This window comes from Aethalodelphis obliquidens, unplaced genomic scaffold (genome assembly GCF_003676395.1).
Source record: "Aethalodelphis obliquidens isolate GAN/ISIS:26980383/991018 unplaced genomic scaffold, ASM367639v1 scaffold49, whole genome shotgun sequence".
Taxonomy (NCBI): Eukaryota; Metazoa; Chordata; class Mammalia; order Artiodactyla; family Delphinidae; genus Aethalodelphis; species Aethalodelphis obliquidens.
Window position 1 is genome coordinate 11,385,239 of NW_020837993.1, and position 288,358 is coordinate 11,673,596.

The window sequence follows — 288,358 nt, forward strand, 5'->3', positions numbered from 1 at the left end:
CCTATCTGCATTGATGCCTGGAAATTCACTTCTGGAAGTATGCTGGGGGATTGTAGGTTTCATCTCATTCATTTCCTATCTCTCAAGGATCACTATCCTTTGTTGCCTATGTCCAATGTCTTGAATTGACATTCATATTGAATGTGGGTGTAAAAGAAAGTTCATATTGTTTATTGGAGGAATACTGAACTGTTTTTACACCATGGACCCTCTGGCCATCTTGCAAAACCTATGGCAGCTTCTCAGAATGTTTCCAAATACACAAAGTAAAACACAGGGCTACAAAGAAAATAGTTATAGTGTTTATAGTGATTAACATATTTTTCTAACTGATTTTGTTCTATAGTAATAGATGTACTTCTTTTTTTTTTTTTTTTTTTTGCGGTACACAGGCCTCTCCCTGCCGTGGCCTCTCCCGTCGTGGAGTACAAGCTCTGGACGCACAGGCCCAGCGGCCATGGCACGCAGGCCCAGCCGCTCCACGGCATGTGGGATCCCCCCGGACCGGGACACGAACCTGTGTCCCCTGCACCGGCAGGCAGACCCTCAACCACTGCACCACCAGGGAAGCCCATACTTCTTAATTAATGCATTAAATAACAAGATCTAGAGGCGGGTCTGATAAGTTCTGCAATTTTCAAGCAGTAACGAGCATAAAAAATATTCTGAGACATGTGCAACAGTTGTAATGTGATTTGAATATTTCCATACTTTCTCCTAGGGACCACGTCAAGGCATTGTTTATAAGCTGTGGTTTGTTGCCAACATGCATTTGGAAGGAAATACTAAATTTCAGTCTGAGGCTAGTGAAAATGAACATTGTTCTCTCGTCTAAGTTGAAGGACCCCTGAATTCTATCCATAGACCCCTTAGGGTCTACAGTTCCAGAGTAAGAACCTTGTTTTAATAAATGGAAACCAGAGGGCCTGGAAGTTGTGGATTATACACAATGGGCTGACCTTATGAAATGGCAATGATTTTATTTGAATCTACCGTGATGATGGTGAGATGCCATGGGGATAGTTTTGGGGCAGAGCAGGGGAATATGTTGCTCACAAGACAACTGAGAGTGTCCTTCATGCCAAAATGAGTCTTCTCTCAATGGTTCCCAGACCAGGGAATTTTGCCCCGAATGCTGAGGAGCCCACCTGTCAAATGACTTCTTGCCAACTCCCATCCTCAGTCTCAAGTCTTCATCCCTCATAACTGACAAATTGGGCAGGTCTGCTGTTTATTTTTGCTTCTGGTCCTTTGGGCAGGCCACAAACTCCCGGATTTGTGAATACACAGTTCTGTTCCTATCCAGTGTGTCCCAACCAGAGAGTCACTGTAATTTTTGGTTTTGTTCCCATACTGCCTCCAAACATCATTAGTCATATCCTCCTTCCCATTTCTGCCTTGAATAGGCAGTCATTATGATGAAGCCAGGCTTGTTTCAGAATTCCATGAGAACCACAGTGTCAGGCCGTCACAACTCTGGAGCTGGAAATGGAAAAGGCCGTGATCTGGGGCTGGCTGGCACAGTCCTTGTGAGTCATTATGGAAACACTGTCCCCGGATGCTGCTGAGAGGGACTGAGTTACTGGTGAGTCCATCTGTCAGATGAGTTCCTGACCCCCTGACACCTTAAAAAGTTTCATAATATGTGGGATGTTCGGCCTTCTGTCTGGTATCCCGGTTACATTAAAATTGGGGTTGTTTTATTCTATTTTTGGTTCTCTTGCAGTTTTCAATGTGCCAAAAACCAAAATATATTTATTTCAGATTACAAAAATAATTCATATTCATTGTACAGAAGTTGCAAAAGGCAGAAAAACATTCAGAAGAAAATTCTACCACCCAGATCTATAGATGTGATTTTTTTTAATGTGTTACGTTTCCTTTAGATAGCTAGTGTATATAGTATTTTTGTAAGCTGTGGGTTTTTTTTTAACTATAACAGTATAACTCACACAGTCCCCATTTTTTAAAGTATAAAATTAAATTATTTTTGCCCTAAAGGAGACCTTATATAAGATATCTAGTCCAACACACTCTTTTTAAAAATGAGAAAACTGAAATCCCAAGAGCATAAGTGATTTATTTGCCCAAGTCTCCCCAGCTCATGAGCCACAGACTCGAGAATGGAGCCCTGTATTTTTGTCTTGGTATCCTACTGCCTCATGACCTCCCCATGTCCATACTCATCTGTGTGTGCTCATCTTCAGACAAGAGCTGAAAGGGCTTTGGCCTCTCTGTCCCTTGAACGGGAGGAAATGTATATGAGTTCCTGAATTACTAAATAGGAAATTTGTCCCTGCCTTAGATCTTGAGTTAGGGAACTACCTACCTCTTTCAATCTATTCCCTGTAGGAAAGTTTAAAATCTGAGGGGCAAAAAAGCTCTTTCCCATGCAAAATTATTTTGGGTTATCATTTGGAAATTAAAAATAAGAATAGTCATTACCAGCAACTTAACAAATATACCTGTCTTTAAACTCAATAATAGTTATTTAATAACACTTATGAAACTTTATAGTATGTATATTTTCCAGAATTGCAAATTCACCCCCTAGAAAGTAAGGAGGCTGCATAGTATAGTATGCTATAGTATAGTGTGATGTGGGGTATAATATAGTTAGTATTGTGCAGAGTAGAATAAAATGAGTGTGGACTTCAGAGTGAGTTGATCTTGGATTCAAATTCTGTTTCTGCACCTTCCTGGTTTGCAATCCTGGGCACTGAAACTCTTTGAGTTTTATTTCATCATCTGTAAAATAAATATAATAATAGCAGTTATCCTAAGATCTATATCTATATGCAATAAACAAAATAATGCATTACCATTTTCTTTATAGTAGAAAATGGAAAAAAAGAGGTGAGAGATGAATTTCAGAATTGGTGAAGATAATAACAAAAAGTGTAAGCCTGCCTAAATTGAAGAAAAGCCCTACCTAAAAATAAAGAAAACAAAAGATGAATAGGAATGACTTGAATATAAAAAGTAAGCATAACATAAAATAGTGACAGAACTGAGATCAAACATGTTTGGCATGTCAATCAATGTAGAGTAGCTTAGGTTGCCCATATAAGAGATTTTCAGATTGAATTACAAAACCAAACCCAACTCTATGCTATACACAGAAAGGTTGAAAAGTAAAAGTAAAAGCAGGACTTTTGCTTCTGGTCCATGATGGAGTAGCAAGAACAGATTTAATCTCCCACCACAAACAGCTAGAAAACAACAAAATATTTTAAACAACTGCTTTCAGACATTGGACAACAGGCAGCATGGGAGGACTGTGATCCCTCAGAGAAGGGAAATAAATGAGGTGAGCCATACAATTGCCCCATTCTCTGCCTGGAGACAATTTCTGGACCACTGGTGCAGTGGAAAGACACAGGCAGAGGCAGGCAACCTTGCTGAGTGGAGGAGATGGAGTTTACAGTTCAAGGACACTGTTGGGAAAACAGCCACTCATACATTTCCAGTCGGGGTGTAAATTGGTAAAAATCTTTAGTGAGGCCAATTTGGCAATATCTAACAAACCTACTTTTTGAGCTGACAATCTCATGTTTGGGAATTTATCTTATAGATATAGTTGCCCAGGTGCAAAATGACATAGGTACAGGGTTGCAGCAGCATCGTAGCATTGCTGGTAATTAGAACAATATTGGAAAATACAAATATCCATTAATAGGAAGCTGGCTAAACAAAGTATAATACATCCATACAATGGAATACTATGTATCAACAAGAAAAACACCAAACCTGTTTCTGAATACATACAAAAATTCTAAATAAAATATTAGCACATCAAATCCATTAATGAATTAATAATGATACATTACCCCCAACTAAGGGTAGGATTTGTCCTAATTAGGGAGTAAAAAAAGATCCTCTTGAGAAGCACAGAGAAAGCAGTTGACAAAATTTAATGTTTATTTCTGCCAAAACTGCTTAGCAAACTAAAACAGAAGGAAATTTTCATTCCTCGATTAAAGGTATGTGGTAGTTATTAGTACTGTTCACCAATATTTCTGGATTTCCTCCTTTCAAGCACAACACATGGTACGAGAAAGATTGGCAATCTATTGTGAAAAATTGAATTGAGCTCCTATTTTGCACTATAAAATTAATTTTAGATAAATTAAAGAACAACACAAATAAATAATTAGAAGAAAATATGTAGAAAATGTTTATAACTTCCGAAGGTTTTCTTAAACAAGATCCATATAAAAATTATAAATAATTTGGCCACATAAAAATGTATTATTTCTCTACCACAAAAGAAAGTGTTCAAAAATAAAAAATATAAGGGTGACCTGAGGGAAAATATTTCAACACAAATACAGAGAAAGGATTACTATCTAAACTAACACTGTCCAATAGAACTTTCTGCAATGAGGGAACTGTTCATGCTCTGTGTTACCCAAAAGGACAGCCACTGGCCACAGGTAGCTGTTGCACACTTGAGATGTGACCAGTTTGAGGAACTGAAGCCTTAGTTTTACTTAATTAAATTACTTTCAGTTTAAATAGACAAATATGGCCAGTGGTGACTCATATTGGACAATGCAGATTTAAAAAATAGAAAAAACTCTTACAGAGAGAAATAAAAAAAGATAATAGACATATTATCTAGTAGCTAGTAGACATACTAGCTTAGAATATGAACACACAATGCATAGAAGAAGAAATACAAATGGCCAATAAACAGGTAAAAAGTACTCAATCTGTCTCAAAAATACACAAATTTAAATGCAATAAGATACGCTTTGGGGGTAAAATTTTAGAATTTGTTAATATCCAGGGTTGGTGAAGGTGAGGGGAAATGGTTACTCTTTTCCACTGTTGGTAGGACTATATACTGACCCAGACTTTTTGTGAGCAATTTAGCAGTATCTATCAAAATTTTACAATGTGCATAACCTTAATCTAGCAATTACTAACATTTTTACAGAACTCAATAAAATAGTTCTAAAATTCACCTAGAATAGAAAGTCCATGTGAATAAACAAGAAACTTCTTGAAACGGGAAAAGCAATGTAGGAGGAAGCCCTTGCCCCACCAGATAGCTCTTTCTTAGAAAAATGCTAAGTATGAACACTTAGATTAGGTATTCATTTTTAAAAAACAGACGAATTTTAGCTTTGATGATATTATAGTGCAACTTGAACTCTCACACACTGCTGGAGAGAGTACAAATTGGTACAACCACTTTGGAAAACCATTTGAAGTGTCTTCAAAAGCTGAACATTTAGGTGTCTACTCAACAGAAATGCATATATATCTACACCAAAAGACATACACAAGAGTGTTCAGCACAGCAAGTCATAGAGCCTCAAATGGAAACTCCACACAGGTCCATCAGTAGTATCACGAGTTGATAAATTACAGCATATTCATACAATGAAAAATTCTGCAGCAATGAAAATGAATGAACTACTGGTACAGGCAATTGTAGAATAAATCTCACTAAATAAATGTTCAGTAAAACAAATGACATAAGAATGCACTCCAAGTGATTCCGTTTACTTAAGTGTCACAAACAAGCAAAATAATCAATGGGTATATACATATGTGTATATATATATATATATATATATATATACACACACACACACACACATACACACACTGGAATATTACTCAGCCATAAAAAGAATGAAATATTGCCATTTGCAGCAACATGGATAGACCTAGACAATATCGTATTAAGTGAGGTCAGTCAACAGAGAAAGACAAATATATGATATCGCTTATATGTGGAATCTAAAAAATAATACAAATGAACCTATTTGCAAAACAGAAATAGACTTACAGGTATAGAAAACAAACTTATGGTTACCAAAGGAGGAAGGTGGGGTAGCGATTAATTAGGAGTTTGGGAAGATTATGGGATTAACAGATACACACTACTATATATAAAATAGTTAAGCAAGAAGGATTTACTGTGTAACACAGGGAACAATACCTTGTAATAACCTATAATGCAAAATACTCTGAAATATATATATATATATATATATATATATATATATAAAAGAATCCCTTTGCTGTATACCTGAAGTAACACAATATTGTAAATCAACTATACTTCAATTTAAAAAAAAGATATTGTTTACCTTTAAGGGAATGGAGCATGATTAGGAGGCAGCCATCCCAACAGGTCTGTTCCTTTACAGTGTCTGGTCCCTTGTCTCTTCCAGTAGTGGGGCCAGTTTTCCACAGGTCCGTCTCCCACCAGGATGCTACATCAGAGGTAGAAGTTTATTTCTCCCTGGCTAACTTACTCCTGAGACCCATGCACTGAGAAACAGAAGTCTGATATTTTCTGGCTTGATGCTTCCCTGCTTAATTTCACTTAGTGAGTCCAAGTTGGAAACCCCAGCAATAAAACCATTATTTCGTCAAGTGATCACAACCCCGGATGGAGGTTTGTGCTGGTGTCTGACTAAATGAGTCAATGAGTAACGTGTTTAGAACTGTGCCTGGCACATACTAAGCCCATATGTAGGTTTTGCTCTAATTATTATTATGCCTTCCATATCCAAACGTGACATTTATCTCCCTTTTCTCATCTGTAAGCAAAATAATCATATGCAGAACTTTAAGAAATCCCAATACACACCTAAGTTTTATAAAGTTTATTTCCTTTCTACATCCCATCTTTAAAAAATGTTCATTCTGATTATAAACATTTCAAAGGTACAAAAATGTACAGAAAATAATATTACATACGTCCACGGAGCCTCCACCACCTAGGTTTAACAGATGTTGGTATTTGGCTATATTTGCTTCAGATCTTTGTGGGTGTTTCTTTTAAAAATAAACAGAAAGAGCTAAGAGTCCCTCCCCTCAATTATTCTTTCCTTCCCTTTTCCTTCAAACCTCAGAGGGTTTTACTCTCCTGAAGTTAGCAGATGCCATCCCCACTTTGACTATAAATGCATTTATTAAAATATATAGAGTCCCAATTTAATATTTAAACTATTCATTGAAAGTTGAAATAATACACAGTCCTGATGATGAGCTTTCTCCAAATGTCTTTAATGAGCAAAGAAAAGGAACTCTTGAAACAAGAAAATGTCCATTGGTAGGAGATTTGGTGAGATCAAGGGGCACTGTTTACATTCAGGATAGTTTCTGCCTTGCACAGAAACTGCCTTCTGTATAAATAATTACTGGGACCACAGCCCATCTACGCTGGTCTCAGAATTTTAAGTACTAGCATCATCGACCACAGTGGCCCACAACACATGCTTCACAGAATGTCCAGCAGCTGAATCAAGGTATCAGCTTCTGGGTTATAGCAGTTATGGAGGCACCTGCTAGTGGCTACTGGCCTGCCTGCCTGAGGCCAGGGACAGCTGTGACCTGCAGGTGAGGCCCCTCTGGTTACCCAAACCCCTTCATACCCTTCAGATAGCTGACCCTGGGCTCTTTTTGTGACCTACCGAGGAATTTGTAGCAGCTATGCTGACAGGTGTCCCAGCACCTGTTGGGCTGAGGACTTGGCTGTCACACGTCACCTGACATCAGACATCATGGGCTGTCCTGGTCCTAAAGTTTCCGCTATAATGTGGATTCCCACCTCCCTGGAGGGGCTTCTTGCATGCCAGCCCTACCCCCAACCCCTCTAGAGGCTCCCCTGGGGTTTGTGAATGCCCTGGCAGCAGCACAGCATCCATTCATTATGGAATTATATTATCCATTATATTATCATTATATTATATAAAGATTTTATTATCTATCCCTAGACAAGCATTTCTAGGGAGCTCTGTGTGCAAACCCTGCAGTAGTTGCTGTGGGGATGACATGGACCCTGCTGTCCAGGAGACAGGCAAAAACGCGAACAGGAACTTCGAGCACACAGGAATGCGGACATGCTGAAGGAATTCAGACAAGGGAAGACATACCATCAGAGCTCTCACAACTCCACTTTGGAGGAGTCCCTTGATGAACTTGTTCTACTATCCACCACCCCCTGTCAGTCACAGCTACCAAGAAGATGAAATATGGGTGCCCCAACATCTCTGGAGGGCCTTGCAGAACACTCACATTCATGACTTGGCAGGTGGGCTCTCTCTCCCTCCCTGCACCTTCTCAACTGTGCCATCTATCAGGCTGCCCGGGGCAGGGGCGTGGTCTTGGTTCTTAGCTACCCTAGGATTCTAGGCTTTTCCTGCTGCTTCTCACTATCCCATAAAAACTTACCTTTCCTGGATGTCTTCGTATTAAGGCTTTACTGTTTCCTTTGTTGGTAGTTTTATTGGTAACAGAATAGTTGATATAATAAATGTGCTACTATAAGAATTTTAGAGCTAAAAGTGCCATTTAGTTCTAGAATTATTAATCAAATTTCTGAGTGGGTAGGCTTCTGAAGGCCCAGGAATTAACCGAAACTTAACACAATGCTATGTGTGCATTTCTTCAGGGGGAAAGGCCCAAAGCTTTCATCAGGTTCTTAAAGTTTCCTTGACCTAAAATAATAGTAATAATAAATCAATTATAAATCAATAAATGTTGAGAAGCATTGATCTATTGCATTGCATTCATTGATCTATATTGCATTCAACCAGTGTAGACAGAATGCATCAGGCATCTGCAATAGCCAGTAACAAAGCAGACATAGCCCTACCCTCATGTAGCTAAGAATCTTATAGGTTGGAACAATAAACAAGTAAACACACACAATTAATTATAAATAGTAATGAGCGCTGTGAGGGAAACAGAGTGAAATGATAGAGGATAATGGGGACCTGCTTAGAAGTGTAGTGAGGTTAGTCCTGTCCACTGGGGTTTAAACTGAGACCTAAAGGGTGTTTAGGAGTCAGCCCTAAACAGATAGGAGAAAAGCATTCTAGTCAAAGAGAACAGCAAGTGTGAAGATTTTGCAGAAGGAAAGAGACTTGAGGGCTGGAGAACAGGGGTAATAGTGATGTTGGATGGGGTTGGAGAAAGAGGAGATATGCAGTGGGTACCATGTAAGCAACGGTAACCAGGCTGAGTTTTTACAAGGTGCAATGAAAGCCACATCAGGGGATTAGGCAGGGGAGTGACACGATAGCGCTCAGGTTTGAGGAATGTCCCATTCCTGCCTAGGAAGAATAGGCTGTAAGAGAGGCAAGAGCTGGTAGACAACTTTCCAGATGCCTGGAGAGATGGAAGAGTGTAGAATTAGGATATGTTTTAGAGGCAAAGCTGATGAGATTTGATGATGGGTTGGAGGAGGGGGAGAAAAAGGGAGGAGTCAGAATGATGGTCACTTGTTTGGGTTGAGTCACTTGCTGGATGGTGATGTTTCCCAAGATGGGGAAGCCTGGGTCAGCTTGTGTTGAGGGGTTAATCAAGTCCAGTTTTCAACATATTAAGACTGAGATGAGGTTGAGGTATAAAGCAGTCACCTGGGCAGTAGGAGAGCAAGCTTACCAAGGAAATGTAGTCCGATTGCCACAAGTGTTGGGTGCCCATTTGAGGTTTAAAAATCATGAACTAAATATCAAGTTGTGTCTAGCCATATTCAACTGCTTAGGTGCAGTGAGCAAAAAGTCAGGTGATGGGAATTCCCTGGCAGTCCAGTAGTTAGGGCTCCACGCTTTCACTGTTGAGGGCACAGGTTCAACCCCTGGTCAGGAAACTAGGATCCTGCAAGCCATGTGGTGCGGCCAAAAAGATAAATAAATAAATAAAGCTGTTATAAACATTCATGTACAGGTTGTGTGAACATAAGTGTAAAAACAAAAAGGCAGGTGATGACTTAATCATAAGTTAGGGTGTTGTCAGCTACTTGTAAAGAATGCAGAGAAGGGCTGGAGAATTGAAGCTATTTGTTTGCAGGAAGCAGCTATAGTGATGCAGTAGAGACTACAGTGGTTCATCAAAATCCATTTTCCTCTTCTTCTTGGGAACATAGTCAGACTACATTTCCCAGATTCCTCTGCAGTTATATGTTACCATATGACTAATTCCTGCCAATGGAATGAGAAGAGAAGATCTGAGGGCCATTTCTTAGCCTACCCATTAAAACTTTCCTCCTGTGCGTTTCCATGTTCTTGTCCCCATTCAGCTGACTGTTTTGGTGACCCCTAGGCGAACCTTAGCTATTGTTGCAGATGGCAGAATCATAGTCAGCTCATGTGTCTGAGACCTGTAGAAAGCAGGACATCCCCCAGCCACACACATAGACACCTTACCCTGCTACCTGGATTGTTACCTGAGCAAGAAAATTTCTCTTATGTTGAGCCAGCACACATTTGGGTATATTTGTTACTAAAACTGTGCCTGCTCTAACGAGTACAATAGCAGGTCATATTAGAGCAAGAAGAAAGGGTGGGGACTAATGGATCAGAGGACCACATGGGGGCCCATTTCCAACTGAAACCTCAATGACCTGAGTGGATTGCCTGGAAGAGCTAGGGCAGTGGTTCTCAACCAGGGCTGCACATTCAAATCACCTAAAGACTTCTAAAATCTTCAATATCCAGGCTGCACCCCAGGCCAATTAAGTCAGAAGATCTGTGAGGAAAAGTGGGGCCCAGACATTTTTTAAAGCTTCCCAGTTGATTCCATTGTGCAGCCAGAATTGAGAACCACAAAACAAGGATGAAAATCTAGATAATCTGATTCATAGATCTCTGTCCTATAAGGTTTTACATGCATTTTATGACCAATAGGTCACCTGGAGGAGCCTCACAGCTGGGAGAGGGTCACTGCATCCCCACCTCAGAAAACACCAACCAGAGTGTAATGCGAATCTTTGGGGGATGCCAACTGGTTACAGAGAATGGCCATGAACCAGTGCCCCCCTTCCCCACCCCAATATAGGTGAATCTCAGGGAGAAGGAGAGGGATTCCTGAACTGGATGCAATTCAAAATGAGAAATAACTCATTTTGCTGCCAGTTGGCTAAGATTTACATTATCTGCTATCAGAAGGAATTAAACAAATGATATATTTAGACACTGGATTACATAGCTTGGGAAATGTGGGCCTGCTTGAATGCATTTTAATCATGAGCATTTTATTTTAAATCAGCCTCTGTTGTCAACTCTAGGACTCAGGGTAATGGTGGCGATTTCAGGTCCTGGTCTATCTGAGGGAGATGTGGCAACTGGTCCTCAAACCAGACTGGCCTAGTTCATGGGCCTGATCCTTACTAGGGAGCTGCCTGAGTCCCTAACCCTGGTTAGCTAGCTTGCAGACATAATGTAGTGTAAATTGGTCACTTTAGATGGCAGGTGACTCAAGGGGTCTGTGTTCACATCTGACCCATCTTTATCTCTTTTGTAGACTTAACCACAGTGCTTTTTGCTTAGAGTAGGCACTCAAAAATACTAATAGATCAAGGGATAATAGTAAACATAACAGCAACAACAACAACAAGATGTTGTATTCAAATTTGTTCAATGGCATCACTCATATCTGAAGGCTCATATATATGCCCTTTTACTGTACATTGATTTGGCTCTATGTAATTTTAAAGAACAGTTTTAAATTGTCTATTTAATTTGACCATCCCTGGCCTCTTTTACATTCTGATTTTTCTAAAATTTTCTTTCATAATATATGTCATGTGCATTTTTATAAACAAAAAGGAATACTGAAAAAAATTTTAAAAGGTCCATGCTTTTGCCATCCTGATAACCTCTGTTGAAAAAAATTTTTAAATAATGCATGCACATGTACATGGTTAGAACATTTAGAAAGCATGTGAGGGTATGAAATACCAAGAGAACTGCCTGTAACTCTCCCTACCCCCCTGCCCTCAGTCCCTTTCACCAAAGAAGCTACTGTTAAGAGTTTCATATTATTCTTTCCAGAAAGCAAAACATGCATATGCCAAGATGGAATTTTAAGTATATTCTTTTTTTGTAATTTATGCAGAAAGAAGCCTATCGTATACATTGTTCTATAACTTGCTTTTTTCAAGTGATGTATCTTAGAGATCATACCATATCAACATGTGTGGCTCTATCTCATTTTTTTAACAGTAGCAGAATATTCTGTAGAATGACTTAAATATAGTTTATATAATATCTTTCTCCTGGATACTTTTCTTATTTTCAGATTCAGATTTATAAACAATGCTTCAATGAACATCCTACTTTGGCAAACTTTTGTGGGTAAATTTTTATTTGCTAAACTCAAAACTGTGTTTAAAATATTTTAAGGGGTAATTTATTATTTGAAATATAAAAACTGCACATTCAGGCTATTAGAGAGGTATATCCCTGAGTTTACTTATTTTATTGATACATATGGGGAAGGAAAAGAGCCTTTGCCTTTCTACACCAAGTTCTAGAATCAACATGAGCAGAGACAAGCAAAAAGAAAGTTACACTTTACTTTTAGAGTCAACACTTCAGTGATATTTCTATCCCTGGGTGAACAGAAATGGCCCAGGAACTTGTGAATACAAAGTGCTTTTTCTCATCTTCAAGCTCACTCATGGTGTTTGTCATTTGCTCAGAGCAAAGACGAGATCTGAGGCAAGAGAAGGCAGAGAAATGGTTCCCACAGAGCCTGTTACTTTCTGATACCCTGCCTGAGAGAGCCTGGGAATGAACATTTTCAAACTGCTTCATATGGAGTACATTAAGTGTAGAATATACACATCTATACAATTTCCTTCAGGACAAAGTGTTACATTCAGTCTTCCAGTTTCCCTTCTCAGAGACAGCTACTATTGTTACTTATGGAAACTTCCAGATTGTCTAGGAGAAGGGTTTCTCATCTTCAGCACTATTGAGGTTTTATATGTTATATGTTTATATTTCTAGATAGTTATATGTTGTTGGCGAGGAGGAGCTGTTCTGTGTACTGTAGGATGTTTAGCAGCATCCCTGGCCTCTACCCACTAGATGCCCTGTCCAGTTGTCTCCAGATATTATCAGTTGTTCTTCCTATTGAAAACCACTGGTTTTGGGACACACACACACACACACACACACACACACACACACACACACTGCATGTACGTGTGTGTGTAGATATATATATCTACACATATATATATGTACATATATATCTACATATATATATATATTCAGCTATGTATATATATGTATATATATGGTAGCAGAATAGTATTTGCTTGTATGACTGTACCATAAATTATTTACCCAATCTCACTTTGATAAATATTTATTCCTTTTTAAAATTATTTTGCTGCTCTAAACAATTCTGCCATGAATATATGTAAGCATCTCTATGGGGGTAAATTCTTAGATATGGAATTGCTGAGCCAAATGTACGTGTATTTAAAATTGTGATAGATATTAACTAAATGGCCTTCCAAAGAGATTGTACCAATCCCAGTAACATGGTACAAGATTGTACCAATCCCAGTAACATGGTACAAGAGGGCCTGTTTCTATATACCCTTGCCAACTCAATGTGTTAACAAACCTTTTCATCTTTTTTAATCCAAAAGGTGAAAAAAAGGAGTCTTTCTCTAACCTCAGCTCTGCCACTGTGTTCAGTTCTAGAAGAGGTATTCTGAAGAGAAGTTGCTCAAAAATGCAACTTTTATAGATCCAAAGACCAGGAAAGAGAATTCTGGTGAAGAATTTTGATAAAGCTCTTCAGTTTTGTTTTGTTTTGTTTTGGCATGCTGAATCTAATTTATCTAAACTCTTGGAAATTGCAAGTGATTCTCAAGGAGAGAACCCAGCCCCTTGAAACTGTGTGCTTAAATCACACAACGTGTTGAAGCATGATTTCTGGAAAGACTTTTTGCATTCCTGTAGATATATATATATATATATATGATAAATATTTTGTTATCATTCTTCTGTGGTGCTAAGAGGTGCTGTCTGCTTTAATGTATGTGTAGAATTACAGATATACCTGATCAAATAAAGTCAAGACAAGAATCAAGCCTCATAAAAATCTTGCCTACAGCATGTACCAAAAAATGTCAGTCGTGCCAAGACTATGCAGGCCAAGCAAACCCAGGGGTTGTGCAATTACCCGGCAAAGGTTGAAATTTCTGACAAAAACAGGGACCTCACTGAAAACATTAGCATAAAAATGAAACCTCATTTCAAAAAACAAAGGTCATTTCGATACTTCGCTAATGTGAACATTGAAAACCATGGCTTCTGACCTCCAGTATTTCCTTTCTCTGTAAAGCCCAGGATAAAATAGATTTTCCATTCTCAGATTTTCTGGGTTGGTCACTTTGACTCTAACTTAAACCAAGTTTTCAAGGGGTTGCGTCAGATCAGAATGTTCCACACTTTGCCATTGCCTGATTGAAGACAAAGATCCATTCTTTCACTCAGGGACCAGTTATTGGAAGCCTACTATGTATCAGGTCCTCAGCTAGACTCTGGAAAAGGCACTAATGAGCAAGATGCCATGCCTGATGGCCAGATCTCATATTAAAGAAGATCATCTGGGAAGAGAGGCTGGGAACCAGGGGTGTGGAGAAGTCTCCCTGTATATGCAGAGGCCCCCAGGACCCACCAGCAGGAGCTCTCAGGGTTTATCAGAGTCCAGAGGGCCAAAATTTACTGACCAGTGCAAATGGCTCAGGCTACTCTTAGAAAAGCTATTGAGGTCTGTGATCTGATCACCCCCTATTCATCCCATTGGAGCAGGAGGGATTTCCTGCCCTAAAAAATACGAGATGGCCAAACTCATGACATCCAGCAGTGGACAGATGAGACTGGCAGCAGATTATGAGTCACATGTGCTCAGAGCCTGAGGGAGGAGGAGACTGAATGCTGTGCAGGGCCACACTGGGCTTGCACTCAGGAGCTGGGTGAGAAATGCTCTCTAGTAACAGGAGGGTGAGATACCTACTAGTTCCTGCAGGAGAATGTAATTTGCTTGTTTGAATAATTGTGTGGGCTGGCAGGGACATGAAACCTATGAGGTTTAGAACTGGGTGGGGTCTGGCTGGCCTGGCTGGTCTGGTTGATAGGGTCACCAGCTGGTTAGGGGCCATGCATGTCTGGTGAGAACAGGGAACTCATGGTTAGGACTCTGCAGCCCTGTGAGGCTCAAAATGTCAAGGCAGAACATGGAATTTCAGGTTTTACAATATAGTCTGTTAGGTTTCTTACTGATAATTTTCCTTCTGTGTCTCTTTTCCATTAGGAGTCCAGGGTTAGCCTTGAGGGTAGGAACAAAATTTCTCCACTCACTGTCTAAATACAAACATACAATCAACTCTTGCCACTCAATTGTTGTGATGTCTGTAACTGAGCAGGACCCTATGGGGCCTTTCCAGAACAGACCCCCTCCCAAGTCCTCTGCCTGCCTTTTGTCTGTAGAAAAACTTTATAATCAAAGAATAAATTTAATCAGAGAAGTGAGAAAATGCAGAAAGAAAGGAAAACAGTCAAGCAAAACAAAATAATGATCGTTTAGCCATTAAACAAAGTCAAGGAACTTTAGTTCATCTTCAAGGGCTATAGAGAATATTCTGAGTCATGTCCTTTGAGCTGTTTTGCAGATACTGAAACGCCCACCAGGTAGAAGAAGTTAACTGTATGCTGCCCACAAGCACGCAGACCCCAGACTGGTTGAAACCAGAAGGTTGATGATGTTGACTCCTGATTACCTCACTACCAACCAATCAGAAAAATGTCCACAAGCTGATCACACACCCCACAATGCCCCTCCCTTACCCTGTCTTTAGAAACTATTCCCTGAAAGCCTCAGGGAGTTTGGGCCTTTCGAGCACTAGCTGCCTGGACTCCTTGCTTGGCACCTGCAATAAACGCTGCACTTTCCTTCACCACAACCTGGGGGCAGTAGGTTATCTTTACTGTGTCCAGGCAAGTGGACCCAAGTTTGGTTTGGTAACAATGTCTATTTTTTTTTTTCTCTCTGGCACACGGGTCCCCTTCGGATAATAGCTCAATTTGTGGGGAACTACTCCACCCACTCTCAGCCCATGTGTTCCTGGGTTTTTGGTGAATTTGATTCCCCGTCCAGGATTCTAGTGGTGGGTAATGACCCAGATGTGACCCATCAGAGCATTCTATCACCCTGGCCACAGTGATTGGTTCAGAGAGAGATGTGTTAGCCAGGCCAGGCTTAAATCTGGGACTTTGATTAATAGAAATTTAAAGAAAGCTCTTTCTCAGTGGAAACTGTCTTAATCTGTTTGGCCTGCTATAACAGAATGCCATAGACTGGGTGGTGTATAAATAACAGAAATTTATTTCTCATAGTTCTGGAGGCTGGAAAGTCCAGGGTCGAGGTGCTGGCAGATTAGGTGTCTGGTGAGAGCCTGCTTCCTGGTTCATAGATGGCCTTCTTGCTTTGTTCTCACATGGCAGAAGGGGAAAGGGAGCTCTCTGGGTCTATTTTATAAGGGCACTAATCCCATCCTGAGGCCTCCACTCTCATGACCTAATCACTTCCCAAAGGCCCCACCTCCTAATACCATCACATTGGGGATTAGGTTTCAACATATGAATTTGGGGCACAGAACAGGGTAAATGAGAGAGAGGGAGACAGGGAGGGAAAGAGAGGGAGAGAGAGAGAATTTTAGTTTCCAGTCCAGCAATGCAGGAATTAGAAATGGCAGTGAATTTTCAGTCAAACGAGCCAGTAAATTCTCCCTATTTTTGGTTTAAGCTGGTTTGACTTGGGTTCCTGTTACTTACAGCTAAAAAACTGCTGACTAATAGACTGACAGACAGTTGCCTCACTTGTCCCTTTTGAATGTGATGGGAGCAATGTACTAACATGCTGGTGATTTACTCTGTTGTTTTTTCATTGTATTTCCACTTAGATAACAATGCCACAGCAACAGCCCTCCAATGGCTTAAAAACCATCCCAGGCCCCCCAGCCTTGCTTCAGCCATACTTGCCTTCTTTCTATTCTTTGAAGAAAATAAGCTCAGTTGCACCTTGGGGACATTGTCCTTCCCTCTGCCTGAGATACTCTTCCCCAGGTCTTCACCTGTCCAGCTCCTTTGTCACCCAGTTTAAATGTCACTGCCGCAGAGAAGCCTTACCTGAACCCCTAGCTAAGATCTCCTCTCAATGGCTCTCTCATGATCTTGTGTTATTTCATTATAGCCCTTATTGCCATCTGACATCTTCTTGTTTACATATATTTTTTATTGTCTGTGTACCTGCATGACTACAAACTTCCTAAGAACATTGATCTTCTCTGTATTCCCCATGCTTAGGACAGTGCATGGTACACAGTAAGGGCTCAGTAGAAGTTTGTGAAATCAATCAGTGAACGGCCAAACATGTAGCTACTATTTATGCATGCAGATTATGTAAGCACTTTATGTGGGTTACTCAGTCCTCAAAACAACCTTGAGGAAGGATTCCTATCATTTTATAGGTAGGAAGATAGAGGTTTGGAGAAGTTGAGCACCTTGCCCAAATTTACACACCTGGGAAATGGTAGAGGTGTGATTTAAACAAAAGACCACTGGACTCCAAAATTTGCAGTCTTATTTTTTTCAGTGACTCCCAGATTTATTTCAAATTTCAACATTCTAAAATCCTAACAGATAAAAACAGATCTTTGCTAGATCATAAGTAGCAATTTGGGAATGATGTGTATAATGTGGCCATCACCAAGAGAACTGACCCTTCTCTCTCTATGAGATCTTAGGGACACATAGGCCCAAAATAGGTCTAAATGGAGATCCTAATAGACAGGTAGAGCTTGGTAATGCCTGGGATGCATCTGGAAATAAATTATTGAGGGGAAACTAGAGCAATTCCAGGATTTAGAAGAAATACCTGTGACAACAATATATAGGCAAAGAGGACAGGGGAGAGATCATGATCTCATATACAAGGGGTAGATGTGGGTGGGATATTGGGAGGCATATTGCTGTGAAATGCAGTCTCTCTTTGGATGGAATACAAAAAGTGAAAAGAAAATAAACTGAAGGTTGGGACTTACTATAATTGACATGCGAATGTATTGTTGGTTGTGGAGAGGATCACAAAGTCAGAATAAACTCTGTGCAGAGGAAAAATATATATAACAAAATGATAACATATCATAGAAATTGAAAGACTTATTTGAAGTTCGATTGTAAAAAACATCCAGCTGTCAAAGATTCGATTTCTTATATTTTTGAAGTTTGTTTAATCTTCATGTAGACTTTGACATGTAAGATTATAAATTGAGCAAAGGAAACGTCTTTTATCCTCTTCTTCGAGAACCTGAATTCATCCTTTTCATCATAAGACATTCAAGAATAAAAGCCCATGACATAAGAGAAGTGAAAACAACATTTTTATTGCTTGAAAAAGATGTAATAGGCAATGTTAGAATTTATATGTGTGTTTCACTTTCTGGTGTTTAGGAATAGCCATAGACATGGCAGTCATGGATCCTATTGCTGTAATAAATGGAAACATTGCTATATTCTGTGGGGTTTTTTCTCAATTCAGAACATTGGCCACCTCAAAACATTCATACTTATAAATATTTTCCCAATAGTTTTAATATTGCCTAATTTGAAGTTGAACTTACCATTGTAAAAATGCTTTATATGAGTTATTTAAACTCCACATGATGGTTGTTACTGGGGAGTTGAGTAAATTATAGAATACTAAAATATTTTGTCACTTAGAAGTTTTTTTTATCTTGAAATACTTTCAGACTTACCAAAAGTGAAGAACATAGTGCAGAGAATTCACCCAGCTTCCTTGAATGTTATCTTACATAAGGATATTACAATTATCAAAACCAGGAAATTAACAGTGACATAACACTATTAACTAAACTACAGACCTTATTCTAATTTCACCAGTTTTCTCACTAACGTCTCTTTTCTGTACCAGGATCCAATCCAGGGTCCCATCTTGCATTTAGTTGTCATGTTTCCTTGGTCTCCTCCAATCTGTGACAGTTCCTCTGTCTTTCCTTGTCTTTCATGATCTGGACACTTTCAATGAATACTTGTCAGTTATTTTGTAGAATGAACCTCGATTTGTGTTTGTCTGAGGTTCTCTCATAATTAGTTTCAGGTCATACATTTTGGGCAGGAATACCAGAGAAGGGACGTGGCTTTCTCATTGCATCATACACATAGGGTGCATAATGTCGATAAACATTGTTGCTGGTGATACTAGCCTTGTTCACTTGGCTCAGGTGGTGTCTTCTGGGTTTCTCTATCATAAAGTTACTATTTTTCTCTTTGTAATTAATAAACATCTTGCAGGTAGCTACTTTGAGACTATGTAAATGTCCTGTTCTCATAATTTTTTTCCCACCAATTTTTGCATCCACTGAACCTCCTCGCCAGCAAGAAGTTATTAACTGTGGTGTTTGCCTAATGGTGGTTTTTATGTTGTTCTCATTCCTTCTACATTTTTTTAAATGGGAATTCTCCTGTAAGTAAAATCTGTACTTTCTCTCCTGTTAATTTATTCAGCCAATTATTTATTTGTATCAGTATGGGCTCATTTTATTCTATAGGTTATAATCCAACGCTAGCATTATTTACTTTGTTGCTTCAATTGTTCCAGCTTTGGCCATTGGCAGCTCTTTCAGATTGGCTCCAATGTCCCTTTGACCTGCCCATCATTTTTTTGAGAACTTCCTTGCTTTCTGGCACCATAGGTTTATCTAGGTTTTTTCGTTTTGTTTTATTTTTTGTTTGTTTGTTTTTCCTTCTCCAATCCTGAAATCAGCCATTTCTCCAAGGAGCCCTGGTTTCTTTTATTGGAAAATGCCATTTAGATCTGGGTGTTTGTCATGGAACTTGCAATAGAAAAGGAATGCACAAAAGGTCTCTTTCTTTCACATATATGTTCGTGATTTTAACTCTAAAGCACTTATTGTGTACAGTACAAAGTAGATTATGCCTTTAGCTTTAATTTAAAATGTGGAATTTTGATTTTCTGAAATATTTACAAGTCATTAGATCCTATGTCAGATTTACAAGTAAAATTTACAATCAGGTAACTTTACGAGCAAGATATTTCTCTTAAATATGGTATTTCTCAACAAGACACAAATCCTTACACAAAGTTAAATTTGGAGAATTTGCTAATTTGAAACACATTTAAAACCTTCAATTTTTAATTATTTATAGTTGTACAAGATTGAGACATCATAAAAAATATTACTTTGCCTGGTTCACACCATATTTAATAAATATCAATTCTGTGTAAGTGTGGGGACACAAGACTGAACATGGCATGACACCTATCTTCAAGCAGCTCACAAACTGAAACCCCTATGAGGCTCTTTTTAGTTTCCCTCGTTCAAATAAACTTGCTTCCCCCCCGCCCCCCATATGAATCCTTTTTTCTTTCTTTCTTTCTTTTTTTTGTTTTTTACTGTCCATCCATCTCATTGTCATTCTGATACATAGTTATTTTTTTTCTCCACCCCATATACCACAGCTTCAAAATTCTGCTTAAAATTCTCTTCCCCCAGGAAGCCTTCCCTATATTGTCCAGTCTCAACTAGTTGTTTCTTTTTCCAACCCCACGAGGCTAAGGATACTTTGTCCCACAGGCATGTCAAATTCAACATGAGCAGAATGGAATTCATCGTGCTCCCCTCATCCAGCTTCCTCAACCTCACATTCCTCCAATGTTCCCCACTTAAATGATGCTGCTATTATCTACTCAGGAGCCTAAGCCAGAAACCTGGAGGCAGCTGAGACTCCTCTACCTTCCCTGACCCCATATTCAATGGTCAGCAAGCAGGTCAGTTCTCCTTCTAGCTCCATGTTTTGCTTCTGCCCTCTCTTTACCATCAGGCAACTGTCTTCATTCAGGTCCTCCTTCTTTCTTATCTCAGTTGCAATTTGTCTTAAATGGGTCATCTGAAAAGCAGACCCCAAAACAAGGATTTTGGTGCAGGTGGTTTCTTTGGGAGGTGATTCTGGGAAGCACTCTGGGGGAGTGGGGAAGACTTGGGAAGTGAGGACAGACATCAAAACTGTGCTAATGAGTGGATCACCACTGAGGACAACTGGGGCCCAATCCACTGGGGCCCCTGAGAGACTTTGGGGTACATGCCTTAGAATTGTCTTCCTAAGGTGTGACGAAGCTGGAGTCTTTATCTCCTGACCCAAGGGAGCCCTCTCTTGGGGCCAGAGCCTCAACAGAGACACAGGAAGCCATCAGCATGTGTGGGGAAAGTCTGCGGAGATGTCCAGGGATGGGAAGGGTGGGGGCTCTGCCAGCAGCGGCTATACCATCAGTGCATTCTAACTGGTTGTCCTGCCTCCAGTCTTGCTCCCTCCCACCCACCTCCAACTACTGCCCTCAGTGATCCTTCTAAAATGCCAAATAGATCTTGCTATTCACCTGCTTGAAATCTGTCAGTGCTTCCCTTTGCTTTCAGAAAGAGATCCAAATGGCCTGGCTTGATGGGCTAAGGCTCTGCACCCTTTCACACCTGACCACTCCCCAGCGCTTGATCAGACTCCAGGCTCCAGGCACACTACTCTAGCTGTGGTTTTTATCTTGAGCCACACTCATGGGGTCCTTGCACACAGCAGTCCCTCTGCCTAAAGGCTGCTCAGAAATATTTAACAAACATTTTATTGTCTACCACACGCTAGGCACTGTGCTAGATATAGCAAATCAAGTAAGGAATATATCACATTTCTTGTCTGCAAGGGGCTCATTCACCAGAAGGAAGGAGACAGACATATATATAGAAATACACTTCAACTAAGCACTGTATTAGAGAAGGGTTCTTAGAGAAGATGCCTAGTGGAGACTTGCTGGATAGAAAGGGGTTTACCCTGCAGACATAGGAAGTAGCCTGGTGTGTGATTAAGATTCCTGAATGCGGACAGTGAGGTATCTGGCAGGAAGGGGTGAGAGTAAGGCTGGCCAGTGGTCAGGGATCTCTGCCTCCCAGGGAGCTTGGGCTTTATTCTTCAGATCAAGACATAATGAGAGGACCCCTTTTCATCCTTCTTTGGAGGTTTTTTAGATTCACTGTGGGGTTGCCTCATCTAAGAAGCCTACCCTAATTCTCTTCCCTTCTTAGATATTCATCTTCTGTGCTCTTCTAGTACCCTTGGAAACCCATCTCTTGGTGCTTACCAGGCTGGCTTGTGTTTTAAGGTGTATGTCCCCCACCATGGCCTGCCAGCCCCTTTGAAGGAAGGGCTGCTCTTCCTTACCTCTATATCACAGTGCCTAGTACAATACGGAGCCCCTTCAGTTGAGACACACTTGGACACCTAAGTGCTTTAAGGAGGACAGAAAGAGTTGGAAGACTAACAGATGCTGCCCTTCAGAAGTTCCTTCCAAGCCAGTGGCGCATGGTCTAGACCCAGCTGAGTGCAGCAAGTTGCTGGACTTCAGGTACATGTTTTTGAGACCATAGGGGCTATGATGATTTCCTAAAATTGGTTACTTTAATTACAAACAACAGTGATTATACCTTGCTAATGGATTTTACAATAGCTGTGCTCTAAAATTCTTAAACTTACTTTTTTCCCCTCTCTTCTTTCCTCCCTTCCTCCCTCCCTTCCTTCCCTCCCTCCTTCCTTCCTTCTTTCCTTCCTTCCTTCCTTCCTTCCTTCCAACTCCCTGTAATTCTTAGACAAGGGCTTTGACTTGCAGGGGGTAGTGGGGAAAGAGGTGCTCTCTTAGGTGATGCAAACACTCTTCATTTCTGCTTTGGCTGGACTCAGAGCCAAGTTCTCTGCCTGGCTTTCTGGAGTGACCAACAGCATTTGAATGGGTAGGGGATGGGTAGTCTGAGCTGAGTCTTCTCTGCCCCAAGAGGGTCAGCTTCTGCCAAGGAAGGGAGATGGGGTGAAGCAATGAGCGTATGAAAACCTCTTTCAGAAAAGTCTATTCTCATTGTTCCTCTTCTCCTTCCAGGGCAGGTGGGAATAAGGGAGCCATTGCTCATGGTCCTCCCACCTCACCTTTTCCTTTCTGAAGGAAAACTGTTCAACTCTTCTATTTTCTTGGAGCAGAGAAGCCAAATCCAGCTGGCTTTGCAGCTTCTGGCAGATTAAAAAGTGTGCATTTCCACATGACTTGCTGAGTTACACCAAATTCTAACGTGTTTTTAAAAAAACCTCCCTGCTGCAGGCTCCTCTGAACGCTGACATTGTGGGGCTCTGAGCACAACTCCAGGTTAATTTTCCAGTGTCTGGTGTTTATGTGTCACTTTCGTGTTGGGTTCTCCCCAGTACATTGCCTTGTCCTTGAGGGAGGAAGCCTGTTAGTCTCCAGCTTCCTTTGTAACTTCCCAGTTCCTCTGCCCACAGCCTCTGCGCATCTGCTCACCCACCCCAATCACTTTGTTTCAAAGTGCTGTGCGACTGAATTTCTCATCTTCAAATGAAAATAGTTATTTGGCTTTGTATCCACTGCATAGGGACCTCTGGGTGCATAGATAGGCAGCGTGGCCGTAGAAACTCCAGAGGCAAGCAGCCTTCATGATGCAAAGACTACAACTGTCTCACCTCCTAACGACCTCCCTCGGCAAAAACCAATAGCCCCCAAAAACATTTCCTTTGAACCGCTCTCAGAAAAGGCAGTATGCAGAGTGGTCAGGAGTTCAAGTGCTCAGTGCCCTCCTCTTAAGCTGTAACCTCAAAAGGTCACTTTAGCGCTCAAGCTTCCCTTTCCTCCTATGTAAAATGGGAATAGAAACTGAAGCTACTTTATGGGGATGTTGTAAGGATGATGAGCTATCATATTGCAAACTATTCAGCACACAGTTTAGGGCTCAGAGCATACTAGCTGTGCCTATCAGTAACTAGCTATTACTAGTAGTTAAGATTAGTAGTTTGAGTCTCTCCCCGGACGTGGCGAGCTTGGCTTGGGTCGAAAGCCAGAAAGGGATCGCCCGCCTTCCAGCCTTCCAGGCCCCTTTAAGTCCTACTGTCTGAGGGCCGGGGTCCGAGCCGCCTCGGCGCGCCAGGGGCCTGAGTCCCAATTGTGCTTGCTCAGTGAGGGTGACCTGGTGGCCGCGCAGGCGAGGGCACTGGTGCGGTCCCAACCGCAATGTGGGTGTGGGCGCGGGCGTGGCGAGCGGAGATCTGGGGCGCCAAGCTTGCCCCGAGGGCGGGGGTCTGGCAGCGGCTCCAGGAGCCCGGCAGGGGGTGTCTGGGCCCTTCCGAAGGACGCCGCCTGGCACCGAACTCCGGACGACTGACGGACTCGCGCCCCGAGCCCCGGCCCCGCCCCTGGGACCCCGCCCCCCGGCGCCCCGGGTTGGCTGGAGCCGGCGGCCAAGCGAGGCGATTTGCCACGCGCCGCGTCTCTGGAGCCGCTCTGAGCCCGGCCCCCGCGGCTGGTCAGGGAGGCAGCAGTGGGGGAGGCAGGGCTACAGGGCGCGACGCCGCCGGGCTGCCCCGCCCTAGGAGGCGCCCGGGTTCTCATCAAGTGACCAGTATCCCTTCCAGGAGAACACGGTCCTTCAGAGGGAAGCGAGCTCCAGCCTGTAGCCCCGGCGCCAAACCGCCGTCATCTCCTTCCTGTGCCGGGTGATCCGTCTCCTCATCCACAAGAAAACATAGTCCGCCCCTCACGTCCTTGTGGGGTAGTGCTCGCTTCCAAACAGTGTGACTCTCTTTGCCCGCACCCTTGTCTTTCCCACTCCAAGTGCTCTAGGACCCACCAAGAAGATAAATCAGCTCTATGAAGAAACCTTAAGGGAGAAGCCAGAGAGGGTGCGAAGGGAGGTGAAGGAAAAGGCGAGCTTGGCGGAGGGACACAGAGTACCGTCGAAATAGTGCGCACGCGCGCCGACAGGAACGAGTTCCGGTCTGGCCCGGGCCTGTCTCCTAAAAATAGCCCCGGTGTGGGGATCCGTGCGCTGATGTCCCGACGAGTCCCGGGCTGAAGGAGGCGGCTCCGGGCGGCGCGGAGCGCTGGTGGCGGGCCCCCGTTGCGGCTTGTGTGCGCCCGCCAGCTGCGCCGGAGAGACGGTGAGGGCCGCGGGCGGCAGAGCTCAGTCCGCGGGGCCTGAGGGGCGGCGTCTCGGCGAGGGGGCTGGGGGCGCCGGGGAGGGGGGCGACGCGGCCCAGGAGGGGCGCCTGCGGGGCTCCGGGGACAGCGGGACGGTGTGGTGTCCGGCTGGCTGAGAGCAGGGGTCGAGGCGCGCGGCGGCGGGGCGGGTGGGGTGAGGGGAGGCGGCGAGCGGTGGTCGCGTCGGGGTCGGAGGCGAGGGGCAAGGCGCCTGCGGAGGGGGGGGCGGGGTGCCCTGAGGGCGGGCCCGAGGTCTGAAGGGGTGTCGCGGGCCGGTGGAGGGAGGCTCGGCCGCGCAGGCTCGGCGCGAGGAGCCTCCCAGGGCGCGCGCCGTGTTTGGGGCTGGGGGGCGGTGGTGGACGTCGTCTCCTTGAAAGTTGAAGGAGTTCCCTGGGGGCCCGGAGCCTCTCTGTAGGGGAACGCCCGAGGGCCGTTTTCCTAATCTTTCAGTGTGAGGCCGGGGTCTCCCCGAAGCGGTTTACCGGGGGGTGCGGGGGGCGTTTTGCGCTGTTGTTGGACTCGAAGAAGTTCCCCCACTTCTGTTTGGGAGAAGGTTGGTCTAACGGAGTGGAACTCTGTGTGTGCATGTGTCTGTGTATGTCAGTGGCCGTGTGTGTGTGGATGTGGATGTGTGTGTGGATGTCAGTGGCCGGGTCGGTACTTGGGGCCAGGAGGTGGCCCGGGCTGGGGGCACCTGCGGGTGCGGACGCCCGACAGTGCGGGGAGACGTCGCGGGGAGGGAAGGGGCTACAGAGGGAACCGCTCACTGCCCTCACCCAGGACGTCCATCTAAGTAGATCCCGGCTCGCAGGGAAGGTTTTGTGTGACAAGAAACTTTGCCTTTTAGTTCGATTCCATCTGTCTTTGATCAGTGAGGATTTATTAGTAGGTGAGATAGTGCAAACAAGTTTGGAAAAGGTGAGCATTTCTGAATTAGAAAAGCAAGGGATTTTTTTGTTTGTATTTTGTTTTTTTTCCCATTTAAAGTGTAACTATAAAAATGTTCTCAGACCTGATGATTGATTACTGAGATAAGAAGCGAGCCTTCTGTCATGATCCAGTAGGGAACCATGTGTAGATTGAAGACTAGCAGCACCGTGTTAACCTGCATTTTATTTTACAATGAGATTGTGATTCCAGTAAGTGTGCTTTTAGAAAGGCCTGCTGTGGTGTGTTGACAGTGTGTGTATTTTAAAACAAATACTGTCTGAAAATTTTCAAGTTTTAGCACAGTATGTTTTCATTGTGTCTTGTATCTATTACTGTATGGAGAGAAGGTTCTCTAAAGCTGTAATTAGGTGTACATTACAGAAGAGCACTTTTCCTTTAAGAATCCAGCTGTGTTGTTTTGGCATCTGCCAAGTACTCCAGTTGTCAGTTTTAAAATCTGTTACCTTGGCAGTCCTTGTACAGTCTGTGGAAAAGTTAAACAAAATAGCTTAAAGATTTTTTCTGCAAACACAAAAACGGCATTTATTTTAATAGTGTGAATTTAGGAAACGAGGATAAAATAACTATATTGTGTTATTATGGCTTTTGTATATGTCTCTTGGTTTGGGGTGTTTTTTGTTTTTTTGGTTTAGTTTTGGAAGGCTCAGTCTTTACTCATTTCTTTTCCTGTGAATGGCAACTTTTAAGAAAAAAGTCAGAAGTGTTTTCACTAAAGTGGAAGACAATTTTAGTTAGACTTTATATAACATGTGTTCACTATGTTTGATATAAAACATTAAGATTAGTTCTATATGATGATGCACTAACTGATTGTGGAATCACTTCTAATTCTCAGTGAGCATCGTAGTAAAAAGTTGTGATAATGGTGTTAAAATGAAAATACTCTGAAGAACTAAAACTAGTGATTTAAATACTTTGCAGACACGGGCTTTAATAATTCTGTTGGAAGAGTGCTTCCAGTTGAAACTTATTTACTAAAGCCGTCAACAATTGTGAGATGGTAGTGACCTCTCTAAACACAGGTTTTTCATTTAATTCACACTGTTGTTATATATGAAACTGGTTTTATTCACACTGGAGCAAAGGTGATAAAATCATGTTAACTCCTTAAATTGCTTCCTAGCAAAAGTCCAATAAAATTGTTTAGGGCAATGAGTGAATGAGTGGTGGGGAGTGCTCAGTAGAAGGAAAATAGCTCTTTGGGGCTCAGAAATAATAATTGTAAAGTCACCATATTGAATTAGGGATTGAGAATAATCTTCTTTATTATTAGAGTTTTTATGTTTCCTTAATGGGTATGTTTGACAAAGGTTATTTTGTAAATGCAACTGGAAATAATCTTTTAAAGATGAGTTGTTTTGAATGGTGATGTTTTATTTTTCAAGGCAGTTGCATTATTGCTTTGTATTTTACATTAAGAAAGCAGTGCAGGTTAATATTAATTTTATTAATATTCAAGCAGTAGCAGTGTCGTCACTCATTAATTTTTTGGTTACCAAGAGAAATATTTAAGTATATTCTGAGAGTGGTTAAGTAATTGTGGAAATGTTTATTAGAACGTGATTTTGAAGTTTGAAATATTTTAATAAAATCTTTTTAGTAGATTTGTTTTCCGATTTAGGAGGGGGAAGCCATAAGTAAATTTGTTACTGGGAAGTAGCATGCTTATCAGTGTGGTTTTGGGAAGCCACTTTTTTTCCCTCCCTTTGCTGCTTTTATAAAGTCTGGCAGGAGGAATTTAGAGTAACACACAATGATGATGGTCCTAGATTTTCTTTGGGCATTTCTAATTTTATATATTCTGTCTTGTAATCAGACTATGCACCTATTTTTTTGTTTGTTTTGGAAGATATACTCTTGGTACATATGAATGTTACAAAGTCTAGCTGAAGTTTTCTTTTATCAGCGATGGGGCAATGAAAATACTGCTTTGTGGACTGAAAACGATCAGCATTGCCTTTTTTTAGATTAGAAAGAAAATTTCTGAATGTTCTTAGTAAATTGAGAAGCGAGTGCCCTCTCAATGTTTGAAGTAATAAGGGAAGTGTAAATATGGAAAATCAAATCTGTCTTCTAGTTAACTTCCTGCATAGAATACTCTAATACATTGTGCTGACTTGCAAGTCCTCATAAAGGAAGGCTGCTTGACTTTGTCATCAGATCTTGGTTCTGATCCCAGCTCTACCATTGACAAAGTTATGAGACGTCTTCTGTGAAATGGGAAGGAATTACACCACCTGCCCCATAGAATTGTTAGAATTAAATGAAATAATGGTGTGAGTTCCTAGGACGTTCCCTGAGACCTGATGTACAAAAATGCATATTGCCTCGTCTCCTTTCATCTCTTCCTGCATACATCCCTTCCTTCCTATGTAGATTGTATAGGTACTCTGCCCAATACCTGTACCTTTAGTGTTTGTTACCAAAAGGATTTCATGTAATGTATAAATACAGGAGAATGCTCATATATTTGTTTGGGATAAAATATCCCAGCATCTTAAATTCATTGTCAGATTAAACATAAAATGTTTAGTTGACTGATCTGCAATCATTGTTGGATTCTAACTTCCATGATCTCTCTACATAAAAAAAAAAAAAAGTGAAATATAAGTATTTTTCCTACTTTTCACTGAAACATGTCGTTAAGAAATTATCTGTGGGAGTTATCTTTAAGATATGATATTTAAAATTTGAAATTACAAAAATATTTTTATAACATACCTGGAATAAGTATATCTAAAAAATAGGTTTTCTTTAGTTGGTAATTTTAATTTTTTATTCTTCATTTTACTTGCTTGGTGGAACTAAATTATTTTATTTAGGTGTGCTTTATCTGTGTATGGTTTATCTGTGTATACTATGTTAAATGGATCCTGTGTCCAGTCTATTATAATTGAAAGTATAAGCTCATTTGTTAATAAGTCTCATGCATGGCACGGGATATGTGTTGGCACATATTTAATAAGTACTATATTATTTATATAGATATATGTTATTTACTGATTTTAATAGTTTTGTATTTACTAAATTGATATTTACTGAACTTAGTATTTTATTTAATATTGAATCATCTTAGTAATCACTGAAGATGAAATCATAAGCATATGAGTTAAGAAAATTAGCTGGTTTATGAAGTGGAATACCAGATTTTTGAATATTGGTGTATGACAGCAGATAATTTACTTCTTCATCAGTTTAATACCTGTTGATGCTGAAAGCCAGAGGAATTGTTAACATGGGTGAAAAACAGACACTAGCTGATCAGACTTCTAATAACTATCAGCCAAGTCACATCTTTTTATGGTTGTCTTGAATCAATACTAATTTTATTTTCTTCCTTATACAAAAATGTAAACTTTAATTTATGGACTTAAATTCAGCCATCAATAAAGTTACATTGTTATATGTTTTGAGAAACGTTTTGGTAGTGGGTGGTAAATTTATATTGCATGAGCTGGACCTTTTCACCAGGTTATTTTTGTTGCCAGCAGCATGCATGTGGAGCTTGACTTGGATTAGTTTGAGGTATGATTTGTGACCCTTGGAACAAAAGGATACTCTCCATTTAACCTGGTAAGATAACTTGTAGCTGTTGGCTTATTAAAACAAGGTGCTCTTGCATTGACTAATATTGTATTTGCTTGTCTCACTTTTTATCCCCAGCCCTAGCAATCCATCTTTTACATAGAGATTAGGATTACATTTCTAAAATTCAGATCTAAATTCAGATCTGAATTTTAGAAATTCAGAAACTTTGAAGGCATGTAAAATCAGTAAAGAGGCAGTAATTTAAAAGATAAGAGGTTGACCTCTAAAATCTGACTGCCCAAGTTTTAGAATACCCACTCTAGCACTTTTTCTTTGGCAAGTTCTCAGTCTTCTTGAGGCTCAGTGTATAAAACAGTGATTATAATGTTATTTACTTTGTAGAGTTGTTGAGAGGATTGAATGAGACATGTATTGTCAAGCTTTTAGCACAGTCCTTGGTACCTAAAATGCAGTAATTTTTTCTCCTGCTGTTACTATCATTACCACTACTGCTGTTGCCATTATTAGTCACGGTTCACTTCATAGTATGATTCTATCCTATCTTTCTAGGCTCATTGTCAGCCACAACTCTTCAGTTTCTATGACCCAGTTAAGGCCAGCTATTTGCTCCTCTCTGAAAAGGCTATTATTTTCATGCTGATGTCTCCCACTTTTATTTTTCTAGCCCAGAATTTTCCTGAGCTTGATATTCACTTGGAAATCTAGTTGGGATTTCAAACATAATGTTAGCCACGTGACTAAGATATAGCTATTTATTCCTCTCCCCCAACCTTCTTCCTCTCTCCTACCCTCAAACCCTGGTGTCTCTACTGGCCCTCCCCATCTCAGTAAATGGCAGGACTCAAGCCAGAAACCTAAGATATCATTTTGGATTCTTTTCTTTAATCTCAGATCCAACCCATCCACACGTTATATTGTACCTTCAAAATCTGTCTTGAGCCAATCCACTGCTCTTAGCCTTCACTGCCTTCACCTCTTTATTTCAAGGCATCATTATCTCTTGCATGAATTACTGCAGTAGCCTCCTGACTGGGCTTCTTGTTTCTTTTCCTGTTCCTCACAAGTTCTTTATTCACACAGCAGCCCTAGGAACCATTTTAAGAGCCTCAGTCATGTCATTTTTCCTTAAAATCTTCCAGTGACTTCCCATTCCTCTCGAATGGCCTGTATTCTTTTCTGCGACCTGAATGGCCCTGAATGATCTTTCTCCTTCTCATTGTTCTTCCCTTCATTCACTGGATGCCAGCCACTTGTGCCTCTCAGTGTTCTTTAAACGTTTTACTTCCTTTTTAGGGTTTTTTGCACTTTTTGTACTACCTGCTTGAGATGCTTTTCATAAGGCTGGCCTGGCCAAACTCTTTGGAACTTGGCCCAGATCTCACTTTCTCACTCAGACCATCCTGTTTAATGTTGCAGTCCGTTAGTTACTCTGTCACACATCTTGTTTATTTTATTTAAGACACTTAGTATAATTTGTACATATCTTGTTTAGTTATTGCTTAATTATGGTTTTTCTCCATTATCTGAATGTAATATATCTATATCTTCCTTCATGTTTTTGCCAGGGATTGGAATGCTCACTTGCTCATATTTATCCTTTAAGTTGTAGCTCAGATGTTATCTTGATAACCGATTTTAATGTTTTTAGACAAAGTTTTCCTCCCTTGCTCTTGATGCACACACTATTTGTAAAATCCATTATAGCCTATTTAAAGTATTATAATTGATGTCATTCTCTTCTGCTAGGCGGAATTCCTGTGTCAAAGACTGTGTTGCTCTTTCTGTATGCTCAGTACCAACCAGTCTGTCATGCCACATATTAAATCTCCGTAAATGTTGAATTGAGTGGAAGTTGTCCTAATCAACTGAAATGACCAACACAAACCAGTTTTCCCAAATGAGACTTTAAAAATTATAAAAGTACTTTCCAGATTATAAAATACTAGTTTGTGCATTTCCTGTACATATTAATATATGTATTCTGGGTCAAGGCAGGAATCCCAGAGTTATCGAGCCTAAGTATAATAGCATTTCCTGAGATTCCATTTTGTGAGAGCTTTCGTGGCCAGCATTAGGAACCTAACAGCTATTTGTAATGGTGAAGAGCATTCCACATTCTAAATACCTAAATTACAGATGAGCTTTTGGAACATAACCTGTTTGTAAGTTGGGGACTATTTTAGCAAAATGTTTATTTTGATGCTGAAAACCTTTTTCTTAATGGTGTTAAGCTTATTTTCACATGAATTATGAAGGGAAAGGGAGAAAAGAATCTGCGAGTTGAGATTTTGTTTTTCAGAAATGGCTCGGTTTTCCCAAAGTAAAGTTTTGGTATTGGCAGAAGGTTGTTGTTGTTTTAATGTTTTGCTTTGGGAAAACCTTAGAGAGAAGTTACAAGACTAGTACAGTGAACTCATATACCTGTCACCTAGATTCACCGATTGTTAATATATTTAGCATGTTTGCCTTATGATTCTCTGTATTTGCAGAGTGGCCCCAAACTCTGGAAACAGATATTATTATTTTATTTTATCTATAATTTGAAGCTCCTTGATTACATTTTCTGGAGTATGCCAAAGATTCAAGTTTATTCAGTTAAAGTCAGAAGCATATCATCTGAGGCAGAACATCACAGATGCATACAAGGGATAGATTGGAAATGCTGCATTAATGTACTTTGCTAACAAGGAAACCACATATTAAACATATTAATGTCATTCAGCATATCATGTGTTGTGCTGTAATAGCAGGAGTCCACTCTGTAGATCTTTTTCCTCTTCTTTTTTTTCTTTTCTCCTTTTTTTTCCTTTTCCTATTATAATTATTTTTATTGTTAACCATTTGAGAGTAGGTCTCACACATCATGATCCTTTACCCCAGGTGCTTCAGCAATATTGTCTAAGAACAAGAGATATTCTTACATAACCACAGTATGATGGATTCAAGAAATTTAATATTGATACAATAATTTACTATACAGTTCATGTTGAAATCTCTTCAGTTGTGCCAATAATATCCTTTAATAGTGTTTTTTTCTAATTCAGTGTTATTTATTGTATTTTAGTTGTCTTCTCTCCTTTAATCTGAGACAATCCTTCAACATTTTTTTTCCTCTGGCATGAATAGTTTTGAAGAGTACAGGTCCTTTGTTTTGTAAGATGCAGGAATACCACGTAAGTGGTGATATATCCTTCATAGAAAAAGGCAATATAATATAATGGTTGACCCATAGTATTGTTGTTTACTTGGATCACTTAGTTAAGGTTTGAAAACTCCATGTAAAAGTTTTCATTGTCCCCTTTGTTATTGTTGAATAATCTTTGGGGAGACCCTTTGAGACTGTGTAAATACTCTGTCTTCCCCCAGAATGTTCACATAATGGTTTTAGCATTTGTTGATGATTCTTGCCTGAATCAGTTATTACACAGCAGTTTCAAAGTGGTGTTTTTATATTATTCCTTCTATATTTGTTAGTCGGCCTTCTATTCAATTGTAAATTAGAGCTTTTCCTTTTCATTGCTTATTTAATATCAATATAAGTTTATAGATTCTTTTTTTATGAAGTAGGTTATACTCTATCACCTGTAAGTATTCATTTTTTAAAAATATGTATTTATTTTTGGCTGTGTTGGGTCTTCGTTGCTGCACACGGGCTTCCTGTAGTTGCGGCAGAACAGGGGCTGCTCTTCATTGTGGTGCACGTGCTTCTCATTGCAGTGTTCTCTTGTTGCGGAGCACGGGCTCTAGGCGCACAGGCTTCCGTAGTTGTGGCTCGCGGGCTCTAGAGCGCAGGCTCAGTAGTTGTGGTGCATGGGCTTAGTTGCTCCGTGGCATATGGGATCTTCCCAGACCAGGGGTCGAACCTGTGTTCCCTGCATTGGCAGGCAGATTCTTAACCACTGTGCCACCAGGGAAGTCCCCTGTCAGTATTCATTTTGATGTTCCAAATTAACTCAGGTTTGGTCAGTGGGAGCTCCTTCAACTTAACTCATTGATTGTTTTGACATGTTTCTATCATTTTTGGAGCACTTCCTTACTTTGGGGACAGAAGATATTCCAGACTCATCTTCTTTTCCTGCAGCTGTCCTAGGATCAGCCATTTCTTCAGGGGGGTCCTGGTTTCTTTCATTGGGTTAAGAGTATTTAGAAGTCAAGAACTGGGCAGTAGGTATGCTCGTTGATACTGGAATATCATTGTTTTTAGAGCCTTAGCTGACCAAGCTGAGAAATTTTGAGTTTATGCTGATTGCTCAAGCAGTAGATTGTAATTTTTCTTTGCGTTCCTGGAACTCCTTAGCACAGAATCTTTTCTTTTGAAACTGTTAACAGTTTAAGTGACTAATTTGTCATGGAATTTTTCTGTTTAATTCTGTAATGGTTGGGTCTTGATTTCCAAAACTTATTTTAAGGTTCTTGGGAATAGGAGTCTTGTTTTATATCTCTTTGTATGTTCAGTGAATATGTTTCATAGTGCCTTGAGCATGATTGGTACCCACAGGTGGTTTATAATGTATAAATATAATAATGACTCAATATTATGTTTATTACTTTTACACCATAGTTAACTATTCTTGTGTTTTGTTGTAGCGTTTCAGGTAATTTTGTGGAAGCTTTTAAGTGAATTGGTGATTCATTTGTTCTGTTTTTACTAACTTTGTTAACCTTGAAGTAATGAAACATCTAAAAGTTTTTCAACTTAAAAATTTTAAAAACCTAATTCTTGAGATTAAAGTATGTAATTAAAGAACATCAAAACGACTAATTTTGACATTGCTGTTTTATAGTGTTTTGTTCTTTAGCCCTTTCTGGGATTCACTTTAATTATAGTGAGATGATATCTAGATCCTTTTTAAGTCTAGGTTACATGCTTTATATATAATTAACGTTGACTTGTTTATGAAAGTGAAATTAAGTGCTACAAAGTGTAGTGGAAAGAATATTGTGCTACTGAGCCAGGAGTCATTGGGTTCTAACTCTTTGTAAACATTGTGTTACTTTGGCAATTTCACAGTTGGATTTTCATTATCTTATTCAGTCTATGGGGCTAGGTGATGAGGAATAAGAGTGAAAAGGCATGGCTTTCACAGTCATGTGGGAGTATGGATACATATAGGTTTATAATTCACTTTGCTATGTGCTTGATGTGTATAGTGCAGAGTGCTACAGGAGCACATAGAAGGGGCAATTAACCCAGTTTCAGGGAAGCCAGGAAAATTTATTCCACTGGAAGTGACATTTTCAACTTAGAATGAAGTCTAAAGAGTGAATAGGACTTAGCCTTGTGAAGAGAGTAGGTAGAGTTTACTAGACCTGTTAAGGGCAAGAGATACACTTAAGAACCTTGGGTTGCTTGGAGAAACTCAAAGAGTACACTATGGATGGATCAGGCAGTGCCAGAGAGATTAGACTGGAGAGGTAAATAGGGACCAGATTATGAGAGCCCTTAAGCTGTGTTAAGGAGTTTGTACTTTATTTTAGGGAAAATCTAAGCATCTTAAGCCTGGGAGGAAATTAATTTAAAAGGTGATACTGATTGCACTGTGTAGACTTCTTCAGAGAGAGTTAACAACTGGTAGGCAGGGCTTCCCTGGTGGCACAGTGGTTAAGAATCCGCCTGCCAATGCAGGGGACATGGGTTCAAGCCCTGGTCTGGGAAGATGCCATACGCTGCGGAGCAACTAAGCCCATGCGCCACCACTACTGAACCTGCTCTCTAGAGCCCATGAGCCACAACTACTGAAGCCCGTACGCCTAGAGCCCATGCTCCGCAGCAAGGGGAGCCACCGCAATGAGAAGCTAGCGCACCACAACGAAGAGTAGCCCCCACTCACTGCAACTAGAGAAAGCCTGCGTGCAGCATCAGAGACCCAACTCAGCCATAACTAACTAACTAACTAACTAAATAAATTAAAAAAAACCCAAAAAACTGGTAGGCAGGGAGAATAATTAGGAGGATGTTACAACAAATTAGTTAAAAGGGGTTAAGGTGGCCTGGACTGTGATAGTGGGATGAGGATTGAAGAAATAGTTGGATTTGAGGAGATATATAGGAGGTAGAATGAAAGGACTCAGTGATGGAGGGCTTGTGGAAGATGAAAGAGAAAGAGTTAAGGGTAATGATTAGGTTTATGGCTTGGGCAACTGAGGGAATGAATGGGTGGTTTACTGAAATAGGAAGCACAAGTGGAGATTTAGGCTTTGGAGAAAGATGATGAATTTACTTGTGATAGAGTGCCTAGATGGATAAAGAGGGTATAGTCAGAGAGTGGGATGTATAACTTACTCTCAGAAGTGAAACAGTTCCTGTTAATGACAAGGCCTAAGGAGTTGCCCATGGAATGGGTGTTTGAAGAGGACTGGAAGTGAAGGTATGTAGTGGTCCGGGAACAGAGAGGATTTATCTATTAAAAAAAGCCTAAGGGTATGCCTGCCCTAAGGCAGAGCACCCTGTTTTAGATTATCTCAAGGTTTTCAGCATTTTATCTTGGAAACTAGAAGTGAGAAATTTCAGATACTGTGGTCTCAATAAGATTGTCTTAAGTTAAACAAAAAAGCAAACAAAAAAGCAAAAAAAAAAAAAAAAAGAAAACCCCGCAACAATAAACATTTTTTTCTAAACAAAGCAGGAGACTGTTTAATTGCTCCAGACTCATCTTGTATTTTACCTTTCCCAGTCCTGGAATCATCCTCTTTTCTGAAGAGCCCTGGCTCCTTTCGTTGGAGGATGGCATTTAGAAACCAAGATCTGGGTGCTAGGTGTGCTCATTGCTCCTGGGGTGTCATTGTTTCTAGGCCTTTTCAGCAGAGATAAGAAATATGTGTGTATATGATTATACATATACAGTCACTTCTACTATAACGTGGCATGTGTGTTCCTGAAAATCACTGTGTGATGCAAAGTTGTATAATAAAGACCACGGGGTTCGTGGCATCAATGGAACTAGGAAAACAATACTCAGAAACTTTGTCAGTGACACATTAAAGAGAAAAGATAGGAACCTAATAAACCTATTTAAAACAGCAGTCATGCTGTTAAACATGTTAAATGGTTAAGTATTACATAAAGAGTAAATATGGCTCTTTGCTATGAAAAAGACATGAAGTTTGCTTATGTAGGTGAGTTTTGGAAAGGTTGTGGCTTGTGAGTTATTTTGAAGTGGTGGATTGAGAGTTATCTGAAATCAAATGAAACACCACCAGATGTGGATGGATGTGGCTCATAACACATGCTGTTATGTTATGGACTGTGGTAGATCATTTTCATTTGAGTCAGTTCTCCCTTGGGTGCCTTGCAATTTATTCTTCATTTCTGGAATAATTTTTTTTTCTATTTCTTTTTTGAATTCAGTCAGCTTTTTAAGTTTCTCATTTTTGTTTTTAGTTTTTCAGTTTCTGTCTGATTCAAAGTGGTTTTCATATCCTCAAATGCTTGTTTGAATATGTTTAATCCAATTATTAATATATTAGGAATAATATATTAAACAGAATATATTTAATTCTATTTGGAATACTGACTGACAGTTTTTGCTGCTTTGAGGTTGTTTTTGGTAGGAGGTTTTCCTCACATGATATGTCAAAATCTGTTCCCTGATTTTCTGGATTTCACTTTTCTTTTGTTCATTTTTGTGATATTGGGGGGTTTTAGAGTATTCCTAGTTTAATGGTGCCCTTTTCTGTCAGTATAAAATAGTCCTGTTACTTCAGTAGTTCTTATTTGTTTGTTTTAATGGTTGGAGAGAAGGGTTGTGAGACTTCCAATTTTATGATTCTTTTTGGTCTTGCAGGACCTTAAATTTTCCCTTTTCTTTTTCCCTTTACCATCCAATTGCCAAAGGACACTCTTTCCTTCCTTTTGCCTGTCTTCTCCCAGAGGCCATGTGTTTCAAGGTTGTGCCCCCTTACATGGCGGCTAGCGCTTTAAATGGCACCTGTTCTTTAAATCACCAGAAGTTTGAACTTCCTTCCCTATACTCTGTATTCTGATCTGCCCATTTTCCCAGTATTTTCCCAGATTTAGGGTGGGTTTAATATTTTTGGTGGTCCTTGCAAATGACCCTTAGGCCTGTTTGCTGGCACCAAGTCTTGTGGTGAGTGGGGGTGGAGTGACAGCTTGGGAGATCAATCAAGTACTGGGATTTGGTGAGTTTTCTGTTTCCATTCATAGAGAGCATTTTTTTTTTTTTGTCTTTAGGCTATGCTGAAAGCTTGGTTTTGTGTAGGATTTCCTTTTCCACCTTGTTTTTTCATATGGTTTAGGGGAATATTTTTAGTTAGTTAGATAATGCTACCACCATTGTCCTCACTGAAGTGTCTACTTTTGGGGGAGGGGGAGCAGGAATCTATTGACTTATGCTATCAGTGCTACAAAGGTTTTAGTAAGAAAAGACATAGGTAGTCAACTTACACTGGTGAGCTAGAGATGTTAGAAAGTACCCTGTAGGAGATATAAACCAATTTAAATACTCTTGCTTCATTCTGCTCGCATGTAAATGCAGGTTCTAGGTTATTGCAAGAGGCTTAAGTGATTTTTTCTGTAAAGTAAGGTTATTAATTCAAATATTTATTTCTGTAATGTATATTGGAAATGCTTTGGTTTTATTTATAACATGAATGAGTTACAGGTCTATATTCAACCTAGCACTTCTTTGGTACTTCTTTATTCTAATGACAATCTAATATGTATAGTTTTCAGAAAAGGTAACTTCTTTTTTGGAATTTAAATCATTTTTAATAAAATTTTTTATACTTAGAGGTGGAGATGTAAATAATATATAAGAAATCTAATGGTATATAAGGAATAATAAAACATTCACTTGTGGATCTACTGCCTCACTGAAAAAGTAAAACTACCAGTATTCTTGAAGTCCCCTGTGTGAACATTCACAGTCTTATTTCTATCTCTAACCCCAGGATTAAGAGTTGTTAAGAATTTGTGGTTATTATTCTCTTGGCCTATATTCTTAAGCAGGATACTATTAGTACATGTAGCTAAAGTCCATTTATTTTCCATGCCCTCACATGCCATTGTATGACTACTTCACAGTTTATTTATCCATTCTATTTGTTTCCTTGCTGGTTCTGTTAGTAGGATAGTAGATTTTTTTCTTTTTTTTTTTAGAAAGGTAACTTCTAAACTTGGAAATTGATCTGATAGATGTGAACTTCTTTGAAAGTTAAACTACTTGTATCTCTTCTCTTTCTTTTTCTACTCTTTCGGCTTTCTCAGTTTTATTTTATGATTGAACTGTTGTCCTTTGATTACAATAAATTGTAGGTGTCGTGTTATTTCTTGGCTGTACACTTTTATTGTGTTTAATAAGATGGCACTGTATCTGTTGATTGTAGTTGAAGCTAACTGGTTCTCTGTCTTATATGCTTTATATCTATGTCTTTTTAACATGAGAAATTTAACAAAGTTGGAGTTATGTGTGGAAGTTCTTTATGCTTGGTTTCTAGAATTTAGTTGCTTAAAATATTTATTACCTTTAAGCATTTCTTTCCCTAGAATTAACAAGTTTTTTTGTCAGTGTTTTACGTTGTTGGGGTAGAAATTGACTTGTTCCATTAGTCATACATTTCTTTTTAAAAATATAAACCGAAATTAAAAGGCCTATTGACTTTAAACATCAGAAATCTTTCATAATATAAATTAAAATCTTTGCTATTAATGATGTGTTTTTGGAATTCTCCACGTGGCTTTTTAATGGTGTTTAAAGGCAGTCAGTACCTATGCCCAGCTGTCTGTCTTTGGAACCTCATATATGAGCTTTCATTTCTTTTTTCATAGCTTCCCCAAGTCTTAAGTAATGACTTGACAGGCTCTCTATACAATTTCTTTTTACTGCCCTACCCCTTTTCTTTCAGCTGGCAAATATGGTAGCCCCAAAGCAATGTCCATTGCTCTGCTCCCTTACTCCTTCCTTTAGACTCTATTCCTTTTCTATTTTCACTACTTTAACTATTGTTTCTGTATTGTTGTTGCAGAAATATAAACACATTTAAGATATAGCTGTTTGCTTCTAGTAGATAATGGTGTAGAAAGGGTAAAACCCCATTAATTACTATACTACATTAATTACCAAGTGATGTGTAAATCTTAGACACAAGGCATGGATTAGGGAGTTCAGGGAAGGTAGAGTTCAGAAGTGACCAGGGAATGCTTCATGGAAGAATTGATATTTGAGCTGGATGTCAGGTTTTATTGTCAGAGGTATAGAAAAGATATTTCACATAGAGAAATCATTTTGAGCAAAAGAACTAAAACAGAAAAGTGAGAGGTATGTATTGGACACAGTTTGGCTAGATTGGAGGGTGTTTCAGAAGTAGAAGATGGTAAAGTGGGAAAGAGAGCTTGAGACCAGATTGTAGAGCACGTTGGATGTTGAGCAGTTTGGACTTTGTTCTTCAGCTAAGGAAGAGCTGTTGAAAAGTCTTTTAAGCTTGGAAGTGACCAGGGCTGTCTTTAATATGCCCATATAACAAGATAACAAAGATGACATTATGTCCTTCCTTATTAATAAAGCTTGGTTCTGTAAAGAATAATGCTCAACAACACTTGTTTAAAAGGACAGTGCTAGCCTCATTCTTAATTTGATTGTTTGAAGGAAATTGGTGGGAATATATGCCTTTCAAGTAGAAGACATGAATAAAGATAGATGATTCTCTTCTCATTCTCCTCTGTATCTCACTTCTTGATCTCCTTTCCCAGGTCAGGCCAAATGCTGTGCTTTCCATAAAGAACTGATTCCTTCCATTTAGAAGCGTTTTCTTTTGAAATCCTCATAGTACTTCTTATCTGTCTTACTGTACTTACCATGTTTGACCTTATAATAAAGGGAGTAGGTGTATACATAGTGCATTGAAGGTTTTTATGCTTGTGTCTTAGTTGTTCTTGCATTCTTTTCATGTAGATTCTCAGTAAACATATAGTAATCTATTAAGTTTCTGTCTTTCACGTGACCCTAGATTTTACATGAGGATTTGTGCTGAACTAAGGTTTTGGACTGAATTTAAAGTCTTTAACACTGCTGGTCTAGATCAGTAGTTCTCAACATGTTTTCTGCTGTGAGATACAGTAGATGAAATTTTGACACATGGACTCCCATGCATCTACTTAGCAGGGAAGTAAAATGTTACAGTGATTTATAATTGCCACAACTATCCTAGGATTTGTTGTCAGTGTAACAAGTAGTAGATGATGTATATAGTTCTTAGGGCAGTAGCTTTAACTCTTCCCAATTCTCTTCCACTTAAGAAGGCATACCAGAATGCAAGGAAAGGTAGTACTATGAGGATAATCTGAAGCCCCCTCTCTCTATTTTATGGTTCAAAGCAGCACTTTAGAAGTATCAAATTATTTGCAATAAAAATCCCAAGTTATAGTATCCATCTTTCAGTATAACTTTAGGGTTTGGATTTCTTCTTTTCCATTAGTGCAGATATTTTTGTTGTTAGTATTTGTTTGTTTGAAATGGGTAGAATCCTATTTTGATGCGGATTAGACTGGTAGTCTGGGTATTACTCCTGGATTCCATTTCATTTCTGTTAAGTTTTAGAGTTTGTGTTTCTAAAAAGACCTCTGAGGCCTCTTCCAGTTCAAGACTTTAGGAAGTTGCAGAATATCGCAAATATGGTGTTCAAACTTTTTCTAGAATCTGGCCAACATCCTTATTAATACGAACATCTGTTTGACACACTTTGCCAGCTTACCAGACTTTAACCAAAGTGATGTATATTTGGCCATTTTTTATGTTAAGTGCCTAGTGTCACATTTTAAAGTGTGCTCGTTTTTGAACTTTGTTTTTTTGTGGACAAAATATACTTTTTGTTATTGGGGTGTAGGTGGTTGAGGACTGTAAAAATGATAGATTCCAGTAACTATATGCCTGACAAGGAATACTAGGAGTGTTAGCCCTTAGTTTGGGTTGAGGCGCGTAGAACAAATGGAACTTCAGCATTTAAGAAGTTACATCCTCTACTTGATGAATGATAGCATTATCAGAACATGTAATAAATATTAAATATCAATGTGTATGCTTCCAGTATGGTTGCTGATTATAGATTGGGGGGGTGATAAATTATTTGGGAAAATAAAATAGGAACTAGTAATTTACCTAAAATGCCTTATTATTTGTGGCATAACCACCGGTATACGTATCGTTATGGGGAAGATGTTAGATACCATAATGAAGTAGGATGATAGAAAAGAAAATGTGAAGGCACTCTAAGTTATTTTATTATAAGAGTAGAAGCTAAAAATAAACACATATACCCACATAGAAGCTTGTATACCAGTGCTTAGAGCACCATTACTAATAATAGGCAAAAAGTGGAAAGAAATGTCCATCAGCTGATGGATGAATGAATAAATAAAATGTGGGGGCTTCCCTGGTGGTGCAGTGGTTGGGAGTCCGCCTGCCGATGCAGGGGACATGGGTTCGTGACCCGGTCCGGGAAGATCCCACATGCCGCAGAGCGGCTGGGCCCGTGAGCCATGGCCGCTGAGCCTGCGCGTCCGGAGCCTGTGCTCCGCAACGGGAGAGGCCACAACAGTGAGAGGCCTGCGTACCGCAAAAATAAATAAGTAAATAAAATGTGGTATTTCCATAGAGTAGAATATTATTTGGCAATAAAAAGGGATGAAGTATGAATGCATGCTACAACATGGATGGGTCTTGAAAACACTGTTAAGTGAAATAAGGTAGTCATGGAAGATTATATGGTTCAATTTATATGAAATGTCCAGAATAGGCAATTCTATAGAGACAAAAAGATGCCTCACTGCTTAGGGCTGGGGTGTGGGGTGGGAATAGGGAATGGGGAGTGACTGCTAATGGGCACAGGTTTCTTTTAAGGGTGATGAAAATGTTCTGGGATTAGTGGTGATGGTTGCACATTCCTGTGAATATAAAAAAATTCAGGTGTATACTTTAAATGGGTGAATTGTATGGCATGTGAATTATATCTCAGTAAAGCTGTTTGCTTTTTTATTTTTTAAAAAAGAACTGAGGCTGTGTGAGGAGATGTTTTGGACCTAATGGGTACTTTGGGAGATATAGATGGAGGTGGAAGGGCATGGGGGAAAATAGGCATTTCTGGCATTAGTATACCATCACATTGTAACACCAATGCTACCCTCTCTGTTTGCTGGCTAAGAATGTAATAGGTTGTGTTTTAGTGGGCATTGTAAAAGAACGCAGCTTTTTAACCTTACCTAACGCTGAGACTGGAATTGTGCATTATTCCACTTGACAGGATTAGTCTTGCCTTTCTCTTATTTGTGTATTTTTTGTCATATTAAATTCAAATGTTTTCCTGTTTTCAAGGTAGTGCATAATTATGTTCTGCCCATCTATCCATACTACACCCTGCTTTGCTCTTTTTGTTCACACCTACTCACATTTGTGTCATCTTTTTACCTCCTGTAATTGGAACAGTCCCTAGTTTCATGTGTGCTTGAAATCACTTTCTTTCTTAAATGCTTGCTTCTGTGAAATTAACTGACTTGAAGATACTGTTTCTTGTGGCTTAGTCTTTTTATATGTTTATAAATCTATTCTTTTAAGGCCTTATTAGTATCGTTTTTAATTCTAGAGTCATATTAAATGATTCCAAATATATTCCCAAACTTCTCATTTGGCTTTTGCTGTATGTAGTATTTGCCTTTCTGATTTCTTCAACAATGATGACTCTTTAATAGGAACGTTGCTAACCAATTGACTTCCAGTGGCAGTCTCCATTTGTTCCATTTGCCCCCTTTTCTGGGTTATTTCTTTATGAAGCTAGCACTTATTGAGCTCATACTGGCACTATGCGAAGTAATAGCGTAGCATATATGCTTATTTAATAACAACTACTTAATTAATTTAACAACTAAATTTATGAAGTATACAAACTATTACTACACTGTTTTACAGATGAGGAAACTAAAACTCAGAAGATAATGATTGTTCTTGATCTTAACTGTGTAAAGTCAGAAAAATCTTTTAACTACGTATGTATAGCTTCTCTGTGTTGAGTATCTGCTTTCGTAATGTGTATGTATTTGTACGTATTTGGTGGTTGCTCAAAGTTTTGCAAATTTATTCCTAAATGGAATCATACAGTATGTGTGGCTCTTTAATGTCTGGATTTTTTCCCTCACCAAAATGTTTTTGCAGTTCATCCATGTTTGTGTCTATCAGTATTTTGATCCAGTTTACTGTTGCCTAGTGTTCCTTTATATGTTTATACCACAGTTTCTCCATTCCCCTTTCATGGACATTTTGGTTGCTTCCAATTTGGAAATAAAATTTTCTCCCCCTCATTCTTTGTGCTATTTTTGTCATCCATTTTATGCTGCATGTTTTTACTTCTATACATTATTACTACGTTTGCTTTAAAAACCATTATCTCTTTAAAAAGTAAAAGTAAGAAAATAAAAGGTAAACTCTCATACTTACCATTTCTATTGGTCTTCCTTTGTGTAGAAATAGGTTTCTATCTTTTGTTTCTCAGAGCAGTTTTAGGTTTACAGAAAAACTGAACAGGAAGTACAGAGTTCCTATATACTCTCTCTCGCTCTCTCGCTCTCTCGCTCTCTCGCTCTCTCGCTCTTGTCTCTCCCCCTTCCCTATTATTAACATGTTGCATTGGTGTGGTACATTTGTTAGAGTTGATATTGATGCATTATTATTAACTAAGTCCATGGTTTACATTAGGGTTCATTCTGTTGACAGATTCTCAGCTTTTGTTTGTCTGAAAATGTTTTTATTTCTCCATCTATGGAGGATATTTTTGCTTTATGTAGATTTCAGTTTACAGGTTTTTTTTTTTCTTCTTAGCACTTTAAAGGCGTTATTCCTTTGCTTAAACTTGTTCACATTACTTTCTGCAAGGAGTCTGTGGTAATTCTTTGTTCCTCTATATGTAATGTGTCTTCCCCTCATTTTGGTTGCTTTTAAGATTTTCTTTATATTACTGGATTTCAGCAGTTTGATTGTTAATTATGTGCCTTGGTACAGTTTTTGTGTGCTTAACCTGTTTTTTGTTCATTGAGTTTCTTGAATATATGGGTTCAGTTTTCCTCAGATTTGGAAATTCTTTGGCCTTTGTTTCTTCAGATATTTTTTCTATCTCTCCTTCTGGGATTACAATTACACCATTTTTAGACTGCCCTTGATATTCTCACAGGTCCTTGATGCTCTGTTCTTTGTTTCTTTTTTTGCTTTCTATTTTCACATTTTCAATTTAGGGATCTTTTTTTCCTACACTGTAGAATCTGTTGCCAAGTCTATCTAGTTGTTTTTTATTTGAGATACTATATTTTTCATCTTTAGAAATTCGTTTGATTCTTCTCAAAATAATTGTCTTTTTTTCTGTTTTTCATTAAATCCTTTAATATATTTATAAAATTTTAAAGCTTATGTCTTTAAAGATATCATCATCTTGTTTCTGGATCTGTTTCTTTTGTCAAATTTTTTTCCCCTGGTATAGGTTACACATTTTTCCAGTTTCTTATGTTGAGTAAGTTTTGATTGACTCTTGGATATTCATCATGCTGTTGTCTGGATTTTGTTGGTTTCTTCTCAACAGGCTTAAATTTTGTTTTGGCAGTGTATTCCATTTCTTATGAAAAAGTAGTAGTAGTTTAGCACTACTACTAAGGAGGTGATTCTGCATCAGCGTCTACTCGTTGCGCCAGGTTTCAATGAGATTTTTCTTTCCTCTAGTTGGAATTTGAACATCTCCAAATCTTATGTAACCTCTGGTAACTTTTGAGCCTACTGCTTCCTAGTCATTATTCTTTGCCTGGCCTTGTAGAGTTTCACTTTACTAATGCTGCAGCTTTATTTTCAGCAAAAAACTGTGTTGTCAAGTATGATAGCAATTAGCTATATGTGGCTTTTGAGAGCTTGAATTGTGGCTAGTTCAAATTTAAATATTCTCTAAGTATAAAACATACTGAATTTCAGGAACTTATGGAAAAACGATGTAAAATATCTGTTTTTTAAATCAATTGTATTCTGAAATGATAACATTTTGAGCATTCTAGTTAAAGGAATTATGTTAAAATTAGTTTCACCTGCTTCATTTTACTTTTTTTTAAAATTTACTTATTTTTTATTTTTGGCTGTGTTGGGTCTTCATTGCTGTGCATGGGCTTTCTCTCGTTGAGGCAGGTGGGGTCTACTCTTTGTTACAGTGCACGGGCTTCTCATTGTCGTGGCTTCTCTTGTTGCAGAGCGCGGGCTCTAGAGCGCAGGCTCAGTAGTTGTGGCGCACGAGCTTAGTTGCTCCGAGGCATGTGGGATTTTCCTGGACCAGGGATCGAACCCGTGTCCCCTGCATTGGCAGGTGGATTCTTAACCACTATGCCACCAAGGAAAACCCATTTTACTTTTAAAATGTGATTATTAGAAAATTTTAAATTACATTTTGGGCTCACGTTATGTATGTTTTGGACAGAGCTGCTGTAGAATCCTCTGTGCAGATTTCAGGTGCAGTTTGTCTTCTTGAACTGTATTCTATTACTTTCCCACACAGTTTCCGGCTTCCTTAGCCTCCCTAAATTTCAGTTTCTGCCTCTTTTACTCGCTTAGTCCACTATATTCTGCTTGGCTTCTCATTTCTGCACTGCTCTCCTGACTCTTCATTGTAGGGTTGCGGTCCCCAACCTTTCTGGCACCAGAGACCGGTTTTGTGGAAGACAATTTTTTGATGGGATGGGGGGGATAGTTCAGGTGGTAATGCAAGCGATGGGGAGTGGCAGATGAAGCTTTGCTCACTCCCTCGCCCGCCACTCACCTGCTGTGCGGCCTGGTTCCTAACAGGCTGCAGGCCAGTTGGGGTCCGTGGCCCCCGGGGTTGGGGACCCCTGTTGTAGGGGACACTTTCCGTTTTCTCAGGTGTTGCAGTGCTGAGCTCCTTGTTGTCCAGTGTTTTAAAATTATAGTTTTATATATATATATGATCAGTTTTCTTGTTGAGTTCACTGGGAGAGCATGACTGGTACTAGTTACCACATCATGGGTAGTAGCAAAAATCTTTTTAAGGCACGAGTAAGTTGATGACCACATATGAGAACATGAATTAAAAACACCATTTTTAAACCTCAGTTTTGATTACAAAATGAAATTCATCTTTGAGCAAATAAATACTTTGTATTGTGTTTATAGACTGTACTTTATGTTTTTGGGGTTTTTTTTGCCTGCTTCATTTTTATCTTAATCTGGATTGATTTTTAAAGCTGTTTGTTTTCATATAGAAACCTATTTTCTTTGACATTACGTTATACTCAAGGCAGAAACTTTGATACTTTCCAAACATAAAGCAGTAATTTTCTTCATAATTGTGATCAAGATTTGAGGAGACACTTTTTAGGCCCTCAAGGTTTGAAACTAGGAATGTCAGTATCATGTCAGCAGCACTTTGGTTTCACTTTGCTTTCTAGTTTATTGGCATTCACTGATTAGGCACTTAAATAACCAGCAAATATGGCAAGAGATAGGAGTTAGGGAGCAAATTACTTATTTTAGGCCATTCAGGTCTTCATTTTTCAGCAGTTGTGCTGGGTTTCATCTGTTTGCTTTGTAAAGCGTATTTGGGACATTTGAAGAAAGGAGTTTTGAACCTTGGTCATTTCATTTAACCCTTTTTTGTTAATATGGAAAACTGAAAGATGACAGTAACTTGTGCCACAGTATAAAATATGATATTCAACATTTGTCACTGAAATGGTAATGCCTTCAAAGGTCTCATTTGTTTCAGAGGACCTTTTTTAAAAGTTTTCTTTTCTTTTTTTTTAAATGACCTCTCCATGTGCTTTTTGTGATAGTGTTTGTGTACTTTTTCTGGTAGTTGTCATATAGGAGCTTAAAATGTATTTTTAAAGTTATAGAGAATTATCACTGTTTATAATTTTTGTTCACAGCAGGCACCAACTTGTTATTCGTCAGGATGTCTTCATATATAGATATTGATGTGCATTGTATATCTGAAGCCGCTCAAGTGTATCAGTCCTCTGAGACTGATATGCTTTGCTCTCTTTTGAGTCTGTTGCTATAGTATGCATTCGTTTATTTCACTTATTAAATTTATTCAACAAAAGCATTAACTGAACTGTGGTTAAAAGCATGCCTGGGTTCTAATCCTGGCTTTACCACTTTACTGGTTTAGCTGTGTGACCTTGGCTAGCTGCTTCTTAGTCTTTCAGTTTCCTCTTGAGGATAATAGTGAGGTTATTGTTGGCTTTACATCACTTAATATGTGTAAAGCAATTAGGCTACTGATTAGCATATGATAAATACTTAAATGTTATTGCTCCTGTTGCAGTTATTATTACTATTATTGTTATGTTAGGCCTTTCTTGGACACCTTTTCTCAAATTTTAATCCCCTCCCTATGACAGTACTTCCTTCTCTGCTTTATTTTTTTTTCATTGAGGACTTTCCACTAGCCTGCTGTATACACTATATATCCCTTATTCACTGTGTGCTGTAGGTCTCCCCCACTAGAATGTAAACTCCATAAAGTCAGGAATAGATATAGGGATTTATTCCTAGCACCTAGAGAAGTGTCGGGAGTATATTGGATGCCCAGTAAATGTTGTCTGAATGGATAATGTTGAATTGTGTGCCAGGTATTGACTAGATATTGGGGATATAGAAATGAAAAAAGTGCAAAAAGGTTTCTTCTCTTAAAAAGCATGTAGTATAATAGAAGAGACTCATACCTACAAAACTAACTATAGTTATTTTGCCCCATGTAAGTGATGGTGATGGTGGTGGTAAAGGATATCTGAGGATGGCCTCATAGAAGGTGTCAGTTGAACTGGACATTTGATCCAGATAAGGAAGATTGTTTCCAGGCAGAGGTAAAATCTTGAACAAAATTACAGAGTTTGACAGTTTGGGCAATGGCTTGAAACTAGGAATGTCAGTATCATGTCAGGTTAACAACAGTTAGGTTAACAACAGTGTAGGTTAATTAGAAGTAGAGGGAGCTAGGAAATTGGTTGGGACCAGGTTTGGGAAAGATAGCTGTTAGAGGTACAGGTTGTCTAGCTCTTACCTGGACAGAGTAATGGGATTTTTGATGTTCAATATGTGAAATTTAATGATAACTGGCTGTAGCACTAACATTTTAGTTTTGGTTTTATTTTTTGAAGGTGAGAGTGTATTTCTTTATAGATTGTTATAAATGAACTATAAAAACTTGGTTTTTAGAATATTGCTTTTTAGAAACTATTTGAGAGCTGTGTACAAAACAAATTTGTCAATAACGGTTAATTTATAGAATTGAGGAATTAATATTTTTTGAATTAAGAATGTGTACCACGTGTGTAATTATCAAATTTTTATTTAATTTGTTATTTCCCATGGGTCAAATTGCCAAACTTTAATTCCTACTGTGGCACTGACACAAAACTGGTGTCAAAATATATTTAAAAGTAATTAGTTTTGTTTAGAATGAGAACACATGAAAAATAGGTTCATTTTGAATTATTGGATTTTAGAAATTGGTAATGTATTGGTATTTGAGGAGATTGTTCTGTATTTCGGTACAATTAGACTAAAAGCTGAAATTGGCTTTTTAAAGCAAGCTCCTTTTAACCTTGGCAAAAAAAAAAAGGCTTATTTATGTGTGTGTGTGTATGTGTTTTAAAGTTCAACTTTGAATGCTTAATTTGTTAATATAAAAAGAATATTTGGCAGACTATGGCTCCCCCCCTCCTGCTTCTAGAGGGGTTGTACATTTCAAATAGAAACAAAATTGTAGTATCACAATAATTAGTATTGCTGAACAAGATTCAAAAGACTGGTGTTTGTGTGGAGAAATTACCGTTTTCATTTGATGAAGCAGATTTACTTGGGGATTGTCATAATTACCCAATCATGCAATTCTAAATTATTAGATTAGCATCATAAATTGATCCTGGCCAGTCAGGGTGAGGAGAGGCTTTTACCATCTTTCTCTTTCTACCTAAGTGTCTTGCTACTATTTCCAAGCAAAAGTGTAGCAGGACTGGATTATTCTTTATGCACTACTGCATTGGTTAGCATTTATTAGTGTTCCTTTATTAATGTGAATTATTGACATTAATCTGTTTTATATTTGTTTTTGGCATTTTTATGTTGATTTTCATTTCATTGTTCCCTTTAAAAGAGTGGAAGCTATAAGTATACACATAGCATTTGAATATATACACATTTCATGGCAACGCAAGTCACTGACCCATTGACAGTTTTTTTTTCTAAATGAGAACGTAATACAATGAACATTTTCAGAATGTAACTATTTTATCAAAACGTAAATTCAGTAGGCTGTGTATACCAGTTAAATATAAAGTATATCATGTGATATAGAGGATAGGAAAGTGGGACCTAGGACACCAATCTTGGCGTGAATCTTGGCGTGGATAGAATATTGGCGTGAATCTTGGCGTGGATAGAATATTACTGAACATTTAAGTAATACTTCCTGAAAAAAATGGATTAGTGACATTAGCAATGCCCAATTGGCTAACATTGTGTTTTTATTATACAAATTTTAAAAAATTTATTTTTCTATTATTCAGTAAGTATTAGTGGAACTATCTGTGGATTGTTGAAATTTGTAGTAATGAAATTATATTTAATTTTGTTTTAGAGTTAAGAATAATTACTAACCCATCTAATATTTTTTTCTTAAGGAATTGGATTTTGTGAAAAAGTAACAAAGAAGAATTCTCTGCAAGGATCACATCTAAGTGCACTTTCTGCTGATACATCATTTCTAGTAAGACATCCTTTTTTCTATGTTATGAAGTAAATAAAATGGGAATTTTTTTTTTAATAAGACTGTCTTGTGACCTTGAATAGCAGTCACTTTGGAGTTTATTTTGGGGATTAAGGTAGATTAATTAAGGAAATTCATAAAATCCTGTTGAATATACATATATATGTATGTGTATATACACACACACACACAAAATATACATAATGTGGTATAGTGACAGTTTCTCATATAGTGGCACCGCTGAGATAATCCCATACTTTTACATCTTTTCCACTTCCATTTTCCATGTCCATTACATGTATTTGAAAATAAGGAAAAAATATCTAAAGTCCATATTTACTGTGACAGTAAGTTGGAGGAAGAGAGGGTTTGAGGACATGAGTTACGTATTATGAGGAGAGATTTTCAAATGAAAGACAAAGTGGACAAATCTAGCGATATTTCTTGAAAGGTGGAAGGGTTGAAGAAAAAAATTAAGCAAATTTAAGAAATGTTTTTAAAATGTAGACTTTTTTTGTGACTTTGAATTTTTTGCCTTAAGTCGTAGGTCCACATTTGCAAAGCTCTGGAGTAGGCAGTTTTGATTTAAAAACTTACATTGGCCTAGGTTAATGGTTCCAGTATGCTAGTAAGATGTGTAGTTCTCCTCAAAAAGCTTTCATAAGTGAAACTTCACTTGAATTCTACCTTCTATTCAAAATGGAAAAGAATTAATACTACGATATTTTAAAATGTAATTTCAGAAAATGTTAGGGGATAGTTTTTGGTGTGTTATATATAATATGTGAACATTCTGAATGTTAGATACAGTTGATCAAGCCTGATGGTTATGTCAGTAAAAACCTGGGAAAGCTACTTGCAATATTTGCTCTTGTTATTCTTGTTTTAAGAGTACTTTGCTGTTTAATGTTTAAATTTTTTCTTGAATAGTTAAACAGTAGAAAGAATTTTTATGAGCTTACAAAATGAGTTTTTGTTAAAATACTTTATTCCAATGTCAGTTTCTTATGCCCATATATTTTTCTTCTTAAACCTTGACTGCAGAACAGCCCATTTTATGATATCCTTCAGTTTGGGGAACTAGGGGAAAAGGTATTGTTTTTCCAATTGAAAAGTATCCTTCAGTCGAAAAATTGTATATGTACAGGAAGGATGGGAATAATGAAGTTTAGTTCACATTTTAAAATATAAACCTTGGTTAGTCTTCTGTATATCTTTTAATGTTTTTTTTTCTTTTCTTATCTTTTTTACATTTCATATATATATATATATATATATATATATATATATATATATATAGTTCAGTAACTGCTCAACACTGAGTGATTTGAATTAAAGCACTATAGGAATTTAGACATTCTCATTCCAGAGAATTTCACCTATAATTTCCCTATAATTCTGTACCTTCTCTGAACCTCCGTGATGGCTCTGAGCATAACTTCAGTTGTTATATTTGGGTTATGTTTAAGCTTTAGGGTATCCTCTATGATACTTTTTTCACTAAGTTCTGAAGATATAAACAGTGTCTTATTCTTTATGGCAGGTTTTGCATGGTTCTGAGGGCTGTGATTGAGTTAAGAGCTACTTGTTTTGGAGTTACTCTGAGTTCTTAGATGGGAAACACTCTTTCCTTTTGAGTAGTTTCAAATACTGACTGAAGAACTTCACATTTGTTTCCCTATAATTCTGCCCTAATTCTGAGTAGAAATTGGAGGAGTTGGCACAGACATTGGGCAAAATTTTTTCTGCCTTTTTTCTTTTCCTTCATGTCTTAGAACTGCTTTGGGCTCTTATATTTCAAGCGTTTGGTCCCCTTTGAGTTAATTTTTATATATGGTATTAGGTAAGGGATGAGATTTATTTCTTTGCATATGAAAATCAAATTGTTCAAGAAGCATTTTTGAAAAGGTTATATTTTCCCTTACTGAATTACTACCTTGGCACCTTTGCTGCAGATCAGTTTACATTATATGGGGGTCTATTTCAGGATTCTGTTATGTTCTATTGATTTATGTATCTATCCTTATGACAATACTGTACTGTCTTGATTACCATAGCTTTATATTAAAATCAGGTAGTGGGGCTTCCCTGGTGGCGCAGTGGTTGAGAGTCCAACTGCCGATGCAGGGGACATGGGTTCGTGCCCCGGTCCAGGAAGATCCCACATGCCACAGAGCGACTGGGCCCGTGAGCCATGGCTGCTGAGCCTGTGCGTCCGGAGCCTGTGCTCCGCAACAGGAGAGGCCACAACAGTGAGAGGCCCGAGTACCGCAAAAAAAAAAAAAAAAAAAAATCAGGTGGTGTAAATCCTCCAAGTTTGCTCTTCTGTTTCAAAGCTGTTTTTCTATTCTAAGTCCTTTCTATTTCTGTGTATTTTAGAATTAGCTTGTCATTTTCTACAGAAAAGCCTTAGTGGGATTTTGATTATGAATGCTTTTATCATAGAGGCTAATAAGGAGGTAGTTAATCTCTTAAGGAAGTTGAGTCTTCTGTTGTGTGAATTTGGTATATTTCTCCATTTAAGCTGTCTTTAGTTTCTCGGCAGTATTTTATAGTTTTCAGTGTAAAGGTATTACACGTATTTTGTTGAATTGATCTCTGTTTTCTATTTTTATGTTGTTGTAAATGGCGTCTTAAAATCAGTTCCCGATTGTTTGTTGTTAGTGTATAGAAATATAGATTTTTACATAAACCTTTGTAATTTATGATTCTGCTAAACTCACTCGTTCTGGTGGCAGTTTTGTGTATTCCTTCAAATGTTCTGCGTAGACCATCATCTTGTCTGTGAGTAAAGACTATTTTACCTCTACCTTTTCAATTTTTGTACCTTTTATTTCTTTTGTTTGCTTTATTGCACTGCCTAGTAGTCCCGGTGCAATGTTGAATAGAAGTGGTGGGCTCACATTGTTGCCTTACTCTTATTTATTTATTTATCTATTTATTTATGGCTGTGTTGGGTCTTCGTTGCTGTGTTGGGTCTTCGTTGCTGCACATGGGCTTTGTTGTGGTGCACAGGCTTCTCATTGCGGTGGCTTCTCTTTGTTGCAGAGCATGGGCTCTAGGCATGCGGGCTTCAGTAGTTGTGGCTCATGGGCTGTAGAGTGCAGGCTCAGTAGTTGTGGTGCACAGGCTTAGTTGCTCCGTGGCATGTGGGATCTTCCCAGAGCAGGGCTTGAACCCGTGTCCCCTGCATTGGCAGGTGGATTCTTAACCACTGCGCCACCAGGGAAATCTCTGTTGCCTTACTGTTGATCTTAGGTCAAAACCATCCAGGCTTTTACCATTAAGTATGATTACCATCATACTTAATGTAGGCTGTAGGTTTTTTATAGATGTCCTTTATCAGATTGAAGAAATTCCCTTATATTCGTCGTTAGCTGAGAGTATTTTTTTTCTTATTATCAGTGAGTATTTTTATCAAATGAATTTTTATCAGATGCTTTTTCTGCATCTTGAGATGATCACATGGTTTTTTTCCTTTTGTCTGTTAATGTAGTTGATTGATTTTTGAATATTGAATGAATAAATCATACATTTCTGAGATAATCCCCACTTGGTCATGATGTGTTAATACTTTTTATATATTGCTGGGTTAAATTTTTTATATTAAGAAGCCATTTATTTTGGTGAGCTATCCCAAGAATTATCTCACTTTCAATCTTTTTAGGTCAATGATACAAAAGCATAAAATTCCGATGTTGAAGCCTTGAAGAAAGTTGTTACAGATACAGATAATAGACAAAAATTGCAAATATGTAAATGTTTTCTGATATCTTGAAATAAAGGTAATTTTGAGTTAAATTGTTGTGTAAGTTCAGATTTGTGTTAATGAGAGATTTTTTTCATCTGTGTTCATAGTAGACATTGGTATGTAGTTTTTTAATAATGTCTGTGGTTTTTATATCAGGATAACAGGGTGAGTTGGAGAAATTTCCTCTTCTGGAAAAGTTTTCATACAGTTGGTGTTATTCTTCTTTAAGTGTTTGGTAGAATTCACCAATGAAGACCACTGGCCTTGGAGTTTCTTTGTGGGAAGGTTTTAAACTATGAACTCAATTTATTGGATTGATATTGGGCTATTCAGATCTGTAATAATTCTTTTTGAATAAGCTTTAGTTTTTTGTGTCTTCTAAGGAATTTGTCTATTTCATGTAAGTTGTCTAATGTATTGGCATGAAGTTTTATGTTATATTTCTTTATTGTTTTAATGTTTGAAGGATCTGTAGTGATACCTTCTCTTTCATTCTAGTATTTGAGACCTTCCTACTTTTTCTAAAGGAGCATTTAATATCTAAAACGTTTCTCTGCATTCTGCAAAGTTTCTTTACGTGTGTTTGTTTACATGGAGTTAATTTTTAAGCTCCTTTGTGATTTTTTTTGGACCTATATAATTTCCAAATATTTCCTAAACTTTCCAGATATTTTTCTCTAATAGGTTTTTAATTTAATTCTTTTGTGGTCCACAAACATATTTTGCTTTGTGGGTTTATTATAGAGTGCAGAATGTTGTCTGTATAAATGAATGCTTTGTGTGCACTTAAGAAGAATTGTATGCTGTTGAGTGGAGCTTTCTAAAAATATTAGGTCAAATTGATTGATAGTGTTCGTCAAGATTTATCCCTTCTGATTTTCTATTTGTTTACAGTAATTGCTGAGAGAAAAGTCAACTTTAATTGTGGATTTGTCTGTTTCTCCTTTCACTTACTGGTTCATGTATTTTGAAGCTCTTTTAATAGGTGCATACATATCTTTTTTTAAAAATGTATTCTTGATGAATTGGGTCTTCTATCTTGTCCCTCTCTATCTCTGGTAATATGTTGTGAAGTCATTTCTGAAATAGCTTGTATAGTTTCTGACAGAAAGTCTGCTGTTATTTTTACTTTGTTGCCTCATATGTAAATTTTCTATTTTGTTTGACTGCTCTTCAGTCTTACAACTTTTTTAGTGACTATGATGTCACTTGATTATAAATGTGCCTTCATATGGTTTTCTCTGTGAAAATCCTGTTTAGTTTTTTTGAGTTTTTTTTTTTTAAACCAAATTTAGAAACATATTGACCACTATTTTTTCAGATATCCCACTTATCCCAGGTGATATTTTGGAGGGGAGGGAATTTCAGTTATACTTTTGAGATTGTCTGTCTCAGCACTTAACTCCTCCTTTTTTTTCATTCTTTTTTTCCTCTGTTTTATTTGGATGGTTAATGTCATGTCTCAAGGTTCACTGATTGTTTTTTCAATATATAATCTGTTCTTAATATCATCCAGTATGTTTTTTGTTTCTAATAATTATTTTTTATCTCTGGAAGTTTTATTTTTCATTTTTCTCCTCATCATATTCTTATTTTTCTTTACCTTTTCTAACATATAAAACTTATAATCATTGTTTTAATGTCTTCATCTGTTAATTCCATTAACTTTATCATTCCTGGTTCTCTATATTGATTGCCTATTATTATTATGGGCCACATTTCCTGCTTTTCATTGTTTGAATGCTGGACATTGTTGGGTATAGCGATTTTTTTGCACTTTTTATACAGTGTTGAACTTTGTTTTTGTACACGTTTAAGTTACTTGGTATCAGCTGAATCCTTTTGAGGCTTTTTTTTTTTTAAAAGCTTTGTCAGCATTGGTCCAGAGTAGCTTTTATTGTGGGGTTAATTTGGTCATCCATTAAGGTTATGTTTTTCTGAGGGTTATAATCCATTTTGAGCATTATTCTCAATTCATTGTAATCCCAATGGCTATTATAAAAAAATTTTATTAGTTTGTTTCTGTTTTGTGTTCTAAAGGAAATTTTATGGTCTTCCCAAGAATAGCTTAGTCACGAAAAAGAAGATCAAATCAGAAGACTTTCTCTACTCAAAGCCTATAAATCTACAATAATTACTTTCATGAAGTAATGTCACAAGGATAAACAAAAGAAATAAAGAGTCTGAAAGAGGGTCAGTTTTTACATGTGCACTTACTTTATGACAAAACTGGCACTTCAGAGTGGTAGGAAAAGAATTATTCAATAAATGATATTGGAACAATTGGTGATAAAGCAAAAATATGACTCATACTCTATACCATATGCAAAAACCAATTAAAGATTGATTTGTACATCTCAGCGTGAAAGGCAGAACTATAAAACTTTAGAAGCTAAATGTAAGGAGAACATGTTCATGATCTCTGGACAGGAAAATATTCTTAAAAAGAAATAAAATGTGCTGATATAAATAACACAGTTTATAAGTTTGATTACCTTAAAATTAAGAAACTTTGTCCTTGCAAAGTCACCATTAGAATAGAGAGGGAAAGCAGGGTGGAAGATGATATTTGCAACACATGTAACAGACAAAATGTAAATATCAGAATATTCAAAGCACTTCTGCACATCAGTGTGACAAAGACAAAAAATCCAATAGAAAAAGGGGTAAGAGACATAAAAAGGCACCTTCTGGTTTTTTTTGGCTGCATGACACAGCATGTGAAACTTCCCCGATGAGGGATTGAACTCACATCCGCTGCAGTGGAAATGCGGAGTCTTAACCAGTGGACCACCAGGGAAGTCCCTTAAAGGCACTTTCTAAAAGAAATACAAGTATTCAAGAAATATGTGAAAAAGGTGCTTAACTTCATTAGTAATCTGGGAAATACAAATTAAAACTGCAAAGAGGCTCCATAAAACACTAGAGTGTCTGAATTTAAAAAGTAGATTGACAGTACAAGTTTTGGAGAGGATGTTAAGTTATAGCAACTCAGTAAACACTGCTGGTAGGAATATATGTTACTACAACCGCTTTAGGAAACAGTTTGTTACTTGCTTACCCTGTGACCCAATAATTTCCTTCCATGAGTATACCCCTGAGAGTAGTGAATGAACATGTGTACCAAGAGATATGTTGATAATATTGGTGGCAGCAGTGTTTTAGTAGCTTCAGACTCAATTCAATATTCATCAACAGTTGATTGAATAAAATTGTGATATGTTTATATATATATATAACATATATATGTTTATATATATATTTATATCTGTTTATTTTATAGCAATAAAAATGGATGAACTATAGCTACATACTACACAGGTAACACAAATATGTTTCTCAATAGAAGCTAGAAACAAAAAAATTCATTATTTGTGATTCCACTTATGCAGAGTAAAATCAAAGCACATAAAAACACGTAAAATGTATACATTTCATGCTTGTGTATATTTTATGTTAACACCAAATATGCCAGTTCCTAATTGTATTGCATGCCTACCCATATTGCTATACTTCTTTTCACATTCATTTAGAAATCTTCTGATTCTGAATATAATGGTATATGCCAAATCATGTTTATCTTTATAAATAAAGATAAAGTTAGACCTAGAACAGCATTTATATACAGGTTTGATTCAGGTGATACAAGGTTAAAAGATTTAAATGCATTTAGTATTCGTAATAATATAGAGAATGGAGATGGTTTCTAGTACGAATAATTTATCTTTTTACAGGATGCAATTATTGGCAAAGGTTTTTTTCCAGAAATCATTATGATCTGGGATAGGTATAAGAATCTACATTTTAAAAATGACAGAGTGCTAATATTGAAAGTGAGTTGGTGGTGGAGGACTAGAATCTCATTCTCATTTTCACACCTTGCCTTGATGTGTCCTTTATTTTTTCTGTGTGTCCCATGTGAAGACGACATTGCTCTTATGTATGTGTAATTAATCTGGGAATGAAAGGTCATGAATGGATGGGATTTAGTCTTAATAAGGGCAGTTTACAAAATATCCTTTTTAATAATAATTTTAATAATATGGTGCTTATCTCTAAGGAGCCCAAGGTGCCCTGTGGTTATATCCTCATAATTTCCTGCAAGAGTTTCAGCTATATTCTTGCTCCACTTTGTACAACTGATTTGAGGTAGTGAAGTTGTGAGTCACTAAAAGTCACATGGCAATTCATTGGTATATCTAGAAATAAAATACACATTTTATAGGCTGGTCATTCTAATAAAAATTTCAGTTATAATGTCTTTTTAGTCAGTAGTTTGGATTATTTATCATGATTAATAATTTGTATCATTTAAAAATGTGTGTCTTTAAGGAAACACAATTAAAAAAAAATCTTCAGGACTTCCCTGGTGGCGCAGTGGTTGAGAGTCCGCCTGCCGATGCGGGGGACACGGGTTCGTGCCCCGGTCCGGGAGGATCCCACATGCCGCCGAGCGGCTGGGCCCGTGAGCCATGGCCGCTGAGCCTGCGCATCCGGAGCCTGTGCTCCGCAACGGGAGAGGCCACAACAGTGAGAGGCCCGCGTACCGCCAAAAAAAAAAAAAAAAAAAAAAAAAAAAAATCTTCAAACTCCCTGTACAATTAAATGAAAGGAGCGATAGTGACCTTAAAAAAATTACTTCTAGTTTCCGTCAAATTTAGTTAATACATAATTTTTCACACTATATATGTTGTGTAAAATAAGTTGTATATTTCTATATTAGGAATAGGTTCTTAACAATATACCCCTAAGCTCTCCTCTAATTTTTTAGCATTCAGCTTTAAAATGTCTCTAATCTGAATATATAACCAGTTATTAATCAGAGAAATCCAAATGAACTAGAAGGATACTATTTTAGAAGTTTAGATGATTTCTCCCCTCCCCTGAACCTATTTATGTTTTGCTATATTAACGATTTTACCTAAAACATTCAAAATAAACTCACAGTGAGAAGTGATATTTTGGAGTTAATGATTTTAGGAAGGGTACCAATATTTAGTATTTCAGTTGTCCTAATTTTTCTAAGAACTAGTTGTTTGGATGTGTTACAGCCAAGTCACAGCTAGCCCTTGCAAACTTAGAAAAAGGCTCTTCTCCCAATTTTAGGTGGATGCTGCCCTTTGTTAGGGTTCAGGGTTTAGAGAGTGGAGAACAAACTGGATTCAGTCCCCACTTGCCTTCTCTTGGCCCTATGCCCATGTGCAGGTGCAACCTCCACCATTGTTCAAAGTGCCTTGAGTCATAATGATTTCTTGCCTTTCTTTTGATAGACTTATATCATTTAAATTGTTTTTCAGGCCAGAATATCTATCATGATACCCATGAATTTGTTAGGCAGTCCCTTTTGTAGTTAGTATGGGATTATTTTCTCAGTGATATCTATGTTTCATACTTTTATTGATCATATGTTAATGTTTTTGAATTTTACCTAAAATTTATAACCAAATATAAGTCAGAGCTTTATAAAATTAAGTGTAATTGTTTGTAGGGTATGTTCTGCCTTTATGAAAGTTATATAATACAGAAAAACTGTTTTCAAGTAATAGCTATAAGTTCAAAGTAAAGTTTGTTTTCCTTATTGAATCATATCTTTAAATACTGAGTAGTAGCCATCATTAAGTTCATACAACATATTGTATTTTAAAAATGTGTAATTAGATATAGCATGTGTAATTCTGGCTGAAATGGAATGCTTTGGTCATTTTCCATAAAACAATAGTTAAATGATAGTCTTAAATTAATTTAGAATTTGAATTTCTGCCTGGATTTAATTGTTTGTAAACAGTAATAAAAATATCCTATTTTACAGTGAAGAAAAATGTTCTTGTATTAAAAGTAACTGAAAGATAAATCTGTAAGAGCAAAGAATCTCTAATCACATTGAAAATTACAGTAAGATAGTCTCCCTCAAGTTCATGCGACTAAGAGAATAGCGGTTATTTTGTTTATATAGTTAATAAGGGAATGCAAGACATCATTTGTGACTGTGTGTATGTGTGTGCACACATGTGTGTGCATAAGGTAGTTGCATTGCCCAGTACTGAAATTGGGATTAAAATTATTTGGCATTGCTTGATTCTGATTTTTTAAGATCTTTTAGCAAAGTGGATGGCTATTAGGGTTTCTTGCTTATTTAGATCAATTTTTTTCCCCTTGTAGTAGATAAAAATTAGAGGACCCAAGGCAATTCGTGTTTAACTGCAATTAAAAAAAATTAACAACATGCTACTAAAAAACCAATGGGTCAACAGTGAAATCAAAGAGGAAATCAGAAAATACCTTGAGACAAATGACAATGAAAACAGAACATTACAAAATCCATGGGATGCAGCAAAAGTAGTTCAAGGAGGGAAGTTCATAGTAATATAGACCTTCCCCAAGAAACAAGAAAAATCTCAAACAACCCAACCTACCACATAAAAGAATTAGAAAAAGAAGAAACAAAACCCAGAATCAGTAGAAGGAAGGAAATATGAGAGAGGAAATAAATAAAATAGAGATCAAAAAGCAGTAGAAAAGATCAATAAAACCACGAGCTGGTGTTTTGAAAGGGTAAACAAAATTGACAAGCATCTAGCTAGGGTCACCAAGAAAAGAGAGAGAACCCAAAGAAACAAAATAAGAAATGAAAGAAGAGAGATAACAACCAATACTGCAGAAATACAAAAAACCGTAAGAGAATACTGTGAACAATTATATGCCAACAAATTGGACAACCTGGAAGAAATGAACAATTTTCTAGAAACATACAACCTACCAAAACTGAATCAAGAAGAAATAGATCATTTGAATGGACTGAATACTGGAAGTGAAATATAATATGTAATTTAAAAAAACTCCCTGCAAGCAGAAGTCCAGGACCAGATGGCTTCATTGGGAAATTCTACCAAACATACAAAGAAGGACTTATACCAATCTTTCTTCCAAAAGATTGAATATGAGGGAACACTCCCAGAGTCATCCTATGAAGCCACCATCACCCTGATATCAAAACCAAAGAAACTACCAAAAAAGAAAATTACAGGCTAGTGTCTTTGGTGAATGTAGATGCAAAAATTCTCAACAAGATATTAGCAACTTGAATCCAACAATACATAAAAAAGATCATATACCACAATGAAGTTGGATTTGTCCCAGGGTCACAAGGATGGTTCAGCATACACAAATCAATCAATGTGATACACCACATTAACAAAAGACAAAAACCACATGATTATCTCAATAGATGCAGAAAAATTATTTGATAAAACTCAACATCCATTCACGATAAAAACTCCCATCAAAGTGAGTATAGAGGGAACATATCTCAACATAATAAAAGCCGTTTATGACAAACCCACAGCCAACATAATACTCAATGGTGAAAAGCTGAAAGCCTTCTTCCTAAATTCTGGAGCAAGACAAGGATGCCCACCCTCACCACTTCTTTTCAGCGTAGTATGGGAAGTCCTAGCCACAGCAATCAGACAAGAAAAGGCAATAAAAGGTATGCAAATTGGAAGGGAAGAGGTAAAATTGTCATTATATGCAGATAACATGATACTCTACATAGCAAACCCTAAAGACTCCACATAAAAACTAATATATGAAATCAGCAAGGTAACAGGATACAAGATTAATATACAGAAATCTGTTGCATTTCTTTACACTAACAATGCAATATCAGAAAGAAAGTTAAAAAAAAATCCTATTTAAAATCACGTCAAAAATACCTAGGCACATATCTAACCAAGGAGGTGAAAGACCTATGTGCTAAAAACTATAAAACATTGATAAAGAAAATTGAAGACAATTCACAGAGATGGAAAGATATCCCATGTTCTTGGATTAGAAGAATGAATATTATTAAAATGGCCATACTACCCAAAGTAATCTACAGATTTAATACAATCCCCATCAAAAATACCCATGACATTTTTTCACAGAACTAGAACAAATAATCCCCAAATTTGTATGGAACTATAAAAGACAAAGAATTGCCAAAGCAATCCTGAGGCAAAAGAACAAAGCTGGAGACATAACCCTCACAGACTTCAGAAAGTACTACGTAGCTATGGTAATCAAAATAGCATGGTATTGGCACAAAAATAGACATATAGATCAATGGAACAGAATAGAGAGCCTAGAAATAAACCCACACACCTATAGTCAATCTTTGACAGAGAAGGCAAGAATATACAATGGAGAAAAAACAGTCTCTTCAATCAGTGGTTTTGGGAAAGCTGGACAGCCGCATGTAAGTCAATGAAGTTAGAACACACCCTTACACCATGCACAAAAATAAACTCAAAATGGGTTAGAGACGTAAATATAAGACATGTCACCATAAGACTCCTAGAAGAGAACATAGGCAAAACATTCTCTGACATAAATCGTAGCAATATTTTCTTAGATCAGTCTCCCAAAGTAAAAGAAATAATAACAGAAATAAACAAATGAGACCTAATCAAACTTAAAAGCTTTTGTGCAGCAAAGGAAATCATCATCAAAACAAAAAAACAACCTACAGAAGGGGAGAAAATATTTTTAAGTGATGTGACCGACGGGCTTAATTTCCAAAATATGCAAACAGCTTATAAAATACAGTATCCAAAAAGAAAACCAACTCAAATCAAAAATAGGCAGAAGACCTAAGTAGACATTTCACCAAAGGAGATATACAGATGTCCAACAGGCACATGAAAAGATGCTCAACTTTGCTAATTATTAGAGAAATGCAAATCAAAACCACAGTAAGGTATCACCTCACACTGGTTATAATGGCTATCATCAAAAAGTCTACAAATAATAAATGCTGGAGAGGGTATAGAGAAAAGGGAACCTTGCTACACTGTTGATGGGAATGTAAATTGGTACAGCCACTATGGAGAACAGTATGGGTGTTCCTTAAAAAACCAAAAATAGAGCTACCATAGGATCTAGCAATCCCATTCCTGGGTGTATATCTGGAAAAGATAAAAACTCGTAATTCGAAAAGATACATGCACCCCAGTGTTCATAGTAGCACTATTCACAATAGCCAAGACATGGAAGCAACCTAAGTGTCGAATGGATAAAGAAGATGGGTGTGTGTGTCTGTGTGTGTGTGTATACACACACACACACACAAAATGGAATATTTCTCACCCATAAAAAAGAATGAAGTATTGCCATTTGCAGCAACATGGATGGACCTAGAGAATATCATACTAAGTGAGGTATGTCAGACAGAGAAAGACAAATATTTATATATGGAATCTAAAAAATAGTACAAATGAATTTATTTACAAAACAGAAACAGACTCACAGACATAGAAAACAAACTTATGGTTACCAAAGGGGAAAGGGGTGGGGAGGGATAAATTAGGAGTCTGGGATTAACAGATGCACGCTACTGTATATAAAATAGGTAAACAGTAAGGATTTACTTTATAGTACAGGGAACGATATTCAGTGTCTTAAAATAACCTATAATGGAAAATAATATGAAAATCATGTGTGTGTATATATATATATGTATGTGTAGATATATAACTGAACCACTTTTCTGTACACCTGAAACTAATACAATATTGTAAATCAACTATACTTCGATAAAAAAACTTAAAAAATAAATATAATAAACTTCTGATTACTCTTTTTAAAATGTCATTCTACATTTTTGAAGTCAAGAATCATAGAGTGAAAGCAGTGATATCCATAAGTGAAATTAAGAAAGCAGTTCTATTTATAATAGCATCAAAAGAATAAAGTACTTAGGAATAAATTTAACAAAAGAAGTGCAATACCTGTACTCTGAAAACTAGAAAACATTGTTGAAAGAATCTAAAGGCAACCTAAGTAAATGGAAGACATACAGTGTTTATGAATTAGAAGACTTACTACTATTAAGATTTCAGTACTCCCCAAACAAATTCAGGGCAATCCATATCAAAATGTTAGCTGGATGTTTTTGCAGAAATTGACAAGCTGATCTTAAAGTTCACGTGAAAATTCAAGATACCTTGAATAGCCAAAAACCAGTCTTTAAAAATAATAAAGTTGGAGGATTCCCATTTCCTGATCTCAGAACTTAACTACAAAGCTATGGTAATCAAGACATTTTGCTACTAGTGTAGGGATATACATACAGATTAATGGAGTAGAATTGAGAGTCTAGAAATAACCCATACAATTTATGGTGAATTGGTTTTTTTGGAGGGGGGTCTGGAGATTTTTATTTCATAAGTTTTTTTAGTTACAAAATCAATTTCTTTAATAGATACAGAGTTACTCAAATAATCTCTTTGATCTGTTTTGAGTTTTTGTTTTTGAAGAATGAATCAATTTGCTCCAAAGGTGTAGAATTTATGTGTGAAGCATTGTTTCTAGTAGTCCCTTATTTTCCCTTTAATGTCTTAGGGGTCTGTAGTGATATTTTCTCCTTCATTTCTGATATTGTATCTTCTCCCTTAGTTTGTCAGTCTTATAAGAGATTTATCAATTTATTGGTCTTTTCAGAGAAACCGTTTTTCATTTCATTGATTTTCTCTATTTTTTTCCCTTTTCAATTTCATTTACTTCTACTCTTATATCTTCTTTCTTTCTTTGCTTTGGGTTTATTTTGCTCTTATTTTTCTAGTTTCTTAGATTGGCAGCTATGATTGTTAATTTGAGACATTTTTACTTTCTAATGTAAGCCTGTGAAGTTGTACATTTCCTTCTAAGCACTGCTTTAGCTGCATCCCACATATTTTGCTATGTTCTACTTCATTTTTGACCAGTTAAAAACGTTTTCTAATTTCCCTTCATTCATGAATTATTCTGACTTGTATGGTTTATTTCCCAAGTATTTGGAGATTTTTTTGTTACAGATTTTAGTTTTAGTGGGACACCTAGATATACACATGTAAATGAACAAAGTTGTTTCCTAGCTTTACACCATATACAAAAATTGGCTCAAGGTGGATCAAAGACTTAAATGTAAGAGCTAAAACCATGTAAACTTAAGTTTTCAAGACCTTGAATGAGGCAGTGGTTTCTTAGATATGACACCAAAAACGCAAGCAACCAAAGAAGAAATAAGACATACTGAACTTCGTCAAAATTAAAAACTTTATCCTTCTGGGGACACTGTCAAGATAGTGAAAAAACAGCCTGCTGAATGGGAGAATATATTTGCAAATCATATTTCTGATAAGGGTCTAGTATCCAGAGTATATAAAGAACTCTTACAAGGTAACAATGACAAGCCAAATAACCCAATTTACGAAAGGATTTGAAATATACGTTTCTCCAAAGAAGATATACAAATGGCCAATAGGCTCATGAAAAGATGCTTTATATCATTAGTCATTAGAGAAATGCAAATGAAAACTACATTGAGATACCACTTCACATCTACTAGGGTAGTTGTAATAAAAAAGACAATAACAAGTGTTGATGAGGGTGTCTGAAATTGGAACCGTTGTACATTACTGGTAGGATGGCAAAATGGTTCAGACCCCTTGGAGCACAGCCTGGTGGTTCCTCAAAAAGTTAAACATAAAGTTACCACGTGACCCAGCAATTCTCCTCGTAGGCATATACCCAAGAGAATTGAAAACATATCCACACAAAAATTTGCATACCACTGTTCATAGCAGTTAATAGTTAACTAATGGAAGCAACCAAATATCCATCAACTATTGAATGAATAAATAAAATGTGGTATATCCATAAAATACAACATTATTCAGCCAAAAAAAGAATGAGGTACTGATAATACTTAACATAGATGAGCCTTGAAAACATTATGCTAAGTGAAAGAAGCCAGACACAAAGGGCTGCATATGTCTGATTTCATTTTATGAGATGCCTCAAATAGGCAAATCTGTAGAGTCAGAAAGTAGATAAGTAATTTTCAGGAGTTGGGGAGAGGAAGGAATGGGGATTGATAGCTAATGGGCATTGGGCTTCTTTTTAGGATGATAAAAATGTTCTGGAATTATATTAGGGATGGTTGCAAAAAAAAACCCAACAATGAACTCTGAATTGTACACTTCTAAAAAGGTGATCTTAATGGCACACATCAATTATAACAATTAAAAATCACCTAGAAATGAAAACAGTGGCCTACTTCTGATATAAGTTATCATCAAACCAGGATATCCTTGAGAGTGAGGAGTCTCGCTTAATAATTATACCCATACAATAAACATAAAGCTGGCTGTCCCAGGTACACCAGAGTGTATGTTCTCCCTGCTTCTTGGTGTGTTTAAGCTATTTTCTTTCTCACATAGAAGACAGAGATATAAAATTTTTCTTGTCCTTCATTATCGAATGTGGAAAAAGAAAAAGACTAAGACAGCCATGTTATTCAAGGAAATAGAGAAGGTATTTCTCTATGGAAATGAATGTAAATGTGTGTATGAAGTGCAATGTGTAGCTATAATACAATTAGATCTTTATTCATTTATATGATTTTGTCACTTAACTGTCACACATAACCAACCAGTGTTTGAATGAATAAGAAGTTTAGTGCTGTAACATAATAAAACAGTTGCTCTGAGCTAGGGATGTGCATCATAATAATATGTGGAGCTTTTAAAAATTACTCTTGCTTGGACATCAGTCTCAATTATGATTTGATAGTTTTATTGTGGGGCCAGGGTAAGTTCATGCATGCAAAATATATGTTATAGCTGCTCAGCTGAATTTAGTATCCATTTAATTTGAGAGCCACTGCATTAAATCAGAGTTTTATTGATTCATTTATTGAAATACATAGTTATTACTGTTTGGTGGATAAATAGTAAACAGCTGTAGGACCTGAGAGAACCTTAGTCTAAACAATACCCACCTACCTTTTTCCCACCCAGGGCTAGCCCTGTTGGTAATCCAGAAATTGTGATTCCTCTACTCCTCCAAGAACAGAGATTGGGAGGAATCTTATTTATTTATTTATTTAGGTTACATTGAAGCAGGAGCAGTAGTGGGAAGTAGGTAGAGGCTCAAGTTCCTTTGCAAATGCTTGAAACTTATATCCTTGGCAGACAGGGAAGGGTATTTTCATCACTGTGTGGAATAGGAGGGATTGGAAGATGGAGACCTTGTAGGAGGTCAGAACTCTTTCATTTAGCTGATAACTGCCCACAGCCTTTGTTTTTTGACAGCCCATTTTAGCACCAGATAAATTGCCCTCTGATGGTGGAATTGGGGGAGGACATAGTGTAATGTTGTGGTTTCTCTTGTATAGCCACACATAGTTTAGAAGACATTATCTTAATGCTAGACTCATGAAATTGGAGTTGCGTTGCTCCTTGAAGATTTTGCAGTTTAGCTTATTTAGTGATGGATCATATATGTACAAAAATGTCCCCATGACATTTTTAATTGATAGCCTTTCTTCAGCCACTGCTTAAATTGTCCTACTGGTGATGCTATACTGTTATACTACACATGGCATTAGAGCCAAAATTTTAACTCTGCCTCCTTGTGCTGACTTTGGATGAGAGCTAACCATTTTGGCCTCAGTTGCTTCACCCTAGAAATGGAGCAAATGCTAACTACCTCACAGGATGATTGTGACTACTAAATGAGGTACTGTACATTAATTTCTGACACAGCTGTTGGTACATGTAGACATTGGATAAATGTTAGTGACCTGTAAGTAGTTCAGTGAAGAACAGCTGACTGCCTTCAAAAGGTTGGCTTTTAGAGAGTTTTCACAGCCTGGGGCCTGAAATCTTTCTTACACTTTGATTTATTGCTTCCATTTGTTAACTTAGCAATTGTTTGTTAACCATCTGTTTTTGGGCTAGGCACTTCGGTAGCTTCCGAGGTTTTAAGGGCAAATGCAGCAGACTTAATCCTCTCCCTGCCTGAGCTTACAGTCTGGCAGGGGGAAAAAGAAATTAAACATTCATTTGTACAACTAATTTATTTGTGGTAAATGCCATAAAACAGAAGTACAGAGAGCCACAGAGGAGAGCGCAGCAACAGGGATGCAGAGGGAAAAGCAGAGAGATTCCCGCACAGAGGATCGGTGCCGACCGGCACTCACCAGCCCAAGAGGCTTGTCTGCTCGCCCGCCGGGACAGGCGGGGGCTGGGAGCTGAGGCTCAGGCTTCGGTAGATGCAGGGAGAGGACTGGGGTTGGCAGTGTGAAAACAGCGTGAAGTGCACCATGGCTAGCCAGGAGGGAGTCCGGGAAAAAGTATGGACCTGCCGAAGAGATAAGAGACTTTTCCTTGCCTCTTTGTTTCCTGGTGCTCGAAGAGCACTGCTTAAAGCAGCTCCAGAGACAGGCGGAAGCCGCAGCTATCATGGCGGACCCCAGAGAGGGGCACGAGTTTCTAAGGCTGCTGCTGCCGCCACCAACAAGACTGTGTACGAGCACAGGTCACTATCCACACTTCCCTTCCCTATCCACACCTCCCCTCCCAGGAGCCTGTGCAGCCCACCACTGCCAGGGTCCCGTGATCCAGGGACAACTTCCCCAGGAGAACGCATGGCGCGCCTCAGGCTGGTGCAATGTCCTGCTGGCCTCAGCCGCCGCTGGCTCGCCCTGCATCCATAACCCTCCCTCCAGCCGGGCTGAGTGAGCCAGAGCCCCAGAATCAGCTGCTTCTTTAACCCTGTTCTGTCTGAGTGAAGAACAGACGCCCTCAGATGACCTACACGCAGAGGCGGGTCCACATCCAAAGCTGAGCCACAGGAGCTGTGGGAACAAAGAAGACAAAGGGAAATTTCTCCCAGCAGCCTCAGAGCAGTGGATTAAAGCTCCACAATCAACTTGAGGTACCCTGCATCTGTGGAATACCTGAATAGACAACGAATCATCCCAAATTGAGGAGGTGGATTTTGGGAGCAAGATATATTATTTCTTCCCCTTTTTCCTCTTTTTGTGAGTGTGTATGTGTATGCTTCTGTGTGAGATTTTGTCTGTATAGCTTTGCTTTCACCATTTGTCCTAGGGTTCAGTCCGTCTGTTTTTTTTTTTACCTTTAAAAATTCTTTTCTTAATAATTATTTTTTATTTTCATAACTTATTTTATCATACTTTATTTTAGTTGATCCTCTTTCTTTCTTTCTTTTCTTTCTTTCTTTCTTCTTCCTTCCTTTCTTTTCTCTCCCTTTTATTCTGAGCCGTGTGGAGGACAGGCTCTTGGTGCTCCAGCCAGGCATCATGGGTGTGCCACTGAGGTGGGAGAGCCAACTTCAGGACATTGGTCCACAAGAGACCTCCCAGCTCCACGTAATATCAAACGGCAAAAATCTCCCAGAGATCTCCATCTCAATGCCAAGACCCAGCTTCACTCAACGTCCAGCAAGATACAGGGCTGGACACCCTGTGCCACGCAACTAGCAAGACAGGAACACAGCCCCATCCATTACCAGAGAGGCTGCCTAAAATCATAAGGCCACAGACACCCCAAAACACACCACCAGACGTAGACCGGCCCACCAGAAAGACAAGATCAGCCTCATCCACCAGAACACAGGCACTAGTCCCATCCACCAGGAAGCCTACACAACCCACTGAAACAACCTTAGCCACTGGGGATAGACACCAAAAACAATTGGAACTATGAACATGCAGCCTGCAAAACGGAGACACCAAACACAGTAAGATACACAAAATGAGAAGACAGAAAAACACACAGCAGATGAAGGAGCAAGGTAAAAACCCACCAGACCTAACAAATGAAGAGGAAATAGGCAGTCTACCTGAAAAAGAATTCAGAATAATGATAGTAAAGATGATCCAAAATCTTGGAAATAGAATTCAGAAAATGCAAGAAACATTTAACAAGGACCTAGAAGAACTAAATATGAAACAAGCAACGATGAACAACACAATAAATAATATTAAAAATACTCTAGAAGGGATAAGTAGAATAACTGAGGCAGAAGAACAGGTAAGTGACGTGGAAGATAAAATAGTGGAAATAACTACTGCAGAGCAGAATAAAGAAAAAAGAGTGAAAAGAACTGAGGACAATCTCAGAGACCTCTGGGACAACATTAAATGCACCAAGATTCGAATTATAGGGGTCCCAGAAGAAGAAGAGAAAAAGAAAGGGACTGAGAAAATATTTGAAGAGATTATAGTTGAAAACTTCCCTTATATGGGAAAGGAAATAGTTAATCAAGTCCAGGAAGCACAGAGAGTCCCATACAGGATAAATCCAAGGAAAAACACGCCTAGACACATATTAATCAAACTATCAAAAATTAAATACAAAGCAAACATACTAAAAGCAGCAAGGGAGGGCTTCCCTGGTGGCGCAGTGGTTGAGAGTCCGCCTGCCGATGCAGGGGATACGGGTTTGTGCCCCGGTCCGGGAAGATCCCACATGCCGCGGAGTGGCTGGGCCCGTGAGCCATGGCTGCTGAGCCTGCGCATCTGGAGCCTGTGCTCCGCGACAGGAGAGGCCACAACAGTGAGAAGCCCGCGTACCGCAAAAAAAAAGAAAAAAAGCAGCAAGGGATTTACAACAAAAAACACACAAGGGAATCCCCATAAGGTTAACAGCTGATCTTTCAGCAGAAACTCTGCAAGCCAGAAGGGAGTGGCAGGACATACTTAAAGTGATGAAGGAGAAAAACCTGCAACCAAGATTACCCTACCCAGCAAGGATCTCATTCAGATTTGATGGAGAAATTAAAACCTTTACAAACAAAAGCTGAGAGAGTTCAGCACAACCAAGCCTGCTTTACAAGAAATGCTAAAGGAACTTCTCTAGGCAAGAAATACAAGAGAAGGAAAAGACCTACAATAACAAACCCAAAACAATTAAGAAAATGGTAATAGGAACATACATATCGATAATTACCTTAAATGTAAATGGATTAAATGTTCCCACCAAAAGACACAGACTGGCTGAATGGATACAAAAACAAGACCCATATATATGCTGTCCACAAGAGACCCACTTCAGACCTAGGGACACATACAGACTGAAAGTGAGGGGATGGGAAAAGATAATCCATGCAAATGGAAACCAAACGAAAGCTAGAGTAGCAATTCTCATATCAGACATAATAGACTTAAAATAAAGTCTGTTACAAGAGACAAAGAAAGACACTACATGATGATCAAGGGATTGATCCAAGAAGAAGATATAACAGTTTTAAATATTTATGCACCCAACATAGGAGCACCTCAATGCATAAGGCAAATACTAACAGCCATAAAAGGGGAAATCAACAGTAACACAATCATAGTAGGGTACTTTAACACCCCACTTTCACCAATGGACAGATCATCCAAAATGAAAATAAATAAGGAAACACAAGCTTTAAATGATACATTAAACAAGATGGACTTAATTGATATTTATAGGACATTCTATCCAAAAACAGAATACACATTTTTCTCAAGTGCTCATAGAACGTTCTGCAGGAGAGATCATATCTTGGGTCACAAATCTAGCCTTGGTAAATTTAAGAAAATTGAAATCGTATCAAGTATCTTTTCCGACCACAACACTATGAGAGTAGATATCAATTACAGGAAAAGATCTGTAAAAAATACAAACACATGGAGGCTAAACAATACACTACTTAATAACGAAGTGATCACTGAAGAAATCAAAGAGGAAATAAAAAAATACCTAGAAACAAATGACAATGGAGACACGACGTCCCACAACCCATGGGATGCAGCAAGGGCAGTTCTAAGAGGGAAGTTTATAGCAATACAATCCTACCTTAAGAAACAGGAAATATCTCAAATAAACCACCAAACCTTACACCTAAAGCAATTAGAGAAAAGGGAGCAAAAAAACCCCAAAGTTAGCAGAAGGAAAGAAATCATAAAGATCATATCAGAAATAAATGAAAAAGAAATGAAGGAAACGTTAGCAAAGATCAGTAAAACTAAAAGCTGGTTCTTTGAAAAGATAAACAAAATTGATAAGCCATTAGGCAGACTCATCAAGAAAAAAAGGGAGAAGACTGAAATCAATAGAATTAGAAATGGAAAAGTCGAAGTAACAACTGACACTGCAGAAATAAAAGGATCATGAGAGAATACTACAAGCAACTACATGCCAGTAAAATAGACAACCTGGAAGAAATGGACAAATTCTTAGAAACGCACAACGTGCCGAGACTGAACCAGGAAGAAATAGAAAATATGAACAGACCAATCACAAGCACTGAAATTGAAACTGTGATTAAAAGTCTTCCAACAGGGGCTTCCCTGGTGGCGCAGTGGTTGAGAGTCCGCCTGTCGATGCAGGGGACACGGGTTCGTGCCCCGGTCTGGGAAGATCCCACATGCCGCGGAGCGGCTGGGCCCATGAGCCATGGCCCCTGAGCCTGCGTGTCTAGAGTCTGTGCTCTGCAACGGGTGAGGCCACAACAGTGAGAGGACTGGGTACCGCAAAAAAAAAAAAAAAAACAACTTCCCAACACACAAAAGCCCAGGACCAGATGGCTTCACAGACGAATTCTATCAAACATTTAGAGAAGAGCTAACACCTATCTTTCTCAAACTCTTCAAAAATATAGCAGAGGGAGGAACACTCCCAAACTTATTCTACGAGGCCACCATCACTCTGATACCAAAACCAGACAAAGATGTCAAAAAGAAAGAAAACCCCAGGCCAGTATCACTGATGAACATAGGTGCAAAAATCCTCAACAAAATACTAGCAAACAGAATCCAATGGCACATTAAAAGAATCATACAGTATGATCAAGTGGGGTTTATTCCAGGAATGCAAGGATTCTTCAATATACGCAAATCAATCAACGTGATACACCATATTAACAAACTGAAGGAGAAAAACCATATGATCATCTCAGTAGATGCAGAGAAAGCTTTCGACAAATTCAACATGCATTTATGATAAAAACCCTGCAGAAAGTAGGCATAGAGGGAACTTTCCTCAACGTAATAAAGGCCATATATGACAAACCCACAGCCAATATCGTCCTCAATGGTGAAAAACTGAAAGCATTTCCACTAAGATCAGGAACAAGACAAGGTTGCCCACTCTCACTACTGTTATTCAACATAGTTTTGGAAGTTTTAGCCACAGCAGTCAGAGAAGAAAAAGAAATAAAAGGAATCCAAATCGGAAAGAAGTAAAGCTGTCACTGTCTGCAGATGCCATGGTACTATACATAGAGAATCCTAAAGATACTACCAGAAAACTACTAGAGCTAATCAATGAATTTGATAAAGTAGCAGGATACAAAATTAATGCATAGAAATCTCTGCCATTCTTATATACTAATGTTGAAAAAGCTGAAAGTGAAACTAAGAAAACACTCCCATTTACCATTTCAATAAAAAGAATAAAATATCTAGGAATAAACCGACCTAAGGAGACAAAAGACCTGTATACAGAAAATTATAAGACACTGATGAAAGAAATTAAAGATGATACAAATAGACGGAGAGATATACCATGTTCTTGGATTGGAAGAATCAACATTGTGAAAATTACTACCCAAAGTAATTTACAGATTCAGTCCAATCCTATCAAACTACCACTGGCATTTTTCACAGAAGTAGACCAGAAAGTTTCACAATTTGTATGGAAACACAAAAGACCCCAAATAGCCAAAGCAGTCTTGAGAACGAAAAACGGAGCTGGAGGAATCAGGTTCCCTGACTTCAGACTATACTACAAAGCTACAGTAATCAAGACAGTATGGTACTGGTACAAAAGCAGAAATATAGATCAGTGGAACAGGATAGAAAGCCCAGAGTTAAACCCACGCACATATGGTCACTTTAGCTTTGATAAAGGAGGCAAGAGTATACAGTGGAGAAAAGACAGCCTCTTCAATAAGTGGTGCTGGGAAAACTGGACAGGTACATGTAAAAGTATGAGATTAGAACACTCCCTAACAGCATACACAAAAGTAAGCTCAAAATGGATTAAAGATTAAATGTAAGGCCAGACACTATCAAACTCTTAGAGGAAAGCATAGGCAGAACACTCTATGACATAAATCACAGCAAGATCCTTTTTGACCCACCTCCTAGAGAAATGGAAATAAAAACAAAAATAAACAAATGGGACCTAGTGAAACTACAAAGCTTTTGCATAGCAAAGGAAACCATAAACAAGACCAAAAGACAACCCTCAGAATGGGAGAAAATATTTGCAAATGAAGCAACTGACAAAGGATTAATCTCCAGAATTTACAAGCATCTCATGCAGCTCAATAACAAAAAAAAAACCCAATCCAAAAATGGGCAGAAGAGCTAAATAGACATTTCTCCGAAGAACATATACAGATTGCCAACAAGCACATGAAGGAATGCTCAACAATCATTAGAGAAATGCAAATCAAAACTACAATGAGATATCATCTCACACCAGTCAGAATGGCCATCATCAAAAAATCTAGAAACAATAAATGCTGGAGAGGGTGTGGAGAAAAGGGAACACTCTTGCACTGTTGGTGGGAATGTAAATTGATACAGCCAGTATAGAGAACAGTATGGAGGTTCCTTAAAAATCTACAAATACAAGTGCCATGCAACCCAGCAGTCCCACTACTGGGCATATACCTTGAGAAACCCGTAATTCAAAAAGAGTCATGTACCAAAATGTTCATTGCAGCTGTATTTACAACAGCCGGGACATGGAAGCAACCTAAGTGTCCATCAACAGATGAATAGATAAAGAAGATGTGTCACATATATACAATGGAATATTACTCAGCCATAAAAAGAAACGAAATTGCGTTATTTGTAGTGAGGTGGATGGACCTAGAGTCTGTCATACAGAGTGAAGTAAGTCAGAAAGAGAAAAACAAATACCATATGCTAACACATATATATGGAATCTAAGACAAAAAAAAAAGTCATGAAGAACCTAGGTGTAAGACGGCAATAAAGACACAGACCTACTAGAGAATGGGCTTGAGGATATGGGGAGTGGGAAGGGTAAGCTGTGACAAAGTGAGAGAGTGGCATGGACATATATACACTACCAAGTGTAAAATAGATAGCTAGTGGGAAGTAGCTGCATAGCACAGGGAGATCAGCTAGGTGGTTTGTGACCACCTAGAGGGGTGGGATGGGGAGGGTGGGAGGGAAGGAGACGCAAGAGGGAAGAGATATGGGATCATATGTATATGTATAAGTGATTGACTTTGTTATAAAGCAGAAAGTAACACACCATTGTAAAGCAATTATACTCCAATAAAGATGTTAAAAAAATTTTGTTTTTAAAACCAAAAATACAAGTGAATTTTGTTTAAATAAATGATTCAAGCTCTATGTTCCCAGAATTCTGTGGGAATGGGACTTTGAATAGGATAACTGAGCAGTCCCTGTTACTATTTAATTTTCAAAAATTCCTTAGCGTTGGAAGTCATTTACATGTTCGTTTCATCTTTTTGCGCTTAGTAAAGAGCTGTTTCGTTTTCATGTTGTACTTTTAGAACTAATAAAAAAAAAAAAAGAAGTACAGTGTGCTTTGAAAGTGTGTTCCAACATCGTTTGGAACATTTCTTGGAGGAAATAATGGTAATACTGAGACATAAAGGATGTGTAGGACTCTTAGTAAGAGGAGTTGTTTGGGATGAGACCTAGCAAGAGATAGCAAGCTGGTAGTATGTATAAAGGCCCTGTAGCGGAAAGGAGTTAGCTTTCTAAGCATGGAAAGGCCTGTGCTCAGAAGTTTACTGGGCAAGAGAAAGAGTGGGAGGGGAAGAGGGTGGTGGGTAGAGACAGGGCGAAGATTAGGTAGGGCTTTCTAGGCCATGTTACAGGCTTAGACTTTAAGAACAGTGGCAAGTGACATTATTGCATTTTAAAATCGATCTAATGAAAATGGGGAAGTTGGATTGGAGAGAAATAAGAATGCCTGCTGAGACCAGGGAGTGGGCTATTGCACGGTCTAGGCTAGAGTGGTTAGTCACTGTTCCTGGAAATGGAGTACTGTGCTGTGACTGGAGACATGAGTTGGAACCAGATGGCTTTAATCTTGTAGGCAGTGTGGAGTCAGTGGAGATTTTATAAATGGGAATGATTTGGCTAGATAAGATGTTTAAAAAACATAACAGGTAGCAGTGTAACCATTGGATTGGAGCACAGCAGGAATGATGTGTATACAGAAAAGAAATAGACTTGATGTGTTTGGTTTTAAAAAACGTTGGATTTCAAGATACCTGTAGGACATCCAGGTTGAGTAGTTGAGAATGTGGTTGGGAATAGAGGGCCCTTAGGACAGCCATGTGGTTCTGGTGTTCAGGTGGTGGCTGAGGCCTTTGTAGTAGGTTGATAACCTTAGTTCCTGGTATTTGTCTTTTATGCATATTTCACAACAGTTTGAATGCATTTGTTATGATTTTCTTAACATTTGTAAACTTGTTTGTGCTGCATACTAAGGTAGGTACTTTATATATGTTATCTCTTAATTCTTACATGTGTATGAGCATTATTATTATTATAATATTTTAAAGATGTGGCTGTTGAAGCTTAGAGAAGTTGAATAACTTCCTCGAGGTTACACATGTAGTAAGTGGTGGAGCTGAGGTTTGAATCCAGGCGGGCTCACTGCAGAACCTGTCCTCTTAACCACTACCATAAGCTACTCTGTGATTTTTGAACCAAACGAATAAACAAAACTGAGAATGACTGAATAAGAAAGCATTTATTGAACTTTTATGGAAGACCTGTGTATACTATACATTGATTGTGCTATAGATGCTTTAATATACTTCCTCATTTACGTTAACATTCACATGCTCTGTGAAGTATTTGGTATCTGTTCCATTTTAAAAATGAACAAACTGTGGCCCAGAGAGATTAAGTGACTTGCTCAAGATCATTAGTTAATGGCAGGGCCAGGGTTTAAAATTGGCTCTTTTGACTCCAAGGCTAGTATATTTGCTATTTTACTATTTAAAAATAAGGACTGTGTTGACTTAAAAATGAGAATTTTTCCCTTGGGGAACATGATTGAATTTAATGGTTATGTATCAAACTACAGTCTTGTTCTTACAAATAAATTATAGATCTTCAATGTTTAAAATTATGTGTTGAACTTAGAGGATAAACAGCTGAGAAAATTAAAATACTTAAAAATAATAACTTTTACTTGAAAGTGAAGTAAAGCCTTTTACTTCATTAAAATTATTTTAGAAGAGATAGAATGGGAAAATACTATCTAGCAAATTCATGTCCATTTTATAATATCTCTGAAGAAATCAGACAAAATTACAATACTGATATCTTGACTAGCTTTTCATTGTCAGTAGATAATTGTTAGCACTTGTAAAGGCCTACATCTTGATCTTAATTCAGTCATTTAATTTCATTCTTTTTGTTTTTCCCTTAGTTTTGAGAGGACAAATGAACATTGAGGTAATGAGGTGACACAGTATAAATGCATCTTAAATAGTGGCTTCTCTTAACACCAGAGTTCAAGACTTTTATTTTACCAGTACTGTTACTGCCTACTAAAAATCAGTGAAAGGCAATTAAAATAAGTATTAACTGTTTCACTGCTTCTTCAGGATCTCGGTTTGGAATAAATATTCTTTTTCAGTAAGCTCTTTTCAGAAAAGCTTAGTCTGAGGCACATTCTAAAAAAAAAAAAAAAAAAAAATCACCTGTCAGCTGCCTCCCTTTTATGCTGTCAGTTGATGATGTAGAATATCTTTTGGGTACTGAATGCCAGTAAAATAATGCTATATTCATGTTTCTTTTGGTTCATGGATACTCTAATGAGAGCTGTAGCCATGGGGTTTCTTATTACAGTGAAGAACAAACCTATCTCACTATGCTGGCAGAACCGTTCTGAAACAGATACTGGATTTTGATTGGTTGGCTGGATGTGAGAGAATTTTGAAGCAGTCTTTTAAGGTACTTTGGAATTTTAGAAAGCAATGAGTAGCTAAATCAACAAGCTTACTGTTCCACTATCTCTATCTTTGTTACAGTCATTTATTAATCTGCCTTTAAATTTGCATATGATTATGATCTATGTATATTATAAGAGTTGGTTGCTCAGCTTGTTTTTTAATAAATTTATTTTTTAAATTTATTTTTGGTTGCATTGGGTCTTCATTGCTGCACACAGGCTTTCTCTAGTTGCGGCCAGTGGAAGCTACTCTTCCTTGCAGTGTGCGGCCTTCTCATTGTGGTGGCTTCTCTTGTTGCAGAGCACGGCTCTAGGTGCCTGGACCTCAGTAGTTGTGGCTCGTGGGCTCTAGAGCGCAGGCTCAGTAGTTGTGGTGCACGGGCTTAGTTGCTCCGTGGCATGTGGGATCCTCCCGGACCAGGGCTCGAACCTGTGTCCCCTGCATTGTCAGGCGGATTCTTAACCACTGCGCCACCAGGGAAGTCCCTGATTGCTCATCTTTGAATGCTGCCTTCTGTCACCCAATACTGTTGTTGTTTAGCAGTCTTTAATTGTGTGCTCAACTCACATCATTTCTTGTAAAGACTGCTATACTGGGTGCTTGTAGATACTAGAAACAGTGAGCTTTCTTTAGACTGCATAGGAAAATCTTTCATTTTTTTAAGCTATATATGTGTTTTATTGTATGGTCTATATTTACTTACAAGGTATTTTTGTTTTCTATTTTTAGCTTTCTGTATTATCTGGTATTTTGACTTAGAAGGTTTTGGCCTTATGAGCATTTGCACATCTTTTTTATGTCTAGAATAAAAATTACAAAATGAAGCGATGGATCGAAAGAATATTTATGATTTGATGTGAAAATAACCTAACTGAAATATTTTTAAGTGATCTATAATTTACTTGTCTTTTTGGGAGAGATTATAATCAGCTCTTAAACTGTCAGCATTTATGCATCAGGTAGGATGCTTTCTGTTCCAAGTAACAGAGAGGCTAATCAAAACAGTAAGGATTTTATCATCTCATATAACAAGAAGTTCAGAGTTAGGGTGGTTCCAGGATTGGTTAACCTAGATCCCTCTTCTGTCTTTTCTGTGCAGTTTTCATGTTCTACTGTTTCGTTCTGAATTTCTTGATTTAGTTGTCCTTCCCTACTAGTATAGTCCCTAGGCAGTGTGTGGTTGACCTAGACTGTGTTTATGCCCATGAGGAGAAAAAAATGCTCTGGATTGCTTCTAAATATCCTAGTTTATTTTTGCTTTCATCTTTTATTTTCATCATTGAAACTAAAAGAATATGAATTTTCTTCTAAATACCTAATGATGTTTATTTTTCAATTACATATATAATTAAGGAAAATGAACATTAAAAAAAACATAGAGAATAACAAGTGTTTCTCTGTAGTCAGAAGCCCCTCAGACAATAAAGAAATCTGTCAGTAAATCCAGTTCACTCATTGTGATGTCTGTGGTATAAAATTAAAATGTGTTAAAGAGAGTAAATGCTCATGATGAAAATACAGTGTATGTAAATCATGAACTTTCAATCCAGGTAAATTAAAAGATAATTCTTCCTTTCATGAAAGAGAATCACCATTTTCTTCCAGATAACTACCTTTTCCTCTCATTGTAAGTTTTTTATAGGTTTACAATATCTGACGTATTTCTCTAAATAGTAAGTTAGCAGAATTTAAAATTGATCTTTTGTTTGTTTATGTACTTCTGTTTTGGGGCTTCGCTGTTTAGATGTTCCCTAGGTGGCAGCCAAGCCTAAGCTGCCCTCATTAATTTTATGATCAACAAATGGGTACTTGGAGTTGGAATATTGAATAATGACTATAAATTTTTAAGCACCTGATATTTGCCAAGTGCTAAACAGGTACTTTATCTCGATGAATCCTCACAAAACCCTATGTGAAATATATTATTCCCATTTTACAAATTTGAAAACGAAGGGTAAGAGAAATTTACTTGACTTTAGTCCAGAGTCATGTATCTAGTAGACAACTATGATATCTGGTAAGTAGACAGGAATTTGTATTTGGGTGTCACCAGGGGGGCCTCTCTCACATGTTTTGTACTGTCCCCCAATCTTTCTTGTGGGCACATAGAAAAGAATACTAACACCCCTTTGTTTGGGGTTTCCAGAGATTTTAAACTGTCATACTAGCCCACTTAGCCTTTAAGGAAACATTAAAATGTCAGCTGAATTCTTTTTTATTGGCATATAGTTGCTTGTAGTAATCTCTCATGATCCTTTGTATTTCTGCAGTGTCAGCTGATTTCTTCTTTTTTTGTTTTTCAGCTCAACACCTGATTCATCAAGTAGTTTATTTAATTAATATTTAATAAATAGGTGCCAGGTCCCTAGGGTGTGTCAGACTCTGTTCTGGGAATACAGTGATGACTAAAATCAGACATGGCCTCTGCCCTCCTGAAGATCACATTATAGTGGGTCAGGCGGGGGTAGGGGGGAGAGGGGATCTATATATATATATATATATATATTTTTTTTGATCATTTAAAAAAATTTTATTGGCATATATTTGATATATAATATTGTGTTAGTTTCAGATGTACAGCAAAGTGAATCAGTTACACATATACACACATCCACTCCGTTTTTTTTTTTTAGATTCTTTTCTCATATAGGTCATCACAGAGTATTGGGTAGTGTTCCCTGTGCTATACAACAGGTTCTTATTAATTATTTATTTTATATATAAAGTAGATATATATTTTATATATGTAATGGCCTATATGGGAGAAGAATATACAAAAAGAGTGGATGTATGTGTATGCACAACCGACCCATGAACCCCTATAGCTCTTTTTTGTTTTTTTTTAACATCTTTATTGGAGTATAATTGCTTTACAATGGTGTGTTACTTTCTGCTTTATAACAAAGTGAATCAGTTATACATATGTTCCCATATCTCTTCCCTCTTGCGTCTCCCTCCCTGCCACCCTCTCTATCCCACCCCTATAGGTTGTCACACAGCACCGAGCTGAGTGCTCTGTGGCTGCTTCCCACTAGCTCTCTACTTTATGTTTGGTAGTGTATGCCACTACCAAAGAGAGTCCATGCCACTCTCTCACTTTGTCACAGCTTACCCTTCCCACTCCCCATATCCTCAAGTCCGTTCTCTAGTAGGTCTGTGTCTTTATTTCCATCTTACCCCTAGGTTCTTCATGACATTTTTTTTTCTTAGATTCCATATATATGTGTTAGCATACGGTATTTGTTTTCTCTTTCTGCCTTACTTCACTCTGTATGACAGACTCTGGGTCCATCTACCTCACTACAAATAACGCAATTTCGTTTCTTTTTATGGCTGGGTAATATTCCATTGTATATATGTGTCACATCTTTATCCATTCATTCGATGATCGACACTTAGGTTGCTTCCATGTCCTGGCTATTGTAAATAGAGCTGCAATGAACATTTTGGTACATGACTCTTTTTGAATTATGGTTTTCTCAGGGTATATGCCCAGTAGTGGGATTGCTGGGTCATATGGTAGTTCTATTTTTAGTTTTTTAAGGAATCTCCATACTGTTCTCCATAGTGGCTAAACCAATTCACATTTCCACCAGCAGTGCAAGAGTGTTCCCTTTTCTCCACACCCTCTCCAGCATTTATTGTTTCTAGATTTTTTGATGATGGCCATTCTGACTGGTGTGAGATGATATCTCATTGTAGTTTTGATTTGCATTTCTCTAATGATAAATGATGTTGAGCATTCTTTCATGTGTTTGTTGGCAGTCTGTGTATCTTCTTTGGAGAAATGTCTATTTAGCTCTTCTGCCCATTTTTGGATTGGGTTGTTTGTTGTTTTGTTATTGAGCTGCATGAGCTGCTTGTAAATTTTGGAGATTAATCCTTTGTCAGTTGCTTCATTTGCAAATATTTTCTCCCATTCTGAGGGTTGTCTTTTGGTCTTGTTTATGGTTTCTTTGGCTGTTTGTTTGAAGTTTCATTAGGTCCCATTTGTTAATTTTTGTTTTATTTGCATTTCTCTGGGAGGTGGGTCAAAAAGGATCTTGCTGTGATTTATGTCATAGAGTGTTCTGCCTATGTTTTCCTCTAAGAGTATGATAGTTTCTGGCCTTACGTTTAGGTCTTTAATCCATTTTGAGTTTATTGTTCTGTATGGCATTAGGGAGTGATCTAATCTCATACTTTTACATGTAGCTGTACAGTTTTCTCAGCACCACTTATTGAAGAGGCTGTCCTGTCTCCACTGTATATTCCTGCCTCTTTTATCAAAGATAAGGTGACAATATGTGCGTGGGTTTATCTCTGGGCCTTCTATCCTGTTCCATTGATCTATCTTTCTGTTTTTGTGCCAGTACCATACTGTCTTGATACTGTAGCTTTGTAGTATAGTCTCTGAAGTCAGGGAACCTGATTCCTCCAGCTCCGTTTTTCGTTTTCAAGATTACTTTGGCTATTTGGGGTCTTTTGTGTTTCCATACAAATTGTGAAATTTTTTGTTTTAGTTCTGTGAAAAATGCCAGTGGTAGTTTCATACGGATTGCATTGAATCTGTAGATTGCTTTGGGTAGTAGAGTCATTTTCATGTTGATTCTTCCAATGCAAGAACATGGTATATCTCTCCACCTATTTGTATCATCTTTAATTTCTTTCATCAGTGTCTTATAATTTTCTGCATACAGGTCTTTTGTCTCCTTAGGTAGGTTTATTCCTAATTATTTTATTCTCTTTGTTGCAGTGGTAAATGGGAGTGTTTTCTTAATTTCACTTAAGATTTTTCATCATTAGTGTATAGGAATGCCAGAGATTTCTGTGCATTAATTTTGTATCCTGCTACTTTACCAAATTCATTGATTAGCTCTAGTAGTTTTCTGGTAGTATCTTTGGAATTCTCTGTGTATAGTATCATGTCATCTGCAAACAGTGACAGCTTTACTTCTTTTCCAATATGGATTCCTTTAATTTCTTTTTCTTCTCTGATTGCTGTGGCTAAAAATTCCAAAACTATGTTGAATAATAGTGGTGAGCGTGGGCAACCTTGTATTGTTCCTGATTGTAGTGGAAATGCTTCCAGTTTTTCACCATTGAGGACGATGTTAGCTGTGGGTTTGTTACATATATGGCCTTTATTATGTTGAGGAAAGTTCCCTCTGTGCCTACTTTCTGCATGGTTTTTTTTTTTATCATAAATGGGTGTTGAATTTTGTCGAAAGCTTTCCCTGCATCTATTGAGATGATCATATGGTTTTTCTTCTTCATTTGTTAATATGGTGTATCACGTTGATTGATTTGCGTATATTGAAGAATCCTTGCATTCCTGGAATAAACCCCACTTGATCATGGTGTATGATCCTTTTAATGTGCTGTTGGATTCTGTTTGCTAGTATTTTGTTGAGGATTTTTGCATCCATGTTCATCAGTGATACTGGCCTGGGGTTTTCTTTCTTTGTGACATCCTTGTCTGGTTTTGGTATCAAGGTGATGGTGGCCTTGTAGAATGAGTTTGGGAGTGTTCCTCCCTCTGCTATATTTTGGAAGAGTTTGAGAAGGACAGGTGTTAGCTCTTCTCTAAATGTTTGATAGAATTCGCCTGTGAAGCCATCTGGTTCTGGGCTTTTGTGTGTTGCAAGATTTTTAATCACAGTTTCAATTTCAGTGCTTGTGATGTGTCTGTTCATATTTTCTATTTCTTCCTGATTCAGTCTTGGCAGGTTGTGCTTTTGTAAGAATTTGTCCATTTCTTCCAGGTTGTCCATTTTATTGGCATGTAGTTGCTTGTAGTAATCTCTCATGATCTTTTGTATTTCTGCAGTGTCAGTTGTTACTTCTCCTTTTTCATTTGTAATACTATTGAGTCTTCTCCCTTATTTTTCTTGATGAGTCTGGCTAATGGTTTATCAATTTTGTTTATCTTTTCAAAGAACCAGCTTTTAGTTTTATTGATCTTTGCTATTGTTTCCTTCATTTCTTTATTTCTGTTTTGATTTTTATGATTTCTTTCCTTCTGCTAACTTTGGGGTTCTTTTGTTCTTTCTCTAATTGCTTAAGGTGCAAGGTTAGGTTGTTTATTCAAGATGTTTCCTGTTTCTTAAGGTAGGATTGTATTGCTATAAACTTCCCTCTTAGAACTGCTTTTGCTGCATCCCATAGATTTTGGGTCGTTGTGTCTCCATTGTCATTTGTTTCTAGGTATTTTTTTATTTCCTCTTTGATTTCTTCAGTGATCACTTCGTTATTAAGTAGTGTATTGTTTAGCCTCCATGTGTTTGTATTTTTTTACAGATCTTTTCCTGTAATTGATATCTAGTCTCATAGTGTTGTGGTCCAAAAAGGTACTTGATACAATTTCAGTTTTCTTAAATTTATGGAGGCTTCGTTTGTGACCCAAGATATGATCTATCCTGGAGAATGTTCCATGAGCACTTGAGAAAAATGTGTATTCTGTTGTTTTTGGATGGAATATCCTATAGATATCAATTAAGTCCATGTTGTTTAATGTATCATTTAAAGCTTGTGTTTCCTTATTTATTTTCATTTTGGATGATCTGTCCATTGGTGAAAGTGGGGTGTTAAAGTACCCTACTATGAATGTGTTACTGTCAATTTCCCCATTTATGGCTGTTAGTATTTGCCTTATGCATTGAGGTGCTCCTATGTTGGGTGCATAAGTATTTGCAATTGCTATATCTTCTTCTTGGATTGATCCCTTGATCATTATGTAGTGTCCTTCCTTGTCTCTTCTAATAGTCTTTATTTTAAAGTCTGTTTTGTCTGATATGAGAATTGCTACTCCAGCTTTCGTTTGGTTTCCATTTGCATGTAATATCTTTTTCCATCCCCTTACTTTCAGTCTGTATGTGTCTCTAGGTCTGAAGTGGGTCTCTTGTAGACAGCATATATATGGGTCTTGTTTTTGTATCCATTCAGCCAATCTGTGTCTTTTGGTGGGAGCATTTAATCCATTTACATTTAAGGTAATTTAAGGTAATTATCGATATGTGTGTTCCTATTCCCATTTTCTTAATTGTTTTGGGTTTGTTAGTGTAGGTCTTTTCCTTCTCTTGTGTTTCTTGCCTAGAGAAGTTCCTTTAGCATTTCTTGTAAAGCTGGTTTGATGGTGCTGAACTCTCTCAGCCTTTTCTTGTCTGTAAACGTTTTAATTTCTCCATCAAATCTGAATGAGATCCTTGCTGGGTAGAGTAATCTTGGTTGCAGGTTTTTCTCCTTCATCACTTTAAATATGTCCTGCCACTCCCTTCTGGCTTGCAGAGTTTCTGCTGAAAGATCAGCTGTTAACCTATGGGGATTCCCTTGTTTGTTATTTGTTGTTTTTTCCCTTGCTGCTTTCAATATGTTTTCCGTGTATTTAATTTTTGATAGTTTGATTAGTATGTGTCTTGGCGTGTTTCTCCTTGGATTTATCCTGTATGGGACTCTCTGTGCTTCCTGGACTTAAATCTTATTTCCTTTCCCATATTAGGGAAGTTTTCAACTATAATCTCTTCAAATATTTTCTCAGTCCCTTTCTTTTTCTCTTTTTCTTCTGGAACCCCTATAATTCAAATGTTGGTGCATTTATTGTTGTCCTAGAGGTCTCTGAGACTGTTCTCAGTTCTTTTCGTTCTTTTTTCTTTATTCTGCTCTGCAGTAGTTATTTCCATTATTTTATCTTCCATGTCACCTACCCGTTCGTCTGCCTCAGTTATTCTGCTATTGATCCCATCTAGAGTATTTTTAATTTTATTTATTGTGTTGTTCATCGTTGCTTGTTTCATATTTAGTTCTTCTAGGTCCTTGTTAAATGTTTCTTGCATTTTCTGAATTCTATTTCCAAGATTTTGGATCATCTTTCCTATCATTATTCTGAATTCTTTTTCAGGTAGACTGCCTATTTCCTCTTCATTTGTTAGGTCCTGTGGGTTTTTACCTTGCTCCTTCATCTGCTGTGTGTTTTTCTGTCTTCTCATTTTGTGTATCTTACTGTGTTTGGAGTCTCCTTTTTCATGCTGCAGGTTCGTAGTTCCCCTTGTTTCTGGTGTCTGTCCCCAGTTGCTAAGGTTGTTTCAGTGGGTTGTGTAGGCTTCCTGGTGGAGGGGACTAGTGCCTGTGTTCTGGTGGATGAGGCTATATCTTGTCTTTCTGGTGGGCAGGTTCACATCTGGTGGTGTGTTTTGGGGTGTCTGTGGCCTTATTATGATTATAGGCAGCCTCTCTGCTAACGGATGGGGATGTGTACCTGTTTTGCTAGTCATTTGGCACAGGGTGTCCAGCACTGTATCTTGGTGGTCATTGAGTGAAGCTGGGTCTTGGCGTTGAGATGGAGATCCCTGGTAGATTTTCACCGTTTGATATTACGTGGAGCTGGGAGGTCTCTTGTGGACTAGTGTCCTGAATTTGGCTCTCTCACCTCAGAGGCACAGTACTGACTACTGGCTGGAGCACCAAGAGCCTTTCATCCACATGGCTGAGAACAAAAGGGAGAAAAAGTAGAAAGAAAAAAAGGAAGGAAGGAAGGGAATAAAATAATGTAAAAAATATAGTTATTAAAATGAAAAATAATTAATAAGAAAAAAAATTAAAATAAAAAAGGATGGACAGGGCTCCCTGATGGCGCAGTGGTTGAGAGTCTGCCTACCGATGCAGGGGACACGGGTTCGTGCCCCGGTCTGGGAGGATCCCACGTGCCGCGGAGCGGCTGGGCCCGTGAGCCATTGCCGTTGAGCCTGCGTGTCCGGAGCCTGTGCTCCGCAACGGGAGATGCCATAACAGTGAGAGGCCCGCATACCGCAAAAAAAAAAAAAAAAAAATTAAAAAAGGATGGACAGAACCCTAGGACAAATGGTGAAAGCAAAGCTATGCAGACAAAACCTCACACAGAAGCATACACATACACACTCACAAAAAGAGGAAAAGGGGAAAAAATCATAGATCTTGCTCTTGAAGTCCACCTCCTCAATTTGGGATGATTTGTTGTCTATTCAGGTATTACGCAGATGCAGGGTCCATCGAGTTGATTGTGGAGATTTAATCCGCTGCCTCTGAGGCTGCTGGGAGAAATTTCCCTTTCTCTTCTTTGTTCCCACAGCTCCCTGGGTTCAGCTTTGGATTTGGCCCCGCCCCTCCATGTAGGTCGCCTTTGGGCGTCTGTTCTTTGCTCAGACAGGACGGGGTTAAATGAGCAGCTGCTTCTGGGACTCTGGGTCACTCAGGCCGGGGTGAGGGAGGGGTGCGGAAGCGGGGCGAGCCTGCGGCGTCAGAGGCCGGCGTGACGCTTCACCAGCCTGAGGCGCACTGTGCGTTCTGCTGGGGAAGTTGTCCATGGGTCACGGGACTCTGGCAGCGGCGGGCTGCACAGGCTCTTGGGAGGGGAGGTGTGGATAGTGACCTGTGCTCGCACACAGGCTTGTTGTTGGCGGCAGCTGCTGCCTTAGCGTCTTATGCCCGTCTCTGGGGTCCGCGCTGTTAGCCATGGCTCGTGCTCGTCTCTGGACGCGCCAGTCACTGGAGCTCCTTTAAGCATTGCTTTTAATCCCCTCTCCTTACGCACCAGGAAACAGAGAAGAAAAAGTCTCTTGCCTCTTCGGCAGGTCCATACTTTTTCCCGGACTACCTCCTGGCTAGCCGTGGTGCACTAACCACTTCAGGCTGTGTGTTCACGCTGCCAGTCCTCTCCCTGCGCTCCGACTGAAGCCTGAGCCTCAGCCCTCAGCCCTCACCCACCCCGGCGGGTGAGCAGACAAGCCTCTTGGTCTGGTGAGTGCCCGTCGGCACCGATCCTCCGTGTTGCTGCGCTCTCCTCCGTGGCTCTGAAGCTTCCCCCGCTCTGCCACCTGCAGTCTCTGCCTGCCAAAGGGCTTCCTATTGTGTGGAAATCTTTCCTCCTTCTCAGCTCCCTCCCATAGGTGCAGGTCCCATCCCTATATTTTCGTCTCAGTTTTTTCTTTTGCCCTACCCGGGTACGTGGGGAGTTTTTTGCCTTTTGGGAGGTCTGAGGTCTTCTGCCAGCGTTCCCACATCTTCTTTATCCATTCGTGTGTCGATGGGCATTTAGGTTGCTTCCATGACCTAGCTATTGTAAATAGTGCTGCAATGAACATTGGGGTGCATGTGTCTTTTTTTTTTTTAACATCTTTATTGGAGTATATTTGCTTTGCAATGGTTTGTTAGTTTCTGCTTTATAACAAAATGAATCAGTCATACATATACATATATCCCCATATCTCTTCCCTCTTGCATCTCCCTCCCTCCAACTGTCCCTATCCCACCCCTCTAGGTGGTCACAAAGCACTGAGCTGATGCATGTGTCCTTTTGAATTATCATTTTCTCTGGGTATATGCCCAGTAGTGGGATTGCTGGGTCATATCGTAATTCTATTTTTAGTTCTTTAAGTAACCTCCATACTGTTCTCCATAGTGGCTGCATCAATTTACATTCCCACCAGCAGTGCAAGAGGGTTCCCTTTTCTCCACACCCTCTCCAGCATTTGTTGTTTGTAGATTTTCTGATGATGCCCATTCTAACCGGTGTGAGGTGATACCTCATTGTAGTTTTGATTTGGCATTTCTCTAATAGTTAGTGATGCTGTGCAGCTTTTCATGTGCCTCTTGGCCATCTGTATGTCTTCTTTGGAGAAATATCTATTTAGGTCTTTCCCCCATTTTTGGATTGGGTTGTTTGTTTTTTTAATATTGAGCTGCATGAGCTGTTTATATATTTTGGAGATTAATCCTTTGTCCGATGATTCATCTGCAAATATTTTCTCCCATTCTGATGGTTGTCTTTTCGTCTTGTTTATGGTTTCCTTTGCTGTGCAAAAGCTTTGAAGTTTCATTAGGTCCCATTTGTTTATTTTTATTACCATTACTCTAGGAGGTGGATCAAAAAAGATCATGCTGTGATTTATGTCCTCTAAGAGTTTTATAGTGTCTGGTTTTACATAGGTCTCTAATCCATTTTTAGTTTATTTTAGTGTATGGTGTTAGGGAGTGTTCTAATTTCATTTTTACATGTAGCTGTCCAGTTTTCCCTTATTGAAGAGACTGTCATTTCTTCATTGTATATCCTTGCCTCGTTTGTCATAGATCAGTTGACCATACGTGCATGGGTTTATTTCTGGGCTTTCTGTTCCATAGATCTGTATTTCTGTTTTTGTGCCAGTACCATATTTTCTTGATTACTGTAGCTTTTTTGTATAGTCTGAAGTCAGGGAGTCTGATTCCTCCAGCTCCATTTTTTTCCATCAAGACTGCTTCGGCTATTTGGGATCTTTTGTGTCTCCATACAAATTTTAAGAGGTTTTCTTCTAGTTCTGTAAACAATGCTATTGGTAATTTGATAGGGGTTACATTGAATCTATAGATTGCTTTGGGTAGTATAGTCATTTTCACAATACTGATTGTTCCAGTCTAAGAACATTGTATATCTCTCCATCTGTTAGTATCATCTTTAATTTCTTTCATCAATGTCTTATAGTTTTCTGCATACAGGTCTTTTGTCTCCCTAGGTAGGTTAATTCCTAGGTATTTTATTCTTTTTGTTGCAGTGGTAAGTGGGAGTTTTTCCTTAATTTCTCTTTCAGGTTTTCATCATTAGTGTATAGGAATGCCAGAGATTTCTGTGCATTAATTTGGTATCTTGCAACTTTACCAAATTCATTGATTAGCTCTAGTAGCTTTTTGGTGACATCTTTAGGATTCTCTCTGTATAGTATCAGGTTATCTGGAAACAGTGACAGTTTTACTTCTTCTTTTACAATTTGTATTCCTTTTATTTCTTTTTCTTCTCTGTTTGCCATGCCTAGGACTTCCAAAAGTATGTTGAATAAAAGTGGTGAGAGTGGACATCCTTGTCTTGTTCCTGATCTTAGAGGAAATGCTTTCAGTTTTTCACCATTTAGAATGATGTTTGCTGTGGGTTTGTCATATATGGCCTTTATTATGTTGAAGTAGGTTCCCTCTATGCCCATTTCTGGAGAGTTTTTATCATAAATGGGTGTTGAATTTTGTCCGTAGCTTGTTTTGCATCTATTGAGATGATCATATGGTTTTTATTGTTCAATTTGTTCATATTGTGTATCACATTGATTCATTTGCGTATATTGAAGAATCTTTGCATCCCTGGGATAAATCCCACTTGATCAGGGTGTATGATCCTTTTAATATGTTGTTGGATTCTGTTTGCTAGTATTTTGTTGAGGATTTTTGCATCTATGTTCATCAGTGATATTGGTTTGTAATTTTCCTTTTTTGTAGTATCTTTGTCTGGTTTTGGTATCAGGGTGATGGTGACCTCATAGAATGAGTTTGGGAGTGTTCCTTCCTCTGCAATTTTTGGAATACTGAGAAGGATGGGTTTCAGCTTTTCTCTAAATGTTTGATAGAATTCACCTGTGAAGCCATCTGGTCCTGGACTTTTGTTTGTTGGAAGATTTTAAATCACAGGTTCAATTTCATTACTTGTGATTGGTGTGTTCATATTTTCTGTTGCTTCCTGGTTCAGTCTTGGAAGGTTATACATACCTTTCTAAGAATTTGTCCATTTCTTCCAGGTTTTCCATTGTATTGGCGTAGAGTTGCTTGTCGTAGTGTCTTAGGATGCTTTGTATTTCTGCAGTGTGTGTTGTAACTTCTTCTTTTTCATTTCTAATGTTATTGATTTGGGTCCTCTCCCTCTTTTTCTTGATGAGTCTGGCTAATGTTTATCAGTTTTGTTTATCTTCTCAAAGAACCAGCTTTTAGTTTTATTCATCTTTGCTGTTGCTTTCTTTGTTTCTATTTCATTTGTTTGTGCTCTGATCTTTATGATTTCTTTCCTTCTCCTAACTTTGGGTTTTATTGGTTCTTCTTTCTCTAGTCCCTTTAGGTGTAAGGTTAGATTGTTTATTTGAGATTTTTCTTATTTTTTGAGATACGCTTCTATTGCTATAAACTTCCCTCTTAGAACTGCTTTTGCTGCATCCCATACGTTTTGGATCATCATATTTTCATTGTCATTTGTCTCTGTGTATTTTTTTATTTCCTCTTTGATTTCTTCAGTGATCTCTTGGTTATTTAGTAACGTATTGTTTAGCCTCCATGTGTTTGTGCTTTTTATGTTTTTTTTTCCTGTAATTGATTTCTAATCTCATAGCATTGTGGTGAGAAAAGATGCTTGATATGATTTTAGTTACCTTAAGTTTACAGAGGCTTCATTTGTGACCCAAGATGTGATCTATCCTGGAGAATGTTCCGTGTGCATTTGCGAGGAAAGTTTAATCTGCTGTTTTTGGATGGAATGTCCTATAAATATCAATTAAATTTGTCTGGTCTATTTTGTCATTTAAAGCTTCTTTTTCCTTATTTATTTTTATTTTTGATGATCTGTTCATTTGTGTAAGTGAGGTGTTAAAGTCCCACACTATTATTGTGTTACTGTCGATTGCCTCTTTTATAGCTGTTAGCAGTTGTCCTATGTATTGAGGTGCTCTTGTGTTGGGTGCATATATGTTTACAATTGTTGTATCTTATTCTTGGATTGATCCCTTGATCATTATGTAGTGTTCTTCCTCGTCTCTTGTAATTTTCTTTATTTTAAAGTCTATTTTATCTGATATTAGTATTGCTACTCCAGCTTTCTTTTGATTTCCATTTGCATAGAATATCTTTTTCCATCTCCTTGCTTTCAGTCTGTATGTGTCCCTAGGTCTGAAGTGGGTCTGTTGTAGACAGCATATATATGGGTCTTGTTTTTGTATCCATTCAGCAAGCCTGTGTCTTTTGGTTGGAGCATTTAATCCATTCACGTTTAAGGTAATTATTGATATGTATGTTCTATGACCTTTTTCTTAATTGTTTTGGGTTTGTTTTTGTAGGTGCCTTTCTTCTTTTGTGTTTCCCACTTAGAGAAGTTCCTAATTTAGCATGTGTTGTAGAGGTGGTTTGGTGGTGCTGAATTCTCTTAGCTTTTGCTTGTCTGTAAAGCTTTGATTTCTCCATCGAATGTAAATGAGATCCTTGCTGGGTAATCTTGGTTGTAGTTTCTTCCCTTTCATCACTTTAAATATGTCATGCCACTCCCTTCTGGCTTGTAGAGTTTCTGCTGAGAAATCAGCTGTTAACCTTGTGGGAGTTCCCTTGTATGTTATTTGTCTTTTTTCTCTTGCTGCTTTCAGTAAGTTTTCTTTGTACTTAATATCTGCCAATTTGATTACTGTGTGTCTCAGCTTGTTTCTTCTTTGGTTTATCCTGTATGGGATTCTCTGCGCTTCCTGGACTTGGGTGGCTATTTCCTTTCCCATTTTAGGGAAGTTTTCCACTATTATCTCTTCAAATATTATCTCTGGTCCTTTCTCTCTCTCTTGTCCTTCTGGGACTCCTATAATGAGAATGTTGTTGTATTTAATGTTGTCCCAGAGTTCTCTTAGGCTGTCTTCATTTCTTTTCATTCGTTTTTCTTTATTCTGTTCCACAGCAGTGAACTCCACCATTGTGTCTTCCAGGTCACTTATCCATTCTTTTGCCTCAGTTATTCAGCTGTTGAGTCCTTCTAGTATAGTTTTCATTTCTGTTACTGTATTGTTCATCTCTGTTTGTTCTTTAATTCTTCTACATCTTTGTTAAACATTTCTTGCGTTGTTTCGATCTTTGCCTCCCTTCTTTTTCCGAGGCCCTGGATCATCTTCACTGTCATTATTCTACATTCTTTTTCTGGAAGGTTGCCAGTCTCCACTTAATTTAGTTGTTTTTCTGTGGGTTTTTCTTGTTCCTTCATCTGGTACCTAGCTCTCTGCCTTTTCATCTTGTCTATCTTTCTGTGAATGTGGTTTTTGTTCCACAGGCTGCAGGATTGTAGTTCTTCTTGTTTTTGCTGTCTGCCCTCTCTGGTGGATGAGGCTGAGAGGCTTGTGCAAGTTTCCTGATGGACTTGTGGTGGGTAGAGCTGGCTGTTGTTCTTGTGGGCAGAGCTCAGTAAAACTTTAATCCACTTGTCTGCTGATGGGTGTGGCTGGGTTCCCTTCCTGTTGGTTGTTTGGCCTGAGGCGACCCAACACTGGAGCCTACCTGGGCTCTTTGGTGGGGCTAATGGCGGACTCTGGGAGGGCTCACGCCAAGGAGTATTTCCCAGAACTTCTGCTGCCAGTGCCCTTGTCCTCACGGTGAGAAACAGCCACACCCTGCCTCTGCAGGAGACCCTCCAACACTAGCAGGTAGGTCTGGTTCCGTCTCCTGTGGGGTCACTGCTTCTTTCTCTGGGTCCCAGTGCACACGCTACTTTGTGTGTGCCCTCTGATAGTGGAGTCTCTGTTTCCCCCAGTCCTTTCGAAGTCCTGCAATCAAATCCTGCTAGCCTTCAAAGTCTGATTCTCTAGGAATTCCTCCTCCTATTGCCAGGCCCCCAGATTGGGAAGCCTGACGTGGGGCTTAGAACCCTCACTCCAGTGGGTGGACTCCTGTGGTATAAGTGTTCTCCAGTTTGTGAGTCACCCACCCAGCAGTTACGGGATTTGATTGTATTGTGATTGCTCCCCTCCTACCGTCTCACTATGGCTTCTCCTTTGTCTTTGAATGCGGGGTCTTTTTTGGTGAGTTCCAGTGTCTTCCTGTTGATGATTGTTCAGCAGTTAGTTGTGATTCCGGTGCTCTTGCAAGAGGGAGTGAAAGTACGTCCTTCTACTCCGCCATCTTGAACCAATCTCGGGAGCACAGAGTGTTAATCTGGTTAATCTGGTCCAGCAGAGCACCAGAGAAGTCCCTTAATTTGCTTTTTTATAAGGTATAATCTTAGATACCAATTTGATATTCAGTTATTGAAAATTAGCTACAAGATAATGTTTTTCATTTAATTTTCTTCTCTTGATTTCTATTGTATATGCAAAAAAGGTATAAATACATTTTAAGGGAATAAATATGTGAAATAGTGGACACAGTAAATAAAGTACTCATTTTCTAATCATAAATATTAATGTAATACATTATATCATGCTTAAAAATACATTTGTTAGTAGTAATAATCACTTTTCCTCAAATATTTGTATATATACAGTATTTTATTCTAGCCTTGTGTAGTACTTACAGCATGTATAATTTCAATTTTCCTGTTATAAAAAGTCACTTTTCCTTAGAAACTGTCGTGTACCAAAGGTTGTGCCGCTACTTTAGTGACATTGTCTGGAGCTAGGACCCATATTTTCTCACTTCACTTGTTATAGACCTTCTCAGTCACATAGTGCTTTGAAATTAGAAGCAAGTTATGAAGAAAAAGTAATTGGAAATTGCACAAAATGCTAAAGTAGAAGGAACGTTTCAGTAAGGTTTAAAGTTCATGCTTTCTATCTTTCAGGATTTTAATTTTCTGACTAATTTTAAAAGTGGCCATTAGTTTTTTGTTGTGTGTAATAACTTTTTTCCTTATCACAATGATGTTTATTTTGGAAAAAATAAACTAATTTTTAAAAACTGGCCACAGTTTATTAATTTCAGTAACGTGAATATACAGTGCCATCTTGTATCTGTGCACACCATACCTACAAAATTTTAAAAATAATACTAGAATTATATATTTTCTGCCCACAACATTATATTGTGAACATTGTTATAAAATGTTCAATTTAATGGCTATGGTATTTCATTATATAGACAGGTCATGCCTATATGCTTATAGTCTTTTCCCTGTTCGTTTTCACTGTTTTGGGTGCATTGGGATGAACATCCATAAATGTATATATATCTTTGTCATTGTCTTATTACTTCCTTAGAATAAATTCTTGAAAGTAGAATGGTTTTTTCAAGGGAGGCTGAAAGATTTCTGTTTGAAAAAATTTTTTAATGTTGGCCAAGTTGTTTAAAGCCTTATGTCTTAAGGATAATTTGGGGCTATTCATTTGCAACAATAATAATAAATGTTCCTTGGGGCTTTGACTCTGCCTCTTCATTTTACATTTTATCCATAGGTGAGCACATTGTTTTTCACAAGATTCCCCAAAGTGTATTTTTTTGCTCTAAGGTCTGAGTGTTATATCTAGCTTCCTTTTTGACATTTCCAGCATATGATCCCTGACTATCTCAAGTTTATTATATCCAAAATTGAATTCTTAAGTTCTCCTCTTTTATTTATTTATTTTTAAGTATTTTATTATTTACTTATTTATTTAATTTTTGGCCGTGTTGGGTCTTAGTTGCGGCACGTGGGATCTTTGTTGTGGCACGTGGGCCTCTCTCTAGTTGTGGTACATGGACTTCTCTTTACTTGTGGTGTCCGGGTTTTCTCTGTCTAGTTGTGGTACGCGGGTTTTCTCTCTCTAGTTGTGGCATGTGGGCTCCAGAGCATATGGGCTCTGTAGTTGCGGCACACGGGCTCAGTAGTTGTGGTGTGTGGGCTCAGTAGTTGTGGTGCGTGGGCTTAGTTGCCCTGTGGTGTGTGGGATCTTAGTTCCCCAACCGGGGATTGAACCTGAGTCCCCTGCAATGGAAGGTGGATTCTTTACCACTGGACCACCGGGGAAGTCGTGTCCCCCCCCCCCCGCCCCCGTCTTTTAAAGAGGTAATGAATCATTAAAGATTTTCTCTTGATAGAAACCTGTTTATCTATTAAAAAGGTTCAGTTGTTGATTATACATAGTTACTTTTATTACAAAGTTTATTTTAGTAACTTTTGAAAAAAATTAATAAATAATTGATTTACCAGCATCACCAAAATGGGGTGTTCTGATAAACTCAAAGATTGGTGTTAGTAAAGGCCAAGTTTAAAAAGTAAAGATTCACCTTCTGTTTGAAGTCCATGCTCTTAAAATATTTATTTACTTAAGCAACAGTGTTCTTTAAAACAGTAAATATAATTGATTTTAAAAGACTGAACATCTGCAATCAGTGTTAGTGTGGTCTGAGTCTGAGTGCCAGATTCTGTGATATCTTTTAAATTAAGACAGTAGATCCCAAACTGGGAATTTTTCAGAATTTCTTTAAAAAATTTGTTATTGAGGTATAGTTGTTTTACAATATTATATAATTTTTAGGTGTGCAACATAGTGATTCACAGTTTTTAAAGGTTATATTCCATTTATAGTTATTATAGGAAATCTTTTTGAAAATCTAGTTCCTGCTTTTAATAAAATGACATACTAAAAATTTTTTTTCAGTTAACTGAAAGTTCAGTTTAAATTAATTTTTTTTACTGTAATAACATTACTTGAATACATTTAATTAGAGATTCCTTTTTCCCCCTCTAGGATATATATTACTTTCTCTGTGGAAAAAATACCCATCTGTGTTTGCTAAAGATAGGTTTTAGTTCTAAAGGTAGGTTTTAAATGTTGCCATTTCTGGCAAAACTCACTGTACAGAAAAATCAGTACTCATTTGACCTAAAGAGTTAGTGGTTATGTTGAATTAATAAAATCTGAATACTGTAATCATTTTAAAGGTGTGTACATACTTTTCGGGGGAGTATTTGTATTCTTTTAAATTGTGGTAAAATATACATAGCATAGTACTTACCATTTTAACCATTTTTAAGTATTCAGTCCAGTGGCATTAAAATAAATTCACATTGCTGAGCAGTGATTACCACAGGCCATCTCCAGAACTTTTTCATCATTCCATACTGAAACTCTGTACCCGTTAAACACTAACTCCCCATTCGTTCTTCTACTCCCTATCCCTCCCCATCTCTGGCAATTCGCATTTTACTTTCTGTCTCTGAATTTGACTACTCTAGGAATCTCATATAAGTGGAATTACATAATATTTGAGTTTCTGCAACTGGCTTATTTCACTTAGCATGATATTTTCAAAGTTCATTCTTGTTGTGGTTTGTGATAGGATTTCCTTTTTTAAGGCTGAAAAATATTCCATTGTATATATATATATATATACCACATTTTGCTTCTTTGTTCATTTGCCAGTGGATGTTTGGGTTGTTTCTATCTTTTGACTATTGTGAATAATGCTTCTATGAACACTGGTGTACAAATATGTTGTTCGAGTCCTTGCTTTCAGTTCTTTTGTGTGTATACTTAGAAGTAGAATTGCTGGTTCACGTAGTAATTCTATATTTAATTTTTTAAGTAACCACCATACTTTTTTCCACAGCAGGTGTACCATTTTATATTCCCCAAAACCAATGCATAGGGGTTCCAGTTTTTCCACATGTACCTTAACACTAATTTTCTGTTTCTTATTTTTCTTTTTTATTTGTTTCATAAAATAGCTATCCAAATGGGTGTGAAGTGGTATCTCGTGGTTTTGATATGCATTTGCCAAATGATCAGTCATGTTGAGCATCTTTTCATGTGCTTATTGGCCATTTGTATACTTTAGAGAAGTGTCTATTCAAGTCCTTTGCCTGTTTTTAAAATTGGCTTGTTTATTTTTTGTTGTGGAGTTTTAAGGGCGCTTTATATATTCTGGCTATTAATCTCTTATCAGATATGTAATTTATAATTATTTTCACCCTCTGTGGGTTGCTGTTTTACTCTGTTGATAGTGTCCATTGACACTTTTTGACATTTGACCATGTATACATGGATTTATTTCTGGGCTCTCTGTTCTGTTCCATTGGTCTGTTATGTCTGTCTTTATGCCAGTACTGTACTGTTTTGATTACTGTAGCTTTGTAGAAAAATTTGAGATTAGGGAGTGTGAGTTTTCCAATTTCTTCCTTTTCAGTATTGTTTTGGCTGTTGTTTCTTGATATAATCCATATGAATTTTTGGATGGCTTTTCCTATTTCTGCAAAAAAAAAAAAATAATTGGAATTTTGATAGGGATTGCATTGAATTTGTATTGTCAGGTTAACAAAATTGTCTTTCAGTCTATAAAGTGAGATGTCTATTTATTGTGTCTGCTTTAATTTCTTTATCCATCTTTTTTAGTTTTCAATGTGCAAGTCTTTCACTTCCTTGACTAAAGTTTACTCCTGAGTATTTTATTCTTTTTGATGCTATTGTAAATGGAATTATTTTACCATTTCAGAGTATTAGTGAATAGAAATGCAGCTGATTTTTGTGTGTTGATTTGTATCCTAGTATTTTGATGAATTTATTTATTCTAACAATGTTTTTTTGTGGAATCTTTAGGGGATTCTACATATATGATCATGTCATCTTCAGACAGATAATTATACTTCTTCCTTTCCAGTTTGGATGTTTTGTTTGTTTTAGAAGTGAGTATGGTGTAAGCTTTGGGGTTTTTCTATTATATATTTTTATTAAGTTGAGGTAGTTTCTTTTCCTAGTTGGATGTTTTTATCATAAAAGGGTAGTATGTTTTGTCAAATCCTTTTTCTGCATCAATTGAGATGGTTATGTGGTTTTTCTCTTTCATTCTCTTAAGGTGGGATATCACATTGATTAATTTTAGTATGTTGAACTGTTCTTGCACTCCAGCAATAAATCCCACTTGGTCATGGTGTACAGTCCTTTTGCTATGCCGCTGAATTTAGTTTGCTGGTATTTTGTTCAGGATTTTTGCATCATTGTTCATAGGGATATTGATCTGTACTTTTTTTGTACTGTCTTTGGTTTGTTATCTGGACAAAGCTGACCTTAGGAAGCGTTTCTTCCTCTTCAGGTTTTGGGAAGAGTTTGAGAAGGATTGGTGTTAGTTCTTCTTTAAATCTTTGGTAGAACCCACCAATGAAGCCATCAGGTTGAGTATTTTTCTTTTTCAGGAGATTTTTGATTACTTACTCAATCTTCTTACTAATTGTAGATCTATTCAGCTTCTCCTCCCTCCCTCCCTCCCAGTATTGGTAGGTTTTGTGTTTCTAGGAATTTGTCCATTTTATCTAGGTTATTACATTTGTTGGCATACTATTGTTACAGTACTCTGCTACTATCATGTTTATTTCTGGTAAGTAATGTCCCCACTTTCAATTCTGATGTAAGTTATTTCAGTCTTCTCTCTTTCTTAATCCATCTAGCTAAAGGTTTGTCAATTTTTTTAACCTTTTTCAAAACCAACTCTGGTTTTATTGATTTTTTTACTCTGTTTTTCTATTTTCTCTCTCTGTTCTGCTGTTTATTATTTCTTTCCTTCTGTTAGCTTTGAGTTTTCTCTTGGGGCACCCCATCTTAATTACTATGGCTTTATAATAAGTCTGGTAAATGATGGTATGTGAGTCTTTAAGCTTTACCCTTCAAGGTAGCCTTCAATATTCTTATACCTTTGTATTTCCAAATGGATTTTAGAGTAATACTGTCAGTTTCTGCATATAGTAAAAGAAAACCTGCTGGTATTTTGATTAGGATTGTATTGAATCTCTAGATTAATTTGGGGAGAATTGACATCTTTACAAAATTGAAACTCTGAGAATCTGCAAATGTGAATTTGTTATTTAGTATATTTTAAATTTCTCTCAGGATCAAGATTTTTTGTTTGTTTTCTGTGTTTTGTTTTAGGTAAGTGAAATAATAGCATCTTTTTTTTTTTTTTTTTTTGGTGCCACTGGGAACTCTTCAGTATGGAAGAAAAAATTGACATTGAAGGAAGGAAAAGAAGAATTGTTGGAGTCAAGATCTTAAAAGGAAGGAAGGCAGAGTATATGAGACAGATGCTGGTGGGTTGATAGTTGTGATGGCAGGAATTTGAGGAGCTTCTCTTCTGATTGCTTTTTTTTTCCTGTCAGTAGAATAGGTAGCAAAGTTATCAGCTGAAAGTGAGGATTAAGGATGGGTATTGCAGATGTGAGGAGATAGAATATGGCATTAAATAATCAACTAGGAAATTGGGAAATGGAAGATTACTGGGCAGTATGAAGGGAATATTTAAGATTTGAGATTCATGACCTTCATGAATTTTGTCAGATTAATTAGCCTAGTTAGCATGGTTGTTTATTTTTCAGCCATATTCAGCTACATAGGAGCAGGCCCTCCTCAGGGGTGAGGTTTCTCCCAGGAAATGTGGCAGAAGGAGGGAGAGTGGGAGCCAAGGGACTAAGGATATATGAAAATTAAGCTGGATAAGGAGGCATGTAAGAAACATAGAGTGGGTGAGGGACAGTGAAAACATGGTAGGCTTAATAAATTGTGGAACGTAGTGGGATCAAAAGATTGTTGGAATTAGGTTATTAGAGACTGTAAGCTGGAAATACAGGAGGTGGTGGTTAGAGTCCTACATGCCATTTTAATTTCATGCCAGTAATAATTTACGGTACTGTCAGGTTTTTGTTGGTTATTGTATTGATATTAATCTTTGTTTGATAAATATATGTATAGGACAGTCCAGATTCCTTTATCTAAGACCTTTGGGGCCAGATATGTTTTGGATTGCTTCCTTTTTTCCTCCATTACTCTTTTTAGGAGTTATCAATTTTTATTTTTCAAAAAACTAACTTTTGGCTTTGTTAATCTCTGTTGTATGTTTGTTTTCTATTTCATTACTTTTTGCTCTTACCTTTATTTCATCATTTGTACTGTTTTGGGGTTTAGTTTGTTCTTTTTGTTACTCTTTCAGATGGTTGCTTAGAATATTGGTTTTTGGCCTTTCAAGTGTATATGTATTTTAAAGCTAAAATTTTTCCTCTTAAGAATAGTTTCAGCTGCATCCTATGTATTTTAATAGGAAGTGTTTTAATAGCATTCCATTAAAATTTTTTTTCTAATTTTCACTGTGATTTCTTCTTTAACCCATGGGCTATTTAGAAGTTTATTGCTTAATTTTCACATATATAAGGATTTTCTAGTTATATTGTTGTTATTAATTCATAGCTCAATTTGAGCTCAGAGAAACATGTCTGTTCTTTGAAATTTGTTAACCCTTAGTTTTGGTCCAGCGTATGGTCGTTTTTGGTAAATGTTTTTTACGTACTTACAAAGAATGTATTTTCTGCATTTGTTAGGTATAATGTTCTGTATGTCAGTTAGGTTGTTAATTGTAAAGTTCAAATCTGTTCCTGTTTCTTCTAGTCTGCTTGTTCCTTGTTTTGGTGTGCTTGTTCCTTTCTCCTTTACTGAGAAAGCTGTGTTAAAATCAACTTGCTAGGGGCTTCCCTGGTGGCACAGTGGTTGAGAGTCCGCCTGCCGATGCAGGGGACACGGGTTCGTGCCCCGGTCCGGGAGGATCCCACATGCTGCGGAGCGGCTGGGCCCGTTAGCCATGGCCGCTGAGCCTGCGCGTCCGGAGCCTGTGCTCCACAACGGGAGAGGCCACAACAGTGAGAGGCCCACGTACCGCAAAAAAAAAAAAAAAAAAAAAAAAATCAACTTGCTAGAATTGTGGACTTCACATAGTTCTTTTCATGTTGGCTTTATATACCATACTGTAGTTTCTTAGTTTAAGTTTATTTAGAAAAAGTATTTTTTAATCTGTAAAATTCAGTACAATATTTTAGCAAACTGGTCTATGGGGGAAAGTCACAAATTACCTTCCAAATGTAATTTGTTGAATATTAGAAGCACGTGTAGACATTTTGAAACATCTGCTTAGTGTCAACAAAGGGAATATGCATCTCTGATGTTTCTGGCAATAAGAAAGATATTACAATATTGTAAGCTTTTGAGCTATTACCTGCCATGAGTGTTTGTTTTGAATAAATTTCTAATTGCCTTTCATATTTGGTCCTTGATTTTGCTTAAATTTGTAGAATGCCCCAAACATGATGAGAAAATGTTAAATGGTGGAGAAGGAAAACAAAGCCAGGGAGAAAATTATTGCATATGAAGTCATATAGTGTGCATTTTACATCCTAACCATGATAATTTACTATGATAAATGGACATTTTCTATGTTTAGTTAAATTTTAAAAGAGAAGTGATTGGGGGTTATCAGTTGATATGTAACGTAATTTTTCCTATTTAAAATATTGGAAAACAAGTTCCTAGTTAGGGTTTTGCACAGAATATCTGCTTTTCAGGAAAAGATACCTGACTTAGGTGTTACCAGGTGCATTCAAATTTAGAATTGCTGTGCCTTCCTGGTGAATTGAACTTTATTGTAATGAAATATCCCACTATATTCTTATCCATATCTATATATCTATCTATCTCATGCATCAAAGTTTTCTATGGTAAAGTATAGCCACACAAGCTTTCTTTTGGTTTGTGTTTTATAAAAGATATCTTTCTCCATGCTTTTATGCTTATTCTTTCTGTATCCCCATGTCAGATATATCCTCTATAATCATCTTATAATTAGGTTTTATTTTTTTAAAATCTTATTTGGATTATTTATTAGTCCATTTTCCCCCTCTGTTAGCTTGTTAGCTGTACAGGTGGCTCTTCATGTCTGCGGGTTTTGTACCCATGGATTCATCCAACTGTAGATTGAAAATATCCAGGAAAAAAAATTACAGAAAATTCCCAAAAGCAAAGCTTGAATTTACTGCATGCCAACAACTATTTACATAGCATTTATATTTTATTATGTATTATAAGTAATCTAAGGATGATTACAAGTATATGAGAGGATTTGTGTGGGTTATATGCAAATGCTATGCCATTTTATATAAGGAACTTGCGCATCCTCAGATTTTGGTATCCTCTCAGAGTCCTGGAACCAATCCTCTACAGATACCAAGGAACGACTATATATACTCTAACTGTCTTTCTAGTGGTTATCTCAGAGATTACCACATGCATCTTTCATGTTTTGAAGTCTAAAGTAAATGAGAACTTTTTCCATTTCCTAATCAATGAAAGTGTTTTAGAACACTTTAACTTCATTTACTACCCTTCCCAATTATGTATTGTTGTGCATTGTAATATTTTAAATTCCACAAAATACTGTCATTATTTTATTTAGTCAGTATTCATTTAGAGTTACATATTTAGCCCGTTCATTATATTTCAATTTTTTGGTGCATATCCAAGCTGTATCTGCAATCCCTCTTTTCCTTCTACTTGAGGAAGTCTCTTCAATGTTCCCTGGTGACAAATTTTCTGATTCTGTTTGGCTAAAAATGTCTCTATTTTGCCTTCATTTCTGAAGGTTGTTATTTTTTTTTTTTTGCCAGATACAGAGTTCTATCTTGGCATTTACCCTGTTCCGAGCACTCTGAGGATATCATTTTGTTGTCTTTTGGCTTCCATTATTTATTCAAAGAAGCCAGCTATATCTTACTGTTACTCTTAAAGTTAATATATATTTTAATTTTTCTGGCTACTTTTAAGGTCTGTTTGTGGCTGTTTCTGTCTCTTTCTTTCTGTCCCTCCAACCTCCCCCTTTATTTTGATTTGCCTAAGTGTGGTTTTCTTTGTATTTGTTTTGCTTGGGAGTTTGTAGATATTCTTGGATCTGTGGCTTGATGTCATTGATCAGTTTTTTAAAGTTTTAAACTATTAGGTCTTTAAATATCTTTTCTTTCTCATATGTTCTCGCCTTCCTTTCTGGGACTCCAGTTACATGAATTTTGGATCTTTTCTTCATGTTTCATAATATTTTCACACTCTTTTCTGTATTTCCCATTCTTGTGTCTTTTTGGGCTTCAGTGTATTTTCTTCTTTCCTATCTTCTGGGTCATTGGTTCTTTCGTCAGCTGTATCTAACCTATTGTTAAACTCATCCATCAATTTCTTAATTTCTGTTTTTAAAATTGTATTTTTCAATTCTCTGTTTTCCATGTTTTTAGTGTTGTTTGCTAAAATTCTTCATTTTAAAAAATCCTTTTAACACAGTAAATTATTTTAAAACTGTTTTCTGGGATTTCCTGGTTTTGCAGTGGTTAAGAATCTGCCTGCCAATGCAGGGGACACAGGTTCGAGCCCTGGTCTGGAAAGATCCCACGTGCTGTGGAGCAACTAAGGTCCGTGCACCACAACTACGGAGCCTGAGCTCTAGAGCCTGTGAGCCACAACTACTGAGCCCGCGTGCCTAGAGCCTGTGCTCTACAACAAGAGAAGCCACCACAATGAGAAGCTTGCGCACCACAAAGAGTAGGCCCCGCTTGCCACAACTAGAGAAAGCCCACGTGCAGCAACAAAGACCCAGCACAGCCAATAAATAAATAAAGTTATTAAATCTGGTCAAAAGTATGGATCATTAAAAAAAATAAAAAACTTTTCTGCTAACACCATTATCTGAATCTATTATGGGTCTATTTCTGGTGCCATTTTAAAGTCTTAGTTTTCAGTCAGATCTTGATGGGTTGTTTTATTTTAGACATTTCATATGAAAAATGATAGGATAATTTGAATTTTGGAGTCTTCTTGCTGATAAGATTTACTTTTGCTAAAACCTTTTGGGAAGATTTTACTGGCATGCAGCTAGGCTAATGATACTAGGTAGCCCAGATTCCCTCAGTATAGTCAGATTGAGAAGATTTGAAGCTGTACTTCTTTCCTTTTGTGGCCTGGTCTATTTCTGGTTTACCTTTTACCTAGGGTATAGTCCTTTAGATTCCCTCCAGCTTCCCAGTGTGTTTGCTGGAGCTATTCCTCCTAGCCAGGCTCTGAATTGAATTTTCGTGTCCCCACCCAAAGAAGTGTGGAAAGCTCTGCTTAGCTTCTCAGCCTCTCAACTAGTGTTTTAAGAATCTATGAATGATTCTAGGGGAAAACGAGTCTAAAGTCTGGCCCCACCTGTTACTTCTAGGTCCCAGCCCTGCAAATTCTCACTGTCTTGAAAGTTCTTCAGTTGTTTTAAACAGATTACTTTTTTTTTTTTTTGGCGGTACGTGGGCCTCTCACTGCTGTGGCCTCTCCCGTTGTGGAGCACAGGCTCCAGACGCGCAGGCTCAGCGGTCATGGCTCACGGGCCCAGCTGCTCCGCGGCATGTGGGATCTTCCTGGACCGGGGCACGAACCTGCGTCCCTTGCATCGGCAGGTGGACTCTTAACCACTGCGCCACCAGGGAAGCCCAAACAGATTACTTTTTGCTTTGCTTTTCTAGTGGTTCTCAGGGAAAGACAGGTTTGAAGCCACCTACTCCACCATTGTCTAAAGCAAAATGCTCAGATATGTTCAGAATTTTTCAGATTATACAAGTGCATATACCTTATAGGAGTTAACATATTATCTCTGTGGTGAAATGTGTGAATATTTACGTTGCCTGCTACTGTGCAAGTTTTCATAATGGGAATTGGATGTGCTGTGATCTATTATAGAACATGATTTGGAGTAAGCCAACTTCTATTGTTTATATTGCAGTCTGTTGAGAAAACAGAAACACTCCACAGCACAGCTGCTTGTTTAATTGATTCCTACCAGTGACTAGCCATCTTTCAGTTCCTCTCATGCTTCCTGCTCATTCTTGTCATAGGGTTTTTGCACATGCTATTCTGTCTGCCTAGTAAGTATATGTGCATACTCAGGTTTGAGTATGAAGCAGTTCTCAGTGAAGCCTGCCCTGACCATGAATTTAGGTCAGATAAAAGAACTTTTGTACAAACTCATTTATATGATGGTTTGACTAATGTCTGTTTTCCCCTACTAGACTCTGGACTGTGAGATCAGAAATTATGCCTTTTTTCCTTGACCATTTTATCATATGTACCTAGTTCAGTGTTTGGAAGTACCTGTTTTGCAAGTAGGTGATCACTGAATAGGTTATCAGTTGTTAATAGTTGAGCAATTAATATTTGTATAAATAAAGAAATAACAGAATGATAAGAGAAGATATGTAAGAAATGCTGTGCTGATGATAATGATGGTTGTGATAAGAATTGGAAACTCACTGCTTTTGAGCAAAAGCCAGATTTATTTAAACACTGGATTTGCATAGTACAGTTGAAGTTTTATAGAGTTACATGTACAATATTAAAAATACTTCAAAAAATTCCCTTGAGAAATTGTTATTGTGTTATAACATTTGTCTCCCATCCCCCATCCCTCTGTAAATATTTTATTATGTAAATTTTGAAAGCACTGGGTTTTTGACACAACTGTCATTCAGAGCATGACAAGTTATATCATTGCAGTCATTCTACTGTAGAGATAAATGGAATAAAAAATCATTGTTTTTGAAAGATTCACAGTCTCAAAGGGAAATAATCTTGGAATTTATACAGATGTACCCACAAAATAAGGTGCTATGATTTATTCTACCAAGGGGAATTGGTCTTGGCTTCATCAGGGTGGTGACATTCAAAGTGAATCTTGGCTGATAAGGAGGAGATAATTAAATGGCCAAAGGAATAGTGTTTCATTTAGGTGCATATTATTATGAAAGTATATAATGTCTTTGTGGATTGACAAATAGTAATTTTGCTAGTGGCTAGGGCAGTTTGCAAGAAGAATTTGTAAAGGCAGATTGGGGCTACCCAGATTATTAGTTCATCCTTTGACATGGAGGCTATCAAAAGCTTTTAAGGATATTCCATAATGTTTTAGAGTAGAAATTCTAGAGATTCCCTGAGTTCATATTACAAGCTCTGCCTCTTACTAGCTGTGTGACCTTGGACACATTACTTAACAGCTCTCTGCCTTAATATCCTTATTTATGAAATGGAGATGATAATTATAACTCAGAAGATTGAAGTTACGATTGAATGAGTTAAGGCATATTAGGTACTTAGAAAAGTACCTGGCACATAGAAAGATCTCAGTAAGTGTTGCTCTTGTTTTGCTGTTATTATATTCATTGAGGAAAAACTCAAAGGTTATATATAATTGCACTCTTTTAGCCAGAACTAGAGGCATGAAAAGTTTCAGGAGATATTTTAAGGGTAAAATTAACAAGACTTCAACTTGTTTACTAATTTTACGTAATGAAAAATTTCAGTTAATAATGCAGTCTGTGTGCACTATAAAGGCAGGTTTGAAATTTGTATAATAACATTTTCATGAGTTGCAAACTTATAGAACTTAAATTTTCTAATTTGTGTTTTCTTTTATATCTTATAGAAAATTTCAGCTGTAGCCCTTGAACTAGAAGCTGAAATAATAGAAGCTGTGTACCATGCATTAGGGTATTGAAGAAAATTAATTTTTGAATTAAATATTTGGAATATAAGGAAGGAAAGGTGACTGAAAATGGGGCGGAAGAAAATACAAATCACACGCATAATGGATGAAAGGAACCGACAGGTAAATGAAAATTTTAATTATCTATTTAATTGGTGTAAATTTTTTTAAAAAGGAGTGTAGGATAGAATGGTTGATTTTTTTAAAAAAATTGATTTGAAGTCTAAATATTTTTATTTTCAGACTACATTAAAACATTTAGCAATCAAAAGCTTTTGACTCTTCATCATGTGCTTTAAAGAAACTTTTTTTCTTATTATAGAAATCAGTTTTGTTAACTATAGAAAACATAAATAAGCAGAATAGGAGAAGTAAAATCACTGCAATTCCACTACTACCATCCATTGTGTAGGTTTATCATAATATATTTAGTCTTCTGTACACTTGATTATGTTTGTTAGTTTTCCATATATTGATGATTATTTTAAATTACCACCTCTGTTGTCATAATTAGGTACTACCTAAGTTAACTGTGGTTATCAGTGAATGTGTTCTGGTCAGTTAGATTTTCTGATTCACCAACAAATAATGAGAATTTTTTTACAACTCTTATTATTATAAATATTTCTAAGTCATTTATGTATATATCTCAGCTTTAATTGATAAAATATTATTGAACTTAATTTTCACTACAATGTCAGTAAACCCTTATAAATTCAGGGTAGTTATAATGATACTGGTATATGAAGTCCAGAAGTTGTAAGAGTTTAAAGCAGGGGGTGGCAAACTATGTTCCATGGGCTGGCTGCCTATTTTTTATTTTTATATATAAATAAAGCATTATTAGGACATTGCCACGCACATTTGTTTACATATTGTATTTGGCTGCTTTCACACTAAAACCACAGAGTTGAGTAGTTGCCCCAGAGACTGTATGGCCCATAGACCTAAAATCTTTACTCCCTGGCCCTTTAAGAAAAAGTTTGCCAATCCCTTCATTTAAAGGAAGGAACGAAAAATAATATCATAGACTATTGTAAAGGAACTACTACTGAAAGCATATGCAGAAGGGAGGGATACTATCTCCAGAAAGGTTGCATATCAGAAGTTTCAAGAACAGCTGGTTTTTGGAAACTTACCAGGAATAGAACAGTACTGAAGATGTGTACTGTAAAGTCTGAGTAGTAGTAGTTCATCCAGTAATACAGATATAATTGGAGACAAAACTCAACTGAGCAGCTGGTAAAGAAGTTAGTGGAAGTGATTAGGGTTGCTGATAGACCAAACTGAAGAGGTCCCCTTGTTTCAGCTCATGAAGATTCCTTAGCTAAAGTGTTAAGGCTCACACAGTATGATTCGTTACGAAGGTTGATAAAATAGTGAAGACTGATAAAATAATCATACCATCATTCCAAAGGAATGATTCTAGCAAGATTGCAAGTAAATTTCCCTTCACAAGTCTGAGGATTGTGACATGTAGAGGGGGCATGGGGACCTGTTTCATGACCATGTGCAGCATAAATGTAAAATAGGATTTATTGGGGAATAACGTACAAGCAGAGGAGCACCTAAGATCCCTTCAGCTCTCGGTATCCCATACAGAGTCATGTTTAAATTGAGCATAGATAGACTAGAACTACTAGTGGAAAGGACTCCACATGTTTAGAGGGAAAGGACAACTAGGAATATGTAAGTGACTGTGTAATGGGAACTTTTTAAGTTAAGGAAATGACCTGGTTAAAAAAATGGGCCTGCCACTATATCTCAGCAACTAGAAATAGCCTATTCCTGTGTTGAATTTACCTGCTAAGTCAGCTTGCCAAGCTGCCAAATGGGACAAGGGTATCTGAATTTCTCCTCAGATGATTTTGGCAAAAAAAAGTGCAGAAAAGATAAAAAAGAGGTAGTTGGGTAGTTTATTTTTAAGGTTAGATTAGGAACAATTTGTCATAAACTAAAAGGGTATCTTAATTTTACTGATTTTGGAATTTGTGGATTCTGAGTTAAAAGTTTCATTATTCTTGCATTAAAGAGAAAAAATCATTCCCATGCAGAAGAGATGTCATTTATTTCATCCACATTTGAATACCTACTTTATCTGAGATACTGCTAGGCACTGGGAACTCATTAAATACATTTAAGTGTATTGCAAATAGAAGTAAGCTTAGGTAATAGGAGTGTTTATGGAAGAAACCACCAACCTCTGATGGTGGGGTAGTTCAGGGAGCAGTTACTGAAGGAGGTAATACCAAATAGAGTTTTGAATTACTAGAGTTTTTGAGCTAGTAAGTTAAATAACACACTTAAAGTCATTGGAACATCACATGTTCTTTTGTGCAACATTATGTTTGTGAAATTCATCATTGTTGTTGCATGGAGATGTATTTTATACATATTCATTGATGTATAATATTCCATTGTGTGACTAGAACACAGTGTATATATTTATTCTCTTGTAAATAGGCTTTTGGATTTTAGATCTGCTATTCATTTGGAATTTGTTTTTGTGTGTGGTTTGAGGTGTAGGGGTCAAAATTTGATATTTTTCAGATGGATTTTCAGTTGACCCAGTGCAATTTATTGCAAAAACCATACCAAGAAAGCAGAAAAGAACACATGCTCTTCATAAAAAACTCAACAACAGGCATAATTAATCTATGATGCTAGATGTTAGGTTAATGATCTTCCTTGGGACAAGGTGATAATGACTTGGAGACAGGACAAAAGAGTGTTTCTGGGTGGTGCACCGGTGTATACTAGATTTAAGGCCATATTCTTTTCTTTGAAAATTCACTGAGCCACACACTCAGGATTTGTGAGCTTTCCTTTATGTTATGCTTTAGTACAAAGTTTACATTTTAAAAAGAACTAGACCAAGAAGGAAAAACACACAGTTTCATCAGAAGCTTCTAAGTGGAAGTGAAGTCTTTCATCCCTCTAAAGTTTTGGCATCTTCAGTCCTTTTTGCTTCAGCAGCTTTCTCATGTCTTAGAACAGGTATTTGGTGTATTTCACTCTTTTTGTAGTTGATCTCAGTGGGTTCTTTGGTCTTCCATCAGTCACTCCATTTTACTTAGAGACAGACATCCTCTTATACTTTAAATAAAAAATGAAATAGACTTAAATTATTTTAAGGCAGAATACAGAGAACAAACAGTACCTCAAACACTGTTACTTTCATTATCCAGAAGTAGTGTATGTCAATTCCAACATATTTGCTGCAGATATCTTTCCTTGTAAAAGAAAAAAATTTAAAATTTACTGTCCTCTATAATTTTTCCTAGTCTCATTCCTCTTTGCTTCCCCAAAGTAACCCCCATCATGGATTTAATTTGTATTTTCTTTATTACTTAAGCACATATTACTGAATATTGTTTCAACATGGTTTAAAAATTTTACATAATAGCATTATTATCTGCACATGCTTTTTCACTAAATGTAGTGTTTTGGAGAGTTGTCTGTGTAATTCATTTAGTACAACTAGTTCGTAGGAAAGAATATGCCTCAATTCATTTATCAGTACTTCTATCAAAGAACATTTAGGTTGTTTCCAGTTTTTTAGAAATTTTGCTGCGTATGTTATGTTAGAAATGATGCTAAAGCTACATCTGTGGACATGTCTCTGTGATAAATATCTAGAGGAGTTGCTGGGTTGAGTATGTCTGTCATAGCTTTACTGTGTGGTTTTCAAGTTGCTCTCCAAAGTGGTTGTACCAGATACACTACAGTAATTTATGAAAAATTCTTTTTCCTATACACTTTGCCTTTCTCCTTCCTTTCTCTCTCACTTTATTTTTTCATTTTTTTAAATATATTTTTTTGGTCCAATGAAGGTGAAATGTTACCTGTTTTTGTGATTTGCCCATTTTTTGCTGGATTGTTGATTTTTTTCTTAAAAGTTATTTATATATTTTAGATATTAATTATGTATGTACTTAATCTGTTTCAGATACTTTCAGTCTTTACCAAAACACTTTATAAACACTTTAATGATAGAACTTATTACAGTGTTTTATAGTAGTTTATATTGCCTTTACCAATAGATTGTGAACACTTTAAAATGTGTTAAGACTTGCTTAATTTCCTAAATCATGATCAAGTTTTGGTAAATGTTCCAAGTGGACTTGAGATAAATGTGTATTCTTTTAATTGTTGGATGCAGGATTCTACATATGTCTATTCAGTCTTATTTTGTGTTCACATTATCTGTATTCTTTGTGGTTTTTTTTATGTATTTGGTTTTGGCTCATTGAGACCTGTCAGTAATTGCACTTACCACAATGATGGATTTGTCAATTTCTCTCTGTATTTTATTAGCTTAATACATATTGTTTTATATATTTGGGGAATATTTCATTAGGCTCATACATATTTAGAATTGTTATATCTTCTTGGTGAATTTTTTAATACATATTGACTTTTTCTGTCCTCAGGAAGGCATGTCTGTCTTAAATCTACTTAAATCTACTGTCTCACATTAATATAGCTACATCTTTCTTTTGGCTAGTATTTTCTTGATAGGTCTAGTTCTCTACATTTACATTCAACCTATGTCTTTATGCTTTAGGTATATCTTTTGTAAATAGTATATGGCTGGATTTTGTTTTTTATCTAGTCTGATAATATATCTTGACTCTCCATTTTACGTGGATCTTATTCTTTGTCATCCTTTGTATATATATTTGGACTGGTTTATACCATCTTAGTTGATTATTTCAATTTACTGTGAGAACCTGATAAATAGAGGTCCTGGAGGTAAAACTCACAAAAGTGTAGGTATGCCCTCCCAAGACTGGGTCCCCCTAGAGTTCTTAAGTTTTATACTTGTCCACAGTGATCCTCCAGCAACTCATCAATTACAGTTAAGATTTTCCTACCCCTGTACTGGTTCCTCTGGAGGTTTCTGCTCATGGCTCTGGTAATTTATGATTTGTAGTATCTGCCTGTCTGTCTCCAGTTTGGGAGGTAGAAGTTGCCCTGGGACCTCAACTCTCTGAGGGATCTAAGAAGAGTTGTTGATTTTTCAGTTTGTTCAGCTTTTTACTTGTTGTTAGGACAGAGTGGTGACTTCCATGAGTGTTAAGTGCTGGAGCAGAAACTCAAAGTCTCTCCTGGACTTTTAAATTCAACAATGAAATAAAGTATGTCTAAATATATATGATGTGAAAATCTTTACAGGTACTTGGGATTTAAAACATAGAAGGTCTTTTAGAGATGGTACAGTTCAACCTTCTTGAATTCAGAGAATTATATTAGTCCCAGATTTTACCCCAAATCAGGAAAGCTGGTTAGGTTAAAACCAAATGTGTCTCAGTTTATAGAGGCACTGAATTTTGTAGTCTAGCCCTTTAGTCCTATTCTTTTTCTTTATAGTTATTACAGTACTGGAGTAAAACAACAATTTAAAAATAAAATTTATGGGACTTCCCTGGTGGTCCAGTGGTTAAGAATCCGTCTTCTAATGTAGGGCACGCGGGTTTGATCCCTGGTCGGGGAACTAAGATCCCACCTGCTGCAGGGCAACTAAGCCTGCACGCTCTAGAGCGTGCATGCTACAACTAGAGAGCCGGCGTGCCACAACTAAGACCCGATGCAGCCAAATAAATAAACATTAAAAAAATTTTTTTAATAAAGATAAAATTTATGTTTATTTTGCCTGATACTGAAATAGCTTTATTAATACTGATATTTTTAAAATTTCATAATATTTAAAATAAAATGAAATTAAATGTTTAATATGTTTCAAGTAAAAAAATTTTTAAGCCTGTTGCAAAACAAAGATTCAAATTTATAGGAGGAATTCTTAGTAATTAAAGGAATGGTGGCTGCATTAATCCTGACTCTTCCAACATAATTTCTTCAAAAATAGATACAGAAAAACAAGAACAAATAAAACCTACAATCTTGGCACAACTAGAAGGCAAAGCATATCTAAATTTTACATTACCTCCAAGTAGAAAATTATTACCAAGTCACAGTGTGCTGTTTCTTGAACTTCTACTGTAAGTCTTTGAGGTGAGCAAGCATACATCAGGAAAAAGTATGTGGGAAAGGAGAAGAGGAAACCTTGTAGCTATCTTAAGATTGATTTGAAATCACTACCAAAAAGAGGAATTCTACCCTAAGTCCAAAAATTCTGAAAAATACTATTTGTAGGTCAGAAGAGACCACAGGTAAAGAAAGAACTTAAATGTATGTAGTGTTCAAGGAAGTATTATATATAGTCTTGAAAAGGTAACTATTTGAGGGAGAAGAGGGTAAAAAGGAAGGCAGAGGTACTCTTTGGAGAATGCTAGTTGAATGGAAATGAATATGTGGATATATACAAATGGATATATGTATATATCCTTCAAGACAAAAGAATATGCAAATATATATAAATATATATATATATATATATTTATTTATCAAAGGGCACAAAGGTCTTCTCCCCACTGCCAGTACCCCCCCCTCAAAGCCTTCCATTAAAGGGACCATACTTAACTCCTTTAGAAGGAGAGGTGATCTTGAACTAAGAATATTTTAAACCACTCCCCACTGTTTGTTCTTTCCATAGAAATACAGTGATGCAAGCAGTATTCTCCTATATATACTATTATAAAGAAGAAAACAAAATGATATTTACTACTATTTGGGTGATAAGATTGTTCCCCCAACAATGAAAAAATGGGAAAAAATTGCTATATGACTTTCCAACCTGCAATAAATTTCCTTAAACAAGTATTTAGGAATGTTACAGACAAAAAAATCATGATTCAGAATTTTGAAATACTAAGAATGGAAGTGGATTTTTTTTTTTAAAGCATGGATGAAACAGAAAGTGATTGAACTCCAGAAAAAAAAAGATAAAGTCATATCAAAACAAAGACTAAATTACAAAGTGACCAAGGAATAATAGATTCAAATGAAACCTTAATAGTGATTGAAGGAAGGCAGGGAAACAACTAAATGAATGAAAATGAGATAAGTAATTTCAAAGGGTTTGAGAGAAGTGGTTGAAAAGGTAGATAGATAAAGAAGATCGAACTTATGTATAATTGCAGTCCCTGAAGAAGAAAAACAAAACCATAGAACTAATATTTAAACTATAATTAAAGTTTTCATAAATAAGAGAGAAAGTAAGATGCCAAGGATTAGGTGGACCTGCAGAGATCAACTCTGATACATATCCTACTGAAACTATTGGATTTTAAGATAAAAAAAAATCAGGGCTTCTAGGTATAAAACAACAACAAATTTATAAGTGCAGAGAATTAGACTGGCATCGAATTTTGCAAAATCGAGATAATAAAGCACAAGGCAACAGGAGAGCAGCATTTTCAAAAAATGCAGGGAAAAAAGTCTGAAGCAAAGATTTCATTTGCAGTCAAGCTGTATTCAAATACAAAGATTATAAAAGCAAGTTTTAAACATACTAGAGCTCAGGGAATTCTGTACTTATGAGCTGTTAGTGTACAATCTAGTAGAGGATAAGCTTCATACAACTGAGAGATGTCTGAGGAAATAAACAAAAAAATACATGATCAACATTTAATATACTTAACTATAGATTTTAGCCTAAAGCAACAGTGGGGGCAGGGGTGGAAGAATAATGTGTTATATATTATTTATTATATGTTACTTTATTGTGATAAAATAGAAATAAGGCAACTGAGACATGGTAAGAAAGGAGAGGGAAAGAGGAAAGTAGAATAAGCACACTGGTTATTGTTTAGGCAATAGGTGGGAGTTAAAGAATATCATTAAGATTTGACACATCAAATAGTGAAAGATTAAACATGAAAACAGGAGACCAAGGGCATTTTTAAAAGCTGTAACTACAAAGGTAACCACTAGAACAAAAATGCTAATCTTTGTTAAATTTTTTTAAAATAAAGGAGCAAAGAAAACACCTCATTTAGAGAGAGGGGAAAAAAAAGGAAATATACATAATATGTATAAGCATTAAATATTTATTAAAGTATTAAAATGACAGTGAAATCTCTAAGCATTATCAGTCATATCAATAAATGTGAATGGGACTGTTTATTAAAAGAAAAAACATTTCCAGTTTAGTTCACAAGCTCCAAATATAGGCAAAAAGAGACACACCTAAAATGGAATAATCAGAAAGACTGAAAGTAAAGGTATGGGAAAAGGTATACCAGACAAATGAAAACAATGAGAAAACAGGTTATAATCCTGATATTAGATGATGTAGGATTGTAGACAGAAAAGCATTAAATGGGGCAAAGAAAGATACTTTTTAGTGCTGAAAGCTGTAATTCACCTTGAAGATGTAAGAATTAGGAATAATGATATACTAAATACTACCTTTATCAAGCAGAAACTGAAAGAGATACAAAGAAACATAAATGGAAGCAAACTAGTAATAAGATACTTAAACATAGTAGTCTTAGTATGAAATAGATCAAATGGACAAAAAATAACTGATGATCTAAACCGGATCTAAACAGCATAATCAATAAAATTGACTTTAAGTGGTATGTTGAACACTACACTTAGAAAATAGAGTATATAAGGGTACAAAGAGCATTCACCAAAATTGATCATATATTACCTAACCAAAGAAACACCAGTAAATTCAATAAAGGAGAATATTACAAACATACGCCGATTACCATGTAGTAAAACCAGAAATTAATTTTGTTTAATGGTTTTTCTGAAAGCTAATTCTACATAAGAATTTCTTTTTTGAAAAGTTTGATGCCAGTTTAACAACTTCTGGGTAAAAAGGGAAATATATAACTAAAATAACATAATTTCTAAAAATAAGAAAATAGTACACATCCATATTTATGGAATATATTTAATGTAGGAATCAGAAGAAAATTCATAGCCCTAAATACTGTTATTAATGAAAGTATAGTAAGGCTGTGAAGAAGTAGGCAGTCCTGTGCATTGCAGATGGGAATACAGATTGGTATAGCAATTTGAGGGGACGGTATTTGACGATATCTTACCAAAATTATGTATGCATTTATCTCTTGACCCAGTCCTTCAGAGTATCGATAAGAGAACTGTCTTTTGTTTCTAGATGGTAGGTTTGTTTTTCATAGTGTGGCTTAGCAATTTGAAAACTACTTAAAGTGTAATCTAAGAATGAGCAAATAAGTAAGTGTATTGTGGATAATGGGAGCTGGGTTTCTTACTGTCAGAGAAGGGAGTTAGAGCTATGGAAAGGGAGAAGCCTGTGGTAAACCCTATGACGTAGAATTGGAATTGGAAGTACCATGGATTTTAATATATTTTGATAAAAATAGAAACAGATATTGAAGTGTGTTTGTGTATGTGTGTACGTATACATATTTACTAGTTCTGTCTGTTGAGAGGGCCCAGAAACAGTGACACCCGAGTAACTTAGCCTCCATATCTTAGTTTCTAAATACAGTTCTCTACCAAAGGAATCAGAGCTTCCTGGTGAAATGGCTGATTCTAGGACTGGGGCAGGGAAAGAACAGGAAGAGCCTGGAACATTTGACTGTGCCAGGAAGTTCAAAGAATACTGGGAGCATGTCAAATGGACACAGGAAGCCGACATAGAGGATCTCTCACTGCTGAAATAAAAGACAATTTGAACATCAGAATGAGTAAAGATACGAATGAATTATAACCCATAGAATAAAATAAGAATCCATGAGTTGTTGCTGACATAAATGAATGAATGAATGAAGGGAAAGGAAAACTCTCACAGTAAAATGCCAGTTAGTAAATGTAGATAGAAAATGTAATGGAATTAGAAAATTCCCATTTGACAACCATCATGGTAATAATTTTTCAGGCAGTATTCATCAGTGGATGCAAAAATCAGTTTGTTAAAGTTTGATGAGAAAACAGAATATTTTCATAGAGATCTTCACAATATACTTACTAATTATAGGGGGAAAATAGTAGCTTTGCTGGGGGGGAAAAACTGGCAGACACTACCTTAATCAAGCTAACAATACTATCTAGGGGGTAAATAGATATGTGGATTTTCATGGGATGTATTGAGGACACATTGCTTCTAAACTATTCCTGTCCAAAATGTACAATCTGAATATAATCAGAAAGAAACAAGACAAAGCCAAATTGAGATACATACCACAATGTAAATGACCTGTATTCTGCAAAAGTGCCAAGGTCCTGAAAAACAAAGACTGAGAAAGTGTTTCAAATTAAACAGCATGCAGTTAAATGCACCATATGATCCTGGATTGGATTCTGTGCTAGAAGGAGAAAAAAAAGCAAACCATTTTTTTTCCCCTATGAAGGAAATTAGTGGGAAAATTGAGAAATTTGAATAAGGTTTATATATTATATAATAGTGCTGTATCTCCATGTTGGTTTTTTATTTTGATAATTATATTTGTCCTTGTTTTTAAGACAGTATTTAGGGGCAAAGGGACCTTATAACCAGCTTAGTCCAGAGGGTTCAGAGAAAAACTTACGTGTGTTTAGAGAATGAAAATGTGGTAAAATGTTAACAGGTAATTTGGTAGAAGGATATTTGAAAGTTTTGTACTACTTTTTTTTTAAACACCTTTATTAGAGTTTGCTTTACAATGGTGTGTTAGTTACTGCTTTATAACAAAGTGAATCAGCTCTACATATACATGTATCCCCATATCTCCTCCCTTGTACTACTTTTTGAAACTTCTCTGTATGTTTGAAATTATTTCAAAATATAAAAGGATGACAAATTTATAAGAATACAAAGTTAATTTTATATTACTATTGTTATAAATTGTTAGCAATAAACCAGAGTAAAAATAGACTTAAGCACTTATAGATAAAATAAAAAGATTTAATTTATGAAGCTTGAAAGTAAAATACTAAGATTGTAGTTTTCACTGTTATGTCTTTGGCTTCACTGTTGAAACGTAAGTGTATTTTGTGCAAATCTTTCTAGTTACTGAAAAAACTCTTTTTGATCTTACTCTAGTTGGAGTAAGCTGGAGGAATGGAGGAGAGGAGGTTGTTATAAGCTAGGTGTCCTCCACTAACTCCATCCTTCAACTCCTTCTAATAGATAACTTCAGAGAAATATTTTGTATAAGTATTTTTGGAAAGGACAACAGGGTTTGTCCCAATTTTACTGTTAGTGAACTTAAGTTTTTGTTTTAGAGAATTTTCTTCAGGCATGCTTATTAGATATTCTGAAGCAGTATTACCTGTCTCATGTCTTGTTCATATCTCACTTATTTTGAAAGTCTTTGACTAGAGTAGGAATTATTCTTGGAATAAATGCTTTCCTTTGCTGATTGTCATTTTCTCCAGTTACTAGGAGTAAGGTAAAACGTTTTCTAACTGCACCTTTGCTGAATTCAAATTTTTAATGCAGCAAGTACATCTGGGTGCATCTCAAAATATAAATGATTTTGATTTCATTGTTTTAAAATAGTGTGTTTTAATAGTGGTATTCTCATATTCACTATATTCTTACAGTGGTATAATAACTGCCAAGATTTTGAAGAACAGTAATACAATCAGTTTATAAAAATTTAAAACTTTTAAATGACAGATATGTAAACAAAGGTAATATATAATTGAGAAATTTGGAAAAGTATAAAACATGGTTAATATACCTGTACAAGGAGCTCTCAGACAAGTAATAAACAATTTATAAAATAAGAAAATGATCAAAATATGGGCAGCTTAGAAGAAGCAAATCTCAAATGGCAACAAATATAAAAAAGAGATGTTTAATCACTGCTAGTTAGGAAAATTCATATTACAGAAACGAGATTTTTATTTTGCACCTAGCAAAAGAGTAGTAACATTTATATGAAAAAATTATGAAATTATTCAAAAGAGTACCTTAGAACTATACCATTTGACTTAGAGACATATCCACAAGGTGTAGTTAAATGAGTAAAACAAAATAAAACTGACAAGAGTTCCAGTTTTGTAAAATGCTGACAAGATCTCTCGTATGTGTATACATCTAAATGTGTATATGATTATATGGTCTTATACAAAAGTGTGGAATGAAAAATACTAAGTTGAAAATGTGTGTTAAGAGGTTTATGTTGGTGCAAGGGAAAATAGGGAGGCAAGCAAAACACATTATATTCCATAGATGCATTCATATAAAGTCATATATTTGTGTATTTATATTGTAAGGACTTGTTTAAAAGATTAAATAAAGATGAGAGATTTAGTTTTAAAAGGAGAGGGAAGGAACCATTAGAAAGATATGGTGTGAAAGTGTTCCACAGAGAGGGAAGATAGCAAAGTTCCTAAGGTGGAAAGTAGCTTCTGGTTAAGGAAAACACATGCACATGTATACACACGCACACGCCAGTGCAGCATGATGGGTGTAAGAGAGAGTGATGAGAAATAAGGTCACATAGTTTGAGGCCAGATCATTTATTCTGTTTCCTTAATGAGTTTGGTTATTACTTTCAGTGCAGTGAAAAACTCTAAACTCCTTCTTACACATTTTGATTTATGTTTCAAATATATCACTCTGTCAGGTGTGTGGCAAATATACTGTGGGGTACAATAGGTAAAGCAGGAAATCTAATAAGAAGCAGCAGCATAGCACAGGGAGATCAGCTCGGTGCTTTGTGACCACCTGGGTAGGTGGGATAGGGAGGGTGGGAGGGAGGGAGACGCAAGAGGGAGGAGATATGGGAACATATGTATATGTATAACTGATTCATTTTGTTATAAAGCAGAAACTAACACATCATTGTAAAGCAATTATAATCCAATAAAGATGTAAAAAAAATAATAAGGTGATTATATAAATAATACACATGAGAGATTATGTAACTTAACCTAGGGCGATATAGTGGTGTAGATAGAAGTGGATAGGTTTGGGATATGTTTTAGAGGTGGAGCTAAAACAATTTGCTGAAGGATTGGTAGGGTAGATTATTGTGATAAGAGGGATCAAGGATAACTCTTAGATATTATTTGGTTTTGTTTGAATGGATGACGATTCCATTTGCTGAAATGAAGAAGACTGTGGAAAGAGCATATTTGTTGTTTTTAAAATCATGAGGCTGGCTGCAATTACCTAGCAAGGACTGTGGGGGTAAAGAGGAGAAGGGAGCCCAAGTCTAAAGCTCACAGGCACTTCAGTGGGTAGAGGCTGAGCAGAGGAAGAGGATATAACTCTAAAAGCTGAGAGGAAGCAGTCACTGAAGTAGGAGGAACACCAGGGCAGTGTTGTGCCGTAAACAACTGGAAAAGAAAATGTTTGAAGAGTGAGAATATGGTCAGCTTTGTCAAACGAGATGTATAGTAAGGTAAGAAAAAAAATGACTATTGACTTTAATCACATAAATTGAAGGTCACTGTAATGATATTGACAAGTCTTAGTGGAATCTGGGGACTGGATGTCTGATTGCAGTAAGGTTGAGGAGAGAATAGGTGATGAGAAGTTAGAGCCACCAACTATAGACGTTTCTTTCAAACATTTTTACTCTGAAGTAGAGCAGAAAGAGGGGTGAAGAGAAGGGGTGGTAACTGAAGGGGCAGCGTGGAGTCAAAGGAGATGCTAGAGCATGTTTCTAAGCTTGTGGTCTTTGATAGGAGGGAAACCATGATGAGGGAAGAGAGTGTAGCATATGGAAAGGAATAGGAACAAAGATGTCAATAATGACAGCAGAGAAGGGAGAGTGTGGAAAAGTACAGATGAAACAATTGAATTGATAGATTTGGTGATGGGAAGTGAGATAGTTGCTGCTGATTTCTGTTTTCTCAATGGTTTGAGGCAAGGTTATCAGTGGAGAGTTGATTTGAGGGAGAGAAGGTAGGAAGTATCTGACCTGGAGAATGGGATAATGGGACAAATAAGCCAAGTTACAATGTCAAGCAATGTTAAGTGTTAGTTGAGATTTATGGTCATCAGTTCAGAAACACAAGGGGGATGTGGGTGTGAGTGTGCATGCACACTTAATATTCCCAGTAATTGTCAGCTACTTGCATAAAGATAAAAGGATAATTGGGTAAATGTATGGGGGGTCAATACTTGGTTGGGGCTGTGCTAAGCAAGTATGTTAATGAGAGAAGAGTAGAAGTGAAAAATAGTGATGGCCCATGGAATCTAAAGAGAGAAGAAAGGGCATGAGAATATGTAGATAGTAACAAAGTGGTGAGGTAAATGGATTGGAGGACTTGATGAAGGTTAAAGAATTTCTGAAGAGATAATACAAAATAGGAGAGTTGCATAGAAGGCAAAGTGGAATGCGTGAAATTGAGATTTTGGAGGTGATGTGATTATTGTTTATGGCAGAGTTAAGGTATGGCAGTAGGAGTGCTTGACATGTGGTGGTGGTTGATCATTTTGGAGGTTGGGAGATAAAGGAACTGAGAGGCTAAGGTATTTGCACTAATTTTTTACACAGATGCTGAAGTCACCAGAGATAAGAGCAGGATTAGAATGAGAAGTAGTTATGTGATACTTATCAGTGCATGAGGGAGAGGGAGAGTGACCAGGGGTCACCACAAAGAGTTTTGGGGTGGTATAAATTTCATGGCTTGAGCTTCAGGATATCTGGGGTTTTTAGAGAAGAAGGAAAATTGAGGAGAGAATGGGGAGCAAAAAGGACATATCTTCCAGACCCTTGAGTACAGGAGATGTAGTATTTAAAAACAAACTAATTAGTCTCTATTTGAGAGGGCTTCAGGTGACATGTTTCAGTTAGAGAAAGAAATATTCAAAGAAGAATTTGAGGACATTGGGGAATTTGCTGATCTAGACTGAATTTCAGTGGGTGCAGTAGAAGAGCTTGGGAAGGAGGAGAAGTATAAATTAGATTAGTGGATGTACTTTGTTGTTTAGGGATTAAAGTCTGAGTAATGAATGGATTACTTGAGGTGGGACTTGGTTTTCTAATGCCATTTTAACCTGGATGATAAGGGGCCACTGATCAACTGTTTCCTTCTCTGGTTCTTTGCCCACTGCAGCAGAGTGGCAACCAAGGATAAAGGAAGCCTCCTCAGGAGACTGCTCTATTAGAGCCCTTGGAGGTACAGGATATATGTAGGATTGTAGGCCTTTGGCAAATTGGGGAAGAAGACTCACGTGGAGTATGAAGCTAGGAACCTTTTTCAGCTTTGAAATCAGACTCAGTGTTAAAAGAGACCTCATCTTCAGGTAGCCTGTATTCAAGTACTACTAATAACTTGTAATAAAAATATACTTTTTTGTTTTGGATTGTCTAGGTCACTTTTACAAAGAGAAAGTTTGGATTAATGAAGAAAGCCTATGAACTTAGTGTGCTCTGTGACTGTGAAATAGCACTCATCATTTTCAACAGCTCTAACAAACTGTTTCAGTATGCCAGCACTGATATGGACAAAGTTCTTCTCAAGTATACAGAATATAATGAACCTCATGAAAGCAGAACCAACTCGGATATTGTTGAGGTAACATATATCTAGTAATGCCTGAATTGTAGATAATAATTAAATCTTGATTTAATAACTTTAACTGTCAGGTTGCTTTTTATATTCAAAATATAAATCGGTTATAGATATAGCTTTTCTCTGAATTGTTTCTTAGAAGGGTCTAATTATTGCTATATGATGACCCATTTATGTTATCAGCATATCCTAATCATTGAGAAAAAATAAACTAGGCTGTTGTACTATATACATCAGTATAATCTAACATTTCATCTATGATTATTTATTTTGTATGACTTTTTAAATTAATATTATAAGAAACTATCACTTTAGACAGTATGAAGTTATAGTTTTAACATGTCTTAATTATTTCGTTACCTCAGTGACTACCCACAACTTTAAACACTAATGAAATGGAAGAGAATGATGTAAATATTATTTCTATTTTGTTAATAGTACTTTGGTTGTGGGGGGAGGATTGCCTCATTATTTTTTTTAATCTGTTGCCCTTTGGTATCTCTCATAGTTCTACCAACCTAATTAAGTGAAAATAAGAAAAGGAGTTTTATAGAATGATTTCAGTCTATTCAGAAAGTGTTTTAAGACAAAACCTTCAAAAAGGAGAACCAATATACTTTCCCCTTCAACTATTTTCTGTTGCAAAAATCTTATAAAAGATAACTTTCTATGTATATTTCTAATATTTTAAATTAGCATTCTTATTTACTTTTATCTTTTTTGTTTATATTTCGAGGTTTTATTTTTGTTCGAAATGGATTTTTTTTTCGCTGCTTGAAAAGACGTAATGTTTACTTAGTTTTGTAATATTAGAAAACTGTTTCAATAAATTAGAGATTTCCTTGCTTAAAGTACTGAAATCATGGGAAATGATTCAGAACTAGCCATAAAAGAAGAAGTCCAAATTTAGATTTTATTTGAGAAATTGAAATTAAGATAGAGAAATATACTTTATTGTATAGGAATCTGATTTATTTGCCTCCACAGATTATGTTATAGTTCTGAAAATGCATTTTAAATTTCCCCTATATTTTTCTACCTTAACCATTCCTTTTTGGACAGTAATTGATTGATTGTTACTGCAAAAAAAAATTCTGCTACTTTTATTAGAAAAATACTTAATTTTTAGCAATTAATTGTTTGAAATGAAAAGTAAAAGTGTAGTATAATTAGAGCTACAATTCCTCTGTTGCTTGATTTTCCCACCATTTTATTTGAGTGGCTCACTCCAGTGTTTATGAAGCTTTTGACCTTGCTTTTGTTGATCACTTCAGTTAAATTACATGGTTACATCTTTAGCCAAACTCCTTAGCACAGTTGTGTTTTAATCAATTGTAAGTTATTTTATATCATTTAACTTTTATGGTATATCTTATCACTTATGTGCCATATAAACTGCTTAGTAGACTCCCGGTTATGTATCATAATGCATTTTGAATCGTAATTTTGTAAATTAGGGGATCTTGGTTTGGGTGAGCTTCATAAAGAGACTTTGTAACGGGCTTTCCTTGAAATAGAAGGTATCCCTGGTGTTTAGTTTAAAATGACATTTTAAAAACCTCTGTGTCTTATCAAAAGCTCCACTGCCTTAAGTCAAACAAAAAAATAGAGTTGACTTTAATAGTGTCAACAAATAGATATTGAAGCTAGTTTCATTATAGAAGGCAATCACCTCCTTAACCCTAACTACTCTGCTCTTTCATTGCAGCAGTTGTTGTTCTTGGCCCCCGGAAGTTGAGGGTACTTCGCACAGCCTAAAGTTTACTTCCTTAGAGAATATGAAGAATATAGTGTGATTTAATCCTCACAGAATTTTCAGACTACCTCAGTCTTCATCTCTGTTGTGGTCAGCAGTCAAAGTGTAAGAGAGTAAATCCCAAACATTTTTTAGCACTCTCCTATATTATAGTTTGCTTTAGTATGAAGCAAATTGCCATCAATTGCCATTTTGATGTTTTATTTTTTTAATTGAATTTCTTAGATATAAATGAACATGAACCTTACCAGTAGCTCTTTTTGAAGTTCTGAATTATATAAATATAAGACACATTATGTAAATACAAGACAGAAAATATTGGATTATAAGGGATTTAATTTGTTGTGGTAGGATAAAATTATAAGGCTTAATTCACCTTTCTTGTATGTTAATGTCTTACTGAGTTAATCTTCATTATAAGACAGTAGTGGTTACCCTTGTAAGATGGTCTTTATTCCACATGTAAAGGTGATGCAACTACATCCTCACTAGTAGTGCATACATACCTGAGTTCTTTTTATCAGTTGTGGTGATGACTTTATGCTAATGCAGCTACCAAGATTGTTGTGAACCAAACTAAATTAACAGGATAAGAGTAATGACAAATGCTTGTATAAAGCTTCCTATGAGCCACTTTCTAAGTGCTTTACAAATATCTTATTTAAGGATATTTTTAGAATATCATTTTAAGTATTTTTTCCTTTTACATATAGTTTCCTTTCAAACCGTTGTAGTAATTGGAAGCAAACTTGTTGACATGCATTTGTTCATTTGACAAAAATATTTGAGGAACTTCTGCATGCCAGGGACTCTGCAAAGTGATATTATTTAGAGGTTTCTAATTCAAGCCACGAGACTTCTTTTTTTCTCCTACCTACAGTTTTGTAAAACATTGAGATACACTTTTACCAATGGAAGATTTTATATTAAACCTCTAACAAATTGGTTCCGGACTCTTGAGCCATCTCATGATGTACTCATTCGCTGAGTACATCAACAATAAATGGAGGCATGAACAACTATAAGTGATCTACTTTAGAGTGTTTCCTTATGCAATATGACCAACAGTGAAACTAACTGAAAATTTTGTGAACAACTTTCATAAGGCCTCTAACCTGAATTCACCCATTTCCTGTTGCATATATGTTAGTCTTTAAAATTGGCAGGATTTTGCTTTCCCCCAGAACTAAAATATTCTTTGACATAATCTTACATATATTAAAATGGAGTCTTCTGTAGATGTACCAATATTTCTATTCTGCTGGATCCTACACACAGGCCCTTTTGGGATGTACTGTGGAGAGAAGAGGGATGGGTGCCCTGTATTGTTAACCACATCTGCATAGTCCATGGCATAAGGATGCACATGTTTTTGCCTGTGGAATTAGATCTAATATGTTTTCTGGGAGCACTATAGAATAAATATAATGTAGTAAAAGTAAAAGTAGTTGGTATTTGAATATTGTGACGATAAACAGAGGAATACATGATGCTCACATTGATCTACAGGTATTTTTAACCACAGGTATTAGAAACACGTCTACAGAGTGGTGTTTTCTATCTTTGCTTTTCCTTGTTTCATATTATTTATATTTTAAAACTAGTCTCTTAAAATTTTAATCAGTTTTAACATTTTAATTGTAGTTGATAAGAATTTTTTCTGTATAGCTTTGGTTTTTTTTAATCAACAGCATTTACATATTTTAAATTGCATTTAGGTATTTTAAATCAAGGTCTGCAATGTCTTGGATGTATATATCTCCTTGTTGAGAAAGCTAAATACATGAAAATGGAAATTTACACATTGGTAAATTAGGAGATTGTCATTGGGGTAAACTTTGTAAGAGACTTCATAACTGGATTTCTTTGAAAGGGGAGTATCACTGCTGCAGTTAAAATGACATTTTATTTGAAAATGTTTGTGTACTGCTTTTCAGGAATATATTCCTTTCAAAAAATGAGGTTTACTACTTTATTCCCTATAGTTCATTAGGAAACATCAAAGATATACATTGTATCTTTTTATGTTGGTAAGCATTGACACAAAGAAAGGTGGCTGATTTTTGTTTGCTCCTACAAAAGGTAGTAATTTAATTGAAATGTACAAAGAAAATGTTATAACCCCCAAATCTTCTTTTCAGTAAATTGATTTAAAAACTTGTGAACTGTATTATGCAATTTTATAAGAACATTAGATATGTCCTAGAGTATTAGAAACTAGAAATGAAAATCACCAATCTAATTAGTTGCCATTATTCATTCACTTTGAATTTATACTGAATAGAAGCCTAGAACCAATACAAGCGTTCTGCATCAAAATAAAAATTATGCTAAAGGCATGAAGTGAGGACGTTAGCAGCCGCTACACAATAAATGCCTGAGATTACTTTTGTATCTACTTTTCTTTCACTTTGCAATAATATTTGAAATATTAAATATATCTGCTCATAATATATTTAAAATAGCATTATATATTTAAAATAGTGACTTGGTGGCATTGGACATTCAGTAAATAGCTTGTGTGGTGATTCAGATCATTGTGCTGTCATTTAAGGATGTAAATACAGGGGCCATGGCCAGTTATATCTCTTATTAATATCTTGTGAACTGTTCCCAAATAGAGGTATTTTCTTCACCACAGGAGTACTACAGTACTTAAATTATTATTATTTTTTCACTTGCATTATCTCATTTGATCTTCATATCCAAGGTAAGCTTTTTCAGAAGCAGAAATTGAGACTAGGGTTTGACTTGCCCAGAGTCATGTAGCAATTTAGTGGGAAAACTGGGATTAGAACCTAGGTCTTTAACATTACCCCCTCCCTTTGTTCCCCAGTTTACCGAATCCATTGGAGCTCTGGGACATTTCACCATAAATAGATAAGATTTTATACATATACCAGTAATGTATAACATATAGTAAACATGAATAAGTTTTCCTTAATAATGAACAGAAAATTAGTGAAGTAATTGCAACAAGAATAATATACAACATTTATCAAGTACTTATTATGACCTGGTACTCTTCCCAGGGCTTTTATTTATATTATCTTATTATCTTATTATATTATTGAATCCCTCTAATTATCCCCATTTTGTAGTTGAGGAAATTGAGGCACAGTGATAAATGAAGTAAGATGATGATAATTTGTGTTCTAAAGGAAGAGAAAATCTGCTTTTTTGAGTCTTAATAGTTCTTCCCTGCTTTCAGATTACAAAGGAATTTGGAAATAATATCTCAAAGGAAGATAGGGAATCAATATAAGATGCATCTATCAATTACTAAATAAAAACAGCTGGTAGTAAAAGTGATCATGCCAGGAGTACATTATTTAAAATCAATAGTTCTCAAAGTGTGGTGCCTTGAGCAGGAGCATCAGGATCACCAGAGCACTTGTTAGAAATCTAAGTTCTTGGGCCCCACCTCAGACCTACTGAATCAGAAACTTTTGAGATGAGGCCTAAGCAATCTTGTATTAACTTGAAGTAACTTGTCCCAAGTGCAGTGAGACTAAAAGCTTCAAGTTAGCATGCAATGTCTTGGCAGTGGTTATCCAGCTTTTAAAATATTTTTATCCCTAAGACTATCCTCTGAAATAATTTCAAGCAGTGAGCAAGCACAAATTGCAACTTTTAAGACCTTCTAAAGAGCAATTCAAAGTAGTATGCTGATTTGGTGTGAATTGCAAACTAGGGAACACATTTTTAATGGGTGACCTTTCGATTCAATTCTTCATGGGTTATACGTGCTTCTTTGAGTGTATTTAGGGGGTCTGGTGGGGATGGGTGGGGAGATGGACTCCAGTTCCTCAGCTGAGCAAAAAAGAAAGAAATGACTTTTGTCTCCTGAGATCATCTAGTTACAGAATTTGGAGGCATGATTATGTTTAGGTTTTCTGACAGGATTATTATGTCCTCACAGAGCCTTCTTGAGCCAATCAGTTTTTTTCTCCCCATGTTACAGATGAGGAATGGAACAGACAGGGAGTGTTTAAGAGGCTTGCCTAATGTTTTACAGGGCTGCAGTGGAGCGGCAGGGAAAGGGAAAAAATAATGAAACATCTGAAGACAAGACAAAGCTTTCCTCCACCTCCAGCCCCCTGCCCTGCTCTTTTATTCCTAACAGAGCCTGAAGCAGCAGGATGGTGATTCACAGGGTGAGGCACGAAATCCTCATGGCCCTCCTCCTCTTCCCACATGTCCTGCACCATCACCTCACACAGCAATCACTGTAGCTCTTACAATTTCAGTTTTACTCTTTTCATTTTGCTATGTATTTGAATATTATTATTTATCATACAATTATTGGTTTTCATTTATGTGCTTTTTATAAGGAACTATGCATCTCTACGTGTGATTTTTATTTTCTTGAGGTCAGGTTTTTCTCCATCAGAGATTGATGTTGCTGATATATAAACAGGAGTTCATGGGTGAAAAGGGTGATATATATATATATATATATATATATATATATATATATATATATCACTTCATAATATGGCTCACATTTCTGTAATGCATTTCTTGTGATTATTGATGAATACTTTTGTATCCTTTTTATGTCCCTATGTGTCATGGATTGAATGTTTTAGTACTTAGGATGAGATAAATTGTTCTTTTTTTCTCAGGAAGTTCTTTGATACATTGACCAAATTTTTGACCAGTGAGAAAAGGAGGGTACAGAGGATTGGGAGAATGGTCAGAGAAAACTTCCTCTAGAGGTGACACCATCACCTGAGTCCTTTAAAGGATAGGGTTGGAGAGAGAAAAGGGGTTAGAAGAAAGGTGTTATAGGTGAGGGGGGACAGCTTATGTGGAAAGTAGGAAATGAGGTATAGCATACTTATTTTATGGAATTAAAATCAGCTATGAATAGCTGTAGTGTAGTGTGAAGAGTGGAAATAGCTAAAACCTGAGAAGTAAACCAGATTCCGAAGAGACGTATAATACCTTTAACTTTCTCCTGAAGGTTTGGGTGCCTACTGAAAGAGCCTAATAGAATACCTGCCTGCGGTTTTACTGACTCTCTTGCACTTCCCAAGCTGTAAATTCTGTTAGAATTGCATTGTAATTTTTTTGACAGGGGCTGAAGAGAAGTGAAGAGAAAAGGGTAAAAGTATTGAATGTAATGCATTATTTCTTCATTTTTTAATTTATTGAACTGATATTTATCATATATATGAGGCATTGTACTGGACACTGGGAATATGGTGGTAACTGGCCATATTTCTTCTGTTTTTCTAACAGGATTATGTGTGGCTATTTTATTATCTTACTTCAGAAGTCCCTTTGTTGGATACACTTCAGTATGGATTCAAGGCACTTAGAATCCGAAGATTTTGATGTTTACCACCAAATATTAACCATTCAGCATATAAATATTATATTAGTATTAGAGCTGGAAGCTCATTTAGAGCAAAAGCTGTAGAGTACTCACTGTATTTAACAATGTTATGGGTATGCCTGAAAAGTGAGATATATCTATAGTCTAAGTTGTATTTCAGTTCTCTTATATAAAGGTAGCTAAGGCAGACATGCAGTATACATGCAGTATGCATATATGTGCAGTATGCATATAGAAAAATATAAACCAATATTCATATCATACACAAAATTTCTGTGGAATAGAGAGTTTGCATAGGGGAATAATAAAGGTAAGGAAGAAACAGATTGGGTATAGTTGATGGAATGCCTTGAATACCAGGCTGTAACATTTGATATTTGTCCTATGGGCATTGGGCAGCTGTTAGAAGTGTTTAAAAGTTTAGGCAGTCAAATAGTTGTTGTAAGAATACTCATCTGGCAGCAGATAATTAACATTTTAAAAGAAGTTTATAGTTTTAAAAATAGACTGTTACCTCACCTCTTAATTATGGTAGCTTTTTAGTAATGTTGAGATTTGTATGATGATGAATGCTATTCCAGTTGGTTTGAATGGGGAAGAGGGATTAAAGTGGGGATTTAGGCTGTGTTCTAAAGTGTGTAATGTATTCACACATGACACTTTTTCTTAATTGAGCTATAAAAATTTTGAGTACACCGTTTGTAGAAAAGGAAATGTTTAGAATTTGACCATAATGTGAATATGGTCAAATATTATTTTATAAATAATCTGTACAATGTGATCTCCTTTAATACAGCAATTTAAAGTATTTGTACTTAAAATCACTTCATTATTATTATGCAAAAATGACAGAATGACCAAAATTATTGTGAAAAGGAGTTTGTGTTATGAAGAGGTTTGGAAACCTTGATCTAGTTCTGTACTTTATTTATTTTTTTGCGGTACGCGGGCCTCTCACTGTTGTGGCCTCTCCCGTTGCGGGGCACAGGCTCTGGATGCGCAGGCTCAGCGGCCATGGCTCACGGGCCTAGCCGCTCCGCGGCATGTGGGATCTCCCCAGACCGGGGCACGAACCCATGTCCCCTGCATTGGCAGGCGGACTCTCAACCACTGTGCCACCAGGGAAGCCCAGTTCTGTACTTTATTTAATTGATAAGGAAGCTGGGGTCCAAACAAAGTAAAGAACTTGTCCAAGATCATACCAGTACATAATGACAAAACCAAGACTTAAATAATGTTCTCTTGAAAGTCTTGGGTCTATCTCAGTGGTCCCCAACCTTTTTGGCACCAGGGACCAGTTCTGTGGAAGACAGTTTTTCCACGGGGGCGGGCGTGGGGGATGGTTCAGGCGGTAATGCAAGCAATAAGGAGCAGCAGATGAAGCTTCACTCCCTAGTCTGCTGCTTACCTCCTGCTTTGCAGCCTGGTTCCTAACAGGCTGTGGACTGGGTTGGGGAACGCTGGATCTCTTTGAAAGACTGTAGATCCTTTAACGCAAAGACTTTGAGAAACAGCATTAGTATTCTTCCTGGTGGATTCCCACAGATCCAACACATGGCTTAATAGTGACCTATAAAACTGAACTAAAAGCAGTGTTGCTCACTTCAGTGTTAATTCATTTATGATACTCTTAAAAATCCATCAAACGTTACCCAAAGCTAATAAGGACAAAAACATAAAGTATCTTTAAGTGGAAATAAAACTCAAGAATGAACAGGATGTGATTTCCTTTGCTCTGTAACACTGGAAACGATGCCTTTGTTTCAGTATCTCTCCATCTTCCACATCTCTTCCCAGTATATATAACTTCCAGCTTTCAGACAGGTAAACAGACTTTAAAAGAAAAAAGTAGAAGTGCTTCCGGTGTAGTGCAGTTTATGCATCCTGAAAATTTTTACAGACTGCAAAACCTATGCAACTTTGTGTTCTGAGCACCAACATAAACTAAAACTAATTAGTAATTGAGAAGATAGTTTGAACTGCTCAGTGAGGCACCTTAGTGAAGCTAGTGATGACAAGAGTTGGTATGATAAATTCACCAAATTAATTACTTGAATGGAAATGCTGGCAGCACTTTAATTAGGATGGAGATAGTGAGTTTTAGGACAGTACAGATGGCAATGTAGCAATGAGCCATGGGGGGAAGGGGGGGTTAACATTAAAGTGGGCATGGGAACCTGCAACAAGGCTGGGAGTACTCCTCTGAAGCCCTCGTTTAAAATTTTCTTATAATACAGATAAATGTTCCTGCTGTCAGGAGGACATTCTCCTTTCCTCCTGAAGGTTGTGATGCTGTTCCCTCTTTCCTGGCTCCCCTTTCCTAGGAAAAATCACCAATGAACCAAAGTGACTTCTTTATTATACTGACATCATTCTCTGTTTATCAGTTTCATATGAGCTAATTTGCATTCCAAAACATGTTTTATAGTAGAGCAGATTACTGTTTAATCATAGAAGGGTTTTTTCTTCCCTCCCTCCCTCCCTCCCTCCCTTCCTTCCTTCCTTCCTTCCTTCCTCCCTCCCTCCCTCCCTCCCTCCCTCCTTTGTTCCTTCCCTCCCTCCCTCCCTCCCTTCCTTCTCCCTCCCTCCCTCCCTTCCTTCTCCCTCCCTCCCTCCCTCCCTTCCGAGATAGTGTTCATCAGCTTATGTTCATCTGAATAAACAGCTGCTATGTAAAAGAAAATTATTCAGAGATGGGAAGTTGTATTATCTTTCTAGTTTCCTTTGCAATATAAAGGTTTTCATAGATTTTATCGGCTTTTGTTTCATATAGTTCGGTTCATTTTTTTTTAACATCTTTATTGGAGTATAATTGCTTTACAATGTTATGTTAGTTTCTGCTGTATAACAAGGTGAATCAGCTGTATGCATACGTATATCCCGTCCCTCTTGCGTCTCCTTTCCACCCTCCTTATCCCACCCCTCTAAGTGGTCCCAAAGCACCGAGCTGATCTCCCTGTGCTATGCAGCTGCTTCCCGCTAGCTATCTATTTTACATTTGGTAGTGTATATATATCAATGTTACTCTCTCACTTTGTCCCAGCTTACCCTTCCCCCTCTCCGTGTCCTCAAGTCCATTCTCTATGTCTGTGTCTTTATTCCTCTCCTGCCCCTAGATTCATCAGAACCATTTTTTTTTACATTCCATATATCTGTGTTAGCATACAGTATCTGTTTTTCTCTTTCTGACTTAACTCTGTATGACAGACTCTAGGTCCATCCACCTCACTACAAATAACTCAATTTCGTTTCTTTTTATGGCTTATATTCCATTGTATAGATGTGCCACATCTTCTTTATCCATTCATCTGTCGATGGACAGTTAGGTTGCTTCCATGTCCTGGCTGTTGTAAATAGTGCTGCAGTGAACATTGTGGTACATGACTCTTTTTGAATTACAGTTTTCTCAGGGTATATGCCCAGTTGATAATCTTAATATACCTGGATGTAGGTCTCAATAAGTACAAATTCCAATGTGATGATTATTCATAATGATAGTAATAAACATTTCCAAAGTTTTTAGTAAGCTGCATGAAGTACTTTCACACTACTTGGTATTTTTATAAATCATTGCCTCAGGTATCTTTCATTATGTGAAATTGAATGCTCAATGAGGCAACTTTGTGTTGCTACGACAGTGGGTATTATAGACATACTTGAGATTAACATTAACATTTTTTGTTCTTTTTATTGAGATATTCACAGACCATAAAATTCACCATTTTAAATTATACAGTTAGTGATTTTTAGAACATTCACAAGTTTGTACAACCATGAATGCTAATTCCAGAATATTTTCATCAATCCAAAAAGAAACTTGGTATCCATTCATTTCCCAGTTCCCCTTCCCCCTCCTCCCCCATGGTGGCAGCCAGTAATCTACTTCTTGTATCTATGGATTTGCCTGTTCTGGATATTTCATATAAATGGAATTATTTAATATGTGGTCTTTTGTAACTGGTTTCTTTGATTTAGCATAATGTTTTCAAGGTTCATTCATATTGTGGCATGCATTAGTACTTCATTCCATGGTTAAATAATATTTCATTGTATAGATATACCACATTTTGCTTATCCATTCATCAGTTAGGAACATTGGGTTGTTTCACTTCTTGAGTGTTGTGAAAATGTTACTGTGAAACTTGTGTACAAGTTTTTGTATGGACATATTTTCATTTCTCTTGGGTATCTCACCATGAGTGGAATTTGCTGGTAGCTCTTTGTTTCTTTTGGGGGAAGTTGACGGTGGAACTCTGGAAAATGTAGAATTCTTTTCAACATTTAACTTTAAAAAAACAAAAAAAAATCAAAAAACAACTTTACGGGTGTCATTAAAAAATACTTGGCTCATCTTTTCCTAAAAATGTTGACTTTTTAAATTTCAGTAACGTTGGGCCAGGTTATCTGGACCAATTCTTCAACTGAAGACAACTAAAAACGCTTGATGAGTTGTACAAAAACTTCGTTTTAGCATCAAAGAACTGTTAAGGAATATGCCAGGCCAAAATCTAAGAAAATGTTAGAACCTAAAAGGTAAAGAAGTGTTTAAAGCTCTGGCTACCCTGAATCATTTGCCCATTTGGATAAAACAGTTAAAAAACTAAGCTTCAGGTTTCGGTGGATTCAGAGGCAAGAGGACACTTATTACTTCTAGGTTTCTGAGTCTAATTGATTGCTTCTAATTGATTGCTTGGACATCAAGCTGGGACCTCAGGAAGAGGGAAGCTCACTGCCTTTTCCCTACTTGCAAAGGACTGCCAGGAGAATTCTTTTGTGCTGACCAGATAGGGCAAAGAGGAGAAAAAGAAAAGAAAGAAGGAGAACCTATCTCTGAGAGGTTGTAAAATAAGTTACCAGCATTGTGCAGAATCACAAACCAAAGGAATATAACACAAGAAGTCTGAGAAAAGTAGTACCCCAGTTACCTCGATGAAGCAAATATATATCCGTTTTGAATAAACGCACCTTATTGTAGGTATCAAAAATCTTCAAGTAACCTTTCAAGGCCATTGAGCATCTGTCATACAGAGATGACCAAACATAAAAGAAAACAAGGCACAATAAGCAAGATGCAGCAAGAAACAGCAGAAACTGATACCTAAGTATTTCAGATACTGCTATTATTATACATAGATTATAAGCAATTTCACTTACTATGTTTTAATTTTTTAAAAGCTTGCAAATGTCTGTATGAAACAAGAAATTATAAAACAAGTGATATAGCAGACTTGAAAAGAATGAAATACTTCTGGAAATGAAAAAAATATAATGGCCAAAATTAGAATCTTAGTAGACATTGCAAGTATATTTGACATAGCTGAACAGGAAATTTGTGAACTGAAAGAAGAAATTATCTATAATGCAACACAAAGAGATGAAAAGGTGGAAAATACCAAGAGGTTGAGAGAAAAGGAGGATTGTTTAGAAATTCTAGCCTAAATTTAACTGGCATTCCTGGAGGAAAGAGAATGGGGCAGAGGCAATATTTGAAAAGATAATGACAGAATTTTCCAGGATTAATGAGAGTCTATAGTTCTCAGATTTAAGAAGCCCAACAAATCCCAGGCAGAGTTAAAAACCCTTTTAATCTCTACATAGACATATTACAATGAAACTGCAGAAAACAAATGATAGAGAAAAATTTAAACACATTATCTTCAAAGGAGTGCTGACTGATTCTAAACAACAGCAAATGAAACCTGTAGTCAGTGAAATGATATCCTAAATGTGCTGGGGAAAAAGGAGTTGGAATCCAAGTTAGAATTCTATATCCATAAAAAATATCTTCAAAAATGAGGGCAAAACACCAGTGTATCAGCTTTGCAACTAAACCACCTCAGAGTTTTGAAGAAAGGGTCAAAACCAAGTCAAGCCAGACTGCGGTGGTAAGAAAGCAGTCTTCATGCGAAGATCATATGACCTCTACAAGCTTCACGTGGACAGTGACCCATGTTTGTTTTTGTTCTTTTTTAACCTCTTTATTGGAATATAATTGTTTTACAATGCTGTGTTAGTTTTTGCTCTATAACAAAATGAATCAGCTATATGTATGCATATATCCCCATATCCCCTCCCTCTTGTGCCTCCCGCCTAATCTCCCTATCCCACCCCTCTAGGTGGTCACAAAGCACGGAGCTGACATCCCTGTGCCATGCAGCTGCTTCCCATAGTTATCTGTTTTACATTTGGTAGTGTATATATGTCAGTGCTACTCTCTCACTTCATCCCAGCTTACCCTTACCCCTCCACGTGTCCTCAGGTCCATTCACTACGTCTGCATCTTTATTCCTCCCCTGCCCCTAGATTCATCAGAACCATTTTTTTTTAGATTCCATATTTATGTGTTAGCATATGGTATTTGTTTTTCTCTTTCTGACTTCACTCTGTATAAGAGACGCTGGGTCCATTCATTTCACTACAAATAACTCAATTTCGTTTCATTTTATGGCTGAGTAATATTCCATTGTATAGATGTGCCACATCTTCTTTATGCATTCATTTGTCATTGGACACTTAGCTTGGTTCCATGTCCTGGCTGTTGTAAATAGTGCTACAGTGAACATTGTGGTACATGTCTCTTTTTGAATTATGGTTTTCTCAGGGTATATGCTCAGTAGTGGTATTGCTGGTTCATATAGTAGTTCTATTTTTAGTTTTCTAAGGAACCTCCATATTGTTGTCCATAGTGGCTGTATCAACTTACATTCACACCATCAGTGGGAGAGGGTTCCCTTTTCTCCACACCCTCTCCAGGCTTTATTGTTCATAGATTTTTTGATGATGGCCATTCTGACTGGTGTGAGGTGACACCTCACTGTGGTTTTTGATTTTCATTTCTCTAATGATTAGTGATGTTGACCATCCTTTTCATGTGTTTGGCAATCTGTATATCTTCTTTGGAGAAATGTCTATTTAGGTCTTCTGCCCATTTTTGGATTGGGTTGGGGTTTTTTTGATATTGAGCTGCATGAGCTGCTTGTATATTTTGGAGATTAATCCTTTGTCAGTTGCTTCATTTGCAATATTTGCTCCCATTCTGAGGTTGTCATTTCTTCTTTATGGTTTCCTTTGCTGTACAAAAGCTTTTAAGTTTCATTAGGTCCCATTTGTTTGTTTTTATTTCCATTTCTCTAGGAGGTGGGTCAAAAAGGATCTTGCTGTGATTTATGTCATAGAGTGTTCTGCCTATGTTTTCCTCTAAGAGTTTTATAGTGTCTGGCCTTACATTAGGTCTTTAATCCATTTTGAGTTTGTTTTTGTTTATGGTATTAGGAAGTGTTCTAATTTCATTCTTTTACATGTAGCTATCCAGTTTTCCCAGCACCACTTATTGAAGAGGCTGTCTTTTCTCCATTGCATATTCTTGCCTCCTTTATCAAAGATAAGATGACCATATGTGCATGGGTTTATCTCTGGGCTTTCTATCCTGTTCCATTGATCTATATTTCTGTTTTTGTGCCAGTACCATATTGTCTTGATTACTGTAGCTTTGTAGTATAGTCTGAAGTCCAGGAGCCTGATTCCTCCAGCTCCATTTTTCTTTCTGAAGATTGCTTTGGCTATTCAGGGTCTTTTGTGTTTCCATACATATTGTGAAATTTTTTGTTCTAGTTCTGTGAAAAATGCCATTGGTGGTTTGATAGGGATTGCACTGATCTCTAGATTGCTTTGAGTAGTATAGTCATTTTCACACTGTTGATTCTTCCAATCCAAGTCATGGTATCTCTCTCCATCTGTTTGTATCATCATTAATTTCTTTCATCGGTGTCTTATAGTTTTCTGCATACAGGACTTTTGTCTCCTTAGGTAGGTTTATTCCGAGGTATTTTATTCTTTTTGTTGCAGTGGTAAATGGGAGTGTTTCCTTAGTTTCTTTTTCAGATTTTTCATCATTCATGTATAGGAATGCAAGAGATTTCTGTGCATTAATTTTGTATCCTGCTACTTTACCAAATTCACTGATTAGCTCTAGTAGTTTTCTGGTAGCGTCTTTAGGATTCTCTATGTATAGTATCGTGTCATCTGCAAACAGTGACAGTTCTACTTCTTTTCTGAGTTGGATTCCTTTTATTTCCTTTTCTTCTCTGATTGCTGTGGCAAAAACTTCCAAAACTATGTTGAATAATAGCGGTGAGAGTGGGCAACCTTGTCTTCTTCCTGATCTTAGAAGAAATGGTTTCAGTTTTTCACCATTGAGAACAATGTTTTCTGTGGGTTTGTCATATATGGCCTTTATTATGTTGAGGTAGGTTCCTTCTTTGCCTACTTTCTGGAGAGTTTTTTTCATAAATGGGTGTTGAATTTTGTGGAAAGCTTTTCCTGCATCTGTTGAGATTATCATATGGTTTTTTCCTTCAGTTTGTTAATGTGGTGTATCACACTGATTTGCGTATATCGAAGAATTCTTGCATTCCTGGGATAAACCCAACTTGATCCTGGTGTATGGTCCTTTTAATGTGCTGTTGGATTCTGTTTGCTAGTATTTTGTTGCAGATTATTGCATCTATGTTCATCAGTGATATTGGCCTGTAGTTTTCTTATTTTGTGACATCTTTGTTTTTGGTATCAGGGTGATGGTGCCTCGTAGAATGAGTTCGGGAGCATTCCTCCCTCTGTCCTATATTGGAAGAGTTTGAGAAGGATAGGTGTTAGCTCTTCTCTAAATGTTTGATAGAATTCACGTGTGAAGCCATCTGGTCCTGGCCTTTTCTTTGTTGGAAGATTTTTTATCACTGTTTCAATTTTAGTGCTTGTGATCGGTCTGTTCATATTTTCTATTTCTTCCTGTTTCAGTCTTGGAAGGTTGTGCTTTTCTAAGAATTTGTCCATTTCTTCCAGGTTCTCCATTTTATTGGTGTATAGTTGCTTGTAGTAATCTCTCATGATCCTTTGTATTTCTACAGTGTCAGTTGTTAGTTCTCCATTTTCATTTCTATTTCTATTTATTTGAGTCTTCTCCCTTTTTTTCTTGATGAGTCTGGCTAATGGTTTATCAATTTTGTTTATCTTCCCAAATAACCAGCTTTTAGTTTTATTGATCTTTGCTATCGTTTCCTTCATTTCTTTTTCATTTATTTCTGAACTGATCTTTAGGATTTCTTTCCTTCTCTAACTTTGGGGGGTTTTTTGTTCTTCTTTCTCTAATTGCTTTAGGTGTAAGGTTAGGTTGTTTATTTGAGATTTTTCTTGTTTCTTGAGGTAGCATTGTATTGCTGTAAGCTTCCCTCTTAGAACCGCTTTCGCTGCATCCCATAGGTTCATCTTGTTTTCATCGTCATTTGTTTGTAGGTATTTTTTGATTTCCTCTTTGATTTCTTAAGTGATCTCTTTGTTATTTAGTAGCATATTGTTTAGCCTCCATGTGTTTTTATTTTTTACATTTTTTTCCTGTAATTGATATCTAGTCTCATAGCGTTGTGGTCGGAAAAGATGATACGATTTCTATTTTCTTAAATTTACTGAGGCTTGATTTGTGACCCACGATATGATCTATGCTGGAGAATGTTCCATGAGCACTTGTGAAGAAATTGTATTCTGTTGTTTTTGGATGGAATGTCCTGTAAATATCAGTTAAGTCCATCCTGTCTAATGTGTTATTTAAAGCTTGTGTTTCCTTATTTATTCTCTTTTTGGTTGATCTGTCCATTGGTGAAAGTCGGGTGTTAAAGTCCCCTAGTATTATTGTTTTAGTGTCGATTTTCCCTTTTATGGCTGTTAGCACTTGCCTTCTGTATTGAGGTGCTCCTATTATGGGTGCATAAATATTTACAATTGTTATATCTTCTTCTTGGATTGATCCCTTGATCATTATGTAGTGTCCTTTGTCTCTTGTAATAGTCTTTATTTTAAAGTCTGTTTTGTCTGATATGAGAATTGCTACTCCAGCTTTCTTTTGATTTCCATTTGCATGGAATTTCTTTTTCCATCCCCTCACTTTCAGTCTCTGTGTGTCCCTAGGTCTGAAGTGGGTCTCTTGTAGACAGCATTTATATGGTCTTGTTTTTGTATCCATTCAGCCAGTCTGTGTCTTTTGGTTGGAGCATTTAGTCCATTTACATTTAAGGTAATTATCGATATATATGTTCCTATTACCATTTTCTTAATTGTTTTGGGTTTGTTATTGTAGGGCTTTTCCTTCTATTGCGTTTCCTGCCTGGAGAAATTCCTTTAACATTTGTTGTAAAGGTGGTTTGGTGGTGCTGAATTCTCTTAACTTTTTGCTTGTCTGTAAAGGTTTTAATTTCTCCTTTGAATCTTAAAGAGATGCTTGCTGGGTAGAGTAATCTTGGTTTTAGATTTTTCCCTTTCATCACTTTAAGTATATCATGCCACTGCCTTCTGGCTGCAGAGTTTCTGCTAAAGATCAGCTGTTTACCTTATGGGAATTCCCTTGTATGTTATTTGTTGCTTTTCCCTTGCTGGTTTTAATATATTTTCTTTGTATTTAATTTTTGATAGTTTGATTAATATACGTCTTGGCATGTTTGTCCTTAGATTTATTCTGATGGGATTCTCTGCCCTTCCTGGACTTGATTTACTATTTCCTTTCCCATGTTAGGGAAGTGTTCAACTATAATCTCTTCAAGTATTTTCTCAGACCCTTTCTTTTTCTCTTGTTCTTCTGGGATTCCTATAATTCGAATGTTGGTGCATTTAATGTGGTCCCAGAGGTCTCAGACTGTCCTCAATTCTTTTCATTCTTTTTTCTTTATTCTGCTGTGCAGCAGTTACTTCCATTATTTTATCTTCCAGGTCACTTATCCGTTCTTCTGCCTCAGATATTCTGCTGTTGATTCCTTCTAGAGAATTTTTTAATTTCATTTTTTGTGGTGTTCATCATTGTTTGTGTGCTCTTTAGTTCTTCTAGGTCCTTGTTAAATGTTTCTTGTATTTCCTTCATTCTTTTGCCAAGATATTGGATCATCTTTACTATCATCATTCTGAATTCTTTTTCACGTAGACTCCCTGTTTGCTCTTCATTTGTTTGGTCTGGTGGGTTTTTCCTTGCTCCTTCATGTGCAGCATATTTCTCTGTCTTCTCTCTTTGTTTAACTTACTGTGTTTGGGGTCTCCTTTTCACAGGCTGCAGGTTCGTAGTTCCCATTGTTTTTGGTGTCTGCCTCTAGTGGTGAGGTTGGTTCAGTGGCTTGTGAAGGCTTCCTGGTGGAGGGGACTGGTGTCTGTGTTCTGGTGGGTGGGGCTGGATCTTGTCTTTCTGGTGGGCAGGGCTGCATCCGGTGGTGTGTTTCAGGGTGTCTGTGAACTCAGTATGATTTTAGGCAGCTTCTCTGCTAATGGGTAGGGTTGTGTTCTTGTTTTGCTAGTTGTTTGGCATGGGGCGCCCAGTACTGGATCTTGCTTGCCATTGGGTGGAGTTGGGTCTTAGTGTTGAGACGGAGATCTCTGGGAGAGCTCTCAGTGATTGATATTATGTGGGGCTGGGAGGTGTCTGGTGGTCCAGTGTCCTGGATTTGGCTCTCCCACCTTAGAGGTTCAGGGCTGACACTCAGCCAGAGCACTAGGACCCTGTTAGCTACATGGCTCAGAAGAAAAGGAAGAAGAAAAAGGAAGAAGAAAGTAAAATTTTTTAAAAATATAGAAAAAATAATAAAATTTTGAAAAATAAATTTTAAAACATTAAAAAAAGAGAGCAACTAAACCAATAAACAAATCCACCAATGATAACAAGCGCTAAAAACTAAACTACGATAAACATAAAAATCAGAAACAAATCAGCCACAGACTGCAAACCTCAAGTCTACAGTTGCTCCCAAGTCCACCGCCTCAAATTTGGGAACATTCGTTGTTTATTCAGGTATTCCACAGATGTAGGCTTAATCAAGTTGATTGTGGGGATTTAATTCGCTGCTCCTGAGGCTGCTCGGAGAAATTTCCCTTTCTCTTCTTTGTTTGCACAGCTACTGGGGTTCAGCTTTGGTTTTGGCCCTGTGTCTGCATGTAGGTTGCCCTCAGGCATCTGTTCCCCGCCCAGACAGGAGGGGTTCAAACAGCGGCTGATTAGGCTTCTCTTGCTCTTTCAGGCAGGGGAGAGGGAGGGGTACAGTAGTTGTAATTGGAATGCGGGGCAATCCTACAGCAGTAGAAGCCGATGTGCCATTGCAACAGCCTGAGGCGTGCCATGTATTCTCCGAGGGAAGTTGTCCCTGGATCTTGGGACCCTGGCAGTGGCGGGCTGTGCAGGCTCTCAGTGGGTGGGGGTGGCAGTGGCAGCAGCGTTAGCGTTCCATGCCCGTCTCTGTGGTCCAAGCTGATCGCCGCAGCTCGCGTCAGTCTCTGGAGCTCACTTACGTGGTGCTCTGCCTTTTCTGGGCACATGGGGAAGGAATCTTCTCTCCTCGCACATCCTGAAACAATGGTCTCTTGCCTCTTCAGCAGGTCCAGACATTTTCCCTGACTCCCTCCTGGCTAGTTGTGGCTCAGTAGCCCCCTTCAGGCAGTCTTCACACAGCCAACCCCAGTCCACTCCCTGGGGTCTGACCTCTGAAGCCTGAGCCTCAGCTCCCAGCCCCCACCCGCCCCAGCAGGTGAGCAGACACGCATCTCAGGCTGGTGAGTGCTGGTCGGCACAGATCCTTTGTGCAGGAATCTCTCCACTTTGCCCTCTGTACCCCTGTTGCTGTGCTCTCCTCCGTGGCTCCTAAGCTTCCCCCCTGCCCACCCCCTGTCTTCACCAGTGAAGGGGCTTCCTAGTGTGTGGAAACATTTCCTCCTTCACAGCTCCCTCCCAGAGGTGCAGGTCTTGTCCCTATTCTTTTGTCTCTGCTTTTTCTTTTTTCTTTTGCCCTTCCCAGGTACGTGGGGAATTTTTTGCCCTTTGGGAAGTCTGAGGTCTTCTGCCAGCATTCTGGCAGTAGGTGTTCTGTAGGAGTTGTTCCACATGTAGATGTATTTTTAATATATTTGTGGGGAGGAAGGTATCTCCACATCTTACTGCTCTCCCATCCTGAAGGTCCCGTGTCTGTTGATTCTCATGACTGTTTTATCAGTGAATATCAGAACCTAGTAGAGTGCTGTCAGTAATATTTGTTGGATTAAAGGGGAAAAAAAGGATAAAGGTAAATGAAGTCATTTTTACAGTTTAAGTACACACACACACACACACACACACACACACAGAGAGAGAGAGAGAGTGAAGAACCAAGAGCCAGGGCTTTGAAGATATACTTTCCTGATTTCACAGTACTCCAAGAGCCAACTTTGTCAAAGTGTTCATTTATATGTGGAGTTCTGCAACAGAGTTACATTATCCCTGTGGGTAAAATGAGACTGTTGGGCTGCCTAGTATCTAGCTCCCGGAAGACAAGGGCCCCAAAACTGTTTGTTTTGGGTGGTGTTGGGGAGAAGTATCATTACCATTTGCTGACACCTTTGCCATCAAACTTGGGTATATACTGGGTAAGACCTTAAAATTCAAAGAAACCATAGCTTGAACATCACACATTTCTAACTGAGATAGATATGGATAAGGTCATAGAAGAACTGGGGAAGGAGTCTGAAAGCAGTGCCTACAACCACATGCACAAGAAGTGTGCTCTCTTTCCAGTAGTTTAAGTGGTTCCTGATCGCAGTCCTCTATCCAGTCTCCCTTTTGTTTGTTGACTGATGAATGCAGTCTGAACTAACACAGTGTAGTGGAAAGACCACTAGACTGGACATCAGAAGACTTTTATTCTAGTCCCAGTACTGCCACTTAATAGCTGTGTGATGTGGTGGGGTTGGGGGGTGAGAACTTGGATCTCTCCTAAATTTAATCTTCTCCTCTATAAAGGTAGGAGGTGAACTAGATGATCACAAAGGTAACATTTAGTTTTCTATTCAACAGCTATTTTAATATAATTTTTTGAGCACATATAATCTCAAGATTCCATTGTGCCTCAAAATTTAGACTCAGTGGACAAATTTCGAGAAAAATATAGTTTAACAAAATGGAATCAGGAAAGATATAGAAAATCTGAGTAGTCTTATTGTCAAGTTTACCACAGAGAAACTCCAAATCCAGATGGCTTTGTTAAGAAGTACTAGCAGAATTTTAAAGAAGAAATAACGCCAATATTTCACAAACTCTTCCGGAGAATAGAAAAAGAGGGAGCTCTCTTTATATGAAGCTAGTCTAATCTTGATAGCAAAACAACAAGGAGAGTTCTAAAAAGAAGAATCAGAAGTCAGTCTCACTGAATGTAAGTGCAAAACTCCTAAACATAATATTAGTTGACTTTTTTTTGAGTTCACAAATTTTTTTTATCAGAGACATTTTTATTTTCACATTAAGTCATTTTCTCCGTTGCTTGGGCACACATCTAGACTATCAGCCTGCCTTGCATTGGAGTGGTCTTGTGACTGAGTTGGCCAATGGAATGTTAATAGAAGTGTTTCATGCTACTTCCAGGCCTGATCTGTAAAATACCTTCCACGTGATCATCATACTCTCTCTTCTCTGTTTGTCAGCCAGCTGCAGAGAATCCAGATGGGAACTCTTGAGATCTCATGTGGAACCAAAAGAAAAATGACTGGGCTCTGAATAGTTTCACCTAAGGCTCTCTGAGATAAGAAACATCCTCATTAGCCTTTGTGTGAATAAGAAACTTTCATTGTGTTAGGCCACAGAGACATGTGTTTGTTAAAGCATCTAACATCACTTATGCTAACTAATACAGAAATTAAATCCAGCAATATATAAAAGTCATACACATTATGACTAAGTTGGATTTATCCCAGAAATGCAGGGTTGACTTAACAGAGTATCCTAATATCATGGACTGGAAGTCTCAATATTGTATATGTCAGTGCTACATGAATAATCCATATAGAGTCAAGTAATGCCTGTGAAAATTCCAAGGAATTAATTTTTTTAATAATTCAAAAACTAATTCTGAAATATATAGGGAAATTCAAGGGGAAAAGACACTCTGAAGAACAGTAAGATGAGAAGCTTTGCATTACAATATATTGCGACTAATTTTATAGCTACAGTAATGAAGATACTGTGGCATTGGCGTGAATGCCAAACATATCAATGAAGTAATAGCTCAGAAACCATGCACATATATAGATAATTGTGGTATCACAAATCAAACGGGGAAAGAACAAACTCTTGAAGCAGTGTTGCTGGGACAGTTGGTTACAGATACATGGGAAAACTGTGAAAGTGAACCTACATCATATCTTACACAAAATCTACCACCAGGAAGATTATACACCTAAATGTGAAAGGCAAAATTATAACACTTTTAGAATATAATATAGGAGAATATCTTCATGATTTTGAGGTAGGGAAGGATTTCTTATACGAGACATAAACATTACTACCGTAAAGGATAACTGTAAAGGGACAAAAGTATAAATTTGGTTTTATTAAGGTTAAGAACCTGTTTTCATCCAAAGACAAGTGTTAAACATGCCACACAATAGGGAAGGATTTTTACAATACATAAAATTAACAAAGAATTTATGTTGATTACAAATAAAAGAATGACTCTAAAGTAATAAGAAAAAGACAACTCAATAGAAAAATTGGCAAAGTACTAGAACACTTGGCACTTCACAAAAGAGAAAATCTGAATGGCCAGTAGTTACGAAATGTGCTTCATTTGCTTGGTAATCAAGGGAATGCAAGTTAAATCCTCATTGCAGGTAGAAATATACATTGATACAACTACTTTAAAAAAGAGTTTTGCATTTTCTAGTTACAGACTTACGATTCTGCTCCTAAGAATGTACCCTAGAGAAATGTGTGCAGATACGCAGTAGACTATGCAGAAATGTGCATTTTGACATTTTCATGATAGCCAAAATATTGAAGCAACTCCAATGTCTATCTGTAATAGAATGGATAAAGTTTTTTCCCATATAATACAATATTTAATAAAAATGTATAAACTGTAACTATATGCCACCCTATGGATGTAATAAACATAAAGTATAATGAAGGAGGCCAGACAAAATAATACATTGCATATATTACATTCACATGATATTTAAAAAGCAAAGCTAAATTATAGTTTTAGGGATATGTATATGGTAAACCTATAGAGAAAGTACAGATAGTTGACATCACAGATTTAAGATGGTATTACCTATAGAGGAGAGAGGGGAGGGTTATGTGATTGAGGGAGATATATAGGGTCTGGTTTATTTTTTGACCTGATTAGAATTACTATTGTTCACTTTATAATTGTTGAATTTTATATAAATTTTGATGCACCTTTCTTTATGTATGTCCAGTTTTAAAAATTAAATGTTTTTGTGTGTTTTTAAAGTGTCTAGGAAGAATAAGAAGTATCTTTCAAAATTGAAAATTTATTAAAAATGGGGAAAAGGAGAACTTTTCATTAAAAAAAGTTCTAAAGTCCAGTTTAAGTTCCTTGGAACTCAAGACATATTATTCCTTTATTTTACAAGCACTCATTTATTCCTTATAAGCTAGAGCTGACAGATTATCCATTCAGCCGGTGTTTATGGAGCTGCTTAGCTGCTTCACAGAAATGAGATAGGTGGGTGGTGATATTGTAGATTGGTTCAGTTGATGAGGTCATCGTGCATTTTAAAACTATGCGTATATACCTTTTGAGTACTTTTAATTCCCTAGTTTCACTTCTAAGTGCTATGATTATTATTGGTATGGAATGGAATTTGACAATTGTCATTATAAAATTGAGCATATGTTAAAGTATATTTCAGTTCTTGATTGATGTTAAAAATGCAGTCTGACAGGGGCCCTGGTAAACACTCAGGCAGTATAGACTCCTGAATCCAAAATTCAGTATCATATCTCAAGATTCCAGAAAATGCCAGTCCTCTGGGATTTTTATCAGTTCTTATTTCAGATTCCATGTGATGTAAATATTTATTTAAACATATTTACAATGAAAAATATCCTGAATACTAGATTTCTTCACTCTGTAAACAAACACCAGAGTATAGTGTATGTATATGTATTAGTGCATATATATTTATTGATATATATATATATACACACACACGTGTGTGTGTATATATAATTTCCATGGAGAATAAATGTGTCTGAAATTTTAAATGTTATTTTTTGCTGATGACAGAATATAAGCTGAAAGAAATCTATTTAAAATTAGCTGCCTCTGCCTAATTTATAATCCATATTGAAATATGTTTGTTTTTTAAGTTTATTGTGTAAAAAAAAAAACCTGGCTATACTTAGAAAAAAAGTCTAAACAGCATTGTTCTTGCCTTCTCAAGTTTCTTTTCCCTATCTCCTTTCTACTTTTCCCTTACTCTTTCTATCTCCAGTTTCACCAACAGATTTAGTAATGTAGACTAGAAAATGAGAGGCAAATGTTCAGGGCCTGCCAAGCAGTGTTTTTATATATACCCAGAATTCCAGAATTCTAAAAGTGTTTCCTTGAACTTGAAAGATAAGGTTGCTAAAACTTTATAAGTAGAACAGTAGAACACATGACTTTAAAGATCGTTGTTTGAGTCAGTTTTCTCCAGGTTAGGGATCTTTTCTGGATGCTAGGTTGTGGAGGCATTAGCCAGACTTGTTTGGGGACTTAGATGATTTAGACAGATAAGGAGACTTAACTCATGACTCAAAGAATTGTGACAGTTTTTTTTTTTTAATCAAGGCTCTTTGATTATAAGGAATAGAAATTCAGTTAAAGTAGCTCAAACCAAAGGGGGACTTATTGAAAGAATATAGGCAGATTGCACCCAAGGCAGGAAGCAATACCTGCCTCCTTAAGGCTGGAAATCAGGAACTCCATCTCAAGATCTACATGGTCCCTCATCTCTGCCACCATGGCTAGTTTGCAAGAGACTCTCCTGAAGGCACAACTGATGGTCTTCATGTAAAAATTGATGTTCTGGGTTCTTACCTAATTACCCATTTTTGTAACCAGAACATAATTCCCAAATTTAAAAAAGCTTCAATTATGATACTGTCTTACTGATACTTTCAGTAGGAGAGGAGATTTGGTGAGCTGTGGACACTTATCTCAGTGCTAACATAATTTTTTTTTTTTTTAAACTGGGTTGATCCTCTATAGATGTCATGGAGTTTCCCTTAATTAAGAAAAGTCAAGCTTTTGGTTTTTAGATTTCCAGCTTTATACTTCAGCCTTCTGTGTTCAAAATAAGATCCAGAATCAGAATCTTTGGCTCTTAGTTGATTATAGCTAACTGTACATTCAAAATAAGAAGTCTTCTTGCACTACCAATTCTAATCTTTCCTATCCAAAAACCCACTGGAGAATATCCCAGCAGCTTTCAGAGTATAGGCTATTGTAAGTTAAACTTATATATGAAATTATACATATGAAATGGTATTTTTGTAGTTCAGAAGCAGTCAACTATCAAGGATTTCTGTGGATCACCCTAGTTCAAACTAATGTTTCTGGATTGCCTTATTATTTAAGTATATTATAACAAATCCATAATTTTATGTTTTAGAAGACACCTGAAATAACATCAGAGACCATCCTGATCTCTCCTTTGCTATGTTTTTTTTTTATTGTGCAAGTATTAATAAATACTTATTTCATGTGTGTGTAGCACCTTGTTTGTCTAGACTCTGAAAATGTAAAGCAATCTAGACTTTGGTCTTTGATTTGAAAGTTCATAAATTAGTTCAAGAATACAGAAAATATATGGAAGATAAGTAAATACAATGTTGCCTGTATTACATGAATGCTCTATAGAGTAAGTGCTCTTAAAATTTCAGCCTAGGAAGCAGCAGGGGAAGAAAATTTCATGGAAAGATGGAGTTCAAACTAGGCCATAGTGAGCTATAAAATAGTCATACAAATAAGAGAGAAGACAGGGTTTCAAACAAGTGGGGTGACATCAGTGAAGGGATTTTTGTGCCTGTTAGGACAATAATTTTGACCACTTTGTCTGGGTCAGGTTTCAGGAAGCATAAAAATGGGGAAGGAAAAAAAAAAAGTAAGAGACTGTTAGGTGACTTGCAGTTAGGCTAAGGAACTTTGATTTTGTACTCTACATCTGTTATTTCAGGAGGGATGTAAGATGTATAAAACTACTAGGGTTCAGGGAGAAAATAATGGAAATTATATTTCATCCTAAGATATGGCATGTTAATATTTGAAAAGATTGACATTCATGCATATAATTTTTTCATTGTATGCATATATTGGGGGCTGTGCGTGAAATATTTTTACAGATGGGGTGGATAATCTAGAAAGTTTAGAGGCTACTGCTTTTAGATCACAGAGAGCCATCAAAGATCTAAAACAAAGGTGACAAGTACAAAGTATTGAGGAGAACTGAATCTGTAACAATTTAAGGGACAAATGAGAAGAGAGAAAAGAGAAGGAGGATATATAGTCAGTGGAAATGGAAATAATAATCTACAAAATTTGGAATTCCATGTTAATGTGGGGAGAGAACAAAGAGTGAACAGCAAGATTGCTTGCTGTGTTGACTAGAATAGCTAAGTCCAAAAAGGGGATCTATTTAATAAAAGATAATGAGTTCCATCTTGGTTAAACTGAAATAGAGATATTAGCCAAATTTCCAAATGAAAATGTACAGTAGTCAGTTGGGACTGTAGGTCTTCAAAGTTTCAGATTAGATTTGGAAGAAGGTATAAAATCATTACTCTCATTCAACTATAAAGTGAACATGTGTCAAATATTTTAATTAATTAATGAGTGAACCAGTAAGATGTCACAGCCAGTTCAAAGAAGAACTCAGAATACCACACATCAGTAAAGAATGCTGAAATGAATTTTTTTGGGTTGGCCAAAAAGTTCTTTCCGGTTTTTCTGTAAGATGTTATGGAAAAAGCCGAACAAACTTTTTGGCCAACCCAATACATGGGGAAGCAAAAATTGGTCAGTATCCACAATGTGATAATCAGTGACATTCCACAGAAAACAATTTCTGTGAACAGGAATTATTTGCAGTTACTGTGAGTTTTCTGATACTTTTAAACTGATATCCATCTCTACAGAATTGTAAAATAACCTAGTCAAAGAATAAAGATGGATGTAACCTAAATGGAAGTTCTAGCCAGGATACCCACTAAATTTCAGTTTTTTAATGTTTTTCCTTAAGTTGGTATAGAAATCTTAAATTTAAGAGCCTTTCTACCTATGAGGTCTTTAATCAGTAGGTAGAAGTCTTTAAGTTACTCTTCATTTGGGTAAAACTGATTTAATTAATACCAAAACCAAAAAGAAAACATCCTCTTACTTGTAAGTTTAATTTGGGCGTATCCAGCTCAGAAAGTTTAGATGTCATGTAGGGATCCCTTCTCCCTGGAAATGCTTACAGGCAAAACATTACCTACTCTTCCCCAACAGCTTGAATTTTACTTTGGAACTCGTTAGCTTCAGATGGAGAGGAACCCTGTTTCAAGAGATTGTGGGGTTTGCAGTTTTAGATGGTTACACTCTTAATACTGTGATATGAATAATATTTCATTTATGAATTGTCACAAAAATTAAGGATTATTGTCCTTCTTGAAGAGAATTGAAAGGTCATAATCCTTCTCTGATCATATTTCCTTAATTTTTGATACCATAATAAATTAGTACAGATTATTAATCAGACAATTAAATATTTTCAAAAATTTTAAATAACAAACAGCACATTGCTTTTTTCTTTAAAAACCGATATACAATCCAATACTAAGTTCTAACAAGAGCAGACTTTTCCCCTGAGTTTGGATCTGCTATGAATCACGAGTCAAGGGTGGTTTCACTCTTACAACTGTTAAACAATTTTTTTTCAGAAAAGGTAAAATCATGATTCTTAGGCAGCTATAAAATGAACATGAGTCAATACTTTTAACTCATTAATTACTCAGGGAACAAGAATAAAATGTTGCAACTGGTCAAAGGTAAATCCAAAGATTAGAGAAATGCATAAGCCCATCAAGAAGACAAAATGAATTTTCTTCATAGGTGCAAAATTGACATCTTCCACAGTGAGGAAAGAGGTCAGTTGAAACCTCCTTCAGACAGAATCTATTTGCATGTCTATAGACACTAATTATTTGCATTACTATCAGCTTTCTACAAATAAACTTCTATCTACGGAGTTGTAAAATAGCTTGAAGACAGGCACAAACCACAAAGAATCAGATAACCTGGGAGGATGTGTCCTAACAGATGCATTGTTTTAGATTAAAGACACTTAGCAATTATTTTTTGATCCATTTAAAATTTTTTCACAATTTGTCTCTATGTAACTAATGTTGAAGGTAAATGTTAGCTAGGGGCATTCATTATTTAAAACCTACGTAAAATTTCCCAAAATCACAAAAAGAAAGGCTATTAAAATCCTAACAGAGTTTAACTTTGTTGTGACAAGTAGAAATGATTGTCTTTTTAAACATGTTTAACTGACCCTCCAAAAATAAAATTTCTGTTTTCTATAGAAATGGACTAATGAAAATTGTAGGTATACTAATTTTATGATTTCATGTAAGCTTGCTAGTTAGAATCTTTAAACATGTTTGGAACACTGATTTGAAGGACACAGAACAGGTTGTATCAAGTCAGCTTAAACTGATTAATAATTTAATTGTTCATCACCACTGGTCCCTTTAGCAATTCATAATCTGTGTTTCAGAATACAGTTATTTAAGAAAAGCAACTGGGATACATCAACTTAAATGGTATACGCCCCTGAAATATGAAATTATTTTGGCACTATGGAGTTTCCCCCTTAAGTTTGCCATAATGGCACTGAAAAACTGTCAATCACATGTACAAGAATAAAGTACTTTTAAAGTCCTGTTTACTTAAGAGTGGAACATTATAATCATCAGTAATAGCTATAGGGAGTGCACAGTGCTAATACTCTTGAATATTTTCCCACTTAAAAGCAGATTCCTCCTTAGTGGTGACCTTTCAGACTGTTTTCTTCATTGAGCAAGTGTTTTTATTGTGGCTAACTTGAAGCACGTAAGAAAACTGAAGCTAGCCTGTTTCTTATATGCCTCGCCTGGCCTTGTTAATAGATACAGCATTCCACTTGTTAGTACCAGTGACACAGGAGAAACTTTTACTATTATGCTATGTGGTAAGATAAAGAAGACAGAAAAAGTCTTTTTATGGTAGTTGGGTCCTCAAAACAACTCTTCATATTCTTGTGATAAGAAGACACAAGTTGGATATCCAACAGAGGTACATTAGCTTGTTATCTGCAGAGCTGATACAGCCTCTTAAATTCTCTCACAATGACAGGAACCCCCTCTAAAGTGAAGACTTGCAGAGCTGGAGATACCAGAGCACTATTCTTCCTCTTGGGTACAAGTAGAGTTAACCCTACTGTTGTAGGATAAAACTTTTGTGTAATTACTAAACAAAGGCCATATTCTTTTTCTTCTGTAATTTAAAAATGTTCAGAGACCATACTTGGTGATTGCTATTAGTGGAAGAGCAAGGCTGTGAATTACTTAGTCTTAAGATATATGAATATGAGGGGAAAATATCCAGAGATTTCAGGCTAGAATAAATCAGCTTCATGATAAAATCTGTGTGTAGGCGACTACTATATTTGTTCTGTTTCTAGAGCTGTGTTGGTTATAAGAGTTCACTGTGTTCCAGTATTCTGAGTGTTAACATCTTCATTGCTGATAGCAAGTTGCAGAGCTTTGGCAAGCAGAACTTGCTACTACGAATGGGGGAGGATACGTGTCCACCTTTTAGTTCTAAACAACAGGACCTTTTATGGCTAAGTACACATAAAAGGTCATGTGATTACTTAGACCCATAGAACTTAGAGCCATGGGGCTGATATTGGGGAAATAGGTGTAGTGTTTGCTGTATGCTCATGTTTAGTGATTGTGTTGTGGTGGGAGTTTCAGGCATTGTGTATGGGATTCCTAGTGCATGCCAAGCAATTTGAGAAGCTAACACAGCTATACCACTGATTTCTTATGATCCTTTAAGCATGCAAAAAAAAAAAAAATCGAGTGAAGTGAAATTTTAAAATAGACTTAAGAGAAATTAAGAAAAAATTCTCAAATTTTAATGTATTGTGTGTTTATGTTCTTTCAAGAAAAAAAAAGAGTAAAATAGCGTTCATAATTATTGTAAATCATGTTTTAAAGGATACCAAGATCTATTATTATGAATTAATTTAAAATATACCTTAAATCTAATATAAATAATCATTTACAAATGCACTCATCTAGTACTAATCTATTGTTCAAATATTTCTTAACCTAAATAGGTAGGCTTACTTGGAGAATTTTAACTTCCTAAAACTCCTCTGTGGTTGGCTGGAAAATCAGCAAGTCTCAAAGCTATCTAAGTTGTTGAACCCCAAAATTCTACTTTAAAATAAGACCCATCAGGATTTTTAAAAACTTAGTCTGTAAGTGAATTAATATTCTATAGATTATCAAGCCCTTGGTTTTAAGTGTATTCTTTTAAATACTAAACAAGTCATTTTGTGATGATTTTAATTAAAAAAATTAAAACTCAGAAAACCAACCAATTTGTACCCCAAAGTAAGAAGAAAGGAAAAGAGTCAATATGGTCCAGGGGATACTTTGATAACACTCAAGAAAATTCTCCAGAAAGTCAATTCAGTGGACTAAATCAATCCACGAAGGCACTCTGTAGAAAGAGCTAGCGAAGTGTGGAAAAGATCATGCTGAATTAGTTTTTTTTACAAAATTTAAAGATATGTGAAGTCACTAACGATACGTACATTCTACGTAGGAAAGGGTCATTACTGTCATATGTAAATAAGTATTCGAGTTTTTATACTTCAGAGTTATGTAGTAAAATCACAGTATTTAAGAACAAATTAGGAATGAAATTATTGGGATATTGAGCCTATTCTTTCTGTTGAATGGGATAAACTCTCAGGCAGAAAGGAATGTCAGTAGATGAAGTTGCTGAAATGTTCATTTTATAAAGGTAACTTTATATATATATATCATCTTGATATATTTGTATTTCGGGGTCTCACACTCATTGATCCTATCAGATATGTTGATCAGGCTTTAATCAGATTTGGATTGTAACTGTCAGAGCAGTGAGTAATTTAGTATTCTCTAGGAAGTTAGGAAAGGAAGAATCCAAATATATAAATATTTCTTTTCTCTTAATGTATAATGGGAACATAATTTTGCTTATATCTAAGGTTTACTTTATTTGAAGACTTAGAGTGCATTGTGATCATTTAAAACCATTTCAGTGGCTCTTGTATTACCCAGTTCATTCAGTCTGTGCTCTCATAATAGATTTTACAGAAAAAACTCATGGCAAGTTAGTATCATTTGTGTGTGAATTTTCCAATTGTATTTCAGACTTTAAGAAAGAAAGGCCTTAATGGTTGTGAGAGCCCTGATGCTGACGATTACTTTGAGCACAGTCCACTCTCGGAGGACAGATTCAGCAAACTAAATGAAGATAGTGATTTTATTTTCAAACGAGGCCCTGTAAGTACTTTTATTTTACCTCTACTTTTTATTTGTTGATCCTTTTTGTTAACTTCATTATTTAGGCTCTGAACAAGAAGGAACACAGAGGGTGCGACAGCCCAGACCCTGATACTTCCTATGTGCTAACTCCACATACAGAAGAAAAATATAAAAAAATTAATGAGGAATTTGATAATATGATGCGGAATCATAAAATCGCAGTGAGTACTAAAGTATGGTTTGTGATCTTATCTTGTGCATGAAGAGATAGACAACACATCTTGTTTATTTTCGTAGTGGGTGATGACAGCAGTAAGTAGAAGGGGGAAAAGTATTTTATTAATTTCTTTTGGTTTTATAGAACTTCAAAATAAAATTGCATAAATCTTACAATGGTACATCTTCGATCTTGAGTGTCTTAAACATAGAAGTGAAGAGAAAACATCCTAATACAAGCTCTGCTACTTACTGTCCCCATGTCTTTGGATAGGGCATCCTATCCTAAACATCCTGGATTCCAATTTCATCATCTGTAAAGTGAGTGAGTTGGCTCACATAGTTTTTTAAGGTCCCTTCCAGGTTTAAATTTCCATGATTTTAAATATAGGGTGCATATGAGACTTCCCTCTCCCTCCGATAACTTTTAAAATATTACATGTACTTAAGTAGATCTTGAGACTATAAAATGTAAAATGGCTGGATTTATTATAAAATGTGGCGTTTCAAAATTATCTTTAATTATTTTATACAGTTGCTGTAATAGTAGCTTACTATTTGGCTCTTTGTTAATGTCCCCAAACAATTTGGTGACAGTACCTCCAAATTCCTATTCTTTTCTTAACACTGTAGGTATTGAGGAAGACAGCCTTGGCTCGATTTTAATTTAAGGAAGCAGTGTTCTTAAACTGGTTACAAAACAAATAGTTGGTTTAAAGTTTTTCCATGCTCACACATTTAACCGTAGTGAAACAGTACTTCTTTGAGTTCATACTCCTTTGATAGTTCTTCAGAGAGTTCTCATTGAAGCACCACTGGCAAGAGCTGCTTAAGACAGTTATTCTGGATACATATCCAGAATACTACATATGTGTTGTAGGCTTTGCGGAACAAATTGGTTCCAATGCTGATATTTCTTTCATTACCAGAGTTAATTCTTTTAAAACTGTGCCCTAAAGTATGCATCATGGATTATTTCTTCAAAGTAGTCCTATGCTATAAGAAGAAGCCCATGGAAAACAGATTTAAGGAGGTATTTTTTGTGCTAATACCATTCTTAAGAAACAAAACAACTGAAAAAAAATCCCTTTTGAACTCATATGGATGTTGGTGACCTTGCAGTTAATGTTAAGCTGCAAAAGCATTGTTTAAGTAAAATTGCTTTACCTTTGAAAACATTTTATCATGTATCCATTGTTTTATACTTTTTAATGAGTTATTTTCTACCTGAAATAAACTATTGAATAAAGTACATAATTATTTACATTCTTTCAACTTTGAATTAGCAGTGTTACCTTACTTTGCAAATCACTGTTTTAAAATGTAGGGAGAGGAAAGTTTTCTATTTTCTCTCACTTTAAATTATAAAGAGGATTGTTATTTATCATGGTTGACAAGTATAAGTGGTCTATGGAGGAAATGCAAGAGGAAAATAGAAAATATTATTTTTAAGGAACTATGGAATATTTTGGAGGGAAATAAGATAACAATATTTGTAATTTAATCTTTATACAGTTTAAAGATAACTTGCCAGTAGTTAATTTTGTTTAGTTTTTTTTTACATTTTTATTATACTCATTGCATTGTGTTATATATATAAAACGTGATTTTTTTTTTTTTTTAGTTTTGTCCATTAAGAATGTTAGTGAATTAAATCAGACCAGGGCAAACTTGATGTATGAAGTTTATAATATATGTACATACTTTTCCCCTTTTGTTATGTTTGGAATCTCCCAATAGAAATGTAATGTTACTAAACTGATTTGCATTTAAGTGCTAATTTATGCTTTCTTGGTAACAATGATGTATTTTATAATGTGTAAACGACAACACAACTCTAATATCAGGTTCTGACCTTTCATTTTCATCTCTGAATATTTGAAATACATAATATATACATTATACTAGTATATATGTATTAATATATAAAAAATGGAAATTGAAAATGTTCATGTTAAACATTCTCATGTCCAAATATAATTGTAAAGAAAATAGCTTAAACCTGCAAATTGATTTAGTAAGAACCTATCCCCATCCTCTGCTTTTAGTAACTAGTGTTACCTTATCAAATTAAAGTTCGTAAGTTATCAAATTTAATATAGATGAAAATGAAACTCATAGTTTTCTCTTCCTTTTTCTTTATTTACAGCCCGGTTTGCCACCTCAAAACTTCTCAATGTCTGTCACAGTCCCTGTGACCAGCCCTAGTGCTTTGTCCTACACTAACCCAGGGAGTTCACTTGTGTCCCCATCTTTGGCAGCCAGCTCAACATTAGCAGATTCAAACATGCTCTCTCCACCTCAAGCCACGTTACATAGAAATGTATCCCCTGGAGCCCCTCAGAGACCACCAAGTACTGGCAGTGCAGGTATGTCCTGATATTTATTCTTCCGATTCTTTAAAAGAAAGAAAAATCTAATTGCTAACATAAACAGTTTCTTATTCTGCTACTCTTAATTTTATTGCTTTGATGAGCAAAGAGTCACTACTACATAATTGCCTCCGTTTTAAAGTATTATTTTGAAAATCTGTGGCTCTAGCCTTGTACTAGGCTTTGTGGAACAAATAAAGCTTTCCTTATCCTGGGAAAGCTTTCCTTATCATGGGAAAGCCATACTAGACAGGCAGAAAATTTATGTAGGATATCATGGGCAAAGATTTAAAATTGAGGGTGAGCCATTCGTGTTAAAAATGTGGAGAGATGACTCACCTGATTGGAGTTAGAGCGTTTTCTCCATCTCCCCCTGTCTGATTTGTTCATTAATTCAGCAGAAATTTTCGGTGCATTTACTGCATCACTGTGTGTAATGCAGTGTCTCCTCTCCCATTATTCCTAGATTTTATAGCATTCCATTAGCACTCCCCCCATTCTTATCAATATGCACCATTTGGTATTGATACGCAAGAAGGCAGACATGTCCAGAGCTTGATAGGCGAGTGACTGTATATTTGACTACGTCATATTACACGTTAACGCCAAATTCAAACTGGGCTAGTTTTTATTTTTGTGTTTTTTAGGAATGGAGTGAGAGTTACCTCTGTTCAATTCCTTTTTACTCAGATAAGGAGAGCCAATTCACATTCCCTCTCTCCTCTCTCTAATGTTGTTAGGTGGGATGTTGAGCACTTCAGACCTCACAGTGCCAAATGGAGCTGGAAGCAGCCCAGTGGGTGAGTGAATTCCTACTGTTTTACTTTGTAAGCATCTGTCCTATCTGAGATAAAAGGAATATTTTATCTCAAACAAGGCCTTCTGCCAAATGAAGAGGAAAATATGGGGATATATGACTAGAGTAGACATGTCCCTTTGCGCTTTGTTTAATTAGTGCTTTCACTAATACTTAACATTTTTTCATATCCCTGTGTTATTCCTCATACCTTGGCCTTACGTTCAGTTACTCATTCATTCAAATATTTATTGAGTGCCTCCTTCATAGCAGACATTGTTCTTTTCTAAAGACTAAATTGCCTTAATACAATTTTTACATCAAGACAGTTTCTTATGGAGAAGCTTTCTGTGTCATCTATCCTTACCAGAGTTAGACTGTTAGCAGACTGCTGTATCTTACAATTGTGTGAAATGTTTTCAGAGAAATTGCAATAGGAAGAAATGGTGGGCCTACTTCTAGAGACACAAAGAGAATTGAGAAGTTTGTCTCTGAAGGATCTGTTTTGGTAGTCACATGTAGAACATTCACATTTTGTTGTGGTTGCTGCCAGATTGGCTCTTTTGCTTCGGGACCCCTGCCAAGATGACTAGCAGTTTAAACATGTCATAAATGTGTCTGTCTGCCTAGCCCTGAAGTGCTGGTAAAGATAGATTGTGATCTTAACATTACAAAAACATGGCATGTATGTCAAAGAGTCACAAGAATAACTGTGTCCCTTTGGATTATCATCACATTTAGTCGTCTTGGTCTCTTTATCTGTGATAATCACAGTTATCATCATTTTTATCTGAAAACAAGGGCAGTAATTCCCTCCCTGCTTCTAGATATTGTGTGTTCAAAGACACATCTGAAAACAGATCACTTATAGGAAAAATTCCCTATTACATATATTCAACCCATTTATTCCAAAAATGTGAGGAGCTTCTGCCTTAAGAAAATTTTGGAGATGATTGAATAATTTAAAATGATGAGAAAGAAATAAATGGACATTATTGAGTGAGACAAGTTACAAAACATGTAGTGACCTAAAGTAGGAATAAATACCTAATTGTATCTGGCATTGTATTAATTGCTGTTTTAATGGAATTAAACAGATAAGACCTGTTGTGGGATATTTTATTAACAGATAATTAAATGTGGAAAAATTCATTAAGGTCTTACCAGTTATACATTAGGACTGCTATCCTTGTATGTGTATTTCCTAATATTTATAGTTTATTTCTTTTCAGCTCTATTTTAGTTGTTTACGTGCCCGTATACTCTTTTTATATTGCATTTTCCCATATGCTTTTTTTTAAATATTTTTTTTTTGGCTGCATTGGGTCTTTGTTGCTGCATGTGGGCTTTCTCTAGTTGCAGCGAGTGGGGGCCACTCTTCGTTGTGGTGCGCAGGCTTCTTATTGCGGTGGCTTCTCTTGTTGTGGAGCATGGGCTCTAGGGGTGCGGGCTTCAGTAGTTGCAGCACACGGGCTCAGTAGTTGCAGCACGCGGGCCCTAGAGTGCATGGGCTTCAGTAGTTGTGGCGTGTTGGCTCAGTTGTTGTGGCGTGTGGCTCTAGGGCACGTGGGCTTCAGTAGCTGTGGCTCGTGGGCTCTAGAGCGCAGGCTCAGTAGTTGTGGTGCACGGGCTTAGTTGCTCTGCAGCCTGTGGGATCTTCCCGGACCAAGGATCGAACCTGTGTCCCCTGCATTGGCAGGCAGATTCTTAACCACTGCGCCACCAGGAAAGTCCCTTCCCATATGCTTTTATTCTTCCAGCACTATGCATCTTGCTCTCCCTTCTACTTTGCAACCTGGTTATGGCTGGAATCAATAATTTCTGTTTTATTTAATGTTAATTTTGACTAGCTCTTGGTGTTATTTCCAAAGTTATTTTTATTTAATGGGGTTTAACTATTTGAAGATTTCTAATGTGTTTTCCCTTTGCCTTTATTTTTTTTCTCATACCTCTGGCTTGATAAACATGGCTCTTCCTCCTATCAAACAAGTGTTTCAGTTCTCTTTTTGTTCTTTTTTGGGTTTTGTACTCTCCACACTTCCCTAAAGCTTTTATACTATTCTTTCTTATCTGCCGTGCAACTATAAATCTAGACTTTGTCTTTGTTCAATTTTCTGTGTTCCCTTTGGTAATTTCAGACTCAGACTTTGTCATCCTAATTTGACCTTCTACATATAATCTAATCCTGTTACTTTTATTTCTTTTTTTTAAATTTATCTTTCTTCTTTTGTAAGCTTCCTTCCCACCTTTCTAGGCCATCAGGTTTGGAGGGTCACATTAGTCACACTCCTCAGATCATGGCACATATTCAATGGTTTGCACAAAGCATTTCTCAGAATGTTATTCACTTTTCCCTTTATACCTCTATTCCACTCCCATTCTCTTCCTCTCCCCACACCCTCCATTCCCCAGTCATAGGCAACTATTTTAATATGTTTAGTGCTAATAGTGTTAATAATCACATTAATGATGATGATTAGTGAACATGAATTTTTATAAAAATTTAAGATTCAAGTAAGTATTAAAATATTTAAGTGCTTAGTGAGTTACTTAAAAGTCTATTTCTATTACTACATCCACACAGAGATAAATCTATTTCTTTTTTTTTAACATCTTTATTGGAGTATAATTGCTTTACAATGGTGTGTTAGTTTCTGCTTTATAACAAAGTGAATCAGTTACACATATACATATGTTCCTATATCTCTTCCCTCTTGCGTCTCCCTCCCTATCCCACCCCTCTAGGTGGTCACAAACCATCTAGCTGATCTCCCTGTGCTATGCGGCTGCTTTCCACTAGCTATCTATTTTACGTTTGGTAGTGTATATATGTCCATGCCACTCTCTCACTTTGTCACAGCTTACCCTTCCCCCTCCCCATATCCTCAAGTCCATTCTCTGGTAGGTCTGTGCCTTTATTCCCGTCTTACCCCTAGGTTCTTCATGACCTTTTTTTTTTTTTCCTTAGATTCCATATATATGTGTTAGCATACGGTATTTGTTTTTCTCTTTCTGACTTACTTCACTCTGTATGACAGACTCTAGGTCCATCCACCTCACTACAAATAACTCAATTTCGTTTCTTTTTATGGCTGAGTAATATTCCATTGTATATATGTGCCACATCTTCTTTATCCATTCATCTGTTGATGGACACTTAGATTGCTTCCATGTCCTGGCTATTGTAAATAGAGCTGCAATGAACATTTTGGTACATGACTCTTTGAATTATGGTTTTCTCAGGGTATATGCCCAGTAGTGGGATTGCTGGGTCGTATGGTAGTTCTATGATAAATCTATTTCTTATAACAATCTTATAACACAGTATAACCTCAGACTTATATCAAGATCGAATGTCTTGATTCTTCACTGATTCATACTCTTATATACCTATTTAACCTGTGCTAGATGTAATTCTGCTTGGTTGGATTATATCCTAGGTGACATTTTTGTTATAACTGCTTTTTAACATGTGCCACCTCAGAATTCAGATTCAACTAACTAGACATTGTGTATCACTTAATTCAGGTACCAAATGGAAGTAATTATTTTTGTGCAGTACTTATAGCATACATGGGTTTAAAGTGTTTCTTGCTGTAAATTTCCCTCCCCGCCCCAAAATAAATGGCCTGTCATAGGTATTTTAGAAGTGTTTTTTTGTTTTTTTTTTAAATTAATTAATTTATTTTTATTTTTGGCTGCGTTGGGGCTTCATTGCGGCACGTGGGCTTTCTCCAGTTGCGGCGAGTGGGGGCCACTCTTCGATGCGGTGCGCAGGCCTCTCATGGCAGTGGCCTCTCCTGTTGCAGAGCACGGGCTCCAGGCGTGCCGGCCTCAGTAGTTGTGGCACACGCCCTAGTTGCTCCGTGGCATATGGGATCCTCCCGGACCAGCGTTATTTTTTTGTGAAGAAGAGTCAAATAATGTATTTTAGCCCATTTTCAACAATGGTGCCATTTTGGTTTAGTAGTTTGGAAAAATAGTTTAAACTCAATTTTATGCCTAAAGTCTTTATGAATGAAAAGATTAAACATTTTTAAATTCCCAGAGAAATTTAGAAGAAAATATATTAAGAACTGTGGATATGATTTCTTATCTACATTTTTCAAAGTATGTTTCCTGGAACCATATGAAAAGAAGGACTTACCTATGTGTTTGGCAAACCTTGTGCTAAATAAAACTAAACCAGTTTCTTTACTGTAGGACTTACCAGAGCCTTTAAAATGCTAACCTGTTTTGTGAATCTTTAAACATGGTTACTCAAAGCGATTTCACAGTAGAACCCTTCCTTTTTATTTTCCTCATGAAAAAGCATCTTTCAGAATTAGTGTTATATAAAACATATTTTGGGAAAGACAGGTCATTTGAGCAGACTTGGTCATTTGGACCAACTCTTTTTCTGAGGACAACTAGAAATGCTAGGCAGAGTATTTTTTTAAATCTGCTTGAAAGCATTTCAGAGCTAATAAGGTAATGAAGAATTATTGGCTCAAGATCCAGGGAATGACAAAGACAGAGACTCAAAGAGGTGAGCCCAGGGCCCACAAAGAATTGGGAGGGCCTAGTATATTCTTCTCACTTTGGATTGAGTCCCTAAAAGGCTGGACCCTAGAAGTAGCATGAATCAGAGGTTATCAGTCCCTCATAGTAGTTACATCTCCTATTTGCATCATCCCACTTCTTGAAGTTAGATTATGGTGATATATTGTTAGGGTCCCCAGGATGCCTGGGAAGGCAAATACTCTTTAGAAAAATAATATAAGGGTAAAACACCATCCCAGGCCTTATTATTTGTACTTGACATACAAGCAGATTACTAACTAGGCACAGTCAGGAGCAGTACAACATAAATGAAAGCCTGTGGAAAAAAATGGACAGTAGAACCTGCCTCCTGGGAACTCCAGAACTTGGAGTTATTAGGCACAGACTTTGACTTTAACATAACAATATTTACTGTATCAGGAAGATAAAAAATAGATTAAGAATTTTGGCGGAGAACTGGAAACTTTAAAAATGGACATTTTAGAACTAAAAAAAGTAAGAGTATTAAGAACTGACAGGATGGGTTTAATAACAAATTAGACAAAGCAAAAGTGAGAATTGGTGAACTAAAAGACAGGAACAATATTCAGAATTTTTGAGACATAAAAGGATGGATAATTCAAAAGAAGAGTAAGACCTAGAGGATACAGTGAGAAGGTCTAACATACTTAAAATTGGAGTCCCAGAGGCAAAAAGAGAGAAAATTGGCCAGAAGTGGTATTTGAAGAGATAATCACAGAATTTTCCAAACCTAACAAAACACATCAAGCCATAGATTCAAGAAGCCCTTTAGAACCCATGTGGGATACAGTTAAAGCTGTGCTTTAAGAGAAATTTAAGTCTTTATGTGTATGAGAACACAGACATTTCACAAAAGAAGCTATCCAGGTGTCTAATAAATGTGTGAAAAGATGCTTGATTCAGTAATCAAGGAAATGCAAAATTAAAACCACAGACAGCATTAGGTACCCACCAGAACGGCTAAAGCAAAATAGATAATACCAGGTGTTAACAAGGGTATGGAAAAGCCCAAACTCTCATACACTGATGATGGCAGTACAAATTGGTGCAATCATTTTGACATTATCTACTAAAGTTGTAAATATGTGTATTCCATGACCCAGCATTTTCTCTCACAGTTATATACTAGAGAAATGCATATATGCACCATGAGCACCAAGAGATATGTAAAAGAATGTGCATGGCATTATTTGTTACAGCCAGCATCTAGAAATAATTCAGATTTCTGTCAGTAGTAGAGTGGATGAATATGTGATAGTACCTTTACATGAAGTAATACTGTACTGCAATGAAAATGAAGGAACTATGGCAGTAATCAACAACGTGGATGAATTTCACCAAACTAATACAAATGAAAGAAGATAGATGCAAATACTAAATGATTCTATCTACATAAAGTTTGAAAAGCAGATGAGCAAAGCTATAGTTTTAAGGATGTCTGTGTAGGTAGATGGTAAAACTATAAAAAACACGAAGTTACTGTAAAAGTCATGATATATGCCACTTTGTAGGTGGAACAATAGGAGTATTTTTGGGGCCCAATTATAGAAACTAGCAATATTCTTTGGGGTTCTATGGTTACATGGTTCATATGATAAATCCTTAATCTTTTAAGTTTTTGTTTTGTACGTCTTTCTGTATATGTATTATATTAAAAGTTTTTAAAATAAATATAATACTTTGATATAAAATAATTATAATCACAAATGTGGAGGCACTTTTAAAACTATGAGAATGTAATGTACATTGTAGTTATACTCTTAATTCTGAAATCTAGAGAGAAGAAAGTTCACACACCCATACATTCACACTCACAAAGATTTGGCAGCGTTTTGAATCTTTGAACATTATTGTCTGCATTGGCAGCTAGATATGCAGCTTCATCTTGAGATCATGAAGCGAGTCAGTATAAAAGGACAGGCCAACAAGCTGAGGATGGCAAAGTGGAAAGCTGGAAAGACTGGGTCCTCTGTGTTGAGCTGTTGAAGGCACTGAGCCTGCAACCACTTTTCCCCAAGTCTTATGTGAGATAATAGATTTTTCTCATTCTTAAGAGAAAAAGTGAAATAAAATACAGGCCACATCTAGGGGAATATTTGATAAATGAATAGGCATTTAATGTACTTAAATGTACAATTCAAAAAAGAAACCCAACTAGTATTTTAAAAATTGAAAAGCATGTTCATCGTTGATAGTAATCATGAGATTCAAATAAAAATGCAAAAAAACCACAACAACCCCACCTAGTAATTGCCAACTATTACCACTTTTATTGTGACGTGGAAAGCTGATGAAGGTGGGTGAAACTGATGATCTGGTTATGTGTTTGTGGCATTGGAAATTAGTAACAGTCGTTCTAGAAAGTTTTTGACAAGATGTTTCAGTAGTCATAAAAACCTGTTTTCCTCTAAGCCTAGTAATCCCATTTCCAGGAATCTCTCCTAAAGAAATCAATCAGACTATGCAAAGGTTCATTGCAACTTTATTTATAGTAGGGAATAATAGGAAAATATCAACATATTCAACAGTAAAAAAATTAAGTAAATTAAAAATTTCAACTGAATTCCAATTTTTAGTTGTGATTTAAAACTATGCAAAAAATATACACATGGAAGATAAAAGAAGAAATCCAAAATCATTGTAATAGTTTTGTTAGAATAGTGGAAGTATGTGTTTTCCCTCCTGTTTTCTAGTTTCTGAACTTTCTGTGATGCTATATTGATATGGTACATCTATAGTCATAAAATTATTATAGTAAATTGAGCATTCTTTTGTTTTATTCCTTGTAAAGTGATTTTTTATATTTTATCTATGTTATCGTCCAAATAAAACCTGCTAGTTTTGTATGTATTGTAGATTGTATATATCTTTCATGGAGGCAATCTGCTTATTGCTTATGGTTTACTAGGTAAATTTCTCTACTGAGAATTTACATTTAATACTCAGATAATACTGTAATTCAGATGACTTCGGGAACTCTTTATAACTTTGGGCCTCTTTTCAAAGAACAAGCATAAAGTAAAATTGCCCAAATCCAGCAGTTTCACTTTTTTAAAAACATGTTGAGAAAGAAAAAAATACACTGGACTAGAAAGAGTTCAGCAAGCTCTTGGAGTTGATATGGGTTGAGTGAAGGTAATAAGGATTTGCATTATAGCAGAGGCAGTGGCAGTTAAAAAGAAGAGATGGGTAAGGAGAAAGGCATTATAAAGAAAGAATAGCAAAGCTTCATAGCTCTGTGAAAGTGGGGATGGAAGTGATGGAGGATGACAGTAGTACAGGTGTTTAAAACAGGTTGAGTTTGAAATGACAGCAGCATATTTGGGGAACAGTGCCCACCAGGTAGTTGCATGTGGATTGGAAATTAGGAGACACAAAGCAGAACTACAGATTTAAGAGTCATATTGAGGCAGTGGTTGAAGCCATGGGGATACATGAAGTCTCTGAAAGAGAAGGAGACATGTAGCCTCTTTGGGGCTGTGTACATAGGAAAGATTGAGAGGGAATACAGAAGAATCAGAATCTCATGATTGTTTTAGATCATAAGTTTCTAATGGACAGAATCCATGTTGTTCATCATATAGGAATTTCCACTGAGTCAAGTAAATATGTCATCAGTGATTTTAAAACCCATGGTCTTTTTAAATTTTAGAAAACTCATTCACTTCTTTGTACAAATGACATAATTTTATAGACTTTTAAAGTATATTGTTATTTATTTACCTATTTATTGAATAATCAGCTGAAAGTTCGTCAGATTTTATGAAAAATTTGTCAAATATGATAAAATTAATTCTTGAACCTTGCTTTGGATGAATTTTTCAGAATCTTTTGAGATTTTCAAAATCCTTTGCATGTCAGTTCAACTTCTCAAATAGATTCATAGTAATAGCCCTAAAAGAGTAGTATTAAGAACATGGGAGTGCTTTCCAGCCACTTCAGTGCAGTATTTCAGATGACACAATATTCTGAAATAGAAGCCAGATTGATATAATTGAATGACTTGCCTTAGAGCTGTAGGACCATAATTAAGATCAGCTTTGTCAAGTTTCTGGAAACATTAGTATGCAGTTTGCTCAAAAGCATTTTTGTCACATTTGTGTCAGGGCATAAGTTATCATAAAGCTTGAAAACACATTTTAACAAAAGTCACATTAAATTGGGTTTATTCATTTAGAATCAGTACTTTATTCCTAAATTTGTAGGCTATGACAAGATGAGTTATATCCTTAAAGTATATACCTCAAAAGTCTATCCCAACAATATCTTCATTTTTGTCATAAAAAATGAACAGGAGGTAAGAAGGCACACATTAGGAAGTATATCACTACACTCCACAAAATAACAAATGGTGCATATAAGATTATCTTGTTTCAATCTGGCAAGTTACCAAACTCTTACATCATCCTGTAATCGTCTGCTGCGGACTCTGACTTTATACTCAGAAATATCGTGCTTTTAGGTCCCGTTTCACTCTTGTAATTTGATTCTCATGGGTTACTATGGTACCACGTCTAGCTGAAAAGCATCATAGATTCCACATGGGAAAAGCACATTAGTGCTTCTTAATAATGCGTTTTTCTAAATTACACCTTTGCATCATCTTATAATGTATTTGAGAGGAAATACTGCTTTATCCTTCAGATTTGAGTGCAAATCAAGTAAATAAGAATCTTCTATATATTATCAGAGAAATTAAGAACACACATTCATGCCATTATTTAAGAGAAGCATTTTTAATTTGTACTTACTTTCTACTGGTTTCTGTTAAACCTTCAGGTTTTTGTATAAAATTATTTGATGAGTATTTTATATCCAGATGACTTGCTTAGCAGTTAACCTCTGCCCAATTCATGGATGAGCTCTGCTCCACAGGGGATGGCCTAGTGCAGAGCTTGTTTTTTTAACAGCATTGCTTTCTGAAGCTTAACAGAGTGCAGGAAATTGCTTTCTGGGGTGTGGAAAGGAGATTCAGCCCAGATTTAATACATACCCCTTCAAGATAATGGAAGCAGAATGCAGGAAATAACCTCATAAGGTTAACTGAAGTATCAGTCCCCACAACAAAATTAAATCACATAATGAATTAAAAATGGTAGGTCACTTGGTAAAAGTTTTGGAGAAAGCAAGAGGAATTGGGTGAGAGTAAGTTGGAGGGGGAAAGAAGCACTGATCATCTGGAATCCCAACATTTTAAATGACAAGTGCTGAAGAGATACAGGCCAGTTCCTAAATGCTGCACCTCACTTCTCTGTTTTCTTTGTCCCTTGAAAATGTTCTGGTTAGGATCCAACAAAGTTGATTATATCACATTAGCAAAACATTAATTTTTAGTTTCTCCTATAAATAATTCACCTAAATAACATATCTTTTCAAACTCTTATATAAGCAAATATACTGAAGCATTCATTTCCTTCAGCAGAACTTCAAGAACTTAATCTCTTTCTAGTTAATATTTTTTAATTTTAGAATTTACATATCTATTCATCAATTGACCCTATTCGTTATATATTCTGTTCCTGAGAATGTTTTATAAACTGCCAAACACTATGTGGATTTTAGTGGGTTTAAATATTTCTCTTCCATTCAAGAAACTTTCATAGAATTAAAATGATCTGATAACCCAATACAAAAGCTCTTAAACTGAAAAATATGTGCAGTACATAATTGGTTTTTGTCATTAACTCATTGCAGTACTCATTGTACTACATTTCACTTCTTAGAATAGTCTTCTCAGGGTGAGATTTTAGGGAGGTTTTAGGCCGGTGTTAAGCACACAGCAGATAACTTAGTTTTGGTTAGTCCCTGCATGTATTTAACACAGACATGTATATATATATTTGTAATATCTGGTGTCTGTTTATTTTTGGAGGATTCCTTTTTTAAAAAATTTATTTATTTTTGGCTGCATTGGGTCTTCGTTGCTGCACGTGGGCTCTCTCTAGTTGCGGTGAGCGGGGTCTACTCTTCGTTGCAGTGCATGGGCTTCTTGCAGTGGCTTCTCTTGTTGCAGAGCACGGGCTCTAGGCACACGGGCTTCAGTAGTTGTGGTGCATGGGCTTAGTTGCTCCGCAGCATGTAGGATCTTCCTGGACCAGGGCTCGAACCCATGTCCCCTGCATTGGCAGGCAGATTCCTAACCGCTTCGCCACCAGGGAAGTCCTTTTTGGAGGATTCTAAAGTTGTCTTTTTTGCTTTATACTGGAAGGAAAAGAACAGAATAAATACAACTGCCCTTTCCTTGTAACAGTCGCTGAAGCCATGGACTCTGTGCTTATCTGCCCCACCATTCCTTAGTCACACTTTGTTCATTCATGCTTTAGTGTATCTTTCTCACCTTTATTCATAATGCCTGCCTTCTGTCATCTTTTGCCCTTTCAGACTGCTTAAATAGTTGATCCCACAAAGCCTTCCCTAATTAAAAGCCCACATGCCTGTATCAGTGCTTTGCTTTCTATTTCCTTGTAAATTTTGTGTGGTTACATTTCATTGTGTTGCCCATATCTCAAGTATAATTTTGACATCTTCGTGTCTCTGTGGTGTATGCCTGTTATTGCTAACTAGGTGAAAAGCTGCTTGAAGACCATGTAGGGTTTTTTTTTAATCCCTTCCTATAACTTCGTCACTGCATAGTGCTCTACACCTAATAGACATTTAAAAGTTTATTTCTAAATTGTAAGGGTAGTTCTGTGTTGTCTGATTTTAGATGGTTACTACTATTGATGTGTGAATGCTGAGTCCCACCCAGAGAATTCAAGAGGCCTCTTCAGCCCTCCAGGAACTTCTAGTTCACTATTCTGAATATTTTGTTTTTGGTCAGCTTGTAATAAACACTAGGAGTGGAATTCTTTTTTTTTTTTTTTTTAAACATCTTTATTGGGGTATAATTGCTTTACAATGGTGTGTTAGTTTCTGCTTTATAACAAAGTGAATCAGTCATACATAAACATATGTTCCCATATGTCTTCCCAGGAGTGGAATTCTTAAGCCAACAAAGTTTTCTTTTATTCGGTGCCCTTAAATTAACATCTATATACTGTAATATCTGTGGCAAGGGGGATTGAAGTGGAGTCAGCCCTACCCAAACCACATGGCTACACATGAGGAGGACTAGAATGACTGCAATATCCATGAAAATAGGGATGATCCCTTACATTAATTTTCTATCTCAACTGGTGCCCAAAAGTACTGTGTATATACAATAGAACCTATACCACACTGTATCTTTTCCTTATTTCCTATCTAAGAAAGATAGACAATTCTTTAGGGAAAGTTAAAAAGTAGGAATTAGTTGATTGAAGTCAGATAAATAACAAATACTTAAAGAAGACCTTAATGGTAGTTAAAGAACAGAACAGGTACAGGTAGAGCTATAAGGAAGAAGTACTTGGTGAAAATAAGGCATTAGAGCTGAGTGCTAAATAAGCTTCAGTTAAGGAGATACCCTGATACCTAGTTCTGTGCCCAGAACTTAGTAGGAGTGCCTTTGTTGTCGTGAGAATGAATGAATAGGCTGGTCTCAGGCATCTTCTTATATATCCCCATTATCTTGGTCCCCAATAGGAGATGCCCCATTAGAAACATATTTTGTGTTTTAAGTTTCTGTCAACAGGTCCAAGCAGTAAGACTGGAAACAAGTGGCATTAGTCTTAAACTTCATATGTATTTCAGACTTGCTTCACTCTCTGCTTATTTTTAAAATATTCAAAGATGACATGGTTAGATATTCATGAGTTTTATTATAAAATTCACTTGAAACTGGGACTGGGGAAAACTTGCATCATATTTGTACCACAGTATTTTAATGACTCGTTTCATGTTAATGAACAGTATTTCTTTTTTCCAGGGAATGGATTTGTAAACTCAAGAGCTTCTCCAAATTTGATTGGAACTACTGGTGCAAATAGTTTAGGCAAAGTTATGCCTACAAAGTCTCCCCCTCCTCCAGGTGGTGGCAGTCTTGGAATGAACAGTCGAAAACCAGATCTTCGAGTTGTCATCCCCCCTTCAAGCAAGGGCATGATGCCTCCACTGGTATGTTAAACCTTTCTTCAGTTTCATTCTTTAAAACATGTATTTTATACATGGTATATATTCTCCTTTGCAATTTACTGTACTTCCATAGACTCTAGACCTTTTCCTAATAAGTATTTCTATTTGAAATTAGCATTTGAAGAGACAAGTTTATTTTAAATACACAGGAATCAGATTATGGAAAAAACAGGAAATAAATCTACCTAATGGTTATTTAAAATTAAAGCTAAATATGGAGAAGTTATTATGTTAATTTTAATTTACCAAACTGGAATCTTTGCATAGAGATCTCATCCTCAATTTGATAAATTAAACCTGACTTAAGTACTTCTTCTCTGTGCCCTGCATACTTTGAGTAATTTTTTCACATACTTTTCTATAAGAGAAATACTAAATTATTTGTTAGAAAATTCTACATACCAAAGAGAACTATTGTAGAATAGGAAAGAATGCATAAAAACTTGGATGAGTTGTTCTCATAATTTTTGTTTATTCCTTCTCAAATAACCTTCCCATTTAACTCTTATAAGAATACAGGTCTGCCCACCCCAGCCCTTAACAATGTTCCAGCCTCATTTGCTTTTGAATCCTGTGTTTATAAGAAGAGGAAAATATGTCTACCCCCCTTAGCTTTCTATAGAAAAAAGTTAGAATATATATGCAAGTTTTAAAACCATTCTGATTTTAGCAACTGTTTGACTACTAACAATCAATGTGATGTGTCAGGTGGTCTTCCTACTATGCAGCTGCTAAACTGGCCATTTGATTGTTTGCTAAGTGAAAGTAATGCTATCAGGCTTTAGATAATAATTCTACATTGTATAATGATTTATAGATTCCCAAACATCTTTATATGCATTGTATCATTTGATTCTCAAACAGTGATCTTGGCAGGTAAGATAAGGAAACCAAGGGAAGGTTAGTACTGGTCCAGGGTAGCACAAAAGAGAGCCAGAACCAAAACCCTTTAAGTCAAAAAACAAAGTGCTTTTTCATTCGGAGATACAGAAAATTGGAAACTTGCTCCCAGTCTTACACTGAAAAAATGTTGGACAAACAATTTCATAGTTTTCCTTGAACACATTGTAGTGCTGAAATTTCAGAGCAAACAACTGGCCTAGACTCTAGGGAGAGACAGATACTGCAGGGAGAGGACATTGGAGCACTGACTTTATCTGGGCAAGACACAGATAATAAGAGTTAAGCTAGGGTGATTGGTGAATTGCTGGAGGCCAAGTATTCACTGGCAGGACTCTGTAAAACCCCTGGGACTGCTATGTAGGGAGTCTTAAGCCCTCTTGAAGGCTTTTTCTCCATGAACCCCACTGGGTGCTCACAGAAAAAATTGGGAATATCCTGAAAAAGTCTCCTCTGTGGTGTACAACGGGAAGAGAGGAGAAGAGCAGCCACTGCACTAGGGGCAAAAAGTTTTGCCTGGATCCTTCTCCCCTTTCACTCCTATGGAACAGAAGTCTTAATCTGTGAGGAGATGAATGACATAAATGGTCATCCTTAGGCATTGGTGAATTCCCATTGTATCTGGGGAAATGGAAAAGGAAAACTCTCTCAGCCCATGGTGGAGGAGCAGGAACAATGTCATGAACATGGCAGAATTTCTGAGAAGGCTGCAGCCTGTTGCACAGCACAAAGAGGAAGGCTTAAAACTGAGAATGAGCGGTCTTTGGGGAAAAAACAAATAAACAAAAAACCTCTAGCCAACCAATCTTCCATTCCCACCAGAGGGATTTGAGGCCTGTGGTGGATACACTGAGGGTAACCATAGCAACAGTGAAGCTCAAACCCAGCCCAGTTCTTAATTAAATTAACTCAAACTCTGTACTAAAGGCCTAGCAGGAGGAAAGACCTGTTACAGGTCTTCAGGTCAGTAGGAATTACCCAAACTGAAATATAAAGAGAAGAATCAAAACAAACAAAAAAAAACAGAACAAAGCCTCTAATATTTGTGGGGCTTTTTCAGATGATTTAACATGTTTAGAATTCCAAAAAGAGAAGAGAGAGAGAACAGAGCAGAAGAAATGTGTTTGAAGAAATAATAACCAACACCAAACACACACACACTCAGACTGCTAAAACAGAAGACAAAGAGGAAAATCTTAAAGGCAACCAGGGAAAAGAGACGCATAAATATACAGAGGAATGAAGATAAGAATTTATACCGTACTTCTTTTCAGAAACTATGCAAGCTACAAAACAGTGGAGTAATCTAAAGTGCTGAAATTAAAACAAAAACCAAAAAACTTTCAACCTAGAATTCTGTACCCAGCAAAAATACCTTTCAAGAAATGAAAGAGAAATAAAAACATTCTCAAAAAAAAATTGTGGGAATTTATTGCCAGCAGACATACTCTACAAGAAATGTTAAAGGATTTCCTTTGGAAGAAGGAATATGCTACCAGCAAACTCTTGGGTCTATACAGAGAAATAAAGAACAATGGAAATGGAATAAATGAAGATAAAATAAAATTCATTTTGTCCTTCATTTGATAAACTTTAATTTTAGAACAGTTTTAAATTTATACAAAGATTGCAAAGGTGGTACAGAAAGTTCCCATATGCTGCACACCCAATTTTTCCTGTGACTTAACATCTTACATTAGTATGGTACATTTGTTACAACTAATGAATCCATATTGATACATTATTATTAACTAAAGTCTACACTTTATTAGGATACCCTTAGTTGTTAACCCCATGTCTTTTTCTGTTCTGGAATCCAATCCAGGAATACAACATTGCATTTAGTAGTCATGTCTCTTTAGGCTCTTCTTGGCTGTGATAGTTTTTCTAAGATTTTAATGACCTTGACAGTTCTGAGTATTGGTCAGATATGTTGTAGAATGTTCCTGAATTGTGGTTTTTCTGATGTATTTCTCATGATTAGACTGGTGTTATATATGTTTGGGGGAGGAAGGCTGTGGAACTAAAGTGCCATTTTCATCACATTATATTAAGGGTACATACTATCAACATGACTGTTGATCACTTTGGTCATCTTGCTGGTGTAGTATTTCACTGGCTACTCTTTTCCCCCTTCCCATACTATCCTCTGTAGAAGGAAGTTACTGTACAAGGCCCACACCTAAGGAGCAGTGGGGGTTATTCTCCTACCTCCTTGAGGGCAGACTATCTACATACATTATTTGTAGTTCTTCTGCACAGGTGACTTATCTGTTCTCTCTCATTTATTTAATCATTTATTTATAGTGAATATTAATATGGACTCATGGACATTTATTTTATACTTTGGGTTATAATACTAAATTCTGTTAATATATGATTCTATCAATACCAATATTAGTTTATTCTGTTGCTCAAACTGTTCCAGCTTTAGCTGTTGAGGACTGTTCAAATGGTTCCTGTGCCTCTTTTAGGTACCTCATCTTTGTGGGGTTTTTTTGGCAGGGAGGAAAGTGGGGGTTACTATTTTATTTTCTGGTTACTACAGAATGCTCCAGGCTCATCTTGTGTATTTCCTGCCCCAGTCCTGGAATCGGGCATTTCTCTGAGAAACCTTGGTTCCTTTTATTGGAGAATGATATTAGAAACCAAGATCTGGGTGTTTTTCCTCTTCTTACTTGCCCCAAAAGATAATTGGCTTTCTAAAGCAAAAATAGTGGCAATGACTTTTGTGTTTGTAGCATATGTAAAAATAAAATGACGGCAGAGGGATCAGAAATATACTGTTGTAGGTGTTTACACATGATGAGGTGTATATTTGAAGGTGAACTCCAATTAACTGAAGATGTATATTGTAAACCCTAGTACAGCTATAGGAAATAAAAAGAGGTATAAATAAGTCAATAGAGGAGATAAAATAGAAACATAAAATATGCTCCAGTAGCCCAAGAAATGGGAGAAAAAGAGAATAATAAAGAACAGATGGAACAAATGAAATATAGCTAGCAAGATTGTAGATTTTAATCCAACTATACAAGTAAACATGGTCATAAACATCAGTTAAAAGACAAAATGTCAGATTGGTTAAAAAAGGAAGATCATACAGTACACTGTCTATAAGAATCCACTTTAAATATAAAGACATAGGTAAAAGGATGGAAAAAAATGTACCATGCAAACATTAACCAAAAGAAAGCTAGTGTAGTCATATTAATTTCAGGCAATGTAGACTTCACAATAAGGAATATTATCAAGGATAAAGAAGGATATTACATAGTCCATATTCCAAGAAATAAGTATCTTTAATGTGTATGCACCTAACAGCACACCTTCAAAATACATAAAGCAAAAACTGATACAACTAAAAGGTGGAAGAGAAAAATCCACAATTGTAGTTGGAACCTTCAACACTCTTCTCTCAGTAATTGATAGAACAAGTAGGCAGAAATATCAGTTAGGGGTTTAGGTGACCTGAGCAATATTAACCAACCTGATGTAAGAGACAGTTATAGAACACTTCACTTCACATAGCAGAACACATATTCTTCTTAAGGGCACTTGGTACATTCAGCAATTTAGACCATATCCTGTGCCATAAAACAAACCGTAGCAAATTTCAATCATACAAATTACAGTCTCTGAGCATAATAAAATCAATAACAGGAAGACAACCGGAAAGTCTCCACATATAGAAATTAAATAACATACTTTTAAATAACTCATGGGTGTAAGAGGAAATCTCAAGGGAAAATTTGAAATACCTATAGCATATCAGAATTTTAGGGACCACCTAGGGTAGCATTGAGAGGGGAAATTCATAGCACTAAACGTTTATATAAGAAAAGACGAAGTTCCCAAATCAGTAAGCTTTTACTTTAAGAAACTAGGGAAAGAAGAGCAAACTTAACCCAAAAGGAACCAGAAGAAAAGAAAAAAATGAGGAGCAGAAATTAACGAAACTTAGAAAGACAGTAGAGAAAAGGAATCAAACCAAAGGCTGTTTTTTTTTAAAAGATGAATAAAACTGCTAAATTTCTAGTCAAGGTTACCGAAGAAAAAGAGAAGAACACAAGTTATCAATATTAAGAACGAAAGAGGTTACATAACCCAAAGATACTGAAAGATACTGCAAACAATTATTGTACAGAAGATAAGCTACAGAATAATACTACAAACAATTATTGTATAACAGTTAATCTAAAAACAAAACAACACTACAACTTAAAAAGGGGGTAAGGGGAATACTACAAACAACTCTATTCTAATAGATTTGATAGTTTAGATGATATGGGTAAATTATTTTAAAAATACAAATTACCAAAGAATTATTAGACTCACTGAAGAAGAAATAGTTAACCTAAATAGTAAATATCTATTAAAGAAATTGAATTCCTAGTTTTAAAACCTTCCCAAAAAAAACTCCAGATGCAGAGAGTTTTACTGCCAAATTTTACCAAATATTTAAGAAGAAATGATATCAATTCTACATAATTTATTTCAGAATAGAGGAAAGGAGGGAACACCTTTTCTTTTTTTTAAGATTTAATTTTATTTATTTTTTTGGCTGCATTGGGTTGCTGCACATAGGCTTTCTCTAGTTTTGGCAAGGGGGGGCTACTCTTCGTTGCGGTGCACGGGCTTCTCCTTGCAGTGGCTTCTCTTGTTGCGGAGCATGGTCTCTAGGCCCGCAGGCTCAGTAGTTGTGGCTCGCGGGCTCTAGAGCGCAGGCTCAGTAGTTGTGGTGCACAGGCTTAGTTGCTTCATGGCATGTGGGATCTTCCCAGACCAGGGATCGAACCCGTGTCCCCTGAATTGGCAGGCAGATTCTTATCCACTGTGCCATGAGGGAAGTCCCAGGAGGGAACACCTTTCAATTCATTTTATTAGACCAGCATTACTCTAATACAAATCAGAATAAGACATTACAAAAAAAGTATAAGCCAGTATCCCTCATGAACTCTAGACATAAAATCCTCAACAAATATTAGTTTATTAGTAAATAAATTCATCAGTATCCTAAAAAGGATAATATATTAAGACCAAGTGGGTTTCATTTCAGGAATACAAGGCTGATTATAAATTTGAAAATTCATCAATATAATTTACCATGTTAACAGAATTCAACTTTTATTCATAATAAAAATAACTTTCATCAAACTAGGAGAAGAAAGGAAGTTTTTTAACCTAATAAAGAGTATTTTCAGAAATTCTACAACTAATACACCTAATAAGGGGGAAACAGTCTTTTGGTAAAATAATATTAGGAACTAGACAGTGTTGTTTATTCTCCCACTCATATCCAACACTGTACTGGAAGTCCTAGATGAAACAGTAAGGCAATAAAAATAAATAAAATGTATACACACTGGGAAGAAAGAAGTTAAACTCTGTTCACAGAAGATAATAGTTATGTAGAAAAGCATAAAAGAACCTACAAAAAAACTTCCAGTGAACAATTGGAATATGAAATTTTAAAATACCATTTAAATATTACTCAAAAAAATGCCTACAAATTTCACCAAATATTTGCATGATTTTCATGCTAAAACTACAAAACATTGTTGAAAGAAATCAAAGAGCCAGATGAGACAGATATCATATTAATGGGTTTGAAGACTCAATATTGTCAAGATGTCACTTCTTCCTAAATTGGTCAAGAGATTAAAACACAACCCCAGTTTAAATCACAGCAAGGTTTTTTGTAGATATCAACAAGCCAATTCTAAAATATGTATGGAAAGGCAAAGGAACTACATTGGCCAAAACAATTTTGAAAGAGAACAAAATAGGAAGACTAAGACTAACTGGTTTCAAGACCTACAATAAAGCTACAATAATAATGTGTGATACTGGCAAAAAGATGAGCACATTAGGTCAAAGAACAAAACAGAGAGCCCAGAAAATAGAGCCACAGAAATATATTCAGTTGGTTTTTTACAAAGGTAGTAGGGCAATTCAGTGGAGTAAGGATAGTCAGTACAACTAATGGGGCTGCAGCAATTTAGCATCCATATGCAAAAACAGAACCTCGATGTATAATTCATAGCTTATACAAAAATTAACTTAAAATGTATTATAGATCCAAATGTAAAACACAAAACGCTGAAACTTCTAGAAGAAAACATTGGAGAATTACAACATCAAAAGCATGATCCATAAAGAAAAAATTGATATATTGGTATTTAACAAAATTTAAGTTTCACTCCATGAAAAGGCCCTGTTCAGAGAATAAAAAGACAATCTACAGATAAGGAGAGAATATTTGCAAAATCACCTATCTAGTAAAAGATTTTTATCCAGAATGATACAACTACACACCTGTTAGAATGACTAAAATTACAAAAACAAAACCAAAAAACTAAAAATGCCAAGTTCTGGTGAGGATGCAGAGCAACAAGAATTCTCATGTATTCCTGCTTGGAATTCAAAATGGTACAGCTACTTTGGAAAACAGTTTGACAACTTCTTATAAAGTTAAATATATACTTGTCATACAACCCAACGATCCTGCTCCTAGAGTATTTACTCAAGTGAATTGAAAACCATGCTTATATAAAAAACTTATATTTTTCATAATCTCCCAAAAGTGAGAACAACCCAGATGTCCTTCCAGCAGATAAATGGGTATACACACTCTGGTACATCCATACAAAAGAATATTGCTCAGTAATACAAAAGGGATGAAGTATTTATTCACAACAATATAAATGAATTGTAAATGAATTTTGCTAATTGAAAGACGCCAGATCCCAAAGACTACGTAGTATATACATGATTACATTTATATTTCATAATGGAAAATGCAAAACAGATAAGTGGTTGCCAGGGGTGGGGAGAGGAGTCAAATACAAAAGGGGTAGTATAAGGGAATTTTTGAGGGGATGGAACTATCTGTGATACTGTATTGTTCAATACATGAATCTATGCTTTTGTTAAAACCTACAAAACTGTACAATACAAAGAGTGATTTTTTTTACTATATGCCATTAAAAAAAGTCAACCAGGATTCCAGGGGAACCCAAGATGAAATACAGACCATGATACATAAATATAACGTTATTACAAATGAGTGATATGATGATACTGAAGGGGATACTGAAGAGCTGCTCTAAATAACTTTGGAAACTGTTCTGACTGGATACCATAAGTATGGAGACCAAAAAAAATTGCATGAAATCACAGTGCTCAAGATGGTAAATTTGTTACACACATACACACCCTTAAGCAAGCAACTACTATACATTGTAGATAAAGAAAGCCAGGTTTCTCGAGAAAAAACTTACAATAAAGCAATGTGGGTGGGGAAGGCTGTAAAGAACCCTGTTTTTCAGGGTTGTATTTGGAGGTTTCAGTATGAACTTTTTTTTTTTTTAACCTATATACAGATAGATAGATACAGAAATAGATGTTGTGTACACATGAATTCGTATACATCATATATTTCCTAGCTGTAACTGCTGAGAGGGTCTTAAAACAATGACACCTGGTAACTGAGCACACCTCGCACTCAGATCTTAGTTTCTAAACACTATTCTCCAATAAAAAGAATCAAGACTCCTTGGAGAAGTGATTGATTGTAGAGCTAGGGTCAGGAAAATACACAATGAACCAGAGGTGCCAGAGTATAAGGAAATGTATGTCAAAAGTCAGAGGAGCCCAGCCTTTCAGAGGAGCTCCCAGTGGCCAGATCTAGAACAATTTAAGCAACAAAATAAATAACAATATTATTGGGTTATAACACAAGAGGAATAAAAGAATTAAAAATACTGAGACTGTTACTAATTAATTGATTGAATAAATAAAGGGAGAAGGGACAACTCTTCCTTAGAGAAGAATTCTAATTAAATACAGGTAGAAAGAATGAGAGAAATGGCAAATCACCATTGTAACACCACAGTGCAGACCTTGAAGGCAAAGTCAATGGATGAATGCTAAAATTAGCAAAAATTAAAGGAGAAATGGGGTATTTAATAAATCTCAGAATGTCTCTCCCCGAATAATCATTGATTACAAAAAGAAAAATAGTGATTTTATAGTGGAGAATCCTGGAAGACACTACCTTAACCAGAAGATCAAGGTTAACATCACTGGTAATGGGATGACATGTGCTAAGAGGATCACTTCATCCCTGTGGTCTTCTTCCAAAAGTCCATGCTATCTGTCTAACTATGAGAAAATATCAGACAGACCCAAACTGAAGGATGATCTCCAAGATACCTGACCTTTACTCTTCCAAAGTTGTCAAGGTCAGTCATGAAAAACAAGGAAAGACTGAGGGAACTGTGGAGACCAGTGGAGACTAAGGATACATGACAGCTAAAGACATGTGAGATGCAGGATCTGATCCAGGACCAGAAAAAAGACATTCATGAAAAGACTGAAAGCCAAGGAAACTCTATAGCTTTGGTTACTACTACATGCAATTTTGACAACTGCATCCTGTTTCTTCAGGGTGTTAACTTTGGGGGAAACTGGATGAGGTGTGTGGTGGTGTGCTCTCTTTGCAGCTGCTCTCTAAGCCTAAAACTGTTTCAGAATACAAACTTAAAAATACATACATAGAGGCGCAGTTGATTATGGAAGATTCTCACAAGAATAACACTTCAGGGACAGCACCTAAATCTGGTTCAACAGTTCAGGGAGCTCATATTTCTCATATTCGTCAACAGCCGTGTGGCTGATGGGGTCTTGGTGCAATGGCCTGGTGTCAGGCCTGAGCTTCTGAGGTGGGAGAGCCGAGTTCAGGACATTGGACCATCAGAGACCTCCTGGCCCCACGTAATATCAATCAGTGAGAGCTCTCCCAGAGATTTCCATCTCAACACTAAGACCCAACTCCACCCAACAGCCAACAAGCTCCAGTGCTGGATGCCTCATGCCAAACAACAAGCAAGACAGAAACACAACCCCACCCATTAGCAGAGAGGCTGCCTAAAATCATACTAAGTTCACAGACACCCCAAAACACACCACTGGATGCAGCCCTGCCCACCAGAAAGACAAGATCCAGCCCTACCCACCAGAACACAGGCACTAGTCCCCTCCACCAGGAAGCCTACACAAGCCACTGAAGCAACCTCACCCACTGGGGACAGACACCAAAAACAACGGGAAGTACAAACCTGCAGCCTGCAAAAAGGAGACCCCAAACACAGTAAGTTAAACAAAAAGAGAAGACAGAGAAATATGCAGCATATGAAGGAACAAGATAAAAACCCACCAGACCAAACAAATGAAGAGGAAATAGGCAGTATACTGGAAAAAGAATTCAGAATGATGATAGTAAAGATGAGCCAGTCTCCAATAGAATGAAGAAAATACAAGAAACGTTTAACAAGGACCTAGAGGAACTAAAGAGCCCACAAACAACGATGAACAACACAATAAATGAAATTAAAAATTCTCTAGAAGGAATCAATAGCAGAATAACTGAGGCAGAAGAACGTATAAGTGACCTGAAAGATAAAATAGTGGAAATAACTACCGCAGAGCAGAATAAAGAATGAAAAGAATTGAGGACAGTCTCAGAGACCTCTGGGACCATATTAAATGCACCAACATTCGAATTATAGGGGTCTCAGAAGTAGAAGAGAAAAAGAAAGGGTCTAAGAAAATATTTGAAGAGATTATAGTTGAAAACTTCCCTAACAAGGGAAAGGCAATAGTCAATCAAGTCCAGGAAGCGCAGAGAGTCCCATACAGGATAAATCCAAGGAGAAGATGCCAAGACACATATTAATCAAAGTATCAAAATTTAAATACAAAGAAGAATATTAAAAGCAGCAAGGGAAAAGCAACAAATAACATACAAAGGAATCCCCATAAGGTAAACAGCTGATCTTTCAACAGAAACTCTGCAAGCCAGAAAGGAGCGGCAGCATATAATTAAAGTGATGAAAGGAAAAAATCTACAACCAAGATTACTCTACCCAGCAAAGATCTCATTCAGATTTGACAGAGAAATTAAAACCTTTACAGACAAGTAAAAGTTAAGAGAATTCAGCACCACCAAACCAGCTTTACAACAAATGCCAAAGGAACTTCTCAAGGCAGGAAACACGAATGAAGGAAAAAACCTCCAAAAACAAACCCAAAGCCATTAAGAAAATGGTAATAGGAACATATATATCGATAATTACCTTAAATGTAAATGGATTAAATGCTCCCACCAAAAGACACAGACTGGCTGAATGGATACAAAAACAAGACCCATATATATGCTGTCCACAAGAGACCCACTTCAGACCAAGGGACACATACAGACTGAAAGTGAGGGGATGGAAAATGAAATTCCATGCAAATGGAAATCAAAAGAAAGCTGGAGTAGCAATTCTCATATCAGACAAAATAGACTTTAAAATAAAGACTATTACAAGAGACAGAGAAGGACACTACATAATGATCAAGGGATCAATCCAAGAAGAAGATATAACAATTGTAAATATTTATGCATCCAACATAGGAGCACCTCAATACAGAAGGCAAATGCTAACAGCCATAAAAGGGGAAATCAACAGTAACACAATCATAGTAGGGGACTTTATACCCACTTTCACCAATGAACAGATGATCCAAACAGAAAATAAATAAGGAAACACAAGCTTTAAATGACACATTAGACAAGATAGCCTTAAGTGATATTTATAGGACATTCCATCCAAAAACAACAGAATACACTGTCTTCTCAAGTGCTCATGGAACATTCTCCAGGCTAGATCATATCTTGGGACACAAATCAAGCCTTGGTAAATTTAAGAAAATTGAAATCATAACAAGTATCTTTACTGACCACAATGCTATGAGACTAGATATCAATTACGGGAAAAAAACTAAAAAATACAAACACATGGAGGCTAAACAGTACTCTACTAAATAACCAAGAGATCACTGAAGAAAACAAAGAGAAATCAAAAAGTACCTAGAAACAAATGATGATGAAAACACAACCCAAAACCTATGGGATGCAGCAAAAGCAAAAGCAGTTCTAAGAGGGAAGTTTATACCAATACAATCCTACCTCAAGAAACAAGAAAAATCTCAAACAACCTAACCTTATACCTAAAGCAATTAGAGAAAGAAGAACAAAAAACCCTAAAGTTAGCGGAAGGAAAGAAATCATAAAGATCAGATCAGAAATAAATGAAAAAGAAATGAAGGAAACAATACCGAAGATCAGCAAAACTAAAAGCTGGTTATTTGAGAAGATAAACAATATTGATAAACCATTAGCCAGACCTATCAAGAAAAAAAGGGAGAAGACTTAAATCAACAGAATTAGAAATGAAAAAGAAGTAACAACTGACACTGTAGAAATACAAAGGATCATGAGAGATTACTACAAGCAACTATATGCCAATAAAATGGACAACCTGAAGAAATGCACAAATTCTTACAAAAGCACAACCTTCCGAGGCTGAACCAGGAAGAAATAGAAAATATAAACAGACCAATCACAAGCACTGAAATTGAAACTGTGATTAAAAGTCTGCCAACAAACCAAAGCACAGGACCGGATGGGTTCACAGGTGAATCTATCAAACATTCAGAGAAGAGCAAACACCTATCCTTCTCAAACTCTTGGAAAATATAGCAGAGGGAGGAACACTCCCAAACTCATTGTATGAGGCCACTATCACCCTGATACTAAAAGCAGACAAAGATATCACAAAAAAAGAAAACTACAGGCCAATATCACTGATGAACATAGATGCAAAAATCCTCAACAAAACACTAGCAAACAGAATCCAACAGCACATTAAAAGGATCATACACCATAATCAAGTTGGGTCTATCTCAGGAATGCAGGGATTCTTCAATATATGTAAATCAATCAATGTGATACACCCTGTTAACAAATTGAAGGCTAAAAACCATATGATCATTTCAGTAGATGCAGAAAAAGCTTTCGACAAAATTCAACACCCAGTTATGATAAAAACTCTCTAGAAAGTAGGCATAGAGGGAACCTACCTCAACATAATAAAGGCCGTATATGACAAACCCACAGCCAACATCATTCTCAATGGTGAAAAACTGAAACCATTTCCTCTAAGACCAGGAACAAGGCAAGGTTGAGCCTTCTCACCACTGTTATTCAACATAGTTTTGGAAGTTTTAGCCACAGCAGTCTGAGGAGAAAAAGAAATAAAAGGAATCCAAATCAGAAAAGAAGAAGTAAAACTGTCAGTGTTTGCAGATGACGTGATACTATACATAGAGAATCCTAACATGTTACCAGAAAACTACTAGAGCTAATCAATGAATTTGGTAAAGTAGCAGGATACAAAATTAATGCACAGAAATCTCTTGCATTCCTATACACTCATGATGAAAAATCTGAAAGAGAAATTAAGGAAACACTCCCATTTACCACTTCAACAAAAAGAATAAATCACCTAGGAATAAACCTACCTAAGGAGACAAAAGACTTGTATGCGGAAAACTGTAAGACACTGATGAAAAATTAAAGACAGTACAAACAGATGGAGAGATATACCATGTTCTTGGATTGGAAGAATCAACGTTGTGAAAATGACTATAGTACCCAAAGCAATCTACACATTCAGTGCAATCCCTATTAAACTACCAATGGCATTTTTCACAGAACTAGAACAAAAAATTTCACAATTTGTATGGAAACACAAAAGACCCTGAATAGCCAAAGCAATCTTGAGAAAGAAAAACGGAGCTGGAGGAATCAGGCTCCCGGACTACAGACTATACTACAAAGCTACAGTAATCAAGACAGATGGTACTGGCACAAAAATAGAAATACAGATCAATGGAACAGCATAAAAAGCCCAGAGATTAAACCCACACACATATGGTCACCTTATTTTAATAAAGGAGGCAAGAATATACAATGGAGAAAAGACAGCCTCTTCAGTAAGTGGTGCTGGGAAAACTGGACAGCTACATGTAAAAGAGTAAAATTAGAACACTCCCTAACACTGTATACAAAAATAAATTCAAAATAGATTAAAGACCTAAATGTAAGGCCAGACACTATAAAACTCTTAGAGGAAAACATAGGCAGAAAACTCTGTGACATAAATCACAGCAAGATCCTTTTTGACCCACCTCCTAGAGAAATGGAAATAAAAACAAACAAATGGGACCTAATGAAACTTAAAAGCTTTTGCACAGCAAAGGAAACCATAAACAAGATGAAAAGACCACCCTCAGAATGGGAGCAATATTTGCATATGAAGCAACAAAGGATTGATCTCCAAAATGTACAAGCAACTCATGCAGCTCAATATCAAAAAAACAACCCAATCCAAAAATGGGCAGAAGACCTAAAATAGACATTTATCCAAAGAAGATATACAGATTGTCAACAAACACATGAAAGGATGCTCAGCATCACTTATCATCAGAGCAATGCAATTCAAAACCACAATGAGGTATCACCTCACACCAGTCAGAATGGCCATCATCGAAAAATCTACAAACAACAAATGCTGGAGAGGGTGTGGAGAAAAGGGAACCCTCTTGCGCTGTTGGTGGGAATGTAATTGATACAGCCACTGTGGAGAACAGTATGGAGGTTCCTTAAAAAAAGAAAAATAGAACTACCATATGACCCACTGGGCTACTGGGCATATACCCTGAGAAGAGCATAATTCAAAAAGACACATGCACCCCAATGTTCATTGCAGCACTATTTACAATAGCCAGGACATGGAAGCAACCTAAGTGTCCATTGACAGATGAATGGATATAGAAGATGTGGCACATATATACAATCGAATATTACTCAGCCATAAAAAGAAACGAAATTGAGTTATTTGTCTTGAGGTGGATGGACCTAGAGTCTGTCATACAGATTGAAGTAAGTCAGAAAGAGAAAAACAAATACCGTATGCTAACACACATGGAATCTAAAAAAAAAAAAACTTGGTTCTGACGAACCTAGGGGCAGGACAGGAATAAATACACAGATGTAGAGAATGGACTTGAGGACACCGGGAGGGGTAAGGGTAAGCAGGGACGAAGTTAGAAATTAGCACTGACATATATACACTACCAGCTGTAAAATAGTTAGTGGGAAGCAGCTTCATCGCATGCACAGAGAGATCAGCTCAGTGCTTTGTGACCACCTAGAGGGGTGGGATGGGGAAGGTGGGAGGGAAATGCAAGAGGGAGGGGATATGGGTGGGGGTGATATATATATACATATAGCTGACTTACTTTGTTATACAGCAGAAACTAACACAACATTGTAAAGCAATTATACTCCAATAAAGATGTTTAAAAAATACATACCTATATATAACAGAGAAGTATGTCCCCAAGAAAAGGAGTTGAGAAAAAATGACATTTAGGATAGTCATTTGGCTCACCTTTCATGAACTGGATGTGGAATACCTGCCACTATCCTTCAGAAATAAAAACTATAGGAAGTTTCATTTAAGGTGTAGAAATACATTTATAAGAATTACTAATAAACTGCAGGATTTAAGGACAAACTACAAGTTTGACATTTAGTACCTTGTCAGTTATCTTAATCTTTTTTTTAAGAGATCATGAAGCATCTCCGTGGAATTCTTAAAATTTGCCACAGAAACTATTTACACCCTTATCCCTGTAAGTTATAGTGAAAACTGTACACACACCCATATTATTTTGATGTGTCTTACAGTTGGAGATGTGTGAAGACATCTGTAACAAAACAGTTGAAGAGCATTTTGCGCACATTTGAAATAGAAGTTTATAGGCCAGGTAGTTGTTTTTCACAGTAAATAATGAGGCTTCTTCCTATTTTACACCATTGTCTGCTTTCAGATTGGGGCTTCATGTATCAGTGATGCTTATAAAGACACCTTTCGCAGATTGACAAAGAAGCTTGACTTACTCAAGTAAAATAATAAAAACCCTAGATAGTAGATTATTTCTAGCATATTAAGACTTTCTAGATGTGTAGGGGAAAAAGGAGCAGTATGTTTCATTCATCTTTTCTGTATGTGATTTATCAGTTCATTTCTCCTCCAGTCTCATTTTCTTCATATATGTGGTTTTTCTCCATTGAAATTATTATATTCATTTGAAAACTGTATTTGCAAATGATAAACATATAAATTTCTATTATTTAAAACTATACTTACTAAATGTTTGATTTCTTGTTGTTTCATAACAGTGTGCTTAGTTACTGTGGGAAATAAGAAAACAAGATAATTTCTGCCCACCAAGGAGCACAGAATCTAGTATAAGATAAATGGACATGTGTGACCAGGTAGGGTAGGGATGGGAGGATTTAGATGTAAGTATAGAGTTAATATTCTCCAGATTCCAAATAGAAACTAGTTTCATGATTAGGAAATACTTTTATATATTGTCACAGTAGCATGGCCATGTGTAGGCGAGGCCAGCATAAGAGCAGACCAAGTTGGGGTAGGAATGTCTAAATCCTGGCCCTAGAGGATTTAAAAGAATCTTTCCAGTCTTTTGAAGTCAACTACAGGTACAGAAACAATAAATAATTTATGTTTGTACTTACTGCATATATAATCATCTCTTTAGACTTCCAAACAACTGCTAGTGTTCAGATACCATGTTTTTCTAAAGAAATATTTAATATTCGAGTACCAACAGTCTTAGTAACTCTCTTATCCCTCTTATGTGCTGAGTGCAGTCGGAGGAAGAGGAATTGGAGTTGGTGAGTGTGGGTTTCCGATTGAAGGGAGTTGAAAAAGATGTAGAAAGTACTAATTCTCTTCAGTGTTTTTATCTAATATTCCCTTTGTTACACAGATTTTTTTTCTTGCTATTAAATACTGTCCAAACATTTTGAATAACTAAACCAACCTACGGGTACTGCAGAGTCTGGTTTTCCTACTTATAATTGTATATCTTGACCCATTTTATTTGTTACCACTTTTTAGGGAACTTTGGGATAGAGCCTTTATAAACAATAGCTGTCCATGATGAGAAGACACATTAAAGATTTTTTTTAAGGAAAGATACAGAATACCTTTTATAGTTCCCCAAATTATTAATATATTTTTAGAAAATGACTTCACCCTCACAGTTCCTCAGATTGTAACACACTGTCTTGTGTTTCTCTTTCTTTCAAAAAGATTACATCATTTTTGGTGAGGTCACCTTTTTTCAGAGTTAGAATTATTTCATCCTGCATGAGACGATCTGAACCACAAGGGGGTTCCCTGTTTATTAAAATGAATGTCTTTAATTTAACATACACAAACTTATTTTTTTTTCTATCAGAAGATATTCTGTTCTTAAAAGTAGCTATTACCTTTTTTCCAAAACAAATGATTTCTATTGGCTTTTTTTCTAGAAATTAAATTTGACTAAAAGTAACTTTCAGTTAATATATTTCTTTGGGAACTAAAACTCAAACCTCACAGAACTGATCTTCTGATTTCACAGTCAGCTGCTAATTAGGTGACCTTAAGGGGAATAAAAACTTGAAAATGTTTAGTTTTTAGCATGGACAGAGGTTTAGATTGCATGAAAGCATGGGGGAAAGGCATCTGTTCATTTTGTTTACATTATTATATATATATATATATGCATGTTGGTATGTTTTGCACAGTTGCTTTCTTTTCAGATAAGGTTGTCTGTGCTCTGTCCTTAAAACGAGAGATTGTTCTTTAACTTTGTGTTCACTCTCACAGTTTTGGATGTGGTTTCATATTGGTTAACTAAAATATACTAGCCAGCTTTCGTTGTGGCGTTGGATTATATCATGTGCAGATTTTAACTATCTTTTGGGGAAATACTGTACTTAATGATACAGTAATGATTAGCAAATGGATGTTTATAGTTCAAGATAAAATAATTCATCTTAGATTAAACCTCACTATTTATACCCTTAAGAAGTTATCATAAGTGCTTCCTTGTGAACTTATGAATTATCTAGCAATATGTTGCCCTCTAGTGGTTGTGGAAATCAGTGCCATTGAGCTTTAATGGGTGGAACCGATATATTGGAGTGTTACTGTTTTACAAACACACACACACCCCATCCCACCCATCCCCCCATCTTGAGGTCACATCAGTAGATTTCCGTGGAGGTGAAGCTATGGCATGAATAAAGCTAGACCAAACCATGTTGTACTTTATTTTTCACCTAGTATTTGACTCTTGAAGTTTCAGTGACCAAATCTGTGAGAACAAATTAAATCCAAAGTAGATCTGTCTCAAAAATTCATTAAAATTTTTAACTTGATGCTGAGACAAAAATGTATTCCTTTCCACATTCCTTAAAGTATACCCTCAATTACAGAATCTCAAAGGTAAATTTCTAAGTATTTGAAGACTATAAAATCTAGCAATCATAAAAATAAATACTTGTAATTAAGAAACAAATATATAACCAAAAATTGTATAGTCATTCGCATTTCTAAAACTTAAGCTAATTCAGACTCTAAAACTTAATCAATTTAAAATGCAGAGCTTTATGTGTCAGACTAAAATATAATCAGAAACACAATCTATTAGAATTCGGAAAGTTGTATAAATTGGCTTGAGCTCTAAAATATAATCATGAATGGCTCTGACCCCAAGTGAAATAAAGACAAGTGCCCGGAGCCTACACTAAAGACTCCTTTAGAACCAGGCTACAGAGATTCCTTTAGAAGCCTTGCAATTCTAGAACAACTCTACTTCATGACAGCTCCAGGGGAATAGCTATGGATCAGAAGGAATAAATATATTTACCTTTTTTTTTATACGAGTTATGTAGAAATCTTGGGCCAGAGGGTTTCTTAGAGCAATAATTTAAGGGTACTATCTTACCTTCCTGTAGTACTTCAGTTGTCTCAAAGCATTTCCCATCTATTACCTTACTATATTCTCACAGTAGTACTACAAGACAGGCAGCACAATGATCGCTATCTTCCCCACTTTACAACTGAAGAGGTTTGGAGAGGTTAAATGATTTTCCCAGTGCTTAGGAATTAGTGAATCTGGGACAAGATCCAGGGCAGTATACCTGAATGGTCTTTCCGACATCCTCTAATTTAAGATTGGATAGAAAATACAAACTAAAAAGAAATAAAATGAGATCTGGATCCTTATCAAATGATCAAAAGTTCAAAAATCTAGATCTAACCAAAGGCCTTTATCTGATTACCCTTTGAAATGGTGATAGAGAAAACTGAATCACATCCTGACTCTCTATAACCTCAAGGGCACTGAATTATACTTTTATTCATATGGCTTAGTACCCCCAAATGTCAGTTATCAGGCTGTAATTTCTTCAGTTAGAAAAAAATAACCCTGGAGTTATGCTTTAGCCTTCTTGTGTTCTAACCACATGGAACTTGGAGTCTGTCCTGTTCCTCTGATCCTCAGTTTTAGAAAGTGTTCACTTAAGGCAGTGTCATGAGAAACTGCCCTGTCATACCTCTACACATAGAGAATGGTGACTATCTTAAACTGACTTGATTATTCAATAGTTGTTTTCTTTTTTCATTCCCATTGTAGATAGGATACTATGTAGATGCTGTCAGTTGGCAAGCATTTACCATTTTTCATGCAGCCCTGTCAAAAGTACTTTATTCAAAAAAATAAAAATAAAAAAGTACTTTATTCAAGAGCTCTCTACCCAAAGCTTCTCCTCTCATAAGAGTCAGGAGACTGTGTGTGAATCTGCCGTTAAAAAACAGTCAGTGTTGGATGATGTGGATGATGGGAGAGGCTCTGCATGTATGGGGGCAGGGAGTATATGGTAAATCTCTGTACCTTTCCTTCAATTTTGCCATGAACCTAAAACTGCTCTTTTAAAAGTCTTAAAAAATCTATATCTAAATATATACATACATATACATGTACATATATATATGTGTGTGTGTGTGTGTGTGTGTCAACTGCAGGATCAGAGGGAAGGAAATATGAATACAAGCTGCACTTTAGTAAGCCATGACTTAAAACCTTGTTAAATTAGTAAATGCTGCAAAAAGTAGTTTTGATCCCTATATGCTCATGGACTTATAATCTCTATATATACAAATGACCTTGCTATCCTCTGGTATTTAAAATCTACACATATTTTATTTAGGGTAGTTTGGCTATCTTTATAGTGGCATCAAGTCGTCATTTATGCTAACACATAAGTGTTATCAGTCCTAATGCAGTTTTCTATTTTAAGGGTATATCTCTGACATCAATAAACTCTATGAAAAAGACTCTAGGGGAAACTGAATAATTAATGTAAAATACGTCCTTTAAAATTAAATATTTAGTTATTCTTATTAGTATTTTTAAGGTTTTCACATGATCACTGCTTCAGGGAATAATGACATTCACATCATAAAACTGTGAAAAGTCACTTTTAAATTGAATGTTATTTTTAAAATATTAAGTTTGAATATAAATACTCACAGAATAACACTTTTACTTTTTTCTTCTCTCTCACAGAATACCCAGAGGATAAGCAGTTCTCAAGCCACTCAGCCCCTAGCTACCCCCGTGGTGTCTGTGACAACCCCTAGCCTGCCTCCACAGGGCCTGGTGTACTCAGCAATGCCGACCGCCTACAACACTGGTAAGCCTACTCCGTTGCCTTTTGTGGGTTTTATTTCTTTGTTTTGTGCTCAACATGTGCTTTTATGATTTTTAAATAGTATATTTATTGAAATAAGTTATTTCCAGTTTCTTAGATTCACATTTGGATATGTTAAAGAAACACATGCTAGTCTTGAAAAAAAATTAGAAAATACACATTGATCGTAGAAAGATTTCCCAGCATGAACTTTTACTTACCCCTGACGAAGAAACAACTAGCTGTTATCAAAATTATGGTATGCAGCAAGCGGAGCAAAAGGCTCGGCATTTTCTATATAGTTCTTGTTAAACAGCATCTCACTATTCCAGGCTTTTAAAGGTGTTTTGAGGTGTTTTTCTGTATGCTGTGTCAACCTAGCTTGGGAAAGACTGAGTCCCTTTGGACCTCAGGGCTCGGGGAGGTGGAGTTGGGTGGCTGTGCTAGCAGGTCATGTTTTCCTCCGTGTGACACCCCTTTTGGTTTCTGCTGTTTGTGCCTGAGGGGCAAGACCAGGAGCTTTCTTGTTTCTCCTCAGAGTCTGTCACTCGTCACCTCTGAGGGGAGCTTTTCACTCATTCATGCTTATTTAGACATTTCACTCCCAAATACCCTATTTGGAGGGTATATCAGGTAAATTTAAGAATGCTGCAGTGACTGAAGGGGTGCTTTCAGCCACGCAGGCTGTGTGGAGAACCCGACGTGCACAGGTTTCTCTAGATGTGCCATCATAGGGAGCGGCAGAGGACACATGGGGCTTCACTTTCTCGCCAGCTGAGCCAAACACCTGATGCTTCAAAAGAAGGAAAGAGGGAAATAGTTAAAAATACCTTGCCAGTTTTTCAGAGACTACAGTGCAGAGAATTTATTCTTTTGTGATTCTAATAAGGAGACTAATAAAAATCATCTAATTTTAGACTTCAGGATAAATGCTGTAGCACGGTGCTTTCACCCTGCTCTCTGGAGCTCCCAGAGGGGTGCAGAGCCATCAATACATTTGATTGCTGCTTTAATTCCAAGTAGTTCTTTTAAAACAGAAATAACTTTAAAAGGTTTTGTTGAAAAAGAAAGCCTCTTAGAAAATGTCTACTACCTTTTCCAACAATCAATATGAAAAAAAAGTCCAAATCCATCAGCTAAATCTAGAGTAAAGCCAGGGATTATGCATTCATATAAATTCTGTTTCATTGTCCTGATCACCAGCTATATGAGCAACACTATTCTAGGGACATACATTTTCTCCCAAGTTTATTCTGGAAAAGGAGACAGGACATACCTAAGTTGGTAACTATGGCGGGGAAGTCCTGAGTTGTTGAGGTTACCAGTTCATGCTCTGATCTCGAGAAGGTGAGGAAAGAAGGAAATCTGTGAGCTAGAATGTTCAGAGGAGTGTTGGCTGAGGAGATGGGGCTTGAGCAGGGTGTCAACATTAGATTACAGTTTACTGAGCATTTCATGACAGGTTTTTCCAATATTCAACTTAGATACCCCCCCTGTATTTGTTTTTAGAAATGCCATGGGATTTAAAGAATCTTTTTTTTTTAAGTCCAGAAGGAATTACCAAAACATAAAAATGGAGTCAGGTTCTGTCGAAACTGTCCATCACGTAGCATCAATCTCACTCCTCCTTTAACTACATAGTCTTTGCTCTCTCTCAGAGCACCTATTCTGTTTAATGTTACCACATTATCTTTAACGTATTTATCTATTTGCCTTTTTAAAACATGCGTCCATGTTTTGTCTTTTGTTAGTATATCAGCTACGTTGTATGTGTGGCATGTGTCAAACACATGCCAATCAGTACAGGGATGAATGAGCAACATTTCAAAGAGTACAATAGTTCTGTGTGAAGGAATCATATAGACGCTTCCTCATGCCCATCCATAACACTCCCAGCTTCTCCACTTATTCATGAATCCATTCAGCACATATTTATTGAACACATACTGTGTAACAAGCACCATGGCAGGCACTGGAAATACAAGAGTGTGTGGTTAACAGTGGAATGTAGGGTCTATCAGAGGAAAAGTCACAGGACAAACAGCTCTAGGAATAATTTATTACTGTCGTGTTAAGGGCTTCACTGAAGCTTCAACCTGAAGGAGCACGTGTGACTCAGCCAGGCAGAGTAGGGAGAGTGTTCCGGGAAGAGGGAGTACTGTGTACAAAGGCTAGGAGGCAGCAGGAATGTGGCTGGAGGGATGGGACGGCTGTAGAGTTGAAACTACAGAGGTAAGTAGGGATGCATAGGCCTTGTTGAGGACTTTGGACATGAGAAGCATTGAGAGCATTGGGAAGCCATAGAAAGGTTTTAAGCAGAGAGGTATCATGACCATATTTTTTTTTTGAGATCACCTGGCTACAGTGTGCATGGGGCAAAAGTAAATTCAAGGACACCACACAAGAGGCTACTGTGATCCAAGTAATGGATACTGATGGCGTGAACTAGGGTGGTGGCAGTAGAGATGGTGAAACTTGGGCAGGCTTGAGAGACAGTAGCTAGAGTCAACCAGACATGATGGTTGGTGGTGGAAGTAAGTACCAAGGATAACACCCACAGGTTTCTGGCACGAACAGTCATGTGAAAGTTGGTTCCATTTACTAAAGAGAAGCAGGTTTGGAGGAAATGATGAGTCCAGTTGGGGTCATGTCAGATTTGAGGTGTGTCTGGAGAGACATCCAAGTAGACATGTCAAGTAAGTAGTTGGAAGGACTTGGAGGCACTGTGGAAGGCACAGTGTGATGGACCCCCACCCCAGCTTCTGTGGGGAGGGACGAGGCAATCTTAGAGAACACTAAATGAGAAAATATCCTAAGCAGAGCTATGCTGTTTCAACTCAGTTTCTTTTTTTAAAATACTAATTCACCAGGAAGACCAATTTCTTTAAACACCTCTCTTGAGACATGAAAAAGAAGTTAGAAGAGTTTGTGCCTCCTCTCTTTAGAACTAACTGGAAAAGACAAGTGTTAATGATGAACTGAAATAACTCTACGTGTGAATGATAACTAACATCCCACGTCTTGGTCACAACGATTATGACTGAAGCATTCATGTACATTATGTCTTGTAACAGTTTTTTGATGAACTTTCATTTTGCATGCAGTCAGGGATCTTTGACAGTTCCTGTACTTCGAACAAACGCAGTCATTTAATTGTGTGATAATGTAAATACTGTCTATGTCACTAAGCTTGGCACCCCATGAGAAGGGGTCCTGAGTCTTTCCTGCTCCCCCTTTACTTCAAGAATATGAGATGTGCTGATTTAGATGGAGTCAGGGTGAGCTGGAGTGTTTCTCTTTGTTCAGGAGGGTAGCAGTGGGCATATTTATTTAAAATAACAATTGTATAGGAACATCCTTTAGTGATGGTATTTTTATTATTTCTATTTACAAGTCCGGAAGAAGTATCTCAACTTCTTGTAAAATAATAAACTATAAATTATTCAGTACAAAATTGAAACGTTTTTTATTGAAATAATCCCAGACAACTGAATACAGCTAGGTCCTATAAACCTCCCCAAAGAAAAAGTTTTTGTGGGTTTTAGACCCATAAGTGCGTTGTTTGATGTTATGAAGTACCTGGCTTCTCTCAACATAAAACTTTTGAAGCAACTAATTGAAAAACAGATTTTGCATGGTCCTTTTATTACACACACAAGCAACATTTCCTTCTTTTTTAGATTACTCACTGACTAGTGCAGACCTGTCGGCCCTGCAGGGCTTCAACTCCCCAGGAATGCTGTCTCTGGGACAGGTGTCAGCCTGGCAGCAGCACCATTTAGGACAAGCAGCCCTCAGCTCTCTCGTGTGAGTAACTAGAAATTTTCCCCAAATCTGTACCCCTATTTCCCAACCCCTGTCTCATTCCACTGCCTTTGAAGAAAGGCAGCCTGAAGGTATTCCAGCCTACCTACCACCCTTCTCTTTTTTGCCTTGGTTAACATCAACAGACAAAGAGAATAAGAAAATGGGCTGTGCCCTTTGCTTTCTCCCCGGATCGTAGGGGTGGAGTGGTAGGGCTTGGGTATCTTATGTATGAATCAAGCTACATGGGATTCATGTGGTTGATCCCAGCCCACTGCATACACTGTATACCTCACCAAGAAGGGTTCACAAAAGAGAATGTTCCTTATGGACAGTGTGTGGGGATATAAGTGAAAAGGGTTTACAGTGGTGCCCAGGTAGGACCAGGCATCACCAGCAGAAGGAATGGTGCTTCAGTAGAACCAGAATAGTCAGCCCACAGAGCAGCTAGAGGAGATGAGGGGACAGCATAGCAGGCCCACGAGGCCTCCACGAGGGTTGGCTGCCTTGCCCCTGCTCAGGACACTCAGGACACCCAGCCTCTTAGCCTCCTGCCCTGAAAATCCCCAGAGAGCTTCCCTGCATCCTGAAATAGCTCCACAATGCATACTGTTATCAGTCGTCTTGGGAATTATGTCATGGAGAAAGGCACAGAGTATCCGAGGGAAATTTCTTTGCCTACACAGGTGTTTGGCCCTCGGGCCTTTGCAGAGCATCCTAAATGAACACACTAAAAATAGCCATGCAAAGGCAAGTGGAAAAGGCTTGGTGCTCAGACTGGGGGGAAAGCCTGTATACACTCTACTGTGTCCTACTCTGAGCAAGTCACTTAGCCTTTCTGAGACACTTTCCTCATCTGGAAAATAGGGTGACATGACTGACTTCTGAGAGCTGCTGTGAGAATAGGTGACATGTTGTGCCTGTCACAGAAGCAGCAGAAAGGAAGAGAGGAAACAGAATTCAAGTTGCCATATTGTTCCTCTGCCATTTTGGTCCATGTACAGCATTAGTCACTGACACTGTTTTGGATCCTTCAGCTACAGAAGTACTAAGACTGTGGGTAACAGGACCAGTCACTAAAAATCTCAACTGTACTTGTTTTTTGTCTACCAGGGATATATAATTTTTTTCTGTGCCAAGCACTGCAGGAAACACCAAAACTGGTCTTGGGGAATTCTGACAGTATTTCAGACCCTGGACTTTTTTCAGTCGGGTGGTGTCTGTAATATTCCATTTATGCAGATGTACTCACAAACCATCTACCATTTTTTTTTTTTTTCCTTCAGTGCTGGAGGGCAGTTATCTCAGGGTTCGAATTTATCCATTAATACCAACCAAAACATCAACATTAAGTCAGAACCAATTTCACCTCCCCGGGATCGAATGACCCCATCAGGCTTCCAGCAGCAGCCGCAGCCACCGCCGCAGTCACAACCCCCTCAGCCGCAGCCGCAGCCACAGCCGCGGCAGGAAATGGGCCGCTCCCCTGTAGACAGTCTGAGCAGCTCAAGCAGCTCCTATGATGGCAGTGACCGGGAGGACCCGCGGAGCGACTTCCATTCTCCGATTGTGCTTGGCCGACCCCCAAACACTGAGGACAGAGAGAGCCCTTCCGTAAAGCGAATGAGGATGGACGCGTGGGTGACCTAAGGCTTCCAGGCTGGTGTTTGTACTTTCTGTTACTGCAGTGAACTGCTCTACATATCTAAGTTGGTAAATAAGGACATGAGTTAAATATATTTATATGTACATACATACATATATATTCCTTTACATATATATGTATGTGGGTGTGAGTGTGTTTATGTGTGGGTGTGTGTTGCATACACGGAATCAGGCACTTACCTGCAAACTCTTGTAGATCTGCAGGTGTGCGTCCCATGGCAAACAGAGCACCCTGTAGGCAGAGTCTAGTCTGGCACTTCCTTGGACTACTTGTTTCATAAGATAACCAGTTTTTGCAGAGAAACGTGTACCCATATATATAATTCTCCCACACTAGCTTGCAGAAACCTAGAGGGCCCCTACTTGTTTTATTTAACTGTGCGGTGACTGTAGTTACTTAAGAAAAATGCTTTGTAGAACAGAGCAGTAGAAAAGCAGGAACCAAGAAAGCAATACTGTACATAAAATGACATTTATATTAATTACCCACCTGGCATGGGTCTCTGTTGCAAAGAGGTGCATGGGAAAGGGCTGTTGATATTAAAAACAAAACAAAAAAGCCCCACACATAACTGTTTTGCACGTGCAAAAATGTATTGGGTCAAAGAAGTGATCTTTAGCTAATAAAAAAGAGAGAGAATAGAAAACACGCATGAAATATTCAGAAAATATTAGCCTAGAAATATAGAGCATTAACAGTAAATTAATATATTAAGTTATAATTGGAATATGTCAGAAGTTTCTTTTTACATTCATATCATAAAAATTAAAGAAACTGATTTTAGCTCATGTATATTTTATATGAAAGAAAACACCCTTATGAATTGATGACTATATATAAAATTATATTCACTACTTTTGAACACATTCTGCTATGAATTATTTATATAAGCCAAAGCTGTATGTTGTAACTTTTTTTTTAGAGAGTAGCTTTATCTTGTTTTAACTTTCTAGTTTTATTTTAAGAGGGGGAAAAAAAAACAAACAAAAATATCTTGCAAGCAGAACCTTGGAAAAAAAAAGCCATGAACACTTATTACTCTATATGTAAATTAAAAGTTGAGCCAAACTCTTTGTGTATATAGAATCTTAAATATATTATCACCTTTGATGTAAGTACCTATGTATTGTATGGTCACCAGATTAAAAAGTATATTTTTGTGGATTGCCGCCAATTTAGGGGGAAAAGGCGAGATCCTTATTAAGTAGAGTATTCACTGTTTAATATTTACTATTTTGTTAAATATACTGTACTTTGGATTTTAATTATTGGCCCAGTCTTTTCAGAGGATTGTATAAAGGGGTTTCTCCCCTCACTGGTGGTGAATGTGTGATGTTACATTGTAATCTTTGTGCTGTATGGGTTGAGCATCATTATATATTTTATATGTGTATATAAATAGCAAAGTGGCAAAAAAAATTGGTGTTAAGTTCATCCTGCATAAATGTAAAATGTGTTGTGACAGATTTTATAAGGCATTATTTAAAACTTGCCTTTTGTGAGGAAAAAAATATAGTAGAAAAGCTGACCTAATTTAATTAATATTAGAGAAAATGGCAAAATAGTTGATGAGCACAAAGGTTTTATAAGTGGTAAATGATTAGGAAAAAATATTCATGGGGAAAGGGGTCTTTTTTCCTTGACCCTCTAAAATAGCATGATGCAGCTGGTTACAGAATACTACCACGCCAGACACTCTGTGCATCGAATGACACTGCAGTGTGGGGAGCAGTCCTCTCATGGTGCCGATTCTTGGCACAATTCTTGCCATCCTGATGCCCTCAACTGAGATGCTGACCAAGGCCTTACTCTCACAGGAAGACAGCTAAGTGGTAACAGCAAGCTTGGCAGGTCCCTGGGCTTGTGCCATGAACAAAATTCAAAGTCCTGTATGTCTTTCATCATCGATTTTTAAATACTCCCTTTCCTGAGAAACTCAAAATAAGGGTTTAAAATTACTGCTATTTTCTATTTTAAACTTAATATTAAGCAGCTACCTACAATTTTTACTTACGTTTTGGTTTTTCCCCCTAAATTGCGTTCCTTGTGATGTTTTTTTCCTCCTGTGCTCTTTGTGACAAATCATCAGCCAGACTTCCTGGCTGACACATAGGTAGTAGGTACAGGATAAACTTGTGGCATTCCCAGCTGCAAAATGGAATTCTGCTTTTAATGACATTTTCGGTAGTAAATTTTGATAGAGGCCAAAAAAGGGAGGGCAATATGCTTTGTCCTCTCGTCAGTTTAGACATTTGGCTCTTATTCAGAAAGGACTGGTTTTTCTTTAAAATATACTTATTTTACTGAACTACTTACAGGCACATTTCTTCATGAGGTCACACCTAATTGAAAGAAGACAGTTTCCCAACACTGAATTTCCAGGATAATCCTTACCACTTTGTAAACCATTTATAGCTTTGGAAGTGTTCAGTGCTTCTTTGGTTGTTATTTATGCATGTTCATGAACTTCTGCTGTACATGGGATAGGAGTTAACACATTCACATTTACTGTCTATTTTCTTGTGTGCCTTATGAGATGGCTTTTCTGACTGTATCTCAATAGTCTTTCTTTCTATGCAGGTTTATAATCAGTACAACTACTGTTTTCTAAAATAATATTACGCAAGGCTCGGAGTTTGTATTTCAATTACACTGACCAAGTAACAATGTATTCTGTTTTCAGGAACTGAGTATTTGACTGTTAACCCTTTTCCCATATACCCAGTGTGACTTAGAGCATATGGACTTGACAGAGACGCCCTCACCCAGACCCCATGTACGAACACATAAACATACATGTCTCCTGTTGGAAACCAGCTCAGAGTGGGGAAGACACTAACTGTGTCACTTTAGAACCTACTTTTCTACCCTTTTAGACTCATGTGTTTTGTATGACACCATCATAAGAAATTTTATCCCTGCAGATGAAGTATTTTATTACTAAAAGACAAAAACAAAAAAAGCTTAAATTGCACTGGTTAAAGTACGGTTTCCAGCAGCTGTACTTCCTTCAGCAGTCTACCTGGTACTACATTGAGAGTGAAAGTCACCACTGTACATCTACAGATGGTCCCAATCAAAAATCAACCTTTTGAGCCCTAATTATGTCCATTGTGTTAGAGACTAAATCAGGGGTTTTTTCTAAAAGAACAATATATGTTTTACCATTTCCTTTTACTGTAAGGACAACTAATAAAGCATTAACATATTTTCTGTATTAACCATCATGCGCACAAGAAATACATAGTAAATAAGGAACCAGAAAACTCCTGGCATTGGATCATAAGAAGCTAGATGATTAGAATGTGAAAACGATTTTACAAATGTAAAACTTTTATTTCTCTGTAGAAACTTCACTTTGCTGTGCAAGAAGACACTGCTTTGCTATATTTAAAATGGCTTTTTTAAAAGAGATTTATGTATTTGGTAAATGTTTGTAGTCAACAGTTCACACAAGAAGCTGTACACGGTTTGATCATGTAAAACCGTTTGGCGGCACAAGCTGGACTTTGTTGCCATCCTTGAGATGAACCTTTTAAGAAAAATAAGTTAATCTCAATTTTTCCCTGAATGTGTTTTTTTTCTTCATTATACAATAAATATTATAGTGAACTTTTTATCAAATGGTTAAGAAAATGTTAGAGGTTGTTGTAAACTCTTTGTATCCTGCACTCACTACAGTAAAGATGGACTGGCTTTTCCTGTGTACTCCAGACTCTGTCATGTTTGCCACCAGTCGTCCTCTTTTTCCCTTCCCCTTCCTCTCTCCCTCCCCTCCCTTTCCCTCCTTCTTCCCCTCCCCTCCCCTTTTCTGCTTGCAGGTCCCTTTCACTTGCTTTGAGATGTGGTCAGGGAAACTGTTGGCGGCACCCCGCCAGCCTCCCCTGTATTGGCTCCCGAGGCCTCTCCTCCTGGGGCGGCCCTGGACGCTTTAGGAAGCAGCCAGGGATCCAGTCCCAGCATCAGCCAGCCTGGCCGTTCTGTGCATGCTGGTGTGGATACATTAAACCCATTCAGTCTCTGATCGCGGCTTCCTGCAGGATATGCTACCAAAGTGTGGGGGTGGGGCATTGCCGGCACTTACTATTGTCCAAGTCTATTTCTCCCTCAAGTTTAGGTGGTGAAATAATTTGTTTTACTCAACATGCATACATAATACTGAGCTGGGGTGGCAGAAGGCAGATTTACTAAAAAAATTTTTATTTTCAAAAGTGATAGATGTGAAAAATTAAACTTGCAGCAGAAAGAGTTCTTTTCCTCTGATTCGCTTTCTAAGCCATCTCCCAGCTAAACAGATTCTTGCTGGCAAAAGCTAAATTTCTGTGCTGGCTTTACTTGCTGGCTACTGTGAGACTCTTACTAGCAGGTTTTGAAAGCTGGTTGAGGCCTGTGGCTAAAAATAATCACACCGGCAGCTACTTAAAATCAATTCATTGCGATTTCCTAGTTGGCTCCCATGGGTGCTGCCTCCCTCTAGGCTCTGTTGTTTTTCAGTTGATTCTGTGAATGACACCAGCCAAGAAAATTTTTCAGTGATGTCTTCTGCCAGTGGGATGGCTCCTCCTGCCTGCTCCCATCTGCCTGTCCAGTCTCTCACAAGGGGGTCAAAGTACCACTTGGCTGTAGAACTGAGGAGGCAGCGGTCTTCCTTTCAGCTGACACAAGAGTTGGGAGGTTCCAAACAGGCACCAGGAACACTACGGGGAGAGGCTCGTGGGTGCTGAGTGGACACGTGCCACCAGGCAGAGCGTACTTAGCCCAGCGAGTGAGAGGTGGGCCCCAGCCCGTGACTGCACATAGCTGGGGTCAATTCCCACCTCCACTGCAGTGTCTGCTTCCTAGAGGACCCAAACTAACAGGGCGGCTTACCCCGCTTTGAGAACATGCCCTAGACTCCAGTCACTGTCTTACACAGTCTGCCTGCTCTGTGTATGTATACCAAAGCGGCTGAACGCAGCTGGGGAAGAAAAAAATCAGTTAGTTATACTAACTGGTTTCACCATATTATCCTCCACCACCCTTTTTTTAAACTTTATTTTGAACTAAGTTTTTAACTTACAGAAAAGTTGGAAAAATAGTAGGTGCCATATGTCCCTCACTTAGCTTTCCCTAATGTTAACATTTACATAACCATAGTACCACTATCAGAACCAAGAAATTAACATTGATACAGTGCTATTAACTAAATACCTTATTTGAATTTCACCACTTTATCCACTATCTCTGTTCTAGGATCCAGTCCAGGATCCCACATTGCATTTAGTTATGTCTCTGTAATAGTTCCTCAGTCTTTTCTTGTCTTCAAAAAGACAAGACACTTTTGAAGAATACTGATCAGTTACTCCAAATAGTATCCCTTGATGTGTGGATTTGTGTTTTCTCATGATTGGAATGAGTGTGCATTTTGGCAAGAATGCCACAGAAATAATGTATCCTTAAGGCATCATGCAGTTCATGTCATATTTTGTACAGGTGATGTTGACTTTGACCACTTGGTTAAGTGGTTTCTATTGGGTTTCTCCACTGTAAAGTTACTATCTTTCCCTTTGTAGTTGATAAGTATCTTGGGGAGATACTTTGAAACTATACATAGGTTTTTCAAACTTTCACCTACTAATTTTAGCATCTTGTTTAGAACAACTATTTCTGTAGTATTTGCCTGTTTTCTTCTACATTTATTAATTGGACTTCTGAAGGAAGAGCTGTCTCTTCTCCCCACTAATTTATTTGATCATATTAATTATGGAATCATGGATATTTATTTTATTCTATGGGTTATAATCTAGTACTATCATTATTTTATTCCTTAAATTATTCCAGTTTTGGCCATTAAAAGCTCCTTTAGGTAGACTCCTGTATTCTTTGGAAAAGCTCCTCCCCACTTTTTAAGCATTTCCTTACCTACCTTACTTTCTGGCAAGATGTTAAACACTCTCATATTCATTCCCTGTCCAGGTACTGGAACAGCCACCTCTCCAAGGATTCCTAGTTCCATTTATCGGAGAATGGCATTGAGAAGCCAAGATTTTGGCACTACATGTGCTCACTGCTACTAGAGTCACTGCTTTTTGGCCCTCTCTGCCAACAAAGCTAGGAAATAATGTAGGTATGCTCACTCACAGACACACATCCATATTCTGCAGCTAGTTATTGAAACGTGTATGTGAAAAAACATGAGCTTACAGTAACACTTCCAATTTCAATTCAACATCACAGGGTTCATTTTAACCTTTCCTTATTTGTAAATTCTTTCTCCTAAGGTAAGAACCTGGCTCTCATTATCTGCAATCTTTTCACTTACTTGTTCAATTCTAGCGTACATATAAGGTAGTTTCAGAATTGCCAGTCCAAGGACTTCCCTGGTGGTCTAGTGGTTAAAACTCTGCGCTTCCACTGCAGGGGACACGGGTTTGATCGTGGTCAGGGAACTAGGATCCTTCATGACGTATGGCATGGGAAAAAAAAAAAAATTGCCAGTCCACACCTGCGTGAGAAACACATTTATTGACCAGATTAGAGCATTTGTGTAGTTCTTTTTCCCTCTGGCTTTACATTATCCAGTGAGGACAGTGTTTTCCATGGTTACTTTATGTTCCCAACCACCTTCAGTGTTAACGTTATTCAATATAATATAGTTAGGATCTCTTGTTGGCTTTTATTTCATTTCAGGTACTCCCCCTCATACTTGTTGGTTTTAATTTATTTGATAAGTGAATGGTAACTGAAACATTATTATGTTCTAAGAGAGCTATACAAAAGATACAGTAATGTCACTCTTTTCTCACCCCTGCTACCCCATCCCCCTCCCTGAGTTTTCCCACCAGCCCTCTATGGATAACCAGTCTCTAGCTTCTGGTTTAATCCTTCCTGTATTATTTCTTTTGCATAAATTAGCATTTTGGTGGGTTTCTTTGTTTTTGTTTCTTTTGCTTTCTTCACTTAACGGTATGTCTGATATAAACAAGATATAAACTACACACTCCTGAACAACTAATGGGTCAAAAACGAAATCAGTCAAAAGGGAAATCAAGAAATATCTTGAAACAAATGCAAGTGGAAACAAAACATACCAAAACCAATGGCATGTTGCAAAAGCAGTTCATTAAGGGAAGTTTATAGTGATAAGTGCATTTATAAACAAAGAAAGATCCCAAATAAACAACCTAACTTTACACCTCAAGGCACTAGAAAAAGAAGAACAACCTAAGCCAAGGTAAGCAGAAGGAAGGAAATAACAGATCAGAGGGGAAATAAAGGAAATAGAGATCAGAGCAAAAATATAAAAGATTCAAAACCAAGAGCTGTTTTCTTTAAAAACAAAATTGACAAAACTTTAGCTAGACTAATTAAGAATAAGAGAATACAATCAGAAATGAAAGAGGCAGTATCACAACTGATAACAGAAATACACAGCATCATAAGACATTATAGGGAACACTTGTATACCAACAAATTGAACAACAGAGAAGAAATGGATAAATTCCTAGAAACATACAACCAACCAAGACTGAATCAGGAAGAAACAGAAAATCTGACTAGACCTATAACAAGAAGATTCAATCAGTAATCAAAAACCTCCCAACACAAAAAGCCCAGGACCAGATGGTTTTGCTGGTGAATTCTACCAGTTAAAAAATCCTCAAACTATTCCAAAAAACTGAATTGGAGGTAACACTCCCAAACTCTTTTTATGAGGCCAGGACTACCCTGATAACCAAAGCCAGATAAGGACAATACAAGAAAAATTACAGGCCAGTATCCCCAATGAACAGAGATGCAAAAATTCTCAACAAAATATTAGCAGAACAAATTCAATGGCACATTAAAAGGATAATACACCATGATCAAGTTAGATTTATCCCCGGGATACAAGGGTGGTTCAACGTGCAGATCAATCAATGTGATGTATCACATTAATAGAATGAAAGGTAAAATTCATATGATCATTTCAATAGATGCAGGAAAAGCATTTGACAAAATAAAACAGCCTTTCATGATAAAAATGCTCAGTAAAGTGGGTATAGAAGGAGCAAACCTCAATATAATTAAGGCTTTATATGACAAACCCACACCCAACCAACCCACAATCATATGCAACAGTGAAAGGTTGAAAGCTCTTCCTCTAACATTAGGAACAAGACAAGGGTGCCACTCTCACCACTCTTGGTCAACATACTGGCAATCCTAGCCAGAGCAATCAAACAAGATAATAAAATAGAAGAAGATTCTGGAAAAAATGCCTATGTAAAAGATCCCGGCTTCCCTGTCCCTGAGCAAAGATCAATGATTAGGCAGCTATCCACAAACAAAAACAGCTCCAGGAAATCTCTAGAATCCACTTATGAAATTTTAGCAACATCGTGGGGGAAAAAAAACAAAACCAAAAAAAACCTGAGAATAACTGCACAAGAAGAGAAGGAAGACAACTACATTTTGCGTGTATCATCCCATCCTCCAAGACAGTATTCAGCACCAAGAAGGCCAGCTACTAAGAGTGCCTCTGAGTGGGAGACCTGCCCTGCAGACAAGCTCAGCAGCTTCCACCACTGATGAAGTCACCAGCCAGCTGCTCAGATTTGCCAGCCACACCACAGGTATTTACATTCCCTAATGCCAGCCAGTCGAGCTTCAGTCCAATCCCTCCCTGCTTCCTAACCCCCTCCCCCCAACCCGCTGCCTCCTGCAAGAGCCTGGACCTGCACCAGTAGCCATCCAAGGTCTCTGTGGCTGCACATGGATAAGAAGTCAGATACCTGAGTCCCTCCCCACCCCCACCAGAGCCTGGGAGCTACACTTAGAGTAAACTGGCTTCAACAGCTACATGAATGCAAGACACAAATGCCGTCAGCTGACGCCCACCACTGGCTCTGTGCTAGGGACTAGACCCTCCAGCTGCCCACCGGTATGCCACCAGCCTGATGCTGGTCACCGGCCTCCACTGTAGCACATATGCAGGGAGAGGAAACGGTACAGCCACAGGTAAACACACTGACAGCCAGGCCCCCTGATGCTGCTTTTGGGCAAGGATCAGGCCCTGCCTTCCCTCACAGGGAAGCAACAAGATGCCTACCTATAGACAGCCCCTCCAGCTTTGCTCCAGCATGCCAATGCCCAACCCCCATCACCAGCCCTCACTACAGTGTGCACAACCCATGGGGAGACTGTAGCACACTGACATCCAGGGACCCTGCAGCTGCCTGCAGGCCTGGATCAGGCCCTGCCTTCTGTCTCTGGCCAGCACCACCACACCTACCTGTAACTAGCCCCTCCAGCAGTATACATGCATGCCCCCAGCCTGACCCCCACCCCTGGCCTTCACTGCAGTGTGCATGCCCGGGGGAAAGAATACAGCCACAGGAGAGAACACCAAGGACCAGGGCCCCTAGCAGCTGTTTCTGAGTCCAGATGAGGCCCTGTCTTCTGTTGCTGGCCAGCACCACCATGCCCACATGTAGCTAGTTCATCCAGCTGAGGACCTGCATGCCCCACAGCCTGACCCCTGTCAGTCACTGTCCTCCACTGTAATAAACATACCCGGGGGTAGAGTGTGAAGCCATAGGAGAACATGCTGACACCCAGGTCCTCCACAGATGACAGTGAGCCCATAGCTGGCCCTGGCCCTTGTTACCTGCCCTGACCCCCATCACTTCAAGTGTGCCTGCAAATAACCTCTCCCACTACAAAGGCATCTGCAGCAGCCCCTGAAGCAGAGTATGTGCACACCATTGGCTCCAGCCACCACTGCTGCCTGCCCTGCTCCCTAGCAGGGGAGGCATGGCTTAGAAGCCCAACATCCCTTGCAGCCATTTCAGATTCCCTGCAGTGCTCACCCAGGAATACATAGTTGTCAATACTGTAGATCCTAGTGGCTTGAGACAAAGAGACATCACACCCGCATTGGATCCAGTGCTGCCATGTGCCCTGTACAGCTAGATCTGGGGTCACCACACAATCTGGTGTTCCCCTATCCACAGGTAACAGGCTTCTCTTACCAAAATCAGTCCATAAAGTCTGGAAGAGGTGACTACCTCTTCAAATGCTCGGACACCTACACAAGCCTACAGGGATCACAAAGAATCAGGAAAACTTGTCGCTACCAAAGGAATACAGTAAACCTCCACTATCCAGACCAAAGAAATGGAGATTCATGAATTGCCCAACAAATACTTAAAAATAATTGCAAAAAAAATAATTGCTTACAGATGCTCAGAGAGCTAGAAGAGAACACAGATAAACAATTTGATAATATGAGAAAAATAAAACAAGAACGAAATGAGAAGCTCAATAAAGAGACAGAAAACATAAAACAGAACCAAACAAATTTTGAAGCTAAAGAATACAATGACTGAACTGAAGCCTTCAACAAAGAGCTTCAACAGCATATTTGAACAAATAGAGGGGAGAATCAGTGGACAAGAAGACAAGTCAACTGAAATTGTACAATTAGAAAAGCAAAAAGAAAAAATACTGTAGAGGAACAAAGAAAGCCTACAGAAGTTATGGGACATAATCAAAAGAAATAATGTACACGTTACTGGAGTCCCAGAAGGAGGAGAGAAGGAAAAGGAGTAGAACACACATGAGAAGAAAATTGGACATTCAAGTTCATGAAGCTAACAGGTCACCAATCCAAAACATTCTTCTCCAAAACACATAGTGATAAAATTTTCTAAAACCAATTTTAAAAGCAGAGAATTTTAAAATTTTAAAAGATAAAGAGAGAATTCTAAAAGCATCAAGAGAAAAAAATTCTCTCATACAAGGGAGCCCCCATAAGACTATTAGCAGATTTCTCACTAGACACTAGGCCAGGAGAAAATGAGATAATATATTCAAAGTGCTAAGAGAAAGAAACTGCCAACTAAGAATACTTTACCAAGCAAAGTGGTCCTATAGAAATAAAGGTGAAATAAAATCTTTCCCTAATAAACAAAAGCTGAGGGGACTCATCATCACTGAATGTATAGTACAAAAAATGCTGAAAGGAGTTCTTCAAGATGAAAAAAGGCCACTAATTAGTAGCTTGAAAACATGAAAATATACAACACACTGGTAAAGGATAGAGTAAGATTTTGAATACCTTAATACTGTAATATAATATGCTAACTACTTAACTCTAGATAAAGGCTAAAAGGCAAAAGTATTAAACATAGCATTAGCTTCAACAATTTGTTAATGGATACACAATAAAAAATGTAAATGGTATCATCAAAAACCTAAAAGGGGAGGGGAAGGGGGAATAAATGGATACAGCTTTTATATGCAATCAAACTAAATTGCTATTAGCATAAAATACACTGTTATATTTATAAGATGTTTTATTTAAACTTCATGGGAACCCCAAAGCAAAATTCTACAACATATACATAAAAGATAGAGAAGAGGGAATTAAAACATAACACTGTGGAATATCATCAATTTACAAAGGAAAGCAACAAGAAAGGAAGACAAGAAAAAAATGGAAATATAATAACTGTCAGAAAACAATAAGATGGCATTAGTAAGTCCTTACCTATCAATAACTACTGTAAATGTTAATGGATTAAATTCTCCAATCAAAAGACACAGACTGGATGGATAGATTAAAAAAAAAAAAAAAGACCCAACTGTACGCTACAAGAGATCTCAGCTCTAAGGACATGCATAGGTTCAAAGTGAAGGGATGGCAAAAAATATTCCATGTAAGTGGAAGCCAAAAGAGCATGGGTAGCTATACTATATCAAACAAAATTGACCTTAAGCCAAAAATAGTAACAAGAAACAAAGATGGTCATTACGTAATGATAAAGGGTTCAACTCATCAAGAAGATATAACAATCATAAATGTATCTGCGCCCAACATCAGAGCACCTAAATATATTAATACTAACAGATCAAAGGGAGAAATAGGCAACAATACAATAATAGAAGAGGATTTCAATACCCCACTTTCAGCAATATATACATCATCCAGACAGAAAATCAATGAGGAAACATTGGACTTGAACTATACTTTAGACCAAATGGACCTAACAGAAATATACAAACATTCCAGAATATACATTCTTCTCAAGTGCACATGCAACATTACCCAGGATAGATCACACGACAGGTCACAAAAAAGTCTTACCATATTTAAGAAGAATGAAATCATACTAAGTATCTTTTCTAACTGCAATGGTATGAAACCAGAAATCAATAACAGGAGGAAAGCTGGAAAAATCCCACATATATAAGACTAAGCAACATGTTCCTGAATAAACAATGGGTTAAAGAAGAAATAGAAAAGGGAATTAAGAAATATCTTGAAACAAATGAACATGGAAGCACAACATATCAAAACCTATGAGATGTTGCAAAAGCAGTCCTAAGAGGGAAGTTTATAGTGATAAATGTCTGCCTACATTAAGAAACAAGAAAGAGCTCAAGTAAACAACCTCACATTACACATTAAGGGAATAGAAAAAGAACAAACAAAGCCTAAATTTAGTAAAAAGAAGGAAATAAAAAGATCAGAGCAGAAATAAATAGAAACCAGAAAATTACTAGAAAAGATCAATGAAACCAAGGGCTGGATTTTGGTTTTTTTTTTTTTAAGTAAACAGGATTGACAAAGCTTTTGCTAGACTGAATCAGAAAATGAAATAAAAGATATTACAAATGATAGCACAGAAATACAAAGGATCATGAGCAACTACTATGAGTAATTATACACCAACAAAATGGATAACCTAGAAGAAATGGAAATTCCTAGAAACACAGAACCTACCAAGACTGAAGATATAGAAAATCTGAGCAGACCAATATTGAGTAAGCAGATTGAATCAGTAATCACAAACCTCCCAACACAGAAAAACCCAGGACCAGATGGCTTCACTGATGAATTCCACCAAACATTTAAAGAAGAATTAATGGTAATCCTTCTCAAACCATTCCCCAAAAAAAACTGAAGAAGAGGGAACATACCCAAACTCATTTACAAGGCTACCATTACCCTGATACCAAAGTCAGAAAAGGATACTACAAGAAAAGAGAACTACAGGCCAGTATCCCTGATGAATAGAGATGCAAAGAATTTCAATAAAATACTAGGAAACTAAATTCATCAGCACATTAAAAGGATCATTTACCATGATCAAGTGAGATTCATCTCTGGACATAAGGTGGTTCAACATACGCAAATCAATCAATGTGCTACACCACATTAATAGAATGAAAGATAAAAATCATACGATCATTTCAACAGATGTAGAAAAAGCATTTGACAAAACAACATCCTCTCATGATAAAAATGCTCAACAAAGTGGGTATAGAAGGAACATACCTCAATACAGTAAAGGCCATACATGACAACCCCATAGTCAACATCATGCTCAACTGGTGAAAGGCAGAGAGCTTCTTCCCTAAGACCAGGAACATGACAAAAGTACACACTCTCACCACTCCAATTCAACATAGTATTGGAAATCCCAGCCAGAGCAATTAGGCAAGAAAAAGAAAAAAAAAGACATCCAAATAGGAAGGTAAAAAGTAAGACTGTATTTGCTTGCAGATGATATGATCTTATATATAGGGAATCCTAAAGACATGACCCTAAAACTGCTAGAACTATTCAACAAATTCAGTAAAGTTGCAGGATATAAAACCAACACACAGAAAATAGTTGTGTTTCTATACACTAACAACGAAACATCTGAAAAAGAAATAGAACAATCCCATTCAAAATAGCATCTAAAACAATAAAATACTTAGAAATAAATCTAACTGAGGAGGTAAAAGTTCTTTTGCCTGAAAAGTACAAATTTGATGTAAGAAATTGAAGACAACACAAATAAAAAGATAACCAGTATTCATGGATTGAAATAATTAATATTATTAAAATGTCCATACTATCCAAAGCCATCTATGGATTCACTGCAACCCATATCAAAATTCCAAAGGCATTTTTCCGAGAGATAGAAAAAACAATCTTAAAATGTGTATTGAGCCACAAAAGACCCTAAATAGCCAAAGCAATCCTGAGAAAGAAGAATAAAGACAAACACATCATACTTACTGATTTCAAACTATACTACAAAGTTATAGTAATCAAAACAGTGTTGTACGAGTATAAAAACAGACACACAGGGAATTCCCTGGCGGTCCAGTGGTTAGGACTTGGTGCTTTCACTGTGGTGGCCCAGGTTCAATCCCTGGTTGGGGAACTAAGATCCCACAAGACACCTGGTCTGGCAAAAAAAAAAAAAAATTAGACACACAGATCAGTGGAACAGAATCAAGAGCCCAGAGTCAAGAATACTCAGTGGGGAAAAGATAGTCTCTTTCCTCTAAATGGTGCCGAGAAAATTTGATAGTCTCTTTCCAACCAATGGTGCTAAGAAAATTGGGTATTCATACATAAAAGAATGAAAGCAGACCCCTATCTTACACCAATCAAAACATTAACTCAAAATGGATTAAGGACTTAAACATAAGACCTGAAACTATAAAACTCCCAGAAGAAAACACAGGGGAAAAACTCTTTGACATTGGTCCTGGCAACAATTTTTTGGATATGACACCAAAAGCACAAGCAAGAAAAGCAAAAATCAACAATTTGGACTATATCAAACTAAAGAGTTTCTCCACAGAAAAAGAAGCAATAAAAACATGAAAAGACAACTTACAGAATGGGAGAAAATATTTGCAAACCATATATCTCATAAGGTTTTAATAACAGAAGTATATTAAAGGGGCTTCCCTGGTGGCGCAGTGGTTGAGAGTCCACCCGCCGATGCAGGGGACACGGGTTCGTGCCCTGGTCCGGGAGGATCCCACATGCCACGGAGCGGCTGGGCCCGTGAGCCATGGCTGCTGAGCCTGCGCATCCGGAGCCTGTGCTCCGCAACGGGAGGCCACAACAGTGAGAGGCCTGCGTACCGCAAAAAATAAAAAAAAAAAAATGTATATTAAAGAACTAATACAACTCAATAGCAAAAAACAAATAAAAAATCCAATTTAAAAACGGGCAGAGGATCTGAATAGACATTTTTTTCCAAAGAAAACACACAGGTGGCCAACAGGTAGCATGAAAAGATTCTCAGCATCACTAATCATCAGGGAAATGTAAATCAAAACCACAATGAGATATCACCTCATACCTATTAGATTGGATATCGTCTAAAAGATGAGATAACAAGCTTAATGAAGATGTGGAGAAAAGGGAACCCCTATGCACCATTGGTGAGAATGTAAATTACTTTAATCACTATGGAAAACTGTATGGAGGTTCCCCCAATTTTTTTTAAAACTACCATATGATCCAGGAATCTCACTTCTGGTACATATACAAAATAAATGAAAAAAAGATATCAAAAAGGAATCTGTACTCCCATGTTTCTTGCAGCATTATTGACAACAGCCAAAATATAGTAACAATCTAAATGTCTGTCAATGGATCAATGGATAAAGAAGATTCAGTGGATACCCTGTGCCTCCACTGACAGCATCAACCCCTAGCCTAGTGCCTAAAGTCTGTAATATTATAAAAATGCTAATCCAAGTCTAAACAGCAGGGTTGAGACTAGAGGGATGAATGAGGAAGTTGCCGTGTGTGCAAAATCTAAGAGGTGCCGAAAATCTCAGTAATCATGATGAATAATATCTTAATATTTCAGGGGAGATGGAGACAAAATCATGGAGTAGAAGGACATGAGCTCCACGCATCTTATGGAAACACCAAAATCACAATTGCTGAACAACCATTGACAAAACAAACAAACAAAACAAAAATGCTGGAACCTACCAAAAAAGATATTCTACATCCAAAGATGAAGAAGAAGCCACAACGAGAAAGGAGAAGGGGCACAATCATGATAAAATCAAATCCCATACCTACCGGGTGGGTGACCCACAAACTGGAAAATAATGTCACAGAAGTTCTCCCACAAGGGTGAAAGTTCTGAGCCACATGGCAGGCTCCCCAGCCTGGGGGTCTAGCAATGGGAGGAGGAGCCCCCAGAGAATCTGGCTTTGAAGGCCAGTGGGGTTTGATCACAGAAACTCCACACTTGTAAGGCGCACACAAGGTCTCATGTACACCAAGACCCAGGGAAAAAAGCAGTGGCCTCATAAGAGCCGAGGCCAGACCTACCTGCAGTATTGGAGAGTCTCCTGTGGATGCAGGGGACAGCTGTAGCTCACTGTGGGGAAAAAGACACTGGCAGTTGTAGTTCTGGGGAGCACTCATTGGCATGAGCCCTCCTGGAGGCTGCCATTTTCTCACCAAGACCTGGCCCCACCCAACAGCCTGTAGGCTCCAGTACTGGGATGCCTCAGGCCAAACAACCAACAGGGTGGGAACAGAGCCCCACCCATTAGCAGTCAGGCTGCTTAAAGTCTTCCTGAGTGCACAGCTGCCTGGTAAACACAACCCTTGACATGGCTCTGCCCACCAGAGTGACAAGAGCCAGCTCCACCCACCAGTGGGCAAAAACCAGTTCCAACCACCAGGAAGCCTGCACAAACTTCTTAGACAGCCTCATATACCAGTGGGGGAGACAACAGAAGCAAGAACTACAGTGCTGTAGCCTGTGGAATGGAAACTACAATCACAGAAAGTCAGACAAAATGAGACAGCAGAGGAATATATCCCAGATGAAGGAACAAGATAAAACCTCAGAAGAACAATTAAGTGAAGTGGAGATAGGCAACCTACCTGAAGAAGAATTCAGATTTATGATAGTAAAGATGATCCAAGATCTCTGAAAAAGAATGGAGGCACAGATCGACAAGATACAAAAAATGATTAACAAAGACCTACAAGAGCTAAAGAACAAACAAACAAGGATGAACGATACAATAACTGGAATTAAAAATACACTATAAAGAGTCAATAGCAGAGTAACTGGAGGCAGAAGAATGGATAAGTAAGCTGGAAGACAGAATGGTGGAAATCACTACCACAGAACAGATAAATAAAAAAGAATGAATAGAAATGAGGACAGTCTCAGAGACCTCTGGGATATTAAATGCACCAACATTTGAATTATAGGAGTCCCAAAATAATAAAAGAGAAAGGACCTGAGAAAATACTTGAAGAGATAATAGTTGAAAACTTCCCTAACATGGGAAAGGAAAGTCACCCGAGTCCAGGAAGTGCAGAGAATCCCAGGCAAGGTAAACCCAAGGAGGAACATGCCAAGGCACATAGCAATCAACTTGACAAAAATTAAAGACAAAGAAAAAATATTAAAAGGAACAAGAGAAAAGCAACAAATAACACATGAGGGAATCCCATAAGGTTATCAGCTGATTTCTCAGCAGAAACTCAACAGGCAAGAAGGGAGTGGCAGAATATATTTAAAGTGATCAAAGGGAAGAATCTACAACCAAGAATATGCTACACAGCAAGGCTCTCATTCAGATTCAATGGAGAAATCAAAAGCTTTACCGACAAGCAAAAGCTAAGAGAATTTGGCACTACTAGACCAGCTTTGCAACAAGTGCTAAGTGAACTTCTCTAGGTGGAAAAGAAAAGGCCACAACTAGAAATAAGAAAATTACGGATGGAAAAGCTTACTGGTAAAGGCAAACGTACAGTAAAGGTAGGAAATCATCCACACACAAATATGATATCAAAACCAGCAACTGTGAGGACAGTACAAGTGAAGGATATTGGAAATGCATTTGAAATTAAAAAACCAACAACTTAAAACAATCTTGTTTATATATAGAGTGCTATATCAAAAGCCCATGGGGGACATCCCTTGTGGCACAGTGGTTAACAATCCGCCTGCCAATGCAAGGGACACAAGTTCAATCCCTGGTCCAGGAAGATCCCACATGCTGCAGAGCAACTAAGCCCATGCACCACAACTACTGAGCCTGTGCTCTAGAGCCTGTGAGCCACAATTACTGAGCCTGTGTGCCACAACAACTGAAAGCCTGCGTGCCCTAGAGCCCACACACCGTAACTACTGAGCCCACATGCCACAACTACTGAAGTCTGAGTGCTCTGGGCCCACGTGCCACAACTACTGAGCTTTCATGCTGCAACTACTGAAGCCTGTGTGCCTAGAGCCTGTATTCTGTAACAAAAGAAACCACCACAATGAGAAGCCCGTGCACCACAACGAAGAGTAGACCCCGCTCACTGTTACTCGAGAAAGCTCACTTGCAGCAACAAAGACCCACCACACACCCCCAAAAAAACCCATGTTTACCACAAACCAAAAACCTACAACAGATACACACAGAAAAAAGAAAAAGCAATCCAAACAAAACACTAAAATTAGTCATCAAATTACAAGAGAACAAAAGAGGAAGGGAAGAAAAAGACCTACAAAAACAAATCCAAAACAATCAACAAAATGGCAATATGAACACATATCAATAATTACCTTAAATGTAAATGGATTAAATGCTCCAACCAAAAGACACAGACTGGCTGAATGGATACAAAAACAAGACCCATATACATGCTGTCTACAAGAGACCCACTTCAGATCTAGGAACACATAAAGACTGAAAAGTGAGGGGATGGAAAACAGTATTCCATGCAAATGGAAATCAAAAGAAAGCTGGAGTAGCAATACTCATATCCGACAAAATAGACTTTAAAATAAAAACTATTACAAGAGACAAAGAAGGACACTACATAATGATCAAGGGATCAATCCAAGAAGAAGATATAACAATTGTAAATATCTATGCACCCAACATAGGAGCACCTCAATACATAAAGCAAATGTTAACAGCCATAAAAGGAGAAATCAACAGTAACACAATAATAGAGGGGAAATTTAACACCCCACTTGCATCAACAGACAGATTAATCCAGACAGAAGATCATTAAGGAAACACAGGCCTTAAATGACACAGTAGACCAGATGGACTTAACTGATATTTATAGAGCATTCCATCCAAAAGCAGCAGAATACACATTCTTCTCAAGTGCACATGGAATGTTCTCCAGGACTGATCACATGCTGGGCCACAAAGCAAGCCTCAGTAAATTTAAGAAAACTGGAATCATATCAAGGATCTTTTCTGACCCTAACACTATGTGAATAGAAATCAACTACAAGAAAAAAAACAGTAAAAAACACAAACACGTTGAGGCTAAACAATATGTTACTAAACAACCAATGGATCACTGAAGAAATCAAAAAATACTTAGAAACAATTGACGATGAAAACACGATGATCCAAAACCTATGGGATGCAGCAAAAGCAGTTCTAAGATGGAAGTTTATAGCAATACAATCTCACCTCAAGAAACAAGAAAAATCTCAAATAAACAATCTAACCCTACACTTAAAACAACTAGACAAAGGAGAACAAAGAAAACCCAAAGTCAGTAGAAAGAAAGCAATCATAAAGATCAGAGCAGAAATAAATGAAATAGAAACAAAGAAAACAATAGCGAAGGTCAATAAAACTAAAAGCTGGTTCTTTGAGAAGATAAACAAAATTGATAAACCCTTAGCCAGACTCATCAAGAAAAAAAGGGAGAGGAAGAAAATCAATAAAATTAGAAATGAAAAAGGAGAAATCAAAACTGACACTGCAGAAACACAAAGGATTATAAGAGACTACTACCAACAGCTATATGCCAATAAAATGGACAACCACGAAGAAATGGACAAATTCTTGGAAAGGTACAATTTTCCAAGACTGAGCCAGGAAGTATTAGAAAATATAAACAGACCTATCACAAGTAATGAAATTGAAACCGTAATTTAAAATCTTCCAACAAACCAAAGTCCAGGATCAGATGGCTTCACAGGCAAATTCTATCAAACATTTAGAGAAGAGCTAACACCGATCCTTCTCAAACTCTTCCAATAAACTGCAGAGATAGAAACACTCTCAAATTCACTCTACAAAGCTACCATCACCCTGATACCAAAACCAGAAAAAGATATCATAAACAAAGAAAATTATAGACCAATATCACTGATGAACACAGATGCAAAAATCCTCCACAAAATACTAGCAAACAGAATCCAACAGCACATTAAAAGGATCATACACCATGATCAAGTGGGATTTATCCCAGGGATGCAAGGATTCTTCAATATACGCAAATCAATTAATGTGATACACCACATTAACAAATTAAGGAATAAAAACCAGATGATCATCTCAATAAATGCATAAAGAGCTTTTGACAAAATTAAACACCCATTTATGCTAAAAATTCTCCAGAAAATGGGCATAGAGGGTAAATACCTCAACATAATAAAGCCATATATGACAAACCCACAGCAACCATCATACTCAATGGTGAAAAACTGAAAGCATTTCCACTAAGATCAGGAACAAGACGAGGATGTCCACTCTTGTGAATCTTATTCAACATAGTTTTGGAAGTCCTAGCCATGGCAATCAGAGAAGAAAAGGAAATAGAAGGAATCCAAATTGGAAAAGAAGAAGTGAAACTGTCACTGTTTGCAGATGACATGATACTATATGTAGAAAATTCTAAAGATGCTACCAGAAAACTACTAGAGCTCATCAATGAATTTGGTAAAGTTGCAGGATACAAAATTAATACACAGAAATCTCTTGCATTCCTCTACACTAACAATGAAAAATCAGATAAAGAAATTAAAGAAACCACCCCATTTACCAAAGCATCAAAAAGAATAAAATACCTAGGAATAAACCTACCTAAGGAGGCAAAAGACCTGTACTCTGAAAATTATAAGACACTAATGAAAGAAATTAAAGAGGATACAAACAGATGGAAAGATATACCACGTTCTTGAGCTTCCCTGGTGGCACAGTGGTTGAGAGTCCGCCTGCCGATGCAGGGGACACAGGTTCATGCCCCGGTTCAGGAAGATCCCACATGCCGCAGAGTGGCTAGGCCCATGAGCCATGGCCACTGAGGCTGCGCATCCAGAGCCTGTGCTCCACAATGGGAGAGGCCACAACAGTGAGAGGTCTGCGTACCGCAAGAAAAAAAAAGATATACCACGTTCTTGGGTTGGAAGCATCAATATTGTCAAAATGACTATACTACCCAAGGCAATCTACAGATTCAATGCAATCAAATGCAATGCAATCAAATCACCAATGACATTTTTCACATAGAACAAAAAATTTTTTAATTTGTATGGAACACAAAAGACCCCAAATAGCCGAAGCAATGTTGAGAAAGAAAAATGGAGCTGGAGAAATCAGGTTTCCTGACTTCAGACTATACGACAAAGCTAGAGTCATCAAAACAGTATGGTGGACCTGAGTCAAGATGGCAGTGTGGGAAGATGTGGAGTTAGCATCGCCACAAAACTAGGGTGCTTACTGGCCACTGGTGGGGACTCTGAGGCCCAAGGAGATGGAAGGAATCCCAAAGTGAACTAGTAGGACGTAGGGGGACTGAGGGGGAAGAAGTGGAGGCCGGACAGGATCGGCACCCCTGTGACTAGGGAGATCAATAGAGGCAGGCAGGAGTGACTCTCCAGGAAGAGTGGGAGAGGAGCAGAGGGCGATCACCTGGCCCACTTGGGCCAGGAAGGCTGCTGAGCTCCCAAGCCAGTACCCCCCCTCCAAAACCGCATCCAGGCTGTGTGGGTCCTGGGGGCATAGGAGGGAGGCTGGGGAGATCAGGAGAGGCAAGTGGGAGGGGCCTTCCAGGAGGAGTGGGAGAGGATGGAGGGTGATTGCTCCACCCACTCAGGCACGGGGAGCCTGCTGAGCCCCCAGGGCAGTCCCCTGCCCTCCAAAGCCCCCTCCAGGCCGCATAGGTCCTTGGGGGCATAGGAGGGAGGCCAGGGAGATCAGGAGAGGCAGGCATGAGGGCCCCTCCCAGACCAGAGGAGGATCAGGGGAAAGGAGGGAATTTGCCCTGCCCACTCGAGCCCAGAAAGCCTGCTGGACTCCCAAGTGAGGTCTCCTGCCCCTGAGACCAGGGGTGCAGGACACGCCTGGGTCCCTTCTGTTCCTTGAGCCTAAGCCCCACCCCCTACAGCCCCTAGCGCCTTTTCCAGCCCTGTGGGTCCTGAGCATTGGCCCTGCCCACTGCCCAAACCTCACCCTTGCTTAGGCCCCGCCCTCCACCAACCAAGGCCATCCCCCCCCTTTTTTTCCTACCTCCCCCTCTTTTTTACTATTGTGGTACTGATGTACCTTCCGGTTGATATTTTTATTTTTATATTCTTCCTAACATATCAGTTAGTTTCCTAGTCTAATTTTGTTTTTTGCTTTGTTTTTTTGTTTGTTTGTTTGTTTGTTTTTGCCACCTCATGCGGATTGCAGGATCTTGGTTCATGAGCTCAGGGTCAGGCCAAAGCTCCTGCAGTGGGAGTTCCGAGTCCAAACTACTGGACTAACAGAACCTCAGACCCCAGGGAATATTCATTGGAGTGTGGTCTCTAGGACTTCCTCATCTCAGAACTAAGACCCACCTCTACCCAATAGCCAACAAACTACAGTGTTGGAAGCCTCAGGCCAAACAACCAGAAAGACATGAACACAATTCCACTCATTAAAAAAAAAAAAAAATGAGATGGCAAAAAAATATGTCACAGATGAAGGAGTAAGGTAAAAACCTACACGACCAAATAAATGAAGAGGAAATAAGCGACCTAACTGAAAAGAATTCAGAGTAATGATAGTAAAGATGATCCATAATCTTGGAAACAGAATGGAGGCACAGACTGAGAAAATACAACAAATGTTTAAAAAAGATTTAGAAAAAGTAAAGAACAAACAGAGATGAACAACTAACTGAAATGAAAAACACACTAGAAAATATCAATAACAGAATAACTGAGGTAGAAGAATGAATAAGTGAGCTGGAAGACAAAATGGTAGAAATAACTACCGAGGAGCAGAATAAAGAAAAAAGAATGAAAAGAATGGAACACAACCTCAGAGACCTCTGGGAAAACACTACATGCACCAACATTCGAATTATAGGGGTCCCACAAGAAGAAGAGAGAAAGAAAAGGTCTGAGGAAATATTTGAAGATATTATAGTTGAAAACTTCCCTAATATGGGAAAGGAAATAGTCAATCAAGTCCAGGAAGCACAGAGAGTCCCATACACAATAAACCCTAGGAAAAACACACCAAGACACATATTAATCAAACTAACAAAAATTAAATTCAAAGATAAAATATTAAAAATGGAAATGGAATGGAATGGAAAACAAAAATAACATACATAGGAATACCCATAAGGTTATCAGCTGATTTTTCAGCAGAAACTCTGCAGGCCAGAAGGCCATGTTAGGATAAACTTAAAGTGATGAAAGAGAAAAACTGACAACCAAGATTACTCTACCCAGAAAGGATCTCATTCAGATTTGATGGAGAAGTCAAAAGCTTTTCAGACAAGCAAAAGCTAAGAGAATTCAGCACCACCAAACCAGCTTTACAACAAATGCTAAAGGATCTTCTCTAAGCAGGAAACACAAGAGAAGAAAAAGACCCATAAAAACAAACTCAAAACAATTAAGAAAAAGGTAATAGGAACATACATATTGATAATAACCTTGAATGTAAATGGATTAAAGGCCCCAACCAAAAGACACAGACTGGCTGAATGGATACAAAAACAAGACCATATATATGCTGTCTACAAGAGACCCACTTCAGACCTAAGGACACATACAGACTGAAAGTGAGGGGATGGAAAAAGATATTCCATGCAAATGGAAATCAAAAGAAAGCTGGAGTAGCAATACTCATATCAGATAAAATAGACATTAAAATAAAGACTATTACAGGAGATAACGAGGGACACTACGTAATGATCAAAGGATCAATCCAAGAAAAAGATATAACAGTTATAAATGTTTATGCACCCAACATAGGAGCACCTCAATAAATAAGGCAAATGCTAACAACCATGGAAGGAGAAATCAACAGTAACACAACAATAGTAGGGAACGTTAATACCCCACTTGCATCAATGGACAGATCAACCAAACAGACAATAAATTAGGAAACACAAGCTTTAAATGATACAATAGACCAGATAGATCTAATTGAAATTTATAGAACATTCCACCCCGAAGTGGCAGAATACACTTTCTTTTCAAGTGCACATGGAACATTCTCCAGGATAGATCCCATCTTGCGTCATAAATCAAGACTCAGAAAATTTAAGAAAATTAAAATCGTATCAAGCATCTTTTCTGACCACAACACTATGAGATTGGAATCAATCTTGTGAACATGATTATACTACCCAAAGCAATCTACAAATTCAGTGCAATCCCTATCAAACTACCAATGGCATTCTTCACAGAATTAGAACAAAAAATCTTACAATTCGTATGGAAACAAAACGAACCCCAAATAGCCAAAGCAATCTTGAGAAAGAAAAATGGAGTTGGAGGAATCAGGCTCCCCACCTTCAGACTATATCACAAAGCTACAGTAATCAAGACAGTTTGGTACTGGCAGAAAAAGAGAAATATAGATGAATGGTACAGGATAGAATGCCCAGAGATAAACCCATGCACATATGGGCACCTAATTTACAACAAAGGAGACAAGAACATACAATGGAGAAAAGACAGCCTCTTCAATAAGTGGTGCTGGGAAAATTGGACAGCTACATGTAAAAGAATGAAATTAGAACACTACCTAACACCATACACAAAAATAAACTCCAAATGGATTAAAGACGTAAATGTAAGACCAGACACTATAAAACTTTTAGAGGAAAACAGAGGAAAAACACACTTCGACATAAACCACAGCAAGATGTTTTTGACCCACCTCCTAGAGTAACCGAAATAGAAACAAAAATAAATGAGACTTAATTAAACTTAAAAGCTTTCACACAGCAAAGGAAACCATAAACAAGACAAAAAGACAACCCTTAGAATGGGAGAAAATATTTGCAAATGAAACAACAAAGGCTTGATCTCTAAAATACACAAACAGCTCTTGGAGCTCAATATAAAAAAAACAAACAATCCAGTTAAAAAATGGGCAGAAGACCTAAATAAACATTTCACCAAGGAAGACATACAGATGGCCAAGAGGCACATGAAAAGATGCTCAACATCACTCATTGTTAGAGAAATGCAAATCAAAACTACAATGAGGTATCACCTCACACCTGGTCAGTATGGCCATTATCACCATTATCAAAAAAGCTAGAAACAATAAATGCTGGAAAGGGTGTGGTGAAAAGGGAACCCTCCTATACTGCTGGTGGGAATGTAAATTGATACAACCACTATGGAAAACAGTACGGAGGTTCCTTAAAAAACTAAAAATAGAACTACTATATGAACCAGCAACCCCACTACTGGGCACATACCCTGAGAAAACCATAATTCAAAAAGAGACATGCACCACAATGTTCACTGCAGCACTATTTATAATAGTCAGGACATGGAACCAACCTAAATGTCCATCAACAGATGAATGGATAAAGAAGATGTGGCACATATATACAATGGAATATTACTCAGGCATAAAAAGAAACGAAATGGAGCTATTTGTAGTGAGGTGGATGGACCTAGAGTCTGTCATATAGAGTGAAGTAAGTCAGAAAGAGGAAAAAAAATTCCATATTCTAATGCATATATATGGAATCTAAAAGAAGAAAAAAATGGTACTGATGAACCTAGTTGCAAGGAAGGAATAAAGAGATAGACATAGAGAATGGACTTGATGACATGGGGTGGGAGTGCCAAGCTGGGGCAAAGTGAGAGTAGCATTGACATATATACACTACCAAATGTAAAACAGTTGGCTGGTGGGAAGCAGCAGCATAGCACAGGGAGATTGGCTCGGTGCTTTGCGATGACCTAGAGGGGTGGGACAGGGAGGATGGAAGGGAGGCTCAAGAGGGAGGGGATATGGGGACATGTGTATGTATATGGCTGATTCGCTTTACTGTGCAACATAAACTAACATGGTATTGTGAAGCAATTATACTCCAATAAATATCTATTAAAAAAAACAATGAAGCCCTACCATATAGAATAGAGAACTATATTCGATATCTTGTAATAAAACAATAATAGAAAAGAATATGAGAAAGAATATATATATATATATATATATATATATATATAACTGAATCACTTTGCAGTACACAAATATTGTAAATCAACTACACTTTAATAAAAAATTAAGAAGAAAACAAATAAACAAAACTTTTCAGGCCAGGAATAATATATTCAAAATACTGAAAGAAAAAACTTTCAGCCAAGAATTCTATACCCAGTAAAGCTGTCCTTCAGAAATAAAGGAGAGACAAAGACTCTCCCAAACAAACAAAAGCTGAGGGAGTTCATCACCACTAGACCTGTCTTACAAGAAATGCTAAAGGAGTTCTCTGAGTGAGAGTAAAAGGACACATATTAACATCATTAAAACATAGGAAGGTAACATAAAATTCACTGGTAATGGTAAATATATAGTCAAAGTTAGATCCTGTAATATGGTAATGGCATGTAATTCACTTGCAGCTCTAGTTTAAAAGTTAAAAAACAAATGTAGTAAAAATAACCATAACTACAATAATCTGTTATTGGTTTACACAATATAAAAAAATGTAAACTTTAACATCAATAACCTAAAATGTGAAGGGGAGAAGTAAAAGTGTAAACTTTAAAAATCCTATAAAAGTTAAGTTTTCATCAGTTTAAAAGAGTGTTATAATTTTAAGATATTTTATGCAAGCCTCATAGTGATCACAAGGGAAAAACCTATCGTAGTCACACAAAAGAACATGATAAATAAGTCAAAGCATAATGGTACCAAAAGACACCAAAACACGAAAAAAGACAGAAAGCAGGATAAGAAGCAAGGAAAAATGGATCTACAAAACAGTCTGAAAACAATTAATGAAATGGCAATAGTAAGTCCTTACCTATTAATAATTCCTTTAAACATAAATGAATTAAACTCTCTAATCAAAAGACAGAATGACTGAATGGATAAAAAACAAAAACAAAAACAAGATGCTTACTTTAGCCTTAAAGACACACATAGACTGACAGTGAAGGGACAGAAAAAGATATTTCAAGTAAACCAAAACCAAAAAAAAAAAAAAAAAAAAAAAAGCAGGGTTAAACTAAAAATAGTAAAAAGTGACAAAGAAAGTCATTATTTAATGATAAGGGCTCAATCCATCAAGAAGATATGAAATTGTAAATATTTATGCACCCAATATCAGAGCACCTAAATGCATAAAGCAAAAACTAACGGAGCTAAAAGGAGAAAGTACAGCAATGCAATAATAGTCACAGACTTTAATACCTGACTCACAATGGACAGATCATTCAGACAGAGAATCAATAAGAGCAGATTTGAATGATGCTATATATGGATCTAAGACATATATAGAGAACATTATATCTAACATCAGAACACACATTCAAAGCACCCATGGAACATTTTCTAGGAAGACCATCTGTTAGGTCACAAAACAAGTCGTAGCAAGTTCAATAAGAATGAAATCACACCAAGTATTTTCTCTGAATACAACGGTATAAAACTAGAAATCAATTACAGGAACAACACTGGAAAATTCTTGAATACATGGAAATTAAACAACACTCTCCTGAACAACCAATGGTACAAAAGAGAAATTAAAAGAGAAACAGAAATTTCTTGAGACAAACCAAAATGGAAACACTACATACCAAAATGTATGGGATGCAGGGAAAGTAGTTCTAGAGGGAAGTTCATAGCAATAGACACCTACATTAAGAAATAAGAAAGAGCTCATATAAACCACCTAAATTTACTCCTCAAGGAACTAGAGAAAGAAGAGTAAATTAAGCTCAATGTTAGTAGAAGGAAGGAAATAAAGATTAGAGGAGATTAAATGAAATAGAGACTAAAAAGTTAATAAGAAACTAAGAACCAATCACAAGCACTGAAATTGAAACTGTGATTAAAAATCTTCCAACAAAGAAAAGCCCAGGACCAGATGGCTTCACAGGCGAATTCTATCAAACATTTAGAGAAGAGCTAACACCTGTCCTTCTCAAACTCTTCCAAAATATAGCAGAGGGAGGAACACTCCCAAACTCCTTCTACGAGGCCACCATCACCTTGATACCAAAACCAGACAAGGATGTCACAAAGAAAGAAAACTACAGGTCACTATCACTGATGAACATAGATGCAAAAATCCTCAACAAAATACTAGCAAACAGAATCCAACAGCACATTAAAACGATCATACACCATGATCAAGTGGGGTTTATTCCAGGAATGCAAGGATTCTTCAATATACGCAAATCTATCAATGTGATAAACCATATTAACAAACTGAAGGAGAAAAACCATATGATCATCTCAATAGATGCAGAGAAAGCTTTTGATAAAATTCAACACCCATTTATGATAAAAACCCTGCAGAAAGTAGGCATAGAGGGAACTTTCCTCAACATAATAAAGGCCATATATGACAAGCCCACAGCAAACATCATCCTCAATGGTGAAAAACTGAAAGCATTTCCACTAAGATCAGGAACAAGACAAGGTTGCCCACTCTCACCACTCTTATTCAACATAGTTTTGGAAGTGTTAGCCACAGCAATCAGAGAAGAAAAGGAAATAAAAGGAATCCAAATCGGAAAAGAAGAAGTAAAGCTGTCACTGTTTGCAGATGACATGATACTATACATAGAGAATCCTAAAGATGCTACCAGAAAACTACTAGAGCTAATCAATGAATTTGGTAAAGTGGCAGGATACAAAATTAATGCACAGAAATCTCTTGCATTCCTATATACTAATGATGAAAAATCTGAAAGTGAAATCAAGAAAACACTCCCATTTACCATTGCAACAAAAAGAATAAAATATCTAGGAATAAACCTACCTAAGGAGACAAAAGACCTGTATGCAGAAAATTATAAGACACTGATGAAAGAAATTAAAGATGATACAAATAGATGGAGAGATATACCATGTTCTTGGATTGGAAGAATCAAGATTGTGAAAATGACTCTACTACCCAAAGCAATCTACAGATTCAATGCAATCCCTATTAAACTACCACTGGCATTTTTCACAGAACTAGAACAAAAAATTTTGCAATTTGTATGGAAACACAAAAGACCCCGAATAGCCAAAGCAATCTTGAGAACGAAAAAAGGAACTGGAGGAATCAGGCTCCCTGACTTCAGACTATACTACAAAGCTACAGTTATCAAGACGGTATGGTACTGGCACAAAAACAGAAAGATAGATCAATGGAACAGGATAGAAAGCCCAGAGATAAACCCATGCACATATGGACACCTTATCTTTGATAAAGGTGGCAGGAATGTACAGTGGAGAAAGGACAGCCTCTTCAATAAGTGGTGCTGGGAAAACTGGACAGGTACATTTAAAAGTATGAGATTAGATCACTCCCTAACACCATACACAAAAATAAGCTCAAAATGGATTAAAGACCTAAATATAAGGCCAGAAACTATCAAACTCTTAGAGGAAAACATAGGCAGAACACTCTATGACATAAATCACAGCAAGATCCTTTCTGACCCACCTCCTAGAGTAATGGAAATAAAAACAAAAATAAACAAATGGGACCTAATGAAACTTCAAAGCTTTTGCACAACAAAGGAAACCATAAACAAGACCAAAGGACAACCCTCGGAATGGGAGAAAATATTTGCAAATGAAGCAACTGACAAAGGATTAATCTCCAAAATTTACAAGCAGCTCATGCAGCTCAATAACAAAAAAACAAACAACCCAATCCAAAAATGGGCAGAAGACCTAAATAGACATTTCTCCAAAGAAGATATACAGACTGCCAACAAACACATGAAAGAATGCTCAACATCATTAATCATTAGAGAAATGCAAATCAAAACTACAATGAGATATCATCTCACACCAGTCAGAATGGCCATCATCAAAAAATCTAGAAACAATAAATGCTGGAGAGGGTGTGGAGAAAAGGGAACACTCTTGCACTGCTGGTGGGAATGTGAATTGGTTCAGCCACTATGGAGAACAGTATGGAGGTTCCTTAAAAAACTACAAATAGAACTACCATATGACCCAGCAATCCCACTACTGGGCATATACCCTGAGAAAACCGAAATTCAAAAAGAGTCATGTACCAAAATGTTCATTGCAGCTCTATTTATAATAGCGCGGAGATGGAAACAACCTAAGTGCCCATCATCGGATGAATGGATAAAGAAGATGTGGCACATATATACAATGGAATATTACTCAGCCATAAAAAGAAATGAAATTGAGCTATTTGTAATGAGGTGGATAGACCTAGAGTCTGTCATACAGAGTGAAGTAAGTCAGAAAGAAAAAGACAAATACCGTATGCTAACACATATATATGGAATTTAAGAAAAAAAAAATGTCATGAAGAACCTAGGGGTAAGGCAGGAATAAAGACACAGACCTCCTAGAGAACGGACTTGAGGTTATGGGGAGGGGGAAGGGTGAGCTGTGACAGGGCGAGAGAGAGTCATGGACATACACACACTAACAAACGTAGTAAGGTAGATAGCTAGTGGGAAGCAGCCGCATGGCACAGGGACATTGGCTCGGTGCTTTGTGACAGCCTGGAGGGGTGGGATAGGGAGGGTGGGAGGGAGGGAGACGCAAGAGGGAAGAGATATGGGAACATATGTATATGTATAACTGATTCACTTTGTTATAAAGCAGAAACTAACACACCATTGTAAAGCAATTATACCCCAATAAAGATGTTAAAAATAAATAAATAAATAAATAAAATAAAAAATAAAAAAAAATAAGAAACTAAGAGCTGTTTCTTTGAAAAGATAAACAAAATTCACAAATCTTTGGCTAGACTAACCAAGGAAAAAAGAAAGGACCCAAATCAATAAAACTACAAATGAAAAAGGAGACATTACAACTGATACAAAGATATATGAAGGATCATAAGAGGCTACTACAAACAATTATATGCCAACAAACCAGACAACCAAGAACAAATGGAAAAATTCTTAGAAACATACAACCTACCAAGACTGAATCAGGAAGAAATAGAAAATCTGAACAGACCAACTACTAGTAAGGAGATTAAATTAGTAATCAAAAACCTCCTAACACAGAAAAGCCCAGATGGCTTTTCTGGTGAATTTTACCAACCAATTAAAGGGGAATTAATGCCAATCCTTCTCAAACTATTCTCAAAAATCAAAGAGGGAAAACTCCCAAACTTATTTTACATGGCCAGCATAACCTGTCCTGAAAAGGACACTAAAAGAAAAGAAAACTACAGATCAGTGTTCCTGTTAACTACAGATGCAAAAATTCTCAATAAAATATTAGCAAACTAAATTCAGCAGCACATTAAAAGGATCATTTACCATGATCAAGTGGGATTTATTTCAGGGACTGAAAAATGTTTCAACATTCACAAATCAATGTGATACACCTCATTAATGAAATGGATAAAAATCATGTAATCATCTCGATAGATTCTGAAAAAGCATCTGACAAAATACAACATCTGTTCATGATAAAAACTCTTAACAAATTAGGTATAGAAGGAACATACCTCAACATAACAAAGACCATATATGACAAGCCCACAGATAATATCATGATCAATAGTGAACAGCTGAAAGCTTTTCCTCTAAGGTCAGGAACAAGACAAGGGTGTCCACTCTCAAAACTCCTATTCAATATAGTACTGGAAATCCTACCCAGAGCAATCAGGCAAGAAAAAGAAATAAAAAGTATCAGAAGTGGAAAAGAAGAAATAAAAATGTCAATACAAAATTCTAAAGACTCCACCAAAAAACTGTTAGATTTAATGAACAAATTCAGTAAAGTTCCAAGATACAAAAGTAACAGTAGTGTTTCTATACACTAACAATGAATTATCTGAAAAAGAAATAAAGAAAATGATCCCATTTACAGTTGCATCAAAAACAATAAAATACTTAGGAATAAATTTAACCAAGGACATGAAAGATCTCTACACTGAAAACTATCAAAACAAGACATCAATGAAAGAAACTGAAGTAGATACAAATAAATGCAACGCTATCCTGTGCTCATGAATTGGCAGATTTAAAAAATTTCCATATTACTTAAAGCCATCTATAGATTCAATGCTATCCCTATCAAGATTCCAATGGCATTTTTTACAGAAGTAGAAAAAACAACACTAAAGTTTATACAGAAGCACAAAAGACTCTGAATAGCCAAAGCAATCCTGAGAAAGAAGTACAAAGTGGGTAGCATCACATTTTCTGATTACAAGCTATATTATAAAGCTACAGTTATCAAAACAGTATGGTAGGGCTTCCCTGGTGGCGCAGTGGTTGAGAGTCCACCTGCCGATGTTCATGTCCCGGTCCAGGAAGATCCCACATGCCGCGGAGCGGCTGGGCCCGTGAGCCATGGCCGCTGGGCCTGCACGTCTGGAGCCTGTGCTCTGCAGCAGGAGAGGCCACAACAGTGAGAGGCCCACGTACCGCAAAAAAAAAAAAAAAAGTATGGTAACGGCATTAAAACACACACCAATGGAACAGAATCAAGAGCCCAGAAATAAACTCAGTGATATACAGTCAAGCAATATTTCACAAGGGAGCCAAGAATACTCAATGGAGAAAAGACAGTCTTTCCAATAAATACTGCTGGTAAAATTAAATATTCACATGCAAAAGAATGAAAGTAGATGCCTATCTTACACCACACACAAAAATTAACTTGAAATGGATTAAAGACTTGACTGTAAGACTAGAAATGATAAAACTCCTAGAAAATAATATAGGCAGTAAGCTCTATGATATCAGTCTTTGCAATGATTTTTTGGATATGACAAAGCACAAACAAAATAAAAAATAAACAAGTGGGACTACATCAAAAAAAAAGCTTCTGCACAGCAAATGAAACCATTAACAAAAATGAAAGGATAACCCACAAAATGGGAAAAAAATATTTGTAAACCATATATCTGATAAGAGGTTAGTATCTACAATATATAAACAACTTGCAACTCAACAGCAAAAAATAAATAATAATAATAATCTAATTAAAAACGGGCAAAGGACCTGAATAGACATTTCTCCAATGAAGAAAGATATGAAAGGCCAACAGGTACATGAAAAGCTGTCACTATCACTAACCATTAGGGAAATACAAACCAAAACCATAATGAGATACCACTTCACACCAATCAGAACGTCTTAACATCAAAAGGACAAGAGATAATAAATGCTGACAAGGATGTGGAGAAAAGGGTACCCCTGTGTACTGTTGGTGAGATTATAGATTGGTACAGCCACTATGGTGAACAGTATGGAGGTTCCTCAAACAATTAAAAAACAGAACTACATGATACAGCAATTCCACTTCTGGGAATATATCTGAAGTAAATGAAAACACTATGTCAAGGAGGTATCTGCACCTCCATGTTCATAGCAGCATTCGTTTACATGGAAACAACCTAAGTGTCCATCAAGGGATGAATGGATAAAGAAGTTGTGATACACACACACACACACACACACACACACACAGAGATGTTATTCAGCCATAAAGAAGGTGGAAATCCTGGGACAACACAGACAGATCTTAAGTGCATTATGCTAAGTGAAATAAGTCAGTCAGAGAAAGACAAATACTGTATGATCTCATTTATATATGAAACCTAAAAAAAAGAAAAAAACCAAACTCGTACAAAAAGAGATCAGATTTGTGGCTACCAGAGGCAGGGAGTGAGGTGGAGGGGAAATTGGAAGATGTGGTCAAAAGGTATAAACTTCCAGTTATAAGATAAATAAGTACTAGGGAAGTAATGTACAACATGATGCCTATAGTTTACACTGTTATATGGTATACATCAAAGTTGTTAAGGGAATAAATCCTGAGTTCTCATTACAAGGGAAAAAATTTTTTCTCTTTTTTTTTTTTTTTTGTATCTACATGAGATGATGGATGTTAACTAAACTTGTGGTAATCATTTCACAGTGTATCTAAGTCAATTCATTATGCTGTACATCTTAAACTTATATAGTGCTGTATGTCAATTTTATCTCAATAAAACTGGGAAAAAATGTTAAAATCCCCTTTATAAGCCATCATCTCAGGGCGCATAGCATTCTCCCTCAAACTCAGGCTTTCACAACTAATTCAGAGGCAATGTAAAGAACTAGATTGCTGAGGAGGGGCTGTTTCATGGCTGTGGCTGGGTAGTCCTGCTCTGGGTGACCCTGAGGCTTCTGCTTCGTTTCTGCAGCCTTGTCTCCCCAGAATAAAATGGGAGCATCATTTGCCTGATGACAGATTCCCTAGGCTTTTGCAATATTAGGCACTACAGTTCAACAAAAAGGACTGAAGACTATCTAACAAATCTAATTATTCCTTTACAACATTAACTCCCAAAACACGCTAAAAATGCAGTAAAATATATAGAAAATGAGCTCCATGGTATCTCTTATGTATAACCTAAAACAATTTTAATATTTATTTATTATTTGGCTGCGTCAGGTGTTAGTTGCAGCACATGGGATCGTTTCTGTGGTATGCAGGATCTTTTGTTGTGGCACATGGGCTCTTCTTTGCAGTGCCTGGGCTCAGCAGTTGCGGTGCACAGGTTCTCTAGTTGTGGCATGCGAGCTCCAGAGCATTCAGTGCGGTGTACAGGCTCTCTAGCTGTGGCGTATAGGCTCCAGAGCGTGTGGGCTCAGCAATTGCAGCACACAGGCTGAATTGCCCCCCAGCATGTGGGATCTTAGTTCCCCAACCAGGGATCGTGTCCCCTGCATTAGAAGGTGGATTCTTAACCACTGGACCACCAAGGAAGTCTCCTTAATAAAAGTTTTAAAGTATGTTATGCAGACCAATCAGCAAGACTGTACTTGTTACTACCTGTTCTTCACCTGCTGGGGTAACCTTGGGCCCAAGCCCTGGACAGGCCTCATCCCTTGGATATGGACACTTCCATTTTCTCCAACATCATCCCACATCTTTTAACTCTGAATTACCAGCTCCCTTATTAAAAAGGAGGAATCAATTTTCCTTCACAGAAGAAATTATTTTATTCCATTTGAAAAAAAGTATACAGATATTCATTCTTTGCCTGGCAAAAGTCATTTTCTCATGAGTCTGAGTCCTGCCTGGCGAATTTAATGGTGACAAATGGTTAGAGAAACCTGTGGCCCTAAGGGGCACAGTGCACACAAACGTTTGGCTGGAAAAGCATTTACATGATCAAAACATTTCCTGTAGCAAAGGCTGATAAGTTCATTTTATCCTGAAGACCATTTGCTTTTGAAGAAAACATTTAATTTTGAAGATAATTTAAATTTGCTAATTGAATCCAGGGCAACATAGTTTTTCACATAACTGAGAGGAGAATGAAACTGGAAGCCCATCTCAGGTACTTCTTCGCCACATTCCCCTCCTCTTACATGATGAGCTCTTTTAAATTGATCTCTAGGCTGAATGTGTCAAATGCCTTAAACCTGCCTAAAACCCAAGAGCAGCATGTTTTCCTCCCTGGAGACAGACCTCCCTAAGGCTGAGCCACCAGCCACCCTGGCCAATTTCCACTCCTTCAAGGGACCGAGGCAGGCTCCTGCCCTCACCCCATTCACCCTTGGTCCACCAGCAAGGTCTCAGAGGCCAACCCATGCCCTCCACGAGCCTCTGAACTTAGCACCACTGCTGCCTTGTCATAGAAGGAGACGGGCAAACCCCCAGGCCACTCTTTTTATGGTCTTCCACAGCAAGGGTCACCTCTAGGCCCTCCATTAAGTGTTCAATATTTTAACATTATGAGCTACACTGTATTCACTCAAGGAAAAGTGACTGAGCCCCGTTCCTGTTCTGTGGCTCTAGAAATCCTAAGGATGGAGTCAAGGAAGCAGCAGAAAGCAAGCCCATTCTCCCTGTACCACTCTTCCAGACACATATAGGGGCCAGCAAAAGCTGGATTGATGACTGTTCAGCCTTAGAAGTGTCACATGTTGGGACCTCGGTGAGAGGCACTCATCCTTCTCCCTATACCTACTCCACTCCAGACACTGACCAGAAAGAGCTCCTTCCAAGAATGCTGACTTGGGGGCTCCAGTTAGCAATCACTGTGGAAATGCTCCTCAGGTGAAACAGGGCCATGGCCTCCAAATGTCCTGGCCAGGAAGTGCTTAAAACATGCCTGCGTGTCAGATTAAGGAGCTCTAAAATTACGAGGAACAGAAGTGCTATTTATTCAGTATTATAGCAATTTAGATTTAGGGCTTTTTAAATTCTAGATATGACATTGCCTCAAAAAGGCTGTCTGAGGGGGCAAATGTGAAGCAGGGCTTATTACAATGTCATGTGTCACACTCTGAAACAGGGTGACATCCCATCTCTATTGCACAACACCTTTGTTGGGGGGGACACAAAACTTCATTTGTCACAGCCAGTCACTCCTCCACAGCAGGCAGGGGACAAAGCAAACATCCAGACAACCAAAGCTGATACCAGGGGCTCCCATACTGCAGGTCCATCTGCCAAGGCCATTCATCTCCCTCCAAGCATGTCCAGCTTGGGGACCTACACAGTGCTATTGTGAAGACACTCATGGCCAGTCGACTAAATGCCTTCAAGGAACAGCATCTGTCATGTGTAAATGTCTCTCCTGCCGCTCCTGTTTAGATGTAGGAGGTTGAGGACGCTGGTGTTTTGGCTCCCGCAGCCTTGGATTAGGCGAGTCTATTCCCCATGATGACTGTGATTGACATGATGGTGGCTTCTGAAAACGTGTCCATATGTCACAGAAAAAATGCAGCACGCTAAGATATGGCCAGTGTCGACTGAGGCACATTAGGAGCCCAAGTGCTAAAGCTGCCCTGATTCCTTAGAAACAACAAGAGCTAGTTCTTCCCGTGGGTGGTCTGACTGAACTGGCTGTCTGAAGAGGGGATGGTTGGCAATGGAATCGCTAATTTGGGGGATTGCCCTAGAACTGCACTCACTGCCATCGAGCCATTAGGGACAGCAGTTGTATTCAAGATACTAGGGATCTCACTAGTAGTTTGTATTTTAAAATAGACCAAATAAAACACTGGTAAAACAATTCCAATCAGAAGCATGATAAAAACAGCATTCCACCTCTGAATTCCACAGTCTGCACCGTTTGTAGGTATCTTCGGAGGAGTCGGAAGCAATGGCTGACTGGAGGTCTCTATGCAGCAACTTTCACTCAAAAAGATTTCTGACTGCACTGCATGCTCAATATTGTGGTCAATGCCCTTAAAGAAATCCGTCAGTGTGTTAGACGAGGCCCCGGCACTGACAGCTGCTCTGTCTGGGTCTGGCTGCTCCTCGAAGGTCACTCTGGTCTCTGTAGATGAGCTCAGGAGGGGTCTGAGTTCTTTGTGGGTCTCTGTTAGTATCCCGTGGTTTTTCACTGGAATCTTAACAGATTTCAAAGCATATAAGTCTTGTTCTCTGATGAAGTTGTTGACTTTCTTGATATCTGCAACCTAGGGAAGCCATGAAGACAAACATCACGAAATGATGTAAAGCTCCTTAAAACTAATATCCAAAAAGTGGTGCTTAACCTTTCTGCGTGATGGTCCAAGCCCACACAGCTTAAGAATCTGATGAACACTGGAAAACTGTACCTACACACAAAATTTAGTTTAGGCTGAATAACTTCGTTTTTTTGGCTTTAACTCAGCCTTAATGTATAGCTTAATCATAAGATTTTTTTATAGACTTACAAGTTCGAACAACTCAAGATTAGTTTTGGAAAAGACTTTGTTTGTTTAAAGTGTGCCTTCAACAAAATGCTTTTAGGTGAAACACATCATGGTAAAAGAAGGCTGTACCCTTTCTACATTTAACTTTTGAGAAAACAGTGCCCCCATCTGGGTGACTCTCTCCTGCATCAGAACTTAATTTAGTAGCTGTAGTAGACATTAGCATTCAGCAAACACAAAGCCTCAGCCAGCTCTACAAACACTAGAACCTAGTTCACCTGTAACAACATTTTAAAAGGTGTGCCCTCATGATTATACGACGTTTTCTTCCCCAGAAGCACTGTATGGCCTATAAACTTATTTTTAAAATAAAAGCGACCTAGAGTTAATTCACTTCAAGGATTTCACAACACTTCTTTTCACTAAAAACATGCAGAGAATATGCATCAACTTGAAAACTATAGATTGAAATCTTCTATTCCAATATTAGGACTTGAGGAGAAAGGAACACGACTGTGAGTTTTAAAAAGTAACAAAGTTTATGACAAATTCCTCTCATAATCAAACCTTAATTTTTAAAAAGTAGGGGGAAATATAAGTCAAAGATAGATCCTCCCTCAAGTTATTGTTTGAAAACTTACCAAAAGCATCAGAGATGGACTCTAAGGTTCTAACTCCTAAGTCCACTTAAACTAGAGTGTAAATACAGCCAACAGACTTTATTCAAATCAATCATCTTCATTATTTTCATTACTTAGCAAGTGCTTTTATCATTTAATTGAATTGGGGTGGTGGACATTTTTAATTTATTATATCCCGAAACTTAAGGTGCTTGAGATATTTTTGTTTTTGATCCTAATAAACTAACATTAAATTTATTTACTTCAAATAGGAAAACTAATCACTTCTTAGATACATTATATAGTCCTTTTGGATTTATTAAACATCACTGTTCCAAGAAGCCCACTGCATCTATTCAGGTCTTTGTAGGAGAGGATTCAGTTTTCAACCCTTGCTCGATAAACCATATAGTATGTCTACAGAAGCTGATTATAAGAGTCAAATATAAATCTCAGTACAGTTTACAGACCACTATGTGTCCCTGGAGACCAGTTTATTTCCCTGGGAAACAACACCTCCACACAACATGTTGAGTCATTTGATCCTTGTTAGGTAAATGACAGGCCCTTCAAGGATGAAAAGATTTTTTTTAAATAAGTAGCTTATATAGCCTTAGAGAAAGCCATAGTAGCAGCACAGTGCTAGCAAATTGAAATAGTTTCTATCTAGGAGAAAATGCAGCAATTCAATAAATACCTTCCTACTTACTTTGCCATTGTTAATCACGCTGAATGCTAAAAATATAATTAAAGAGAGAAACAGGGTTATATAGATACACAGCATACAAAGGATAGATCATGCAGTTCTAAAAGAGAGAAGGCAAAACTTTACCAATCAAATAAGCTAAAACCAGCAAGAAAGGTTTAGAAAAAGAAAAGTAGCAAAAAATTAAAGCAAGCATACCAAAGAAATCTTGGATAAACTCTGCGTGGCATCTCTGGCCCCATTAGGTCTTAAATAAAATGTGCTCAAAAGGAAAAAGGTTTCAGAATTTCATTTTGGAGGGACAAGGAAGAGGTGCAGAGAGGGAACTGCCCTGTCACCTGAAATTCCTGACTAATTCCCTCTGTCTCTGAGGAACGGAAGGTACTTCCACCTGCCTTCCATCTCTAGCTAGACAGGGGTATCTTTTACTCTAGAGCAGGCTTCTTCCAACCACCTCTGGGGTCAGAAGGGGTCCCCACCCTTCAGTGAGCTCCTCTGTTCCTCTAAACACAGGGGCTGAAGGGCAGGTGGCACCTTCACCTGTGGAGTTTCTTACTTTGCAGCCATACTGAAGAGCGAGCTTGTTGAGGCTGTCCTCCTGGGCCAGCTCCCGCTGCAGCAGCACCACGTCCCCTGCTCCTGGCTGGTGAGGGTGGTGGGCACCCTTCTTCTGGCACTCCTTGCCCCGGGGCCGCAGAGCTACTTGGTGGGACTCTTCCTCAGAGGAGTCCCCGGAGTCCCCAACACCATTCTCAAACATGTAAATGTGGCTGGTCGGAGTCCTACAGACCATGGCTGGGCCTTGGAAGGTCTTGGCTAACACTTCCTTCTGCCTCATTTTCTTAACTGAAAACCAAACCCCAGGGTTAATTCCACACAAGGCATATTCATTCCTCTGTGGCTACACTGAAGATAAGTGTCTTCTTGTTAGAGATGACTCCTTTCCCTAATATAAATACTCAACACATACCATCGGCACAAAAAATGTCAAAACGTGTTTACGCTGGCTGAGATGAAGGGAGAGAGACAGGCAAATAAATACACTCTATTTTTTCTAATTGCATACTTTTTACGCAGAAAATAAGAGAGTCCTCTTTCTTCTCCCCTTATTCCTCATCCATAGCTATGTCTCCCCAAAACCCACATATGCCGATAAACAACTTCTCTTTTCGGTCCCAGAGTAGTAAAGAAGCAGCTGGGATCACTGCGATGAGAGGTGAAGACTGTTCCCAACTTCCTTCCTTGCACAGACCCTTTGTACAAAAAAATTCTTGCTCAACACTTCAAGCATTCCAAAGTAGCTTCACTTAAGGTCAAGACTAAGGTCACTTACTTAGAAGAACAATGAGACTAAATAATCTTGATTTTGAAACGACTTGAATTATATAACATGTGAGGCAAGCTGGGGGAAGATTTCTGTCAAACTAAGAAATTCGTCCGGTTTCTCACAGGTCCCTTGGCCTTCAGAACCTCCCCGTGTCTGGTTATTTTCACTTCCCGACCAGTGCGGAAGCCACAATACAAGCCTTTCCCCTCTCCAAGTTGCTCGAATGAACTTCCAGAAATGAAATCTCCAACCCGGGAACGAAAGCTTCAAAAAGAGTTGGCTCCGGGTTTCTTCGGAGCCAGGAAGAGATGCGGCCCCATGGGGACAGCGTGGCCACGGAGCGACCCCCCCCCCCCCCCCCCCCACCCCCCTCCCCGCACTCCGGGGGCTCCGCCGGCCCGGATGAAGGAGGGAGGAGGCGGCTCTCCGGGTGCCCGAGGGTCACCTGCGACGGCCCGAGCTCGGGCGGACCCTCCCGTCGGAGCTCAGCGCCTGCCAGGAGCCCCGGCGGCTCGCAGGCCTCAGTTTCCCTCGGAGCTCCTTCCGCGAAAGGGAGCTGACTATAAAAAGGGAGAGCGGCCCGCCTCTATGCTTAGACGGGTGGGGCCCCAACATTCCACAAAGGCACGACCTCCGACCTCTGACCTCCACCCCAGAAATCTCGGGGCAGTCCTCGACGGTCTGGGACGCTGCACCTCCAGCTGCAGGACGCTGACCTCAGAGACCCAGGAGTGGCGGCTCGCCACCCAGCCGACGAGCTGTGCGACGCCGCAGCACCGCAACAGGCGCACGCAATTCCCCCTCCCACAAGCCGGGTACCTCAGCGTCCGGGATCCGCCGAGACCGATCGCAGCCGCCGCTGCTGCGCCTGCCGATTGGCTGCGGAAATCAGCAGGTTCCCGGGGGCGGGGACGGCGAGGCAACCAATGAAATCAGCGGTGGGCAGGGACTGGGACGAGCCGGGCAGTGCTGAGACGTCAGCACAGGACCTGCGGGGAGCGAGGCCCCGGGGGCGGGGCCGGGGCCGGGGCCCTGGGTCTGGGGCGGGGCCTCAGCTCCTGGACTGACGCTTGCCACACCCGCCCGCCTGCAGCTGCTGCACCGGCTAGTTCTGGCTCCAGTTTGTGCCTCTGCTCTCTCTCCCAGCTTTCCGCTGAGCCTCGGCTTTTTCACCCCGCCCTATGTCCATGGTCTGTAACGAGAGCTCAGATACCCAGTAGAGTCGGTGTCACCAGCTGAGGCCTCCGGCGGAAAAGGAGCCCCTCTGGCTCGGTCTAGGAGGGTGAGGGGTCTCCGCATGCTGAGCCATCTCTGGCCAGAACACAGGAGGAGTTTGCTTCGCCGCGCCCCGCCCAAGAGGATAAAAAAGAAAAGTCCACCAATGTAAAACACTGAACCACGCAAACACGGACCAAGGAAACATAATTTATCAAGTGTCAGATGGCAGAGGACTCCTTAAGCTTAAACGTGCTGGATGAACTCTTTCACACACTAAAGCACAAAAGTTTAAAACTGCAAAAGATTAAAATCCTTAATTGAGAGAGACCTCATTGAATTAATAAGAAACACACTAAGATTCCGGTAGATAAATAGATGAAGAGCATTGAGTACACAATTCTGCAGAAGCAGAACACAAATGGCTATCAGGGAAGAGAAATTAACCCTCACTAGCAATCAAATTAAACCACAAAGCAAAAGGATTAAAACAGTAAGATCTCAGAAACCCCTTCTATGGCTTTCCATCCCACTTAGAATAAAAGTCAAGTTCTTTACCTTGGCAGACAAAGTCCAGGGTGGTGTGAGGGCTCCAACACAATCTACCTGTTCCTTTCAGCTACGCCCCACTTTTCTCTGGCCTTTAAACACCCAGATCTCCCACCTCTGGCCCTTCACAGGAATGTCCTTCTCTCAGCTGCTGGCATGGCTAGACCTTCTGACCCTCAGGCCTCAGATAAGTCACCTTCTCAGCAGGTGTCCACCCTATATACATGTGTGCTCCCTCCGTGTTCTGGCAGATCAATTTGTTTCTTCATTGCACTTCCCGCTTAATTTACTTGTTTTATTGCCAGAATCCTCCTGCCCCTAATTATCATCTCTGTTTTGCTCACCACTCCCAATGCCCAACTCTGCTTGCACTTAGTAGGTGCTCATTAAGTAGTGGTTCAATAGGAGAGACATTAAGTGACCTCAGTAAAGTACACAGGAAGGAAGTAACAGCACCAAAATCCAGTTCCTTCTGTGTTTGATTCCAAAGGCCCAGCTGTCTGGTCCAGAGCACCTAGCCATGGCCTGGTAGATTTGGCAAGCCTAGGAGTCAGAATTTAAAAGTGTGATTAATGGGAGAGGAGTCAGAACAGAACGTGCAAATCTGAATTAATATAGTCACACTCTGATCAGTTATAGTTGCTTCTTTCATTCAGCTGTCCAATAAAAAACAAATCCAGATTCAGGAGGGACTTTTTTCAAAAGGATTACTGCCAGCGGAGAAAGGGACTGTTGCAGTGGGGGAGGAGGACTATTGCAATAGAGAGAAGGTCTATAATGCCTGCAAGCATCTAAGAGTTAGGCAGAAAGGGTTGCTCTTTTACAAAGAGGAATAAACAAGACTAGAAAGAACCAGGTGTGGGGAAGTGGGATGAAAGGGTGGCAGGACTGGATAGTAAATCCAGCCTATTCTCAGGTGGGACTGTATGCTGGCTCAGGTGAGGCTGGGCCAAAGTTCATTCAGGGGCCTGGATGATGGAGAGAGGCTTAATGCAAGTTTGGTTAACAAGGATTTGTTTCCAATTGACCAATGGGGACAAGAGGCTCAGCTCATCATTTATGAGGCAAAGAAAAGAAATTTGTTTCTGACCTTGTCTTAGGTAAACAAGGGGGGCATCTGTGAGTCTTTAAGTCATATGGGGAAGGAAGGGTGGTTCTTTGCAATAAGCCGTTTTCCAGAACACAAAAAGTTTGGGAGGTTGGTCTTAACCTTCATTGCTTTCCAGGAGCACATGGCTTGGGTAAAGTTCAACATTGTCCAGCTTATATCAATGAATCTCTGTCTGCGTGTTGAGCACTGGGGCACAGTAGGAAGTAAAGCTGGCAAGTCCTAATGGGGCTTACATTTCTAGAGGGAAGATGGGCAAAAACAAAGATATATACAGAAAAGAGCACTACAGATTTCACTAGAGCTTCGATGGTCGTGTCTGTTAACAAAAATTATCCAAACTTCATAAGGGCAAAAGGATGGCTGTGTATCCTCTCAGCACTAACCAAGTCCCAGCTTGGTTAGCAGACCTGTGCAAGAATTATCTGATTCTCTAAGGCAGAGGTTCCCAAAGTGTGGTCTAGGGACTCTGGGAATTCCTGAGACCTTTTCAGGAGGTCTGTGAGGTCAAAACTATTTTCATAGTAATGCCAACATTATTTGTATTTTCCACTTCATTCTCTCTTGATAACCAGTAATTGAGCTAAAGTATATTGAGTCCTTCCTGAGTACCAAGTAACACAACAACAGTATATGTAGGTATTATTATAATCCCCAATTTCCAGATGGAAAAACTGAGTATGAGAGAATTGCAAGTTGCATATCCAGTATCCATTCTAACCTTTTACTTAGGAACAAAGCCCTAACATTATTTGGGGAAACAATGTGCCAAGCTGAGACTACATTTCCCTTCCTTGCAATGGGGTGTACACATGTGAATAAGTGCCAGACAATGAACTGTAAGAGGAAAATGTTGGATGGGACTTCTTAAAATGCTTTTTAAAGGAAGACATCTGCAAAAGCTCTGTAAAATATTTTTACCCTTGCTCCTGCTGCCTGGAATGTGATGGCTAGAGCACCTACAGTCATCTTGGATCATCTTGGCAACATTGGAGGTGAAATCCATGTGCTAAGCACGCCAAAGCAGAAAGATGGAAGGTGTGTGAGGAAGAAATAAATACCTCTGTTGCTTAAGAGGTTGTGAAGATCTCTGTTAGTAGCAGTTGAAGTATTTCCTAATTTATATACTTAGGCACAGAGGTTAAGTTACTTGTCTAAGATATCATAGCTAGGAAGTACAAGAGGCAAGATATAACCCCAGACAGTGACTACAAAGCCCACGGTCTTATGAAAGCTTCTGAGCAGGGTTCAGTTTTGTTTTATCTGCTGCCCCAGCCCAGCCAAAGAGACCTGCTAACCTGGTTAACAGTTTCCTCTGAAACATACCCTAGTTTGGTTTCTCCCCTAGTTTTTGCCCCAGGCCCTTGGCTAGACTGGCTGAGATGCAGTTCTTCAGGGCTGAGTGAAGCCAGATAGGAGGTGTTGGAAAAACATGGCTCATCTACTGAAGTGTGCCAGAGTCACATCCACCAGAGACAGTCCCACTTCTTCAGCCCTGAAAAAGCTATGACTGACCAAACATCCACAAGCAAACCTGCCTGCTCAGATGTCCCTCATACTCCTGCCAAACCTAGGCCATCATGTCCCTGTGTCAGCCTGCTATGGACTGAGTTGTGTTTCTCCCCTAAATTCACGTGTTGAAGCCTTAACCCCCAATGTGACTGTACTTGAAAATTGGGCCTATAAGGAAATAATTCTGGTTAAATGAGATCCTAAGGGTAGGGCTCTGATCCAATATGATTAGTGTCCTTATAAGATGAGACCCCCAGAGAGATCACTGTCACTCTCTCGCTCTCCCTGCTCACACTCAGAGGAAAGACCATGTGAGGATCCAGCAAGAAGGTGGCCATCAGTGAGCCAGGAAGAGAGCCTGCACCAGAATCTGAACCCTAATGGACCTTGATCTGGGACTTCCAGACTCCAGAACTGTGAGAAACAAATTTCTGTTGTGTAAGCCACCCAACTGTATTTTGTTACGGCAGCCTGAGCTGACTATGACACTGACCTTGTCCCCAGGACGCCCCGTCTGGGGCGTCCCCCAGACGCCCTCTCTCATTTTTTAGAGAGGAATTTAAGATCTATAGACACAGGGGACTTGCCTGAGGGTGCGTAGCTGGTTAGCAGTAGTTTTGAGGCACTATGGAAAATGAATGGAGTCCTACGCCAGCTCTGCATTTACCAGCTGTGCAACGTTGATCTTCCTGTAAGCTTTCTGGACCTTTGTCCCCTCTTCTACTGTGTTGTCCCCTATGCCCAGGATGGCCATGCATTCCCTCTGCCTGGAACAATTCCAGGTTATGCCTATTGTCTCAACACAATTATAATTAACACCCCTTCCCTTCTCATAGTGTCTGGACACACCCTCTACCCCTGTGGCAGTTTTCAAAGCACATACTCTCCACCCACCACCTGGCAGACATTGCTAGTTCATCACTGAAGCCCAGACAGCTGTTAGGCCTCTGCATGGAATATACAGGACAGCCATGACCAATCAAGCAATATTGTCAGAGGAGGTGAAGTTGGTTTGCCATGCCTACTCTGTGGAATCTGGTAGTCTTGATCTGGTTTCTTAGGTTGTGGTTTCTCTAGTGACACAGGAAAATCCATTGGTCATTGTGGCTCAGTCTCCTATCCACAAAATGGAAAAATCAAAACCTCCTGACTTCTTCCACATGTTGTAAAGTCATCGTTAGAAAAGAAGCACTTGGAAGAAACATGGCAATGAGTGTTAAAGCTCACAGCTCCAAAGATGTCACCAACTATAGGAATTCATGGGAAAGTGTAGAAAAAAGGTTTAAGAAATAGATTGCATTTGGTACAGCAAAAAAGTCATTAAAAAGTTAAAAGGCATATGACAAATCAGGTAAAAAATTTGTTGTCTTTGATATGTTAATATCTTTAATATATAAAAGGCATTCAGACCTTAATAAGAAAAAACAAACATTCCGTGGAATAATGTTGTAAACAATTCACTAAAGAAATACACATAGAAAAAGGGTGTTAACTTTACAGATAGTCAAATCAGTGGAAACTCAGATAGCTGCAAGAAGCTGAAAAACTCAAACCTAAAAGGATTGTATAGTTGCACAGGTTGGGATAGGGTACTCTCAGGCCTTGCTTGTGGGAATGTCCACTGGGACATTTGTAGCAATAGCTTTTAAAATGTGCATATTCCCTGATTCTGCCTCCCACGTTTAGGAATTTACCAAGGAAATAATTAGGACATGTAAAAAGATTTGCTATAAGAGTATTCTTAGTGGTGAGAAATGAGGGGGGGAACCCAAAAATGTCCAATAGAAGGGGATTAGGTTGAACTCATTTAGGTCGTTTATGAAATGGAATAAAATATGTACACTCATTTAAAATACTCTTGTAGAAGAGTAGTTATAGACATGGAAGGATGTTTATGAATAAAACGCACTGTTTTAAAAATCTCTAGAAAACAAAGTAAGGGGCAAATACCCAAGCATCACCCTACATCCATCTGAGGTTGTAAAGCAGAATGTTCCTAGTAGTTCTTCCTAGGTGACTTTAATTGCCTTATTTGTGTGCATTTGCATTTTTAAACTTGTCTCTGCTCCACACATTTATCTTGTTATGAGGAGGTGATGGACCTGGCAAGCAGCAGCTGAAGCAACAGGTGCTCAAGTTAGTCGTCCAACTTTGAATCTAGAGCCATACCTTAGGACCTGTAGGAAAATTCTGTGACCTCCACAAGCCTCAGTTTTCTTGTTTATAAAATGGGATCTGAAAAAGAATATATATATATATATATATATATAGATATATATATATATATATATCACTTGCTGTACACCTGAAACTAACACAACATTGTAAATCAATTATACTCCAAAATAAAATAAAATTTAAAAAAAAGGATCTGTGATAGACCCTGCTGTTCTCCAGATGACTGGCATACAGTGAGCATTCCGGGAATGTGGCTATCATTGTTACCAAGGGGGAAACCATAAAGGCATAAAAGTCATTTTTCATTAAAAAGTACATTCCCACCCTAACTTAGGTAGCTGGAGGTGGTTTGTGAGGCTCAGAACTGCTCTGATCTGGAGACAGGTTTCTCAGGTGAGTTTTTGTGTTTTCTTAAATAAATTTATTTATTTATTTTTGGCCGTGTTGGGTCTTCATTCCTGCTCACGGGCTTTTCTCTAGTTGTGGCGAGTGGGGGCTACTCTTCGTTGCGGTGGCTTCTCTTGTTGCGGAGCATGGGCTCTAGGCACGCGGGCTTCAGTAGTTATGGCTTGTGGGCTCTAGAGCGCAGGCTTAGTAGTTGTGGCACATGGGCTTAGTTGCTCCGTGGCATGTGGGATCTTCCCTGACCAAGGCTCGAACCCGTGTCCCCTGCATTGGCAGGCAGATTCTTAACCACTCTACCACCAGGGAAGCCCCCAGGTGAGTTTTAAGTCTGTTTGTCAACAGCTTTATTTGTGTCAGATTTCATATCCCTGTGGGCCAGGGTGTGGGGAAGTGCCTGCAAACTGCAAACAGGGCTCTGACAAACCAGGCAGGCTGTCATAGGCAGCGTCAGCGGGGACACCGCCCTCAGACCCAGTGAGCGCCTGCCTGAGAAGACCAGTGCCTGGCCCGAGCTCCCAGGCCATCCCAGGCTGACTCCCACCTGGGGCTGCTCTGTCACCTCCACCTTGGCAGGAAATTTGGTCTCCAGTTTTGGTTTCCCAGAGTAGCAACACCCACAAGACCTTGGTGTATACAACAGGGTGTTTAAAATTTTCATAGACACATCTTAACACCTCTCAGGAGCAAAACCTCAGTACTCCTCCACCCTCACCATTTTCCAATCTCCTTGCTTTCTCTGGTGTCAACCTTTAAACTCAGCTCAGGCTCCCCTGGGCATACCTGGGAGTTATGCCTAGGGTCAGAGGGCCTGCTCCACACCTCCATGGTCCCCATCTCCTCCCAGTCCCCTGGGGTTGGATGGGGGACAGTTCTCGTTTATAATTTTTAATATGACTTACATGGTAAAATCACACTATATTAGATATATTAAGTTACAGAAAATATTAAAAACAACTTCACCTCTTAGTTACTTTTTAATGTGGCTACTAGAAAATTTAAAACTGCATCTGGTTCACCTTATATTCCTATTGGACAGTGCTGCCTGCAGTGCCTGAAATCCAGTGTTCAGAGCCTGCATTTGTCTGGAGGCCTCCGTGTTCTCTAAAGGTTAACATGCAGGTGTCCTGACCATTCGAGTCAGTTCCAAGCTTGGCCAGAATGTCAACAGTGGGGCAGGGATGAAGGGAGGCAAGGATGGTGCCAAAGGGACTTCTTTGGCATGCCCACCCCCTCCCTCCCCAGACATTCCAACCAGAACCCTTTGACCTGAAGTTCCGCTCAGGTGGTGGTAGGCTGGGAGCAGCATGGCTGGCTGGGCAGGTGGGAGGTCTCTCAGATCAAGACTCAGGGCACCTGTACCGGGGGAAGGTCCAGGAGGAAGCCGCACTCAGTGATATTTCAGACTGCAGAGTGAGAATGGGCCACCCAATTAGAGTGGGGGGCCAGGGGCAGCTGTTGGAAGCAGCGCCTGGAGCCAGGGTGTGGGACTGAGGGAGACGAGAGGCCAAGGGCAGCCAAGGTAGCTGAAGGAGGGCCCTGGACTCCCCAGCCCAGCATTCTGCCCAGAAGCTTCCTCATGGTGCCCTGGTGGGACCACCAGGGTTTTCTGCCTAGAGAGACTTTTCGGCTAGTGTTCTGTGTTACTGCAGGTCAGAGCATGAACCTATGGAACTGTAGGCACCTTTGGTAATGCCGCTCCGCCAGGACCCCTGGGCTACAAAAGCTTTGATCACACGCATGAGCATGTCGGGCCCCTCAGCAGGACTGTTCTCACCTCCAAACAGACATCAAACTAATGCATCCTGTATGTACAAAGTAGGTGCTTAAAACCAGGTTGTAAACATCTTCTTAACCCCATGATTAGAACCCAGAAGGGGCTCGGCAAAACATCTACGTAACTGATTTGAATATGTACTTGACTAATGCTCCTAAAGCATGAAGCTACCATCGACTGAGGGGCTGCTGTGTCTCTAACCAAACCTTTCAGCATCATTTCCAGCCTCAGGTCCTTTCAGGAACAGTGGACCTCTCTACAGTCAGGATTTAACCAAGAAACAACTCAGAGTATTCACATTAGAGGGAACTGCATTCAGGGATTGGGGTCACTGGTAATGGATGAACCAGTGGAGGGCATTAGCCACCATGGTGGAGCCACCATCCCCCTAGGCTGGGGGGCATTAGCAGGAGGTGATGTCATGAGAGCCTACGCAGTGGGAGCCGGAACCTTGGAGGAGACAAAAGTGCTGTGGAGCTACCTCGTGAGGCAGCGAGGGAGAGTAGAACAATGTCTTCAAAATTTTAAAGAGAAATGGCTTTCAATCTAGAATGTCTAGATCCAGCAAAACTATCAATGAAGCGAAAAGATGAAATAGAAGTATTTTTGAATATGTGGGATCTCCCAGAATTTACCTCCCGTATACCATTTCTCAGGATGCCACTGAAGGATTTGTTACTCCGAAAACAAAGAAGTAAAACAAAAGTAATGAAAAGGCATCCAGGAAACAGAGACTCCATCACAGAAGGATGGGTGGTGGTGAAGGGTATGCATGAGACGGCGGGGGTAGCGGGGGTGGTCACCCAGTCTAGACTGAAGCAAGTCAGATATGTCTCAATGTATTGAAAGAGACTGGGAGAGAGTTTAGGATTAGATTATTGATAAAAACATAGAAAACTAAATAGATGTTTAAAAAATCCAACAATCATGATTCAAAACGACCCATAGAAACTAGTGCAGGATCTAAAATTAAGAGTGTCATACCACATGACTCAGTTGTGAGGAGTGTGCTGATCTAACCCAGTCATAACCCTACCTGATGTGGGGGGTGAGGAGGGTCTCTGTGGCATACTGGGGCACAGAGGACACCCACACTGCACAACGTCAACTGCCATTTGCGGCAGACAGCGGACATGGTATGTAATGGGTTGAATTATGTCCCCACAAAAAATATGTTTTTTGGAGTCCTAATTCCCAAAACCTGAGAATGTGACCTCGCTTGGAGACAGGGTCTTTACAGAGGTTACCAAGTTAAAATGAGGTCATTAGGGTGGGCACTAATCCAATATTACTAGTGTCCTTACAAAAAGGGGAAATTTGGGCACAAAGACAGATGTATACAGAAGGAAGACAACGTGAAGAGACACAGGGAGAAAACAGCCATCTACAAACCACGGAGCGGGGCCTGGAACAGATCCTTCCCCCATGGCCCTCAGGAAGAACCAGCCCTGCTGACACCTTGGTCTGGGAATTCTAGCCCCCAGAACTGCGGGAAAATAAATTTCTGTTGTTTCAGCCACCCAGTTTGTGGTACTTTGTTACAGCAGCCCTAGGAAACTAATACATGATATATTGGGAAGTTGCTACAGACTGAATGATTGTGTTACCCCAAAACTCATATGTAGAAACCTAATCCCCAATATAAGGGTATTTAGAGGTGTGGCCTTTGGGAGGTGATTAGGCCATGAGGGTGAAGCTTTCAGGAATGGAATTAGTGTCCTTATAAGGAGAGACAGGAGAAAGAGGGTCTCTTTCTACCATGTGAGAACAACAGCAAGAAGACATCTGTCTGCAAACAAGGAAGAGAGCTCTCACCAGGAACCAAATTGTCCAGCCCCTTGATCTTGGACTTCCCAGCTCCCAGAACTTCTGAGGATCTTGGGGGAAGGATCTGTTCCAGACTCTCTCTGTGGTTTTTTTTTTCTCCCTGTGACTCTTCACATCATCTTCCTTCTGTACGCATCTGGCTTTGTGTCCAAATGTCTGTTGTTTAAATCTGCCAGCCTATGGTATTTTTGTTAAAGCAATCTGAGGTAATACACTACCCCAGTACTCCCCCCCCCCATGACAGTTGCCCATTGCACCGTAGCAGCACGCCAGAGGTTACTAGCGCTCCAGCTCCCACCAGTGATGTGGTCTTCGTCGCTGGCCAGAAGGTGATCCAGCTCCAAAATTCCAGGAAAAGAGACCCACCAAAATCTTGAAGGATGAAATGAACTTACCACACAAATCCAGTGGACCCAAGTGACACAAGGGATAGACAGTAGTGGATGCTATGGTGCCCCCCGCCCCTCCAACTGCCAGGATCATTGGTCAGGGTGGCTCACAGCTGAGTTTCACTCTGGGGATTGCTGTCTGCTGAAGGTTAAGTCCCATCCTGGGGGCATCCAGGTTAGTGGTTAGTGTGGAGGTGGGACAGGATGGGACCTGGGACCTGGGACCCTCTGCTGCAGTGCTTGCACCTGGACAAACATCTCCTCAAGCAACAAAATACAAAGAAACTATACAGGACTAAGAATACCTGTGTGCATGCACGGTTGGGGCAAATTGTGAACAACAAGATACAAAAATACCAAAAACCCAACTGCCACTTCTGAGGAGCCAGGAGCAGAGGCTGGGTACTGCGCATGCCCCCCTGCACACACCACCACCTAAGCCAGCCCACTTGCCCGACCCCTGGGCACATCCCCACCCTCACCCCATATCAGGAACCAGCTCGCCCCCCACTCAGTGAGCAAGCAAGGGAACATTTTACTTGTTTTCACTCCCTCATGCTGCAGCAGGAGTCCCAATAAAGCCTTGCCTGAATTTCTTGTCTGGCCTCTTATCAATTTCTATTGATTAAGGAGGCCAAGAACCCTGGTCAGTAAGAGAGGTACAAAGGCCTGTCCCTTTGAGCTCAATTCTGGGCAACGCTGAAAAGCCTGTCCAGCTCCAGCCCTTTGTGGTTTGGCAGAGACGTCTCTCATAGGGTAATTCCCAAGGGCATTTCCCAGTAACCTTCCTGTTTGCCAATCCCAGCCTTAGAGTTTTTTCCTGGGGAATCAAACCTGAGACGATGTTATTCAAGTTGTGAATGAACCGTAAGTCGTCCAACCATCTCCCTGTCAATAGCATTCACTTTGTCTCCTATTTTTCCAATATAAAGTTAATATCCATGCAAATATAGCCCTATATATATATGGATTCCTTTATCACTCTCATTCCCAGGAATGGGATTGCTGAATTGAAGAGTTAATTTAATTTTACTAATAAATTGAATTGAATTGAAGTTAAGAGTAGATTTAATTTTACTAGGTATTACCAAGTTGCTTTGCCACAATTCACATTTCAGCAACTCCTTTCAGAGTACCCCTTTCCCTGCATCTTTGCCCACAATACACATTAACACTTATTTTTTTTTAATTTATCTGTTGGTTATAAAGTGAAATGTTGTTTCTTTAATTTACATTTTTCTAATTACTAACAAGTTTGAGCACATTTTATGTTGGTCATTTAAATTTGCTCCTCTGTAAATTGCTGTGTTAGTTGGGTTAGGTCCAGCTGCATACAGCAGAAAACTCCCAAAATAGCAGAGGCTTAAATTGGATAGAAATTTATGTGTGTCCTATAAAAGGATTCTGGAGGTTGGAAGTACATGGTTGGAATCATGGCTTTACAAACTTGTCAGTGAATCAGATGTCTTCCGGTGCTCTGTTTTGCTCTCTGCAGTATGGCTGTGGTCCTCAGCCCCCTGTTCCAAAATAGCTGCTGGTATCATACCCTCATTCCAAGCAGCAGGAGACAGGCAGGCACAAAGGACGGCACACTCCCTCCCTTTAAGGAGATTTCCTGGACATAACACACAATACTCCTGCTTGCATATATTCAGTCAGAACTTAATCCGGTGGCTACACCTTGTTGCAAGGAAGGTTGGGAAATTTAGGTTCTGAGTTACTACTCTGAGTAAAATCAGAATTTTATTACTGAGAAAGATGGAGATTTAGGGAGATGGTAATTGGAATAAGCAACTAGAAATCCCTGCTATAATTGCCTTCTTTTTGCCTGTCATTTCCATTTTTTCTTTTGCCTTTTTTTCATGTCAATACAGTATTATGTTGAACTGTATGAAATTGTTAATATTTTACTGTTATGACCAATGAAAACAGCAAGTTCATATGATTCACCCTAGTAGATATGAACGCTTTGCCTTTTAGCATGGCAAACCTTTTTTCTAAAATTGCTATTTGTATATCAAATTTGTTTGTGGTGCCTTTTGCCATTAAAAATTTTTTAATTTTTATATAATCAGATGTGTTTTTTTTATAGCTTCTGGGTTGGCTGTTTTGCCAGATAAATTTTCACGTAGATTTAATCCTTTATATTTTCTTCTAAGATTTGAACTGCATTACTATTTCTTTTACATTTAAATCTTTCATTGCTCTGGAATTAATTTTTGTGTATGATGTAAAATAAAGTCCAACTTGATGGTCTTCAGCTGGATGGCCAACTGTGCCAGACCCATTTATTAAGTAGCTCATCCTTTTCCTGCTGGGTTGAAATACCATCTTTGGTGAACATTAAAATCATATGCACAATGGGATCTATTTGGAGACTTTTTCTGTAACGTGAACTTTTAAACTTTATGACTTATTTGAAACGAACGAGTTTCCCGCCCTCCCTTTCTGCCTCTTCAAAGGGTGGCTGGTGTGAGACTGGTGATGCTCTGGAGAAGGTCAGATGCGAGTCAAGTGGCCAGCTTCTTAAGTCATCCATGGCTTTCTTTTTTTCATAACCTGATTTAAATCCTTGGCCCATGTCATAGATAGTTTTGCAACAGGCCATCAATTTGTGTGATGAATGGCCCATTGATTCACATTCAAGTGAATCACGCTCTAGCTTCCTTGCAATGCACCCCCCAGCCACCCGGGGCTCCATTGTTAAAGGGTAGATGGGCCTTGTCAATGTGTGTCTACACTGCAGCAATGGTAGCGAGCACCAGCTTCCTCTACCCTCATAACAGCTGTCCGAAACAGGCCTTCTTGTTGTGATCTCCATCTTACAGATGAGGAAACTGAGACTTGGGATCACCCAGAGGCAGAGCTGGATGTCTAACCACAGAGCCTGGGCAGTTAACTCCATGCCAGGCTTGCCTGTTCACCATGAAGACAAACAGGCAGGAGGGACCCAGGCCCTAGTCCAAACTCAGGTCCGGTTGCCGTGTGGCAAAACAGGGGGCAGAAGGGTTACAGAGCCCTGAAGGAGATGCTGACGTGGCTCCTTGTGTTTGCTGTGTGGAAGAAAAGTAGGAGAGGAAAAGAAAGAGGGTGACCAGCCTGCCTATGGCCATGCTCAGCTCAGGCCTGCATCACGTGTGCTGGGAGACGGTGGCCCCGGATGTCCTGGGCTCTGGAGCATCACACCAGCCTCTCTTGTTCCTCTGCTGAGAAGCTGCTCTGCCATCCCCTCCCCAACAAGCCTGTGTCCCATTGGGAGACACTTCTCAAGGAGTTTCTCCCGATCTTGCACATCTTGTGAGCAGCGGCACCCATAGTCTTTGACTCTGGACTAACTTTTCAAAGACGTTTGTAAACATCCTTGGAAGATGGACCTAGTGTCTCTCTCTATCAAGCAAGGGCAGACATGTGCTGCTGTCCAGTATAATGAAGATGATTTCTCCCTCTGGAGCAGATTGGGCAGAATTGCTTGCAGCTCATTATAAAAGAATGAGGATTCCTGAACTCAGGGTTCCTCAGCTGTGATGCAAACCCACTAGATGCACAGAAGCCACCTGTACCTGCCTTGGCATCACCCTGTGGAATCTGTGAGTATAGTGGGTTGAATCATGTCCCCACAAAAGACATGTTCAAGTCCTAACCCCCAGTACCTGTGAGTGTGATCTTATTTGGAAATAGGGTCTTTGCAGATGTAATCAATTTAAAATGAGGTCATGGTGGATTAGGGTGGGCCCTAATCCAATGACTGGTGTCCTTATGAGGAGAGCCGTAGAGGCAATGCAGGGGCAGAAAGCCATGTGAAGACAGAAGCAGAAACTGGAGTGATGCCAAGAAGTAGCCAGTAACCTCCAGAAACTAGGATGGAGGCATGGAGCAGATTATTCCTCAGAGCCTCCAGAAGGGCTCAGCCCTCCTGACACCTTGATTTTGAACCTATGGCTCCAGAACTGTAAGAAAATTAATTTCTGTTGTTTTAATCCACAAAGTTGGTGGTGATTTGTTGGGGCAGCCCTGGGAAACTAATACAGGAGGGCAAGAGAAATGGTGCCAACATGAAGTTTATGGTGCTGCTGTGCTGTGAGCAGCAAAGCCCCTTTCCTCTGATCCAGAAGGCTTGTATCTTTGGCCAGCATGTACGTAATTGTGGCAGGTTGACTTGTTATCTTGCAAGTAGTGTGAAATCTCAGACTCTTGTATAGATCTGGACAGTTTTTGGTAGTGAGGATGGGATGACAACAGAGACAGGGCTTTCTGAAGAGAAAGGACCAGAGCCTCTGTGGCCTGGGTGAGGGGACATGAGGAGGCTCCCTGGGGTCCAGTAGACACTCTCCCCCAAGTGATGGGTGAGGGTCAAGGGAGTAAGGGCCCCCACTGCTCTACCTGTTAATGAATGTTTAGCAGCTGAGCAGTGATGGGGAGGATGGGAAGAAGCAGCTGGAATAATATGCTGCTTGTTGTTGGCTCTCCTCTGGGAGGAAGGAGGAAAGGAGGTGATCATGACACTGGGGCAGCTCCACCCCTCAGTCAATGTGGTTATGGCTGCTGAGTCAAGGAGTCCCCAAAGCTGAACACAGCAAGAGGGAACTTGCTCTGCAGTGTAGAGCTTTGGGTAGACCCCAAACAAGTTCCTTTAGTTGATCCTAGTCCACTATTGGCCACTTGAACCTGAAAGTAAATGTAAAACCTTGCTAACTGTGCGGAGCACTCTCTCCCTCTGTGCCCCCACCCCCTCCCATCCCCTCTACTCTGACCTCAGCCACTTTAAGGAAAAAGCTGAATATTTGGGGGAACTTCCAAGGGGGGAGGGACTCACACTTTTATGGCTCTATTGGATAAATGTGCTCAAGTCACCATCACACCTGATCCTGTTGCGGAAGGAGGTGCCCATATTCCACTGATGGGGTTTTGAGTCTTCTTCACTGAGGAAAATGCCTGTCCTGGTGTGGTTCTCCCAAGTGCCTTAAATTTAACTGATGCTAGAGGTGCCATCCCTTGCCAGACAGCCCTAACCACGATTTGATGGCTGCTCCTCTAAAACTTTGTCTTTGTTAACAGCGGATGATGGCCCAGCTACTGCATTTTGGGGCAGTCATGAGTTAACTCAGCAGGCCTTGGTTGCCCAGACTCTGCACATTCCAAAGGTCTTCAGAATTGGCCCTTGACCAGCTCCTGGGGGATATCCTCTCAGCCCTTGAATACTCTACCTGAAAAAAGTGTCTTTGATTACCCGGGGCCTGGGGCCACAGCAGGCGGTTGGTGCTAACAATGTGATTTATGGTGGGTGCTTGGGCCACGCTGTATCAGTCTGACCTCTGGGAGGCTGAAGACTGAGTGACTAAGGTCAGTCACACGGACACTCCATGCCTACGTAACTAGCCCCCAGTAAAAACCCTGGACACCGTGGTTCAGGTGAACTTCCCTGGTTGGCAATACTTTGCACCTGTTGTCACATGTCATTCCTGGGAGAATTAAGCACCGTCCGTGTGACTCCACTGGGGGAGGACAATTGGAAGCTTACACCTGGTTTCTCCTGGACTCTACCTTATGCACCTTTTCCTTTGCTGAGTCTAATCTATATCCCTTCGCTATAAAAAATTGTAACTATAACAGCTTTACTGAGTCCTGTGAGTCCTTCTAGCTAATCATTGAAACTGAGGGTGGTCTTGAAGTAACCCTGACACAATACCCCACTTCCCTAGATGTTCATTCGGTGGAGTGGACAAATGCCACCCAGTTGGTGGTGTGGACAAATAGGACACATAAGACAGGTGGCCTGAGGCCAGTCATCCCTCCAAAACAAGGACTCACTCAGTTATTCAAATGGAACTGGGACCTGGAAGACCATGTTGGAGGCTCTGCCCCTTGTCCCCCGATTGATGGAGGTTTCACTTGGATTGTTGGTAACAATTATAAACACATTTTCTCTTCAGGGACACCATGCACACCTCGGAATCCTGCTTATGTGAAATCCAGACATTAACTTGTCTCTCTTCCCCAAACACAGGCACTTGCACCCTAGAGGTGTTCATAAAAGACTCCAACTATTTAAGGGAACACCACCAGCAGAGCGTGTGGCCCTCCAATGACTTCAGAGATCTCTCCAAATGAGATGACCCTTGGTTTCTGAGGGCAGCTTCCTGGAGGGATTAGTGATCGTTATTCAAGTACAGCCTGCAGGTAGTTTTCCCTACAAGGAGTGCATCCGATAGAAAGGGTGGTACAAAATTTGCCCCTGACTTTAGCTGAAATGATAAGTGATGCCACCTCTGCCCTGGAAGTGTTCAGTCTCAATGTTGGTGTGCCTGGGACAGCTCTAAGTGACTTGAGCATCATCTCAACAAACTTATCCTAAGATCCTTAGGGAGGGACCCCAAGACCACCTCTGAAGCCTTGGGGCCAGATACACTTTAGAATTCTAAAATATTGATTTTAGACGTGATTTTAGAAGCTTTTATTATATAAAACCCTGGCAGGATCCAGAAGAGCAACTTGTTAAGTACATTCATATTTTTGCAGCAAACTTATGAATAGACATACCAAGTGGGATTAAATGAGGGATATTAATGTCCTCAGATCAATGTAGTGAGGTCTTCCCCAACTTATTACAACCTTTTTCATTTTTTTGAGACTTTTTGGATTTTGAAATTTTGACCTGTATTATCACCCCCATTTTACAGATGAGAAAACTGAGACACAGAGAGGTGAAGTAACCCCTCAAGGTCACAGAGCTGAGGCCCAAGTCAGGATTCATTGTAAGATGCTGGCAGTCTGGCCCAGAGTCCTGGATTTGTCCTCTTTAGCGACATGCTGCCATTGCAATGGCACAATTGGCGACAGGCCCATCTCTGGCCAGAAGACGTCCCCTCAGCCCCTCCCAGCTAAGAGTGAGCCCTCTGGCCTTGTTGCATGTGCCTGGCTCCAGGCTGCAGGACCTCTCAGCTGGCTGGCTTCTGGGGGAGCTCTGTCCTCCTAGGAAGAACCAGCCCAGCCTGAGGGTTCAGGGCTCACCCAACCCTGTAAATCTGTGCTGTGGAAGCCCCAAGCAGCCTTAGGCAGCCCCCACCGTTGGAAACATGCTTCCCAGACTCTGGCTTCCACCCCTGGATTACAGATCAATGGTGTTTCCAGCACCAAGCCCAAGTCATTTGCTTTGCTCAGAGGCCATATATATTTACTTATACCACTGCTTAGGCTTTTAAGAAACTTAAAATTCCCTCATCCCACAGCCCTTTTCCTTTGTGACTCTGCTGGGGACAATGGCAGTGAAAAGGGTGAGTAGACCCTTAATCCATACAGGAACACAACCCTGTGCTCTGGTTCCTCTACCAAGAGTTGCTCCTCCTCTGGTCGCACCCTCTGCTGGATGGAAGGGTTTCCATCCTCCTTCTGGGTGCCTGCAAGTGGTCCATGACTGCTCTCAATGAGCCCATTCTCTGAGTCTTCTCCATTTATGATTCTTTTTTAGATCTGGATGCCAGAATTGGCAAGGTTATTGCTAAAGTACAACACGGCAATAATTGGGGTTGGGAGGAATCTTTAAGATACCCTCCACCCTCCCCACCCACCCCCACCTCCGCCTGCTACAATCCTGATGACATTGCTTTGGAAACCTAACCTGGTTGTGTCAAGTAGAAACTTATGGGGCTCTCATGGAGGAGTGTGGGGGGGGGGCACCCAGGCAGACCACGGCCTCCCAAGCACATGCCTGCAGTATACCAATTGGAAACAGTGTTTTTCAAACTGTTATGACCATGCCCCAACCATCCTTTCGACCTGGAACTCATGTCCACACCAACAGAGATCTGTTTGGAAGAAACCATCCCTCCCCTGCCGACATGTGATGGTGCCCTTTGTTCTTTTCTAGCTCATCATTTTCCATTTTGTAAGATGCCGGCTGTGACCCACTCATTCAATTTCATGGCCGAGAACTGGGCATGTCTGCAACAGCTTGGAAAACACCACCCTCGGCTGAGAGCCCTCTGAGGACAGAGCCCTCTGTGACTGGCCCTAGGCCTGGCACATAGTAGGTGCTCAGTGAAGGTTTGAGGATGTCAGTGAACAAGGAGGGAGGCCGGGGGGAGGAATCTTTGAGGTGTTATCGTAATGAGAATTATGAAACTTGGGATGTGTCCCTTGTTGCCCTAGCTGCCAGAAAGTTCAGGGCAAAACCTAAAGCTTAACCCAGAGACTAACTCTCATAGCTTTTTGTTTTTTAATTTTATTAACCAATTATATGTCAATTTTATGAGTTGCCTCATGTGTTTTTGAAAAAACTGGGTATTTATAAGCAAACACACACACACAACAATAAACAAGTGGATATGTTGCCAATTTGGAAGCACATTCCTGGATTTCTATTTGGACCTATTTCTCAGTCTGGCAAAGGCCAGGTTCCCAGGCCTCCCGTGTAAAAGAGGATGCCTAACTGAGGCCCTTATCTACGTTAGAAAAGGCAGGATTAATCTCTATCAAATTAAACCCCAAAGGTTCCAGCTTCCACTGGGGCTGCTGCTCTGACAATAAAACTCAGAGAACTTCCTCCCGGCACCAAGACAAGTAACCTCGGCTAGTTGCAGCCCCTGAATTGCCCCAGCACAGTCTGGAGCTGATTCACAAAGCTGTTCAATGAACCCGGAGGCTGGTCCACACCCCTTGCCTGAATGTTCCCTACACCCACTTCCCCAGATTAGCTCAGATGTGGTAAACACTCAAGGTTAAAATCAGGTCAGTGTCACTGGCCCAAGATGCTTGTATTTTAATGAGAGACAGTTGTGGACATGATCCAAAGGGTGAAATGTCAGGATCTAGTGACCAGGTAGTAGCACAGCTTAGCACCCTGCAAATTAATCCACAGAGGCGGCTACCTTCTCAGTATGTTTTAAAACTCATTTCTAAGTAAATGGAAATAAGAGTTTATCTGTGTTAACGGAAATTATGCATCTTAGTATACCAAATGAGCCTATTCAGATGATGGTATCTAATATTATGGCAAACTTCCATTTCTTGAGATTTGCACTTGGAAGTAAACACAGCTTTTACAGAGGGAAACCTCTCATTGGCCAGCCCAGTCCCCAGCATGTCCCCCTTACTTCCTTCTCCCTGGGCCCCCCTCAGGTAGGGCCCCGGCCTCAGCAGTCCTGCCTGCAGTTCCTCCTCTTCCAGGCCCTGCCTTCTTGCTTCAGCTGGACCTTCTCATGCCTTTTCACATCTCCCCTTTGTTCTACCAGGAATACCCTTTTCCTTTGGTCTGCTGGAGGGGTTCTGATTTCCTTCTCAAGACTCAACTTAACTGATGTTCTCTGAAAAAATCCCTGAGCCCTCCAAGAAGAGTTAACGCCTCTGCCCTGGGCTCCTATTAAAGCGTGGGCCACAGAGCATTGGGCAGGAGGGGGTGACCTGAAAAGGCCTGTGGCTGCTGCTACTGCTGCTGCTGCTGCTGGGGGAGGATTTGGCTGTGTGCCCTCCGGGGAAGATGACCCAGCACGGATTAGTGGGCTGGATGGACCTGGACTCCAGGGTACCCAGTTGCCCCTGTCAGCTGGCCCCACATGACCGCTGTGCATTGCAGACACTGAGAAGGAAGCAAAGCCTGTCCAGAGATGGCTGGACAGCCCAGGACACACAGATCATGCCCAGGGCCTGTGGTCCCACAACTGTGGGAGGAAGCCTGGCCTAGGAGAGTCTGTCCTTACTTGTCCCTTCTTCATGATGGGAGCTGATGCTGGCAGGAACCCCACACCTCCTTCCAGCCAGGAAGAGGGTGGCCCCATTTCAGAGTTGCTGTTCTTGTCATTCTCAACACTCCCTTTGTCATCTGCACAAAGCCCAAGTTAAGATATTAGATGTCCTTACTGATGGCACCTGGGCTAGGCTGATAGCCCTTAGTTAGTATCCCCATCCAGCCCTTAGTTAGTATCCCCATCCACTAAGGGCTGATAGCCCTTAGTTAGTTAGTGCTGTGCCTCTGTCATGGCTACAGCTGTCGCACAGACCACCTATATTCACATCAAGCACAATCCACAGCTTTCCCTTCTATACTTCCAGGGCCCAGCCTGGGGCCTCAATGATAAGCATAGTAAAGGTTTGTTGACTGACTGACTGAGTGAGTGAATGAAAAGTTTCAAAACTTCCTGTTGCCTCAGGAAATTTCCACCAGGAAAAGCAGCTTTAACACATATCTGTTGGAGGATGGCCTGCTCTGTGTCTCTGGCTCCAAGACTTACATGGCTAAGGAAGTCTGTCTGTCTGGGGTGTGTTACTGGTTCTCCTGTCTGCAGATGTAAGCCACATTTTACAATTATGGTGACATTTTTACTTCCTGTTGGTTGCCTCCTCTGGCTCTCAACAAGTTCTGGACTTGGGCAAGATTGGAGCAGCTTAATGGGAGGAGGTCCCTCCTCAACCCCAGCTCCTGGAGGGCTGTTGAAAGGAGAGAGTCTGGCACAAGTAGCTGCTTGGCAGATATTATCCTGCTGTATGCGATTTTCCCTGTGCAGGTCCTACTGCTGATGGGATAAGCGACTCCCTTTCCCTCCTGCGGGTCTCATGTGACACTCAGGGGCATCTGTGATTCTGCTGGAATGGCATCTTCTGGCTGGGAAAGGGGCCTTTGTGGAGGGAAGAGTTAGCATGCCCTCTGTTTGTGAGGGAGTTAGGAGCAGATGCCGGGGTCTGCAGTGGGGACCATGGGTGCCTCTGCAGTCAGGGGAGGGGGTGGTGTGTAAGGGAAGGAAGCAGGCTGAGGTGGGTGCAGCATCTGGTCCTGTGGAGGAGGGCCCGCAAGGGGAGTGCAACATGAGAATCACCCTCAGAGCACCTGGCAGGGCAGCAGAGGGTGGGCACCGTCCTCCTTGACCAGGTCACTGAGCCCTTACATGTGCCAGGTGGTGCAGGGCCACTACATGAGTTACTTCACTCTGCATGTGAGGCTAGCATTATCCTCCCCAGGTTGCAGATGAAGAAACTGAGGCTTGGAGGTTTGCTCCAGCCCAATCCATCCATGAATGTGTCTCTGGCCCCACAGGCTGAGGCCTCAGAGAAAGAAATGACAGTGTCTTCTGTGACACTTGCCGAAGATGTGGAGACCGTCCCACAAAATGCTTTGTAAACATCCTAATTTTTTTTCACAGACTGGGGATTTCCCAGAGAAAAGCCACTTAATATGGATTCCCAGGTTTTATAACCTTTCTCTAACTCTGCTTGGGTCCGTGGTTGTGGAATTTATGTCATAAAACCCATCTTTCTCAGATCCAGTTTCTCCTGGGGGAGGGGCAATCCAGATCCTTCCTTCACTGTGATGGGTTGAATTGTGTCTCCCAATAATTCATATGTTGAAATCCTAACCCCCCAGTACTTCAAAATGTGGCCGTATTTGGAGAAAGGATCATTGCAGATGTAATTAGTTAAAAGTCATACTGGAGGGCTTCCCTGGTGGCGCAGTGGTTGGGAGTCCGCCTGCTAATGCAGGGGACACAGGTTCGAGCCCTGGTCTGGGAAGATCCCACATGTCGCGGAGCGGCTGGGCCCGTGAGCCACAACTACTGAGCCTGCGCGTCTGGAGCCTGTGCTCCGCAACGGGAGAGGCTGCAACAGTGAGAGGCCCGCGCACCGCAATGAAGAGTGGCCCCCGCTCGCCACAACTAGAGAAAGCCCTCGTGCAGAAGTGAAGACCCAACACAGACAAAAATAAATAAATTAATTTAAAAAAAAAAGTCATACGGGAGTGGAGTGGCCCCTAATCCAATATGACTGCTGCCCTTATGAAAAGGGGATATTTGGACAAAGAGACAGACATGGACAGAGGGAGAACACCGTGCAAACATGAAGGCAGAGACTGGGTGATGATTCTACAAGAGAAGGACTGTTGAAGTTTGCCAGCAAACCACCAGAAGGCAGGCAAGCGGCCTGGAACAGAGTCTCCCTCACAGCCTCAGAAAGAACCAACCTGCCAACACATTGGTCTCAAACTTCCAGCATCCAGAACCGTGAGAGAATAACTTTTTCTTCTTGAAGCCACTCAGTCTCTGGTACTTTGTTCCAGCAGCCCTAGGAAATGAATAATAATCTTATCACACACTCCATGGGCCCCTCAGGCCCTCAGGCTCCCTGCACAGTGTTTCTCTGCTGTGGACCCAGGAAATGCTGTGTTGCTTCTGGGAGGTGCTGACAAGGCCTCCCGTCTGCTCTGGCTGCCTTTCCCTCTTTGACTTTTCCCAAAACAAACTTGGCTGTCTCCCAAGGCTCATTAATCTCTGTGTCTAGAGAAGCTCAGCATATAAATACTCTCCTTGCTGTTGAAAGTGCTGTTTCTTTTACCTCAGGGTCCTTGTGTCAAGTTGATTATCCTGAGGAAATTTCCAGGCTCTCCCTTTCCAAACTGACTGTTCAGCAGCTTCAGTGTGCAGCAAGGCCTCCCCGGGCACCCCCCAACAGTGACAGGGGCTGAGAGGTGCCCTCCTCCTTGCTAACAGACCGAATTTCGGAGAATGTTGTACATTTCGGCTAGATGCTTTGACAAACATCACTACTGCTGAGAGTCCTTCTGAACTGGCAAAACTGAAACCACAAGGTTCCCCAATTGTCAGATAGGTCTAGAGGACCCATCCCACAGGCATTGTAAGAAACGACATGCACAAGGTGTTACTGGTTAGTGTCCCTCCCCAGGGGCTGGTATAACAAACTGCACATCCATGCAGTGCAGCTTATAAACAGAAGAAGCGTTTTAGGAGCAGATGAACGAACATCACCCAGGGTATTGTTAAGTGAAGAAACAAGGTGCAGAACAGTGCATAGCGTATGCACTTCCCAACTCACATAAGAGGGGAAGTTGAAGTATAAATTCGTATTTCCTTCTACTTGAATAAAGAAATAGTGAACGGTCAAGCTGAAAATTAATAAAAGGCATTATGAAGGTTAATTTTGTGTGTCAACTTGACTATGCTCTGGTACCCATGGTACCTAGCTGTTTGGTCAAACATTAGTTTAGATATTACTGTGAGGGCATTTTTTAGATGAGATTAACATTTACTTTTCATTTATTTATTTATTTTAAACACGTCTGTCTCTTTTTTTAAATTTTATTTATTTTTGGCCGTGTTGTGTCTTCGCTGATGTGCACAGGCTTTCTCTAGTTAAAGCGAGTGGGGGCTATTCTTTGTTGCGATGCGTGGGCTTCTCATTGTGGTGGCTTCTCTTTGCTGCAGAGCACGGGTTCTAGGCACACAGACTTCAGTAGTTGTGACATGCGGGCTCAGTAGTTGTGGCTCACAGGCTTAGTTGCTCCACTGCATGTGGGATCTTCCTGGAGCGGGGGTCGAACCCATGTCCCCTGCATTGGCAGGCGGATTCTTAACCACTGTGCCACCAGGGAAGTCCTGAGATTAACATTTAAATCAGTAGACTTTGAGTAAAGCAGATTATGCTCCATAATGTGGGTGCAAAGACTGAGGTCCCCTGTGGAAGAGAGGATTCTGCTTCCAGACTGACTTTGGATTCAAGCTGCAACATCAGCTCTTCCCTAGAGTTGGTCTCTAGCCTACTGGTCTACCTTGCACAATTTGGACTTGCCAGCCCTCACAATCGCATAAGCCAATTCCTAAAACTCTCTCTCTCTCCCTCTCTCTCTCTCCTCTCTCTTTCTCTCTCTCCCACTTGCAGAACCCTGACCAGTACGTGTATTACCTAGAGTAAACTACTGGGGTCAGGGCAAAAAGTGGGAGTGGGATCGAGGAGGATTGCTCAATGTATTCTTTTTTATATCATTATTTTTGAAGCTTATGCATGTATTTCCTATTAAAATTTTAATTATGAAAGAACTTAACGGATGAATGGTTAAAGCAACTGTGGTATATATATAATGGAATATTATTCAGCCATAAAAAAGAAGGAAAACCTGCTATTTGTGACAAACATGGATGAAACTTGAGGGCATTATGCTAAGTGAAATAAGTCAGACAGAGAAAGACAAATACTATATGATCTCACTTATATGTGGAAGCTGAAAAAGCAAAACTCATAGACACAGAGAACAGATTGGTGGTTGCCAGAGGAGGGGTGCGGGTGGGTGAAATGGGTGAAGGTGGTCAAAAGGTATAAACTTCAGACATAAGGTAAATAAGTCATTGGATGTAATGTACAACATGGTGACTGTAGTTAACAATACTGTAATTGCATATTTAAAAGTTGCTAAGAGAGTAGATCTTAAAAGCTCTTATTACAAGAAAAAATTTTGTTAACTATGTGAGGTGATGGATGTTAACTAGACTTATTCTGTGATCATTTGACAACGTGTGCCTATGTCAATCGTTATGTTGTACACCTGAAACTAATACAATGTTATATGCCGATTATATCTCAATTTTTTAAAAAGGGGAAAAAAAAACTTAAGAATGATGGGCACACAACTTGTTGAGACAAAGCTGTTCTGGAACATGTCAGGAGGTAGGACAGCTTTCCTTGTTTTATGGCAATCTGGGATATTCTCTAGAGCACATGATGAACAGAGGTGGGTGGTTTTTGATTCTATTTATCAAAAGAGGCCCCAGGCAGGCTGGGCTCAGTGGGAAATGAAAAACCCCAGGACTGTGGCCTTGGCTTATGTGGGGCAACACATAGGCTCTTTCATCCTCCATTTAGAGAAGGTCAGGCATACCACCAAACACGTACCTGTCTTGAGTGTTTTCAGAGGTGTCAGCCAGCACCCTTCCATTTCAAGATATCCAAACAACGGGCCATGATTTTGCCTGACATCATCGCAATGCATCCTACCCTCGGACCCACCAGCAACTCCTGAGAACTTGCCACAGGCTGGGCACTGCACTAAGCCCAGGGACTCAGCAGCATGAGAGAGACCACTTATCCTCACGGAGCTCACAGACTAAAGAAGAGGACAGGAGATAACGTAAACATGATGGATGGTGAGGATGATGATGCTCCAGGAAGATGGAAGACAGGCTCTGGGAGTAAGAGGAGGCTCTTTTACGTAAGGGAGGAGAGGGACAGCTTACGTGGGCAGAAGACATGAGAAGATGAGAAGGAGCCAGACTGGTGATGATTCCAAGGAGCAGGAACCCCCTTGCTGCAGGTTGAGGGATGCAGAGGAGGTGCAGACACCTGTCCCCTTTCTGCTCTCCAGGTGCCTGAGACATCAGGGTGATTGAGGACAGGGGAGAAACCAAGGCCTGGAGGAGAAATGAGCTGTCCAATGTTCCTGGGCTCCCACCCATGCTGGATGGGGGCACCCTGTTGTGTTTACTACTAATTTCAACGGAGGAGTGGTTCTCTGCTCATGTCCTTTTGCAGCTTCTGGAATTTTCCTGAAGCCACAGCTGTGCACACTTGAGAGGCTGGGTGTGGGTTCTAGAGCCAAAGCTGCATGGGTTCAAACCCTGGCTCTGCCACTTCCTAGCTGTGTGCCCTTGAGTTGGTCATGGGTCTTCTCTGGGCTTCAGTTTCCCCACCTGAGAAATGGAGGATTGTTAAGAGGATTAAGTATGAAATCGCAGTGTATGAGATGCCGTGGGTCTTCTCTGTGCTTCTCTTGCTCTGTTCATGTCATTTTCATAGAAAATAAAATGAAACAGGAGAGGGAACACATGTGAGGGGAGGGCATGGGAGATGTTTTGTAGGTGGAATTTTGAGAAGAGATTTCAATTGGTTCTTTGGAGCCTCTGAAATGGGGGATCCCTCCAAGGACAGTTCTGGGGCCAGCATCCCTGGCATCCCCAGGAAGTTAGAAATGCAGAACCTCTAGGCCCCATGCAGAAAGGTGAACAAGAATCTGCATCTTAACACCCAGGGTGGGTGTGCACCTTAATTATAGCTGAGAAGCCCTGCTCTACTACTGGAACTGTTACCCATGCACTTTGGCCTTGGCTGGACTGGCCCCTGTGCCATCTCTCCACTGAGCCAGCATACCCAGCTCCTCTCTGGTTTATTCTCAGGAGTATTTTTCTGCTTCACTTGGTGTTGCCTCATGCATGCTCTAATTCATTACCCTTTGCAGATCCCTCCCTCCCCAAGCAATATGAATTGGAGAGTGGTGAGAGAAGGAGGGGCCTCAGCTGTGGGGACCATGGTGAGTGTGAGTAGAGCCCATTTCCTCCTCTCCTGGTGACAAGAGAGTGGGCAGGAGATGTGTCCCCTGAATGGGTCCATGGATGAGGAGCCTCAGGCCTTCCTTGGTCTAAAGGGTTTTGGAGGGAGGTTCCCTAGAAGAAGTCATGCCCTCAAGGCTGAAAAATAGGGGCATGGCATGTCTGGGAAGGAAATGGGGGACCCCCCCACCACCAGCCCAGCACTCTAAGCCCTCAGAGGGAGCAGAAGTATTCCTCATGAAGGAACTTGGGCAGAGGGACAGAAGCCATGGGGCCACTGGGGTGGAGAGGAGTTTTATATGGGAGTTTGAGAGTAAAGATGTAACAAATGAACAGGATTGAATCAAAATCCTTAGAATGAGTAACTAAAGGAGGCCAAATGGTTATAGCTCCCTAACAACATCTTAAGGAGCTGCTACCCAGTGGGAATGGGGGTTCTGCAGTTGGTGGCAGGTGCTGGAGGAAATAAACCATTTCATGTATAAACTAAGGGAATAAGGACTCCTCAACCACATGGCCTTGTTGACCTGTGGTGAGCATGAAATAATGGATGAGGACTGAGGACCCTGTAACTGGATCAGTAAATAGCTCTGCCCCCTCAGGGCAGTGTCCCCTCCTCTGGGCCCCTTCCACCTACTATTTCTCCTGTTCAACTCTTCCATCTGTCCACAGAGCCCTTTCTTTCAGCCTGAAGAAAGGCTTTATCTTCCTACCACTACCATTCCCTAGGACCCCCTGTATTAGTCAGGATTTTTCAGAGAAACAGAACACACACACCACACACACCCCCAACACCACACATATACATTATAAGGAACTGGCTCACACAATTATGGAGGCTGATATCCCCAAATCTGCAGTTGGCAAGAGGAAACATAGGAGAGCTGATGGTGTGGCTCCAGTCCTAAGGCCAGCAGGCTTGAGACCCAGGAAGAGCCAATGTTTCAGTTCAAGTCTGAAGTTGAGGGAAAAAACCCTCCAATGTCCCAGTTTGAAGGCAGTCAGGTAGGAGGAATTCCCTCTTACTCGGGGGAGGGTCAGCCTTTTTGTTCTATTTAGACCTTCAACTAATTAGATGAGGCCTACCCACATTGGGGAGGGCAATCTGCTTTACTCAATCTACCGATTTAAATGTTAATCTAATCCAAAAACATCCTAATGCACACATTTAGAAAAGTGTTGACCAAATGTCTGAGTACCCTGTGGCCCAGTCAAGTTGACACAAAAAATTAACAATTACATCCCCAAAACAACCAAGCAAAACCAAAACCAAAACTAAAAACTTTTCCCTAATCATGGCTTCCTGCTGGCCACTTTCCCTCTCTACTCTTGGTCCCCATCAAACTTCTGGATATGTTGTTTTCCCTTGCTCATCCACTTCCTCACTCCCTGCCCCTACTCTGGACTCCTCAGCCCACTCCATTCAGGCTTCTGCCTCCAGCACTGTCCTTGAGAAAGTGGCTCATGGCTCATTGTCAAAGACAATGGACATTGGCAGCCTCATCTTATTTGACCTCTTTGAGGCCCTTGGTCAAACTGACCATACCCTGCCTTGGATTCCTTCCTTCCTTTGGCCCTTGAGGTACTGCTCCCTTACCCAGTGTTCTAACTGTGCTGATTGCTCCTCTCTGGCAGTCCCCTTCAGCTCTTTTGCTGGCTCCTCTTCTTGTGTTCAAACTTTAAACATTGGTGTTACCAGAGGTGTTTTAGGTTCTCTTCCATCCATGGCCTTTTTCCTGGGGTGGGTCACACTCCTTCTGCTTATACACCAAAGGCTCTCAAACCTGTCCCCATCCTTGACTTCTTCCCATGTTCCCAGTCTGTGTCTCCCACTGTCCACTGGATATTTCTATCTGGATGCTTCAAGACACCTTGACACAAAACCTGCCCCAAATCTAAATCCTCTTCTTCCCCTTTCCTCTCCCTTCACATGACTAATGGCACCACCACCAGCCCCATCACTCAGGAAATCCAGTCATCACCACCCTGTCCATCTCCCTCTCCTCAGGGTCAATGGTGCATCAACCCTGCCAACTGGACCTCTAAATCCCCATCATACACATTCCTTCTCACCATCCTCACCAACACTGCAAGACATCCACTGCTACTTCTTGCCTCCTTTCTCACCTCCCTCCCACACATTTCCACACATCCACTGGAATGATCTTCCTAAAATATAATTCATTTGTACATCCCCATCCTGTACCATTGGTTCTGCACTGTCCACTGGACAAAATCTAGACTTTTCCTTGGCATTGACTACAAAGCTCTTCCAGATCTGCTTTTCCATCTCCATTTCCCCTACTTTCTTCCTACTAAACTATGGAACAATTACACAGAATTTCCCACCATTCTATGAAAGTGTTGTGCCCTTTCACATATCTACATACCCTTAGCTCATGCCATTTACCCATCCTGGTATGCCCTTTTAACTTTTCTCTGCCTTGATGTAAATGCCTAGAAATAATAAAGATTGGAGCAGAAAAAAAGAGAGAAAAATAGAAGAATGATAGAGAAAATTAATGAAATCAAGAGTTGGTTCTTTGAAATGATCAAAAATGACCAAAATTAAGCTAAGCTGACCAAAAGAAAAAAGAGAAGACTCAAATTACTACAATCAGAAATAATATAGGTGATTTGACTACCAGCCTTCAAAAATAAAAATGATTAGAAGGGAAGAGCATGAACAGTTGTATGCCAACAAATTACATTAACTAGACAAAATGGACAAATCCCTAAAATGACATGAACTGCTGAGACTGACTGAAGAAGAAATAGAAAACTGAAAAGACCTGTACACTTGAAGAGCTTGAGTCAGTAATAATAATAAAAAAGCTTCCAAAACAACAACAAAAATCCAAAGCCAGATGGCTTCACTGTTGAGTTCTATCATATGTTTAAAGAATAAATAATGCAAATCGTTTATAGACTCTACCAGAAAATAGAGCAGGGAGCTCTTCTCAAGTCATTCTATGAGGTCAGTATTACCATGATACCAAAACCAGACAAAGACTTCATAAGAAAACTACAAACCAATGATACTTGTGATTGATGCAAAAATCCTCAACAAAATATTAGCAAACTGAATCCAGAAACTTATCAAAAGGATTACAAACCATGTAAATTTGGGATTTGTCTAAGAATCAACACATTAAAAGGTTGATTCAACATATGAAAATCAATCAATGTAATATACCATATTAATAAAGGAGAAGGCCCACATGATTATTTCAATAGACACAGAAAAAGTATTTGATAAAATTCAACACCTTTTCATGAGAAACACTTTCAACAGACTAGGAATAGAAGGGAACTTCCTCAACCTGATAAATGGCATCTATGGCAACCCTATATCTAACACCAGATTTAATGAGGAAAGACTAAAATCTTATCCCTTTAAGATCAGGAAAAAGACAAGGATACCGGCTCTTGTGGCTTCTATTCAACAATGTAGTGGAGGTTCTGGCTAGGGCAGCTAGGGAAGAAAATGCAATAAAATGCATTCAGATTAGAATTAAAGAAGTAAAACAATCTCTATTTGCAGATGACATGATCTTGTATATAGGAACAACCCCCCTCAATCCATGAAGAAACTATTAGAACTAATGAGTAAATTAAGCAAGGTTGCATAATACAAGATCAATATGTAAAACTTGATTGTATATCTATATACTTGCAATGAACATTCCAAAAATGAAATTAAAAAACAATTACACTTACCATTAGCATCAAAAAGAATAAAATACTTAGGAAGACTTGTACACAAAAACCACAGAACTAAAAAGTGCTTAAACAGATGGAAAGATACCTTATGTTCATGGATTTAACGATTTAATATTTTTAAGGTGGCAATTCTCCCTAAATTGATTTATGGATTCAATGCAACCCCTCTCAAAATTTCAACTGTCTTTTTATTGTAAATATGGACACTCTTATAATTCATACAGAAATTCATGAGACCAGAAGAGCCAAAACAATATTGAAAAACAAGGACAAGATTGGTAGACTCACAATTCTCAATTTCAAAACTTACTACAAAGTTACAGTAATCAAAATTGGCATAAGAATAGACATATAGATCAATGGAATAGAACTGATAGTTCAGAAAAATCCTCACATTAAAGGTCAATTGATTTTTGATGAGGGTGTCAAGGCCATTCAATAGACAAAATAATAGCCTTTTCCACAAATGGGACAATTGGATATCCACATTAAAAAATAAATTTGCATCTCTACTGTACATCATACATAAAAAATTAACTCATAATGGATCAAATATTTAATTTAAGAGCTAAAAGTATAAAATTATTATAATAAAACATAGGTTAGAAGATTTGTGATTTTGGATTAGGCAAAGTTCTCTTAGATATGACACTAAAAGGACGAGTAATCAAAGAAAAAATAAATTGGAGTTCATCAAAACTAAAAACACTGTATATCAAATAACATTATCAAGAAAGTGGAAAGACAATACACATTCTAGAAGAAAATATTTGCAAATCACATATCTGATAAGTATCTAATATCCAGAATATATAAATAATTTATACAACTCACCAATATAAAAAGATAAATAATCCACTTAAAAATGGACAAAGGATTTGAATAGACATTCCTCAAAATACAACATAGAAATTATCAATAAGCACATTAAAAGATACTCAACATCACTAATCATTAGGAAATGCAAATCAAAACCACAATAAGATACCACTTCATACTCACTGGGATGGCTATAAAAAAAAAGTGTTGACAAGGATGTGGAGAAATTGGAACTATCATACATTGCTGATGGAAAAGTAAAATGGTGTAGCAGTTGTGTAAGTTTGGCAGTTCCTAAAAACATTAAACATATAGTTACTATGTGACCCAGCAATTCCACTCCTAGGTTTAGATCTAAGAGAACTGAAAACAAATGTTCAAGTGTATATGTACATATGTATAAAAACATGTATGTGAATGTTTATAGAAGCATTATTCACAATAGCCAAAATACAGAAAAAAATCCAAATGTCCATCAATTGATGAATGTATAAATAAAATATGGTAAAACCATAGAATGGAATATTATTCAGCCATAAAAAGATATGAGGTACTAATAAAATGTTACATCATGGACGATTTTGAAAACATTAATGAAATGTTCATGAAAAAGAAATGAAAGAACCCAGACACAAAAGGCCGTGGATTGTATGATTCAATTTATGTGAAATTTCAAGAATAAGCAAACTCCTAGAGGCATAAAGTAGATTCATGGTCGGCAGAGTTAAGAGGAGTATGGAATGGGAAGTGACTTCTAACAGGTAAAAGTTGTGGGGTTTTTTGGCGGGGAGTGATGAAATATTTGGGAATCAGATAGTGATGCTGTTCATACAACTTGGTGAATATACTAAAACCCACTGAATTTTATCCTTTAATATAATGAATTTTATGCCATGTAGCTTATATCTCAAAAAAAATCTGGAATCCAATTTAGGCTCACACATTGCATTCACTTGCCATATTTCTTTAATATTTTTAAATTTAAAACCTCGCTCTCTCTTTCTACTCCATTTTTTTTAATAACTTTGACATTTTTTAGGAGTCTAGGCCAGTTAGCTTATAGAATGTCCCACAGTCTAGATCTGGCTAGTTTCCTTATGATTAGTTTCAGTTTAAACATATTTTGAGGAAGATTCTTATTTTCTTAATACTTGTTATTGGTATACAGAAATACAATGTATTTTTTATAGTGATTGTATAGCCAGTGACCTTGATGAATTCTTTTATTAATTTTAATGTTTTACCTGTTTTGTTAAATTTTTATGCACATAATCATGTTATCTGTAAATAATGACAGTTTTACTTCTATCTTTCCAAGCTTTACATTTTAATTGCTTTTCTTGCTTTATTGCAACAGCTATCTCCCCAGTCTCCTAATACTAACCACAGGCAACCACTGAGTTGTTTTCCATCTCTGCAATTTCATCATTTCAAGAATATTATATAAATAGAATCAAATAGAATGTAACCTTTTGAGATTTTTGCTTTTCTTACTCAGCATACTCCCCTTAAGGTCCACCCAAGCTGTTGCATGCCAATATCCATATGATTTTTAGAAGCATATTGCACAGATCTATTTGAGGAGAACTGATACCTTTCAATATTGAGTATGCCAACTCATGAACATAGTATGCCTCATGAATTTATCTTTAAATTTTTCTCTCAATGTTAATTATCATATGATTTTTCTTATCCTTTTTCCTGTTAATGTGGTAAATAACTCTGGTTTTATTCCCTCTTTTCCTATGCTTTGGAAGATTTTGTAAAAGATTAATATTTTTTCTTCCTTAAATGTTTGGAAGAATTCACTGGCAAAATTGTCTGCATCTGATTTGTGGTAAGATTTTTAACTGGAATATCTTTGTAAAAGTTTCTACTGGTAATGAGTTTCTTGGTGCTTTTTGTCTTTAAGGCTCTTTTTTTCTCCTTCATTCTTTAAAGGATATGTCACTGGATATAGAATTCTAGTTTGGCAGCTATTGTAAGTTGTCATTCCTTTGTTTTCTGGTTTCCATTGCTTCTATTTCAGTCAGTTATTAGCATTAGTATTGCTCCTTTAAAGGCGATTTTTAAATTGCTTTCATATATTTTCTTTTTGCCTTTGTTTTTCATCAGTTTATTGTGCCTAGATATGGTGTTGCTTGTTTTCATTCTTCTTGGGAATTATAGGGCTGCTTTAATCTGTGGCTTGATATCTTTTATCAGTTTTTTCAAATTCTCTGCTTTTATCTTTTCAAATAGTACTTCTGCTCCACTCTCTTTTCTCCTTTCTTTCTTGGATTCTAAATTACAAATATACTAGATATTTTCACATATCCCAGATGCCTCTCACATTCCTTTCTCTGTTTTCCAATTCTCTGTCTTCCTATGCCTCAGTATGGATGTTTTCCTCTAATCTATCTCCCAGTTCATTAATTCTTTCTTCAATTGAATTCAAACTCCTGTTACACCCATCTATCAAGGTCATAATTTTAGTTTTTTTAAAAAATTCTATTTTGAACTCTTTTTATACTTTATAATTCTGCTAAAATTCTGTGTATTTTAATTCTTTTTTTTTTTTTTTTTTTTTTTTTTTGTTTTCCGGTTTTTTTCTTTTTTGGCCTCTCCTGTTGTGGAGCACAGGCTTTGGACGTGCAGGCCCAGTGGCCATGGCTCACGGGCCCAGCCGCTCTGTGGCATGTGGGGTCTTCCTGGACCGGGGCATGAACCCGTGTCCCCTGCATCAGCAGGCGGACTCTCAATCACTGCGCCACCAGGGAAGCCCTGTATTTTAATTCTTGAACCAATTAATCATAGCTATAAAGATGTTTGTTTCTGATAACTTCCAATCCTGGATGATCCAATGGCCCATTTCTACTTTTCATTGATTATCTTGTGTTTTAATGATATCTTCTTTTGTTATGCTTGGGTCCTTTTGATTGAATGCTGGTCATTGTAGGTAAAAAATTTAAGAAGTAATTTGAGGCTCTGGGTTATTGTATCTAAATTTTGAGAGGATTACTTTTTCTGCAGGCAGCTAGACTAGAGGCACTAGTGATCTCAGGTCATCTTAATCTAATCAGGGATTGGCATAATTTTTGAAGCTAGGCTTCAGTTCCTATGAGGAGTAGTCTCTTTTTAGTATCCCATGGTCAAAATGGCCTCAAATTCTGGGCTGACTTCTCTGGAATTCTCTCTTTTCCCCATAGTTTCTCACTGACTTGTTGGCTGTCCAGTGATGTCAAGATCTCCTATTGTTATCAGAGAAGAGTTGGTCTGATCCACCTGGTCTACCATTACTGGACACACAACCTATCTCACAGCAGTTTGTTTCTTCATATGTTTGTGACTTTTTTTGTTTGTTTGTTTAAATAGTTACTCTCTTTTTATTTGTTTATTTATTGGCCGCCTTGGATCTTCATTGCTGCTCATGGGCTTTCTCTAGTTGCAGAGAGCAGGGGTTGCTCTTCGTTGTGGGGTGTGGGCTTCTTTGCTGCGGAGCACGGGCTCTAGGTGCACGGGCTCAGTAGTCGTGGCACATGGGCTCAGTAGTTGTGGCGCGCGGGCTTCGTTGCTCCGCGGCATGTGGGATCTTCCCGGACCAGGGCTGGAACCCGTGTCCCCTGCATTGGCAGGCGGATTCTTAACTACTGCACCACCAGGGAAGTCCCTGTTTGTGACTTTTGATTATGAAGTCATGGTCTTTGAAAAGTCTTTAAGGCCTGGACTTAAATCTTCCCCAGAGAACTTACATTTACTTTTGCTAGGTGTCAGGAAGAACTACCAACTTCAAATCACTCTCAACTAAAATTTCCATTTTGGAGTGCTTCAGTTTTCACAGAGAATGTGAATTCTCACTACCTACCCAGTTGAATACGTACAGTCAAGGATTTCTCAGGGAGAATGTTGTACTACCTTCTTTCTGTGTTCACCCACTGAAGGTGGTGACCTTCAAGAGTCCTGGCTTTACACAAGGGACTCTGACTAGAATTCTTCCCCCAACCAACCCACTACTCTTACTTTTGTCTCTTGTGTCCAGCATAGCTCAGTGCAACTGTGGCTCTAGACTACCAGGAATCAGTGGACGCCTTCAGCACAAAAGTTAGTTCACTTCTATGAAATTTTGATTTCATTGTGATTCCTGCCCTCTGATTGTTTTCCTTACTTTATTGCTAGCTCTGCCAAACTTTCAATATGTGTAAGCTAAGTAATTTTATTTGTCATTTTAATATGTAATGATCTGGGAGGAATTCTTGAGCAGATGTAGTCTGCCATTATGCTGTATGAGTTTCATGATGTTAACTCATCATTTAAAATTAATAAAATAAAATTAAGAACAAACATGGTAATAGTGGTTTCCTTTGCTCCTCTCTACTTTATCCAGTAATCAGCATATTGTGGGGGTCGGCACTCGGAGCACAGGATTTGGAGTCAATAAACCTGAGTTTGCCTCCCAACTCCACCGGAAACAGTGGAATAATTTCATGCAAACTACTTGCAGTTTTAGCATCTATAAAACAGAGAATATAAACCCCTCAATATTAAGGGAAATTTGAGGGATAAGTCAGATTACTAAATCGTGAACTCCTTCAGTCAATAAATACTAACTGAATACCTACTATTTCTAAGGCACTTTTCTTAGTGCTAGGGATACAATAGAAATGTGTGTGTGCACACATGTGTGGTAACAGATATTAAAATGAGAAAAAGCAAATTAAATGATATTTTAGATGGTAATAAGTGCTATGTCAAAATATAATGCAGATGAAGTAAAGGGGAGAGGAGTATGTGTGTGTGTAGGTGTGCTTGTTGTCTCTGCATCCCAAACACCAGAACACGACCTGGCACGGGGTAGAATCTCAATAAATGCTTGATAGATGAATTACTAGCTCACAAGATACCTATTACTTGTATGGCAAATAACAGTAGCTTTTGTTTATAGAATGGATATAATTGCTACTGGACTCCCTCTTTATGCCGTTGATGGCAGGTTTAGGGGTCCATTGAGGCTCACAAAGCTGTGCTTGGCTCAGAAGTTATCCTGATGAAAATTGGGGTAGAAATCCAACTCCCTTCCTCCTGTCCACCGCCCTGCAGGACTGTTGAAGAGCCCCCCGTAGCTTTCCTCCCTCAGGGGCTGACACCTTCCTTCTGTGTTCTCTCTTCCCTTTTAGGCGACGCGGGAAGACTTAGGTCCAGGTTGATGGCCCTGACGTGGCATTGCGTGTCCTGGTGCTGGCTCAGGTGTGGGCCCAGGTGTGCGCCCAGGTGGGTGGAAGGCGGAGGAGCGTGGCGACTCAGCCTGGCCGAGAGCACGGAGTGAGGGCGCCCGGCCGGCAGGGGGCACTGTGACGTCGCGGTGGGTCCAGCCTGGCAGAGCCTCCTCACTGCCTGCTTTTGCTGGAGATCAGGCAGCTGGTGAGTAGCAGATCTTGGATTTAAACTCGCATATCTTTGATACCAATGATCGTGGTTTTCCTACTGTCCATGGCTCAGTTTCCTCCAAGGTAGGCTGCGGCTTGTCACTCAGAAGGCTCCGGGTTCCAGCACAGGCCTTCCTTGTGAGAGACGCAGGAAAGCTGACAAAAGAAGCTCCACCGGTTTTGCCAGACCTTCCATGCTCCTTCCCCTGGATCTCACCTTTAAAGTGGGAACTTTCAAGAGATGTGTTTCTGAGCAAGCCCCTGACCTTTAGGGCCTCTGATTTCTTATGTGTTCCCAAGTCTCATGCTGGGCAGAGACTCACGTGCTTGAAGGCTGCAGGTTGAAGCTGGAAGCACGGAGGGATTTAAGGGCAGCAGCTCCAAACATCTGGCCCACAGGGTCTGAAGGTGTCCCGCTGTGGCCCTCCCTAAGCCAAGATCCTGGACTTAAATCTGAAATCTCTGTTGTGGATCTCATAGATGAATTGGTCCCAAGCCAGGGAGACTTGTGACACTCTGATGCTCCCATGAGCAGACTGGGGAGCAGAATAATGCTCTGCTAGGGGAAGGTCACAGACTCTGCCTCAGGTTCTACTACTAATTGCCCTGGGCCCAGCCAGGGGAATGCCCTTGTTCTTCTGCAATTGTTGGCCTGGCTCTTTCTCTTTCTTCCCCTGCCTCCCTCTCCCTTTCAGTTGTGGAAGCTGCCTACCACCCCCCCAAGTCACTGGGTCCGAACGTCAGAGGCCAGAGGAGGTTCTGGTCTCAGCTTAGCCACTCCCTGGAGGCAAATCACCTGACTTGCAATGAAGGTTTTCATCTTTTCACACCCTTGTCTTTTACGCAGGCTGCTGTGACCATCAGATGGATTCCTGGGCAAGGGAGGAGGATTTGAAGGCTTCTCCTGATGGCTCATTGTAGGCTATACCTCATCTCTCTCCTGGTGCAAACTGCAAAAGCCACTGTCCCTCAGATGCCAAGTGTGTCGTGGGGAGGGAGTGCAGGGGGATGGGAATGTTTGGGGATGAGGAGAATTCTGTCCATCAAGGAAGATCCTAGGATATAAAAAGATGGGACAGGATGTCCACTCAGAAAATGCCACCTTTCAGGAGAAGAATGGCAAGAGCAGACATCCTTGTCTTATTTCTGATTTTAGGGAGAAAGCATTCAGTCTTTTACCATTAAGTATGATGCTAGCTGTGTGTTTCAATAGATGTCCTTTATCAGGTTGAGGGAGTTCCCTTCTCCCTATATTATCAGGTTGAGGGAGTTCCCTTCTCCCTAATCCCTAGATTATTGAGTGTTTTCATCATCAAAGGATGTTATATTTTGTAAAATGCTTATTCTGAATTTATTGAGATGACTATATGTTTTTTTCCCTTTTATTCTATTAATATTTACTTCCATCAATTCTATCAATATCTAATAACATTCTATTGATATTATCCTATAAGCACGTGGTATGCTAAATAATGACACCTCAAAGGTGTCTGAGTCCTAGTTTCCAGAACATGTCAATATGTTATTTTACATGGTAAAAGGGAATTTGCAAATGTGATTAGGTTAAGGATTTTGAGATGGGGAGATTTTCCTGGATTATCTGGGTGAAACTAATGTAATCTCAAGTGTCCTTATAGAAGTAGCGTAGGAGGATCAGAGTCAGAGAAGGTGTTGTGATGATGAACAGAGAGAGAGATATTTAAAGATGCTTAATCAATTTGTGTTGTTTTTAAGCCACTAAATTTGTGGTAATTTGTTACAGCAGCAATAGGAACTGATACAATTACACTGACTAATTTTTGTATGTTGAACCAACCTTGCATTCCTGTGATAAATCTCACTTGGTCATGGTGTACAATCTTAATATACTGCTGGAATCTGCTAGTATTCTGTTGAGGACTTTTGTACCTGTATTCATAGGGAATATTGATCTGTAGTTTTTCTTGTGATGTCTTCATCTGTTTTGGTGTCAAGGTAATACTGGCCTCATAGAATGAGTTAAGAAAAATTTCCTTTTCTATTTTTTGGAAGAGTTTGTGAAGTATTAGTGTTAATTCTTCTTAAACATCTGGTCCTAGCCTTTTCTTTGTTGGAAGTTTTTGATTACTGGCTCAATCTCCTGTAGATCTGTTTAGATTTTCTACTTCTTATTGAATTAGTATTTGTAGTTTGTGTCTTTCTAAAATTTTGTGCATTTCATCTAGGTTATCTAATTTTTTGGCTTTCAATTATTCATAATATTCCCTTCTTAATTCTTTGTATTTCTGTAAGTTTGGTAATAAAGTCACTTCTTTCCTTGTTTTAGTTATTTGAATCTTCTGTTTATTTGTTTATTTTTTTGGTCATTCTAGCTAAAAAATGTCAATTTTGTTAATCTTTTCAAAGAATTTTTAAGTCTTGATTTGCTCTTGTTTTTATGTTCTTTGCTTTGTTTATTTTTACTTTCATTTTATTGTTACCTTCCATATGATTGCTTTCAGTTCAGTTTGCTCTTCCTTTCTATTTTCTTTCCTTTTTTTTTTTTTTTTTTTTGGCCATACCATGTGGCTTGTGGGATGTGGAGTCTTAGTTCTGCAGCCAGGGATTGAACCCAGGCTTAGGGTATTGATTTGAGAGCTTTTTTCTTTGTTGACATAGACATTTGTAGCTATGAATTTCTCTCTGGGCACTACTTTAACTGCATCCCATAAGTTTTGGAATATTGAGTTTTCATTTTCATTCATCTCAAAGTATGCTCCAGTTTCCCTTTTGATTTCTTCTTTAACTCATTGTTTTGTTTTGTTTTGTTTTGTTTTGTTTTGTGGTATGCAGGCCTCTCACTGTTGTGGCCTCTCCCATTGCGGAGCACAGGCTCCAGACGTGCAGGTCTACGCAGGCTCACGGGCCCAGCCGCTCCGCAGCATGTGGGATCTTCCCGGACCGGGCCATGAACCCATGTCCCCTGCATCGGCAGGTGGACTCTCAACCACTGCGCCACCAGGGAAGCCCCCATTGGTTATTTTTTTTTAATCTATTTATTTATTTGGCTGCATCGGTTCTTAGTTGCAGCATGCGGGACCTTCGTTGCAGTATGCAGGATCTTTTGTTGTGGCATGTGAGCTTCTCTCTAGTTGTGGTGTGCAGGCTCTAGAGCGTGCGGGCTCAGTAGCTGTGGCAGGTGGACTCTCCAGTTGTGGCGCATGGGCTCTAGACTGCGTGGGCTTAGTTGCCCCATGGCATGTGGGATCTTAGTTCTCTGACCAGGGATCAAACCCGCATCCCCTGCATTGGAAGGTGGATTCATAACCACTGGACCATGAGGGAAGTCCCCTCATTGGTTATTTAGTAGTGTATTTAATTTCAACATATTTGTTGATTCCCTAAATTTCTGTTATTGCTCTCTCATTTCATTGTGGTAGGAGAACATACTTTGTATGATTTGAATCTTTTTAAAATTTACTTAGACTGTTTTTATTGGCCTATTGGTCTTTCCAATGTACACATATGTTCCATATGTACTTGAGAACAATGTGTAACTGATTTTGGGTGGAATATTCTATAGAATTTGTTAGATTTAGTTGATCAGTAGTGTTGTTCAACTCTTCTATTTCCTTGCTGGTTTTATATATAGTTGGTCTATCCATTATTGAAAGTGGAGCATTGAAATCTGCAATTATTATTGTTGAATTTTCTGGTTTTACTTATATTTTGTCAGTTTTGCTTCATGTATGTTGGGACTCTTGTTAGGTGTGGATATAACTGTTAGATATTCTTGATGGACTGCCCCTTTTATCATTATAAAGTTTATTCTTTGACTCTAGTAACAGTTTTTGCCTTAAAGTCAATTTTCTCTGATATTAGTATAGCCACTCCAGCTCTTTTATGGTTACTCTTTGCATGGTTTATCTTTTGCCATCCTTTTACTTTCAACCTATTTGTGTCTTCGAATCCAAAACAAATCTCTAGTAAGATTTATATGCTGTAAATCTAACATATAGCTGGATCATCTTTTTTAAAAAAAAATTTAGTCTGACAATCTTTGCCTTTTAATTGGAGAGTTTAATCCATTTATATTTAATGTAATTACTGATAGGGTAGGATTTATGCCTTCCATTTGCTGTTTGTTTCCTATATGTCTTATGTGTTTTTATTCCTCAATTCCTCCATTGCTGCCTTCTTTTGTGTTAAAAAGATATTGTCTTCTAGGATTTTTATGGCATCATCTCTTATGTTTAAGTCTTCAAGCCATTTTGAGTTTACTTTTGTGTATGGTGAGATCACAGGCAAAACATTCTCTGACATAAATCATACCAATGTTTTCTTAGTTCAGTCTCCCAAGGCAATAGAAATAAAGACAAAAATAAACAAATGGGACCTAATCAAATTTACAAGCTTTGGCACAGCAAAAGAAACCATAAACAAAATAAAAAGACAACCTACAGAATGGGAGAAAATATCTGCAAACAATGCGACTGACAAGGGATTAATTTCCAAAATATACAAACACCTCATACAACTCAACAACAAAAAAATAACCCAATTGAAAAGTGGGCAGAAGACCTAAACAGACATTTTTCCAAAGAAGAAATACAAATGGCCAATAGGCACATGAAAAGATGTTCAACATCACTAATTATTAGAGAAATGCAAATCAAAACTACAATGAGGTACCACCTCACACTGGTCAGAATGGCCATAATTAAAAACTACAAATAACAAATTCTGGAGAGGGTGAGGAGAAGGGAACCCTCCTATACTGTTGGTGGGAATGTAAGTTGTACAGCAACTATGGAAAACAGTATGGAATTTCCTCAGAAAACTAAAAATAGAATTACCATATGATCCAGCAATCCCACTCCTGGGCATATATTCAGACAAAACTCTAATACATGTACCCCATAGCAGCACTATTCACAATAGCCAAGAAATGGAAACAACCTAAATTGTCCATTGACAGATGAATGGATAAGGAAGATGTGGTACATATATACAATGGAATACTACTCAGCCATAAAAAAGAATGAAATAATGCCATTTGCAGCAACATAGATGGACCTAGAGATTATCATACTAAGTGAAGTAAGTCAGACAGAGAAAGACAAATATCATATGATATCACTTATATGTGGAATCTAAAACATGCCACAGATGAACATATCTATGAAGCAGAAACAGACTCACAAACATAAAGAACAGACTTGTGGATGCCAAAGGGAAGGAGGATGAGGGAGGGATGGACTGGGAGTTTGGGGTTAGCAGATGTGATCTATTACATATAGAATGGATAAACAACAAGGTCCTACTGTATAGCACAGAGAACTATATTCCATATCCTAAGATAAACCATAGTGAAAAAGAATATATATATATATAAAACAATGTATGTATATGTATAGCTGAATCACTTTGCTGTAGAGCAGAAATTAACACAACATTGTAAATCAACTATACTTCAATTAAAAAAAAGTTTCATACTTGGTAAAAAAGATATTATCTAGTGTACCATTTTAATTCCCTTGTTTCTTTTATTATATATATTTTGAGTTATTTTCTTAGTAGTTGCCGTGGGAGTTACCATTAACATCATAATTTATAACAATCTAGTTTGGAAAAATACAAACTTAATTTTAACAGTATGCAAAAACTTTGCTTCTACATAGCTCACTTTCCTCTTCCTTTCTTTATGCTCTTGTCACAAATTACACCTCTATACATGCACCCATCAACACAGACTGAAAATTACTGTTTTATGCAGTCGCCTTTTAAATTATATAGGAGAAGAAAGGAGTTACAAACAAACAAAAAAAATTAAATTCTACTGTTGTCTTAGTCAATGCAGGCTGCTATAACAAAATATCATAGACTGAGTGGCTTAAAAAAACATTTATTTCTCACAGTTCTGGAGGCTGGGAAGTCCAAGATCAGGGTGCTGGGATGGTTGGGTTTTGGTGGGGGCCCTCTCTCTGGCTTGCAGATGGGCACCTTCTAGTTGTATCCTCAACATGGTGGAGAGATCTCCTGTCTCTTCTTTTTTGTATAAGGGCATTAATCCCATCACGAGGGCCCCACCCTCATGACCTAAACTAATGCTAATTATCTCCAAATATGATCCCATTCCACTGGGGATTAGGGCTTAACATATGAATCCTGGAGGGATACAAATTTCCATTTCATAGCAACTGCCTATTATATTTACCTATGTAGTTACCTTTACCAGTCCTCTTACTTCTTCACGTGGATTCATTTCTTTGCCATCTGCCTCTTCTGCCTTCCTGTTCATTCCTCTTCACTAATTCATCTTCTTTCCCCACAGCTTCAGGCATCCTGTGGGGCTATAAGAGTTTTACTTCCTATCTGTGCAACCACTGACCTCTGCTGGTTTCCAAGGCTGCCTTCTCTCCCTGCCTCATCCCAAGTGCCATGTGAGGACATCTATTTCCCAAGCTGTAGGAAAATAACCCACTTGAGGGAAAATTGACTTTAAAAATATAGTATTTTCCATCTTGTCTTTAGAAGGCTGGGGCAGTAACCTCTACATTGTCTATACTCCTCTAGCCAATTGCACATATTTAGTAACCATTAAATAAAGCATTTGCCCCCTTTAGTAGATATTGGGCTCCGGCAGGGATGCTGTAAAACACAGGGTAGACTTAGTAATGGGTTTCTGGTAGGAGCAGACCACCAGGGCTGGCCATTAACACCACATTATTCAGGGCCATTGTTAAAGAACTAATCAATTGTATATTAGAATTTGAGCCATGTATAACTTATTCATGGCATGGTGTCACCATTAATCATGTTCCTGAGTGCTGAGAAAAGACTAAAATGAGCTAAAAGTTGAAGGTTTAAGGTTTCTTGAAACAAAGCTCATTTAATGATATTCATGAGTAGATGACGTATTGTGGTAACCAGTCCTTGGTATTAGTCCAATTCCATCGGTGATCCCAGGGGCTAGATAGCTGCCCAGATGCTGAGTTTTCTGGAAAACAGTGATTAGTATTCAGCATGTGTCTGGGGAGAAACCATATACAGCATATCTTATATATTCAAAGCTCTAAATGGAGACCAAATGAGAAGGAGTGGTTTAAGATTTCCACATAAAATTCAAAAGTTGTATTAGGCTGGAGAGAAGGGCCAGATTTCCTTGCAGTTGGGGACTTAATTCCTCAGAGCCCCACAGGACCAGAAACTTTGGAGTGGCAAGACACAAAGCAAGCTTGGAGTTGCATACTGCTAAGGCACTTTTTAATGCTACTGGTCTAGCTATGATTATTATCTTGAACAATAACACCGACAACCATCTCTTTGGATCTGCTGTGTCAGGCTCTGTCTTAGGCTTCTTTACCAGGCTTTTGTACACATCAACATATGTAGTTTAATTTTCAGAGCAATCTTTCATGGTAGGTTGTATTATCCCCATTTTAAGATGAAAAGACCATGCACCTCACATACCTGTGGCACACAAAAACTCCATGGTTGGGGTGATCATGAAGCATCTTACTGCTGCCTCTTCACTGTTTCTGTAAATCCACTCTGTGGGGCTCATTCTTCCCATGGCCCTGGATGAAAATTTTGGCCCATGAATTTTCTAGTCTCTCCTAGGTAATAAAAACAGTTTTCCAGTCACTTTCTCAAGTCAATTTAAGTTGCAAAATATGGTCTCAATTCAGTAATAAAAATATCTAGTTCCATTTAATAATCCAAGCTCTGAACTTATTTAAAGTTGAAACGACTCCTCCTTCTCTGGTTTGGGCCGCAAACCTGCTTGGGGGAGGGGGTCCATGGTAAGTCTCTTTGAGCTTTCCCCACCTGGGCATTCTTTTTCCTCTGTGGACATGGGGAGGATGGAGAGAAAAGGGAAGCAGGAAAGTTCCTACTGATGCAACTATGGGGTAGAAGCATTCTTCGAGCCTTGCAGTCACTTAAGGCTAGCCTTTCTCCTAGAGCACATTCACGGGTTGTTTGGAGATACACACCTATCACCCTATCATCTGCTGGGATTTCTCACCTGTCCAGCTGTGTGGGAGACATACTTTTCTCCTCTTGTGGCTGACATTCCTTCTTCAGCTCCTGGGATGTTGACAGGTCACAGTTGGACCCTTGTTGTGGTCCCCTCACAACACAGTCTTCTTGGACAGGATCCATGGCCCCTACCCTGGCCCTCTTTCATACAGAGCCCACACATTCTGACACTCTCTGGAAATGCAGGCTGATCTTGGTGCAGCTGCCTCTCATTTGCTCTGCCATCAAAGCAGCTGGCAGCCTGCTATGAACTGAATTGTGTTCCCCTGCCCCATTCATATGTTGAAGTCCTAAGCCCCAGTATGACTATATTTGGAAATAGGGCCTACAGGGAGGTAATTAAAGTTAAATGAGGTCATAAGGTGGGACCCTGATCTAATAGGATTAGTGTTCTTATAAGACAAGATACAGAGCCCTTGTTATACCCCTCCCTCCCTCCATCTCTCTCTTTCCCGCTCTCTTTCTCTCACAGCACACCAACAGCTCTCTCCAAAGAAATCCTTTAGTCATTAGTGCTTTTAGCTAGATTAAGTAGGTGAGGGGTTTAAGAGACATGTAACTGGTTTTGCCTCTTGGTTTGACAATTTTGGTCAGGCATCTGGTCTTTCTAGCAACCCAAACTTCCATTATAACACTATATAATAAATAGCTGTAAGAAGCTAGATCTGTGTCTTGAATCCAGGTCTTTTAAGATGTGATCTTTCCACTATATTGCACTGACCCTCTGAAATGGGAGGATTTCAGACCATAAGCTCATGAGGCAGGACTATGCTTGTCGTATTTCCCACGTATGCTCTGACTCCTAATGCCCTTAGCACAGAGCCTAAACTATTGTGCAGGTGACATCAGCTAGCACAGTGCCTGGCACACAACAAGCACTCAACGAATATTTGTTAAAATTATTGAGTGGAACTGGGCAGCCAGCTTTCCAGCGCCAGAATGAGGGATTGGGAATCACATAAAGATGCTGGAGCCTTCCAGAGGGTCCAAGGAGGTGTTTGTGAAGGGAGCCTCCACGGGACACAGCTGGGAAATGTTACCACCTGAACATTGCCAACAGGGCTGGGCCAGGCCCATAGTCACTTGGGTCCAGCTCACACCTCTCCTTGCTTTTTTCCAGACATACGTGAGCCATCTCCTCTCCCTTCAGGGGCTGTAGTCCCACCTGCCCCCAAAGCAGACAGTCACAGAGGACAGAAGCACACTGCTGTGAGCTGGGGGAGAGGGACACTGTGCCGGGCCTAGACGTCAGATAGGACCTTGGCCATGGTTGGTAGATCAGCCTTGGCCCTTGGCTGAGGCAGGGGAAAAAAACCAAGAGAAGCATAGTTAAGATAGAGGCTGAGGATCTTTGCTGCTTTTACCCCTAATGTGCTGTGTGACCTTGGCAAAAATCTGTACTCTCTAAACAAGCTGGGGAGTGGGAGTCTGCTGGCTTATGCTTTGCATGTGTATTTTGCAAGGAATAATGAGACAAGTTCCATGAACCATATTTTGTCCTTGAGGGACAAACAGTACAAGCTATTTATTTTAGGGAGATGGCTTAACCAGCTCCCCTCACTCAGCCCAGAAACACGCATGGCTATCCTGGCATGGGCTCTCAGAAGCAGCGAAGTCTAATCAGGTGTCCTTTTCTGCCTGGAGCCCAGCCAGCCTGCTTCACACAGAAGGCAAAATGCTGTTGCTCAGGCATTCATGGTCCCATGTGTCTGACCACAGCCACCTCTTGTCCTTGTTCATTTATCCAGAAGTCTTTATTGAGCCATTCATCTGTGCCAGGCCCAGTGCTGGGCCCCAGGGGTGCAGAACTAGGAACATACTGGTCTTTGCATCTCCAGGTTCAACTCCTGTCACGTCCACAATACTGCAGCCCGAGTTCCAGCAACTTTCCATCCATCTCCGTTCCCCAGCACGGTCTGTCCTTTCTGCCCAGAATGCCCTTTCTTCTCCTCTGCCTGCCAAATCCTTACTTCTCCTTCAATAACCTCTCTGTGAGGTTTTTCACATATTCTATTAAGCAGAGCAAATCAGTCTCCACTCTCGTTGTTTTGTGAGAGGTAAAGACAAGAGCACCTCCCTGGTTGGGGCATCCCTGCTGGTGAAGGTGGTTGCATCCACTCTTTCTGTAGAGTGATGGATGCCCTGGGTGTCTCTTTATTACTCAAAGCTAATAGGACTTCATTTTGAGGTGCTTTCACCCAAAAATCTATCTCTAGACCTAGACCCAGCAGCCAGAATTCCTTCAGGCCTCTGGGGGGCGGTTTTGAATTCTGAGAAGTGCATTGTGGCTTACAGGTGGCTGGAGTCCAGGGTGGGAGACAGAAGGTTCAAAACACCAGGAAGCTTGCATGATAATGAGATAGAATAAATATTTTGGTATTATTTATTAGTATTTTCTCTTTCAAAGGAGAGCCACCACGGCTCAGGTGCATTTCTCACACCAAGAAGGAAGTGCAGGCCATGGGTCAGCTGAGACCGGGTGGGCTGAGCGTGGCAGGGCAGGAGGTGGCTGTTGACCACCTGCTTAGACACAAGCCCTTGACCCTTCTACTTCCCTTCCATGGAACCAGGCAAACAGGCCCTGAGTGTCCACCTGTGAGTCCTGTCTTCATCCTCCCAAGAGTCAGGACCACTTTCCTCTTCATGTCCTGTTGTAAAATACAGTGTATTCCCAGAATTTGTGAGGTACAGCAAGGCTGACAGATTAGATGATTGCCAATGACAAGATAGTTTGTGACTCACAAAGTCACAAGAGGAGGGAGCAGGCTATGCCACTCAGGGCTACATGGGAAGCACCGGGGCTGGTCAGGAGGCAGAGGGTGTGGGGGGCAGATAAGGGATAAGCCTTTTTTTTTTTTTTTTTTTGGCAAAACCCTTTATTGTGGTTTCTGTAGGAAGGAACAGGGGAGGCAGGGTAAGCAGGCTTAGGATTCCCTGGTTAAAATAATATCAGCTGGGAGTGTCTAAGGGCTGTCCCTAGTTTTCTAGTACCTGGCCCTGCGTTTTAGGGCAGGTGGAGAGTGGCCCTGAGTGTGAGAGCCTGATAGAGGAGGTGGCTGGGGGTGTGGGCTCTGGACAGGTTGGTTTGCACGTGAGGAGCACGCTCTCAGACTAGTCTAGGAATTGGCCAGCCCTGGGAGGGGCAGGCCCTCCAGGCTCAGCAAGACCCCAGATGTCAAAGCACCAGAAAACAGAAAAGACATGGATAATACACGTCTCACACTGAAGCACACGGCTCTCTGGCACTGCACCTCAGCTCTGGTAGCCTGGACATCCTTCACGGACAGGCACAGTCCTCAAGTCACTCCCCAGCTGTGCCTTGAATGGGGGGACCTGGGGCCACGCCCCTACCTTGCCCAGCACCTGCCAGGCTGTGGCCTTTGAGATACTGGAAAGAGGAAGGGGTGGTTGTGGTGCCGGGAGGGCCATGAGGAGGGGCACACAGGGCAGGAGTGTGTGTGGGCAGAGGGGTGGGGGGCAGCATTCAAGGGCACAGGTGAGAAGTTGTGCCCCTGCCTGGAATTATTATGCCTCACGAAAAGATCAACTTATGTGGAGGTAAAAATATATCGCATGAGATTCTTAGGAGTCAGGATAATTGTAAGTATTGTACCTAGCGTTACCTAGAAGCTCGTGCTGAGAGCAGTGGTGTGGCATCGCTGGGTACCAACCCACAGCCAGGGGCTGGGCAGAGGGCACGTCCAAATAGGCTGCAAGAGAACGGAAATAGGCAGCATCTGTGAGGGAACAAGGCTTGCTTTCTTTAACCATCTTTAACCCTGTCACATCTCAGTTAAAGGTCTACAGGAAGCTGCCTCCACTGGAGTCTGCAAGGATGAGGTGTTACTGGGGGGTAAAACTGTTATCTCAGGAGCCACTCTTGGACTGGTGACCCTCATAGTCCAAGCTCAGACACATTTCCCACTGTGTCATTAAGAACAGGACAGAGAAAAGGAGGCACCATTGCTGACCCAGGAGCCTGGAGTGCCCGAGTGTTTCAGCCAGTGGAAGTGACCAGAGACCCACCTGGCGTGACAGAGACACAGGCCCAGTACCTTCCTGAACGCTGAGCTCACAGTGCCACGGTGACAGATGCCAGCAGCCCGTCCCTGGAATGACTGTCCTCTCTCTCATGCTCTCTCTCCTCTGCCAGTGGGTTCTCGCCTACCCAGTGTCCCCCTGGGCCGGGAGCTGAGCCCAGGGAGGCCCAGAACCAAACCCGCAGCAGCTCGCGGCCTCATGGGGAGATGATGTAGCCACCGGATGGAATGCTGGGATCCGAGCACAGCGGCCAACGCAGAGCGGCCACACGGGGGGCAAGGGCACGGGGCCGCGCAAATGGGCAGACAGAGGAGAGGCAGTTCAGACTGAGGGGACAGCCTGTGGAAAAGCTGGAGATTTCAGAGCGCTTAGAGTGGGGCTGGCAGATATTTTCTGTGAAGAGTCGCACGTTATGTATTTTAGGCTTTGCAGACCGTCCAGTCCTCCTACTGGGCTCTGTCTGCTGCACACAAGCAACCGCAAGAGGTACACAAACAGGTGGGCGTGGCTTGTTCCAAGTAAACTTTATTTATAACAACAGGCGGTGGGAAGGAATTGGCTGGTGGGCCGTAGTTTGCAGACTCCTGGCTTGGACAGTTGGGGGTCCACAGACAGGCCCAGGCAGGGTGCAGGAGGGGGAACAGAGGGACCAGGCTGCTATGAAGCTGAGCCAGGGATGGGCTTTGAGCAGGGAAGCAATAAAGGGAGCCCTTATTAGACAGTGGTCTTCCAAAGGTCACTTTAGTATTGGTGTGGTGGCTGGAGGCTGCTGTCATGGGCCTGAAGCAGAACAGTACCCCCGTGGGGGTGGGGAAGAGGGACAGACTAAAGAGAGTTTTAAAGACAGAAAGTGACAGGCCTTGGGGATGTTCTGTCTCTGGGTTGATTCTCAGGTTTCTGTCTTTTGTATGAATGGATGGATGGGGGGGGCCAGGAACATGAAGATGGACCCCTGTCGATTATTGGAGACTCTGGAGAAGGACGGCATTCGTTTCCCACCGTGTGTCCCATGGGACCCTAATGGAGGACTGAACAACAGTGAAGTCACCCTGGCTGCTCTCAGCCCTTTAGAGATATGGCTCCATCCCCTCCCAGCATCTGCTGTCAGCTAACTGTTGTTCCTTTGCGGTTATCTCTCTTTTTTGTTTGGTTGCTTCTAAGATTTCCTCTTCATCCTTGGTTTCTGCAGTTTCACTACTATGTGTGAGGTGTGGATTTCTTTCTATTCTGTTCACTATTTGTGATGTCTTTTGGTATAAGGACTCATGTCTTTCTTCAATTCTTGGACATTTTCAGCTATTATCTTTTCAAATATGGCTCCTCTGCTATTTCTTCTGTTCTTGTCTCTGGAGCCCCTATTAGACAAAAGTGGATACCTTTCAACATATTTCACTCTTAGCTTTCAAAAGTTTCATTAAAAAAATTCCTTTGTTTCTCTGTACTGCTTTTTGGCTAAAATTCTTCAACCCGACCTTCCAATGATGAATCCTCTCTTTGATTCTTTATCTCCAGAGTTTATCCAGTGTTTTGAGTTTTTCATTTTCATTTTTGACTTTGCTTGTCAGTTCTGAGTTTTCTTGTTGTTTTTTTCTTATCTACTTGATTTTGCTCATGACCTACTGTTTCTTTCAAATGTATGTTACTCTTTGATTTATCTCTTTGAAAATCCTAAAATAGCCGTGTGAGAGTCCAGCTCATAGCTGCGACTGGCTGTGTGTGGACAGATATCCATCACCATGGCCAGGGAACTTGGTCTGGACAGAGAAAACCACCCAGGACTATTCAATATCGTTTGGCCCCTCATATGCTTGGGAAGCCCAGGTGACGTCATTATGAAGTGTGGTCAATGCAATGTCAGAGTCACAGCATGCTTTTGAGGGAGCTTATGAGGGAGGCACTCCAATTTTGAGAACTTGGCTTTGCTGAGTTAGACCCATCTGAAAGGCAGAGGATCTGATTTCTCCTTGGGCAGAGGTTTGTTTACCCTGAATTCAGAGCCAACAGCCCTAATAGTTTTGAACCGACTTAAATATTTTTCCACATTTGGGCAAAGCCTCTATTTGCCAAAAGAAGGTACAACGACATATTGTTATGATTCTCTGAGGACAGGGGACTGTGCATCATTCATCTTTCCCTCCACCCTGCATAGACCACACTGCTCAATAAAAATTTATGGGCTTATGTTGTAAAATGATTGTTTAATATATAAGTCATGATATGAATAAATTTTATATACCATAACTTATATATTCAGATGGGTGTTGCAGCTGCCTTGGGGTCCTCTGTCCTAACTGAGTGATGTGGATGCAGGGATGCTGCTGAATTTCTCTCAGGCCATGATATAGGCCACAACAGTTTGTCCCAAGATACCCTGTGGTCACACTTCACATGCATGCATTATATGTGTGTATGGATGTCCATTAGGTGTATATAGAATAAAAATGGAATATATCATAATGTAATATGTGTGGATAAATTACATACTTATTTTGTAAAAACAATATTGGCAAAAACCATTAATACATCAAACCAGCCCTGTTGCAACACTTGCAACAGGCTCTCTTCCCTTTACCGTATTCCAGTTTAATAACACGGCATTTGGCTTCCAGCGAGGTTTCCAAATCTTTCAGTATTTGATAGGTCAACAATTACAATCGTATGTTGACTTTGCAATATACTATTTTAATGATGTGTTAATACATAGCAATCCTTGGACGGAACTTCCAGAATGCTGTTTTATAACTATCAACTGGCACATTAAAACTAACCTCAGTGATAAGAAAGCCAATAGCTGGAGATACATCATTAGCCAAAGGATTGCTGAATGTGTGACTGGCACACACAGAATTAAGCTGGAAGTGAGACCCCAGAGACCTCTAAAACCTCTAAAGAGCAGTTAGTTTGCAAGGATCCTGGGTGAGTGGTTTGAGAGTGAATTTTTAAAGGGTACTTTATCATCTAAAGGCTCAGTGGAAATTCAGCCCCTAGAGGAGCTCGTCATTCCTTGGGGACCTATGAGTGGGCCCTTGGTGGAAGTTCCTACATGGACACTAGGTCCAAAGTCAGAAGTAGAAAAATCATCTGAAATTGGAGAGAGTGGGAAAAAATGCAGGCAGTGGAAAGGGATGGAAGAGAAAAGGAGAGATGGATATAGGGAGGGAGAAAGAGAATAAATAAATACTAGCCCAAGAAGGAGACAGAAAGTGAGATAGCAAGGTGGAAAGCATGAATAAGAGAGAGAGAGAAGGAGCGACAGATTATGGAAGAAGTAGGAAGGAGCCTGTTGGGAACTGGAGGGACATGCCCATTTTCCCTGAGCCTCATGTAAGCTGACCTCCACGCCTGTGTGCATAAGTTCTGTGCACTGGACTGTAGTAGATAAATATCAGAAACTGGGCAGGTCCCCAGGCAGCCCTGGTAGTGTGCTGGTCCTTCTCCTAGCTCTGCCAGAAAAGAGTTTTGCTTTGGCTCGACTGGGCTCTGTCTACCAAGGGATCCTTTGATTAACTGGGTCATTTACATTTTTCTTACAGTGGGATGGATTCCTCAGACCTGAGTATCTAGTCTTTTCCAAGGGAAATCCCAGTGTTATAAGAAATTCCAGGAGGAAACCTTCTAATTTCTTGGTCATTTTTGAATGCTATACCCTACAATGCTGAAGCTGCTCAGGATCTGAAAGGGGTTGTTTTTCTGAGAAGGGCTTCAAAGCCAAGGAGATGACAATTTCATAGTGCATGGGGGGTGGGTGGTAAGAGGGGTCCTGGTCACGGGAATCCCACAGCGAGCACTTCTGTCACACTAGAACCCAGCCAGGCACAGGGATTTGT

At 38.6% G+C, this 288,358-nt stretch overlaps 2 protein-coding genes across 16 annotated transcripts; one reads left to right on the top strand and one right to left on the bottom strand.

The window, feature by feature from the left end:
* The first annotated feature begins 24,338 nt into the window (after positions 1-24,338).
* On the top strand, positions 24,339-198,942 carry MEF2A (myocyte enhancer factor 2A). 13 transcript variants are annotated; one of them, XM_027083213.1, is made up of 14 exons: positions 24,343-24,854; positions 29,337-29,418; positions 50,066-50,151; positions 99,119-99,215; positions 106,436-106,618; positions 121,655-121,858; positions 153,439-153,576; positions 155,721-155,940; positions 156,684-156,743; positions 169,149-169,336; positions 185,889-185,912; positions 189,641-189,767; positions 193,445-193,571; positions 194,855-198,942. In XM_027083213.1, the coding sequence occupies exons 5-14, from the start codon at positions 106,565-106,567 to the stop codon at positions 195,216-195,218; spliced, it is 1,506 nt and encodes a 501-aa protein (XP_026939014.1). In that variant the 5' UTR covers positions 24,343-24,854; positions 29,337-29,418; positions 50,066-50,151; positions 99,119-99,215; positions 106,436-106,564; the 3' UTR covers positions 195,219-198,942. The 13 variants fall into 13 exon arrangements, with proteins under 13 accessions (XP_026939019.1, XP_026939021.1, XP_026939014.1 ...); XM_027083209.1 differs by lacking the exon at positions 99,119-99,215; XM_027083212.1 differs by lacking the exons at positions 29,337-29,418; positions 99,119-99,215 and adding an exon at positions 57,186-57,223.
* Positions 198,943-230,164: 31,222 nt separating this feature from the next.
* Positions 230,165-236,303, bottom strand: LYSMD4 (LysM domain containing 4). Of its 3 annotated transcripts, none has more exons than XM_027083225.1 (3): positions 236,140-236,303; positions 234,724-235,013; positions 230,165-232,622 (listed from the first exon to the last, which is right to left on the bottom strand). In XM_027083225.1, exons 2-3 carry the CDS (start codon positions 235,003-235,005, stop codon positions 232,011-232,013), a joined length of 894 nt encoding a protein of 297 aa, XP_026939026.1. In that variant the 5' UTR covers positions 235,006-235,013; positions 236,140-236,303; the 3' UTR covers positions 230,165-232,010. The 3 variants fall into 3 exon arrangements, with proteins under 3 accessions (XP_026939026.1, XP_026939024.1, XP_026939025.1); XM_027083223.1 differs by having other exon boundaries at positions 236,133-236,246; XM_027083224.1 differs by having other exon boundaries at positions 236,211-236,227.
* Positions 236,304-288,358: the final 52,055 nt, after the last annotated feature.

Coding starts and splice junctions, on each gene's coding strand:
- LYSMD4 (XM_027083225.1), bottom strand. CDS start 235,005: ATGAGGCAGAAGGAAGTGTTAGCCAAGACCTTCCAAGGCCCAGCCATG. Junction 232,623..234,723: donor CTCTTCAGTATGGCTGCAAA/GTAAGAAACTCC, acceptor TGGCTTCCCTAG/GTTGCAGATATCAAGAAAGT.
- MEF2A (XM_027083213.1), top strand. CDS start 106,565: ATGGGGCGGAAGAAAATACAAATCACACGCATAATGGATGAAAGGAAC. Junction 169,337..185,888: donor AGGGCATGATGCCTCCACTG/GTATGTTAAACC, acceptor TGCTGAGTGCAG/TCGGAGGAAGAGGAATTGGA. Junction 193,572..194,854: donor GCAGCCCTCAGCTCTCTCGT/GTGAGTAACTAG, acceptor TTTTTCCTTCAG/TGCTGGAGGGCAGTTATCTC.